The following is a 251,464-nucleotide window of genomic DNA, read 5'->3' on the forward strand; positions in this document are numbered from 1 at the left end:
GCATGGTTCCCCTGTGACACACGTGGGGTGGAAACGAGCCAGGGTCCAACCGTGGCGGCTGGTTTATTTAACCCACTACAGGTGCGGTGGGAAAGCAGGACTAAGCAAGGGGTCGGGGGCTGGGGGGGCTCCCAGTGGGTCAGGGAGAGGAGAACAAGGGCGAGGCACTGAGATAAACAGAGACAGAGAGCACCGAGCTCCGTTCCCTGCTGGAAATCCCATTTACAGAGGCAGGAGGAGCCCAGGGAGGTGCAAAGGCTCCTGCGGGTCCCCAGCTCAGGAGGAACCGCCGCGCCTGACTCCACGGTCCCAGGGCCCCTAGGCCACCGCCGCCCCTCTGGCCTGGGGCGCCCTGTTGCCCTGAGGCCCCTTGGCCCGGTCTAGGGGAGGCCCCGCAGAGCCAGACGAGATCCGCTGGCCGGATTCCAGCATCCCTGGCTCTACTCTCGGTTCTGCAAACACCACTGGCCCGGCCTCCGGCGAGGACAAAGCGTCCAGCCCCGCGCGCGCGTGACACGTCGGGCCCTCAACCCCCGCGCTGTCCCGGGCGGAGTTTTCCGGACACCGCCCCCGCCCTTGAAAGCCCCAATGCCTGGAATTCCGCAGGAATTCCCCCAGCGCCCACCCGCTCTGGGCACATTAAGGGAGGACGACAAAGCCCAACTCTGGGGCCTGGGTGTGGTGGGAGGCTTGGGGGTGGGGGGTGCGGGGAAAGGACGGCAGGGCCCAATGGACCCCTCCTGCCCTCCCCGCCTCCTTCAGGCCCAGCGCCCCCCCCCCCCACACCCCACAGAAGCCACAGACATGCCCACATAATGTGTCCCCTTTTCTTCGGCACATCAAGCTGGATACAGCACAGATGGCCATGTCACCAGAGAAGCACCGTCCCTGGACACCTGCAGCCCAGGAACATGTCAGCAGGAAGCTGGTGTGGCCTGAGGATTAGAGCCAGGGGCCTGAGTTCAAATCCCAGCTCTGCACCCTGGGAAAAGTTATTCAACCCCTCTGTGCCTCAGTTTCCTCAACTGCAAATCGAGATGATAATATCACCCACCTCAAAGGGTGGTTGTGAGGATTAACTGAGTTAGTACGTGTAAAGCACTCGGAAGCCAGATCCACAGGAAGTGCCAAATAAGTGTTTGCAAGAACTATGGTATGTTGACATAAACACACAGGCACTCATGAGACTACCTATGAGTCAGGATTGATTCCACCTCAATGGGTTGTTGCTGGTTGTTAGTGAGATAGGACTAGGTTAGAGCAGGGCCAGTTGGGCTGCCCCCACACTTTCCCCGTTTTGGCACATAGCGGGGAGACAAGCAGGGTAGAGAATGGAGTAAACAACCTGGCTCAACCCCTGGAGATCGGAACAGAACACACAGGGCCCTGAGAGCAAGAGGTACCTGGCTGAGGGGTGGTGAGAACTAAAATGTTGAAAATAAACTGTTAATATAGTTCTTGCAGGACTCCACAGGAGAAGAGTGAGTGCAAAAGAAGTAGAAGCGAGTCCTTCCCGTGCCAGCCAAAGGGGGCTATGTGACAAAGGGACCTAGTGCGCCTGCATCACAACCCATAATGATTTCTGTCAAGGGGAACTGAAAGACTTCCATCGTGAAGAAATCCTGCACGCGCAACTGTAGTTGCATAACCCAGCCCCTTCTCAGAAATCTCCCCCTTCCGCCCAGCCTCATGAATAAACATCAAAACCCCTCCTCCCATACTTGCAAACTCAGTCTATGAAGCCAGCATATCCCTGATACCAAAATCAGGTAAAGACACCACAAAAAAAAAAAAAAGAAAATTACAGACCTATATCCCTCATGAACTTAAACCCAAAAATCTTCAACAAAATTCTAGCCAATAGAATTCAACAACATATCAAAAAAATAATTCATCATGACCAAGTGGGATTCATACCAGGTATGCAGGGATGGTCTCAACGTTAGAAAAACAATTAATGTAATCCATCACATAAATAAAACGAAAGATAAGAACCACATGGTCTTATCAATTGATTCAGAAAAGGCATTTGAAAAAGTTCAACACCCATTCATAATAAAAACTCTCAGCAAAATAGGAATTGAAGGAAAATTCCTCAACTTAATAAAGGGCATAAAAAAAATTTTTTTTTTTTTTCTATACAAAGCCAACAGCCAACATCATCCTAAATGGAGAGAGTCTAAAAGCATTCCTCTTGAGATCGGGAACCAGACAAGGATGCCCTTTAACATCACTCTTATTCAACATTGCACTGAAGGTCCTAGCCAGAGCAATTAGGATAGATAAAGAAATAAAGGGCACCCAGATTGGTAAGGAAGAAGTAAAAGATCTTATATACAGAAAACCCTAATGAATCCTCAAGAAAACTACTGAAAATAGAGGAGTTCAGCAGAGTATATACAAGATAAACATACAAAAACCAGTTGGATTCCTCTACACCAACAAAAAGAACATTGAAGAAGAAATCACCAAATCAATACCATTTACAGTAGCCCCCAAGAAGATAAAATACTTAGGAATAAATCTTACCAGAGACGTAAAAGACCTATACAAAGAAAACTGCAAGAAACCAAAATAGACCTACGTAAGTGGAAAAATATACCTTGCTCATGGATAGGAAGATTTAACATCGTAAAAATGTCTGTTCTACCAAAAGTGATCTATGGATACAATGCAATTCCGACCCAAATTCCAATGACATTTTTTAATTTCCTCAACTGTTTTATCTGTGTGTTCTTTGGCTTGTTCTGCATATTGCCTGATCTCCTTCCTTATGTCTTGAAGAGTTCTGTATATTAATTTTTTGAATTCTGCATCCAGTAATTCCAGGAAGTCACCTTCATCCAGAAGATCCTTTGATTCTCTGTTTTGAAAGCTTGTTGAAGCAATCATGGTCTGTTTCTTTATGTGGTTTGGTATTGACTGTTGTCTCTGAGCCATCTCTAAGTTATTGTATTAGTTTATTTTACATTTGCTTACTTTGTCCTAGTTCCTCACTTTGTTTTGTTTTGATATGCCCAAATGGGTTGTTTGAGTGAGCTAGCTTGATTATTTTTGCCTTTGGGGCTCTGAAGTCATGTCACCAGATGGCTAGAGCTGTTATCAGGTATATGAGCTTAGGAGTCCATTCACTTTTCTTATGTGGATTCAGCTCAGGTGTCCAGGTAGCTGGACATCAAGTATGTGGTACAGGCTCTGTCCTACAGTCTTAGAGGGGCAGGAGTGTTTGGTGTAGGTACCAGTATCTGGTTACAGCAGGGGGTCATGCTCTGAACAAGGCAGTGGGCTGAGAACCGTGCCCCGAGTGTCTGAGGAAAGCATGTCCCTCTTCCCTAGAGCATGCAGGTGGGTGGGTTCTGCAGACGGACCATGGGCACCCAATGCTTTTGGTTGTAAGAACTAGGAGGTACCAGTTATCCGTGGACCCCTGTTGTGGGGGCTCGGTGACCTGAGAGGAGCCACCAGTCCTTGGGCCCCTGATGTGGGTAAGTGGGGACCCTGTTTAACAGACAAAGCTGTGTCAAATATCAAATGCCCACCTCTCCACCACACAGCTGAAACAGTCACCGTCCGCCAGCAAGGGCCTATTCTCCTGGAATAGGCCCACACAGGTCCATGCAGAGGGGAAAGGTATTCAAAGTTCACAGACCATTTATGCCTGGACAGGAGCTGCTTCTGTTCTGAGCTCCCCAGGTTAGTAGAGCTGGCAAATTATCTTTTCCCCTTGCCGTGAATTTATTCCTTCTCCAAGGCCGGGAGGATGGCTCAGGGCACTCATATGGGCCTATCTCAGGCTCAGGGAAATGAACAGCCACTGAAGCCGGCTTGGGGGCAGGGGGTGCGTTAAAATATACGCAAGTACTTAGCTTTTGCGGAGAGCGCCATTCTCAGGTTCTGGAGGTGTGAGTAGGCTGTGTGGATGGCTGCTTCTCCCCGAGGAAACTGCCGCCGAAGGCTAGTACCAGCCCTCTGCAGCTGCTCCCAGGAATGGTGCCTGAGGGCTTCCCACGATTCAGGTCCGCTAACTCCTCTCCACTTCTGAACAGTCTCACTCTCTCCCTGCCACTTAGTCCATTTTCTAACTTTGCCTTTGATGTTTAGGGCTCCTAGCTTGTCGTAAATATAATCGTTTCACTTGATTTTTTGGGTCTTTGTTGTAAGAGGGATCACTGGAAGCATCTGGCTATTCTGCCATCTTGGCCCTGCCTCTCCAATGACATTTTAACGAGATGGAGAAACAAATGACCAACTTCATATGGAAGGGAAAGAGGCCCCGGCTAGGTAAAGCATTACTGAAAAAGAAGAACAAAGTGGGAGGCCTCACTCTACCTGATTTTAGAACCTATTATACCACCACAGTAGTCAAAACAGCCTGGTACTGGTACAACAATAGATATATAGACCAATGGCACAGAATTGAGAATCCAGACATAAATCCATCCACATATGAGCAGTTGATATTTGACAAAGACCCAAAGTCAGTTAAATGGGGAAAAGACAGTCTCTAACAAATGGTGCTGGCATAACTGGATATCCATCTGCAAAAAAATGAAACAAGACCCATACCTCACTCCATGCACAAAAACAAACTCAAAATGGATCAAAGACCTAAATATAAAATCTAAAACGATAAAGATCATGGAAGAAAAAATAGGGACAACATTAGGAGCCCTAATACACGGCATAAACAGTATACAAAACATTACTAACAATGCAGAAAAGAAACTAGATAACTGGGAGCTCCTAAAAATCAAACACCTATGCTCATCCAAAGACTTCACCAAAAGGGTAAAAAGATTACCTACAGACTGGGAAAAAGTTTTTAGCTATGACATTTCTGATCAGCATCTGACTCTAAAATCTAATGATACTGCAAAAACTCAACTACAAAAACACAAATAACCCAATTAAAAAATGGGCAAAGGATATGAACAGGCACTTCACTAAAGAAGACATTCAGGTAACTAACAGATATATGAGGAAATGCTCACCATCATTACCCGTTAAAGAAATGCAAATCAAAACTACAATGAGATTTCATTTCACTCCAACAAGGCTGGTATTAATCCAAAAAACACAAAAGAATAAATGTTGGAGAGGTTGTGGAGAGACTGGAACACTTATACACTGCTGGTGGGAATGTAAAATGGTACAACCACTTTGGAAATCAATTTGGTGCTTCCTTAAAAAGCTAGAAATAGAACTACCACACGATCCAGGAATCCCACTCCTTGGAATATATCCTAGAGAAGTAAGAGCCTTTACACGAAGATATATGCACACCCATGCTCACTGCAGCATTGTTTACAATAGCAAAAAATGGAAGCAACCAAGGTGCCCATCAACGGATGAATGGATAAATTATCATATATTTACACAATGGAATACTACGCATCGATAAAGAACAATGATGACTCCTTCAAACATTTCGTAACATGGGGGAATCTGGAGGGCATTATGCTGAGTGAAATCAGTCAGTTGCAAGAGGACAAATATTGTACGAGATCACTATTATAAGAACTCGAAAAATAGTTTAAACAGAGAAGAAAATATTCTCTGATGCTTACGAGACGGGGGAGGAAGGGAGGGAGGGAGAGAGGTTTTCACTAATTAGGTAGTAAATAAGAACTATTTTAGGTGAAGGGAAAGACAACACACAATACAGGAGAGGTCAGCACAACTGGACTAAACCAAAAGCAAAGAAGTTTCCTAAATAAACTGAAAGCTTCGAAGGCCAGCGTAGCAGGGGCGGGGGTCTGGTAACCATGGTTTCAGAGGACATCTAAGTCAACTGGCATAATAAAATCTATTAAGAAAACATTCTTCATCCCATTTTGGAGAGTGGCGTCTGGGGTCTTGAACGCTAGCAAGTGACCATCTAAGACGCAAAAATTGGTCTCAACCCACCTGTAGCAAAGGAGAATGAAGAACACCAAAGAAACAAGGTAATTATGAGCCCAAGAGACAGAAAGGGCCACATAAACCAGAGACTACATCATCCTGAGACCAGAAGAACTAGGTGGTGCCTGGCTACGACCAATGAATTCCTTGACGGGGAACAGAGGGAACACAACAGAGAACCCCTGGGGGAGCAGGAGAGCAGTGGGATGTAGACCTCAAATTCTCGTAAAAAGACCAGACTTAATGATCTGACTGAGACTAGAAGGAACCCGGAGGTCATGGTCCCCAGACCTTCTGTTAGCCCAAGACAGGAACCATTCCCAAAGCCCACTCTTCAGACAGGGATTGAACTGGACTATGGGATAGAAAATGATACTGGTGAAGAGTGAGCTTCTTGGATAAAGGAGACACATGAGACTATGTGGGTAACTCCTGTCTGGATGGGAGATGAGAGGGCAGAGGGGGTCAGAGGTTGGCCGAACGTACACGAAAATAGAGAGTGGAGGGAAGGAGTGTGCTGAGTCATTAGAGGGAGAGCAACTAGGAGTATATAGAAAGGTGTGTATGAGTTTTTGTGTGAGAGACTGACTTGATTTGTAAACTTTCACTTAAAGCACAATAAACAAAACAAAACAAAACAAAAAAACCCCTCCTCCCCTCTTGTTGAAACCCTTAAATACTTGGCTCTTAGGCAAATCAGTGAGACAGTCTCTCTAAAGGTTCTAGCCCTGACTGTTTCCTTTTGCTAGCTGCTGGCGAAATAAATTTGCTTGTGTGACTCCAGGCTGCCTCAATAGTCTTATTTGGCTGCACGAATCTGGTTGGGTTCAACCGAGGAAAGGGCCCTCGGTAACAGGACCGATACACAGAGCCACATGCGGAGATATGTGTAAACCAAAATAGAAAATTCCATGCAAACACACACGGATGCACATGTGCATACAGACACACACAGACTCAGTATGCACACATATGTACACACATACACATCCAGAATATAAAAACGGGTGCACATACACCATATACAGGCATGCACACACAGCGAGCGGTGTGTGCAAGCACATGCAGGCACATAGGCACCAACCAACAGGAAATGTCTGTATCAAACTCTCCAGCCCGAATCAGCCCTGTGGCTGATTGAATCCCTTTCCAGCAGCCTCCTGCTGTGTCCCCGCCCCCCCCGCCCCCCACCCAGCTATGTGCAGGGTGCCCCTGGGAGTGGCCTTGGGTTGTCTCTCAGGTTACCGTCACACATAGGCAGGTGTCTGTCTGACCACAGACACCCCAAAGCAGTCCACTGTGCCCTGCCCTGCCTGGGATCTGGGATCGTGAGCTAGGAACCTCAGCAGGCATCTGCCTGGGGCCCCCTTATGGCATCCCAGCCTTGAACGAAGGAATGAGACGCCATCTCTCACTCTGAGCAGAGAAAACAAAACACAAACCCAAACTGCAACAGTTCCCTCCTGCCTCCTTCCCCCACCCCCATCAGCATCCCCAGCAGGATCCCTTTTGTCATCAGCCCACCACCCTGGATACTGTGGATTAAAAGCTTTTGTCTGTGGGACAATAAAGGGCATTTCTGAGTCATAACTCCACCCCTTCTTTATTCCTCCCAGGCTGAATTCCACGCCTGCAGGGACCATGGCCACACTGAGGTCAGACATGGATCCTGGGCAACACAAAGACACTGGGTATTTATGGGTGAGGCGGGATGAGGGTCAGGATGAGCAGGACACCGGGGTTGCTACAGGCTGGAACTCCTTTCCTCCCTGGGCCTCAGTTTGTTCATCTGTAAAAAGGGGGTAAAAACACCTGTCTGCAGTGGGCACTGGTCATTGTTTCGAGCTGCCCAGGTTCTAAGCCTTTTCCCAAGTTTGGGGAGTTTCTGCCCCGTCTGAGTCCCACCAGGAGAGGTGCCCTACTTCTCATTCAGAAAGCTGAAGACAGCAGCCTCACAATTTCCCTGCCTCCCTTGCAGCTAGGGTGGGGGTTGGTGACCCAGGCTGGGCCAATCAGGTGCACCCGCCCCAGACTGAATCAGGAACTAGTAAAGAAGCAAGGATGGGGGGCTCCACCGCAGGTGGCAGTGACACCCATTTTCTGGGGCCAGCAAGACCAACAGTGGGGTCCAGGCCCACGTCCCTGGGTGTGGCTTCCACCTGAAAGTTTCCAGGCGTAAGTTTGTTGCCCAAGCTCCGGCTGCGTTCAGTGCTGGGATTGAGCGCCCCAGTATTCTTTCCATAAATTCCTTTTCTGCTCACAGCAGCTGGGGGACGGGGAGGGAAGCCAAGGCGATGGGTTCAAATCACCAACCTTCAGATAAGTAGCTGAGGGCGAATCATTTGTTTCACCCAGGGGCCTATCAAGAACAGAGCAGGGGTCTTCAAATTCAGAGGCGCTATGAATTTGGATAGGAGATGGTGACTTGGTGAGGTTTTCTTGGTTTGTTTTTTAATTTTATTGTGGTGAAGTATATATATAACAAAAATTTGCCCCTTTGACCATTTTTAAGTGTACAATTCAGTGACGTTAGTTACATTCATCCTATTGTGCGATACCATCATGATCTATTTCCAGGGACGGATTGCCCAATAAGCCAGGTATGCACAGGCTTAGCAATGATGTGGTGAAACCCATGTGAAACTGTGCACTACAGGTTAGTAAGTAAACACAAGTAAGCCTGTGTGCACCTTGCTTACTGGTTAATCCACCCGTCTATTTCCAAAAGTCTTCCATCATCCCAAGCAGAAACTCTGTGCCCATTAAGTGATAACTCCCTATCCTCTCCTCCCCCCAGCTCCTGGTAACCTCTGACAACCTGTTGTCTCTATGCGTTTGCCTATTCTACATAGTTCATCTAAACGGGATCATATTTGTCTTTGTGATTGACTTATTTTGTTCAGCATAATGTTTTCAAGGTTCATTCATGTTGTAGCATGTACCAGAGCTTCATTTCTCTTTAGGGCTGAATAATATTCCATTGTATAGCTAGAACCCATCTTGTTCATCCATTTCTTTGCTGATGGACACCTTTTGGTTGATGGGGTGCTTCTGTTTTGGCTGGTGTGAACAGTGCTGCAGTGAACATTGGTGTACAACTACCAGTTTGACTCCCAGCTTTCAACTGTTTTGGACATATACCGAGGAGTGGCATTGCTGGGTCATACGGTAATTCCGCATTTAAATTTTTGAGAAACCACTGAACTGTTGCACCATTTCCCATTCCCACCAGCAGTGCACAAGGATTCCAATTCCTCCACACCCTCACCCACGCTTATCTTCCTTTTTTTTTTTTAAATAATAGCCATCCTAGTGGGTGTGAGGTGGTATCTCACTGTGGTTGCAGAATTTTTAATGCTGATTAGATGATATAATAATATTTTGGATTTATTGGACTCAATACAAATATCATTAAAATGAATTTCTCTTGCTTCTTTTTACTTTTTTAAATGAGACTACTAGAAAATTAAAATTGCGTCTATGACTCAACATTATATTTGTGCTGGGTAGGACTGGTCAAAGGAAGTGCCTGCCCACGCTGAACATTCTGAGAAGTTTACCAACAGGCATGCATTTCTCCTGTGTTCTAGAACTTTCCTGGTCTTTCGGTGGCTGGCCAGCTGCGGCTTTGCCAGGAAAGGCATAATTGTTGCCCTTTGTTTACATTTGGGGTGCATTTTATATCTGGGGTACATGATTTTTTCATTCTTCCTGTGGTCAGTACCTCTGGGAGATACACTGTAGTCAAGCTAGTGCTTAAGATGTTTGCAAATAAGGTAAAATCTTTATAAAATAAAGATTTTAATAAGAAATATCCAGTCTTAAATCAATAGAAATAAATTCCAGGCACATCTTCAAAAAACGAAACATATTTTGAAAGGTCCACGGGCTTTGCCAGAGTCCCTGGGTGTGCAAATGGTTAACATGCTCGGCTGCTAACTAAAAGATTGGAGGTTCGAGTCCTTGGAAAAAAGGCCTGGTGATCTACTTCTGAAAAATCAGCCATTGAAAACCCAGTGGAACACAGTTCTACTCTGACACACATGGGGTCACCTGATTAGGAGTTGACTCCGTAGCAATTGGTTTTTTATGGGATTCGCCAAGCTGTCAGGGGAGTCCCCAGGAATCAGGGGGTCCTGAGCTGGGCCCCTGGCCTCCCTGCTCTCCTGCCCTTTGAGGATCATGTGGCTTCTGGCAGAGTTTCCCCGTTTTCAGATGACTCCAGCACGCAATCACAGCCACCACACAAACACGGGGCCACAACAGCCTCCTGACCCTCCCGTGTGGGCAAGGGCCCTGGCCCTGCCCGGGATAGGCACGAGGTTCGACCCCTGGGATCCCTGCTTCAGAGTAAGGAGACCCTGGGTGGAATCTGTCCATGTGATGGCCTCTCCCTACGCCTCCAGATCCTGGCGGGGAGCCAAGCCAGAGCCCAGGCACCTGGGCCTTTGTCCCAAAGGGAGCTGGGCAGTGGGGACCTCTGAGCTCTATAGGCGGGGCCAGCCTGGGGGCAGTCATCACTATCATCAGCAACTTATTGAGAGGCATTTCCTGAAATGAACTCTGTGGCTGCCCACCTCTCCAGGCCCGAGCCTTTTCTTCTTATTCACATACCTTAAGCACGGCCCAGGTGTAGGCACCAGACAAGTATTATCTTGTTTAATCCCCACACACCCTCAGAGGGCAGCACTGCCATCACCCTTCCTCACTTCACTGATAAGGAAACTGAACCACCGAGAGGTTAAGTGACTGGCCTGAGGTCACACAGCTCAGGGCCCATGTTCTGGAGGACCACTCCATGACACCTCTTTGAGAACCAAAAACCCATAGCTGCAGCAAAGGGACGCTGCTCCACCCCAGTGAATAAAATCCTGCCATGGAGGGCACCATATAGCCTACCGCCGGCTTGTCCCTCCTCTGCTTGGAGCGCTGCTCCTCCTCCACCATGTGCCCACATTCTAGGGGCATCACCACTTGCCAAACACCCAGCCAGACACCTGGGAATCTCCCCTACCCCCACAATGCTGACGACTCTTCCTCCTCTGTCGTAAATAGCTCCGTCTCAGCCCCTTTCTCTCTAATCCCTCCCCTTGATACCAACCTAGTGACCTGGGGCAAGTCATCTGACCTCTTTGTGCATCAGTTTCCTCATCTGTGAAATGCGGATAAAGATAGGCCTACCTCATAGGGTCATGGTGAAGCTAAAGTGAGATAGTTCAATTGATCTCTCTCTACCTACCTACCTACCTACCTACCAGTCAAGGCTTCCCGTGGTCCCAAGCACAGAGTAAGTGCCGAATGCTATTTCATCATCACTACAATTACCATCTGTGTCCACAGCACAGCACAGCGGGCAGGTCATGGGAGGCCCTGCAACTAATGTCTGTTGACCAGAGACGGCTTCATGGGTCGATCCGATCATGTTCCTTTCCAGCCAAAAGCCGTCTGAAGTCTCTCCATGAGCCCAAGAGTGAAGCACCCACTTGACTTAGGGGACCAGCCAATCCGGCCCTACCACGGTCTCCAGCCACATCCTCCACCCTCTCCTCTGTGCCCACTGAGCTCCACACGCTCTGTCAGTTTTGACAGCACAACCCCTATCCTGACTCAGGGACTTTGCACATGCTGTTTCCTCTTCTCAGAAGGTTCTTCCTCCAACTCCCTGCACAGCTGGCTCCCTTGTCACGCTCAGGTCTTCGCTTACATGTTGCCTCCTTATGGAGGTCTCCCTAACTCCCCTCCCCGCCAAATCTGGATCAGATCCTAGCGCATGGCTCTTTTCCCTTCATGCCCCCGCCTCACGACTTGTCGACATACATCTTCTGATTCATTGGCTGTCTCCTTCATGGGCATGTCAGCACCTTGAGGGCTGAGACCTCACTGGGTGCTCATGGATGGATCCCCAGGGCTTAGTGCAGCATGTGGCCCTAGGAGGTACAATGACCAAAGGCGATCAGTGAATGAACAAACGAGTGGAATCTTGTCCTGACGTGGGCTCTGCAGCCTGGAACATTGGAGCTCAGAGATGGGGAGATGTCACCAAGGTCACAGAGATTGTGGGTGGCAGAGCTGGAGCCACCTGCAAAACTTTGAGTATTATTATGAAATATTTTTAAAGTTCAAAGGAATATACACCATGCAGACCTCTAGAAGCTCCCTCTTTGTTTCACCATCAGTCCTGGCAGGGCAGGGAGCCCCTCTATCGCCTCCACGGTCACCCCTGTTGGGCAGGGCTGGGAGGCAGCCGCAGCTGCGAGGTCTTTTCGCCAGATGCTGGGGAGGAAGGTCATGATGGCCCCTCTGGCAAGTCATACGGACTCCCCCCAGGATGGGGACGTCTGAGTCACAGCCAAAGGGCAGAATGGCATTGTCCAAATTGTCCAAAATCATGATGTGTGATTCCAAACTCCATCCCTGCTTGTTTCCCCCAAGTCTCTGTGCAGCCCATAAATCTACTGCTCTCCCCCAGCTCAGGGTCGTTCAAGTTTGCTTATTGGCAAGACTCTGTGAGAAGGAATGGAAGCAAAACACGAGGAGAAAGGAGCACTGGTCTGTGGTGGGGGGCCTGGATGGAGGCCAATTGTGTGGAGGGGGTGAGAAAAAAGCAATAATACTAACAACAGCTAGCACCTGCTGAGCCCCACCGGGCCTGCACTGTGCTGGGGTCTCCCTAAATCCCACCCACACCCCTCGGAAATTGGCAGAACCATTACTTTCATTTCATAGATGTAGAAACAGGGCTCAGGGAGGTTGAGGGCTTTGCCCAGGGTCACACAGCCAGCCACAGGCTGGAATTTCAGAGTCTGCTATGCGCTCACCCACAGCGTCCCGACTGACTATAACCACAAGCCGTCACCTGCCAGGCAATTAAAACACTTTGCCGCATTTAATTTTCAAGACTTTATGAGCTACATGTGGTTGTTAGCCTTGAGGCTCAGATAATGGAGACCACTTGCCCAGAGTCCATGGCCAGGAGCTGGCAGAGGTAGGATTTGAACCCAGTGTGCCTCCAGCACCCGCATACTTCCCTCTGTGCCCACCTGCCTCCTTTGTCATCTCAGACAGGTCATGTGCCTCCTGGCTTCTGCACAGTTGGGCAGAGGCAGGTGAAACACCTCATACTGTGACCTTCAGGCCAAGGACATCAGGACATGGCCACACTGTTAAGCGGCGCCCCCCAGTCTCGGTCTCCCCCCCACCCCACTCCTGGGCCCCTCTTTTTTCAGTCAAGGCCTAACAATAGCGGCCAGCAATCTCTATATTGGGGCAGTAACAGGAGAAAGGGAAAGTTTTCAGCAACACTGGGGAGTTGTGGTTTGGGATGGACTGGGGAGCTGCCTTCCCCATTCTAGAGACGGGGACAGAGGCTGGTGATTCATCAGGGTCAAACCTGGTAGGTGGGCAAGTTCCCAGGCCAGTGCACCTTCACTGCCCTGCGGGCCCATCAGGAGGCCCTGGGCCCTCAGATCCACCCCCTCCCCACCTCTGCTCTCCGGGCCATCTCAGGGGTGACCCCTCAATCTCATTCTCCAGGCCCCCTGGAGGCGGGAGACACCTGGGTGTGTCTCCCGCCTCTCTCTGCTTCTCCTCTTCCTGTCCATGGTTCTAGCCCCACCTATGTGCTCTAGTTACCCCACCCCCACCCCTCTTGCCCCAGGGCTGGGGGCCCACGCCTTTCAGATCTCCCAGCTCTGGTGTAACTGGTCCCCAAGTTAAAGTCCCTTTACTGGCTTGCATGGGACTCCTGCCAGGCCCTGCCTGACCCCCGCCACTGGGGGCCCTTTAGAGAGTCAACCGAGCCGGACTGGGGGGACAGGGCTGAGGGGTGGACAGACAGCAGGGATGCAGATGGTAAGTGGCAAGTACCCTCAGGACGAGAACTCGAGCCTGTGAAATACTGGTGTCGGATGGGCAGGGTGGGGATGGGGGTGAGGAATTCACGTTCCTGGGAGCACAGATGAAAAATAAAGCACCCTGATTTCTCACCAGCCAAGAATGATGCCCCAAGACCAAGTGTGTGATTTTCAGGAAGAAATACCCTGAAACTGGGCCTGCTTCGGCCATGAGCCTTGGGATCTTCATCCGTATCTGAAGATCAGACCGTGGTCTCAGGGGACATCTAATTCAATTGGCAGAACATAGTCTATAAAGAAAATATTCTACTTCCGACTATGGTGAGTAGTGTTTCAGGTCTTAAGAGCCTGCGAGCAGCCATCTAAGATACATCTACTGGTCCCATAATGGCTGGAGCAAAGGAGAATGAAGAAAACCAAAGACATAAGGGAAAAGTTAGTCCAAAGAACTAATGGACTACAACCTCCACTGTACTGAGCCCGAACAACTAGATGGTGCCAGTTGCCACCATGGACTGCTCTGGCTGGGACACAATAGAGGGTCCCGGACAGAGCAGGAGAAAAACGTAGAATGAAATCCAAATTTGCAAAAGAAAAAAAATAAAAGACGAGGCTTGCTGGTCTGACAGAGACTGGAGAAATCCTGAGAGTATGGCCCCCAGGCACCGTTTTAACTCAGTACTTAAGTCACTCCTGAGGTTTACCTTTCAGCCAAAGATTAGACAGGTCTATAGGGCCAACAATAACACACATGAGGAACAGGTTTCATAGTTCAGTCATGTGTACGAAACTAATGGGCACGCTAGGCCAAAAGCAAAGACGAGAAGGCATGAAGTTATAGGAAAAGTGGACAGATGGAAACAAGGAACCTGGGATGGAGAAGCAGAGAGTGTTGATACATCTCGGGGTTGGCAACCAATGTCAGAAAACAATTTGTATATTAACTGTTTAATGAGAAACTAATTTGCTCTGTAAATTTTCACCTAAAGCACAATTAAAAAAAAAACAAAAAAACCCCTAACAGACCCCGTGAAAAAGCCTTGCACTCAATAAACACACCCCAACAGATGCTATGAATAAGCTGTGCACCCCTCAGTAAATACACCCCAATAAACAAAACCAAAAACTCATTGCCATTGAGTAGATTCTGACTCATAGTGACCCTGGACAGAGCAGAACTGCCCTGTAGTGTTTCCAAGGCTGTAAATCTTCACCTAAGCAGACTGCCACGTCTTTCTACCATGCTGGTAGGTTTGAACTGCCAACCATTTGGTTAGCAGCCGAGCGCTTAGCCACTGTACCGCCAGGGCTCCCCACTTTACAGACCAGGAAACTGAGACCTAGAGCGACTTGTTCGAGGTCATGTGGCTCGGAAGGGAGGAATCAGGATTTGAACCCAGTTCACTATGACCTCAAGGGCTTGTCAAATCTCACTCAAGTCTCATGAGAGTGGGGGTCCCTTTCATGCCTGCCCTCTTCATTTTCCCATTTTGGTAAATGACACCACCGGCTCCCCCATCACGGCGCCCTGGTGGTGCAGTGGTTAAGAGCTTGTCTGCTAACCAAAAGGTTGGCAGTTCGAATCCACCAGCCGCTCCTTGGAAACCCTATGGGGCAGCTCTGCTCTGTCCTGCAGGGTCTCTATGGGTCAGAATCGACTCGGTGGCAATGGGTTTGGTCTTTTGGGTTATGTGCCAGGTACTGTGCTATGCACTGGAGACACTACCATGAACAAAACAGGCAAAATCCCTGCCCTCATGGGGCCGGCATTGTAATAGAAGAAGCAGGTAACATACTGTTGTTGTTAGTTGCCATCCAGTGGACTCCGACTCATGGTGACCCCATGTGTGCAGAATATGGTTTTCAAGGCTGTGACCTTTCAGGAGGGGATCGTCAGGCCTGTCTTCCAAGGCAGCTCTGTGTGGGTTTGAACTGCCAACCTTGTGGCTAGTAGCTGAAGGAGGTACTTGACCATTTGGACCACTCAAGGGCTCCTATATACTCTGTAAGTAATAAAAATACACCTGATGTGTCCTGGACGGAGTGGGAGAAAAGTGTAAAACAAAATTCAAATTCACAAAAAGACCAGACTTACTGGTCTGACAGAGACTAGAGGAATCCCTAAGACTACAGCCCCTGGACACCCTGCTAACTCAGGACTGAAGCCACTCTCGAATCCACCTTTCAGCCATAGACAGGGCTATAAAACAAACGGTAACACAGGTGAGGAACGTGCTCTTAGTTCAATCAAGTATACGAGACCAAATGGGCAACACCTGCTCCGAAGCAAAGACAAGAAGGCAGGAAGGAAGAGGAAAACTAGATGAATGGACCTGGAAACACGGGGTGGGAAGCGGGGAGTGCTGATACATTGCGGGGATTTCAACCAATGTTGCAAAACAATTTGTGTATAAATTTTTGAATGAGAAAGTAATTTGCTTTGTAAACTTTCACCTAAAGCATGATAAAATTTAAGAAAAAAAAAAAATATATCCAACCCATTGCCATCAAGTAGATTCCGACTCATAGTGACCCTATAGGGCAGAGGAGAACTGCCCCATAGGGTTTCCAGGGAGCAGCTGGTGGATTCAAACTGCCAACCTTTTGGTTAGCAGCCGAGCTCTTAACCATTTTGCCACCAGGGCTCCATATATACATATATACCTGATGTTACATCGTGAAAAAGGCCGTAGGGAAAGCAAAAAAAAAAAAAAGAAGGAATGGGATGGGGGTGTGATTTAAAGCAGGTTGGTCCCTGAGCAGGTGACATCTGAGAGGAAGGAAGTGAGGGTGAGGACATCTGGGGGAACAACTCTTCCAAATACGCAGAATCTGAGGCTCAGAGAAGTGGCATGACTGGCCCTAGGCCACACGCAAGAATGGGGGGGAACTTAACTAAGGGTGTTTCAGTTAACACGAAACAAATGTTGGTGACTTCACTAATTCCAGCATGTTGACCCATCTACTGCCAACTGCAGACATCTGTGTTTCTGCAAGGATCTGCCTGGTACCTCCCAGTGTCTGTGCCTGTCAGATGCAGGCGAGGAGGAGGCTCCAGAGCTGATGGACCACACTCAGGTCTCAGTGGGCAGGTGGCTCTGGAAAATACATGACTGTCTGTCACAACAAAATTGTAAGCTGTTGGAGCAGGAAGCGCCCTTGGAGTGCGCTGGGTTCAATGCCCACGTTCTCCAGGTGGGAAGCCCAGGCCCAGAGAAAGGGAGCATCTTGCTCAAAGTCATGCAGAGAGCTGGGGCAAAGCTGGAGCAAGGACTAGCTGTGCTCACTGCTTGTTTTCTTTTTTAAACAGCTTTATTGAGATATGATACACATACCACATGTTCACCTATTTAAAATGAACAATTCAATGATTTTTGGTATATTCAGAGTTGTGCAACCATTACCACAATCAATTTTAGAGTATTTTATTACCCCAAAAAGAAACCCTGCACTTCTTAGCCATCACCATTCCCTCCCCCCACTCCAGCTCTAAACAAAAAAAAAAAAGCAAAACCCACTGCCATTGAGTCCATTCCCACTTAGGACAGAGCAGAACTTGCCCCATAAGGATTCCAAGAAGTAGCTGGTGGATTTGAACTGCTGACCTTTGGGTTACCAGCTCTGGGCAACCAATAATCTACTTTCTGTTTTTTGTTTTGATTGTACTTTAGATGACAGTTAACAGAGCAAACAAGTTTCTCATTAAACAATTAATACACATGTTGTTTTGTGACATTGGTTGCCAACCCCACGACATGTCAACACTCTCCCCTTCTCAACCTGGGTTCCCCATTACCAGCTTTCCTGTTCCCTCCTGCCTTCCAGTCCTTGCCCATGGGCTCGTGTGCCCCTTTAGTCTTGTTTTGTTTTATGGGCCTCTCTAATCTTTGGCTGAAGGGTGGACCTCAGAAGTGACTTCAGTACTGAGCTAAAAGGGTGTCTGGGGGCATACTCTCGGGGTTTCTCCAGTCTCTGTCAGATCAGTAAGTCTGATCTTTTGTGTGTGTGTGTGTGAGTTAGAAATTTGTTCTACATTTTTCTCCAGCTCTGTCCAGGGCCCTCTACTGTGATCCCTATCAGAGTAGTCGGTGGTGGTAGCCAGGGACCATCTAGTTGTGCTGCACTCAGTTTGGTGGAGGCTGTGGCAGTTGTGGTCCATAATCTACTTTCCATCTCTATGGATTTGCACATTCTGGACATTTCATAACATGGTTGTTGCTAGTTGCTGTTGAGTGATTCTGACTCATGGCAACCCCACGTGTGCAGAGTAGAACTGTGCTCCATCAGGGTTTCAAGGCCTGTCTTCCAACACACTTCTGGGTGGGTTAGAACCACCAAACTTTCAGCTAGTAGTTGAGCACTTAACTGTTTGCCCCACCCACGGACACCAGACATTTCATATAAATAGAATCATATAAGATGTGGTCTTTTGTGTCTGGCTTTTTTCGCTTAGCATAATGTTTTCAAGGTTTATCCACGTTGTTGAGTGTATCTGTACTTCATTCTTTTCATGGCCAAATACTATCCCATTGTATGAATATACCATATTTTGTTAATTCATTCATCAGCTGATGAACACTTGGGTTTTTTCCACTTGCTTGTTTTCTCTTTAACTGCTGTTGCCTGAGGACTTTCCATGTGCCAACCATTGCTAAACACTTGACTCCCTGATTAATGACACAGTCCTGTAGGGAGAGCAGTATTATTCCCATTTCATGGTCAGGGAAACTGAGGCTCATGGCTAAGGGACTGACTTAGGGTCACACAGAAGATCCAAATCAGATCCACTCCCAAAGGTCTCAAACTGGCAACCCATGAGCCGATACAAAACCCAAAACCAAACTCATTGCCACTGAGTCGATTCCAACTCATAGCAACCCTATAGGACAGAGTAGAACTGCCCCATGGAGTTTCCAAGGAGTGCCCAGTGGATTTGAACTGCCAACCTTTTGGACTGATACAGAGCTCACTATATTTGGTTTGACCTGAAAAGGATTTTACAGTTTTTTGAAATAGCTGCCCACTTTTGAAATGGGGAGTTTTCATGCAAAAATCTCAGATTTCTAGCTTCTTTTTTAAAAAAAAAAAAAAAAGGATCACAAGATCTGGTCACATGAGACTGCCTTCCCCTTTCCTGGAGTTTGGGGACTGTTGCTGAGAGGTGGTGCTGTCCTCGGAAGCTCTGGTGGCGTAGTGGTTAAGTGCTACAGTTGCTAACCAAAGGGTCAGCAGTTTGAATCCACCAGGCGCTCCTTGGAAACTCTATGGGGCAGTTCTACTCTGTCCTATAGGGTCTCATATGAGTAGACTCTGAGAAGACTATAAGTCGACTCGACGACACTGGGTTTGGTTTTGGTTTTGGTTTTTGGTGTTGTCCTCTTGGGATGGGGCTGGGCTCTCTAGTGCCCCCTGCTGGCCCACTACCTGGCTAGAGTAACCAACCAACTGTCCAGTTTGCCAGGGATGCTCCTGGTTTTAGAGGAGCTCTGGTGGCGCATCGGTTAAAGTGTTTGGCTGCTAAATGAAAGGTCGGCTGTTCGAATCCACCAGCTCCGTGGGAGAAAGATGTGATGGTCAGCTTCTGTAAAGATTACAGCCTTGGAAACCCTATGGAGCAGTTCTACTTTGTCCTATAGGGTCACTATGAGTTGGAATCAACTCTGTGGCAACGGATTTGGTTTTTTGGTTTTGGTCCTAGTTTTAAAACTGAAAGTCCCACACATAGGTAAACCCAAGATAGTTGGTCACCCGGCTGGCCCCAAACCCTCATAGCCTGCCGTCCCCACTGCCCATCACTGCCTCCCCTAGCACCTACCATCCAGGGTAGAACTCCAAGGAAAAGGTGCCGAAGCTGGCTTTTATTGAGTGTCTGGTATTCTCAGCCACGTCTTCTTTAACCATTTCTCACTCTGCCCACACTCTCCTGGGCTTTATTATTAGTTGGCGTCAAGATGGCTGCAACTCATGATGACCCCGAGTACAAAAGAATTGAATGCTGCCCAAACCCAGGCCATCCTCATGATTACAGGCATGCTTGAGTCCACTGTTGCCTTCCAACCTTGGGCTCTCATCTTCTAGCACATATTGGTCAATAGTCTGTTGTGATCCATAAGATTTTCACTGGCTAATTTTTGGAAGTAGTTCTCCAGGTCTTTCTTCTTAGTCTTTCTTAGTCTGGAAGCTCTGCTGAAATCCGTCCACCAGCATCAATCAGAGCAACGCACAAGCCACCACAGTATGACAAACTGACAGATGATCCCCAAATGCCGGTCTCCAACTTCTCACTGGTCCTTGGCCAAACGAGAAAACTGGACACAGCGTTCTTCATAAAGCTGCATTTATTCCCTTTTACGTCTCGCCCTCCACTCTGAGATCAAGGTCTTCCTGCTGTTCCAAACATTCTTTATTTTATGAGACAATGGAGAGGGGAGACGAGACGGTGGTTTGGAGAGATTTGTGTGTTTGTGTTTGTGATTAATTTTAGTGTGCTGAAATATTTATAACAAAAAATTTGCCACATAACCATTTTTAAGTGTACAGTTCAGTGACATTAATTACATTCATCACGTTGTGCAATCATCACCACTATCTGTTTCCCAAGGTTTTAATCACTCCAAACAGAAACTCTATACCTGCTAAGCAAAAACTCCCCATTTCCTCCTCCCCCCAGCTCCTGCTAACCTCTAATAATCTTTTATTTCTATGCATTTACCTATTCTAGATATTTCATACATACGTGGAATCATACAATAGTTGTCCTTTTGTGACTGACTTATTTCGCTCAGCATAATGTTTTCAAGGTTCATCCATGTTGTAGCAAAGACCTGGAGTTAGAAAACCAAAAGGGAAGAACACACTCAGCATTTCTCAAGCTGAAAGAACTAAAGAAAAAATTCAAGCCTCAAGTCGCAATATTGAAGGATTCTATGGGCAAAATCCTCACAACTGGACCAATGAGAAACAACATGATAAAAGCGGAAAAGACTGAAGTTGTCAAGGATTTCATTTTGCTTGGATCCTCAATCAACACCCATGGAAGCAGCAGTCAAGAAATCAAAAGATGTATTGCACAGGGCAAATCTGCTGCAAAAGACCTCTTTGGGGAAGTCCTACTCTGTCCTATAGGGTCGCTATGAGTCGGAATCGACTCGACTGCAGTGGGTAAAAGCAAAGATGTCACCTTGAACACTAAGGTGTGCCTGAGCCAAGTCATAGTGTTTTCAATCACCTCCTATGCATGTGAAAGCTGGACGATGAATGAGGAAGACCAAAGAAGAATTGACGCCTTTGAGTTGTGGTGTTGGCGAAGAATATTGAATATACCATGGACTGCCAAAAGAATGAACAAATCTGTCTTGGAAAAAGTACAATCAGAATGCTCCTTAGAAGCAAGGATGGCGAGACTTCATCTCACATACTTTGGACATGTTGTCAGGAGGGATCAGTCCCTGGAGAAGGACATCATGCTTGGTAAAGTAGAGGGTCAGAGAAAAAAGGAAGACCCTCAATGAGATGGACTGACACAGTGGCTGCAACAACGGGCTTAAGCATAACAACGATTGTGAGGATGACACAGCGCCAGGTAGTGCTTCTTTCTGTTGTACACAGGGTCTCTATGGCACCTAACAACGACAACAACATGGGCAAAATACTGAACAATGCAGAATGCATTAAAAGAAAATAGAAGGAATACAGAGTCACTATACCAAGAACAACTGGTTGACATTCAACCATTTCAAGTGGTAGCATTTGATCAAGAACTGATGGTACTGAAGGAAGGAGTCCAAGCTGCACTTGGCAAAAAACAAAGCTCCAGGAAGTGATGAAATACCAACTGAGATGTTTCAACAAATGGATGCAACTCCAGAAATGCTCACTTGCCTATGCAAAAAAATTTGAAAGACAGCTACCTGGCCGACTGGAAGAGATCCGTATTTGTGCCCATGTCAAGCAAAAGGTGGTCCAACAGAATTCAGAAATTATCGAACAATATCATTAATGCCAAATGCAAGTAAAGTTTTGCTGAAAATCATTCAACAGTGGCTGCAGCAGTATATAGACAGCGAACTGCCAGAAATTCAAGCTGGATTCAGAAGCGGATGTGGAAGGAGGGATATCATTGCTGATGTCAGTTGGATCCTGGCTGAAAGCAGAGAATATCAGAAAGATGCTTACCTGTGTTTTATTGACTATGCAAAGTTATTCGACTGTGTGGATCATAACAAATTATGGATAACATTTTGAAAAATGGGAATTCCAAAATACTTAATTGTGCTCATGAGGAACCTATACATAGACCAAGAGGCAGTCTTTCGAACAGAACAAGGGGATACTGCATGGTTTAAAATCAGGAAAGGTGTGTGTCAGGGTTGTATCCTTTCACCATATTTATTCAGTCTGTGTGCTGAGCAAAAAATCCGAAAAGCTCAACTATATGCAGAAGAATGGGGCATCAGGATTGGAGCAAGACTTATTAACAACCTGAGTTATGTGGGTGACACAACCTTGCTTAAAGTGAAGAAGACTTGAAGTATTTACTGATGAAGATCAAAGACTACAGCCTTCAGTATGGATTACATTTTAACATAAAGAAAACAAAAATTCTTACAACTAGACCAATGAGGAACATCATGCTAAATGAAGAAAATATTAAAGTTGTCAAGGATTCCATTTTACTTGGATCCACAATCAACACCCATGGAAGCAGCAGTCAAAAAATCAAATGACATATTGCATTGGGCAAATCTTCAAAAGACCTCTTTCAAGTGTTAAAAAGCAAAGACATCACATTGAGGACTAAGATTCGCCTGATCTAAGCCATGGTATTTTCAATTGCCTCATATGCATGCAAAAGTTAGACAATGAACAAGGAAGACCAAAGAAGAATCGGTGCCTTTGAATTACAGTGTTGGCTAAGAATATTGAATATACCATGGACTACCAGAAAAATAAACAAATCTGTCTTGGAAGATGTACAGCCTTAGAAATGAGAATGGCAAGACTTTGTACTTTGGACATGTTATCTGGAGGGACCAGTCCCTGGAGAAGGACATCATGCTTGGTGAAGTAGAGGGTCAGTGAAAAAGAGAAAAGCCCTCAAGGATTGTGGGGATGGTGCAGGACAGGCAGTGTTTCGTTCTGTTGCTATGAATCAAAGCTGAGTTGGCAGCACCTAACAACAGCGTGGGTTTGGGCGAGGAAGACTACAGAAGTGAAGTTCCATTTTCATTGCATCATATCAAGGGCACATACTATCCACACGACTTACCACTGTTGATGTTGACCTTGATCATCAAGGACACATACTATCCACACAACTTATCGCTGTTGATGTTGATCTTGATCACCTGGTGGAGGTGGTGTCTGTCAGGTTTCTCTGCTGTGCATTGAGTCTTTTTCCCCTGCCCAAAATGTACATCTTCTTTGGAAGGAAGTCTTCATGCACAGGAGTGGGGACCTATCCTCCACCCCAAGGGCTGAGCAGTTACGTGAATTATTTGGAAATCTTCTGCATAGGAGATTCACTCCTCCTCCATTTAAAGTAAAATTAGTAACAGCAAAGTCCTATATCTGTCACCAGATTGGCAAAATGACGTCTGCCTGAGGAAAGACAGCCTCCTTCCCTTTCCCCCCAGGCCTGTGTGGGGCATTTCCATTTCACACAAGACACCACAAAATGGGGTGCCAGACTCCCCAAATTACAGAAGAGACTCAGAGAGGGGAAAGGACGTGCCCCAGATCACACAGGGGGGTATGAGTGGCAGTGGCCCCAACCTCCCACCTCCCCACTCTAGCTCCCACTTCGGTGTCTGCCAAAGCCAACCGCTGTGGAGCAGGAAGAAGTCCACGGAAGGGCAGGAAATCATACCGGCCTGGATCCTTCCTCCTGCAGGGCAAGTAGGACATTACCAACCTTCTGGGAGGAACCCCAGCCAGGAACTTCAAAAGGCTCCCGACAGTCAGCAGATGGGTTGAATGAGGCCCTTCCCTGAGTGATGCCACCTAGCGTCGCCACCCCTTCCGCGACCCTCCATGTGCGGCACAGCTGGGTCCACCCCCAGGGAGAAGCCTAAATATTTCAAGGATTCTTGGCTCCGTACCAGGACCACTTGCTGAGGCTCATCTTCCGCACAGGTAGGGCTGGGCCGGGAATTTGTGAAACCAGCAGGCCTGCTCCAGAGGAAGGGGGCCTGGGGTTTTGGATCCCCCTTTTGACCGTCAAGGTCTTGCTGGTACCCACAGGCCTGAAAACGCAGCCCGGGTTTCTGGGGAGTCCTGAGACGCTGATTCACCCCTTGGGAAGCTCCTTCCTGCTCTCTGGGCCTCAGAGTCCTCAAATGGGGTGAGATCTGACCCCACGTTAAGGCTGGGGCTCCTGTCACTGCCTCAGCCTCCCTGAGGGCTGCCCAGTCCTGTCTCCCCCTCCCGGGGGGCTCACATTAGTCCCCCATGACCCAGCTGCCCAGCAGCCGGCGCCTGCGACAGCAGCGCCCCCTTCTGGCTGGGTGCATTTGGGCGTCCTCCACGGAGGTCCCGTACCCTGCTCTCTGCTTCCCCCTACAGGTCACTTTGGTTGAACAAAGTGCTGAAGAAGGAGGAAATAGGAGAAGGTGGGGAGAGGCAGAAAAATATAAAGACTGGAGCTGCTGAAGGAGGAGTTTTTCAAGGGTGAGGGAAGAACATTAAGGAAAGAGGCATTCAAGGACTCAGAATGTGAGGACAGACAATAAAGACAGGAGAGGAAAGGGGATTTTGGTGAGTGTTGTGGACTCTATTCGGGTCCTTGTCAGTGATCTTTAGGAGACAAGAGCAAAGAATGGACCTCCCTTTTAATTCCTGTGGCTTTTTTTTTTTTTTTTTATTGTGCTTTAAGTGAAAGTTTACAATTCAACCTAGTTTCTCATAAAAAAACTTATACACACATTTTTATGTGATCCTAGTTGCTCTTCCTACAATGTGACAGTACACTCCCTCTCTCCACCTTGTATTTCCTGTGTCCATTCAACCAGCTCTTGTCTCCCTCTGCCTTATCTCTCCTCCAGACAGGAGCTGCCCACTTAGTCTCATGTGTCTACTTGAGCTAAGAAGCTCACTCCTCACCAGTATCATTTTATGTCTTACAGTCCAGTCTAATCTTTGTCTGAAGAGTTGGTTTCGAGTATGGTTTTAGTTTTGGGCTAATAGAGAGTCCAGAGGCCATGACCTATGGGGTCCCTCCAGTCTCAGAGCATTAAGTCTCATTTTTTTACTGGCATTTGAGGTCTGCATCCCACTTTTCTCCTGCTCCATCAGGGATTCTGTTTTTTCCCTGTCAGGGCTGTCATTGGTAGTAGCCAGGCACCACTGAGTGCTTCCAGTCTCAGGCTGATGGAGTTTCGGGTTTATGTGGCCCTTTCTTTCTCTTGGGCTCATATCTTCCTTTTGTCTTTGGTGTTCTTCATTCTCCTATGCTCCAGGCGCGTTGACACCAGTTGATGCATCTTGGATGGCCACTTGCTAACTTTTAAGAGCCCAGATGCCACTGACCAAAGTGGGATGCAGAATGTTTTTTAATACACTTTGTTATGCCAGTTGACCTAGATGGCCCTGAAACCATGGTCCCCAGACCCCCGCCCCTGCTACTCTGTCTCTTGAAGTGTCTGGTTGTATTCAGGAAACTTCTTAGCTTTTGGATTAGTCCAGTTGTGCTGACTTCCCCTGCAGTGTGTATTGTCCTTCTCTTCACCTAAAATATTTCTTTTCTACTATCTAATTGGTGAATACCCTTCTCCCTTCCTCCCTCCCCACGCTTGTAACCATCAAAGAATGTGTTCTTCTTTGTTTAAACCTTTTCTTTAGTTCTTATAATAATGGTCTCATACAATATTTGTCCTTTTGTGACTGACTAATTTCACTTAGCATAATGCCTTCCAGATTCATCCATGTTATGAGATGTTTCATGGATTCATCATTGTTCTTTATTGTTGCGTAGTATTCCATTGTGTGAATGTACCATAATTTGTTTATCCATTCATCCGTTGATGGGCACCTTGGTTGCTCCCATCTTTTTGCTATTGCAAACAATGCCGCAGTGAACATGGGTGTTCATACATCTATTCATATGAAGACTCTTATTTCTCTAGGATATATTCCGAGAAGTGGGATTCTGGATCATATGGTAGTTCTATTTCTAGCTTTCTAAGGAAGTGCCAAATTGATTTCCAAAGTGGTCATACCATTTTACATTCCCACCAGCAGTGTATAAGTGTATAGTCTTCTACAACCTCTCTGACATTTATTATTTTGTGATTTTTGGATTAATGCCAGCCTTGTTGGGGTGAGATGGTATCTTTTTATAGTTTTTATTTGCATTTCTGTCATGGCTAATGATCATGAGCTTTTCCTCATGTATCTGTTAGCCACCTGAGTGTCTTCTTTGGTGGTGTGTTCATATCCTTTGCCCATTTTTTAGTTGGTTATTTGTCTTTTTGTTGTTGAGGTTTTGCAGTATCTTGTAGATTGTACAGATTAGACCCTGACAGGATTTGTTGTACTTAAAATTTTTTTCCCAGTCTTTGGTTGTCATTTTACACTTTTGGTGAAGTCTCTGGATGAGCGTGTTTGATTTTTAATTCCTGTGGCTTACTGAATGTGTCTGAATCACATGGATCTCCAGCGTAATAGGGCCACAACATAATGCTACTAAAAAAACAAAAACAAAACAAACAAAAAAACAGTTGCTGTTGAGTCAGTTCCAACTCATAGCGCCCTTGTAGGACAGAGTAGAACTGCCCCATAGGGTTTCCAAGGAGCAGCTGGTGGATTCGAACTGCCGACCTTTTGGTCAGCAGCTGAGCTCTTAACCACTATGACACCAGGGCTCCATGATGCTACTAATATCAACCATAATGTGATCCCATTTAATCAGCACAATCATCCTGGGAAATGTGTTTTGCTATTCCAAATCTGTATTTGGGGAAACTGAGGCTTTGAGGGGATAAAAGGAGCCAAGATCTGTGTCCAGAGCAAAGCCTTTTCTACTTCCCATGAAGCCAAGAGGTCATCTAAGCTGTGCTTGGAACTGGTTGGTTCTAGTTCAAACCCCTGCTGATAATTTGCATTTCTAACAAGTTTCCAGGCAATGCCAATGCTGGTGGTTAGGGATCAATTCTGAAAACCGCTGTTGTTGTTGTGTGACTTTGAGTGGATTGATTCATAGTGACCCTATAGGACAGAGTAGAACTGTCCCAGAGGGTTTCCAAGGAGCAACTGGTGGATTCGAACTGCTGACCTTTTGGTTAACAGCTTGAGCTCTTGACCACTGCACTACCAGGGCTCCATGGGAACCACTAGGAGAACCCAACCCACTGCTGTGCAGTCGATTCTGATTCATAGCAACCCTATAGGACAGAGTAGAACTGCCCCTTAGGGTTTCCAAGGCTGTGATCTTTGTGGAAGCAGACTGCCACATCTTTCTCCCACTAGTAGAGCAGTGGTTCTCAAAATTTATTACACATAAGAATCACTTGGGGATCTTGCTGAAATGTAGATTTGGATTCAATATATCTTGGGGTGGAAATGCAAATTATAGCAGGGGTTTGAACTGGAACAAACCGGTTGGAAGCCCTGCCTCTAAGCAATACTCAGTAATCTTTCCTTGTGATCATCAGCTCTAACTTTCTTGCCCAAATATTCATTCCCTCATTCATTCATTTATTTATCCCCAACTGGCTTCCTCCTGGAAACCCTGGCGGCTTAGTGGCTAAGTGCTATGGCTGCTAACCAAAGGGTCAGCAGTTCAAATCCACCAGGTGCTCCTTGGAAACTCTATGGGGCAGTTCTACTCTGTCCTGTAGGGTCGCTATGAGTCGGAATCGACTCGATGGCACTGGGTTTGGTTTTTTTGGTTTTGGCTTCTTCCACAATGCCAGGCCCTGGCTAGCTGCTGGGGATACCTGAGTATTCAGGCAGGGTTCCTTAACTTGACATCCTGGGGACAGTTGGCAGACAAGCATTCGAGCTGGTCTAGGCCCTGATTCTACAGCAATGAGGTGGTCAGGCCTATTGGGGCCCCTAGTTCAACCTCAGTAGTTTACGGAGGAGAAAACAAAGGCTCAGAGAGGGACGGAGACTCTCCTAAGGCCACATAGTAAATGTGGGGGTGGGGGGAACAGAGCCAGACCTGGAAGCCCAAGCTCTTAACCCCCAGGTCCAGGGTCCCCCATGTGCTTCCAAGGCTGTTGCGGGGGGAGGTGTCCTGCTTCCTGCCCCCCATCACACTCATCTCAGCCACCCAGTCTGATGTCCTCTCCCCAGTAGCCCACATTCCCCACTACTCCTAAAGCCCATTCCCTGCTGGAGGACAAAAAGGAAATGGAGTCCGAACTTCCACTCAGATACATCTCCCCCTGTATTAGTTTCCTACTGCTGCTATAACAAATTACCACAAACTCAGTGACTAGGGTATTTCTGACCCAAGCCATGGTTTTTTCAGTCCCCTCATATGCATGCAAATGTTGGACAATGAAAATGGGAGACAGAAGAACTGATGGGTTTGAACTGTGGTATTGGTAAAGAATACTGAACATACCATGGACTGCCAAAAGAACAAACAAATCAGTCTTAGAAGAAATACAACAAGAATGTTCCTTAGAAGCAAAGATGGTGAGGCTTCAACTTGCTTACTTTGGACATGGCATCAGGAAATACCAATAGCTAGAACAGGACATCCTGTTTGGCAAAGTAGAGGGTCAGCAAAAATGAGGGAAACCTTTAATGAAATTGACTGACATGATAGCCGCAACAATGGACTCAAACATACCAATGATTACCAGGATGACACAGGACTAGACAATGTTTCCTTCGGTTACACATAGGTTGCCACGATTCAGAGACAACCCGACGGCAACAAACAACAACAGTGGCGGCTTAAAACAACACAAATTTTTTCCCTTATAGTTTTGGAGGTCAGAAGTCTGAAATGATTCTTATGGGGCTAAAATCATGGTGTCAGTAGGGCTGGTTCCTTCCAGAGGCTCCCAAGGAGAATCTGTTCTTTGCCTCTTCCAGCTTCTAGAAGCTGCTGGCATTCCTTGGCTCATGGCCTCATCACTCTAATCTCTTTTTCTATTGTCATATCTCTCTGAACTCTGTGCTCAAATCTTCCTCTGCCTCCCTGTTATAAGGACCATTGCGATTACATTGGGCCCACCAGGATATTCCAGGATCATCTTCCCATCTCCAGATCCTTAACTCAATCACATCTGTGAAGTCCCTTTTGCCATGTAAGGTGACATACTCACAGGTTCTGGAGATTAGGGTGTGGAGATGCTGGGAGGCCAGGATCCACAGCCACACCCCCAGTCACTTCCTCCTCACTCCCACCACTCTAATAATAACCCATGTGGACCTTCTATGAGCCAGGCTATTCATATACAGTATTGCTGATAATGAAAGGAAGGCATTTTTTTTTTATTGTGCTTTAAGTGAAAGTTTACAGTTCAAGTTAGTTTCTCATACAAAAATTATACACACATTGTTATGTGACCCTAGTTTCTCTCCCTGTAATGTGACGGCACACTCCTCCTTTCCATCCCAGATTTCTTGTGTCCATTCAACCAGCTCCTGTCCCTTTCTGCCTTCTCATCTCACCTTGGAACAGGAGCTGCCCATTTAGTCTCATATATCTGCTTGAGCTAAGAAGTAAGGGAGGTGTTTTTATTCCCACTGAACCAACAAGGACACTGAAGCTCAAAGAGGTGAAGTGACTTGTCCAAGGTCAGACGGCAACAAAGTGGAAGTAGAAGAAACATCCAAACCCAGGTAAGTTGGCCCGACTCCAAAACCCATGTGCTCATCACCACCCCACACTGCCCTGCCAAAGAGACTTGATAATGTTTTCTTGATAATGATAGAGCCAACATTTATGGAGGGCTCGCTATATGCCAGGTGCAAAAAAAAAAAAAAAAATTTTTTTTTTCTTTTTTTCAAGTATCACCTCTTTTGATCCTTGTACTAGTTCTATGAGGATGGTATAGGGTAAAGCCTCATTTTACAGATGAGGAAACTGAGGACCAGAAAGGCAAAGTGACTTGCCCAAGGTCACACAGCCTGGACCCTGAATAGCTGACAGCAAAGCCCATGGGCTGTTAAAGGTTATCCTTGCAAGAGGATGCAAGGAAGGAGTGTCCAGGACATACATGCCTCCCCAGACCACACCTGCCCGAGGTCACCCAGCTGGGAGGTCTTGGCATGGACCCCAAGGCCTGTGTTCTGTGTCTCCACTGCCCCTCCCCTCTCTGTTCCCCACACACCCCACAGGCTGCTCCTGTAGACAGAGCTCTAAGGCTTTTCCAGGATCTCAGCTTCAACCTTCCTCAGACCCCCAGAGTCTCCCCCATGCCATCCATCAGCGTCAGGCCAGCTGCCAGCAAGAGTGGCCACTTTCTCCACTGAGTGACCTCCCATCCATCACTGCAGCCCCTGGCCAACTTGGGCCCAGCTGCAGTCATCAGGCCCTGCACCGCTCCTGGGCCTGTGGTTCCTGGCAGGCAGGCTCTCCACTTAATCCCAGCTTGGAACTGGCCCCTCCTGGCACCAGCTGGGTGGGGGAGGATCTGGGGAGACAAGGAGGCCCCCCAGCTATCAGTAGACAACCCCTCCCCCACTGATATTGCTGACAGCCCTTTCCAAGCATTGCCTTAGCAGGGCCTCACAGTCACCAGGTAAGTGGGAATTTCGAGCCATATTTTCATAACAGGAGTCCTGGTGGCGCAGTGGTTAAGCATTCAGCTGATAACCAGAAGGTCAGTGGTTTGAACCCACCAGCTGCTGCTCGAGAGAAAGATGAGGCAGTCTCCTTCTGTAAAGATTACAGCCTTGGAAAAGCTATGGGGCAGCTCTACTCTGTCCTATACGGTCGCTATGAGTTGGAATTGACTTTATGGCAGTGGGTATTTTCATAACAAGTCCCTGGGTGGCACAAATGGTTTGCATTCGGCTACAAACCGGAAGGTTTATGGTTCAAATCTACCCAATAGCGGTGTGGAAAAAAGCCTGGCAATCTGCTTCCATAAAGACTACAGTCAGGAAAACCCTGTGGAGCAGTTCTACTCTGTAACACATGGGGTCACCATGAGTTGGATCAACTCGACCCGCAATGGGTTTGGTTTTTTTCAGTAATCCTTGCAATCACCAACTGTAACTTGCTTGTCTAAATAGTCATCCATACATTCATTCATTTATTCATCCCCAGTTAACTTCCTCCTCTATGCCAGGCCCTGGCTAGGTGCTAGGGACACCTGAGTATTCAGGCACAGTCCCTTGACTCGACTTTCTTAGACATCCAAGGGACAAGTGGCAGACAAGCACTTGAGCTGGTCTGGGCCCCAATTCTACAGGGATGGAGGTAGTCAGGCCTGGGTTATTTTCATAACAGCAATGACAGCTGACACCTATAGAGCACTTATTGTGTGTCAGATCCTCTATCAAGCACTTTCCCTGTGCCTTCTAATTTAATCCTTAAAAACACACACATGCATGTGCATGCATGCTTGCATGTGTGCACCCATGCATATTCACACGGTTGGTTCTATTATTATCCCCACTTTACAGGTGAGGAGACTGAGGCTCAGAGAGATGCTGTGACTTGCCCACAGTCTCACAGTTGGGAAGTGCCAGAGCTGAGATTTGAATCCAGACTGCATGACTCTAGAGTCCAAGCTTGTTCCAGCTCCACTGGTACCCATAGTGGAAGTACATGAAGGCAGAAGGAAATAAGTGGGGGAGGAGGACCACCAGCTCAGTGTGAGCCTTGAGAGACGGCACAATGCCAACAGGTAGAGATGAGACAGCAGAAGTATGTGTAGCAGGGGGACAGCCTGATCAAGGGCAGGGAGGTGGACGCCTGAATCAATATCATTCTCTGAAAGGAGAGTCAGGGAGAGTGGCAGACAGGGACAGAGATGCACATGGGCAGCATGAGACATGTATGGGTGATTGTGGATATATGAACCACTTGTTAGTGTGTGTGTGTGTGAGTGTGTGTGGTTGTACTGTCAGGAAAAACTGTGAAAGATTTGGAAATGGGCAAAAAAAGTTACTAGGTTTCCTGCCCAATGCACCCTACTAGGTTACCTTGGCCTTTCATCTTGGAGCTATTTGACAGCACTGTCAATTGTAGAAAATGGATTGTAATGCATATTATTCTTGCCCATAGAAATGCAAATAATTGTATCCCACAGGGATACAACTGATTACTGCTCTGTGGATATTGATCAGCTTTGCATTATTTGCAGATTCATTTCAGCATTCCTGATTGTGGATGCCATGAGTCCAAATCAACTCCATGGCAACCAAAAACGACAGCACTTGTGCCTGGTTTTGGATTCTCCTTTGGTTATAACATCTTTCTTGTGCCCTTATTAATGAATAAGTTAAATAAAATCTTTGGCACCTTTTCATTTTACATTTGTTTGAGAGTCATAATTTTACCTTTTAAAAGAATTATCCTTTTACTGTACCTGTGTGCCTACCCTCTCAGGGGCTGCAAAGCCTGCACACACACTTCCTCCTGCCCTCCAGTCCCTCACACGGCCCAGCTTCCTTGCTTGCCTCGCTATGTGAGCTCCAGCCTCACCTGCTTCCTGTCAGTTACTTGAAAGTACCACACTCACTCCTGCCACAGGACCTTAACATGTGCTGCCACCTGGAACACTTGTCCCCCTCTCTTCATCCGATCAGTTCTCACTTTGCCTCTGAATCTCAGCTTGGCCACCAACTCCTCAGGGAAGCCCTCACTGACTACCCTTCCATGGCCCTGTTACTCATTCCCGTAGCACCACAAACCTCTCCTTTGTAACATGTGTACAGTTATGATTAAAAATCTCATGAGGGTGTCTAGGAATCTATTCCAAACATATACTGCACAAAATATAAAATCATGTACACACGAGGTTTTTCACTACAGCACTACTGTTGTTGTTCGGTGCTGGTGAGTCGGTTCCAATTCAGCAACCCTATGTACAAATGAACGAAATACTGCCTGGTCCTGCGCCATTCTCACAATCGTTGTTATGCTTAAGCCCATTGTTGCAGCCACTGTGTCAATCCATCTCATTGAGTGTCTTCCTCTTTTTTGCTGACCCTCTACTTTACTTAGCATGATGTCCTTCTCCGGGGACTGATCCCTCCTGACAACACGTCCAAAGTATGTGAGACGTAGTCTTGCCATTCTTGCTCCTAAGGAGCATTCTAGCTGTACTTCCAAGACAGATTTGTTCATTCTTTTGGCAGTCCATGGTATATTCAATATTCTTCGCCAATGCCACAATCTAAAGGCATCAGTTCTTCTTTGGTCTTCCTTATTCATTGTCCAGCTTTTGCATGCACGTGAGGCGATTGAAAATACCATGGCTTGGGTCAGGCGCATCTTAGTCTTCAGGGTGACATTTTTGCATTTCAGCACTTTAAAGGGGCCTTTTGCAGATTTGCCCAATGCAATGTGTCTTTTGATTTCTTGACTGCTGCTTCCAGGAGCATTGATCGTGGATCCAAGTAAAATGAAATCCTTGAAACTTCAATCTTTTCTCCATTTATCATGATGTTGCTTATTGGTCCAGTTGTGAGGATTTTTGTTTTCTTTATGTTGAGGCGTCATCCATACTGAAGGCTGTGGTCTTTGATCTTTGTCAATAAGTGCTTCAAGTCCTCTTCACTTTCAGCAAGCAAGGTTGTGTCATCTGCATAACTCAGGTTGTTAATGAGTCTTCCTCCAATCCTGATGCCCCATTCTTCTTCATATAGTCCAGCTTCTCAGATTATTTGCTCAGCATACAGATTGAATAGGTATGGTAAAAGGGTACAACCCTGACGCACACCTTTCCTGATTTTAAATGATGCAGTATCCCCTTGTTCTGTTCGAATGACTACCTTTTGATCTATGCACAGGTTCCTCATGAGCATAATTAAGTGTTCTGGAATTCCCATTTTTCACAGTGTTATCCATAATTCATTATGATCCACACAAATGTCTTTGCATAGTCCATAAAACACAGGTAGACATCCTTCTTGTATTTTCTGCTTTCAACCAGGATCCATCTGACATCAACAATGATATTCCTGGTTCCTTGTCCTCTTTTGAATCTGGCCTGAATTTCTGGCAGTATCCTGTCAATATACTGCTGCAGCCACATTTGAATGATCTTCAGCAAAATTTTACTTGTGTATGATATTAATGATATTGTTTGATAATCTCTGCATTTGGTTGGATCACCTTTCTTTGGAATAGGCGTAAATATGGATCTCTTCCAGTTGGTTGGCCAGACAGCTATCTTCCAAATTTCTTGCATAGACAAGTGAGAACTTCCAGTGCTTCATCCGTTTGTTGAAACATCTCTATTGGTATTCAATCAATTCCTGGAGACTGTTTTCCACCAATGCCTTCAGTGCAGCTTGGACTTCTTCCTTTAGTACCATTGGTTCCTGATCTTATGCTACCTCCTGAAATGGTTGAACATCAACCAATTCTTTTTGGTACAGTGACTCTGTATCCCTTCCATCTTCTTTTGATGCTTCCTGTGTCATTTAATATTTTCCCTGTAGAATTCTTCAACATTGCAACTTTAGGCTTGAATTTTTTCTTCACTTCTGTCAGCTTGAGAAATGCTCAGTGTGTTCTTCCCTTTTGGTTTTCTATCTCTAGGTTTTTGCACGTCATTATAATGTTTCAGTTTGTCTTCTCCAGCTGCCCTTTGAAATCTTCTGTTCAGCTCTTTTACCTCATCATTTCTTCCTTTTGCTTTAGCTACTCGATGTTCAAAAGTAAGTTTCAGAGTCTCTTCTGATATCCATTTTGGTCTTTTCTTTCTTTCTTTCCTGTCTTTTTAATGACCTCTTGCTTTCATCATGTATGATGTCCTTGATGTCATTCCACAACTGGTCTGGTCTTTGATCATTAGTGTTCAACAAGTCAAATCCATTCTTGAGATGGTCTCTAAATTCAGGTGGGATATATTCAAAGTTGTACTTTGGCTCTCATGGACTTGTTTTAATGTTCTTCAGTTTCAGCTTGAACTTGCATATGAGCAATTGATGGTCTGTTTCACAGTCAGCCCCTGGCCTTGTTCTGACTGATGATATTGAGCTTTTCCATCATTTCTTTCTACAGATGTAGTTGATTGGATTCCTATATATTCAATTTCAGACTGCAGAAGTTGGTAAAAATCTTTACTTTCTTCACCTCTGGCCTTAGTGGTTGGTGTGTAAACTTGAAAACAGTCATATTGATAGGTCTTCCTTGTAGGCATATGGATATTATCCTATCACGGACAGCACTGTACTTCAGGATAGATCTTGAAATGTTCTTTTTGACGATGAATGCAATGCCATTCCTCTTCAAGTTGTCATTCCCAGCATAGATGACCATATGACCGTCTGATTCAAAATGGCCAATACCATTTCAGCTCACTAATGCCTAGGATATCGATGTTTATGTGTCACATTTCATTTTTGATGATTTCCAGTTTTCCTAGATTCATACTTTGTACATTCCACATTCCAATTATTAATGTATGTTTGCAGCTGTTTCTTCTCATTTTGAGTCATGCCACATCAGCAAATGAAGGTCTCAAAAGTTTGACTCCATCCATGTCACTAAGGTTGACTCTACTTTGAGGAGGCACCCCTTCCCCAGTCATCTTTTGAGTGCCTTCCAACCTGGGGGCTCATCTTCCAGCACTATATCAGACAATGATCTGCTGCTATTCATAACGTTTTCACTGGCTAATGCTTTTCAGAAGTAGACTGCTGGGTCCTTCTTCCTAGTCTGTCTTAGTCTGGAAGCTCAGCTGAAAACTGTTCACCAGGGGTGACCCTGCTGGTATTTGAATACCGGTGGCATAGCTTCCAGCATCATAGCAACACACAAGCCCCCTCAGTATGACAAACTGGCAGATGCATGCAGCACTACTAGTAACAGCAAAAGACTGGAGCAACCCAAACGTTCACGAGAAGGGGACTGGTTGAATAAACTATGGTGCAGCCACAGCAGAGTACTGTGTAGCTGTAAGCAGCAATGAGAAAGTTCTAACTGTTCTGCTATGGGGTGATCTCTAGGATATATGATTAAGTGACAAAGAAAGAAAAAATCCAAGGAGAACTGTATGTATGTAGAATATGCTCTGTTCTGAATATGTGTGCAGTGTGTGTACACTTGATTATATTTTCAAAAAGAAACGATGGCAACTAACAAAAATGGTTACCTATGGGGGATGAAGAGAACTGCTGGAGGGGATAGGAATGGAACCTAAACTTCTCTGAATGTATCTTGCTTTAGAGGTTTGATTTCATAAATGTAAACATTTTACAAAATTATAAAACAAAAGTAAAGACAAAAAAAAGGCCAACCCTTAACATAAAAAAGAAACAAACAGAAATGAATAAACAGTTGAGCCAAGGCCCAGGGTTGCCAATAAAAAGCATGGCTTACACTCCCAGGCAGAGGATGGCGTAACATAGAGAATAGACACACAGAGAAGAGATAGAGCAAGCTCAGCTTCAACAGTGCGTACGGGCCCCCCGTAGCCAACAGGTCCCTCCCCAAAGCCAACACAGGGCAGGCATATGCATGCACCCCTCTTGTGCGACAGATGAGAGGCCCCATTCCCGCCCTACCAGGAGCACGTATAGAAGTGGGGTTGGCCAGGTGCCATATGGCACACACATGTGCAAAGCAGAGAGAAAGTTTACTGTGTATCAGAATTGGGAGAGAGTTTCCCGATAAAGAGGAAAGCTGGGAGACAAAGAAAGAGACTCAGTTCCCAGACTCTGTCATCAGGGCCCAAGGCTTCTGATTAGGCAATCCAGGTGGGAGTCGGAAGGCTGTGTAATAGACTACTTTCCAATTTTCTGGACAAAATCTGACGGTATGTCAGCTTGGGGCATAACAACATCGTGAAGAATTATTGGAAGTTATTTTAAATCAGTATTTTGATTGCTTATCTCTAACGGGCTTTATGGAAACCCTAGTGCCGTAATGGTTAAGTGCTATGGCTGCTAACCAAAAGGTTGACAGTTCAAATCTACCAGGCACTCCTTGAAAACTCTATGGAGCGGTTCTACTCTGTCCTATAGGGTCGCTATGAATTGGAATCAACTCGACAGCAATGGGTTTAATGGACTTTATTCTAAGGACCACAGAACCACAAATAAATCCTAAAGTATACCGGTCATCTTCTAGGTAGAAATAATATTAGTATTGTTATTCTAGAACTATTAGCTTTGTAATGTAGGATAAAAAAATATGAAATTATGTTAGGAACCAAGATTTTCAGTGTAAGAAAAACGGATACAAAACAAAATCAAAGACATTAAGTAAAAAACCCTGTGACCTTAAAAGTGAATGAGAATCACCAGTGTATGAATTTCCTGGGGATGCTGTAACAAAATACCTCCAACTGGATGGCTTATAAGAACAGAAATTGGCTCACAATTCTGGAGGCTAGGAGACTGAATTCAGGGTGTTGACAGATCCATGTTCTCTCCAAAGGCTCTAGGAGAAGATCCTTTCTTGTCTCTCCCAGTTTCTGGTAGCCCCAGGTATTCCTTGGTTTGCAGCTGTAGCCTGTAAAAAACCTGTTGCCATTGAGTCAATTCCAACTCATTGCGACCCTATAGGACAGAGTAGAACTGCCCCATAGGGTTTCCTAGGAGCAGGTGGTGGATTCGAACTAGCTCTTAACCACTGCACCACCAGGGGTCCTAACTCCATTATCACATGGCTGTCTTCCCTCTGCGTCTCTTTACTTCTCTTATAAGGACATCACTTATATTGGATTAGGACCCACCTTACTCCAGTATGACCTCACGTTAACTGATGTGGGCAGTGGTGGTTGAGAGGTAGAATTCTCACCTTCCATGTAGGAGACCTGGGTTCAATTCCCAGTGTACCTAATGCATAGCCACCACCCATCTGCTAGTGCAGGCTTATGATGCTGAACAGGCTTCAGCACAGTTTCCAGACTCAGACAAACTGTGAAGAAAGGTCTGGCAATCTACTTCTAAAAATCAAACAATGAAAACCCTATGGATCACAATGGTCTGATTCATTGGGGTGGCACAGAACTGGGCAGCATTTTGTTCCATTGTGCATAAGGTGTTCATGAGTTGGGGGCTGACTTGATGGCCACTAAAAACAACTTAACCAATAACATCTTCAAAGACCCTGTTTCCAAACAAGGTTATGTTCACAAGTACAAGGGTTAGCACTTTGATATATCTTTTTTGGGGGCACAATTCAATTCATAACAATCAGCTTTTCCAGCTTTCAGCTGAAATACAATAATAACTGAGTAGCAATTAGCACTCCTAGTATCTAGATTATGGCCCCTAACTCCCATATCACTAAAAGGAGCAGAGCTCCTTGGAGACGTGACTGATTCCAGGCAGAAGATATATAAGAGCCTGGGAACTGTCAACCAGAAAGCAAGGAAGCTGTCAAAGACTACTGAGGTCATGTCAAAACATGCAGGACTCAGCATAAAGGGACTCCCATGTACTTGTGCCAGGCATGGTTGTAAGAATTTTACAAATACTAACTCATCTTCGGGGAAATTACTTAATCTCACTTAATCCTCAAAACAAGCGTATTAGAAAGGTTGTGTGAGCATGCTCATTTACAGATGAGGACCCTGAGTACCTGGTTGAGCAAATAAATTGCCCAAGATCACAAAGCAGGTAAGTGGCTGAGCCAGGACTTCAATTCAGGAGGTCTGACTCTAGAGCTGAAGCCCTTAACTATCTTCTAAACTGCCTTTTCATTGATGTAGGACATTCAGTATCTAAACAGAAAAGGAAAATAGAGAAAGCTGCCCCAGTGCTTGCAGAGGCTAGTCTGGGTTCAGGTTTAAAACCAAGGACAGCACTGCGTGTGTGTGTGTGTGCGCTCGCGCGAGAGAGAGTGCGTGCGTGTCCATCCTCTTTAGTTCTGCTATGCCTATAACCATGCTCTCAGAGGCTGACATCACAGCTAGTGGGGTCAGAGGCCAGTTGGGATGTGCTCCATATCTTGGTCTGCTGCAAACCAAGCTCCCACCATACCTGGCCTCCCTACCAGCCATTCCCCATATCCTCCTGGCCCCCTTAGGGCCATCTAGGCTTTCTTCTTCAAGACCACCACTTAATAGCAGGGATCACAGTTTAATTCCTCACAACACCTAGCCAGGTAGGAATGGGCATTCCCACTTCCCTGATGGGGAAACTGAGGCTCAGAGAGGTATGGAACAGCCCCAGCTTATGGAACTGGAAAGCAGCTGATTCTGGCATCTGCCATACTCCTGTCTAACCTGCCTCTTTCTTCTTGCTGGCTTGTCCTCATTAGAAGGGAGAGCGTGGGGTACCAGTACCCATGATGAGCAGTGAGTCATCCTCATTTTGTGTGTGTGTCATCTCCCCAGCTGCAGCTGGGAGCTGGGAGGAGGGACCTGGGGAGGTAAGCTAGATACAAGAAGGTAGCTTATCCCAGCAAGAAATGAACCCACAGTTCCAGGCATCGTGGATGAATCCTATCCTTCACCCTCTCCTGCACTCCACCCTGTCCCATCTTCCACGTCCATACAGCCACTACATCTGACCAATTCTACCCATTGCCATTGAGTGGATTCCAACTCATAGTGACCCTGTAGGACATAGGAGAACTGTCCCATAGGGTTTCCAAAGCTGTAATCTTTACGGAAGTAGATTACCATACCTTTCTCCCACAGAGTGGCTGGTGGGTTCGAACCACTGACGTTTCAGTTAGCAGCTGAGAGTTTAACCACTGTTCCACCAGGGCTCCATGTCCATACAGCCAGTGCATCTAACCAATACTACCTCTTGAATATTCCTGGAACCTAGCCCTGTTCCTCCCAAAGCCACAGCCCTAGCCCAGGTCTCCATCAGCTTTCACCTGGACTGCAGGAGCCTCCTCCCTGGTCCCCCTGCTTTCTCCCTCGATTCTGCAGCCTTATTTCTGCAAGAGAGAAATGGGCATGTTCCAGACAGGCTTTGAAGGTGGAATGACAGGACTAGTGCCAGAATGGACAAATAAATATATTCAGCTCTGCCAATATCACTGTGACTCCCCTCTCTGGCCTAGGCCTAATTTTATTTCTTTTAAGACAATCACACAAAAATCAGTTGGGTTTCTATACACCAGCCATGAGCAAACTGAAAAGGAAATTAAGGAAACAATTTCACTTACAATAGCATCTAAAAAAATAAAATACCTAGAAATAAATTTAACCCGGGAGGTAAAAGACTTGTACACTGAAAACTATAAAACATTACTGAAAGAAAAAAAAGACCTCAATAAATGAAAAGACATTCTGTGTCCATGGACTAGAAAGACTTAATCTTGTTAAGATGTAAATACTGCCCAAAGTGATCTAAAGAGTTAATGCAATCCCCATCAAAATGTCAACATTTTTCAGAAATGGAAAAGCAAATTCTCAAATTTATGTGGAACTGCTTTTATCGTTGTTAGTTGCTGTTGAGTTGATTTCAACTCATGGAAACCCCATGTGTGCAGAACAGAACTGTTCCATAGGGTTTTCAAGGCTCTGGCCTCTTGGAAGCATATCACTAGGCCTGTCTTCTGAGGCATCTCTGGGTGGGTTCAAACCACCAACCTTCAGCTAGTAGTTGAATGCTTTGCCAATTATGCCACCCAGCCACCTATATGGAACTGCAAAGGGCCTGAAATAGCCAAAGCAATATTGAAAAAGAAAAACAAAGTAGGAGGACTCACACTTTCTAATTTCAAAGTATACTATAAAGCTACAGTAATCAAAACAGCCTAGCTCTGGTATAATGATAGATATATAGACCAATGGTATAGACACGAGAGTCCAGAAATAAACCCATACATCCACTGTCAATTGATTTTCAACAAGGGTGCTAAGTCCACTAAATAGGAAAAGAATAGCCTCTTCCATAAATGTTGCTAGGACAACTGGATCTCCACATGCAAAAGAATGAAGCTGGACCCCTACCTCACACCATATACAATTATTAACTCAAAATGGATCAAGGACCTAAATGTGAAAACTAAAACCATAAAACTCTTAGAACAAAACACAGGGGTATACTGGACTGATAGAGACTAGAGGAACCCGAGACTATCACCCTAAGATACTTTTTAACCTGGAACTGAAGCTACTCCCAGAGGTCAGTAGCTTCAGCCAAAAGCAGAGATGAGAAGGCAAGGAGGGGCAGGGAAACTGTGTGGATGGAAACAGGGCAGACAGGGTGGAGATGGTGAGAGTGCTGACATATTACGGGGATTGTAACCAATGTTACAAAACAATTTGTGTATGAACTGTTGCATGAGAATCTAATTTGCTGTACCAACTTTCACCTAAAAAGCATAACAAAATATTTTTAAAAAACAAACATAGGAGTAATGCTTTGGGACTGAGTTTTTGACAATGGATTCTTAAATATGACATCAAAACTAGACAAAATAGATAAACTGGACTTCATCAAAATTAAAAACTTTTGTGTATCAAAGGATTTTTATCAACAAAGAGACAACCTCCAGAATGGAAAAAAATATTTGGGAACCATACATTGGATAAGGGCTTAATATCCAGAATATATAAAGAACTCTGACAACTTGACAACAAAAAGACAAAAAACTCAAAAAATGGGCAATGCCCAGGACAGGAACCATTCCCGAAGCCAGCTCTTCAGACATGAATTAGACAGGACAATGGGTTGGAGAGGGATGCTGGTGAGGAGTGAGCTTCTTGGATCAGGTAGACACTTCAGACTCTGTTGGTATCTCCTGCCTGGAGGGGAGATGAGAGGGTGGAGGGGGTTAGAAGCTGGCGAAATGGACAGGAAAAGAGTGGAGGGAGAGAGTGGGCTGTCTCATAGGGGGGGAGTAATTGGGAGTGTGTAGCAAGGTGAATGGGGGTTTTTGTGTGAAAGATTGACTTGATTTGTAAACTTTCACTTAAAGCTCAATAAAAATTATATATTTCAAAAAAAAAAAAGGGCAACGGACTTGAATAGACACTTAACCAAAGAAGAAATTCAAATGGCCAACAAGCACACAAAAAGATGCTCAAAATCATTAGTCATTAGGGAAATGCAAAACAGAACCACAATGAGATACCACTTCACCCCCACTAGGATAGATATAAGGAGCCCTAGTGGTACAATAGGAAACCCTGGTGGTATAGTGGTTAAAAGCTATGGTTGCTAACCGAAAGGTCAGCAGTTCAAATCTACCAGGCACTCCTTGGAAACCCTATGGGGCAGTTCTCTGTCCTCTAGGGTTGCTATTGGTCGGAATTGACTCGATGGCAGTGGTTTTGGAAACACTGGTGGTGTAGTGGTTAAGTGCTACAGCTGTTAACCAAGAGGATGGCAGTTCAAATCTGCCAGGTGCTCATTGGAAACTCTATGGGGCAGTTCTACTCTGTCCTACAGGGTCGCTATGACTCAGAATTGACTCAATGGCAGTGGGTTTTGGTTTGGATGCTACAATGGCTAAGCGTTCGGCTGCTAACCAAAAGGTTGGTGGTTTGAACCCGCCAGCTGCTCCATGGGAAAAAAGACCTGGCAATCTGCTCCTGTAAAGATAACAGCCTAAGAAATCCTATGGGGCAGTTCTACTCTGTCATATAGGGTTGCTATGAGTTGGAATTGACTCGATGACAACAGGATGGCTATGACCAGAAAAACAGAAAACAAACTTTGGTAAAGGGTAAGACAGTACACAATAGTGGGAAAGCCAGTACAACTTGACCAAGACAAGGTCATGGAAGCTTCACAGACACATTCAAACTCCCTGAGGGACTGAATTGTTGGGCTGAGGGATGAGGACCATGGTCTCAGGGGACATCTAGCTCAACTGGCATAACATAGTTTATAAAGAAAATGTTCTACATCCTATTTTGGTTAGTAGTGTCTAGGGTCTTAAAAGCTTTTGAGTGGCCATCTAAGCTACTCCACTAGTCTCACCCCATCTGGAGCAAGGGAGAATGAAGAAAACCTAAAGACACAAGGGAAAGATTAGGACAAAGGGCTAACAGACCACAACTACCACGGCCTCCACCAGACTGAGTCCAGTACAACTAGATGGTGCCCAGCTACCACCACCGACTCCTCTGATAGGGATCACAATAGAGGGTCCTGGACAGAGCTGAAGAAAAATGCAGAACAAAATTCTAATTCAAAATAAAAAGACCAGACTTACTGGTCTGACAGAGACTGGAGAAACCTCAAGAGTATGGCCCCCAGATACCCTTTAAACTCAGTACTGAAGTCATTCCTGAGGTTCACTCTTCAGCTGAAGATTGGACAGGCCCATAAAACAAAACAAGACTAAAGGGGCACACCAGCCCATGGGCAAGGACTGGAAGCCAGGAGGGGACAGTACTGCAGTTCTGTTCACAATAACCAAAAGGTGGAAACAATATAAATGCCCGTTAACGAATGAATGAATACACAAAATGTGGTCTATTCATACAATGGAGTATTACTGAGCCATAAAGAGAAATGAAGTTCTAACACATGCTATGACATGGCCGAACCTGGAAAACATTATGCTGAGTGAACGAAGCCAGACACAAAAGAACAAATATTGTATGATCCCACTTAAGTGAAATATCTAGAACAGGTACATGCATAGAGATTAAAGTTTATTAGTGGTTATCAGGGGTGGGAAGGAGGGGAGAGGGAGGAGTCTTGCTTAGGGGGCACTGAGCTTCTGTTAATGGTGGTGGAATAATTTGGGAACAGTGGAGATGGTTGCACAACACAACGAACGTAATTAATGCCGCTGAATTGCACACGTAAAAAATGTTGAATTGGCAAACGTTTCGTTATATACATTTTTACTACAATTAAAAAAAAAAAAAGATCATCAATAAGGTGGAACTCTCAGGCTCTCCACAAGGTCTAGAAGCTGAGCAAAGCCTCAACTGGCCTTCTAGTTTCTGCTGGAGGCCACTGAAGAGGCAGCAAATCAATGATTCCAAGTGAGGATTCTACACGTTCTTCAATGACTAAAAGGTAAGAAAATAATGGGAGGCAAGAGTTACAGATTAAAAGAGATTTAAGAGATATGCCAATCAAATGTAATGTACTTTAAAAAAAATTTTATTTTATTGTGTTTTCAGTGAAGGTTTACACAGCAGTTTAGGTGCCCATTCAACAATTTCTATACAAGTAGTTCAGTGACATTGGCTGCATTCTTCCCAATGCGTGAATGTTTTCATTATTTCTGTTCTGGTTGTCCCGCTTCCATTAATCTAGTTTCCCTGCCCCCTTACCTTTTCATTTTTGTTTTAAAGTAATTGTTGACCGTTTGGTGGACTTTGCTTCTTGATTTCAATAAACCAACCATAAAAATACATTTAGGAAACAGTCGGGTAGTGACGGGATTGTAGAGGGTATTATGGAATCATTAATTTTTTGTAGGTGAGAAAATATTATGGTTATTATCACTTAGAGGTAAATTCTGAAGTGCTCATGGATGAAATGATGTGCTGTCAGGGATGTGCAGCAAATAACCAGCAGGGGGCAGATGAGGGAGCAGATGGCATAGAGCTCCAGATCACCTAGAGGAAGTTACACCTTTCTCAAAAGACATACTTCACATTTTTGGAGTAAATGGAATGTTCTGGCAACAATGTGAGGCATCTAGTGGGAATGTGACAAGTCAGGCTTACTGGTACTGCAAAAGAATGCCATGCATGGGACCTACCCATTGACCCCCATCTCAGAGCAGCCATGGGAAGGTGAAAATTGTTGACTATACTAATCTCTTTACTTTTCTGTACATAGCGCAGTAAAACCCGTGAAAGCCAGAGCCTGTGTAAGACAGAAACCTGTCAGAGAAAGAAAACTCAAATATTTTCCACTAAAACAAGTGACAGAAACGTGGTAAGTCTGTACCCTGTCAGAGGTGGAAAACTTTCATGACCCGGAAAAACAAGGTAGTCTTGTCAAGTTTTAGCTCGCATAGGTTTCACCGTATGAGACAATTTCCAAAAGAATATCAAAAAGTAAGAGTTTTAGAGCTAGACTGTCTGTTTCCAGCCTTGGCTCTGACACTTCCTTGCTGTCTGCCCTTTGACCCATCACATTCCCATGGTGTGCCTCAGTTTCCCCATCTGTAAAATAAGGAACAACAATGTCTACCTGATAGAGTTGATATGAGGATTCTAGGAGTTACTACTTCGAACAGGACCCGGAATGTCAAAAACACCAAAGAAATGTTAGCTCTGACTACTGCTATTGTATAACACTTGGGTGTTTTATAAGATTTTCCTTCCTTTTTTTGTCTGAACAGATCTGGATCCCTGGTTTTTGGGGGGAGTACACAGGACACCTGCTTAAAAAAAAAAAACAAAACTTTATTGAATATCACTCACATACCATGTAATTCACCCATTTAAAGTGGACAATTCAGTGGGTTTTCTATACTCAGAGAGATGTGCATCCATCACCACAAGCAATTTTACAGCATTACCCCTATTTTAGAACACTACCTGCTTTTGTCCCCAACCTGGTGCCTGCTTCAGGGTGGGGGAGATTCTGAGCCCTCTTATAACTTCTCTTATGGCTGACGGGGTGGGCAGTGAGGGTCATCACCTCTCCACGGCTCCTCTGAGGAGGGCTAATGAGCAGGTCCCTCGACGTTCTTTGGCGGCGCCAGTAAGACGTCAGCCAGCCTGGTTTCCAGAATGTTCCATTTACTGCAATAATGTGAAGTGCATCTTTGGAGAAAGGTGCCCACATCCCTCATGTGGTTTCTTCTAGATGATCAATGATAATCTGCCACAATTTAATTTCCTCCTTTTTTCTCAAGACGGAAGTGGAAACACTCATGACATATTTGGCTGGTGTTAAAGGAGCTACGAGACCCATCAAGGGTCGTTTGATAAAGGGCTGCTGGGACGGGGGGGGGGGGGGTGGGGAAAAAGAGGAATCTTGAGCAACTCTGGGGTGTCCTGCATAGTGACAGGGAAGCCAGTGGTGCTATTTACCAAAATGGGGAAAATGAAAGGGGCAGGTATGAAAGGGACCAAAAAAAAAAAACCCATAATCCCCACACTAAAAAGGTTGTCATGAGACTTGAATGAGATTTGACAAGCTCTTGTCATTTTTTTTTTTTGTCATAGTGACCCATAGTGAACTGGGTTCAAATCCTGGTTCCTCCCTTCCAAACCATATGACCTTAAACAAGTTGCTCTGGGTCTTAGTCTCCTGGTCTGTAAAACAGGAAGCCCCGGTTGGTACAGTGGTTAAGCGCTTGCTGCTAACTGAAAGGGTGGTGGTTTAAATCCACCAGCCACTCTGCAGAAGAAAAATGTGGCAGTCTGCTTTCCTAAAGATTACAGCCTTGGAACCCTATGGGCAGTTCTATTCTGTCCTATAGGGTCGCTATAAGCTGAAATTGGCTAGATGGCAGGGGGCCATCTGAGGGGCTAAGGCCAGCAGTGTCCAGCATGTGGCCCGAAGAAGGCTCTTAATGGCCATAAAGGTCCTAGGGATTAGTCCATGTCTGGCTTCTCTCCAGGCCAGCCTTCCAGGGGTCTGGGGCCTCCTGGCTAATGGAGAACTACAAATTCTTCTCGGGCCCCCTGGGGAAATTCCAGTCCAGAGAGTACCCACTAATGGGGGCAAAAAAGTCAAAGACACTGGAAAGACCCTGGGGAAAAGGGTTGAAACAGGGAACTGTGGGGAGGGGTTTTCCAGGCTGCACAGGGAAGGGAGATTCTGGTAGACGGGGGGAATTGACCACATCATCCCCGCTTGGTATCCTCCCCACCATCTCGGAGTCACACCTGGCCGACTCCTCGGGCCCCTTCTCCTACCACTTCTCCTCCCAGCCACACTGGCCTTCTTTGTCCCTCTCAAGCCTTTGTACTGGCTGTTCCCCCACCTGGAAGGCTATTTCAAGGCTGGTTTCCTCAGAAGATCTCACTATGACCTGCTCTGTGATGCACCCCACCCCCGTCTCCACCCACTCGATTCCTCTCATCACATTATTCATCAGAGCTTTTATCTCTCTCTGAAATCAGAGTACACCATTTATTTATAAACTTACTTTTGTGACCCCAGTTCTCCATGCTCACTCCCCCAAGAACATCAGCTCCATTCTTGTGCATGGCTCTGTTCCCAGGACTTGACAAATAGTTGGTGCTTAATAAATGCTTGCTAAATAGAGACTCCTGGGAAGAGGCTTCCAGGAGCCCCAGAACCCCAAGGAGGCCTTGGGGTGGCCCTCACTTGACATTTGGAAGGCAGGAGAAACTCCTTGTTACGGACTGAGTTGTGTCCTCCCAAAATATGTGTTGAAATCCTAATCACTGTACCTGTAAATAGGACCCTCTTTGGAAATAGTGGGTTCTTTTGTTATGTTAATAAGGTCATACCAGTATAGAATGGGTGGTACACCTAATCACTTCTGAGATATAAAAAGAACAGATCGGACACAGAGACACACTCACGGGAGAATACAGGTGCCATGTGAGATCGTCTACAAGCCAAGGAAACAAGGAACATCTGGGACAACTGACAAGGAAGGAGTCTAAGTGGCAGAAACCCTGATTTAGATTTTAGCGTCCAGAACTGTGAGAAAACAAAATTCTGTTTTTAAAGCCACCCACTCATGGTGTTGGTGTTACAATGGCACTAAGTGACTGAGATATTGCTGGCCCAGGGCACTGGTCTGCCCAACTCACTCGTGGTCACTCAGCCACTACAGGGCAGGGTGAGCTCAATTTCCTCTTCCCAAGGGTGCCCTTGTTTCCAGGAAGGAGACTGTCCCGCCTCACGGGATGTGGCCTCTCAGAGAGCAGGGGCCATACCGCTTGTGCCCCCAGGCCCATGGCTCTGCCAAGGGGACTTTTGGTGGGTTGGTGGGCTGATGCATAGCTAGGGACTTGGGGGCCTCACTGGGCCCTGCTCCTGGGAATCCGCTCTCTCAGCTGGCCTGGCTCCTGCTTAGGCAAGAACCTAAGCTTCACCATAGTAGAGCTGCCTTCCTGCCTCCAGCCACTTCACCCCACATCCGGCCTCCCAGCCAGGATGGGTCAGAACCTGCTGGGGGCCGCTCATTGGCTCCAACCCTCCCCAGGGGCCAGAGCAGCAGGGCCATGGCTTGGCAAGGCCTGTGGCAGGCTGGGCAGTTTGCTAGAATGCACCAGGAAACTCTGCTCTGACAGGAGTCTCATTCTCTTGGACAGCCCTCTCAGCCAAGTCATAAACATGTGCTTGGTCTGCCCTCTGTGGCATCCAGCACTGGGAGGGAGATCCTGTTATTACCAAGCCCATGCCACAGGTGAGGAAACTGAGGCTCACATCGGGGATGGGGCAGAGCTGGGCTTTAAACCCAAAGCCTGTGTGGCTCAGAGCCCAGGACAATGTTTCCTGGACAGCCTGGTGAAGATGGGCAGTGGGGTTTCAGGGACAAAGGCCCCACTCTGAGCCGCACAGGACATGCTAGGGCTCAGGATGATCAACACATCACCAGCTTCCCTTCTAGGCACTTCCCACTCTGAACACGTTTGGTCTCCTACAGCCTGGGAGGCAGGTACTATTATTACCCCATAGCCTGGTCCAGTGTGACCTGGGGCTCAGTTCTCCACCAGGGCAGGTATACCTCCTGGAAGCCCAGGAGGTCCCAAGGATGCCCTCTCTGAGCCCTGACAGAGCTCACTGCCTCAAGATCCCCACAAACAGAAGGGAGCAGCTGGTATAGAGCCCAGAAGCTTCTGGGGCTTGGAGGGTAGGCCGTGGTATGGGAATGTACACTTTGCCCATCCCTCACCTTGCACATGTAGAGGCTGGCAGGAGGTTCCACCTTAATTCTGGCACTGTTTCCCCATCTAGAAACTTCTCACCACCTTGAATGGGACCCAGGGGGCACAGTCCTCCCAAAATCACTAACCCCATCCACAGCCTCATCCCTAAACATGACCCCACAGCCAGACTGCCAGGCTGCTGATCGGATCTCAATTTCTGTATGAGTAACCTCTCAGTTTTTCCTGGTTTTGCTCTTTCCCAGCATTTTTTCTCAATTATTCCTTTTCCTCCTATTTTAAGCCCTGTTAACCTCAATAACGAGGTCTCTCAGACCCTGCCATTTGGCAGTACTATAATCAGGGCTTGACATTTCTCTAAAGTAAGTAGTTTTTATTACGTACCTGTTTATAAATGCTGTCCATGAACTTGAGTTGGTGTTTGGAAACCTCACAGGATTGTGGGGAGGCCCGAATGAGGCAACCAGCGCCACGGCCTTCAGCACAGTTAAGTGCTTAACTAACGCCAGTATCTGTTACTCCAGCTCAACAATACCATGTTTTCACACATTACAAATTATTTTTTAAAATCAGAGTACCCTCAGATGTATAACTATGTCAGCCCTGTGAGCTGGGAGCTGCTGGAAAGCTGTGAGGTTCAAATGACAGAGGTCATCTCCTCCTCTCCCCAAGATGGGCAAAGCACAGGGCACACACATTTCCCGCATTCACCCACTGCCACCCAGTGGTTCCGGCCCAGGAACAACCCTTCAGTGTCCGTTACTTAACACTCCTCTCTCCTCCCAACTTTCCTGGGGGTTTGCTGCTGGGGTTTGCTTTGCTCATCTGTAAAATAGGCATGTTGGGCTCACTCCATTAATTCTTTTAAACTCTCAATATAGGACATTCCAGCCATCCGTCAGTTGGTCATACTGTAGAGATTTGCATGTTGCTATCATGTTGAAAGCTATGCCACCAGTGTTTCAAATACCAGCAGGGTCACCCATAGTGGACAAGTTTCAGCAGAGATTCTGGACTAAGATAGACTCAGAAGAAAGGCCTGGTGATCTACTTCCAAAAATCAACCAGTGAAAACCTATGGATCACGATAGAACGTTGTCTGAAATAGTACTGGAAGATGAATACACAGTGGCCACAACAATAAGCCGAAGCACACCAGTGATTGTGAATATGGTACAGGAGCAAGCAAGGTTTCGTTCTTTTGTACTTGGGGTCACCATGAGTTGGAGCCAACTCGACAGCAACTAACAACAACAGAAGACCTCAAACATATACAAAAATGCAAAGAACAGTACCCACCCCTCCTCAGCTTCAACAACCGTCAATTCACAGCCAATCATTTCTTCCACCCTGATCATTTTGAAGCAAATCCCCAACAGCATACAACTTCATCTATAAACATTTCAATACGTTTCTCTAAAAGATAGGCAGCTTTTAAAAAAGATAACCACAATTCCATTATGAGACCACACAAAAATGCACAATAACACCTTAATATCATCCAGTATTCTGCCAGTGTCCCCATCTCCCAATGTCTCGTGATATTTTTTAGAACAGTTGTTATGTTCAAATTGAGGTCTAAACCAGGACTCTACTCTGAAATTGGCTGATATGGTTCTTAAGACTCTTTTAATGCAGACTCTAGATTAGCCCCAGCAGTGTCCCGGCCTCCCAGGTATAGGCTGTACTAGTTATCTATGTGTTGTATAGCAAATTACTGCGAAACTTAGTGGCTTAAAACCACAAACCAAAAACCAAACCCACTGCCATCAAGCTGATTTCGACTCAGAGAGATCCTATAGGACAGAGTAGAACTGCCTCATAAGGTTTCCAAGGCTGTAACTTTTATAGAAGCAGACTACCACATCTTTCTTCTATGGAGTGGCTGGTATTTAAACACTATGCCACCAGGGCCCCTGTGGCTTAAAACAACACATATACTATCTCGTGGTTTCTGTGGTTCAGGAGTCTGGACACTGTTTCCTCAGCTCAGGGTCTCTCACAGGCTCAATCTAGGTATTGGCTGGGGCTGTGGTCTCATTTTAAGGCTCATCTGGGGGAGGATCTACTTCTAAGCTCACTCAGTAGATGTTGGCAGGATTCAAGTCCTCCTGGGCTATTGGACTGAGGCCTCAGTTTCTTGCCAGGTGTTGGGTGGGGGAGCCCTCAGTTCCTTGGCCATGTGGGCCTATCCAACATGGCAGCTGCTTCATCAATGTGAGCAAAAGAGAGAGCGAGAGAGTGAGCAATGGGTCTCACACTTGAGCATGTGTCTGACTCACCTGGAGGACTTGTTAAAACCTAGATTGCTGGGTCCTGCCCCCAGGGTTTCTGATTCAGTAGGTCTGGGGTGGGGCCCGAGAACTTACTTCATTTTTTTGTAAGATTTTTTTATTATTGCAAATATATATATAACACATTTGCCAATTCAAAATTTTCAGGTATACAATTTAGTGCTATCGATGACATTAATCATATTGTACAACCATCACCTACAATCATTGCCAAATTTTCCAATACCATTAACACAAACTCATTGCGTCCTCAACAGTGACTTCCCATTGCCACCTCCCTCCTGCCCCTGGTTTCTATTAATCAACTTTGGTCTCTATACAATTTGTCTATCCTTCTTATTTCATTTAAGTGAGATAATACAACATTTGTCCTTTCGTGATTGACTTATGTCACTCAACATAATGTTTTCAAGGTTCATCCATGTTGTAGCATGGATCAGGACAAGAACTTACATTTTTAACGGGTTCCCACTAGGTACTGCTGCTGCTGGTCTGGAAACAACACTTTGAGAACTACTGGATTACAGGGTTCCCCCCCATCATTTTTTAATTTTTTATTGATGGGCCTCTGTTTAGAATTCTAAGGCAGGAGGACAATGATTTCAGCCCTGGCTGCAAATATGAATTACTTGGAGGTGCCCAGCTACCATTACTGAGCATTTTGATCAAAGATTCTATTAGAAGAATCCTGATCAAAAGGGGGAGGGGGACACAGAACAGAACTTCAAATTTTCATCATCTCCAGACATTCTGGAGCCATGGAGGCTGGATAAAGCCCTGAAACTATTGCCCCAAGATCATCTTTAAACCTTAAACCAAAAACATATCCTGAAGTCTCCTTAAAACTATAGTTTAGCTTAAATAGTAAAAAAAAAAAAAAAAGTCTGCCTTGAGCATTATGCTCTTCTAAGGACTATATGGGATCAAATTGACAACAGCAACTTGAAAGATTAGCTAGGAACCTTAAGGGACAGTGAGTTTATGTTAATGAGGGAAGAGCCACTCAGAAAAGGAGAGTGAGAATGGTAGTACAACTTGAAGGATGTAATCAATGTCAGTGAATTGCACAGATGGAAACTGCTGAATTGGTGTTATGTTTTGCTGTGTATATTCTCCACAACACAATAACAAAATAAATAAATAAATAATTTCTTAAATCACTTGCAGAGTTTTAAAAAATAAGATAATTGAAATGTATAGAGATCAAAGTTTATTAGAGGTTGCCTGGGACTGGAGGGAGGGGTGAATGGGGAGTTACTGCTGAAGGGGTCCTGAGTGTCTGTTTGGGGTGACGAATAGTGAATTAGGAAATGGATAGTGGTGACGGTTGCACAACATAGTGAATGAAATTAATGCCAATGAATTGCACACTTAAAAATGGTTAAGGAGGAGGCTTCTAGTGAACCCTCTTACAACAAAGACCTGAAAAAACAAGTGAAACCCCAATTACATTTGTGACAAGCTAGAAGCCCTAAACATCAAAGGCAAAGTCAGAAAACAGACTGAGTGGCAGAGGGAGGGAGAGACAGTTCAGAAGCAGAGAGGAGATGCTGGACCTGAATCGCCGGGATCCCTCAGGCACCATTCCCAGGAACGGCTAATGCGGGCTGGTGATAGCATTTGGCCACAGTTTCCTCAGGGAGAAGCAGCAGGCCACACAGTCTACTTATACCTCTGGAACCAGAGAAGAACAGCGCTCTTGGCAAAACATACTTGTGTTTTACCATGCCCCAAACCCTGAAGCTGGCTTCAGTGGCTGTCGATTTCCCTAAGCCTGAGATAGGTCCTACTGCGTGCCCTGAGCCATTCTCCTGGCCTTGAAGAAGGAATAAATTCACAATTGGGGAAAAGATAATCTACCAGCTCCACTAACCTGGGGCGCTCAGGACAAAAGCAGCTCCTGTCCAGGCATAAATGGTCCATGGACTTTGAAGACCTTTCCTCTCTGCATGGACCTGTGTGGGGCTATTTCAGGAGAACAGGCCCTTATTGGCAGAATGCAACTGTCTCGGCTGTGTGGTAGAGAGGTGGGTGTTTGATTTCTGACACCACTTTTTCTATTAAACAGGGTCCTCACCTACCCACAGCAGGGGCCTAAGGACTGGTGGCTCCACTCAGATCATCCAGCCACCTGCAACAGGGGTCCAAGGATAACTAGTACCTCACAGTCCTTACAACCAAAAGCAGAACCCACCCACCTGTGTGCTCTAGTGAACAGTGACACACTTTCCTCACAGACACTCAGGGCACGGTTGTCAGCCCCCTGCCTTGTTCAGAGCATGACCCCCTGCTGCAACCAGATAACTGTACCTACACCAAACCCCCCTGCCCCTCTAAGACTGTAGGACAGAGCCTGCACCACACACTTGATGAACAACTACCTGGACACCTAAGCTGAAGCCACAGAAGAAAAGTGAATGGGCTCCTAGGCTCATATACCTGGTAACAGCTCTAGTCATATGGTGACAGGACGTTAGAGCTTCCAAGGCAAAAATAATCAAGCTAGCTCATTCAAGCAACCTATTTGGACATACCAAAACAGAACAAAGCAAGAAGCCAGGATATAGTAAGCAAACATAAAATAAACTAATACAATAACTTATAGATGGCATGGAGACAACAGTCAATATCAAATGACATAAAGAAGCAGACCATGATCACTTCAACAAGCTCTCAAAACAAACAATCAAGGGATCTTCTGGATGAAGGTGACTTCCTGGAATTACCAGATGCAGAATACAAAAGATTAATATCCAGAACTCTTCAAGGCATCAGGAAGGTGATCAGGCAATACACAGAACAAGCCAAGGAACACACAGATTAAGCAGTTGAAGAAATTAAAAAGGTTATTCAAGAAAAATTTAATAAGCTGCAAGAATCCACAGAGAGACCGAAATCAGAAATTCAGAGGATTAACAATAAAATTACAGGATTAGACAACTCAATAGAAAGTCAGAGAAGCAGAATTGAGCAAGTGGAAGGCAGAACTGAAGAGACTGAAGATAAAGCACTTGGCACCAATATACTTGAAGAAAGAGCAGATAAAAGAATTTTTTAAAAAATGAAGAAACCCTAAGAATCATGGGGGACTCTGTCAAGAGAAATAACCTACAAGTGATTGGAGTACCACAGCAGGGTGGGATAACAGAAAATACAGATTTGTTGGCAGAAAACTTCCCTGGTATCATGAAAGATGAGAAGATATCTATCCGAGATGCTCATCGAACTCCACATAAGGTAGATCTTAAAAGAAAATCACCAAGACATATTATAATCAAACTTGCCAAAACCAAAGATAAAGAGAGAATTTTAAGAGCAGCCAGGGATAAATGAAAAAAAAGTCACCTACAAAGGGCAGTCAATAAGAATAAGCTCAGACTACTCAGCAGAAACCATGCAGGCAAGAAGGCAGTGAGATGACTTATATAAAGTGTTGATGGAAAAAAATTGCCTGCCAAGAATCATATATCCAGCAAAACTGTCTCTCAAATATGAAGGTGAAATTAGGACATTTCCAGATAAACAGAAGTTTAGGGAATTCGTAAAAACCAAACCAAAACTACAAGAAATACTAAAGAGAGTTCTCTGGTTAGAAAATCAATAATATCAGATATCAACCCAAGATTGGAACACTGGACAGAGCAGTCAGATGTCAACCCAGATAGGGAAATCACAAAAGTAAATCAAGATAAAAAAAAAACAGTAAAAACAGGGAAATAGCGATGTCATTATGTAAAAGAAGACAACATTAAAACAATAAAGAGCGACTAAGAAATGTAGTCACAGATCTTTCATATGGAGAGGAAGACAAGGTGATATAAAGAAATAATAGGTTTAAACTTAGAAAAATAGGGGTAAATATTAAGATAACCCCAAAGGAGACTAACGATCAAAACAAAACACAAGAAAAAAATAGAGACTCAGCAGAAACAAAATCAACAATAACAAATAAGAGGAAAAGACAATATATAAACTACTCAGCACAAAAAATTAAGTGGGAAAAAACTGCCAACAACACACAAAAGCAGACATCAAAATGACAGTACTAAACTCATACTGATCCATAATTACGCTGAATGTAAATGGACTAAATGCACCAAGAAAGAGACAGAGAGTGGCAGAATGGATTAAAAAACACGATCCCTCTACATGCTGCCTACAAGAGACACACCTTAGACTTAGAGACACAAACTAAAACTCAAAGGATGGAAAAAAAAATATGCGAAGTAAACAACAATCAAAAAAGCAGGAGTGGCAATATTAATTTCTGACAAAATAGACTTTAAAGTTAAATCCACTACAAAGGATAAGGAAGAACACTACATAATGATTAAAGGGACAATATACCAGGAGGATATAACCGTATTAAATATTTATGCATCCAACGACAGGGCTGCAAGATACATAAAACAAACTCTAACAGCACTGAAAAGTGAGATAGACGGCTCCACAATTATAGTAAGAGACTTCAACACGCCACTTTTGGTGAAGGACAGAACATCCAGAAAGAAGCTCAATAAAGACACAGAAGCTCTAAATGCCACAATCAACCAACCTGACCTCATAAACATACATAGAACACTCCACCCAACAGCAGCCAAGTATACTTTCTTTTCCAGTGCACATGGAACATTCTCTAGAATAGACCACATACTAGGTCATAAAGCAAGCCTTAGCAGGATCCAAAACATCGAAATATTACAAAGCATCTTCTCTGACCATAAGGGCATAAAAGTAGAAATCAATAACAGAAAAAGCAGGGAAAAGAAACACTTAGAAACTGAACAATACCCTGCTCAAAAATGATACATCATAGAAGACAACAAGGATGGAATAAAGAAATTCACAGAATCCAGTGAGAATGAAAACACTTCCTATCAGAACCTTTGGGACACAGCAAAAACATTGCTCAGAGGTCAATTTATGTCAATAAATGCACACATACAAAAAGAAGAAAGGGCCAAAAAATCAAAGAATTATCCCTACAACTTGAACAAATAGAGAGCAACAAAAGAAACCCTCAGGCACCAGAAGACAGCAAATATTAAAAATTAGAGCAAAATTAAATGAAATAGAGAACAGAAAAACAATTGAAAGAGTTAACAAGACCAAAAGCTGGTTCTTTGAAAAAAGTAACAAAATTGATAAACCATTGGCCATACTAACAAAAGAAAAACAGGAGAGGACGCAAATAACCTGAATAAGAAATAAGATGGGCGATATTACAACAGACCCAACTAAAATTTTAAAAATCCTATTGGATTACCGTGAAAAATTGTGCTCTAACAAATTTGAAAACCTAGGAGAAATGGATGAATTTCTAGAAACACACTACTTACTTAAACTAACACAAACAGAGGTAGAACAACTAAATTAACCCGTAACAAATGAGATTTGAAAAGTTAATTAAAAACCTACCAACAAAAAAAATGCCCTGGCCCAGATGACTTCACTGCAGAGTTCTACCAAACTTTCAGAGAAGAGTTAACACCACTACTACTAAAGGTATTTCAGAGCATAGAAAAGGACAGAATACTCCCAAACTCATTCTATAAAGCCAGCATATCCCTGACACCAAAACCAGGTAAAGACACCACACACACAAAAAAGAAAATTACAGACCTATATCCCTCATGAACTTAGATGTAAAAATCCTCAACAAAATTCAGGCCAATAGAATTCAACAACGTATCAAAAAAATAATTCACCACACCAGGTATGCAGGGATGGTTCAACATTAGAAAAACAGTTAATGTAATCCATCATATAAATAAAATGAAAGACAAGAACCACATGATCTTATCGATGCAGAATAGGCATTTGACAAAGTCCAACACTCATTCATGATAAAAGCTCTCAGCAAAATAGGAATAGAAGGAAAATTCCTCAACATAATAAATGGAATTTATACAAAGCCAACAGCCAACATTATCCTAAATGAGAGTCTGAAAGCATTCCCCTTGGGATCGGCAATCAGACAAGGATGCCCTTTATCACGACTCTTATCCAACATTATGCTAGAGGTCCTAGCCAGAGAAATTAGGATAGATAAAGAAATAACGGGCACCCAGGTTGGTAAGGAAGAAGTAAAAGTATCTCTGTTTGCAGATGACATGATCTTATATACAGAAAACCCTAAAGAATCCTCAAGAAAACTACTGAAACTAATAGTTCAGCAGAGTATCAGGATACAAGACAAACATACAAAAATCAGTTGGATTCCTCTGCACCAACAAAAAGAACATTGAAGAGGAAATCACCAAATCAATGCCGTTTACAGTAGCCCCCAAGAAGATAAAATACTTAGGAATAAATCTTACCAGAGACGTAGAAGACCGATACAAAGAAAACTACAAGACACTACTGCAAGAAACCAAAAGAGACCTACTTAAGTAGAAAAATATACCTTGCTCATGGATAGGAAGACTTAACATTGTAAAAATGTCTATACTACCAAAAGCCGTATATAGATACAATGCAATTCTGAGCCAAATTGCAATGACATTTTTTAATGAGATGGAGAAACAAATCACCAACTTCATGTGGAAGGGAAAGAGGCCTTGGATAAGTAAAACATTACTGAAAAAGAAGAACAAAGTGGGAGGCCTCACTCTACCTGATTTTGGAACCTATTATACCGCCACAGTAGTCAAAACAGCCTAGTACTGGTACAATACATACATAGACCAATGGCACAGAATTGAGAATCCATACATAAATCCATCCACATATGAGCAGCTGATATTTGACAGAGGCCCAAAGTCCGTTAAATGGGGAAAAGACAGTCTTTTTAACAAATGGTGCTGGCATAACTGGATATCCATCTGCAAAAAAATGAAACAAGACCCATACCTCACTCCATGCACAAAAACAAACTCAAAATGGATCAAAGACCTAAATATAAAATCTAAAACGATAAAGATCATGGAAGAAAAAATAGGGACAATGCTAAGAGCCCTAATAAATGGCATAAACAGTATACAAAACATCACTAACAATGCAGAAAAGAAAGTAGGTAACTGGGAGCTCCTAAAAATCAAACACCTATGCCCATCCAAAGACTTCACCAAAAGAGTAAAAAGACTACCTACAGACTGGGAAAAGGTTTTTAGCTATCACATTTCTGATCAGCGTCTGATCTCTAAAATCTACATGATACTGCAAAAACTCAACTACAAAAACACAAATAACCCAATTAAAAATGGGCAAAGAATATGAACAGGCACTTCACTGAAGAAGACATTCAGGGAGCTAACAGATACATGAGGAAATGCCCATGATCATTAGCCATTAGAGAAATGCAAATCAAAACTACAATGAGATTCCATCTCACTCCAACAAAAAAAGGCTGTCATTAATCCAAAAAACACAAAAGAATAAATGTTGGAGAGGTTGTGGAGAGACTGGAACACTTATACACTGCTGGTGGGAATGTAAAATGGTACAACCACTTTGGAAATCAATTTGGTGCTTCCTTAAAAAGCTAGAAATAGAACTACCACACGATCCAGGAATCCCACTCCTTGGAATATATCCTAGAGAAGTAAGAGCCTTTACACGAAGATATATGCACACCCATGCTCACTGCAGCATTGTTTACAATAGCAAAAAATGGAAGCAACCAAGGTGCCCATCAACGGATGAATGGATAAATTATCATATATTTACACAATGGAATACTACGCATCGATAAAGAACAATGATGACTCCTTCAAACATGTCATAACATGGGGGAATCTGGAGGGCATTATGCTGAGTGAAATCAGTCAGTTGCAAGAGGACAAATATTGTACGAGATCACTATTATAAGAACTCGAAAAATAGTTTAAACAGAGAAGAAAATATTCTCTGATGCTTACGAGACGGGGGAGGAAGGGAGGGAGGGAGAGAGGTTTTCACTAATTAGGTAGTAAATAAGAACTATTTTAGGTGAAGGGAAAGACAACACACAATACAGGAGAGGTCAGCACAACTGGACTAAACCAAAAGCAAAGAAGTTTCCTAAATAAACTGAAAGCTTCGAAGGCCAGCGTAGCAGGGGCGGGGGTCTGGTAACCATGGTTTCAGAGGACATCTAAGTCAACTGGCATAATAAAATCTATTAAGAAAACATTCTTCATCCCATTTTGGAGAGTGGCGTCTGGGGTCTTGAACACTAGCAAGTGACCATCTAAGATGCAAAAATTGGTCTCAACCCACCTGTAGCAAAGGAGAATGAAGAACACCAAAGAAACAAGGTAATTATGAGCCCAAGAGACAGAAAGGGCCACATAAACCAGAGACCCCATCAGCTTGAAACTAGAAGAACTAGATGGTGCCCGGCTACAACCACTGACTGCCTCAGAGAACCCCTGAGGGAGCAGGACAGCAGTGGGATGCAATCCCCAAATTCTTGTAAAAAGACCAGACTTAATGATCTGACTGAGACTAGAAAGACCCTGGAGGTCATGGTCCCCAGACCTTCTGTTGGCCCAAGAGAGGAACCATTCCCAAAGCCTACTCTTCAGATAGGGATTGGATTGGACTATGGGATAGAAAATGATACTGGCCAAGAGTGAGCGTCTTGGATCACGTAGACACATGAGGCTATGTGGGCAGCTCTTGTCTGGAGGGGAGATGAGAGGGCAGAAGGGGTCAGAAGCTGGCCGAATAGACAGGAAAACAGAGAGTGAAGGGAAGGAGTGTGCTGTCTCATTAGAGGGAGAGCAACTAGGAGGATACAAGAAAAAAAAAAAGTGCATATAGGTTTTTGTATGAGACACTGACATGGTTTGTAAACTTTCACTTAAAGCACAACGAAGAAAAAAAAATGGTTAAAATGGAAAACTGTTGTATATATTTCACCAAAAAACAACAAAAAAAGATGCCTGGAGGCTCCCTATTTGATCAGATAATGTGATGGAGCAAGCTTTGGGGGCTCTGTGTTTAAAGTACCCAGGTGCCGCCAGGGTTGAGAACTAGGAGCCAGGAGAACAGGGGCCGACTCGGGGTAAGCCCCTTTTAATAGCCACAGTGACAACAAGAGCTAGTGTTGACTTGGGTGCAGCTGACAGTCAGGCCCTGCACTAAGTGCTCCACCTGCGTTTCTAATCTCATCCTCACAGGGTCCCTGAGAAGCACAGGGCATGGCACATCACCCCAATCTCACAGATGAGGAAACTGAGGCTCAGGCAAGAGGCACTTGCCCAAGGTTACCCAGCGGAGTGGTTTTAAAATGTGTCTACAAGTTCTTTGACGTTTCCTCCCTTCAGAAAGTGGCACCTCAGTGGAACAACTAGGACAGGAATATGAGAATGTCACTGAAGAACTTGTGCAAAAATTGCTGAATGGGATCATAAACCACTACATAAGCCTTCAACGAAAACAGAGTAAAATATTTTTTAAAAAGTGGAGTCTCTCCTCGAGTGTGGGCTGGACTTAGTGACTCATTTTAATGAGTAGAACAGAGTGGAAGTGATGGAGTATGACTTCTGAAACAGGTCTTTAAAAGCACTGTGGCCACTCTGGGGGAAGCCAGCCGCCATGTTGTGAGAACATTTAAGGAGCGGTCCATTTATGGAGCGGTCCATATGACAAGGAATGAGGCTTCCTGCCTAGGACCAAGGGAGCGGGCCATCTTTGAAGTATATCCTCTAGTCCCAGTCAAGCCTTCAGGTGACTGTCACTCTGGCCAACATCTTGACTGCAAATTCACGAGAGATCCAGGAGCTAAACTGCTCTTAAATTCCTGCCCCACAGGAATCTGTGAGATAATGAATGTCTGCTACTTTAAGTTGCTAACTTTTGGGGTAATTTGTTACACAGCAATACATAACTAATACACCCCATAGGTCAAACCCATGTCTGAGGGACTCCAGGAGCTCCACTCTCACCTCAGGGGTTTCCAACAGGCAAAGGAGAGTGTGAGCTTTGTATGATTTTGAGTATGGGTGTGCATAAGCCCCCAAGCCACCCACGTCAGAGGCAGAGCTTGGCAGACCTGTGAGCCTCCTGCCCCCAACCTGTGCCCCAGCCTGGCTGCAGATGGGCCCTGGAGGGTCTCTTCCCTGCAGGGCCCAGTGGTCCCAGCTTTCCTTGGGACACATACCATGGACAAAGGGACAGGACTGTCTCGATCGCCACTGCAGCTTGCCTGGCATCTTGAAAAAAAAGACATGGCTATCGAGTCATTTCCAACTCATAGTGACCCTGTAGAACAGAGCAGAACTGCCTCCTAGGGTTTCCAAGGCTGTAATCTTTATGGAAGCTGACCGCCATGTCGTTCTCCCACAGAGTGGCTGGTGGATTTGAACACTGACCTTTCAGTTAGCAGCCAGGCAAACAGTGTTGTTGCTAGGTGCTGACAAGTCTGTTCCAACTCATAGTGACTCTATGTACAACAGAACAAAACACTGCCCAGTCCTGCACCATCCTTATAATCATTGCTCTGTTTGAGCCCATTGTTGCAGCCACTGTGTCAATCCATCTCATTGAGGGTCTTCCCCTTTTTTGCTGACCCTCTACTTTACCAGCATGATGTCCTTCTCCAGGGACTGGTCCCTCCTGATAATATGTCCAAAGCATGTGAGACCAAGTCTCACCATCCTCGCTTCTAAGGAGCAGTCTGGCCACACTTCTTCCGATTTGTTTGTTCTTCTGGCAGTCCATGGCACATTCAGTATTCTTCATTAACACCATAATTCCAATGTATCAATTCTTCAGTCTTTATTCACTGACCAGCTTTTGCGCAAGCACGTGAGGTGAATGATAATACCATGGCTTAGGTCAGGTGCACCTTAGTCCTCAAGGTGCTTAATAATCAACTCCACTACCCATCTGTCAGTTTGTTGTACTATGGTGGTTTGCATGTTGCTATGATGGTGGAAGCTACACTGCTGTTATTTCAAATATGGGCAGGGTCACGCATAATGGGCAGATTACAGTGGAGTATCCAGACTAAAAGAGACTCAGAAGAAAGGCCTGGTGTTCTGCTTCCCCAAATTATGGATCACAACAGACTGATATAGTGCTGGAAGATTAGCTTCCTAGATTAGAAAGCACTCAAAATACACAGTGGCCGCAACAACGGACTTGAGCATACCAATGATCGTGAAGGTGAGGCAGGACCAGGCAACATTTTGCTCTGTTATAGAAGGAGTCGCCATGAGTCAGAGCTGATTCAACGGCAACTAACAACAAATAATCATCTACCACACGAACAGTTAACTTTAGCCAGCTTTTATGCGGGCCAGCGGGGCGGGGGGACACTGGCTTATCAGAAGCCCTTTTTGCAATTAAAGCATTGGGGGTCTGTCTCCCCCAGGAAGGTACAAAGTCCTGGAGGAGTGACACCATGTCCATATCTCCCTCACCCCTACCCCAGGGACTGGGATGCAATCATTTAAAGAGCAAATAGCATTAATAGCAACCAGCTAAGGGCTAAGGGCTACTCATGTCTCTTATACACATGATTTCTAATTCTTGTAGCAAGGGAGGGCTGGTTGTCCCCATTTTACAGAAGAGGAAATTGAGGCTCAGATAAGATAACAGACTTGCCCAAGGTCACAGAGCCTGGAAGTGGCAGAGCTGGGCTCAAGCCCAGGTTTGCCCGGTTCCAGTGCCCCTTGTCCTCCCTGTTGGAGTTCATGCTGGAGTCTCTGTCCCCTCTCACTGGGAAGCCCCCAGCCCTCTGATCTAAAGAGGTTGTACTCAGGCTCAGCTGTGGATAAAAGCCCCTGAGAACTGGCCCTTGGGAATAATTCCTGCCTGACTCCAAAGCAACCCCAGGCCTGGGATGGCGGCTGTGAATAATGGATGACACTGGGGGACACTGTGGCAGGTGATGCCTGGCGAGGGGGAAGACGGATAGGCTTCCCCATGGGAAAGTCCAGCTCCCCACCTCCCATCTCCCAACCTCTCACCAGCCTCAAAGTCAAAGGGAAGGGGCCACAGGGGAGTCAGGGGTCAGTCCTGCTGCCTACTGCTCCCCCATCTAGACTTCTAGCCCCTTCATCCTGGTGAGGAAGCCAGTTCTCCTGCTCTTCCGGGTCAGGGGACTGAGTTGTTAAGGACTGAAGAAGGGAAGGGAAGTCTCTTGGATGTGCAGTGGTTATTAAGGATGAGGGCTCCACAGGCAGAGCCAGGGTTCAAATCCTCAGAAACGAGCTTGCTGTGTGCCCTTGGGGGAGTTACTCACCCACTTTGAGACTCAGTCTCTTCATCTGTAAAGTGCAGAAAATACCATCTACTTCATGGAGTTGTCAGGGGGTTAAACGGGTTAATGACATATGCAAAATGCTTGGCAAGCACTTAATAAATGTCAGTTACTATTCTTATGCTGTGTACCAGGCAATGTGGGTGGCATTTTGTGTGCTTTATCTCATGGAATCCTCATGGCAACCAAGGGCAGTATCTGCCATTATTCCCATTTTACAGATGAGGAAACTGAAGTTCACAGAGATAGAGAATTTGAACTCAAAGTCCAGTGGGCAATTTCCAGAATACCCAAGAGTCCCAGTTGAATATTCTGTCTCACTGTCCCCTAAATATTACTGGTCATCCCACAAAAGGGCTCCTAAGTTATATGACCAGTCCCCACCTCATATCATATAAAAAAATCAGTTCCAGCTTAAGTACTTAAATGTCAAACCACTTTAAAATCATAATAGAAATTACAGGTTTCATCTATTGTCTTTTAGATCTTAATGTTGGGAAAGATGACAGATTATGGACTTAAATGCCCAAAACAAGGCTTTAAAACCCTTAGTAGAAAATATAAAACCAGATGCTGTCAAGTTGACCCCAACTCTTCACAATATATTTTCTACCTTAGGCTTGGGAAAGATGTTCAGCATCATTGGTGATGAAAGAAAGGTAAATCAAGATATCAACTGGCAAAATTTTATACACGATTAAAAATTTAAAAATCCAACAATACCAAGTGTTGGAAAGGTCATAGATCGTATGTTGTATTTTTATGAAAGTAACACTCGCCTTTTACGTTTGTTTGCTAACTGCACCCTCTTCCCTCAAGGTATTTTCTTAAATGTGCTATGTTAATTTTTTTTTACAACAGTATGTAAAAAAAACTGGCACAGCAGCACTTACAAAAATACCTCATGGGAGAGGGCACAGTTGGCAAACAAACATAGAAAGTACACATTATTTGCCTAAAACTATGTTAAGTTGCTGGTGGGAGTGTAACTGGGTGGACTCACTTTGGAAAGCAGTTTGCTATTATCTCCTAAAGTTGAAAATTCACATATCCTGAGTCTCAGCAATTCTGCTCCTAGGTAAATACCCTACAGAAACTCTTGCTCGTGTGTACCAAGAGCCACTTACAAGAGACCACCTGGTATCTACCCAGGTGCCCATCTACAGGAGAGCAGGTGGCTCAACTGTGGTACACTGACTTGGTAGAACATTATGCAGCAGTTAAAACAAGTCAACTATCGTATGGATTAATCCTATCAATTATGCAGTCGATTTGCACGATAAGTTACGTTCTTCAAAATCCCTTCAAATGCTGACTTCGCAAATACTGAACCAGCCTTGTGCATCGGACAACTCAAAATTTTTGCCACTCTGCCCATGTCCACAGAAACCACGAAAACACTGCAATTACTGAATTTTGGAGTTACAAATAAATTTTAGCAAGTAGGCAAATTCACAAATATGGAATCCACGAATTATGAGGATTGGCTATGTGAAAAAAAAGATTACAACATGAAAAAATTAAGTCCCAGAATATTCATACAACTTGATCATCTTTTTTGTCTGTTTGAATACCTGTTAATAAAGTTAAAAGGAAGCAAAAAAAAAAATTAAATATATACTTCTTAGGATGTAGGTGTAAAAAAATTGCACAAAAAGGAAAGCAGGGTATGATGAAGATAGGATTTAAGGCGATGGGGGTCCTAGGTGGGGATGGGAGAGAAGAGGGACCTCACAGTTGGATGTAGGTCATTGTCAGGATCCTAGTTTTGACTGATGAGCTATCAGGTGCAGATACATGATTAGGTGCCCTGGTGGCTCAGTGATTAAGAGTTTGGTTGCTAATCACAAGGCTGGCAGTTCAAATCCACCAGCTGTTCCTTGGAAACTCTATGGGGCAGTTCTACTCTGTCCTATAGGGTCGCTTTGAGCTGGAATCAACTCCGTGGCAATAGGCTTGGTTTCTTTTTAATACATGATTAAAATAACTCTTAAAAATTTTAATTCACAGCGGGTCATGCAAGAACCAAAGAAGAGATCTAAACATCATGAAAAAAAAATGACCCCTCCACAATTCTGTGTACCTGCAATACTTTAAAAATTACTTAAAAATAAAAATAAAAAGGCTTTCTGCCCTGCATCAGGCTCCATGTCTGCTCATTTCCACATCTGTGAGTGTCTCTGGGGCCAGGATTAGACAGAACCCATCCTGGTGCCTAGCACACCTCAGAGAGGCCTTCTCCCTCCACCCGCCTGTGCTCCCACCCTCTTACTTTATTCTTTTTCTACAGGACTTACATGGTACAACATAGACACTGTGCTTGTTTCTGTGTTTATCACTTGTCTTCCCCTTGGAGAATGCAAACCTGTGAGGGCTGAGTTTTGCCTATCTGGTTCATGGCTGTATCTCCAGCACCTAGCAGCATGCTCGCCACATGGTAGGTGCTCAATAATGATTTGTTAAATGAATGAGTGAATGATTGGCAGACTCCACTGCTCAGGGGTGTGTGTGTGTGTGTGTATGTTGGATGGCACTATAGGTGGAAGCACAGGGCAGGCTGGGGCGTTGTACATGCTGTTCCCCCTGCCTTGGTCTATTCCTCATCACACTCACACCATGGACCCCAGGGATGAAGATCGGAGCAGACCCAACGGCCAACATCAACCCACTACAACCCAGATGGGTTTTCCGGCTGACAGGTATTCATGGGATCTCTCTGGTTCCTGGCCAAGGACTCTGCCGGGCCCAATGGTGAGTGCGCTATGGACTACCTGGGCTGCAGGTGGCTACCTGGTTCATCTCCAGCAGTTCCCCCGCTTCAGTCATTCTTCTACTGCCACCCCCATTTCTCTCATCTCTGCATACCACCTCTATAGTTATTTACGTTATATTTTTAAGTCACTTTTTTCCCCCCTAAATAAACTGATTTTAAAAGGAGTGGATTACACCAATGTTCACAGCAGCATTACTCAGAATAGCCAAAAGGTGGAAACAACCCAAGTGTCCATGAACAGATGAATGGATAAACCAAATGTGGTCTATCTGTACAATGGAATACTACTCAGCCGTGAAGAGAAATGAAGTACTGATACAGGCTACGACACGGATGAACCGTGAAAATATCATGCTGAGTGAAATAAGTCAGTCACAAAAGGAAAAGTATTGTATGATCCCACTTATTGAAATATCTTTTTAAAATAGGCAAATGCCTAGTGACAAAAGTCTATTAATGTGGTTACCATGGGCTGGGGAGGGAGGAGATAAGGAGTTATTGCTTAAAGAGTACTGAATTTCTTTTTGGAGTGATGGCGGTGACAGCTGCACAACATGCCCAACATAATTAATGCCACTTAAGTGTACACTTAAAAATGGTTAAAATGGCGAATTTTTTGTTATATATGTTTTACCGAAATAAAATTATTTTTTTAAAAAAGGAATGGGGTACACCCTTATCATAAATGAACAAGCAATGACTGAGCCATAAATAGAAGGTAACTGTAAACATAAATACGCAGAAAACAAAACATTATTAGATTCTAGCTCAAGGAAGTTGCTTACCTAAGAATCTGAGCCTGCCCTCTCCTGGTTATAAAGGGGTGGGACCAGCATTAAAGATGTTAATGCCCAGTTGGCAGCAAATGAGACTTTCTCCCTGGAACCCAAATCACTGTGATTCAGAGTTAGGAGATGCCCTCTCTCTGCCCCACCTAAACTCACCCTGCAGAACTCACCACTGACTCACAGCTTTCCCCCTGGGAAACTCCCTTCTGGTCAAGTAATTTTCATTTCGTTTTTGGGCTTGGAACCCTCATGGGGATTCCAGGGAGCAGAAGCCTGCCTGGCCTGGTGGCTGTGGGCTGGGTGGGGCAGCCCAGCTGGAGGGAGGCTCCCCTGAGGCTGGCTGAGACCTCTGTCCCCCTCCCCCCCAGGAAGCCCCCTCCATGTCCCAGCCCCTCTGGCGCCCCAAGGGAAGTGGCACAGGGCCAGCCTGGCACAGGGCAGGCCCAGCTGGGCCCCGACAAGCCCCAGTGAGCTGGATGAGCTCATCCCTTGCCCGTAATTATCTTACCAGCTAATGAGCATCTCAGAACCTCCATCTGACAGGGTGGACCCCTGGGGATGCTGGGAGCAGGGAGGCTCCAAGGGCCAGATGTCACCATGAAGGGAGATCATGGGGCACAGAGAGAGGAAATGGGCTTGGGGGAAGCGAAATATGCTTCTTGCCTTTGTGGGAGAGAAAGGTGGGACTGGGGCAGGCAGCTGGGGTCGCGTTAAGCACAGGACTCAGTGCTCACTACCTGAGTGACCTTTAGCAAGTGACTTATCCCTTTGCTGCTCAAAGTGTGGCCCCAAACCATCAGCATCACCTGGGAGCTTGTGAGAAATGCAGAATCTCAGGCCCCACCCCAGAAACTGAGGCCTCTCTGTGCCTCAGTTTCTCCACCTGTAAAATGGGGATTAAATGACTTCATGCCCATGTAGTGCTTGGAACAGTGCCAATGCATGGTAAACAAGTATTCACCCCTAATATTATTATTGTTACTATTAATGTTACCATCACTGAAGTAACATACTCTGGGCAAGATGACGGCTGGGCCCAGATGAGCCACCCCCAGCCCCTGCCCCCACAAAGAGCTCCTGAGCACTTCTACTGTGAAGACAAGGAGCCTGAGGGTCAGAGGTGCAGTAACTTCCCCAAGATCCAAGTGGGGAAGCCCAAGTTCACCCTCACACCTGTCTGACCCCTATTACTAATAACAATGAGTGGGTAGCAGGGTTTCCTCCGTGACAAGCACTCGACATGCTTGCAATGACCCTGTGAAGTTGACCTCACTATCATGTCCATCTTTCAGATGAGGCAACTGAGGCACAGAGAGATTGGGCTGCTTTCCCAAAGCTATCCAGCAGGAAGGGCTGGATTTGAACCCGGGTAGTCTGACTCAACTTCTATGCCATGCTATGTTCCCCCAACTATAGTTCCAGACCTTTTGTTCCCACAGCACCCCTGCCTCCCCTGGCTTTACTTTTCTGTGGTTCAGAATCTGCCCTCCCGGGCCCTCACCACTAATGAGGCCTTTGCCAACTCCAGGCTGGACCACAGAGGCCACGGGAACTGGCTCTATGGGAAGAACCTGTTTCCTGCTGCTCTGGACTCCCAGGTGTGGCTGGTGGGCCTTTGAAGGCAGTGCTAGGCAGACTCCGGAACAGCAGTTGCTGTGAAGCATCCACACTGGCTTCCGGGGCCAGCTGTCTGGAGCTGGACACTCCTCTGCCTCTCAGTCCCCCATCTTCACTCAGCCAACAGCTCATCTCCTGGTCCTGGCCTCCTGGCTAGGGTGCAGCTTGGCCAAGCCTGGAGTTCTATAATCTGACCACTCATTCATTCACCCATTCAACATACATTTATTCAACACCTACTGTGTGCCAAGCAGTAGTCTGTTGACACAGCAGGGTACAGAACAGACCTAATCCTGGTGGAGAGACAAAAAGTTAACCCTACACCTTCAGAAATGTACAATATCACATTGCACATGGGAGAGAATAACAAAGGGAACCACTCAGTGGGGAGCAAGGAGGGCCCTATGAGTAATGGACATTGAAGTTTCGATCTGAAAGATGAACTGGAAGGGTGTCTCGACTAGAGGGAACAGCAAAGGCAAAGGCCCAGAGCTCGGAAACAACCTGCAGTCCAAGCAGAGAAAGACCAGCAAGGCTGGAGTGGAGGGAATACAGGGATCTTGCCCACCAGGGCCTTGTGAGCAGGCCCTCCATCTTTTCCCAGAGACCTCTGCTCTGAAGCAGGGAATGAAGTCCCCAGTGGACAAGCTCCCCATCTCCCCGGATGAGGGCTCCACCTGCCTTCTCCTGCCTTTCAAGCCAGAGGCAAGGCCCAAGGACCTAGGGCCACAGGGGCCTTGAAGGACCCACTCAAAACCCTCTAGAGGGCCCCAGCTGGCCACAAAGGGAAGTGTCCTCTCTGTGGATCCTCTTCTGGGAGACCTTGCACTACCTGATGCCTCTGTGTTCCCAGGTGGGCAGGCCTGCCTTGGAACTCTACCACCATAAGGAGCCGGCAGTGATACTTCAGCCCTTTGGGGCTTCGGGGCCTTGGGCCCCTCATCTGTAAAATGGGGTAACTTTTCCTTTCAGGGTCGTTCTGATAAAATGTGCGGAGAGGTTAATACTGAACTTGGCACTTAGTGGGGACCTAGCACGGGGCTGAAACATTAAAAGTTACCATGATTATAAGCGGCCAGGCGCTGCAACGTCCCTGTGGCCCCAGCCCGCAGAGAGAAGGACTGCTCCTTGAGGGCCTGGTTTGTCGGGTTAGTGGTTGCATCCGCTGGACTGGCGTACCCGGCACACAGTCGGTGTTCCATCAACGTTGAATGAGCGAATGAATGAACGGATGAAGGAATGAATGACCAGCGCCTTCCCCAACAAGGTCATTCAGCTCAGTGGGCCTCTCTCCTGTCCTTGGCCTGCCCCCAATTCCGCCGCTCCAGCTGCTGGTCAGTGTGCAACGTGTTCACCTGCAGTGCGCCTCAGTTTCCCCCTCTGCAAAGCGAGCGGGAGAAAAGGCAGCCTCCCCAGTTCCGGCGGAGGCCGGCGGAAGGCTGGCGCCCAGGGCGGGGTCCCGCACCCACGGGCGCCCAATCGCCGCGCGCCGAGCCGAGCCGCCCCCAGCCCCCAGTGCCGCCAGCTGCGCACAGCCCCCACCCCGCCCGGGCCGCTCGGGCCGGGGCGCACGTGACCCCGTCGGCCGGCCCCGCCCCGCCGTGCCTACGCGGGTCCCCATTGGCAGCACCAGCGGCCCCGCCCCCAGCGGGGGCGGAGTCGGAGGCGCCCCCGCCCGTCGCAGAGCGGGCTTCTGCGTCCGGACAGTGCGCGGCGGTCGGACCGACTGGCGGGCGGAGCCGGGCCTGCGGGGCTGCTGCGGGGCCAGCGGCCGGGCTGCGGGCGGCGCCATGGTGAGCCGGCCGGCCGGGCGGGGCGCTCGACCGGGCTGGGGGCCTGCGGGATGGGCAGGGACGGCCCGGGCGGAGTGGGGGCGCCGGGGGGCGGCCGTGCCGTGGGCCGGGGTCTGCGCGGCGGGGGCGGGCGGCCCGGCGGGGGCGCGGCTTCGGGGGAGGGTCTGCTCGGTGGGCCGCGCCCGCGGGCGGGTGCTCTTTGTCCGCTACGCTGCGGCGAGATCCGGACAAAGGAGGCGGCGGGGGGCGGAGGCCGCTTGCGAGGAGCGGTGTCCCCCCCCCAGCGCCTTGTCCCCGGCCGTGGCCCGCAGATCCGCGCCGGGCTCCGGGGACACTTGGGTTTTTTTAAATTCCGGAGGAGGTGGGGTCCTGGTCGCTCCCTGTGGGGCCAAGAAGGCTTCGGGGTGGAGGTGGCGCCTGGCGCCCATTTTGCAGGTGGGGAAACTGAGGCCGAGCCGCAGAGTTTGGTGTCAGGTTCCGTGGACCTTGGCCGCGCGGCGTGGACACGACTGGGTCTTGTGGTCCCCAGTCTCCTTCCACCCCCTCTCTGCTGTCGCTCCCTCCGCTTGCTTTGCTCCTCTGTAGAGTGGGGGAGTTGGCAGCATCGCCTCGCAGGGTTAAATGGGAGGGTGCGTGGAGCGCTCCTGGCACGGCGCCTAAACGCCGCCTGCGCTTAGCACGCGGAGCAGCCGGGTGCTTGACATCCTGTGCCCCCAGCATCAAGCTCTCGGCCGGCGAGGTCACCCCGCCGGGGCGCGACCCTGCGGGGGTCAGAACTGGTGTTCATCTGTCTCCCAACCCCTCAGGCACGGCGTGGGATCGGGAGTATGACATTTTAAGAGTCTGGCTGAAATCCGGAATTCGGGACCAGGCTGCCTGGGTTTGAATCCCTGCACAGCCACTTTTGAGCTGTGTGACCTAGGGCAGTGGAGTTAACTTCTCTGAGCCACAGAGTCTGCATCTGCAGGGTGGGAATAGTAGTAATTCAACTCTGGGGTTGTTTGGAGGAGGAGATCTGAGTCGAGCTTAGCTCTGTGTCTGGCAAATCACCATCGGGGCAGCTTCTGTCAAGCAGTTCCGGTTATGACCAAAGTTGTTTGGTGAAGTGGGCCACCCCTGTAGGAGCCCCTGGGAGTGACCAGCAGGTGATTCCCAGGGTGGGCGCATGAGCCTCAAGCCTGGAAACACAAGCCCCTGAGTGACCTTGGGAGCAGTCCCTCGGAGCCCTAGCTTCCTCTTCTGTCAGGGGAACGTGGGGGTGGGGGTGGGGGGGGAGGTCTGGTGCAAGTTTCCTCTTCTAGAGGATGGGGGTGGGGTAGAATGCCACAGCCTGCACACAGCAGACCCCTTCTGTGTCCCATTGCCCCGCTCAGGGCCAGCAGAGAGGGACAGTCCTTCTGCACCCTGGTTGTGCCCAGCAGTGCCCTGTCCTCCCTATGCTCCTGCTTTCCTATTAGAAACCAGAGCATGAGGTGCTTCTGGTTTGTGAATGGTGTCCCCTGCAGAGGCAGAGCCTGGTTTGCTAGCAAGCTTGGCAGATGGCTTTTTTAACTTGGGGGACATGGCCGAACCCCTGGAGGCTCTGAGTGGACTGGTGGAATGCTCTGGCTGTGAGGGGACTGGTGTCCTCCCTCCTCGTAGCAGACCAGCCTCCCTAGCCTCCCTTGAGGAGTCCCAGAAGATGGGTCCAGCAGGGCGGGGGTGGCAAGCTGGTGCCCAGCTGGGCTGGCAACACTTGTGATGTGCCCAAGTGAGAAGGCAGCAGCCGCATGTCCCTAGGGACTGGGCTATTTATGGCATGAGGCCTGGGCCAGGCCCCATGCCCTTTGTGGAGGCAGGTTCTTGGTGGTGGGGGTCCCAAGGGCTCGCTGTCTTCCTTGTGGTACCCAGGAAGATGTGACATGCAAACCCAGTGGCCTTGTGGCCCTTCCATTCTCACATTGTTATCAGTTCTCATCCTTCCCACAACACAGTGAATGCAGTCAGGGGCTCGTTCCCATTTTACACGTTTAGAGACTGAGGCCACTAGTAGCAGGTTGCTCCTCTGGATCACAGTAGCTCACAGTCATGAGCGAAGGGGTAGGATGGGGGAAGGAGGGGACTTGAGCCTGGTCAGCTGCTGGCTATGGCCTGATTGGGCCTCAAGCATGTGAGTGGCCTGTGAAGTGGGGTTAATTTTCAGTTTAGGGGTCTTGTGAAGATGCAGGGGTAACTGGGGACCCCTGTTCACATTGGGGAAGACCCACAGGAGAAGCTGTGAGCCTCCAAGGGAGACCCCGGCCCTCAGCTGGTTGGGACCCACGGGAGGTGGGGGGGGCATTTGAAGCCAGGTGCTGGAAACTGGGTGCTAACAGCACCCTATGTGCCCTGGGGCCAAGTCATGACCTCTCTGAGCCTTGGAAAACCAGGCACAGCAAGAGTGGTGACACCTGCCACCTAGGATGGCTGTGAGGTATGATCAAGAGACAGTGCTCACTGGAGCTAGTGGGTGTTATTGTTACTGTTATTCATCTCAAGCTAATCTCCAGGACAGAAATGGGCTCTGCCCTGCAGCTTCTAGCTCTGCACTCTTGGGCAGTTCATTTAAACTCTCAGCCTCAGTTTCCTCATCTGTAAAATGGGGATAATGTTGGGCAGAGTTAGTGTAGGGTTGTTGGGAGGATTAAATGATTGTACTGAGTAAATGTTAAGTATTTTGATGGTGAGAGGGCACTAGTGGCTCAGTGGTGGAATTACCACCTTCTGTGCAGTAGACTTGGGTTCAATTCCCAGACAGTGCGCCTCATGCACATCCACCACCCGTCTGGCAGTGGAGGCTTGTGTGTTGCTGTGATGCTGAACAGGTTTCAATGGAGCTTGAAAAATAAGAGAGACTAGAAAGAAATGCCTGGCAATCTCCATAAATCAGCCCATGCGAACCATGGAGCACAGTGGTCCAATCTACAACCAATCATGGGGAGGGTGCAGGACCTGGCAGCGTTTGGTTTTTGGGTCACCATGACCTGGGGGCTGACTTGACGGCAGCTAACAACAATTTTGGTGATTCTGAGGCGGTCTAGGTTTCTCATGTGCTGTCCTCAGAGTCTGCCCCACCCAAGCGCTGCCCCTCCCTGCCTGCCCTGTCCAGTGGGCTTTGCTGGAGCAGGACGAGGGGTCACCTGGCTTGCAGGAGACACCTTTCTTCCAGGGGGCCTGAGGGAGGTCCGGAGAGATGTAACAGGCATGTGGGGCCCCGCCCAGGCTCAAGAGGGTTGAGGGGTAAGACCAGCCAGCCCTCAGCACTTGGGGTTTCCTCTGGGCTCAGTTCCTCCCTGCCCCCCCCCCCAACCAGTGTGGAGACAGCTGCCCCTGGTGGGCCCATCACCCTGGGATCCAGTTGCACAGGCTGCTTCTGCCCCCGCACCCGGGCTGCATCTGGTCGTGGCCAGCTCTCTTGAGTCTGCCCAGACAGACATGAGGTCCTTGCTCAGGGTCACGGAAGTGGCCTGGGAGTTAGGGAGCTGGCTCAGGGGTAGGGACCCCTGACTGTGATCTCCATGAGAGCAGGGTCTCTGATTCATCACTCTACTCCCAGGCTGGGGACAGCAGCAAGCATTTACTGAATGCCTGCTGTGGAGTCCCTGGGTGGCACAGAGAGTTAAGTGCTCGACTACTAGCTGAAAGGTTGGTGGTTGGAACCCACCTGGAGGCACCTGAAAAGAAAGGCTGGGTGATCTATAAAGATCTACTTCTGAAAAATCAGCCATTGAAAACCCTATGGAGCACAGTTTTACTCTGACACACACGGGGTTGCCATGAGTCGGAATTGACGGCAACTAACAACAATCACGACAACAACTGTGTCTGAGGTTGGCCTGGGGACATAGCACCAGGCAAGACAGACAGTGCTGTCCTCTCACCAACTCAGAATCCACTTTGGGGAAGGAGACAGCAGGACAGCAGCCAGGTAACCACAGTCCCTGGCCCAGGAGAATCTCAGGTAGCAGAAAGTTCTGGGGAAGGCTGTGTGTAGGGAGTATGGGGAGGTGGAGTCTGGAGCCCAGGTGGTCTGGGAGGCCATCCTGGAAGAGGCGCCTCCTGAGAAAGTCCAGGATAACTGGAAGGAGCAGTTCGTGGGACATTCTAGGCAGAGGGAAAGGAGTGTGGAGGCCCTGAGGTGGGCGGGGCGGGGGGGAGGGGGCGTGCAGAAGGCTGGGAGGCAAGGAGCTTGGCATTGATTCTGATGCCACGGAAGCCATTAGAGGGTGCTGAGCGGGATGATGTGAGCTGACTTTTGAAACAGCAGTTCCCAGAAAGTACTTGTTAAATGAATGAAGGAACGTAAATGAACTTGAGGGGGGCCAGGGGCCAAAGGCTTGGCCGCCTGGCTCTGTGCTCACAGGGGCGCGTGGCCCATACTCAGCGGTGTCCACTGCCCAGGCCTGGTGTGGGGGCAGCAGACAGGGTCACTTCATTGGTCCTGAGACCTCCGGTCGCCCTGCCCTTCCCCTCACTGCGCTTGTTTCCCCAGAACTGATGGGTGCCTCCTGGGTTCCCCAGCTGGCCTTGGCCCCCACTCCCAGCTCTCACTGCTATTGTTTGATTTCCCACTTCCTGCCCCGGCACCATCCCCACCCCCCAAACACACACACTTCCACTTCCCCTTCCAAATTAATACTGACTTGCCTTCCTTTCCAGAAGCTAGAGGGGAGGGCAGGCGCCCATGGGCCTGGACTTGTGAGGCGGGTGGACAGAGGAAGGCGGGGAAGGAAGGAAGGAAGCAGTAGTCTTCCCCTGGCAGGAAGAGGGCACTGGGGTTGGGGTAAGTGGAGACAGACCCACCCAGCCACCTCGGGCAGGATGGAGGCTGGGCACCAGGCAGCTCTGTGTGTGTTGGGGGGTGGGGGTGTGAAGGATCACCTGTCTGGTCTGAGTGGGGTGTGGGAACTGATAGCAGCCCTGAGGGTAGCAGGGGAGAGGCCAGGATGACCTGTGGCACTTGGGGTTACAGAGGTGAGTGGGCTGCCACTCATAGCCTGATAGCACAGGTGGGCACTAAACAGGTGGCCACCAGGGCTGCAGACTGAGGCCCATGCTCTGGAGGGCAGCAGCACGTAGGGTTGCAGGACAAGAGAGTGTCCCCGGATGGCTAGTCAGGAAGGCTGCCCTGGCCAGGCGATGCTTGAGCTGGACTCACTGAGCCCAGGTTTCTCCACCTCTGCCCTTTGACATTGGGGGCAGATAAGTCTTTGTTGTGGGGCCTGCCCTGCGTACTGTAGGATGTTTAGCAGCATCCTTGGCCTCGAGCCACTAGATTTCAGTAGCACCCTCCATGCCCCCCCCTTATGGCAACCTAGACTGTCCCCATATATTGCCAAGTGCCCCCAGAGAGGCAAGATTGCCTGGTTGAGAACCGCTGACTTGGTTCAAGGGTAAGGGGAGCTGAGCACCCCAGGCAGTGGGCAACCAGGGGCAGGAGGGGTGTGGAGACCAGCGGGGCTGGGGGCACACCATGACGGGCCTTGCAGGTCATTATAAGGACTTAAGGGACTTGCCTGAGTGAGCAGTGCTGGCTGCAGTGGTTCCTGCCCAGTGGACCAGGAAGCCTGTTGAGAACAATGATGACTGCTTGGATCATGGAGTAGTAAGAAGGGGGCAGATTTGAGGGATATCTGTCCCCCTGCCCAGGGCTCCTCTGTAAACATGGCACAGGGAACAGGGCAGTACTCTGGGGTCTGCAGACTTTTCCCAGTGCCTGGTCCCTGGGCAAACTCTGGGCACACTGACTTAACTGCCTTTGACCTTCAGGCAAACTGGGCAGCTGGGGAGACTCCTTGGTGTGGAGGATAATCCTTTCTAATTAGGGCTGTTATTGCTCAAGGACACAGCAGGTTCCATCCTATTTGGAGGGAGAGCCTTCCCCCTTCCAATGCCTTCTATCTGCATAGATGTCGATCTTATAAAAAACAACTCAGACAGCAAGCACTTCCTGAGTGCAGACTGTGTGCCTGGGCCTGTATGGGTGGGGCGGGGAGGGACGCAGTGGGAGCTTCTCACCCCGCAACCACCCTGAGTGTTACCTTTGAGTCAACTCCGACTCATGGTGCCCTACGTGTGTCAGAGTTGACCTGTGCTCTGTAGGGTTTTCAGTGGCTGATTTTTCAGAAGTAGATCACCAGGCCTTTCTTTCAGAGGCGCCTCAGGGTAGGCTCCAACCTCCAACCTCTCACTTAGCAGCCAGGCAAGTTCGCACCACCCAGGGACTTGCCCTGGGTGTTAGTTACTGTTATTAGAGGCAGAAGACATGAGAAAGACAGGGTCTTGGACACGACGGGAACCATTGCCTGTGGCTTCAGCATTAAAGGCGGCAACAGCATGTAGTCCTAGCCTTAATCTTCGGCTCTGGCTGGGCCTTGGGGCGTTCCCTGGGGTAAGAGCTGGGAGGGTTGAGAGGGAGTCTCCAGTGACAGTTTTATATACCTCCAGGCCTCCACAGGAGCCCTGGTGGTGCAGTGGTTAAGAGCTATGGCTGCTAATCAAAAGGTCGGCAGTTCAAATCCACAGTCACTTTTTCCTAGCGAGCACCACTAACAGAGGAGGATATTGAGGCTCAGTGAGGTGGATGGAATTTGTTGAGGTGACCTCCGGGAAGTGGCAGCTCCCATTCCCTGAGTTCTGTCCCCTTGAGGATTTCCCAGAGAGGCCTCACTCCCTGAGTGCAGCCTGAATGCAGTGCCCCCCCCCAGTCCCCACCCAAAGCAGCTGACAGCTCAGCCCCCACTGGCCACCCTCCTGGTCTTAAAACTCACCAGCAGGTGCTCTCTGGCCTGCAGAGTTTTTGCGCAGTGTTCCCTCTGCTGGAAACACACTTCCTACTCTCTCGGCATCAGGTTGCCTTCCGGAACATGCCCCCCACCCCACATTTGCAGTGACAGATGCTTTAGAATATTCACTCAGTTGTGGTCTGGCTCCCGCACTGGACGCTGAGCTCTGCGAGGCAGGAGGGGTCTCTTCCCCTCTTCTGTCCTCTCCCCAAAGCTCTCCCAGACTCCCCCGAGCCCACCACTGTTCCTTTAATTGTTGTCGGCTGTACCCTGTCATGGGGCTTCCAGAAGGACTTGGTTGATGGGCACACGTAGCCTGTTTGCAAAAGGGGCTGACGTCACTTTCCCACGTTGGAATGCCTCCACTCTGGCTCCTTGGAGTCACCAGTGTGTGCAGGGGCTTCCAGAAGAGCCAGGCCAGAAGAGCGTCTGCCATCTTGTTACCTCTGTGGGGCTGGGCAGGTCATGGTGTCCACCTCACCTGCATCATGGCTCTGTGGCTGAGCAAGGGTGGCTGCCTGTCTGATAGCAGGAGCACTCGGGGTGTCGGAGGTAGTGAATGGAAGCAGGCTGGGGCAAGCTGAGAGGACACTGGTCATGCCAGCAAACAAAGAGAAACAGCCAAAGCCAACCAATGGGCTGCCTGGAGGGTTTTCTCTAGGATGAAGGCGGAGCAGTCAGGCTTCAGAACTGATTAAAAAAGAGCCAGTGGAAGAACCCACGAAGTCACTCGTGGTTAGGGTCCCCTACTGAGCCCCTGATTTAGCCTCGCCTTGCTTTGTCTTTCAGGACACTCATGTCCAGCCTGAAGTCCAGCCTCACTGAGGTGGCCGCCCCCAAGGGCTTGCTACTGCAGGAGCCGCCCCGCAAGAGCTGACCATGTCTATCATGGACCACAGCCCCACCACGGGTGTGGTCACCGTCATTGTCATCCTCATCGCCATTGCTGCCCTGGGGGCCTTGATCTTGGGCTGCTGGTGCTACCTTCGGCTCCAGCGCATCAGCCAGTCGGAGGACGAGGAGAGCATTGTGGGTGATGGTGAGACTAAGGAGCCCTTCCTACTGGTACAGTACTCAGCCAAGGGACCGTGTGTGGAGCGGAAGGCCAAGCTGACCCCCAACGGCCCAGAAGTCCACGGCTGAGCTGAGATGCGGAGGGCTCCTGGTCCTGTTTGCAGCCAGCTGAAAGGCGACGGGTGGGGTGGAACCATGGAACCAAGAGGAGGGGTTGACACCTCCTGGCATTGCCTTGGCAGGCTTCGTCATCGCATGCACTGACTCCTGGGGCCCCAGACCTGAACCAGGATCCGCTGGCCCTGGGCATACCCGTGGCCTCCTGGCAGGCTGCCCATTGCAGGCAGTGGGTAGACCTGACCCTGCTGGGGCTCATGGCCCCATAGTGCTTTTGTTACTTGAATGTTTAGCTGAGCCTGTTTTTGATGGAGCTACTACAGTAATGCCTGAACTAACCAACCTGTGAACTGTAAATAGGCCCCAGAAGCACGTGCTTAAGCCTTTTGGCTGATGTTTTAAAATACCACCTAGAGCACATGGAACTGGTTTGATTCTGACCGTACTAATGATGAGTGGAGTTGAGACTATGGAGGAGGGTCTTAGACTTGGAAGGCCCAAGTTGCACTTGGCAGGGGTCTTTATATATGTGTGTGTATGTACGTACATATGTGTAAAGGAAGTGAAATGTCAGTTTTAAATCTTGTGGCTGGCCAGCTGGGGTGCTTTGGGGATTTCTGCTTGGTTGGCAGTGGGTGGAAGAGCCATGCTCTCTTCTTTGTCTAGGTAGATTCGGTTGTTAAATACCAGTTCCTGTTTATAGTGGGAGCATTGCAAGGAAGCTACTGTATCTGCTTGGGAGCCAGTGAAGGACGCATCAAGGTGCAAGTCCCAAGGGCTCTCAGGCATCCCAGTGGCAGAGCAGTTTCTTGCCCCTTCGGTCTTAGCATGCCATGTCCCTGTCCCCTGCCCATCCCTACTCCCACCTGGCACCACTTAGAGCAGGCTTTGCTATAATTGCTCTGTCCTCTTAAAAACACCAGAGCCCGTGGCGGCTCCTTTTAGTCTAAAATCCAAGGGGTCCAGGAGAAACAAAAAGTGGATTTTTTGTTTTTGTATTTAATATTTTCTGCACTGGAAGTGGGGGAGGGGGTTGTTGAGTGGTTTTAGGTTTTTCCCCCTCTTCCCTTTTCATGTGTTCTCTTCCTTGCCTCAGATTACCGCCCACCTGCTGGGTACTGAATTCTGCTTTCCTTCACCGGTCACTGCATGACGTGTCCCAAGCATGAGCGTTAGTGGAAGGTCACTCCTCGTGTGCAGAAGGGGCACCCTGACCTCCAGTCACACAGACCACTCCCTGACGACTTATACTTGGGACAGCAGACTTAGGTTAGGCTTGGTCTTTGCCAGGATGGTGAGTGGGTGGCTCAGTCAAGCAAGCACCACAGCAGTCTGCATCTGCGTGGGGCCCCGTGTCCACGTCAGTAAGCTCGCTTGGATTTTTAATCCCACCATCATAAGCACACTCTAAACCATCATGTTTCACTCATGACTTGTGTCGGTGTCCTCAGTAAGGAAGAGGTGGGCAGCACTGGCTTAATCGTGGAGTGCTGGCCCTGAATGTCAGAGCCCCTGTGAGCAGCGCGGGCAGGGAGCTCCCCAGGGCCCCGACCATGAAACGTCTGGTTCGCTGGTCAGGCTGAAGCATCTCCCAGCCCCATCCCAGTCACCTCTAAAAGCATGTTGACCTAGTCTCCTTTTCAAAACCCTGAGAGGGGGCTGTAGGGAACACTTAACTTTAGCAGTATACACCCTCAATTGGGGGTCAAACATTTAAATAATAGCTTGAGGGGAGGGAAAACCAAAACCAACAAGCAAACCCTTCCTTCACCATCAATTCTGACTCATAGCAGCCCTATAAGACAGAACTGCCACATAGGGTTTCCAAGGAGTGGCTGGTGGATTCAAACTGCCGATCTTTTGTTAGCAGTCAGTCTCTTAACCAGGGCTCCAAATTGGGGGTCAAACATTAATAGCTTGGGGGGGAGGGGAGGGGTAGTTAATGGGGCAATGCAGGCTTAAGGTAGTGGACTTAAGTAAAACCTGTGAAAGCCAGAACTTGTTTCAGGTGGAAACCTGTCATAGAAGGAAAACTCACCGGGTGTTTCTGAGGGGGGATTCTTAATAGACAGCAATAGAAAAATGGTAAGACTGCACCCTGTCATAGGCGTAAAACTTGCAAGACGTGGAAAAACAAGGCAGTTCCATCGAGTTCCGGCTCTCATAGCTTTCACTGTAATAAAATGCCACCAGTGGGTTACTGGGGAATCTTGGAAAGCAGTTGAACTTCCAGTACAGAGGCGGAAATGCCTTCAGGCCCTGCGTGGGCATGGCCCAGAGGTGGTGGAGGAACAGATAAGCTGAGGTCTCTTGAGGTCCTGCAGTCTGGAGTAGGGAGAACCCATGGTGGGAGGTGGGGTGGCATGTAGGGTCCAGACGCTGAAACCAGGCCCAGAAGAACAGAAGTTCCAAAGGTGCCCGTTGGAAGGTGGGGGAGAGGCCTGCTTTCTAAGGGAGCAGTTCACAAAACATGAAGGGTATAGGGATGAGCTAGAAAGGCCTGCGCTTTTGGACCTGTTCCCCCGGTGTTTCGCAGTGGCAGAGAAGCCTGAGCTCAGTAATCCAGGGGTCTGTATTTTCTTAGTCTTTTTTGAGCCTGACACCTGAAACTGTCCACTCCTTGACTTCCAGACTCACCCTGAGGTTTGTACCTGCCAGTGAAGTTTCGTTTTTGAAAAGCATCACGCTTCACTTCCTCCTTTTTGATTGAGGTTTGTCCTATCCCACTCCATCAGAGGGTGTCAGCAGTGTTGGGTGAGTGTTAGAGGTGTGATGGGTCCTGGAGGGGATCTCTGGGAAGAAGATGAAAAGGCCTGTTGGGCTGGTAAACTACCACAGAATAGCTCTAACTATTCTTATTTATCAATAGTGACTTTTTTTTTAGCATAGACTTGAGAGCCACACACTCTAATGGCTCAGTAAGTTATGACCTCTCATTGAATTCTTTCTCAATAGCCAACTGTTGTGTTCAAGTTGTCTGACTAGCCAGTCAAGAAATGAACCACTCATCCTTTGTATCATCACAGAAGCAACAGTAGGGGAGTGGGGAGGGAACTGTGGACGCTGAGCTGTGAAAATATGGACTAATTTTTCAGACAAATCTTCAAATAGACTGTGCTACTGTTTTTGTCTCAAAGCTACCAAGTTTGTGCAATAAGTGGAAGGGATGTCATCCCTGTTCAATAAAAGTTGAAAAACATTCAAGCTGATTTTCTAGACCACTGAGAAAATCTTTATTTACAATAAATTTCAATAAAATTTGCATAAATATATTCCCAATATACAGTTTTCCCCTCTGATTTCTTCATGTCATTTTAAAAGTTAGTCTGTCCTGTTCTCGTTATTCCTTTCGGATGCCAGTGTGGCACTACCGTTGGAGGGCGGAGGGGTGCTGCCAGGTAAGCGGGGCGCCCCTGCAGGCTCAGGGTGGTTGGAGTGCGCCTCCTTCAGGGAGGTGAGCATCTCGCCTGCGTCCTTGTCCTCTAGTTTCCTCTCCATGGTCGCCACCAGGATCTTGAGCCACGTGTTCTCAGTGAGGAGGTTCTCAGAGGCGTCGGCCAGCTCCTGGAGCTTGTGGGCCACCTCCTCAAGCTCACCGGTCTTCTGCTCGTACAGAGCCTGCAGTTGCTCGCTGTGCAACCGGAGCAGGCTGTGCTGCTTCTCCAGGGTCTGCTTCTGCCTCAGCAGCCGGTGCTCGTCCCTGCGGGCGCTGGACAGTTGGGCCTCCACCTGCACCTGCGCGCGGTGGAGGGCGCTGATTTCCGCCCGCAGCTTCTGGATCTCTCGCTCCAGGTGGGATATGTGCCCCTGCTGCACGTCGGCCTCACTCTGCAGACATTCTTTGGTAGGTGGGTTTGCCAGGTTCTGGGGGGTGGGAGCAGGGTTTGAGTGATGCAAGATGAACTTAAGCAGATTCGGGAGGGTGATGGGAAGGTCTTCGGGATATTTCACACTTAGGTCCTTTCTGGAGAGAAAGGAAAAGGAGTCAAAGATGAGTGTGACAGCATTCTTAGTCCAAAACCAGACTGCTACTGAAGGTTGGGTCGTTAACTTCTTACCAAGAAAAGACATTCCCAGGATTTTACTTACTGATGGTCAGCAGGGAAGATGAAACATTAACCTGGGCAAGAGACTTTCAAAATCTCTGGAGTAGCTCCACACAGCCATTGAAGGGAAGCAAGGTGACAGTCATTCTGGTCCTCCTATCCCTAACACTGTTTTGGTACTTTAACCCTAAAAATGTGTTGCCAAAAACGGAGGCTGGGTTTCAGTGGTGAGTAGGGAACGTTTCACTTTTTTATGAAAGTATACAATGGACAGGACACTCCCCACCTCTCCTATCCCAAACCCTGTCAGTATAAAAATCACCATTGGCCTTTTAAAGGGGGCAGGTTAGCAGCTTTGATTTTCACAAAGAGCCAGCAGTTGTACTAGGATAAGAAGTGTCAGCTTCAGGTTGTTCTGGACTTCCCCGAACTCACCACCTTTGAAGGTGAGCTCTCAGAAAAAGGTGACCTGACACTTGACAAGCAGACCAACCAAGAAACTTGGCATGAATTAATGCTGTGGCCCCTCAGAACAAAGAATGAGAAAGGAGGGGAACATGCTGAGGAGTTTTCCCCGGAGCTTTGTGGCAAGTCCTGATTTAGAAAATTCCTTTTTAGAACTTGCCATTTAATTGTCTGACAACCAAAATTTCTACCACAGATACATTTACCTATGCATACACAATCCAGCCACGCATCAAAACTACCGGCTTTATGCATGAGGTGGACAGAGGCAGTTACCATCGACCGCAATATTAAAGGAAAGGCGGGCTTCCAGAGGTAGGCTGCGCGGCGGAATCACCACACTACTGCTCAGTGGCATGTGCTCTCAGACAGGCAGTTTCTCTGTTCTGAAAGGCCACATCTGTAAAATGAGTATCACGTACCTCACAGGACTGTTAATGAGGGTTAAATGGGATAAGTGATGTTCAGTGACTGTTAGCTTAAAAAAAAAAAAACCATTGCACTGTTGCTAAAAAAACTAAGAAACCACTAATTATAAGCTTGTACACACCTCCCCCCACTAAGCCAGTGGCCAAATACCTAAGAAAGACAAAAGATGTTCTATTAATGGGTAGCCATCCCTTCCCCTATCAAAAATCACAAGGAAATTAAAATCAGATATGCCACATTTTACACAATGTCTATGCAAACTTTAAGGTAAATGGAGTAAGTTTAAACAAAGAATTTGGAACCCTGCATGTGAATTGTTTTGTAAAATTATATTGGGGTAAATAACCACCCCCTTCTTTAAAGTACATTTTTCTTAACACTTAAAGCTTTCTTCAAGTGGGGCATACCCAGCCATTCAAACCACAGCTGAAAACATGCTGGTCCCTGTGAAGTGGAGGTGAGGACAGATAAGAGGCTGTGCCTGCCACTGCATGCTGCAGCACAAACCCAGCCTCCACAGCACAGGATAGCTGGGAGGGACCTCGCAAGGAGCTGCCGAGATACTTTGGTGCGGGTATCTGAACACCGTGACGGGACAACAAACGGCATTTGTAAGCATGCTGTTACAGAGTTCTTGGAGCAGTGGCCACGAATCTACCTAACAGGTGTGCTAAAATGCTTTCAAACTTCAAAAGTAGCAAGGACACAAAGTTTCAGCAAACTGCTACTTAAGGAAGTAGTCATTCTGAAAGTGTGGTATTAGAAGGTCCCACTGTTTATGTAACTAAGTTCACTAGCAGCGTGTTCATGCACCTCTAGCAGGTAAAAGGAGTCCGTGAACAGAGCAAGGGGTTAACTGCTAAAAAGCTGGCAGTTCAAACCCACCATCAGCCCTCCCCTCGGAAGGCAGGCCTAGTGAACTGTTTTCGAAAGGTCATGGCCTTAAAAACCTATGGAGCAGTTCTATTCTGCAACACATGGGGTTGCCATGAGTTCAATCAACTCAACATCAACTGGTTACCAGATATAAAAAAATATAAAACACGGTATAGGATAACTACTCAAAACAAGGGGCTAAAATGCTGAGGGAGGGGCAGGGCTGTCCCTCTAAAGTGAGGATCTTCAGCAGGGGCTACACCACGGCATCTCGTGGAGTGTATATCCCTGACCTGCCATTCTGATCCCAAGCACCACTGTCAAGATCTAGACGTTTTGCCTTCTGTGCACATTTTTAACCCAGTGCATGCGCAAGTTAATACTTCATCATAATGCAGATACAATCGTATATTCTTTTCACTAAAAATAATATAAGCACGTGAACCCTGAAAAAGCTCTTAGTACATGTTATCAAAAAGCCTTTTTCATTTCTTCTCTTGTGAGCTGTTGTTAGCTTATATCCTTTGCTCATTTACCTTCTGGGTGAACCAAACGTTCGCTGTGGGCCAACTAACCATAGTTTACTTCACTTCTATCATTTATAGGAAATAAGAAAACTTCCTCGGAAGAACTAGATGGTACCTGGCTATCACCAACAAATGTCCTGACAGGGAACACAACAGAGAATCCCTGATGAAGCAATAGAAAAGTGAGATGCACACCTGTAATTCTAGTAAAAAAAAAAACCAGACTTAATGCTCCAACTGAGGGGCCCCCAGACTCTTGGTTAGCCCAAAACTAAAACCATTCCCAAAGCCAACTCTTCAGACAGAGATTAGACTGGACTATAAGACATAAAATGATACTGGTGAGGAGTGTTCTTCTTAGCTCAACTAGACACATGAGACTAAGGGGGCAGCCCCTGTCTAGAAGCGAGATGAGAAAGCAGAAGGGGACAGAAGCTGGCTGAATGGACACAGGAAATACAGGGTGGAGAGAAGGAGTGTGCTGTCTCATTGCAGGGGGAGCAACTAGGGCACAAAACAATGTGTGTGGGGTTTTTTGTATGAGAACTGACTTGAAGTAAGCAAATAAGGCTTTAGCTTATCAAGCTATTTCCATTAAAATAGAATTGGATCATCTTCTCATATTCAGTATCTTCCCAATTCATGGAACAGTAGTAAGGGCTGCAGCCACTGCCCAACATGGCGTCTGGAGAATGAGCTCACCCTCCCGGTCACCACACCAGGCAGCTTTAGAATCAAGATCCCTCACCCCAGACTCAGGCCCCAAACAGAGAACCTTCCCCACCCCGCCATCATCCTGTGCCTGTCTCTGTCTCTCTCCATACATAGTTATTTATTCCACTTGCTGAGAACTTCGCCATGCAAAGGCATGTGCTGGGTGCTGTGGCTTTAATACCACTTTTGAAAATCTACTTCTTCAAACTACATTCGGAATTCTAAAATTACCCTTCCCTAAACTTCATGCCCAGCCTCTGTCCCACACAGATGTAACTGCTGGTGTTATTGTCTACAATTCCTTGACTATGTGGCAATTTACACACTTATTAAAAGAAAAAGGCTCATCATGGCAGTCAGCAGAACAGGTTGAGTCACGTTCTGTTTTTAGCGCGTGATCTGATAGAACCCTACCACCACAGGAAAAATTCCAGCAAAAATTCTTTGAGATAAAGAGCTAAAACCAAGTAAATGATCCAATGTATATGAGGAAGCACTCTCCTAGAGAAACATGAGAAGCAGAGCAGTGGCTTCAAAACCATAAAAGTGAGCACAGGAAATAAGCATAGCAAACGGCACGTATGTTACTTAAGGACCTAAGTCAATACTGCAAATGCTTATCCCTCTAAAGAAGATGCTGTCAACACAATGTGACAGGACACCCAAGAGGACCCATTCTTCCTAAAAACAAAAGAGAATCTGCAAAAAGGGAAAGCACATTTGGTTTAGTAGGCTTTAAAGGACGAAGACTTAATTTTTGTTTCCACCGAAACATTCGCATCCACATTCACTAACTGAAGTTGGCTTCCCCTTTCCTCATGCCCCATGCTTGCTTGTTGGGGTTTTCAGGGTAGTTGCTGGAACAGTTGAACTTGGAAGCCTTTTAGACAAATGTGAAAAGATCAAGGCATACATGCCTGTGGCAGACATTCACAGGTCTGTACACAGGGGAAGGGTGGCGCCTTGAATCCAAAGAATGATACGTGTGCGCACACGTGCTAGGTGCCATCGAGTTGGCTCCGAGTCATAGCGACCCCATGTAGGATGGTGCAATGGTTAAGAAAGCCTCCAATTCCTTCTTGTACAGCAGGAATGAGGCGGTTGTTATGAGGGCTACATGAGATATGGCACAGGTAAAAAAGTTTGGGGCAGGCAGGGCCTGGCATCCCGTAAGGCTCAAGACATTAGCTGTTGGTTTTCCCTGCATAACATGGGGCACTTTCCTGTCAATCTCTGCATCCTCAGTGTGTTCGGGTAGGCCATGAAAGCTAACTGAACTCTGATGGCCACATTAATGCTTGTATCAAAAAGGACTCTGGAAAAAGCAGACTTCTTACAAAAATTAACACTATATAGGACACTCTGACACCAAAGCATTTTTACCCTTTGTCCCTAATGGTTCAGTTTTTTGAACAATATATTTTACTCAAAACACTGTAACTATACTGATTTGATAACTATAATAACTATAAGGATTTACATTTTACTTTCCTGAAGTATTTTAAACCCGCTTCATTTTCAGACCTCGACAAAAGCAGCCCATCTGCCTGATATCAGAAAAATCCAGCATTACCTGTTGCAGGGAAAAAATAACACAGTAGGGAGACGGTCAACCATAAATTCCCAAGGAAGATCATTCTGAGCTACATCAATCCTGTCAAAGGCAAAGAAAGAACAGAAAAAGTCAAAGATCAGCCCAATAAACTCCAACATGAAAGAACTTTCTCAAATAGCTGAAGAACCTGGAGCATTTTCAAAGACACACTGGACTGGCCCTTCTCAGGGAGTGCACACTAGGTGTAAGCCAGCGTCACTCACTGGAAGATGCACTGATGCTTCTGGGACATGCAGCTTTCTAGTTAAGTCACTGAGTGCTACTGTGATGTTCTGGAAGTAAAAATGAACTTCTAGAAATGGTTTACTGATACCTGAAGAGCAGTCTGCTCACCTGATAGGATCTGGCCAAGTATTTTAGCTTTGGGAAAAGAAAAGGAATCATTATGTCTGAGCAAAACGCACCAAGCCTCTACAAAGGTAGGATGACACTGGAAAAAAAAATTAAGCCCTATTTTATATTTATATATATTCAGTGCCATTTGGACAGAGGCCTAAAAAAGTGTATTTTCTTGGTAGATTTAAGATTAGTTTCTAACACAAAAATTCCATCAGTACTAAATCATCCAAGTTGTTCTCAATTATTATTGCATTAACTGACACTATTCTAGGAGGTTTCCCTCCAGCAGCTGACACTAAGCTGGGCAAACAACAAGGTTCCCAAACCTTGCTGGGGGGCCCCGGGGCCATGCCAGCCTCCTTGTAAGGCAGAGCAAGCACTTGCCCTTCCGGAAGGACTGCTTGGCCAAGGAGCCCAACAGCATTAACATTCACAAAAGTACATACAAAATATAGTCATGTTTTGAATCATTAACTAGATGAAAGTTCTAGACGGAAATTTTCAGAAAGTATAATTAGGATGGGAAATCAGTGCCATGTACTCGTCCAAAAGGATGAAATTCACTTTTAAAAATGGCACAACTAAATTTAAATGATTTTACACAGCTTTACTCATGAAGCCTGGTTCTTTTCTCTAACTGTGACAGCCTACCTAAAAATTAGAGATTTCTTTTTTTAAACAAGTGGTATTGAACACACTATTCTATAGCCAAATTTTTTCTCCTAATTTTCACTTCAAAGAAAGACCAAACTATAAAATTTAACATTGTAAAGCTCCCCTCAGAATTCCACTGGGCTACTTAGGACCTTGAAGACTAAAGTGCACCTGACCCAAGCCATGGTATTTTCAATCACATCATATGCATACAAAGGCTGGACAATAAATAAGGGAGACCGAAAAAGAACAGGTGCCTTTGAATCGTGGTGCTGGCGAAGAACACTGAATATACCATGGACTGCCAAAAGAACAAATCTGTCTTGGAAGAAGTACAACCAGAATGCTCCTTAGAAGGACGGTGAGACTGCGTCTTACATACTTTGGACACGTTGTCAGGAGGGATCAGTCCCTGGAGAAGGACATCCTGCTTGGTAAAGCACAGGGTCAGCGAAAAAGAGGAAGACCCTCAATGAGATGGACTGACACAGTGGCTCCAACAATGGGCTCAACCATAACAACAATTGTGAGCATGGCACAGGACTGGGCAGTTTTTCGTTCTGTTGTACACAGGGTTGCTTTGAGTTGGAACCGACTTGACGGCACCTAACAACAACAACTCAGGTCCTGCACTCTGGGACTCTCATTCAGGTCTGGTGTACACACTGACGTATTTTTAAGAGCTGTAATCACACACTTCATACTCTTCTTTTCAATCAATTGTATGACAAGCACTGTTTTAATGTAGGGATAAAAATTCCATCAAATGCCCCGCAGTCCCTTACTGTTGGGCAGAGACAATGCTACCGTGGCCAGCTCATGCTTCTTTGGAATTCCTCTTGCCTTAATTCCCCAAAGTGAAATTAACTGGATCAAAATGTACAACTGTTCTTGTGATTTCTTGCAAATATTGCTCAAATGCTTTCCAAAAGGTTATGCCAATGTCTTATAAAATGTTAGCTACAGCTGACTATTCCAATCTCATTTTATCAATACGAGTTCTGTCACTTAAGAACATTTTTGTTCATTTAATAAGTGAAAATGGCACTTTGCTGTCTTAATTTACATTTATGAGATTATAATTCCCCTACTTGTTTTTTTTTTTTTTACTTGTTTATTTATGCTCTCCTCTTATATGAAAAAACCAGTTCAAGTCCTCTGTTCACACTGTGGTCCCTCTCACCTTGTCTTAAACCATCTTAATTTCAAAGAGTACGAACACCTGATTCCAAGTCCTGGCTCCTTCACTCCCAGAGGTCATGTGACTCTGGTCAAGCTACCTAACCTTGCTATGGCTCAGTTTCCTCAACAATAGTTGATAATCATACCTGCTTCCTGGAGCAATGTGAGGATTAAGTTAGATATGTATATATGTATATGTGTGTATCTCAGCATGTAAGTCCTCAAATTTGACCCTTATTACTTACAGCATATATAAGAGAATTATACATACTGTAAAATGCAGTTATTCTTTTTTTAGTCTGTTTTCCTTGCACATTTTTCTAGTGGAATCTGTTCATTTTTCATTATTTTCTCAACTGCTTCTACTTTGGCACATTCTTACCTCTCCTAGGAACTAGCAAATCCAATACTATATCTTCTGCTATTTTTTTCCTGTGATTTGATCTTTTGTATTTAATTCTAATATGAGTTTTTTTTGGGGGGGGAGTGAAAGATAAGGCTTAAATCTAAATAATTTTCTCCCTGAAAATGCTTACTACTTTATTTAAAAACCCTTTGATCCTTCTTTCTCTAAAAAACTATTTAAAATATTTTGTTTGTTCAAAAGCCCACATATAGTTCTCATAGAATCATAAAACTAGAATACTTGGATAGTAAGCAACCCTTCCTCTTAATTTTATCAATAAGCAGGAAAGCAAGACCCAGTGGGGAGATCTGCTCAAGGTCTCAGGGCCAGTTGGCAGCACCGCAGGGGCTGAGTCCAGGGCCCCTTCATTCACATAGCATCCCAAGAAGCTGGCCACGCAGGGGAGATCTTGGCTCCCAGGCCAGTGGCCCTTTCACAGAACTGTACTCACTCTCCCATGAATTTCATCAGGGGTACACATGCCAACCTCATGGAAGGGACATTCAGAATGTACTAGGAAAACTTTGGTCTCAATGTAGTTTTGCTCATGGCTTTGACCTGACAAATGATATCTATCAAGTTTTACTCCAGGAAAGAGGAAAACAGACGGACCCTCACAAAACACCCGGCTAAAGTCTAAGGAAGAATGTGACAAATTCTATCAAGTTTTACTCCAGAATAGAGGAAAACAGACCCTCACAAAACACCCGGCTAAAGTCTAAGGAAGAATGACCAGGCCTGTATCCCACAGTGCCAGAGAACAGCTTCCTCACCTTGCCACAGTGAATGTGTCCGCTGGCAGGAGACGAGCTAGCTGGATAAAGACGTGATTGAGGGATGGACAGAAGCCGCACCACTGTGCATAATAAAGCAGCAAAACATCCTGTGGGAAGGGAAGACAGCGGTTACTTCCACCTGGGAAAAGGGCTCCTCCTCATTTCTTCCTTGTGTTTAGAACCCTGCAGGCATTCAATAAATGCTGCTTATGCAGAAATTATGATTAAAATTTAAATCTTTAGATCTTCTCAATTACATACGTTCTTAAGGACTTTTTACAACTAGAAAATCACCATGCAATTCACTCATGTTCCACAATAAGACAGTCACATGTGGTTCTTCAAAAGCCAACTGTTCAACCCAACAACTACAGCTTTGGAAATATTTTTATTAGAGATAGATGGCTTGATTTTTGCCTCTCTCATGATTCCATACCTGTTTTTGGAGGACTACTTCCCAAAAGGTATCAGTTGTCACTTCAGTGATTAAATGCTGAGAAGGGAACTGGGCAGAGTCACTTCCAATAAGATGCCTTTTTAAGGGACTGTAGAGAACGCTGAAGTTTTGAATAAAAGACTCTAAAAATAAAGAGAAAATGAGATCAAGTCTTCTCTTGAGACAAGGAGAGTAGCTGGCCTACTTTAAACTCCACATTTCAAAAACTGGAATGGTTTCACAGGCTCACAGTTTTAACACTTCACTTACAGGCAAAACCCCGAACAAAGCTGCCCAGTGTGGCACCGGGGTTAGCTGTGGTAGTGTTAACTCAGTGGACAGTGACTCAGATAATGTGGTGTTAAGATGTCCTAATACTCACACACACTAGGAGTTCTATCCTTTTTTCCTGACAGGGCTGTCCCCAAACACACAGCGTGAGACTGCACATGAGAATCCTCAGCGTGCCACAGTCTTTAAGAGGCTTAAACCTGCAGGACTGAGCCCGTCAGGTGCCAACTCCACAACTTGCTGTAGAACGGAGGGTGTCTAATGGCCATGAATTTGAGGACAAGGAGCTACATTTTTGTTGGTTTCTTTTATTAAAGTTCTTCAACTTTCTTTTTAAAAAGATTAGGAAAAATAAGCTCAATGATATTTAGTAGAAAAAGTACATAAACAAAACCCATACATAATCTAAAAACCTAACTTGAACCAACAGTTTTACCCTCCCCACAAACGCCACCATCTTCAGATTCCTTTGCCTCATCTGAAGCAGCACTAATTTGGGTTTCACTTCTTTTTCTTTCTTCTAGCTCTCTTCATTCTGAGGTCCTAAGAACAATGAAATGTTCTGCAGAGGAAGGAGGAAGTGAAGAATGTCCTGTGAATACTGAGAAGGATGCATTATCAGCATCTGAATAACACTTAGTTGCCTATGTTTTTGAAACATAAAACCAAGAATTATTTCCTAATCTGAATGAAACCTAAATTGTGTCCTAGAGTCAGCTCACTGAAGAGTCAACTCTCCAAACTAACAATGTCACATAGTAGATTTCTGTTTGTATGTTTTTTGTAAAGTTCACTACAAATTTTGTTACCAACTACAGCACAATGAATAGCTGAGCCAGGCAGATTTAGAAGACTAAAAGAAATCTGAAGAAAGCTTTCAGATTACCCTTAAATTCTAAGTGAACACATTATGGTCTCATGGAACGCCTGACTATGACTGAACAGAGTTCAGAAAAATCCAATAAATGCTTCCTTAAGAAACACAAGCTTGTTAGAGTTTAAGAAAACTGAAACTCAATACACCAGAACATAATTTGAGTAACCATAAGTAACGTAATGGAATATTGGAAGTAATCTGCAACATCAATAATTACGCACTTCATAAAGTGACTGGTCACAAAAAAAAACAAGGTTCCTTTAAACACTGAGGAGACCTAGTGTTTATAACATATAATTTGCTACAGAAAAATTAGCATTTACATACCTCTTTTCAGAAATGTGTCAGAGGTAAGAAACAAGTTTCACCGGGACTTAAAGGAGGACTGGCTGTTAAAAGGACTATGATTTAAGGGTTCTGACTTTACTCTTGCTTTGATACTCTCGAACACATGAAAATAAAGTGTCTTTGCCTGCTGAATCCCCCGTTCTCCGTCTGGCAAACACTGACTCCTGCCCTGGACTTCCAATGAGGCTGAATTAACGTGGCTTTTGAATTCTCACTTCCTTGTGTCTGTATCAAGGATGTCAGCAAAGTCCTGGGAACAGGACAGCGTGGGTCAGTTCAGTGTTCCTGCCAAGCCCTGAGGGTAAGCACGTGGATGCTTTCCCATAATGGGGCCTTCACCCCAAAAGTGATTTCTGCTGGTTCGCAACTTGACACCTGTTTACTGCACTTGACACTTGTTTACTGTTACGATCTAGACACCCAACATTATAGAAGCATTCCTCAATGTTATAAAACAGCAACAGAAGAAATTAAGTCTGGTGCCCTTAATACTTATACATTTTAAACCTGGGAGACGGAAAGGGAGGAAAGGTGGCTCTATTTTTCACCCGGGTTCTGCTTCAACTCCTTAGAAGGAAGCTGTTGTGTGGCTCAATCCATCAGTCCCCTGCGATGTCCCCATCAGATGGGCTCCCCGGATGCTGCCCTTCACAGCGGCCCCCTCCCCAGTGACTGCAGCTTGCTCCACCTGAGAAATGTGACAAGCTCTGCCAATCCAGAAAGTTGGACTCTTGCCCCCGAAGGGCTAACTGACAAACTTATCTGAACTTTGGACTTAGGAAGTTTCTGTTCCATTCAACAGACTGAATCAGCTACTTGTAAAATTATGACCAAGTGTAGTCTAAAGATAAAATGAGCTAAAGAGCTCCCACAATATTCCCAAGACCAATGTAATGAGACCCCTACAAAAAAGTTGTCTATGATAAGTTAAGCAAAGCTTATCAGGCTTGAGAAACAAAGCTGCCTACAGTACCTAGGGTGAACTTCATAAGGGCTTGTTTGGGGTCCAAGATATAGTGAGACTCTTCTTTCACATCCACAATTGCAGCAAATTCTTTCACGCGTGTGACGCTTGGGGCGCCCAGCCTCTCTGCATATAACCAAAATAAATTTGAGTCCAAAAGGTAGATGTTCAGGGTCTTGTTGGTTCTGCAGCTTAGACCTGTGAAGTCTGTGCTATCCATGTCCACTTCAGGAAAGAGGAACCGGTTATCCTCAATGTGAGGAACGGAGCTCGGGGAAGCAGCCTCACATTTCTTCTCCAGGGAAGAGAATGCAAGGGCTGGGGTTTCAAAGACCTCTTGTTCAGAATCAGTGAAGCCCGTCACACCCCTGTTTACGGTCCTGCAACATGCAGTGTAGTAGCTGAAAGGACTATAAGAGCTTAAAAAATTGCTGCATTCTATGCTGTCTGATGCCACGTGATAAAATGTCTGCTCCTTGAGGTAGAAGGAATCTAGAGCTGCTGCCATCTCGAAAAAGCTGCACTGTGGCATGCTGACTGAGCTGGGCCTGATGCCCCCGGCGGTCTGGTTGACACACAGCTCACAGACATTGTGGGTCCTGGAGATGGCGTGCCACTGGGGCAGCACCACAGTGTTACAGCAGGGTGATGTGGTGATCAGTGGTGGGTCTGGCAGCTGGGCTGGCGCCTCAGGTGCCAGCGACTCGAACCCCGGAACGTCCACCCGCCGCAAGTGCTGGAGGAGGCGCTCTACTACCTGGTCCCCATGACAGTTGTTGTACTCCAAGGCCACTTCGGTGATCTGAAACAGAGGAGGAGCCCGTGAGATGCATGGAGTAGCTGAGGGGGAGCAACCTGGTCTGATTCACAAGAGGGAAACTTGACCATGGGGACTGCCTCGAATAAGCAGCTGTTACACTAGAACCTATTCATAACAAAGAGGCTTGGGTTTTTTTTTTGTGTGTGTGTTTTAAGTGAAAGTTTACAGTTCACGTTGAGTTTCTCATACAAAAAGTTATACACACATTGTTATGTAATTCTAGTTGCTCTCCCTACAATGTGACAGCACACTCCTCTCCACCCTATATTTCCTGTGTCCATTCAGCCAGCTCCTGTCCCCCTCTGCCTTCTCGTCTCACCTCCAGACAGCAGCTTCCCACAGTCTCATGTGTCTACTTGAGCTAAGAAGCACACTCCTCACCAGTACCATTTTATGTCTTACAGTCCAGTCTAATCTTTGTCTGAAGAGTTGGCTTCAAGAATGGTTTTTGTTTTGGGCTAACCGAGAGTCCAGGGGTCATGGCCTCTGGGGCCCCTCCAGTCTTAGTCAGAGCATTAAGTCTCATCTTTTTACTAGAATTTGAGGTCTGCATCCCACTTTTCTCCTACTCGACCAGGGATTCTCTGTTGTGACCCCTGTCAGGGCAGTGACTGGTGGCAGCCAGGGACCAGCTATTTCTGGTCTTAAGAGGATGTAGTCTCTGGTTTATGTGGCCCTTTCTTTCTCTTGGGCTCATATTTTCCTTGTGTCTCCGTGTTCTTCATTCTCCTTTATTCCAGGTAGGTTGAAACAAATTGATGCATCTTGGATATGGCCGCTTGCTAGCTTTTAAGACCCCAGACGCCATTCAACGAAGTGGGATGCAGAACGTTTTCTTAATATACTTTGTTATGCCAATTAACTTAGATGTTCCCTGAAACCATGGTCCCCAGACCCCGACCCCTGACAACTCTGTTCCTCGAAATGTTTGGCTGTATTCAGGAAACTTCTTAGCTTTCTGATTAGTCCAGTTGTGCTGACTTGCCCTGTACTGTGTGTTGTCCTTCCCTTCACCTAAAATAATTCTTGTCTTCTTGGGTTATTTTTCAGAGCACAGGATTTATCATGTCTTTTACCAGAAAAAAAGTCTAAGGAGAGCACAATGTCCTAAAAAGATCTTTTCTCATCCATTTCTTTCTTAGAATCTCTTGCACAAACAAAACAGTACATGTCCCTCTATTAGCAGATAATGAAGTACGAACCCCAGAGACTACGGCCCCTCGGCACCCTGCTAACTCAGAACTGAAGCCACTCCTGAAGTCCACCTTTCGGCCAAAGATTAGACAGGGGTATAAAACAAAAAATAACACAGTGAGGAACGTGCCCCTTAGTTCAATCAAGTATACGAGACCAAATGGGTAACGCCTGCCCAAAAGCAAAGACGGGGCAGCAGGGACAGGAAACATGGACAAATGGACACAGGGAACCCAGGGTAGAAAGGCAAAGGGGGAAGAGTGCTGACACACTGCAGGGATTGCAACCAATGTCACAAAACAATTTGTGTATAAATTTTTTGAATGAGAAACTAATTTGCACTGTGAACTTTCACCTAAAACACAATAAAAAAAAATAATAATGAAGTATGTTTTTAGAGATGAAAAGGGTCTCAACACTGTCTACCGCACGAGAAGGATGGAGCCCAAAGAGTCAAAGCAGCTCACTTGAGCACATACATCCAGGTTGTCAAAGACCCAGGAACAGAACTTAAATTGCTCAACACCCCGTCGCATGCATTTTTCACTATGCCTTTAAAACTACCCCATATTATGCCTCCTTTCAACATCTTCAGTGCAACTGATACTTTAAAAACTTCCCAACTCCTAGTGAGCAAACTGGAATTATTTCAGAGCATATACATTTCCAAGTAAATTCATGCCTTACAAGAGGCTATGAATTCGGCCTGTTCCAAAGATTACTCATCCATCTCACCCACTCCTAACTCCTTCCTCCTCCTATAACACCCTCCCTGGGAAAATGGCATCATCAGGCTAGAAAACTCAGTCGGCTCTAACTTATGCTCTGCGTCACCGCATGCCTCAAATCCAGCCAGCGCTGGCTTCAACATCACTAAGCGGGCCCCTTCTCTTCATCCTCATGGCCACGGCCCCAACTCGGGCCCTCACCTGTCACAGACCTCCGTTTTCTCCACCCTACCTTCAGCGCGCCTCCACACTGCCACCTATTATTTTTTAAAATACGACCCTAAACATGACACTCCTCAGCCCAACCTTAGATGGCTCCCTATGAGCCCTGGGAAAAGCTCCGTCCAATCCGGTCCCTTTCATCTTTTTGGGCTCTTCAGGGGTCAGGCCCTCTCCCAACACCACGCCTCTACAGAGGCCTCGGCCTGGGACTCTGGACACTCCATATGACAAGGGTCCTTGTCCCCAGACCCAGGACCAGACCTGGGTCACTATGCAGTGAATCTAACCTCTACCCCAGGAGGGGTTGGTTTCTGCATCTCCAGTGTCCCTGAGCTCCCCTAGGGGGCTCAAGGTGTCTCTTGATCTGTTCCTCTCCCCACAGTCTAGTGGATTTAGGGACCATGCTGATTTATCCTGGTATCCCCACAGCCCAGCATATATTTATGCATATCCATATTTATGCCTATTTCCAAGGAAGGTGATCCAACTGAATGTGGATATTATCGAACAATATCATTAATATCTCACACAAGCAAAACTTTGGTGAAGATCATTCAAAAGCGGCTGCAGCAGTATATTGACGGGGAACTGCCAGAAATTCAAGCTAGATTTAGAAGAGGACATGGAACCAGGGACTTCATTGCTGATGTCAGTCAGATCCTGGCTGAAAGCAAATACCAGAAAGATATTTACCTGTGTTTTAATGACTATGCTAAGGCATTTGACTGTGTGGATCATAATGAATTATGGATAACATTGCAAAGAATGGGAATTCCAGAACACTTAATTGTGCTCATGAGGAATCTGTACATGGATTAAGAGGCAGTCGTTTGAACGGAGCAAGGGGATACTGCATGGTTTAAAGTCAAGAAAGCATCAGGACTGTATCCTTTTACCATACCTATTCAATCTGCATGCTGAGCAAATAATCCAAGAAACTGGACTATATGAAGAAGAACAGGGCATCAAGATTGGAGGAAGACTCATTAACAACCTGCGTTATGCAGATGACACAACCCTGCTTGCTGAAAGTGAAAAGGATTCGAAGCACTTACTGATGAAGATCAAAGACCACAGCCTTCAGGATGGATTACACCTCAATATAAATAAATAAAAAATCTTCACAACTGGACCAATAAGCAACATGATGATAAACAGAGAAAAGACTGAGATTGTCAAGGATTTCATTTTACCTGTATCCACAATCAACACCCATGGAAGCAGCAGTCAAGAAATCAAAAGATGCATTTCACTGGGCAAATTTGCTGCAAAAGACTTTTTTAAAGTGTAACAAAGCAAAGCAGTCACCTTGAGAACTGAGGTACACCTGACCCAAGCCACGGTGTTTTCAATCACCTCATATGCATGTGAAAGCTGGACAATGACTAAGGAAGACTGAAGAATTGATGCCTCTGAAATGTGGTGCTGGTGAAGAATACTGAATGTATCAGGGACTGTCAAAAGAACGAACAAATCTGTCTTGGAAGAAGTACAACCAGAACGCTCCTTAGAATCAAGGATGGCGAGACTACGTCTCACACACTTTGGACATGTTATCGGGGGGATCAGTCCCTGAAGAAGGACATCATGCTTGGTAAAGCACTGGGTCAGTGAAAAAGAGGAAGACGCTCAAAGAGATGGATTGACACAGTGGCTGCAACAATGGGCTCAAGCACAGCAACAATTGTGAGGATGGCATAGGACTGGGCAATGTTTCGTTCTGTTTTGCACAGGTTCACTATGTGTCAGAACTAACTTGACGGCACCTAACAACAACAACAGCCCAGCATACGGCAGACACGAAACGAATGCTCAATAAACACCTGATGAACGAATGGATCTCACAGCAATGTACATGCTCCATTTCTAGGTGAAAGTAATTTCTTTACCCTCAGACCACTATAAACAATTCAGATTTACGTTTTACTCCAAGGCTCCATTTCCAAACTGAGTATCGTTTACTACCCAGTCCCTCCCACCACCCAGTTTCATCAGAAAGACAAGGCATTATAATCCAGAGCCATTTATTCTCTAAAATAGAATAGTGTGTTCACCTGAATCAAATCTTGCCAGTTAGCTGAAAGTTGTTAGGTCACTCTGGGCTTCATTTTCATTAATATGTGTGTTTGTGTGTATAAAACCATTAAATGAGTGTATTTCCAATTTCAAAGAAAACACGAATTTTATAACAAGTAATGTTTATAGAAAGAGTTAATTCAAAACATATGCATGGGTACAGAGGAAGACATTGAATAGTTCTGAGTATAAACAACTCACTTTAGATGATAAACCACTGTTTTAAATGGTTTCTTTTCCATACAAAAACACCTCAGCCTTTTTTGGATAAGGCTTTTGATGGTAAATTATATGAACAGGGTCAAGACTATAGAATCCACAAAAAGCCCTGCCCTGTGGCCCCATCTTGGTACTGCTTTATAGTCAAAGACAGAATAGCAGACCACCACTCCCGCCCCTGAAAAAAGACCCACAAAACTTTATTTACTGTATCTTTTACAAAAAGAAAAGTCTATGAAGAACAATGTCCTAAAGAGATCGTTCTCATATCTTTTATTCTTAATATCGCTTGCAAAGCAGCCGTGTAAAGAATATTTTTAATGGAAGAAAATATTTTGTATAAAGTAATGCTTCTGAAGAGCACAGAAATCTTTCCCTATAAATTGACCTTGTTTTTACAAATAACTTTAAATATCTGCACTGTAACAGCCTCCTTCCAGTTTCTTTAATCAGAAAAAAATTTTCAGTCAGAATAAAATAACCATACCTGTATTTGACAGCTGCATACACTGTGAATGCTTCAACACAAAGCTTTTAAAGCAAAAAACAAGTCACAAGGGCTCTTGACTGGCTGTGGTCACCACTTCTTTTGATAAACAAGTTGTGTAATAAACATTTGGATGTCTTATAACCTCTCTAGAACTCTCCAGAGACACCAGGTGTCCGTGGCACAGCACTGGCATCAGGATCTGTGTGGGTGTGTGCACGTGCAGGCAGGCCTGTCCGTAAGGCAGCTGCCCTGCCCCAGGCTTGGCCCTCACCGCCCAGCCACCATAGTTCTAGTCACTTCTCACTGATGACCTGCCATACTCCCCACTACAACTGTGTCTAACTCCCTCACTGGGCATGCCCCAACTCTGTCACCTTCACTCTACAATCACCTCTCTCTTCTCAACAGTGCATTGTGATGTTCTGTCCTAAAGATGCTAACAGAAAAATAAGGCTTCCTTAAATGCCCTCGTAGTCAAAGAGCTGGAGGTTGAGTTTATAACTTCTGTGAGTGTGATGGTCACTCCCTTCACCGCACCCAAACCCCCAACAACTTCTTTGTCTCTGATCACTGTGTCACTATTTCCCACTCAGTGGTAGTCCATCCCTACTGCCATCATCTGAGTTTAGGTTCTTGTTACTTCTCACTTTTCTGAAACACTGAAGCCAGGACAACCTTAGTATGTTAACACCCACCTCTGATTATATCTCTTCATTGTTCAGGGAGACTTTGATGGTTACAGTTAGTCCTGCAATCCTCAAAGAAGCACCCAAGGTCCTCTTTCCAAACACTTTTTCAGAGTCTTTTCCAACTAGCCCTTTAGGGGACCCAATGCCCACTCAACCTGTACTATTTCCTAGTTCCTAAACCTGTTGCCAACTTTCCTACTCCTGTGCCTTTACTCAGGTTGTTCCTTCCCTCTAGTTTCTTTCAACCCAAGATCCTGGCACTCCCTGAAAGTCCATCTCTAACACTCCCCCTCCCAAAGCCTTCCCTAAACTCTCTTTTGCCCGGCCCCAACCTTCTGGGACAATGCCCTCCCGCCTCCTGATCCTGGGCCTAGGGCTGACCTCCTCTACTTGGAATTATACACAGGTGCTCATTCCCTTACAGGAGCCCTGGTGGCACAGTGGTAAAGTACTCAGCCACTAACCAAAAGGTTGGCGGTTCAAACTCCCAGATGCTCCACAAGAGAAAGATGTGACAATCTGCTCCTGTAAAGATTTACAGCCTTGGAAACTCTATGGGGCAGTTCTACCCTGTCATATAGGGTCGCTATATTAGATACAGTCAAGAATCGGAAGTGTCCTGGTTCATAAATGTCCACATAGCAAAGGTTTTCTAAAGAAATGAAGTTTTATTACTTTGAGTCCTTCCTAATCAGAGGAGAAGAAACAAAACTACGTCATCTCTTCCTCTGACCTAGTGTAACAATGTTCTTTCAGAATGCTCCCCAGCATGGACACTAACTTTAACAAGATCCCAGAGAAGCAAACTGCAGGATCTGCCTGAGCAGACAAGCAGGCTAGCGCTGAGGAGGCTCCAGTGCAGGCTATGTCTGGATAGCCTGGTGAGTGCCACACTGGCTCTCAGAAATTGGTTTTGGAAATTAAGGCATCTTGAGGGAAGGGAAAAATAAAACCCTCAGTAAATCCAATTTAGCAATCCCAGGCTCCCTCTGCCTATTGTTATTGTTCTAAGTGCCTCCAAATCATCCATGTATAAGATAAACCCACACCAAGAGAGAGGGCGTGCACTAGATGAGCAGAAAAAGCAGGAGAGGGGCAGGCCCCTGATGCTGGTTATGTCTGAAAACCCCTCTGGCTATCTGTGCAACAGGGGCAGCTTAGAAAAATAAGGCATCCCAGTGTCACCGCCGCTGCTCCTGATGCTGGGCTGCATGCCTCCTTCTCACCCTCTCCTGAGGATGGCCAGGGCTAGTAGTCACGCTAGACCCCCTGTGCCAATGGCATCTTCTAGGCCACACTAAACCCATTCCCTCTGTCCCACCCCCAGAGTGGAGGCTCACCAAGAAGTACATTTGGTCCTTCTCTGGAAAGGCTTGGTTTGGCTTTTCCCGTCACTGCCTCCCCTAACCCCCAGACCTCAGCAGCTGTCTGCAAATGTGGCCAGGGAGGCTATGGCTGTTCCTATCCTAGATGTGGGCTCTGGGTTCCCTCCCTCCTACTCATTCATAGGAGAAAGGCATAATGCCACCAAGACACAGCTGCCATTACAGGCAGCCACTCAGCTGCTAGTATAAATGACTCTCTGCACAGAATGAGTGAAGTCCAAGTTAACGAGGCTTTCCTAGTCATAAAAAGACGAATGAGGCACTTTTTAACATTATGACTCTTACCTCATCTATCAAAGGGTGACTTTCTGCTAAGGGATTAAAAGGTATGAATAAAAAAAGTGCTGGTCCTTTCTTCAGTTCATTATTTAGTAGAAGACTCTTGCCTCCATGTGGCCACAGCCATTGAAGGAGTGTCTCCCGGTTTTCTAAGGCCCATTTACAGATGTTCTCGGCTGTGTAGTTGATGACTTCCCTGGGAAAGACCTGTGGAGGACAAACACACAAGGATAAAACAGCTGAGAGGCCAGGCAGGAGCAAGAGGCATTTGCACTGTCCTCAAGAGGCCAGATGACCCCATCACTTCACAGGGGAGAGAAATGGGGCTTAGAGTAGCAATGTGACCTGGCCCTGGTTGTACAACTAAGACCTAGGTCCCCTACTTCTGGGGAGAGCATGGCCTCACAAGTGGTGGAAAAGCAAACAGGTGACTTTCAGATAACGTGAGTCATCTGTTTCCCCTTAGGTAGACTTACCTATCAACAAATATTTCTTCCTGCCTGCTGGGGAGATGACGACTTCTACCAACCTTTCCAAGGAGAGCTATTAAACGATGCTGGATATTTCTAAAATGACCAATGCATACCCAAGGGAAATTTAGTTTAACCTTGGTCCCACAAAAGCTGGTCTGTAAGGGCAGGAATAGATACTCCATGAGGGCAGAGATTAGTATCTGTTTTATCCCCAGTGTGTCCCCAGTAACTAGACTACCTGGCACAGAGCGGGAACTCAACAAATATTTGAATGCACCAATGAATGACCTAGAACTGGTATGAGGCATGGACCACACTTTATGTGTATGGAATGAAGGAAAGAGACACTTGGACTTTTTGTTTTTCTGTAACAACCAAAGTATGTCAGCAATAAAATTATTTTTAAAATTTCAATGATATAAGTCATTGGATTTCAAATAAAACTCCCAAAATGGTACTTTGGAGGGTTCCACAAAATAAGATTATTTCACACCCACGAATACAGATTTCAATTGCTTCAAAATGAAGATGCCCACTGTTTTTTGTTTTGTTTTGTTTTCTTAAAATTTGAGATTTCAATAACGTTTCATTTGATAAAGAAATTCTGATGCTGAACATACCAACCTTAAGCTCTTGAGTTGAAGCAGTAAACCCAATGTCATTCTTACAGTTCTACCTTCATTTCCCTATCTATTTAGACTTCTTCCTCAGTATCCTTTACTATAAATAACATGACACATGTGGGTTGTGTGTCACTCTAAAGAGAAGGATGTAGGAGAATGATAGATGTCAGAAGCAGATGAAGTCGAAAGGAGCTTAGACAGAGGTATGAGGCGGATGGGTGGGTGGCACAGAGATGATCACAGCAGTGATTCTCAAAGTGGGACTAGGGGAGTTCGAAAAAACATTCAAACATCATAATAAACATTTCCATTTGGAAAACACAAAATACATTTGAGCTTTGGGATAGAAACTGCAAGGAGGAAAGCATAACATCTGGCTACTAGAGATACGCAGAAGCCACTGTGACTGGCAATCAAATGGCACCCCCTGGAGACTGAGGGCCTAGTAGTACTTCCAGAGGCACAAGACTGACATAGAGCCGAAGGGAGCACAGGTTTAAAAGGGCTGGACACCACTGGGGACAGGGACATTGATCTTCATATACCCTGTAAGTCACCAACACTGGCAATGAAGTTAGAGAGACAGAAAATACTTAAGAAAAATAAACTCTCAGGATGTGACTGAGAAAGTAGCAATAAATAAAGAGCAGAAGCACAAGACTAAGCAGGATATAGATCAAAGCTGAGAAATAGCTGAGCTGAAGTTATTCCACCAAAAAGCAAATGAAATCAGGGAATACAGGCAACAACGGAGAACCAGGGGCCTCTGGGATGAGAAGCCATCAACTTCTTACTGTGACTTGACAAAGACTTCAAAAATCCATTGCATCATCTAGGAGAAGAGCATGTCACATAACTACTCTTGGTAAATGGAATAAATGAACAAAGGACAGAGCCCAGTGGAAGCTTAACCTCTTTAAGAACATGGGCACAGAGAAAGAGCCCTTTAACACAACAATTTTGCACTTCCATCCAACCAGGAACTAACAAGGTTCTACCAAAGTTCTAAGAAAATAAACAAAGAATGTCTAGATGTTAAATCCCAGAGCCCTCTGATGCAGGGGTTCATAACCCAGGCATGGGCTCTAGGGTAGGAAAGTAGGAACTCTTGGCGTGCACATAAAATTGTAAGCACTTTCCTAGGGAGAGTATCCATAGCTTTTATCCAATCCGCAAAGGACTCTGTGGCCTAAACAGGGTTAGGAACCACTGCACTAATATAAACATGATTTCAAAATACTTACAAGTGATGTGTTGAAATGTCTATGTAAATACACACTTCCAGAGTGTACTAAGGATACCAGTTTCGCAAGATGCTTATTTGTGATAACCCCAAATCGTATTGTTCCTAGGTAATCTGAAACAGAAAATTTTCCTTTATTAAAGAAAAGGCCTGTGCCTTAAAACAACCACAAAACCCAGTGACAAACCTTGATGCACAAATCCCCAGGAAGCAAAGCTCTTAGTGGTCACCTAGCCTAGCCAGGAACCAAAGAGGAGGGGAAGACACCTTTCTCCTGAAGCTGACCTCGGTCCTTCGTACACCGTAACAGCTCTGACAATCACCCACTTCGTCTGTCCATGACCATCTGACCTCCTCTCCTGCCCCCTCACTCATTACCCAGGGTCATACCTAGCTTAGTCTCACCTCAGAGCTGAGGCACATACTGTTCTCTGTCTGGAAACCTCCTGTGGCAGCTCCTTCTCTCCATTCAGATCTCAGCTCGGGGCCCGTGTTCTGAGAAGCCTTTCCTAGCACCCTCTCTACCTAAAAGCAGGAGAAGTCTACAATGGGAAATGGGGTAAGGGGCTTCCCCCCTATTCAGCCACTCTTTTTATAGCACCTACAGTACTTATCAACATCTACCTAATCTTATTCATATTTTCCTTGGTCCAATTTCCCCTTCAGAACTTAAGTTCTGTGAAAGTAGGGACCTTGCTTTTTATGGCTGTTTCCCCAGCAGCTACAGCAGTGTCTGGGGCATATGGTAGGGAATCAGTAAGTACTTGTTGAATGAATGAACCTACCATTTATAAAAAATTCATACAAATCAATAGTAAGAAGAAAATGGTTAAAAATGGGCAAACCAAAGAAGAGAAAATATAAACACTAATTAGAGGAAAAAGTACTCAACTTCCCTATTCAGAGGGAAGCGTATTAAAAAAAAAAGAAAAAACAAAAACAAAAAAACACCTTTTACCCTCATATTGTCCAAAAATTAAGACTTAGAAAATTCCAACTATTAATACCCAGTAGAGAAATGAGTACTGTCATATACTGCTGGTGGGAAGGTAAAATGGCACAGCCACTTGGGAGAGCAATGTGTTGTATGGATTACAACGAAGGATGGATGCAGCCTGTGGTTCAGCAATTCTACTTCTTAGTCTCAGTCCCAGAGAAACACCCACATATGGGCAGGAGGAGTCACATGCAAGGATGTCAACATGAAATACTCTGCAGATGTTAAAAAAAAAAAAACCAATGAGGTAGGGCTATCTATATAAACACAACAGATCTTCAGGACATATGTAAGCGAAAAAGCAAGCTGAAGAAAGATAAAGTATACTTATTATGTTTAAAAACAAAAAAGACCCATACTTATAAAACAGTATTTTTTCCTCCTACAGGCATATATGTTTAGAAATGTATAAGGAATCTCAAAGGATAATAAAAGTGATTTTGTGTTGGGGGATGAAGCTCAACGGAGACTTTATCTAAAGTTTTCATTTTTCTCAAGGAGTTTATAATAACGTAATGCTTGTGTGATTAAATATTGATTAAAATATTTAAAGGGGTGATAAGATAGTGTAGGTTCATTCTTTCCTGTTCCCTTTCTGCTTTATTAACAGACATTAAATGAAATACCAGTTTATCTTTGAATGTTACCAAGTTATATCTAAGGACCTAGTATAATAAAATATTAAGGCACTAAACACATGCATTTTCGCTTCATCACCTGAGTCCCACCTCCAGCAGTCTTCTCTTCCTCAGGTAAGAAGAGGCTCACAAGGATGACATGGTAGTAAATATGCCCTAACGCCATGGTGGACAATCTTTAATACAAACTGATGAGTTTAAAATGGCATAAAACAAAAAATCAGGAAGAATAAACCATAAACGAAAGAGACTGGTTATCTACAGGGGTTGGGGTGAGGAAGGAGGAAAAGGGGCTGAAAGAAGGGCTGAGTGGGAACTGGTACCAGGGATGAAACTGCTCTGAACAGACATTTTTGTATTTGACCTTGGAGCCACGGAACCCTGGTGTGTAGTGGTTAAGTGCTACAGCTGCAAACCAAAAAGATCAGCAGTTAAAATCCACCAGGTGCTCCTTGGAAACTCTACACCTTGGAAACTCTACACCTTGGAAACTCTACACCTTGGAAACTCTACCCAGTAGTTCTACTCTGTCCTATAGGGTCACTGTGAGTCGGAATTGACTTGACAGCAACAGGGTTGGTTTTCAGAGCCACAGTAATGTGTCACACTCCCTTCACATACCCCAAAACTAAATAATGAACACCAACCAGGAAGTGGGGAAATCAAAGTGGAACGCAAACACTAATAACAAAGAAACTCAACTGTGTTGCAAATGGGCAATGCCACAGTGAAGGGGGCTGGGGAAGAAAAGAGCTAACCTAAGTACCTAAGTGGGGAACAGCATCTTGGATGGACACTGTAAAGCTAAAGACAAAAAGAATTGTACATATGCTGTTAAGTCTAGTTAGTAAATGTGTTCTCACAGGGGCATAAGTTAGCAATTCTGAAACGACTAGCTTATTTACTTATTTGTAAGTAAATACATGATGGACAATGAGAGTCAGGTTTCTCACTGTTGGAGAAAGAAGTTATTTACGTATGAAAAGGAATTCCTAAAATGAACCTTGTGGTGTCAGACTGGAATCAAAGGTAATCAGTATAAACTCATGGCTTTACCCACACATACACATGTACATAAAGATAGTAATATAGAAATAGAGATGTGTGTATATACGTGGGCATGCATACATATATTTCCTAGCTCTGTCTACTGAGAGGGTCTAGAAGTAATGATAACCTGTTAGCAAAGAATATACCTACTGCCCAGATCTTGGTTTCTAAACACCATTCTCCAATAATAGAAACCAGGACTTCTGGATGAAGAGGTTGATTCCAGAGCTGGGGCAAGGAAAATACAAGATAACCCTGAAACACCTTGTGTCAGAAGTAAGGAAGCGCTCAAAAAAAGGCCTGGGGCTTGCTCAAAGGACATAAGAGCCAACCCCAAGTGCTCCTGGTGACCAAAGCTGGAACGATGTGAGCAACAAAATAAAACAATGATAGCACATAAAATAAATATCCATGAGTCCAGACTGATATAAATGAGAAAGTATAGCTCTTTCTTATAGCAGAATTCCACTGATAATGAACAAGAAATGAGAATAATCATTAGAGTCCCACAGTAACTACTATTGCAGGCAAAGATCCATGGATGATGCTACAGCAGTGGGCAAAAATTTGAGGGGGTTTCTGCATAGTCTCAAAGTACCCCCCGACCAGAGGTATTTATTAATTACAAAGGGAAAGACAGTAACTTTTCAGTAAAGAAACCCAGCATAAACTACCTTAGTTAAGTGATTAAAGTTAACATCACCAGCGCTAAGACACGCTGACGTCACCAACTCCTTGATAGGAAACACCAGGAAGGACAGAATATCATTTCCACAGTATTCTTGCTAAAAATACACAACCTCATACCAATCATGAGAAAAATATCAGAGAAACCCAAACTGAGAGACTTTCTACAAAATACCTGACCAGTATCCTTTAAAAGTATCAAGATATGGAAGACAAGGAAAGACTGAAGAATTATCCTAAGTTGGAGGACATTAAGGAAAAAAAAAAAAAAACACTAAATGCAATGTAGGATCCTGGATTAGATCCTAGAACAGAAAAAGGGCATTAGTGGGGAAACTGGCGAAATTCAAATAAGGTCTTGAATTAATGATGTACCAATGGTAATTTCTTAAAGTTCTGACAAATGCACCATAACAAATGGTTACGTAATAGTTTATGTAAAATGTTGATACTGGGGGAAGCCTGGTGAAGGGTATACAAGAACTATACTCTATCCTTGTAACTTTTCTACAGTACAAAATTTGTTCAAAATAAAAAGTTTTTTTTTTTTTTTTCAATGGCACAACATGTAACAAGCAGTAAGACCTTTAGTGGCAGGGCGAATTAAGTCCCCCAATCTCTGTCTCCAGCTCAGACCTGTCTCCAGAGCACCAGACTCTGACCTACACCAGCCACTGATGCCTCCACTTAGGTGTCTAATGGACATATCCAGCTTAACACGGCCAAGCTGCTCCCTCAGTCTTCTCTCTTTAAATAAACTACACCGCATCCTCCTATTCAGAGCAAACGTCCTGGCTTCCACCCTCCCTTCATCCCTCAGGGCCAATTCGTCTGCATGTCCAGAGCACTCCAACTCCAAAACAGACTCTAAAGCTCATCATCCTTTTCCTAAACAACTGCAGTGGCCTCCTAACTAATCTCCCTTTTGCTCCTTATGGTTGATTGTCCATTCAGCAGCCAGGGAGATTTTTAAACAGTATCGACTGAATCACATTGCTCCCTGGGAAAAAGCCTTTTGGTGGCCTTAAAATAGCATAGCCCCTCACCCTGGCTGTTAAGGCACCCTTGTGATCCTGCCCCCGCCTACCGCTCTAGCCTCACCCCTGACCACTCTGTCTCACTTACTATGCTCCTGTTATACCGGCCTCTGGCTGTTCCTGGAACACACAGCTTGCTCCCATCCCCAGGCAGGCTCTTCTCCCTGCCTGGGACACTCTGCTCATGGCTCTTCACTTAGCTGGCTCTTTCTCATCATTCAGGTCTCTACTCAAAGACTGTCTTTCCTCATAAAGGCCTTCCACAAACTCTCTGCTAACCCCCAAACCGAGTTCCTCTCTGTACCCCAGCCCTCTGTATCCCCTTGTCTCACTTCATGTTCTTGGCACTCAGCTCTGTCTGAAATTATATTATGTATGTGTTTACTTATTGAATGTCTGTTGCCCTTCCTAGAATGTAAGTTCCACAAGAGTAGGGATAATGTTTGTCTTCAATGCTGTATTTCCAGAGTGCTATATTTCCTACATATTCAATAAATATTTGGTAAGTAAATAAACAGGAAAAGGTGTTTGAAAAGAATGGTTAAGTGTCTGAAACTATTACTGTCCATTTATAGCTGACAAACATTACTTAGCACTCCTAAAAGAAATTGTAAGGCAGGTGAGAAAATTAAAGCTCTGGCAGGTCATACAATCTGTAAATCTCCAAACCAAGATTTGAATACTGACTTCAAGTTCAAGGCAGTTTCCACTACTCTGCATCTCTGCATAAGGACACACTATAGGTACAAAGCCAAGCCTAAGCAGCCTAAGTGATTCACACATGAGAGAATAAAAGAACCTGAACTGGGGAGGGGAATAGTAAAGGAAATGGCAAGTTCAAATCCCAAAGCTGTCAAAAGAATAAGCAGGACCTGAGAGAGGTTAAGAATTGTGCAGTAAAAGGCATCATTCTCCAGAAGGAGAGGGCTGAATCTATAGTTTAAAACAGAATGAAAAGCAGCCAGTGAGGAAATTTATTTGATATTCTGCCAATTATTACAGCATGGGAAGAAGAAGAGATGGCCTGTCTCAAGGGTTGAAAGGGGCCATTCAAAAAACCTCTTAACTGAAACTGAATGCTTCGAAGGCCAGCGCAGCAGGGGCAGGGGTCTGGGGACCACGATTTCAGGGGACACCTAAGTCAATTGGCATAATAAAATCTATTAACAAAACATTCTGCATCCCACTTTGAAGAGTGGCGTCTGGGGTCTTAAACGCTAGCAAGCAGCCATCTAAGATGCATCAATTGGTCTCAATCCACCTGGATCAAAGGAGAATGAAGAACGCCAAGGACACAAGGTGATTACGAGCCCAAGAGACAGAAAGGGCCACATGAACCAGCGACTACACCATCCTGAGACTAGAAGAACTAGATGGTGCCTGGCTACAACCGATGGCTGTCCTGACAGGGAACACAACAGAGAACCCCTGAGGGAGCAGGAGAGCAATGGGATGCAGACCCCAAAGTCTCATAAGACCAGACTTAATGGTCTGACTGAGACTAGAAGGACCCCGGTGGTCATGGCCCCTAGACCTTCTGTTGGCCCAGGACAGGAACCATTCCCAAAGCCAACTCTTCAGACAGGGATTGGACTGGACAGTGGGTTGGAGAGGGATGCTGGTGAGAAGTGAGCTTCTTGGATCAGGTGGACACTTGAGACTATGTTGGCATCTCCTGCCTGGAGGGAAGATGAGAGGGTGGAGGGTGTTAGAAGTTGGTGAAAAAGGACACGAAAAGAGAGAGTGGAGGGAGGAAGCTGGCTGTCTCATTAGGGGGAGAGCAACTGGGAGTGTGTAGCAAGGTGTATATGGGTTTTTGTGTGAGAGATTGACTTGATTTGTAAACTTTCACTTAAAGCACAATAAAAATTATTAAAAAAAAAACAAACCTCTTTAACTGCATTACTAAGAGTGGACAGCCTATCTTCGCAGAACAGATTCCAACACGTTCAAACATATGACAGTTTAAAACTTCACTTTTCACACACAGAGAAATTTATAAAAGTCAGGCGTCTATTTAAGGTGCTGCACATGGTGGAAATCTTGCTGGAAGAACAGCTTCAATCTGCAGTCTGGTGAACAAAGAGCTGCTGGATTAGCAAAGCAAGTTTATAATGTAAGAATGACGCAAGAAAATAGGATTTCTCATCTACATACCCGGAGCTTTCAACAAAAGGGATCTTTATTATTTACAAAATGAACTCTTTGGTCCTAAAAGTAAAAAAAGCTTCAATATTATAATTAAGGATTTTGAATTTGTTGACTAATTAAAAATAAATTCAGAATAATGCCCCCACCCCCACCAATGGTCCAATGATGGCATGGTTCTACTCAATTAATAAAATTAAAAAAAAAAAATTCTCAGTAAATTCTGTTAGCCTGGTATTTGGTCTGTTTAAACTCTCTATTAACCATCCAGTGACAACTGGTGTCAGAAAGATCAGTAAGACATAACAAGGTCACCTAAGTAAAAGAATTAAAGTTCTACAGAATGCAATACACTTTGTCAAGGTTCTTTTTTATGTAGTTTTTTTTTCTACTGATACGTATTACAGTATTCTGATTAGCTTAAACATTAGTAACCTATGTATGAAAGAACAACAAAGTGTGGTTTAGCAGAAACAGCCCCAGACTGGGAGTATCAGGGTACCTGTTTCAGGTCCCAACACCATCAACTAAAGTGTACCCTTGAGGAAAGGCCTTAACCTTTGACTCTCTATTCTCATTTACATATGTGGGGGCTGAGCTCTGGGGTCCTTTCTGGCTTTAGCACTCTATTCTAGTAAAGCTGTATGGCACAGACTTCAGAATTAATGAAAATATCTGTAACATAACTGCAAAATAGATATGAATGTCAAGAATCCCAATTCCTGCTGGATATTTGAGGTAGTGATTTATGTGATGATTAAAATACCTACAGAAGGTTAGTTTTCTTACTAACTCACTTGAAAAATTAAGAGGAACACTTACAGGTAGATCAAACTATAAGAATGAGATGGAGAAAAGCCAGAGAAGTTAGGTTCTAAACAAGAGTGCAGAGTGTACACAAAAAAAAAAACGTGACAAAGTACAAAAGCATTTCTGTAGTATGCTACCTTCGTGTAAGCAAAGGGATATAAAAAACATACTCATATTTGCTCATTTGTGCAAAAAGAAACCCAGGAGGGATAAACCAAAGACCAAAGGGATTGGTCACCTCCTAGAAGCAGTTGGGAACAGGATGGAAAGGATAAGAGGATGGAACAGAGTAGGAGGGCCCTGGACTTCCCTGCACACGCTTGCTGATGTGTCAAACTGCAAGGGCTTATTGTCCCCTGGTACTGAGCAGTTTCTGTAGCTGGTCATGAAGGCAGTCAAGTAGGCCAAGGTGACCACAGTATGACTACTGTGTCACCACCTGGGCCCATCATGTCATGTCTCCCATGGGACCTGAGAGAAGGGGAACCAACACTCCCAGGCTGATGCTTGTGCTGTCTGCAGACTGTATTGCCGTGGTCCATGAAATCTTGTCTACTTTTAGCACTTATGCAGGTTTATTCCGTGCCATCTTTTATGAGGCTGGGGTTCTTCCCTGTTATTAAAAGAATGTTCTACCCCTGCTTCCCACACACCCCTGGGAATAACTTCAGTTGCCCTTCTTGTGCCTTCCACACACCAGTGTCACCCTCTACCTCAGGGTAGCCACCCAGGATGCGTCGAGAACAGAAGGTTCTGAAATCCTATCTGATCTCCATTTAGACTTGCCTGGTTCTCTGGTTTCTATCAAGGTTTTCTGTGTAACATTTTAATATCAAACTACTTTACTGTTTAATACTGTTTGCCTGAAATTCAATTTTTAATTATTAAAATTTTATTAAATATTTAAGTATTAAAATTTCAATTTAATGTTAGGGTAAAGCATACACATTCTGAGTGACAAACCATCTCTGTGAGGCAAGATGCTAACATTCCCAAACATTCCAGAAAGAACAAGAATAGTTTATCCTTTGCTAGGAAAGAGAACAGACTTTTTGTGTGTTAAAATTAATAATAAAGGGTCCTGCCAGAAGCAAAAGCTATGCATTTCCATAAAGATTACAGCCTTAGAAACCCTATAGTGCAGTTCTACCCTGTCCTATAGGTTTGCTATGAGTCAGAATCAACTCAACAGCAATGGTTTTTTATGTGGTTTCTATTATATTTCTACTGGACTATGCCAAGGTGGTAACAATGAAAAGGCAAGATTCATTTACCTCAGGAAGAAAATTAGGCTGAGACAATAAATCCAGTAGCCAATAGGTCTCAATAATGGACCATTATCTGGGAAGGATATATAAGACAATACTTCTCAGACTTTTTCCAGGAAAATCTCTCCAACAGCAGAGAATGATGATTTTTAAGGATGCGTTCCTCTCCTTCAGAAAGAGAAAACTGGGGCTGTAGACCTGGTGACTCTGGGTATAAACTGCTGAGTTTCTGAAATGAAGTCTCTCTCTGAAGCCTACAGAAAATAGCATTTGGTGTATTACAAAGTAAGGTACCCAAGGGCACTCTGAGAAAATGAAAAGAAACGAGGAAGCTGAACACGAGACTCTTCACATCAGGGCTGGCCACCTTCTGCAATCCAGGTGACTTCTCCGTGAGCTAACTTCTCAAGGCTCAGGGAGCAAAATGGCTTTATCAGGTCAAAAAAAAAAAAAAAATGTCACAAAGATAACTGCTGACAAATAAACCATGATGCACTTAAAAACTAAACACTGCTAGATTAATTCACACGGCTTTTAATCAGCACAAATAAGAAGTCATTTACTCCCGAGGAAATAAATGGCCCATAGTGTAGACATTCTAAAAGAAAAATCTAGATCAAGGTACCTTCCATGTGCTCAGAAACAATTCTCATTTTATTCTACATGCTGTCATTTTTATTAACTTCTGCTTTCTTACTCTTCTTTCCAAGGTGTTGGACAAGGAGGAAAAAGGAGAAACAGAGGCTTATATAAAATGGGATAAAAATAACCCCTCCAATGTTACTCAATATTTATATAATGATCCATTTTCAAGAGCTTCATAACCATTCATTCAATGGTGACTTTATACATCTCCAATGATTAATATACCCATCAAAATGATAAATATCTTCAAAGAAGTTTAACAGATTATGGAATTATTTTTCAACGTACAAACTATTGTCATTGTTTGTACTTTTTTCCCTAAAAATGTGACTTTGAGATTTTATATGTTTAAAATTCTTAATATAAACCACAAAGCAATTACCTAGGGAAAAAAACCTGGCATTTAGGCACCATAAATACAATATTCACATTCCGGTGTTTGCCAAGATACTGCTCAACTCTGAGTAAACATTAACTTCTTAGCTGTGATTTTTTTTTTTTCTTGTGAGTTGGGTGGGGAGAGGGTAAGAGAAATGTAGTTCTAAATACATTATTAGGGGAAAATGAACTACTGTAGAGAAGTGAATATGCACTATCACATATACTTAACTTGAGAGTAAAACAATACTCTCACCCTATCCCTTCTCTTTAAACCAAAGCATAATATTAAAATGATCAATTAAAATACTTCCCTTGTATGGATTTCAATTAATTCTCCCATCTTCTTTTTTTTTTTACCTTCAGGAAATGATAGACTTCAGGTATCTGTTTATAAATCCCTCCCCACCCCCTTCACGCTGCTCTTATAGTCTAGCGTAAGGGTCAGCTACATGAGGTCCTGCACTGTCTTTTTTTTTTTTTTAAACAATCTTTTAAAAATATAAAAATGACTCTTAGATTCCAGGACGTACAAAAAACAGGCCAAGGGCCATTGTGCTGTCAAGCTGACATGTCCCTTTGAGACAACTACGACAAAGCTCTTTTATTTTTAAGGGTAGGAAATCTGAAGACCAGTGAGAAGGAGTGACAGCGCCATGGTCACTGTAAGACACTTGCCAGTAATCTGGCTTGTTATCAGAAGAGACAGGAACTTTTTGTTAGAAAGATATCACTAAAGCCCAAGGGAAAATTGGAAAACAATACAAGTTGCTAAGAGGGGAGATACAGCCTATTGGTACAAGAGGAGTTCTAAAAAGGAAGTATGGAAATTTCCATTTTACATCTATAATGTGCCAGACATCATGCTAGCTAGGCAGTATTTATAAAACTCACAAGCCTTCAGATGGACTTGAAAAATTACAAAGTGGATATTAACCAGAAGGAGGCATTATATTTAAAACAACATCAAGGGCAAAGGATAGGAGGAGGGAATCAGTATATTGTGCCACCGGCCTCATTCCAGTAGAGTAGGGTGGCTAGAGAGAGAAGGGGTGGTGGTGGGGGGGAAGCACATGCACGCAAGCAAGCTCTGGAGTCACATGGTCCTGGGTTCCTACCTTAGCTCCAGCATTTACTGGCATGTAAAGGTATTAGTTTCCTATTGCTGCTGTATCCAGTTACTACAAACTTAGCTGCTTAAAAAACAAATGTATTTTACAGTTCTGGATGTCAGAAGTCTGAAATGGGTCTCACCGAGCTAAAAAAAAATCAAGGTGTCGGCAAAACTGTGTTCCTTCTGGAGGCTCTGAGGGAGAATCTATTTTCTTGTCTTTTCTAGCTTCTAGAAGCTGCTGCATTCCTTGGCTTGTGGTCCCCCCTACCTTCAAAGCAGCAGTGGCTAATCAAGTTTTCTTTATGGACACTGACTGTTCTGTCTCTCAATCCTACTTTTAAGAAAACTTGTGATTACACTGGGCCCACCTGGATAATCAAGGATACATCTCAAGGTCACCTCATTAGCAATCTTCACTCTTCCTTGCCATCATATTCACAGGCTCCAGGAATTAGAAACTGGACATCTTTGGGGAGTTATTCTACCTACTACAGTGACCCTTCAATAAGTTATCAACCTCTTCAGAACCTCAGTTTCTTCATCTGTAAAACTGCGATAACAGTCCCTCCTTCAAACGGTGGCAGTGAAGATTGGATCATCCAGGTAAAGAGCTTGGCTTGTGAAAGGACTCAGTCAAGTACTAGCTTATAATGTTCAACTGTATATAAAAGGTGGTCAAGTACAGACCAGAACCAGGTTTGTCCGCACTAAGTTGTTTGACACTAAGCCGTGACTCCATTACAGAAGGTGATCCCTGAGGTTTTTTCATGGTAAAACTTTAACGTTTTGGGGGAATTTCAAATTCTCATGGAATCCAGGCTTTCTGGAGCCATGGAGGCTGGGTGAATCCCTGAAATTACTGCCCTGAGATAACCTTTAAACCAAAATATCTTCCTAAAACCAAACAATAGTTTAGCTTAACTAGTAAAAGAATGTCTGCCTTGAGCATTGTGCTCTTTTAAGATCTATCTATATGGGATCAAACTGACAACAGGAACTCAAAGGATATGATAGGAAATTAGGGGGCAATGACATTATATTACTGGGGGAGAATAATTTGGAAAAGGATAGCAGGAATGCCTGTATAACCTGAAGAATGTAACCCATGTCACTGACTGTACATGTAGAAACTGTTGAACTGGTGTATGTTTTGAGGTGATATTTTTATCAAAAATAAAATGAATTATTTTAAAAAGAGATTTTAATGTTTTTGGTTCTTTGTCTTGGAATCTTAGCTCAACTTCCAAAAAAAAAAGCCTCGATGAAATAGGAACAACATACACACACACCTGCCATAAAACAGGACAACTTTAGTAAGGATAGAAAATATCACAAAACAATTAGAAAGTAAAGATGGCATGAATTTGCAAATACATGAATTCAAAGAATCAATTAGTATCTATAAATTAACACTAAACTCAGTTCTGAACTTCCTGCAGCTGAGGAAAAACAGACACGCCTTTTGCTTTCCCCAGCCCCAAGTATCTTCTACTCTGTAGTTCCTTATGAACTCCAAACTGTGGCTCACCTGGAGTTCACCGGTGGGTCTTTTCCCTCCACCTAATAGCTCCTCCCTGCCCCAGCACTACCTCCTCTGAGCAGTCTTCCCTGAGCTCAGTTGAGTGTCCTGCTCATCCTCTAATGAAGCCTGTCACTGTCTTGTCACTGTACTTATATCACTGGCAACTGTATCTGTTGGCCAAACTAGCTGTGGTGACTGCTACTGACAGCAGGGAATAGGTCTGATTCATCTTTGTAGATGTGACACATAGTAGATCCTCAAATGTCTACTGAATGAATAAATCATGCTTCTGAATCCAACCTCAAGCGCTAGGAACCCCCTCCCTTTTTTTTTTTTTTGGCTTTAGTTCTTACCTACCAGCATTTACAAGGCTTAAGAAATAAGTCTTAATGGGAATAAAAGCATCTCCTAGGAAATATGATGGTTTCTTCACCAAAATAATAATGTAATTAATGTCAGTTTTATGAGTAGGGACAAAAAGTATGGAATTTCTAATATGGTTATTTTAACATCTATTAATCTATACCCAGAAGCCTCCAAACCCAGGCAGATGATTAGAAAAAGGTCTCCTTCGAAGAGTGAATGTAGTGACAATCAATGAATGAGATTATCTGAGAAAGCCAAGTGACCCCAGAGACTGTTTCACTCTGGGAGAAATGTTAAGCCCAATGCTGGGTCCAGAGAGCCAAGTGTTAGACCCAGTAACCCAAGAAAATAAAGCCAGTCCCCAAGTCAACCTTGTCTAAGAAGTCAGTCCATTGTTTTTTAGTGCTTTTAAAAATGCCAATACACGTCTGGGGTCTTAAATGCTAACAAGCGGCCATCTAAGATGCATCAATGGGTCTCAACCTACCTGGACCAAAGGAGAATGAAGAACACCAAGGTCACACGATAACTATGAGCCCAAGTGACAGAAAGGGCCACAGGAACCAGAGACTTACATCATCCTGAGACCAGAAGAACTAGATGGTGCCCGGCCACAACCAATGACTGCCCTGACAGGGAGCACAACAGAGAACCCCTGAGGGAGCAGGAGATCAGTGGGATGCAGACCCCTAATTCTCATAGAAAGACCAGACTTAATGGCCTGACTGAGACTAGAAGAACCCCGGCGGTCATGGTCCCCAAACCTTCTGTTGGCCCAGGACAGGAACCATTCCCGAGGACAACTCATCAGACATGGAAGGGACTGGACAATGGGTAGGAGAGAGATGATCATGAAGAGTGAGCTACTTGTATCAGGTGGACGCTTGAGACTGTGTTGGCATCTCCTATCTGGAGGGGAGGTGGGAGGATAGAGAGGGTTAGAAACTGGCCAAATTGTCACGAAAGGAGAGACTGGAAGGGCTGACTCATTAGGGGGAGAGTAAGTGGGAGTACGGAGTAAGGTGTATATAAGCTTATATGTGACAGACTGACTTGATTTGTAAACGTTTACTTAAAGCTCAATAAAAATTATTAAAAAAAAAAAAAATGCCAATACAGGGGTAAGAAAACCCTACCTTCAGATCTCTTGAAGCTGTATAAAATTTCATAATTTAACAGAAAAAGGCTCTAAAAAGAGCTTTATCAGTGAAAAAGAATATGGAGGAGGGTACTTTTTACACATCCTGACTAGATTCTACCAGCAAATCAAGCGCCACCAGATGCTGCCTGCTGGACCCTACGCTGGAATCAGAAGTTCTTCCTCTAAATAAATCCATGAGGCCAGCGTTGCCAAAGGGTGTTTCTTAAAAACTCATGCCACAAGGTTCCCAAGGAATTTCCAAAGGTGGTAGGGAGTGGAAACACTATCTTCAGTTAGGAGTTTAGTGTATTTTCAAGGTGACATTTAGGTAACATGTGAATTTTAATCAAATTCATTAGAATCCTAATATCAGAGGATAGTGACAAGCCAGAGAAGAGAAAAAGGGAGAAGACTGGAGTAAGCACAGGCTCCATCCACCCCTACTGTGAGTGATTCCTACATTCTGGCCTAAGGAATCTGAAAAGGGTGAGGCGTGAGGAGGAACTGGTAGTGGTGGTGGTGACGGTGGGAGGGGACCCAAAATTACTTTCAAAATCCTACAGCTAAAATCATTCTTACTTGAGATTTTCCAACGTAAAATGTCCTTTATTAGTCATTCCTTCAGCCTTTTACATACAACTACAGTCGGACAGAGGGTTACAGCTGCCAGAGCAATCAGATAAAACCTCAAGACACTCAATAAGTATTTTCTGAACAAAAAAGCTCATATTCTGGTGAGAGAGAGATACGGTCAATTTTACAGTCAGGACACGTGCAGTACAAGGAGATGCAGGAATGGAGTGCTACAGGAAAAGGGAAGAAGACAGGTGTCTGCTGGCCACTCAAGTTATACACTATACTATCTTGTGTAGGTGCTTTTGTATAATACCTATTTAAGTGCTTTTAGCCAGGTGGCTTAGCTTCTAATTAAGCTAACTACAGACTTATGAAGCAGCCCCGGTGGCACAATGGTTAAGCACTTGGCTGCTAACCAAGAGATCTGTGGTCCAACCACATGAGCAGCTCCGTGGAAGAAAGATGAAGCAGTCTGCTTCCGTAAAGATTACAGCCTTGGAAACTCTATGGGGCAGTTCTACCCTGTCCTGTAGAGTTGCTATGAGTTGGAATCAACTTGACAGCAATGAGTTTTTACAGGACTTAAGACTATTGGTACAATAGCCCCCAAGATGATAAAATACTCAGGAATAAATCTAACCAAAGACTTAAAGGCCTATACAAAGAAAACTGTAAGACACTACCGCAAGAAACCAAAAGAGAACTACAAAAGTGGAAAAACATACTTTGCTCATGGATAGGGAGACTCAATATTGTGAAAATATCAATTTCTACTGAAACCAATCTATAGATATAATGCATTTCTGATCCAAATTTCAATGCCATTTTTTAATCAGACAGAGAAACAAATCACCAACTTCATGTGGAAGGGAAAGAGGACCCAGATAAGTAAAGCATTGCTGAAAAGAAGAACAAAGTGGAAGGCCTCACACTACCTGATTTTAGAACCTATTATACCGCCACAGTAGTCAAAACTGCCGGGTACTGGTACAACAGAGACATAGACCAATGGAACAGAATTGAGAATCCAGATGTAAATTCATCCACTTATGAGCAGCTGGTATTTGCAAAGGCCCAAAGCTCATTAACTGGGGAAAATACAGTCTCTTTAACAAATGGTGCTGACATAACTTGATATTAATCTGCAAAAAAATGAAACAACACCCATACGTCACACCATGCACAAAAACTAACTCAAAATGGATCAAAGACCTAAATATAAAATCTAAAACGATAAAGATCATGGAAGAAAAAATAAGGATAACGCTAGGAGCCCTAATACATGGCATAAACAGTACCTAAAACATTACTAACAACACACAAACACCGGAAGAGAAACTAGATATCTGGGAGCTCCTAAAAATCAAACACTTATGCTCATCCAAAAACTTCACCAAAGAGTAAAAAGACAACCTACAGACTGGGAAAACAATTTTGGCTACGACATACCGATCAGTGTCTAATCTCTAAAATCCACGAAATACTGCAAAGCCTCAACAACAAAAAGACAAATAACCCAATTAAAAAATGGGCAAAGGAGATGAACAGACACTTCGCCCAAGAAGACATTCAGGCAGCTAACAGATACATGAGGAAATGCTCACGATCATTAGCCATTAGAGAAATGCAAATCAAAACTACAATGAGATGCCATCTCGCCCCAACAAAGGCTGGCATTAATTCAAAAAACACAAAATAGTAATTGTTGGAGAGGTTGCGGAGAGACTGAACACTTGTAACTGCTGGTGGGAATGTAAAATGGTACAACAGCTTTGGAAATCAATTTGGCGCTTCTTTAAAATGCTAGAAATAGAAATACCATACAATCCACCAATCCCACTCCTTGGGATATATCCTAGAGAAAAAACAGCCCTCACACAAATAGATACACACACTCCATGTTCACTGCAGCACTATTTACAATAGCAAAAAGATGGAAACAACCAAGGTGCCCATCAACTGATGAATGGATGAACAAATTATGGTATATTCATACAACGGAATACTACACAACGATAAAGAACAATGATGAATCTGTAAAAAATCTCTTAACGTGGATGAATTTGGAAGGCATTATGTTGGGTGTAATTACTCACAAAAGGACAAATATCGTATGAGACCACTATTATAAGAACTCAAGAAAAGGTTTAAACACAGAAGAAAACATTCTTTGATGGTTATGAGGGTAGGGAGGGAGGGAGAGGGGTATTCACTAACTAGATAGTAAACAAGAATTATTTTGGGTGAAGGGAAGGATAACACACAATACAGGGGAAGTCAGCACAACTGGACTAAACCAAAAGAACTTTCCTCAATACAATCAAATACTTTGAGAGACAGAGTAGCAGAGGTGGGGATCTGGGGACCATGGTTTCAGAGGACATCTTGGTCAACTGGCATAACAAAGTTTATTCTGCATCCCACTTTGGTGAGTGGCTTCTAGCATCTTAAAAGCTCACAAACGGCCATCTAAGATGCATCAATGGGTCCCAACCTACCTGGTGCAAAGGAGAATGAAGAACACCAAAGACACAAGGAAAATACGAGCCCAGGAAACAGAAAGGGCCACATAAACTAGAGACTCCATCAGCCTCAGACCAGAAGAACTAGATAGTGCCTGGCTACCACCGACGACTGCCCTGACAGGGAATACAACAGAGTCCCTGATGGAGCTGGAAAAATTGGGGTGAAGAACTCAAATTCTAGTAAAGACCAGACTTAAAGGCCTGACTGAGACTGGAGGGACCCCATAGAATACAGGCCCCGGACTCTCTGCTAGCCCAAAACTGAAACCATCCCTGAAGCCAGCTTTTCAAAGATTAGACTGGACTATAAGACATAAAAGGATACTAGTAAGGAGTGTGCTTCTTAGCTCCAGTAGACACTTGAGACTAAGTGGGCAGCTCCTGTATGCAGACGAGATGAGAAGGCAGAGGGGGACTGAAGCTGGTTGAATGAACACAGGAAATACAGGGTGGAGAGAAGGAGTGTACCGTCACATCGTGGGGGAGAGCAACTAGGGGCACATAAAAACATGCGTGTGGTTATTTGTATGAGAAACTGATTTGAACTGTAAACTCTCACTTAAAGCAAATCAACTCGATAGCAATGGGTTTTTGGTTTTAGGTTTTATTTACACATGAAATATTTTACACGTGAAACGTGGCTTTATAAAACAAGCATTTATCCTTGTCCCTACTCTCCTCAATATTACAGAGAGACAAACTGAAACACAGGAAAATTAAATAATTTGTTTCAAGTTTACACACCTCACCAGGGGCAGGCAAAGCCTAAGGACCAGACACTATTGGCTCCCAGGCCACTGCTTTTCCCTCTAGACTGCACTGCATCCCTTTTGTAGGTTGGATAATAGGATCAAAATGTGCTGCAAATGTTCTCTTCTTAAAAATTCACTGACTCAATAAAAATTATTAAAAAAAAGTTTAAAAAAATTCAGACTCATAGCATAATATAACAACATTTTACCAGAATATATTTTTACAGCTAATAACATAATAATCACAAAATGAGGAAAAAAATAATCAAGCAAGCAACTTAACAATACTGACCCCTCTACCAAATTTTTTTTAGGCCAAAGCAGCAGCCTGAATCTGCCAAGATCAAATGTGAAAAGGTTCAAAGAGGAGTAGGCTTTGTTGTCTGGAAAAAGTAAAGCAGAGGAGTTCAAGAGAGCTGGTTTCCTTCAGACTCTGGAAATAGACACATAGACTGCTGGTCCACAATTAATCATTCAGCACTTCATAATGATTAAACATTAGAGAGAGATGTGTGAGACTTATTACGAAAAATTAATAAATGAGTAATCATGCTGTGATTCTAGAAAGGGAAGCTACATGTTAAGAAACATATCAATTATCTCCAAGTCAATTTACACATTTAATATAATTCCAACCAAAATCAATCAAAAGGCATGGATGAATATAAAAGGATATTCCACAAAACACAAGAACTAGAGGAAGCAGATCCAGAGTTTACCACGTAATAAAAACTTACAGAGCAAGAAATGAAATTGCACTTACTCATACAAAAATAGGTATCTAGATCAAGACAAAAGGCAGAAATAAACAGAACTGCATGTAAGAATGTATTTTGTGATAAAGCAGGTATCATCCAGATGAGGAAGAAGCAAAGCATCCTTTTGTAAATGGTACTAATTAACCAGTAAGAAGGGGGTAAAAAAATGAACTGTGCTGTATATTTCAAGCCAAAGGAAATTCCAGGTAAAGTGCTAAATACTTTTTAAAATTTAAAAGAAGATAATTACCAGTCAGATTTTTAGAAAAAAATAACAAAGTCAAGAAAAAGAACCACAGGCTCAATTACATACATGAAAATATACAAGCACTATTTTAAAAATTTATACTATTTATTTTTTACGTAGTATAAACACGGTTGTGCAATTTGCTAACATGTGTAGTTTAGCAATAAGAGACATTTAGATGTCAAGAGCAATAGTCTTTTGCCAGAGTTATATTCCCAACAGTCACAACTCATAAGGCAACTTTTTAAACTACATATGTTAGTTTAAAGAAAAGAATTTTTTTAATTACAGAACAGACCTATTCTGAGATGTAAATTCTTATAAAGAAATTCATATCATTTAATATTTATACTGGAAGATGACAAGTGTTAAAGGTACAAATAATAAAATCAATACTTTTTTAAAATGACGTAAGTCAAAAGGCTAGGACAACAATGGAAGAAATACAGCAGGGTTACGGCTCATATCACCTAACAAGCTAGCCTACACAAACAGACCACCACTAAGGCTGAGATCAACAGGTAAAAGACATGGGTATCTGAGATGAAAGGAAATGGCTAAAAAAAAAAAAAAGAGAGAGAAAACAAGTTAACGCTTAGTGCTAAGGTGGTAGTGAATTTTCCCTATTTCCCTATTAAAGTGCTTAAACATATCAAGCACTAGACAGATATTCTTTCAAGGCAGTGGCAAAGTACTACAGAACCAGATCTTACAACTAAGCTCTAAGATCCCTGAGGGCAAGGAATGAGTTCTCCCCTTAGCATTTCCCACAGATCCTAGTCAGGATATTCAATACATGTTATACTCTCAAAATATTTGTGGACTGATGGCCAGCTAGCTTCAAGAAACAAATGTATAACTCAGAAAATGTCCTGGCTTTTTCTAAGACAATTACAGAAAAAAAAAAAAAAATCATTAAGGAGATGGGAAAGCGTGCATTTTATAAACATTTGTAGTTTGTTGAACCAGGACATCTGCTTTCTACCACAACAGTCTAAACATGTCTTCAGTTAAGCTCTCCATAACCAAATGTTAAGTGTCTCAAATGTTTCTCAGACCTCGATTTGTGTACACAATCTAAACATGACACTGATCTACAATTTACATTTGGAACTGTATCATTAAAAAAGGAGGGTTCACATGTTTCTCTTACCACACATCTGCTATTAATGATAAGTATCATATGACTTCAGGGTAGGAAAAAGAAACAGGAAAAGGGGGAAAAAAAAGGCCACATACCCAAGGCAAAATCTTTCATAGTGCACATATTATAAAAAATCATCATTCCAAATTTGCCCTGTTCTTCTAAAAAGGGTTCATATCAAGCTTAAGTGGGCGCTTACCCATAAAAATGAGGTATAAGGATTAATTAGGATGAATCTCAGCTTCTGCCAAATTGCATATGCAACACAATTTTACAACACCCAACAAGACTCACAAGATATAGGGAAAAAATATAGTAAATCAGACTACCACTTATTCTGAGAATGCTCATGTATTCATTTGTCAAAATTAGGAATTTGACCAGGAGGACTGCTTTGTACCTGCAACTAATTTTTATCCATTTGCCACCACCTTCCTTAACTTAAAAAAAAAAAGAAGGAAAGAACAGAAAAAGATACTGTCTTGTACTTGGAAAGATTTTTCCAAAAGAAACACAATTTGGGAAACCTCTGAATAAAAACATAATTTAAGATGAATGATTTAATTCTTACTACATGGCAGAGCAGCACACAACTGAGCTAACGAGATAACAGAACATCCTTCCAAGATCTCGAAATACTCTCTTCAACTGAGGAACCTGAAAGCTGCCATCATTTTAGTGAAGGATTCTAGATCGTCCTTTTATAGATAATCTTCAGTTGAGGTCTTCTTCCAAGGGCTTTATTTAATTTTCCAGAAGGAGCTTTGAATGTCTGCTTCTTAAGCTTATTTAACTAGGCAATACGCAGTATTTTGTTTTCAAAGTTCACACTTTGATTCCCTAAGTCTTCTTAGTCACTTGAAGCTCTGCAGCTCAAAGTCTTCCAAGTAGACAGATGACATATTTATGTGACAACCTGATTTCCTTCCCTAATCTCCCCCACAGGCGAAAAACTTGAACACAGTACATTCTCTATGCGTAAAATCTTAAGACGTATATATTAAAAAGACCAGTCTTTAAATTGTTTGATGTATTAATGGCATACAGTTACAATAGCAAAAAAAAAAAAAAAATCTACTGTATTTTATGTAAACAACGTGCACATTCTATGATTTTTTGCCAACCACACCCTCCTACTGTAAGGCATTTTGATAACTGTGGTATGTCATTTTTTTTTTTTTTACATGTCCTTGCTATAAAAAAATTTAGCATAGCAGGCTTATGAAAATAACTCACAGGGAGAGGGTGCAGCTGGCAAACAGATATAGGGTACACACGTTATTTGTGTAAAAATCAGATAATATTCAGTAACAAAAGAAGTCATCTAACAGCCAGTAACAGAAAAATGGTTACATACTTTTGGTTAATCTACTGGGGGAAGATTATACAGCCATTGATTTCATCACTCGTTTGGCAAATACTGATTGAGCCCCTGCTATTTACCAGCCACTGGAAAGGGAACACTAAGCTGAAGACACATGGTCCCTACCCTCAGAAACCTCACAGTCTACAAGAAGTCAGATATTAAACAAATCATCTCATACCAAATTTAGATTTGGGGGAGCAGATCAATTATTTAGATTGTCAAAGTGATATTTGAGTTCGGCCCTGAAGGATGAATATGGGTCTGACAGGTGGAAAGCTGGGCCCTAGGGACTAGGGAAATGGGGAAAACATTCCAGGCTGAAGGACTAGCACCAGTAAAGGCCCTAGTGTGAGGAAGATCTGGCCAGCTCAAGTCCAGTGCAGTCAGAGCCCAGAGAGCATGAGGGCCAGTGAGAAGGTGAGATGAGAGAGGTCAGAGGTGATGTTATAATTTTGGAGTTTTTTCTAAATGCAGTGGGCCGCCACTGAAGATTTTAAAGCAGAGGAGTTATGCGATGTGAGCTGGGATTTACAGTTTATGACTGGCTTGAAAAGGGGTGAGAGTGGATACCAGTTAAGTGTCTACTGGTATAGTCCAGGGCCCTGGTGGCACAGTGGTTAAGCATTTGGCTGCTAACCAATAAGGTCAGCAGTTCAAATCCACCAACTGCTCCTCGGAAACCCTATAGGGCAGGTCTACTCTGTCCTGTAGGGTTGTTATTAGTTGGACTCAACCGGACAGCAATGGGTTTGGTTTTTTTGCTGGTATGGTCCAGATGTGGGGTAATGCAGGCTTAGACCACAGCGGTAAACAATGGAAATAGAGACAAGTGAACAGATGAAAATGTATCCAACAGGACCTGGTAGTAGTGACTGATTGAGAGAAAGAACACGGAGCAGCATGAAAAACTGGGTATGATACAATGTTTAATCTAGAAAGTTAGATCCCAAATAATACATGATTCAACTAAATGGAAAAATACTGATTTGAGAATACTGAAACTGGCAGTAAACTTTACTAGTAATTTCTGTTTTCTAAATATGCTGTAATGTGGCATGACTTTACTTGTAAAAATACTCTTCAAAGAAAACGTACTGCTAAAGTATGGTATATCCAAAACTCTGCCCAGAGTTTGTAACTCTACAAAAAAAAAAAAGATAATGGTACAATGAATTTTAAAATGCAAAATGTAGAACTACACAGACAGTATAATCGAGCTACATTTTTAAAAAGCTAAACATTTAAGAGACTACGTCTGAAATAATACAGTGCTTTCAGTTTGCTACTGATGGAACATAAAACAACATACTTACTATAAATACACTGAGAAAAGCAATCAAGCAAATCAACTTAAAAAAACAGAATCATAATTGTAACATACACATAACAACGTCAATACAAATACAATTCTAAAATGTCTTAATAGAAATCATGTTTACCTTTCTTTAATGAATGCAAGGCTGATTTGAAGAAGGTCAAATAGCCAGGTGGTTGGGGTGAGCCATTGAACTCAAAGTATCCGAGTACTCCAGGCTGCTGAAACAAGAGCAGGCTTAGGTGACTCACATACCACTCGTGACTCTGCAATGCAGGATATTTTTTTAAAAAAGAAAGACATGCTAGTACAATTTGACAGCTAATGCATTTTGTTGCGTTTCATTTTTTAAAAAAGCCTAACCACATGATAAAGGTTGCAGGTTAGGGTTGACCTTTCCTTCCACTTAGACAACAAACAGCGGGAGGCATGGAGTTGCACCAGCTTTTACAAGATGCCACAGCTGTCGTACAGGGGCACCTCAGAGCTGAAACGTCCCCCTTTCTCCCTACATAGGTTCTTCTTTCCACCCTCTGTTGACAGCACAATCCTAGGCCCCTGTCTCAAAACCTTACCATCAATTTCAGGTACTCGCTTTTAACAGCTCCAATCAAGCAATGTCAGTAACTTGTTTGTCACATTCCTTAGATTTCTTCCTCAGTTGCTTCCTTTCACTCACTCCAAATGTACCTTCACACTTAGTTGACTTCATATTAAATCTGATTGGCTTCACCTGCACTCAAGATCATTCAAACTCAGAATCCAACAATCCACAGTGGCCACCTCCTCTCTCAATAGAACAGTCTGCAGAGGGCCCCATCTCTTGCTCCTCCATTCCCACAAACTTACTTCTACTTGCTCATTCCATATCTCTAAGGTTAGCACAAGCCCCTCCATTCTGCCAAACCAGCTACAGTAATTGTCCCCTACCAGATGCATTCTGCCTTCTATGAAGGCCCTGTGGCACTAGTTCTGTCCAGCTTTGTGCTATAATAATCATATCTATCTCAAAAACCAAGCTGTGAGATCCCAGAGGAAAGAGTGCTAGGCTTGAGTCAAAAGACCTAAGTTCAAGTCCAAGTTCCATTAGCTAAATGACCTTGGGCAAACACTTCAATGTGAAGCCTCCATTTAGTTATATGTCAGAAGGGACAATTCCTCATGGGGTAACTGTGAAGGTGAGCCTGATGAACTATCAAGCACTAGGCAAATGTAAAGGATCCTTCTTTCTGGCCTCAAAGCACTTAGCACAATGCTCTTAATAAGTAATTGTTGAGCAGATATGATTATTAACAGGTAGAAACTGTAACCAGTTGATAAAGTTTAGGATCAGCATGTTGTATAAGAGAAATTTCTGATCTGTAGTGGAAGGTACTATCTTTCAAATACAAACCACTCATTCTCATAAGACTCAACTTTAAATAAAACGGTTGGTTTTCATTCTGACAGAAACTGAGATAGAAGGTATAATCCTAAAATGTTAAAAAAAAAAAAAATCAACAGATTACCAATTTCTCAAACAACTGAGGAAATCAGAAAGCAAAGGTATTGAAAACAGCATTTTCTTTTGTTCTACCCTACGTTTTTAAATCAATCTAGAATTGGTTTAGAGAAGAATGGTATCATACTTGAATTCTAAAGGCTTAAAACCACACTATGATGGTGTAATATACTTTCCTATTAAGAACAAAGGAAGACACAATCTTCAGAAATTCTGCTAATACTAGACACAAAGACAACATAAAAATTGTGGTATGCAGGCGTCGGACCTTGCCCAACTTTCAAGAAATAGAATTATTACCAACTTCAAATACCCCGGGTTGATTCCTATGAAGTGGAGGTCCTCTCTCCAACCTTTTTTTTTACCAATTCTGACACCAACCATCCCTCCCACGGCACTCTCTACTTCTCTGTTGGGTTCAACAGTTCTTGCAACGGCCACACACACAGATCATGCAATTATGGAATTTATTAGGATAAGGTAACAGGCTATAATTCAGGAGCAGGAATGACTCAGGATACAGTTCTCCAATCAGGACAGCCTCTTCTGAGCTGCCCCCACAAGCACTAGTTCTGTCTGGCTTTGTTCTATAATAATCATACCTCTGGCCCTCGGCCTCTTGGCCACTCCACCCAACCCTGCTCGATCAAGTGTTACAAAGCTCTTTAACTCTGCTGATAAGTACCCTGGTGGCCTAGTGGTTAAGTGCTACGGCTGCTAACCAAAGGGTCGGCAGTTCAAATCTGCCAGGCACTCCTTGGAAACTCTATGGGGCAGTTCTACTCTGTCCTATAGGGTCGCTATGAGTCAGAATTGGCTCGACAGCACTGGGTTTGGTTTTCGGTTTTAATAAGTACCCAGGGACACCCCACACCACCAGCAAGCCTCGGCCCAAAGGCACTCAGCTCTCTTGCCCTGTGGGTCGGCACATTCACGGTAACTGCCTCGGTCCGTGGGCAGGGAAGCCTGCTGCAACGTCTCGTGCCAGTCTCCTGGCTCTGCTGCCCCCTCTTCTCACCATCTTACACCACTTCCGGTCTATAGCTCCTTCTGTCTTTCTCTGTCTCCTGGGTCTAGGAGGTTCTCAAGGCAGGGATCACAGGTCCAAAAGACACATTTTACTTCTGTCTCTTCTTGGTGGTAGTGGGGCCCCCCGTGTCTGCCACTGGGATGGCTCATGTTAAGCCTAGCAGGATGGCAAAACTAATCCCCTCGTTAATGTTCCATACACTTTATTTGCAGGTCCCACCCCAACAAGGCTGCCATACACATTATTTGAATTATTAGGATGCTACCCAATCCCCTTGGTGGGCCACAAATGCTTCATTTGCATAGTTCCACCAGTCATTTGGTGGGAGTTACAAGGCCACGGCTAGAAAAGACATAAAAGCAACTCACTGTACCACAGGCTACCCTCTGGCTTTTCTAGCCATGGTTCTTTGATATTTGGAGGACAACTTCCCCCTCCCAATCATTTTGCCAGTCCAAAACAGTCATTAACAATTAGTCCTTAAGTGGGGCAAATAGTTCTCAGGGTGAGGTTACTCAGGTACCAGCCATTCAGGTCTGCTGCAGGTATCCATCTGATCTGGTCAGGTTCTCTAAGTCATCTCGGCTTCACCCTTTCTGGTGTCTAATAAAATTTAACTGAGAGAAGATTATTCCCTTGCTCTGAAGCCTCAAGAGGTATCCGCATAGTAAAACCTTTAAGGCACTTTAGGTTCAGCCACTGTGCCCCAGTCTAGCTGTGGCTTCCCCTTAGTCTACTCTTTCATATTTACAGCTTCTACAATTACAGTTTTTATAATAATTAACCCCGTTAACAATCAACACTCACAACTGAATCACAAAATCCTATTAGCCTCTTCCCTCACCCTCTCTCCCCAGACCTATCAGGAAAAGAGGAATCTATTCAGTGGGGATCCTCTTTTGTCTCACTCATTATGAGTGTAAGCACACCCACAAAAGCGTGTAAGCCAGCCATTTATGCCTTTATCTCCCCCCATTTTACATAGCCAATTTCTAAATTGCCCATCTCTATCAAACCAGTATTCTGAGGAGACAAGCATGTTCCTTGGTCTGCAGACTCTTCTATTCCAGCTGGAACACTGAGCATCTGCAACAGTAAGCAAAGTCCAGTCCACAGCAAGCCATCAAACTGCAGCAATCTACACTAGCTCACAACATCGAACATCTCTCTCTTCATTCAGTCTTGTTCTAGTCAGCTCACCCCCAGCCCCTGTGGGGTAGGTCAACGTGTACCAGCCATAGGTTCAGGAGTTCACACACCTCCCTGCACTTCAGACCAGCCAGCCTCTTCTCTCTCTCTCTCTCATCCCTAGCCCCTTTGGGCTAGGTCAACGGGTGCCAATGGAACATGTTCAAACTCAGCCCACATCTTTATTGCTGCACTGCCCCCACTTTCACTCATCTCGTGGCCCCAGGTGGTCACCTCAAACGAGCACATCAGGCTGTCTACTTTGCTAGCTCCTTTTAACCTCCAGTCCTGGAAGGGGGCTCTTCTGATGGGCACTGACTTTTGCTGCCTTGCTCAAAATTTAAAAATTCAAAAAGCAGATCATTTTTTTTTTCCTCTGCAGGTCCTTCCTTCAAATGTAAATTTCCTGCTCCCAGAGAAGTTCTGGGTAGGTCTGCATTGTCTTTTCAAAAGCAAATTTCCTGACTGGAAACATTCTGGGTGGGGCTCAGGTTTTCGACCTAAGCCCCAAGCCCCCAGTACTCTATACGTAAAGCTGCTACATTCAAACCAACAGTCTGTGATTCTTTCAGGCAAATCCATCAAGTATTGGCTGAAGGTGGAGTTACATACTCTTCTGTTATCTACAATAGCCAATATTCACTTACGTCATACATTTAAGTCTATTTTATAACACTAAGTAGAAGATTCTGATAAACACATAAGCTTTCTTAAACATTCCAATTTCATCTTCTTTTCTCCACCCCTTGACTATTCTTCTATTCATATGCATATGGCTTGGGAACTATCGATCATCTTGTTTAACGGGCCTGGTTTTTACCCTAAGCCACTCCAGATGTGGCTTTTCTCTACTCAGCTGCAGCATAACATCTCTTACTTTCCTTTCAGCTATTACAGATAACATAACCAAAGTATCTAAGAATCAAAAGATTCACGTCCCACACTCCTTCATTCTTTCTATTAAAAAGTCCCATGCTTCTGTGAGTCTGGAGCCATTGCAACAAATTCCACTTCCGACACAAACTATAAAAATGATGGCATGAGGGCATCAGACCTCCTTGTCTAACTTCACAAGGGAAAGGAGAAAAAATTACTATCGGTATTAACAGCCCAAGGTTGATTACTATGATGTGGAGGTCAGGTATATCTCCTCTCTCCAACCTTTTCACTAATTCTGACATTAGCCATCCCTCCCACTGCACTTCACCACTGGATTTGGTAATTTGTTGTGATGGCTACACAGAACTCACAGACCATACTCACAGTTATAGGGTTTATTACAGAAGTAATAAGTTACAATCAGGATCAGGAATGACTCAGGATACAGATCTTCAATCAGGACAGCCTCTTCTCTGCTGTGCCCGCAGGCAGACCTCCCTCTGGCCCTTGGCCTCTCAATCCCTCAGTCCAGCCTCTGCCCTACTCAGGCAAACGTTACAAAGCTCTTTAGCTGCATCAGTTAAGTGCCCAGGGGCACCCCACTCCAGCAACAAGCCTCGGCCCAAAGGCATTTGGCTCTCACTCGTGCAAGCCTAGCTCCACCAACAAGTGTCCGGAGGCACCCCACTCTACCAGGAAGCCTCCTGCCCAAAGGTGTTCAGCTTTCTTGCTCCATGGGTCAGCACATTCACTGTAGCCGCCTTACCCACTGCACTGTCTCACGCTGGTTTCCTGGTTCTACTGCTGCTGCTGCTTCCTGTCATGTGCTATCTCTGGTATTACAGATCTCTGTTTCCTGGGTCTAGCAGGTTCTCAAAGCAGGGACCAGAGGTCCAAAAAATGCACTCTACTCCCATTTCCTCTTCTTGGTGGTAGTGAGGTCTTCCCTGTCTGCCTCTGAAATGGCTCATTTTAAGTCTAGTGGGATGGTAAAACTGACCAATCATTATGTTCCATACACCTTATTTGCATGGTCCCACTCCCCCACAAGGATACCATGCACCTTATTTGCATTATTAGCAAGCTATCCAATCCCCTTGGTGGGCCACAAGCACCTCGTTTGCATAGTCCCACCCAGTCATCTAGCAGGAATTAGAAGACCATAGTGAGAGAGGCGATATAAAACTGATCCATTACACCTCAGATAACAAAAGTGGAAACTAAATGAAGGAAAATAGACTCACCAAAGTTTCTTTAAATTCTGATCAACCTCCCAGACCAAATATAAACAGAATAAATTCATTCTAAATTATCAATAAACATTCCTTGGCTAAAAATTACATCAGGTGAATTTTAGCTCTCTGCTTACATTGCATCACCTTAGGTGGTTTCACAGAAGTGGACATATGTCCCATAAACATATGTATGTATATATAGGTGCATGTATGGAGCCCTAGTAACACAGTGGTTGACAGCTTGGCTGCTAATCAAAAGGTCAGCAGTTCAAATTCACCAGCCGCTCCTTGGAAACCCCACGGAGCAGTTCTATTCTGTCCTACACGGTCGCTTTAAGTCAGAATTGATTCAATGGCAACAGGTTTTTTGTTTGGATGTGCGTGTGTGCAACTACTTAAGTGTATATGTATATATATATGTACACACATTAACGGAAATAAAATAAATTTGAATCCTGAGTCTCCTCTGCGCTGGCCTCGCAGGTTCTACTTCTTCCTCAGGGCCCCTGCACTTACTGTTTCCACCTCCTGGAATGCACTTTCTCCAAATCTCCTCAGGGCTGGCTCACATCACATAAACCAAAAAACAAATCCACTGCCATCGAGTCAATTCCAGCTCAAACCAACCTTACAGGACACAGCAGAATTGCTCCATAGGGTTTCCAAAGCTGTAGTCTTTACAGAAGCAGACTGTCATATCTTTCCAATGTGGAGCAGCTCGTGGGTTTGAACTGCTGACCTTTTAGTTAGTAGCCGAGTGCTTAACCACCGTGCAACCAGAGCTCCCTAGCATCACAAAGGCTTCACTTTATTTAGGTTTTTGCTAAATGTCATGTCCTCAGCAAAGTCTTCCCTATCATCTAAAATAGCCTTATGCTCTGCACCCCCCAACATCATAGCACTTATTATCTGAGATTGTCTCACTGACTTGTTTTCCTGTTAGTTGCCCAACTCCCTTACTGAAATTGTAACTCCATGAAACAGAGGCTTTGTCTTTTTCATTATGGCATTTCCAGCTCAGACAGTACATGCCTGGCACAGAGCAGGCATGCAATAAACATTTGTTAATGAATGAACAGGGATAAAGCCCCTCCATCAAGTCTACAATTTAGCAAAGAACAAAACATGATGAGTGACAGATTATAACCTGACCCGGTTTGTGGGTTTTTAATTCCATTCCATGGTACAGTAGATTCAGTACCTGCTTTAACAAGGATGTTGAAAACAGGCTATTTATAGGAAGTAACCTTGCTAGGCCAGCCGATACTCATCAGCACAAAATACTTCTTTCCTAAGTGGGTACCACTTGCAGTGCTGTGTGAATTTAGCAGATGGTTTACACACCCTCTAGTGGCGCTGAGAACAGTCAGGTTGGTGTGTTTTTACTCAATGCTACGTGAATTATTTCTGCACTGATGCTCGCTTACTCACATCTAGAAAATGTAAAACTATTCAGTGCTATAAAATATGAATAGACAAAAAGGCATCAATTTGCTCAGAGTACAATTTTACATACGAACAACATGACAGTTAGCAGGTACCAGGCATTCTCCTAAGTTTTTGTCCAAAATTCTCATTTTCTGTCACCAGGCAATTTACCAAACTCTCCACCCCACACACACACATACATAAAGATTCTGAAGCTTTTCCCCATCCCACTTAAATTCAAAGCAATTAGGTTTACCAAAGCTACTATGAATAGATGAATGGCTACATGGCTGGGCTAAGACAGATCACTTTTATGGCCTTCTTGACATAGTCTTATAATTCCCATCAAATGCTTGGGTGGGACTATGCAAATAAGGTGCTTGTAGCCCACCAAGAGGACTGGACAGCTTGCTAATAATGCAAATAAGACACGTGTCATCCTCGTGGCAGTGAGACCATACAAATAAGGTATATGGAATCCTAACAAGAGGATTGGTTGGTTTTTTGTTTTTTTTAATTGTGCTTTAAGTGAAAGTTTTCAGTTCAAGGCAGTTTCTTATACAAAAATTTATACACACATTGTAATGTGACCCTAGTTGTTCTCCCTATGATGTAACTGCACATTCCTCCTTTCCACCCCATATTTCCCGTGTCCATTCAACCAGCTCCTGTCCCTCTCTGCCTTCTCATCTCACCTTCAGACAGGAGCTGCCCATTTAGTCTCATGTATCTACTTGAGCTAAAAAGCACACTCCTCACAAGTATCATTTTATGTCTTACCATCCAGTCTGATTTTTGTCTGAAGAGTTGGTTTCAGGAATGGTTTTAGTTTTGGGCTAACAGAGAGTCTGGGGGCCATGTCTTTTGTGGTCCCTCCAGTCTCAGACCATTAGGTCTGGTCTTTTTACTAGAATTTGAGTTCTGCACAGATTGGTCAGTTTTGCCACCCTGCTAGGCTTAAAATGAGCTACTCCAGAGGCAGAAAAGGGGGAACCTCACTATCCCCAAGAAAGAAGAGCTAGGAATAGGGCACATCCTTTGGACCCAAGACCCCTGCCCTGAGAACCTCCAAGACCCAGAAGGCAGAGGGGAAAAGAGCTGTAACACTAGAGATGGCTCAACATGGCAAGAAATAGCAGTAGAAAAACAAAAGGAGTAGAATCAGGAGACCAGCCCAAGATGGCACAGTGGGCTTCCCGGCCCATGGAGCAAGGTGGTTACAGCGGATGTGCTGCTCCATAGTGCCAGAAAGCTTAGTGCCTTTGGGAGTGGGGTACCTCCAGGCACTTGTCAGCAGAGCTAGGCTTGCTGACCCACTGAGCGAAAGCTGAGCACCTTCCAGCCACGGCTTACTGGCAGAGGCTTACTGGCATACTGGGGTGCCCCTGGACACTTACTGGTACAGTTAGAGAGCTTCGTAACACTTGCTCGAGTAGGCAAGAGGCCCGGCTGAGGGGCCAAGGGCCAGAGAGAGGCCTGTCTGGGGGCCTGGCTGAGAAGAAGCTGTCCTGATTGAAGAACTGTATCCTGAGTCACTCCTGATCCTGAATTATAATCTATTACTTCCCAAATAAACCCCATAAACTGTGAGTATTGTCTGTGAGTTCTGTGTAGCCACTGCAACGAATTAATGAACCCAGCAGAGAAGTAGAGAGTGCTGTGGCAAGGACGGCTGATGTCAAAATTGGTAAAAAGGTTGGAGAAAGGAGGTATGTCTAACCTCTACTTCACAGTACTAAGTCTTGGGCTGATGCTGATTTTCTCTCCCCCTCGTGAAGTTAGAGGAGGTCAGATGCCTCTGCCGTCCCATTTTTACAAAGGCAAATCAGTACTCTTAAATGGATAAATTATAGAAATTCATGAAGAGATCTGGAAAATATTTTGGCTGCACATACAAGATAAGAGTTCTAGATAATACTCTTGGCATCTGATGGGTAGACTATAAAGTACCAATCAGATAATTACGTCAAGTGCTTTAAGAAAAAAAAAGGAAAGCATTATTGATGTAGAAGCTGTTGTTGTTGTTAGCTGCCTTCAAGTCAGCCCCCAACTCATGACCACCTTGTGTACAATGGGATCAGACCATTGTGATCTATAGGGTTTTCACTGGCTGATTTTCTGAAGTAAATCGCCAGACCTTTGCTCCTTATCTATCTTAAGCTGCAAGCTTCTGAAACCTGTTCAGCATCATAACAACACACAAGCCCTCCAGTAACAGATGGGTGGAGGCTGTGTTTGAATGCACTGGTTGGGAATTGAACCCAGGTCTCCTGCAGGGAAGGAGAGAATTCCACCACTAAACCACCATTGCTCCCCGTGTAAAAGCTATCAGTACTTAAAGCAAATGATCCCTAAAAAAATGCTAAAACTAGAAGAGCCTTAAACTAGTGACTTTGAAAATGGCATTACTATTACTCAGTCCTATTCCTTTTCCGATCAACTAATGTCCACCAAAACAAAAATAACACTGGGTTCTGTTTGACTATGTTGTCCACAAGTAATAAACTACATTTCCCTGTCCATATCTTACATAGGCAGAAAGATCTTTCAATGAAGTGATTCTACAACTGGATCACCTGAAGGAGGTAAATTTTCTTAACACAGTTCCAGACGACTAGAGCTGCTGTCTACTTTTGCAGTATCCACTGGCAAGTGCGCACTTCAGTTTTTAGCTATGTTCAGTATTTATAAGGCAGGTATCATTTTAGTGCATATCTGAGAAAATTCTAGACCCTACCCTGCTAAATACGGTGATTATACATAGAACACTCCAAGTCCTGCAAAATGAATGCCAATGACCCAATTAGTAATACGAAACTGTAAAACTGCTGTTTTAGAAGTAAATCAATACCACAGTCCCGTCCCTTAACATTATTCATTCTTCGAACAATTTGTAAAACTGAAGAAAAAAAAGTTATAGCCAAATTAAGAAGTCAGTATCTTCAAAATTTTTCTGCCATAAAAGAGAAATGTTCAAAGTGACATAAAATAATTAAATATTCAAAATTTTACCTCTGGATAGATTCTGAAGTTTTAACCCAGAGATCTTAAATATTTCTCTGAGGAAGGAACACGGTGCATAAGGAAGGATTTTAGGAGGCAGAAGGCCTGGGCTATAGTCCAATCTCTATTTAGAGTAAATCACACCCTTTTTGTACCTTAGCTTCTTAATCTGTTCAAAGGATCTAAAATCTGCATCTGTCTCACAGGGCTGTTGGGGAGTTGGAAAGTAAAAGTACTTGAAAACGGAAAGAGACTTAACCAATGCAGGAATACTCAGTCTTCCTTTGTTAATAATGACTGAATATTTCAGAATTTACAGAGTTAAATACTTATAATATTTACCCTTCAATGTCCTTCTGCAATGTTTACATAAATTAAAGGCAAAATCATTTACCTGGAAATTGTATCTGGGCTCAGAGCTACATTGTACAAACACAAAGCTAGAGTTAATGATTAGCAATCTGATTTGGGTGGTGTTATGAATTTAATTGTGCCACAAAAAATATGTGCTGTCAATTGGACTAAACCAAAAGCAAAGAAGTTTGCGGAATAAACTGAATGCTTTGAAGGCCAGCGTAGCAGGGGCAGGGGTCTAGGGACCATGGTTTCAGGGGACATCTAAGTCAATTGGCATAATAGAATCTATTAACAAAACATTCTGCAACCCACTTTGGAGAGTGGCGTCTGGGGTCTTAAACGCTAGCAAGCAGCCATCTAAGATGCATCAACTGGTCTCAATCCACCTGGATCAAAGGAGAATGAAGAACACCAAGGACACAAGGTGATTATGAGCCCAAGAGACAGAAAGGGCCACATGAACCAGAGACTACATCATCCTGAGACCAGAAGAACTAGATGGTGCCCAGCTACAACTGATAGCTGTCCTGACAGGGAACACAACAGAGAACCCCAGAGGAAGCAGGAGAGCAGTGGGATGCAGACCCCAAAGTCTCATAAGACCAGACTTAATGGTCTGACTGAGACTGGAAGGACCCTGGTGGTCATGGCCCCCAGACCTTCTGTTGGCCCAGGACAGGAACCATTCCCAAAGCCGACTCTTCAGACATGGATTGGACTGGACAATGGGTTGGAGAGGGATGCTGGTGAGGAGTGAGCTTCTTGGATCAGGTGGACACTTGAGACTATGTTGGCATCTCCTGCCTGGAGGGGAGATGAGAGGGTCAGGGGGTTAGAAGCTGGAGAAATGGACACGAAAAGAGAGAGTGGAGGGAGAGACCAGGCTGTCTCATTAGGGGGAGAGTAACTGGGAGTGTGTAGCAAAGGGTATATGTGTTTTTGTGTGAGAGACTGACTTGATTTGTAAACTTTCACTTAAAAAAAAATAAATAAAATAATTAAAAAAAAAATGTGCGGTAAACCCTATCCCCTAAAACTGTGATAGTAATCACATTTGAGAATGGGATTTCATTGTTAGGTTAGTGAGGCCTTTTCAGTGAAGAGTGTTTCTTAAGCCAATCACCTCTGAGACAGGCACAGAGAAACAGGCAGAGGTGGGGGAAGATAGATACCAAGCCACATGAAGATCAGCAGAGGAAAAGAAGCTGAAGAAAGACAAGGACCTTCCTCCAGAGCCAAGAGGGACAGAAAGCCTCCCTCAGAGTTGGTGCCCTGAATTCAGACTCTAACCCTAACCCTCCTAAACTGTGAGACAATAAATTTGTTTGTTAAAGCTATCCACTTGTATTATTTATGCTATCGCAGCACTAGATAACCAGGACAGGTGGGTTTGAGACATATAAATGAAATTAAATATTTTCCACTGGTTAAAAACATTTACTCTTCTAGGTAATTGAATATCAAATCATCTGAATAGGTTATTGAAAGCATTCATCTGCAGGATTTGTAAAAATTCAAACCAAGACACAATTAGAGCGTTCCTGTTTGTATCAGCAGTATAGTCACATATGAACAGAGTTGAGTACACATATAAGAAAAGTATGTCAATATGGAAAATTATTTCAAAATATTATCACTTCCCAAGTAATGAATGCTGACTGTACAACTTTAATGATGGTTCCAACTGCTCAAAAATATCTGGATTGTAAACAAATACACTTATAATTAACCAATGTAATTTTTTTAATACAAGGGAAAAATGATCAAATGCACTTCCACAAAATGCCACAAACATATCTACAAACATAAGCCAAAAAAAAAATAATCTTTGCTGTTAGGACAAATCTCAGAAAGACATTAATTATTCTGACCTAATTTTGGCATGCCTAAATTTCAACACACAATACACTTGATATTGAAACTTTTATTTATAAAAATCGTAAATTACGAGATGAGGCACTTGACCAAAACAAGTATCTTTCATAATTTCTTTAATTTAGCACACTCTTTAACATATTTAAGATGCACGCTTTTGGGAAGAGGGGTAAGGAAATGGTTTCAATTAAATGTCAAGCAACAGGGACAGCTCTTTTGATGATGATATAACTCACTCCTGTCCCTAGTCCTCCACAGGTAATGCTTCGGAATTCTCTAGTGAAGGCATTGCTTAATTTTCATCTTCTTTCTACTGCCACCATATGTGCAGATAAAATTCCAACAATTAGACTGTGGAATTCTATGTGTCATATGAAAAACGGTGTGTTTGTGCTAACACCTGTGACACATCAACTTAAGGTGTGGGGAAATGCCTCATTAAGACCAGTGATCCTCACCTGGGGACAATTTGACCCCTAAGGGATATTTGGTAATGTCTGGGGACATTTCTGGTTGTCACAACTGGGGGTAGAGGTGTGCTACTGGTATCTAGTGGGTAGGGGGACAAGGGTGCTGCTGAACTCCCTACAATGCACAGGACAGCCTCTCACAACAAAGAATTATTCCACCCCAAATGTGAATACTGGTGAGGTTGAGAAACCCTAGTTTAGACGAATGTCCTAATTTAAAGGAAAAGGTCAGCAGTTTGAATCCACGAGCCGCTCCTTGGAAACCCTACAGGGCAGTTCTGGTCTGTCCTGTAGGGTCGCTATGAGTTGGAATTGACTCAGTGACAATGGGTTTTTTTTTTTTTTTTTAATGCCTAGAAAAAAACCTCTTGCTGTCGGGAGTCAATTCTGACCCATGGCAACCCCATGTGTTGCAGAGAAGTGTGCTCCATAGTGTTTTCAGAGACTATAATCTTGGTGGAGCAGTGGTTAAGCACTTGGCTGCTAACCAAAAGGTCAGTGGTTCAAACCCAAAAGCTACTCCCCAGAAAAAGATGTGGCAGTATGCTTCCATAAAGATTACAGCTTTGAAAATCCCATGGGGCAATTCTGTTCTGTCCTATAGGATTGCTATGAGTCAGAATCAACTCAATGGCAATTGGTTTAATCTTTATGCAAGACGATAGCCAGGCCTTTCGCCTGCAGTGCCACTGGGTAGATTCCAACTGTCGACCTTTCAGAGCAGCCAAGCACAAACTGTTTGTGCCACCCAGGGACCCGCCTCTAGATCAGTACCTCCGTTTTCTGATACCCTCACTTATTCAACTGTCAAAAGCATGACATTTGTTTCATTTCTAGATCTGGAATTTTATCTTTCTGTTATCTTACACAGAGAGTATTATGAAATTGATGCAGCTTCTTCCTAGGTAGTATTATTTGGTACATTTCAGAAGATAAATGGTTTTGCAAGTGCAGTGCAGGGCTTGACTCCCTAGTTCTTTCACCAAAGTCCTATTAATGAAGTATTGTCACTTGCCAACCACACATCTTCATCTCAGTGAGAAGCCCAGCAGAACATGATACTAACATGAGAAAAGCTATTCACAACTTTTGGGAGGAAGCCATTTGAAAGGCTGACAGAAGCTTTATTGAGGTCCCTTCTTGGCAGCACTCTTTTAGTTCCCATTTTGAAGGCATTCTTGGCAAAGCAGTCTAATCATTGTTGTACATCACTCTAATTCAGTGGACTGCCAAAAACCAACCTTGAGTAATGTCACTGGCCCATGCATGAGTCTGATGTAAACTCAATGTCAATACCTGGAGCATGATCTTTGAAAGCACTGCTGAGGAGCAGGTTCAAAGAATGCAAAGACTAAAAGTAAGGAACCATCCCTGCTACTCAGTCATAAGCGTGCACTTGTCTTGCTCCTAGAGATACAACTAGAAATGTCTTAGAGGCAACAAATAAAAAGGATTAGAAAGACTTCTTATATAGCTTTTCAAAGGCACTGCTTTAAAAATGCTTTCCCATTCAAAACCTTATGAACCTTCCTCACTTGTCTGCCTCTCTCCAACCTCTACACTTCACTGAAGCCGAAAAGGGGTCAGTCGAGATTATCTGGGCCAACTCCCTCAATTCAGAGACAAGAAACCTGAGTGAAACTCACAAATTAGAGACTTGCTAAATCCAGGCCCCTAGAATCCTAGTTAAGTACTTCTGTTCTGCTTAGAACAGAAGCATAAAATCTAGCTCCGAACTCTCTTGATAAAAATCTCTGATAGAGCTGAAAATAATAACGAAGCTGCTTCTCAGCCCTCTTATTATTAGGCTAAATAACCTCAATTCTTTCCACACTTTTGTAGAAGGGTAAACACATGCTGTATGATACCTGCTGATGTTCCAAAGCTCCTCTCCATTTCTCTCCTTTTTAGAAGAGAACAAATAAAAATTAGAGAAAACACCAATGATTACCAATCATAACTGGACACAGGATTCTACAAAATCCCAACAAGGAGTATAACCGAAAGATGACCTCTTAGCACTTGCAGATCATTTTTCGTCATATTAATCACAAAACAAAGTATTTTTTCATGTAAGTGAGAAATTCCAGCAGGTATTATGTACATTTTAAGTTCTTTCAATAGTGCTAAATATCCAGGATTTTTTCCACAATGCCATTTTTACTGGTAAATTTTTCATTTATTGGACAACATCCTAAGCATTTTCTGTGTCTTATCTCATTCATCCCTATTTTACAAATGAGGAGATGGAAGCTAAAAGAGAGTACTTAACTAGCCCAAGGGCACAATGCTAAGAAGTGATGTAGCTGAGCTTTGCCTCACGTCTATCTGACTCCTGATTCTTAACCATTTTTCTGTACCACCTCCTCCTGCCTGGCACCTACTGCAAATCTATGTGAAAATTCATTTTTCACAAAATTATACCACTTGAGAACAAAGACGATTGCAAGAAAACGTTAAGTCCAGACACCTGATATCCGATAGGTGAGTAACTTGTCCCAAGTCACAGACCCACTAAGTGTTGCCAAAAGCAGTAAAAGCCCAGGTGCCCACCTCCCAGTGTGGCTCTCTACCCCTAGCCTGGTCAGGTGAAAGGGACGACATGCCTTCGAAGATGGTATTCACCCTTTACCCACACAAGATTAAGGAAACATTTACTTTGATGCATATCCAAGAACTGCAGGCAGGATAACCAGATATTAATACCGATGCTTGGGGAATCTACTACTTAACACGTAAATAGTGTTCTAACGTGATTTAAAAAACATAAACAATGCTCTGGTGAAAATAATTCATATCCAATCTGCACAACATATACGTAGTTTAAAAGTAAAATTCAACCCAGACACAGTTACCAAGTTCTGAATTAGTGGTATGCTGCGTAGACTCATAAGGTTTTTACCTCTCTCAGGAATCTGTAATACCTAAATATCATTTTTACTTATGGTACCCAAGTATGATTTTACACCTGCTCCAAAGAATTTTTTTTGTGGAATTATTTTAATGCTTTATTGAGATTTTTTAAAATTTTATAATGTAAGCTATCCTGACCACTCACTGAAGGTCCTATAAAAATATTTTACCAGGGGGTTGAAGCTGGCAACAGGGAAGCAGGAGAGAAGCCATGTTAGGAAACTTTTTGCTAATAAGACCTTGAAATAGTTATGTACTTATACAATTGAGAGAAACATATTTCCACTGGGGAAAAAAAAAAAACTAAACTATAACTCACAAGAAAAACCAGATATCTCATAGTAAAATGCTATAACGCATTAAATAAAATTTTTATAAATTTGCAGCTGCATATTAAGTTAATCCTTACGTATTCTAACCATGAAGTAAACGGAATGTTTGTTGAAAACTCCCAAACACAAAATAGACAAGATTTTGCAAGTATTCTATTGTCTTAACTCAACTGGCTAAAACCACCCTTACAATCAGCATCTCAGAGAGCATTTAAGCAAGGCTTATCTACAAAGTGATCTTTTAATTGCTTCAAATCGGGAAGTATGGGGGGAAAAATACAATGAAATACAACCCAGTGAAAGGCTCTGGAAATGGGAGGAGATATGAAAGATAAGGTACCTCGTAGTTTGAGAGAAAATCTAGCAATTCTGATTGAGATGGGATGTACAGAAGTGGTTTCATCACCCGGCGGACAAACTTCTCAATGTAAACAGCACTCATGGGGCCTTTGTATTCGACTGGTCCAAAACTAGTACCAAAAAATAAAAGTAATACACCATGCATTAAACCTGGAAATGTATAATTAAATCATCAACACCACAAAATGAAAACATCGCGCATCCGGACTGGTTTATAGAATAAGCAGCTTGGCTTTGTCTAAGGAAGGCCAATTAAGAATAAGCATTTTATGTGAGGGTAGGCATAAGCAGCTGGTACTGTTCTATGAGCTTATTAACTGCAAAGTGAATTTCAAAAAAAAAAGAAAAGGAATATTCATTCTCAGAAAAATAAAATAAATTTCCACGGTAATATTCTTTAAAAGGAAAAAAAGAAAGAAAGGTGGTCCCCGGAAACTGACCATATGTTAAAAGGATGCCTGGATTTGAACCACATAATTCAATGTAGAGACAGACTTTCCTTTTATGTATCACTCTGAAATAAGTCAAGCAGGTGGCCCTTGGCTTACTACAAAGCAGTTATTAAATATTCCCATAGGCACTTGCACAAAGGATCACTAAGTGAGCCCTAGGCCTATTTAAAACTTTATTAAGACATAAAAAAAAGTATGTGAAGGTTTGAAGTCAGGGACCCATACAAACGACCTTCCTTATTTTCCCTTCCAGCTGTGCTTGGAGACACATAGGAATTTGATTTAGTATTGCTAAGTAATACCACCAACATTCAGTTACCCTCCTAAACTAATGAGAATCCTCACATGTCTTTCTTCAATCTTGCAGAGTACAGACATTGTTCAAATAAAATTGGACAGTATGTGGTAGAGATGGGGGAGTAAAACTCCATAACCATTCTCTCCAAAAAGAAATTGCCAGTAAGCTTCCTATTAATAGCAATAGACAGAATACAGTATAGAATCACTGGAAGTGTTATGATAACAACACTACAATATACAATAATATATATGGTTACAGAAATTCACACACACACACACAAAACACGATGGGATAAACTCAATTCTTCAATAAGCACTGCAGAATATGTTGCCAGCCAAAGGAATACAAGCATGAAAAAAGTAAAAACAGCATTTCACACGCATAGCTGAGAGATAAGGTTAATAATTCTACCAATTCAAGACTTAAAACAAGTTAGTTAAGTTTAAAAATTACCACCAACTACAAACAATTTTTAATTTAAAGGGAGAAAATCAATAAACCATCTGACTGCTTATTCTGTCAAGAAAAAAGGAACCAACCAATCCAGAAACGTCAAGCAAACAGCCTCTGGGGAATTGTCTTTGCCTGATGCTACAAGAGTTCTGCTGACTTGGTGCAAAAGCTAACAAGATCTCAGAACGCAGGGTGTTTTACCAACAAAGTAGTCATTGCCATAGGACAAACTGAGCTAGGGCTGCTGAGTTCTGTACAGAGTGATCTGAGAAACCACTCCCTGCTGCAGACCCTTTTTATAAACTTCGTGACTTTTATCAAAACAAACCAAAAAAATAAATGAAATCTACTTTCACAAAACAGAAAAGGGTATTAGTTTCTTTAAGCAGCTCCTACTAGATAAGCCATTAAGTAAACAACTGCAACATCATCAACAACAACAACACACAAATAGCAGTCATCTGTCCAGTTAAAAGACTCAAGGGCCACATTTGCCAGCACTTTTAACCAAAATAACCTCATGACTACTGAACGCTCACAAGAGAGTTTAGGTGATGGAACACATTCATAGATACATATACGAAAAGATAAATAAAACAGAGGTCTTGAAGATTCAAATCTGGAATACGAAAAAGCTACCTTTTAGAAATTTCTGTGCCTTAGCATCTCCTCCTGTTTCTGTTTTAGGTATCTTGCAAATGGCAGATGTTGAAATGAGTATGAACGGGTCTGAACTGACTTAATCAAGTAAAACTTCAGCAGGCAAAGGTGAGGGGCAGGCTATTTCAAGGTGAGTAATCAGCCCTAAATTCCTCATCTGTAAAATGAGAGGGTTGACTAAGTATTGCTAAAGTTCCTTTCGTGTTCTTTCAATCTTCCTACAAAAGCTAAGAAAACAGAATAGTATAAAAAATATTGTATACCCAAGTGTAACAAAATGATACTTTGTACTCAACTCAAGGGAACTCTTCTAGCTTAATATTACATCAAATTAAACCCACCTGGCTTGCACATATGTTGCAATGACTGTACTCATTGCTAGGCATTTCTGGACTATTTTTAAAGTCAAAAGAAATCCAAGCACCTCAGCAGGCTGGGTTACAAACAACATCATCCCATTACAAGCAGCAGAGTTTTAGAACCTTTAAGCACTACAAGTTATACTTACCTTTAAAATAGAAAGAAGTAAATCTGAAAAAGCCTGCACTTTCACCTTCAAAGTGGAGGCAGCAGACCCTCTAAATTACTGGCCAAAAAGGAAAAAAGTCTGAAAATGGCCTTAACAACCAAGCCAAAACTGGCTTGTTACTGTAAATATTAAAATCACACACATTTAATACCCAAAAGAAAATCTGGGAATAGAGATGAGGTAGGCAAGTATGGTTTTGCTCTAATACTGTTTGATAGCCCCCGGGAAACAAGCCTATGGGCCACATAACACTTGAGGTTAGAGACATGGGATTGTGACAGAATGACAGCAGATACTTCACAAACAAAAAAGTTTGTTGATTAAATCCCAATTGATTAAGGCCCAGGAAGTTTAAAGGGAGGGTGAAATAAAGCCCACAAAAGGCAAAAACTCAAAAATAAATAAATAAATAAAGCCCATTGCCACTGAGTCGATTCTGACTCACAGCAACCCTACATAGGGTTTCCAAGGCTGTAAATCTTTACAGAAGCAGACTGCTGCATTTTTCCCCCACGGAGCAGCTGGTGGGTTTAAACTGCTGACCTTTTGGTTAGCAGACGAGTGCTTAACCGCTGTGCCACCAGGACTCCTTAAGCAAAGCAAAAAATAAAAAGCAAAGTTCTTACTAATCTTCTTTACCCATTTTACCTTAGTAAAATTCAAGCCAACTGCACTGAACAAACACAACTTCAAGTCCAAAATCCCATCTCCTTCAAGTCACATCTTAGATGCGACTTAACACCCACAGCAGGCTCTGGGCAGTACTCTAAGTCAAACACCAGTATCTGTGCAGCAAAATGAATAACTAGGCACTTACGTGGGATAAAGACTATACGTAGCCTCTTGTTAATTCTAGCCAGATAAATGCATCTGGGGACATAAAAAAATATGAAAATTGAATTTCAGAGGTATATGGATTTCAGAATTGTGGATGTGGGATTGTGAACCTGTACACTGAAACCTTTGAGAGCTGGAACTCAATGGGCTGCCTGTTTTCTGGGTCTCCAAGTTTCCCGCCTTTGACAGGGTACAGTCTAACCACCTTTCTATCATTCTCTGTTAGTGGAAAATATTTGAGTTTTCCTTCTCTGACAAGTTTCCACCTTACACAGGCTCTGACTTTTGAAGGTTTTACTGTATTAAATTTCTTCCCAGTCGAAAAGATGATTATGCTGTGCTGCCAGGTAACAGGATAAGGAGTTTTACGTATGTTTATACTGTAGAACACTTTTAGAATATCTAAAATGTACAGCCATACAACGGAGTATTGGGTACTTATTAAAAACAATGCTGTAGGGTGTATGACAACATGAAAAGATGTTCATAATATACTGAAAAAAGCAGCTTAGTAAACAGTATTACCGTATGATCCCATTTTTTATTTAAAAGAGAGTAGATATATATTACATAGTCACAAGAGGGTATAAATTAAAATGCTAACAGTGACCATGTATGGTTGATAAAATTATCAAGATCTTTCCTTTTTGACTTATCTGTATTTTCTCAATGTTCCACAGCGAATATCTAATATTTTTGATCAGAAAAAACAAAATTCGTTTTTAAATTGATGAACTTGATTTGAATTAAAAACATTACTTCAAAGCTCTTACCTCCGATGATACAGATATATTACAGGAAAATAAAAGAAGTGTTTCTGTTTTCTGCATTTCCCCTGGTTCCACCAGCAGTTAATTGCCACAAACAACACCTGCAGAGTTAAAAACAAAAAGGTTTCCAGATAACTATGAATAACAACTGAAAAGTTACCAAGACTCAGAAGATGAAATTATAGAAATGAAACTATTTCTCTCTCACTGAAACAATAAGTATAAAAAAGGACGGCTTTGCGTTTTCAAGGAAAGGTGATCATTTACCATCAAAATAAAGCAGACTTTTATTCACAGTTTCTAGGTAGGACTCTGAGTATTTCGGAGTTTGGCCCAAGAGGAAAATAATTTACTTGGAATTCTAAAATGAATGCATGTCAAGAAGCTTTTTCTAAGCATGTCTACACTAAAACATAGTAAGGATGCGTCCCTGATAGTCAAACTGCACATCCGAGAATGAAAAATAAAAATATAGCCTGCAATTAAATCACCACAAATTTCAAAAGACCATTCTTAATGGCTATTTTAAAAACTAGTAAATGAGATAATAGATGATTAAAGCTACACTCTAAGAGGTAGTACTGAATAGTAAAAATATGCATTAGACATACATATACTTATATATGAATGCCGAAGTATTTACAGAGAAGTGCCCCTATGTATGCAATTTACTTTGAAATGTACCAAAAATAAGATGCATCAGTAGATGGTTAGAGCAGGGTTTCTTAACTTTGGCACTACTGACATTTTGGGCCAAATAATCCATTGCTGTGGGGGCTATCCTGCGCACTGTAGGATATTTGGCAGCGTCCCTGGCCTCTACCCACTAATGTCAGTAGCATCCCCCCTCCAGTTACAGCAACCCAAAATGTCCCTAGACATTGCCAAACGCCCCCTGGGGGGGAAGGGGAAGACAAAACTGCTTCCAGTTGAGAACCACTGGATTAGAAGGATGACTGGAGTATAAATATGTGCTAAAACGAGCAAAATAAAATGTTAATAGAATTTGGGTAGTGGGTATATGCGTGTTCGTGGTAAAATTCAAGTTAGCTGTATGCTTGAAAATTTTCGTAACAAAATATTAGAGAAAAAGACTACGAATGAAGTCAACTTCAGATGCCTCATACCTACCAGAAAAATACCAACATCGCTCAAACCTTAGTGGAAACTCTTTACAGCTCCTTTCAGAGTCTATTTCTGAGAAAGAAATGCAGCAACATCTTTACTTCAGGGTGATATCTCTCATTTTTTACTCAAATACAGAGCACAGTCTGTCATGTTTGTTAACTTTAACAAGCAATGTGGTTCAGAAGGTTTTTTGCCTGTTTCCAAAATTAAATCCATTTTTCTCCCAGGAGGGGAAACCCTATTGAGGGCACAGACTAATAAGCTCTCAATTCAAAAAGAACTGACAAAATTCTTCGGAAAAAAAGCAGTGCTTGTCATCAACTCCGCCACCTGATGCCGTGCCGTCTCTAAGCGTGTGGCCCTCTGAGCCGGGGGTCCCCTCCAGGAGGAAAACGTGGATAAACTGCAGCTGCCTCCCAGAACTGCTGTGCGGATGCACACAGGGTTTGGCACACCGAACATTACTATCCCAAGGTACTCACTCTACCCTCACAACACTTGTGTTGACCGTAACTGACAACCTACTTGATTTACACTTAATTTATGGACCACCTAAAAATACAAATAGACTGCTTCCCCAATCCCCACATGCAAGGAGTGATCTTTGTTCTTCAAGTTCAGAAAATTTGGGGATAGCTGACAAAGTGGTGACTTCTTTTATCCTAACATACTCCAAATACTCCATTAGCGCTCTGTGTCTTCCTCTTGACTATCTACCTTTGGTTACAATTAGAAATTCTAAGGAAGTGGACGTAAAGGGAAGACAGGCTAGATAAGTTCCATGGGTCTACAGCTGGAACACAAAAGGCACTCTCCCCTTTCACTGCTGTAAAGAATGGAGAGGTATATTTCAACAGTACTTGGTATTATTTGCAGGAATATAATGGTTAAACCTGCTCTGCTGAGCTGGGCAGGGAGACTAGTCACCATTTGTAACAGTTTCTAATAAAAACCAACTGAGAGTTTCGAATAAACTTCTGGAACTGGGCTGCCTGCCCGCACAAGTCACTTCGGATTGGTGGGTCTCAGCAGGAGTCTCTCAGGCTGTTTTCGGCTTGTTTCAATGATGGGGGATGCTACAGGGCATGTGGTGGGCCAGGGCTATCCTAGACATCCTGCAATGCCTGGCCCTGCTGTGCACAACCAAGAACCCTCCGTATCATCCCACAGAAGTTTTAAACGTCCTACCAAACACATGTGGGGAAATCAAAACCCCAAACCCACTGCCATCGAGTCTATTCCAACTCCTAGCCTTCCTACAAGACAGAGTAGAACTGCCCCATAGGACTCCTAAGGCTGTAATCTTTACGAAAACAGACTTCCACATCTTTTTGCCGAAGAGCCACTGGCGGGTTCAAACCGCCGACCTTTCAGTTAACGGCCAAGTGCTTAACCACTGTACCACCAGGGCTCCTTGATGTCCGGTAAAAACCTGTTTATCAGTATCCAAGCCCAGATCCTAACCCCATCTTATATGTGGATCCAAAGCATGGCTTTAATGGTCACTGGATTTCTCAGGAAGGCAACTTCTGTGTAAATTGACAGTTGACTACAGTTTGATTGGTTCAGAACTTTACCAAGAGCTGTTCTCCATTTAGAAAACCAAATTACTGAGAGCAATGCCCCGTAGTGTTGGAGTCACCAACACAACATACCTTCTTGGTCTGCATTTGTCACTGACCCATTCACAGTGATTCTACAGAGAGGTACAAAGGCTTGTTTGCCCAATGATTTACATACTGAAATATGTACTTAATTATAAATCACCTTTGCTTTTCCCACCTTTATATTACAATTAGAACATTAGACTAATTTTGAAATTATATGTGCAGGGAAGTTTTATCATCTATAAATTTCTCTCCGGGATGGTAATGGGGACATCATAAAATACTTGTTTTATGAAGGGCAATCAAGATCCACCGGGTTGAAAACCACTGCGATAGCAGTGGCCTCACTTGCCTATATATTGCTCTTATCTAGTACAAAGGTGGCATTCGTTAAATGTTTTGGTCCATGTATTAAAAAGGTCAGCCTTAAGTGCTTAGAGATCAAAATTTATTAGGTTACCAGGGGCTGGGGGGAGAGGGAACTGGGAGTTACAGCTGACAGAGTACTGAGTTTCCATTTGGGGTGATAAAAAAACTTCTGGAAATGGACAGTGATAATTGTTGCACAACACGCTGAATATAATTAGTGTACAAAAATATGGTTAAAATGTCAAGCTTTTGTTGACATTTTAACCGCATTAAAAAAAAAAAAAAAAAGGCCAGCCTTGTTACATTGCAGTTGTACCATACATAACCTTCTCCTATATAAAATACCTAACAGGCAAATATCAAATGAATATTCAAGACCTAGCATTCTGAGTGCCTCCTGCCCCCACTTCTTTCACTACTGAACCGGAACATCACAGCACCTGGGGTGAGCACTGCCTCACCACAAGATACAGATCTGCCCCCGCTCTTGCTGCTAACCAACTACGACCATCACAGTCAGGAATCCTGCTTCTGTATAGGATGCTTTACCACATACAAAATGTTCCTGGCCTTTCTCTTGGCAAAAATCAGCCAGTTGGGCAGGTGTCTCCGTGGTGACATTCAGTCCTACACATTGAGGACTGACAGTCATTTGCCTCTTATGTCGAATGCCAGCATTACCTGGTCTGAAAGCCGGCTTGCTGCTTGCTCAATTTCTGCCCTGGCAGCGATGGACTGGCCACACCACGGGGCATAGAAGAACAGCAGCACCACCTCCGAGTCCCGGCGAATGTGCTCTGCGTAGTCCAGCTGCCCCTGGAAGAGGTCAAGGACCGGCGACCTCGAGGAGAAAAAGCTGACAGGTGGCTTTGCTGGTATAATCACATCTTTTGCTCGACTAAAAAAGAGCAAACATAAGCAATATGACTTAGTTCCTCTTCTAACAACAACTTTGTGTGGAAGGAGAACGAAGCTTAAGAAGAAAAGTTTTCTCTTGAATAAGGAAAAGTTCCAAAAACAGTGTCCTGGGGTGTTTAAAAAAAAAACAAAACTCTGTACTAAGGCAACATCTGCATGAGATAATGATGTAAGACATGAATCACATGTTGAAAATGATTCTCTAATATCCTGTTCTCCCCTGGTGCAGAGGTACAAAAGGCACTGAGGGAATTTTCTGAGGAGATGAAAATGTTCTGTATCTTGATTGGGGTGGTAGTAAAAATTGTCCAAAGTCATCGATCTGTACATGTAAAATGTGGGAATTTTGCTGAATGTAAATTATACCTCAATGAAGCTGACTAGAAAAAAAGGCTTGGCTACTGTCTTTTTTTTTTTTTTTTTAGTGTCTTAGTCATCTAGTGCTGCTATAACAGAAATACCACAAGTGGATGGCTTTAACAAAGAGAAGTTTATTCTCTCACAGTCTAGTAGGTTACAAGTCCAAACTCAGGATGTCAGCTCCAGGGGAAGGCTTTCTCTCTCTGTCAGCCTTCTCATCAATCTTCCCCCAGACTAGGAGCTTCTCTGCGCAGGGACTCCGGGTCCAAAGGACGCGCTCTGCTTCCAGCACTGCTTTCTTGGTGGTATAAGGTCCCCAACTCTCTGCTTGCTTCTCTTTCCTTTTTATCTCTTGAGAGACAAAAGGTGGTGCAAGCCACATCCCAGGGAAACTCCCTTTATACTAGATCAGGGATGTGACCTGGTAACAGTGTTACATCCCACCCTAATACTTTTTAACCATAGGCAAAGATTATGATTTATAACACATAAGAAAATCACAAAATGAAGGGCAACCACACATGGCCTAACCAAGTTGACACGTTACTTGGGCGGGGGGGGGGGAGGTGGGGGGGGGACACAATTCAATCCATTACTGCTAGTAAGTCCTACCTCCTCACTGAAGCTTTCTTTGATGGCTCTATCTACAGCAGGACATCCTCATTTTTCTCTCAGCTCCTGCCTGGTTGCCTTCATAACTCTCATCACAATCTATAACTTATGTCTTTTACTTATTTAGTATCGATCTACTCAACCAGACCATTAACTTCATTAGAGGAAGGACCCTCCTATCTTTCTCACTGTTAGACCCTCACTGTTTAGCGTAAGTTCCTGGTACACTACAGTTCAATAATTTGTTAAATGAGCAAACCTACACTATTTATCTCACCTGAACATATGTGAAAGCAAATTAAACACAAATCAATACGAACATATACTACTGAGAACATTCTAAAGGAATCAAAATTAGTGTCAGAGGGCTTATTTGCTTCACTAGGGGGATGATTCTAAGGGCCACCGAATTAATTCTAACCTGGCATGCGTTCACATGAACTTGATAAATTTGTTTTCTCACAAAACAGCAAAGTAGCAGGGAGGGGGAGCATAAGAAGCAGTCTGTTAGATACTGAGAACCAAAAAGGAAAACATATAAACACCCAAGACCTAAGCTAGGTCATTTAGCATAAGGCAAGGAGTCCCACACCCTCCTGTGCATCCAGCTGTATTAGCTTCCTGAATTGAGAAGACAGTTTTAAATATATTATTTTCCCACTTTAACTGAAACTTATTAACATAATAAAGTAGTGGTGTTAAAAGGAGTTGGATCTCCCACTTACTCACTCAAAGTAACATTTTAACCCTGCAACCAAGGAGCTTTCTAAGTAGAATACCTTCATAACCTGAAAGATTCATTCACTCACATAATAATTCAAAAAATGTTTACTGAGCAAATGCTACTGTGGCTCAGGCACTGTACTAGAGGCAAAAAGGCTACAGCAATGAGCATGATATCATGTTTTCAAGGAGCTAACTTTCCAGGGGAGGAAGACGAGCAAATAATGAAACATAAAAACAATAAAGATACACAAAATGATCAGTGCTATGTGGAGAATTTAAACAAGATGATGTGACACAGAGACTGACTGGGTCGCTCCTCTGATGGGGTAGTAATCAAGTGGAATCATTTAAGAAGACGGTTACGCAAAGAGGTGGGGATGGCCTGGGGTGGAAGTGACACACTTTCAAAAAAAAAAGAGATCCAAAATTCTGCTCTGTGGGGCTATTATAATTTTACTGTTCAAACTGTTTTAAGTGTCAAATAATGCAATCTGAGGAAATATGTTAAGGCTCTGGTAGCAAAACAAACACAGGATAATCATCAACTTAGTATTTCTGCTCTGAAAGTTCGGAGAAGCTCCTAAGTAAACCAGTAAACGACCCGTCAAAAAACAAACATTAGCCAGGGAGAAGAAACTCATGCCTCTGCTCCGTTAGAAACACTCTCTCCTGAATTTAACATTTTTAAAAACTCTACCTAGCTCAATGGTTTCCTGCAACCAGCTCTGAAGTCTCTTGGTTCAAAAAACTGAAGAGTTGACCCCAAAGAGAAAAGGCCAGTTGCAATCCCAAATTTTTATATGAGATTCATACCCTACACCTCATTCCAAAGAGGAGCTGAAGCAACTTTCAAATTACAAAACACATTAAAACTAAATGAACGTATACACATGTACATATACCTATATACATATGCACATAAAAACACACAAATTTTTCCCTCCAAATCAGGGTAAAAAGCGAGATGGACGAAGTAATGAGGATTTAATGCACAGAAATGCAGGCAGGATAAATATTAAATGTCCAGAAATGTACAATTCCTCAACATCAAAACAATCTTTTCTTGTACTCTCTGGTTTGACCTCAGCTAAGCAACAGATGCTGAAGAGGACCAACAACCCATTGCCGTTGGGTTGGGCTGGGTTGGGTCGGGTCGGGTCGGGTCAGGTCTGACTGACAGCGATCCTACAGGACAGGACAGAACAGAACTGTCCCATATGGTTTCCAAGGAGTAGCTGGTGGATTCGAACTGCTGACCTTTTGGTTAGCAGCTGAACTCTTAAGCATTCCACCACCAGGGCTCTGCTGAAGAGGACATTCAACTTATTTTAGGCCTGGAGCTATTAATAAAATAAAATTTAAAAAATAAATAAATAAAACAGAATCCAACTCTCCTTTCAAGCCTCTGTCCTCATTAAAGTGAAGATCTTACAATAAGAAAAGGGGGACAGAATGTTAAGAGTCAGTTGTACAATGATAAGATAGTATCATGACACCATTCAAGCAAAGATGACTCTAAGGAGAAATAAGTGAGTCTATTAAAAGCCTGTCAAATCTACCAGAGGCACAGAAATGAGCTGATAAGCTGCCATTCAGGCCCACGCTCCTTGCCTGAAGCAGGTTAAGGATCTTGCTCTGCTGGCTCTGGTAAATGGATTCAGACCTGTTTTCTTCCTGAAATCTCAAAGGACTTTCATACCTATTGAGTCATGTTCTCTCAAGGCAAACATTATTATTTCTGTAGACAGACAAACTGATGACAGTCAAGCACCCTGCCCTTCGAGGGGGGAAAACCTCTTCCTAAAATGAATCCCAATGCCACCTTGCAATATTTCACCTTGTAGTACTTTGTATACAGTTATTTTTCTTTTGGGGGACCTCCGGTTAAAAGCCTCATTCCTGACAGTACAGGATTCAAATTCTAGATGCTTACTAGAGCTGGTATGATTTGAAGCAGCTTTTGTAACACACCAAAGGCTCAACTTCTGTATCTGTAAATTGGGAAGGTTAACAGTATTTCCAGACTTCACTGGCAATTTAAAAGAGATCCATACCAGACTCTCAATTATGAGTTAAATGAATAAATGCATTTGTGTAAAGCAGTAGTTCTCAAACGAGCGATTTTGCCCCCGGGGGCACTGGGCATTGTCTGGAAACTTTTCTGATTGTCCTGTCTGGGGGAAATACTATTGGCATCTAGTGAGTAAGAGCCCAGAAATGCTACTAAACATCCTACAATGAGCACAACAGCCCCTCGCAACACAGAATTATCTGGCCCAACGTATCAGTAGTGCCAGGGTTGAGAAATCCTTCTCTTAGTACAGTACCTGGCATATGGTGAATATTCAATGACGGTTATTGTAAGTTGTTCTTTCTCCTCTAGAATCCCTAATTCTCTGACATCAGGGGCCACATATGGTGCTTAACAGATTCAATAAAAATGTTCTGAACTGAAATCTCCCTCTTTGCTGATATACCAGACAGTGGCTACATAGATTTATAAATTAAGAATGGCCAAACCAAAAATTCATTGCCATCAAGTGGATTCCAATTCACAATGATCTTATAAGGCAGGGCAGAACTAACCCTAGGGTTTACAAGCTGCAATCTTTATGGAAGCAGACTGCCATGACTTTCTCCTGCTGGTGGGTTCGAAACGCTGACCTCTGGGTTAGCAGCCAAATGCTTAACCACTGTGTAAGTGTGCCACTGGCAGGGATGAATTATCCAATAAGCGAGTTAAGCATGGTGTTTACCTTGCCTTCCAGATCATCTGTAGTGAACAATTTCACATTTTTTCACCACGTCAAAGATTCTGCTTCTAGGTATGGCTGGCATCTGGCTCTCTCCCAACCCCACAGCACCATCCTACACAGTCAAAGACTCTTTTCAAATTTACAATCCTTGACAAGAACTGATTACCCAGTAAGTAAAGTGGTGAAACTGTTCACTACAAAGCCAGTGCTTACTGGGTAATCCACCCCTGGCCACCAGGGCTCCTCGGAGTGGCCAAAAGCACTCCTGAAATGTAAATTCTGTATTTGTGTGCTTTTCCAAAGAGAGGCAAATTAACTTTCATTTCTCCTGTTCACTATGCTCCAGCCTACACGAAGCCTTCTTTCCAGTTCGTGGAAAACACCAAGCTTGTGTTTTCAGGGTCTTAGCACTTACTGTTCCCTTTGCCTTGGGTACCTTTCCCCCAGATCTTTCCAACGGTGGCCCCTTCCTCACCACCTCGAGCAAACTCACTTCGTTAGGAAGGCCTTCTTGCCCCACATCCATCGCTTCTCTTCCCTACACAGCACTCCCCTGAAGCCTTTCAAAAAAATTATATCATGTTCACTTGCTTACTGTCTGTCCCACCCACTCGAATGTCCGTTCAAGAGAGCAGGGACTTTTATCTTCTTCGCTCACCTGGATGCCTGCTGGGTACACAGCAAGTTAGATCAACGAACGCATGGATTTTCAAACGGTCTGGGACACCAAAACGGCTGTGAATCACCACACTGGAGGCATAAGGGAAATAAAACAGAAGAGAAAAGAGGATCCTACAGCCTGGGCAGAAGTGACAGGTGCACACCAAGAAATCCTAACAGGTGAAAAGCAGCTCACAAACCTGACCCACCTCCTTCGGTACTAAAACGGGACGAAGAAGCGCCGGGCAGCACCCCGAAACCTCGCCATACGGCTGGCTAGCAGAAGAGAAGGGAAAGTAGGGGGTCATGGCCGCAGGCTGGGGGAGGGTCAAGCCCGTCGCTCCAGGCAAGGTCAGGCCCGGCTTCCCGGATCGGGCCGCTACGACCCCCGAGCCTGAGGTCCGAGACACTCACGCACCGCCGGCGGGGCGGAGGGGCGCCGGGCCGGGGTCCCGCGGTCCAGGTCGCCTCACCTGCAGGTAAACTTGAGGGCGAGGAGCAGCGCGCAGCCGAGCGCCAAGGCCCCACAGAGCAGCTCCGGCCGCCGGCGCGCCATGAGCGAGGCGCCGTGCAGCCCGCGGCGGAGCCGGCCCGCCGAGGAGGCTCCGGCCGGGGCCGGGCTGAGGGACCCGGAGCCCGCGGGGCCGCCGCCACCCTCGTCCTCGGCGTCGTCGCTGCTGCTGCTGCCGCCGCCGCCGCGGCCTCCGCATTCCGACATTACATGCTCCCAGCCGCCGGCTTTATAGCGCCGCCACTGCCGTAGCCTAGGGCCTAGGGCCTGGCCCGGCCCGTCGCTCCCCAATCCCGCAGCTCGCCTTGCCCGCTAACCCCAACACTCCACGTCAGCCACGCCGCCGCCGAGCCCGCCCCCACGCAGCAGCCCCACCCCCAGCCACGGAGTCTGCGCGGACACCGCCACCGCCCGGACCACAGCCGCGTCCCAGGCCCACAGGCCCGGCCCCCTGCCAGGGCGCCTGCGCGGACACCGCCTCCGCCCAGCGCCCGCAGCCGCACCGTCGCGGCGGGCCACGCCCCCGTACCCAGGAACCTGTGCGATGCCGTCCCCGCCCCCCCGCCAGCAAGCCCACTCCCAAGCCACTGAGTCTGCGCAGACCCAGACCCCGACCCCGACTCCGACCACGTCGGTGACCTCAGGAGAGCGTTGGGCAGCAGGTAGTCGCAGATCTGGCCGACCTGGTCCTAAAGGTTCCTCGATCCCGCAGACCCACTGGGTTTAAGAGCCGTGGTGATAACAGCAGTCGTGGCTGTCCCCTAGTGAGTGCCCACTAGTCTCACCATGGGTCCGGGAGGACATAAATGCCGTTTTCCCTGGTGGCGCAGTAGTTAGGCTGTCCCCTAGTGAGTGCCCACTAGTCTCACCATGGGTCCGGGAGGACATAAATGCCGTTTTCCCTGGTGGCGCAGTAGTTAAGACCCAGGACTATTAAAGAAAAGGTCAACAGTCCCGATCCACCAGTCGCTCCTTGGAAACCCTATGGGGCAGTTCTACTCTGTCCTATAGAGTCGCTATGAGTCGGAATCAACTCGACCGCAACGGGTTGTTTGTTTGTTTCAATTTTTTTAACGGAAGGAAAGCGCGTGCCTCGACGACAAGTGCCCGAGGACGGGAGGGAAGTCACTCTGTGTTTCTTTGTGCTTCTCCTTACACATCTGTAAAATGGAAGTAATAGCGGTACCGCTCTTAAAAGATTGTTTTGAGGATTAAATGAGATAATGCATGAAAAGTGCTGCTTACTAAGGGCTCAATAAATGTTATTTACTGTTAACTCCGAATGTCTCTGACTTAAATCCGTTTAAATTCTTGTGCCAGAGAACCGTCCCCCTGCTTCACAGCCCTGTGAGGAGAGTCTGTGCCGCCCATACTCACTTTACAGATGAGAAAACTGAGGTTTGGAGAGCTCACTTGACAGAGGTCACATAGCTAGTAGGTGAAGAATTTAGACTCAAGTCGCCCTGGCTGAGAAGCCGCCCCAGGGTGCCCCAATTTAGGCAAGATCTTGAATTTGAGGCTTCTGGAGGCGGGGTAGGGGAATTACGGATAGGGTGTTTCTTCCCGCTGGAAAACCGTTTTCTGATGGCTGCGTCCCACTCTATACGTGTAGCAATCCTGCAAAATGCTGGGTCCGAGGGGGGTGTTCAGTAACAAGCGTTCCTCTCTGGCTCTAAATGTTAGGTCCTTTCTAAATAAGTTTTGTGATTACAAAGAAGTGTGTGAGGGACAAAATGTGATTTGAAAGTGAGAGGAAGTAATTGTTTCCCTAAGGGAGAGGGATTCTGCACCTGGGGAGTGACTGGATGTTCAGAATTACACAGCTCCTAAGGGCCTGAGATCAAGACGGCTTCTGCTGTTGATCACTACAAAGTAGGGGAATAAAACTAAAATACTGATGTGAGGGAACTGAGGCAACACACACACACACACACACACATACACATACATGAAAAACCCAAACATGGCGAAGAGTCAGAAGTTAAGACCTCACCTCTGCCACAGGTCAGCTGTGTGGCACCTGTGCAAATTACATCACTTGCCCTTTGGTTCTGTTTCCATGTAAAGTGGGGTTGGTAACAGCTACCTTGCTGCCAGGTGGGCTGGAACATTCCATGTGCCAACCACCAAGACCCCACAAGGGGCACACACTAGCTCATTTATGCCCGTTCTTTTGCTATTTGTATTCTGTGTCTCATATCTTTTTTGTTCTTTCTTTACTGCCTTCTTTTATATTTAATTAATATTTTCTACTATATCATTAATTCTTTTAACTTTTTTTTTTTATTGTCATGTTCTCGGTAGTTGCTCTAAACCAGTTGCCATTGAGTCAGTTCCAGCTCATGGCAACCCCATGTGTGTCAGAGTAGAATTGTGCTTTTTTTTTTTTTTTTTTTTGATAATTCAATACTTTATTTTCCATAGACTTTTTAATGTCTGATTTTTTGGAAGCATATCGCCAGGCATTTCTTCTGAGGCACCTGTCTGGATTTGAGCCTGCAACCTTTTGGTTAGCAGCCAAGTACATCGACCCTTTGCACCACCCAGGAACTCCAGTAGTTGCTCTAGGGATTACAACATACATTTTAATTTATCAGAGTCTATTTCAGATTTATGCTAAATTAATTCCAGTAAGATACAGAAACTGCTCCAGTACAGCTCCATTCCCTCCTCCCTTTATAATGATACCATTGCCCTTTTTGGTCTCTGAGTCATAAATCCAACAATATAGACTTATATTATTGTTTTATATAATCGTGTCTTTTTAAAGAACCTAAGATGAATAAAAATGCATTTATAATTTTTTTTTATATTAACCTTCTTATTTACCATTTCTAGTTCTCTTCCTGTGTATGTGAGTCACATGGTATATCACTAACAAGAACTAATACAGTCAAAAGTCCCCAGTCCCCATACACTATAGGTTGCTGGGACAGAAACTTCATAAAGCTCCTGGCATTTGCACCAACCCAGACTAAACCCATTGCCATTAAGTTGATTCCAACTCATAGTGACCCTACAGGACAGAGTAGAACTGCCCCATAGGGTTTCCAAGGCTGTAATCTTTACAGAAGCAGACTTCCACATCTTTCTCCCGCACAGCAGCTGGTGGATTCGAACTGACAACCAAAGCGCTTAACCACTGCACCACCAGGGCTCCTCTAGAATTTGCAGGGGGCCCAGGAAACCCTGGTAGCATAGTGACTAAGAACTACGGCTGCTAACCAAAAGGTGGGCAGTTTGAATCCAGGTGTTCCTTGGAAACCATATGGGGCAGTTCTACTCTGTTCTATAAGATCGCTATTACTTTGTTTGGTTATAAAGCTCAAAGTACTTTTGCTGCCTATAGGTTATTTCATTAGATCCATAATACCTTTCGAGGCCAGGAAACTGCCCAGAATAACAAAAGGGTGGTTCTTTTCCTCTTCTCTCTCTGGACATCTGGACTGCTGCTCTGGCACCAGAATGTTCTTCTGGAACGATTATAAATTTATTTCAAAATTGCTCTTCAAAGGTTAGGTCAGCCCTAATTTGTCCACATCAAGCAGTATCAGAGCTTCCATGACCGCATTTTATACTATTAAGCTGATGGGGTTTGAGACTGTATCCCAGATATTAATCCTTCCTTGGACTCCCTGGGTGGTACAAACGGTTAATACGCTTAGCTGCTAACCAAGTTTGGAGGCTTGAGTCCACCCAGAAATGCCTCAGAAGAAAGGCCTGATGATCTACTTCCAGAAAATCAGCCATGAAAACCCTATGGTGCAATAAGTAATCAGTGTCACCCAATTGTACATGTAGAAATTGTTGAATTGGTGTATGTTCTGCTGCATTTATTCTCAACAACAAAATTTTTAATTAAAAAGCAAATAACCCTATGGAACACAGTTCTACTCAGACACACATGGGTCTCCACAAGCCTTATTTGACAGCAACTGGTTTTTAAGGCCTTTCTTAGAGCCAGAGATAACTAATTTTAAAGCTTCCAAGTATTTACTTACAAAGCAGGAGGTGCCTTACATGGCACAGGATGACAGGTAAAGTAGGAGTGAAGCCCAGGCGCTGAGCCTGGGCCCTCTGGGCCTGGCTCGTGTGTTCCTTGAAGGCTTTGTCTCAAGACCACAGAACTGACTCCAAAACTGGTTTTCCTTGCCTAACAACAAACACAAGAAGTCTGTATTCTAACCTCCCCAGGCCAGCTAAAAAGGGTTTGAAACCTGCACCAACTTCCTGGGAAATGTGCTGTCCCTCACTTTCCCCACAACCATTGTAAGTTCCTGGAACCAAGTGAAAACAAACATGGCGGAGAACTCTCTGCAAATAGTCCTCAAAGATCACACAGCTCCACCAAAGAGGAAGATAATAAAGAAACTTCACCTCCGCGCACCAGCCTTTCTGCCCAGGGCACCTCAGTGCCAGGGTGAGAAAACTGGGGCAGAGGGAGGAGCACCTCAAGGAGTAGGAAGGACTTCTCCCTCTGTCCCACAACCTCCCAAACGCTCCCCCAGGGCTGATGTAGCAGCTTACGGCAGCCAACAAAATCCTGGGGGGATGCAAAAGCTTGCACTTGAATGTTCATATTAATAATAGCGGAAAAGCAAAAACAACCCAAATGCCCATCAACTGAAGAATGGGTAAACAAAGTGTGATAAGTCCATACAATGGAATATAATTTCACAATACAAAGGAAGTACTGATGCATGCTACAACTTGGATGAAGCTTGAAAACATGATGCTGAGTGAAGGAAGACATGATTCCATTTGTATGTCCAGAACGGGCAAATCCATAGAGACTGAAAGGAGATTCGTGGTTACTGGAAGCTGGAGGAAGGGGGAATGGAGAATCGAGTGTGACAGCTTAGTGAGTGTGAGGTTTCTTTCTTTTATTTTTTGCAGCAAGAGGGTATGAAGAGATTTATCACATCATGAGGTTTTATGGGGAGAGCAGGGCAGGTCCCCAGTCAAGTCCGAAAATGGTTTGAGAGGAGAATTGGGTCATCTGGGGTTTCTTGTTAGGGTGATGAAAGTGTTCTACAATTAGGGATGCTTGTACATAATTGTGACTAAAAACCACTGAATGGTATACTTTAAAATGGTGAAGTTTGTTATGTGCTTTATATTTTAATAATTTTTTCAAAAATATGTATTTTTAACTTTTATTGTGCTTCACATGAAAATTTATAGCTCTAGTTTCTCATACAGAATTTATACACATATTATTGTGTGACGTTAGTTGCAATCCCTATCATGTGACAGCACACTCCCCCTTTCCACCCCAGATTTCTCATGTCCATTCAGCCAGCTCCTATCTCTTTCTGCCTTCTCATCTCACCTCCAAACAGGAGCTGCCTCTTTAGTCTTGAGCATCTACTTGAACTAAGCAGCACACTCTTCACGAGTTATCATTTTGTTTCATAGTCTAGTCTATGTCTGAAGAGTTGGCTTCGAGAATGGTTTTAGTTCTGGGTTAACAGAGAGTCCAGGGGCCGTGTCTTCTGGGGTTCCTCCAGTCTCAGTCAGACCATTAACTGTGGTCTTTTTACATGAATTTGAGTTCTGCAATCCACTTTTTTCCTGCTCTGCCAGGGACTCTCTGTTGTGTTCCCTGTCAGGGCGGTCACTGGTGGTAGCCGGGCACCATCTAGTTCTTCCAGACACAGGCTGATGGAGTCTCTGGTTTATGTGGCCCATTTTGTCTCTTGGGCTCATATTTTTCTTGTGTCTTTGGTGTTCTTCATTCTCCTTTGCTCCAGGTGGCTTGGGACCAATTGATGCATCTTAGATGGCAACTCACAAGCTTTTAAGACCTCAGACACCACTCACCAAAGTGGGATGAAGAATATGTTAATAAACTTTGTTACGCCAATTGACCTAGATGTTCCCTGAAACCATGGTCCCCAGACCCCCACCCCTGCTACTCCGTCCCTCAAAGTGTTTGGTTGTATTCAGGAAACTTACTAGCTTTTGGTTTAGTACAGTTTTGCTGACTTCCGCTGTATTGTGTGTTGTCTTTCCCCTTACCTAATTCTTACCTACTTTTTTATCTAGTGAGTTCTTTTCTTCTGTGTTTAAACCTTTTCTTGAGTTCTTATAATAGTGGTCTCATACAGTATTTGTCTTTTTGTTACTAATTTCACTCAGCATAATGCCTTCCAGATTCAATAATTTTTTAATGTTAAAAAAAATTGTGGGGATAAACATGTTCAAGTAGACACAGCAATTACTGTCACCTCTACTAAAACCAGTTGCCACTGAACAATTTGTGTAGAAATTGCCAAACAGGAACCTAATTTGCTGTGTAAACTTTCACTGATAAAAAAAAAGTTGCCATCGATTCTAATGCATAGTGACACCATGTGTGTTAGAGCAGAACTGTGTCCATAGGGCTTCCAGTGGTTTTTCTTGGAAGTAGATTGCCCAGACCTTTCTTTTGAGGTACTTCTGGGTGGACTCAAACGTCCAACCTCCCAGTTAGCAGCTAAGCATGTTAACTGTTTGCACCACCCAGAGTCTCCTTGCCTCTATTAGTTAAGATTTGTTGGGGTTTTGCTCTTTCACACTTTTTTCCCGTTCCTTTTACTACCCCCTTTCACTACCTTCTCCCCTGGAGTTGCTGCAATGAACCATCCACCTTCAGGCTGGGGTGTGATCTCACCACAAAATAATTAACTTGGACTTCCTAATGCTGAAGGAGCCCTGGTGTCACAGTGGTTAAGCACTTGGCTGCTAACCGAATGGTCGGTAGTCCGAACCCACCAGCAGTTCCACGGGAGAAAGATGTGGCAGTTTGCTTCTGTAAAGATTTGCAGCCTTGGAAACCATGTGGAGCAGTTCCAGTCTGTCCTATAGGGTCACTATGAGTCAGAATCAACTCAATGGCACTGGGTTTGGATTTTCCTAAGGTGGATTCCAAGAGGCTGTGGCAGGCAGGGCTCTTAGCTACAAACCTGAGGAAGAAACTCTTAGGCAGAAATGCAATCATCAAATACATGGTTTCAGCTGAGAAGGCTGGAAATGGAGGCACAGAAAATGCAGGGTGAGTTGGGGGGAAAAAAAATCTCATTTTCACCATCCATAGGTTCTGACTTTAATTTTCTAGCCTAGATCCCAAAGGTTAAAACAGCCTTTTTAATCTTTAAGCAAGTAAGGTGCCAGAGACAGTTATTCTCTCTGGAAAGAGAAAAAAGTTTGGTCAAGTGTGAGCACTGTGCTCTTTTAAAGAACTATCCGTATGGGATCAAATTGGTAACAGCACTGCAAAGGTTAGATAGGACAATTAGGGGGCAGTGAGTTTACATTAATGGGGGAAGAACAATTTGGAAAAGGAGGGTGAGAATGGTTGCACAACTTGAAGAATGTAATCAATGTCAACTGAACTGTACATGTAGAAATTGGTGTGTTTTGCTGTGTATATTTTCAACAACAAAGTTATTTAAAAAAAGTTTGGGAGAAAGAAAAATATCACGAAGGCCATCAGACTAGAGACTCAGCAGAATATAGCTACCATTCGTTCTACGGAAAATGTCATCCTTGTTTGGCAAATACGATGCACTGTCCAATAAGCTGGTCCCAGTTGCCTTACTCACATGGAGGCAAGCCAGTGTCTCCTAATGTCTCCACTGAGTCCTGAGGATTTGGTTGTCACTCTGCACCCTCGGGCTCTGCTAAGCAGCTCTATGTCTGTCTCCTCTCACTTCTCGTGGCTGTGCACTCCTCTCCACCCTGGGTGGACTCCTGCAGAACAGACCTTTTTCTGCTTCCCCAAATACCATTCATTCAAGGCTGTCTTGGGTAAGAGCTTTTGCATGAAAGTTTAAAGGTACATCACAGCCCAAATCCCTGTCCTTAAAGGCCATCAGCCAAATCCCCCAGTCCTCACCCCCACCAAGAACTCCACACTAGCAATGTCCTCGTGAGGCAGCTGCCCTCCCACCCTGACCCTTCTCCAGCTCCACAGTCCCCAGTGTCCAAAGGCTGGTTAGGGTCTCAGGGAAGGCAGCTTAGCCGTTTCTGTGTCTGGCAGCCCAGGTGACTGTCAATAACTAAACAGCCCTATGAAGGGAGGTGTTCTGCTTAACAGTTACCACTGTGGAATTCCATAAGCCCTAGCTGACCATTTCTCTGTTAAACATTCATTTGGAGGCATTCAGTGCATTGCTGAAAAAACAATATATTATTAAAAAACAAAAGCAGGTTCGATTCCTGGCTAATGTACCTCATGTGAAGCCACCACCCATCTGTCAGTGGAGATTTGAGTGTTGCTATGATGTTGAACAGGTTTCAGCAAAGCTTCCAGACTAAAATGAACTAGGAAGAAAGGCCTGGCATTCTACATCCGAAAACCAGCCAATGAAAACCCTACGTATGAACAATCGCATTGGTCCGATCTGCAAACGAGCATGGGGATGGCGCAAGACCAGGCAGAGTTTTGTTCCATCGTGCCTGAGGTCGCCACGAGTTGTGGGCCAACTCCATGGCAGCTAGCAATCACAACAATCATTTATTCGAATGAAACCCAGAAGATCCCCTAGAAGGTTACCATGTCAGTCACAATAGAAGGGCAGGTCAGTTGAGAATGCAAGGAAAAGATGTTTCCATGTCTGTTCCATTTGGATTCTGTCAATAATTCCTTAAATAAAAGGGTTAAAGAAATTAAAAAAACAGTGATTTTAGTACCCAGTTTCAACAATTCTTTGTGGGGAAAGGACCACACCAAAAAAAAATTAGAGACATCTCTATATAAAATTTTTATTACAGGCAATATTGGCCCATACACAACACAATACCAACATTACAAGTTTAATCTTCCAAAATCATCATTTAAACAGCAAAAGACCAAGAAATAAAATTTGAGTCAACTGATTTTTTTTCCAAAATATTTTCAATGCACAGTATCCTCAGTTCCCTTATCGTATAATGAAACATACAAATACAGAAAAATACCCCATTTAACATATACTAGTGTTAAACGGATATTTGGCTTAAAATCTGAGTTAAAATCCTTTTAGCAACCTACATACAGATAAGTAGCAAACTTTATTATTTCAAACAAATTCATTCCACTAAAACACGTAAAGAATTTCATCCATTATGTATTCTCATCTCAGTACAAGTGTTTATTCGCTTACCATGGTTCTCATCTGAAGGACCAACGCAGGGAGTTGTCCTAGAGATAACCTTAGCCTCTTCCTCAACACACTTCATCCAAAAGTCTGTTCAACAGATGGCAACCGGGTAGCAGTCACTTCGCCATTAGAGGACAATGGTTTCGTGAGAGCATGGCCAGACCTGTTAAACAGCCTGTTTTCCTACCTACTGTGGGTTGCTGCTCAGGAGGAACGATATACGCCAATACAAGCAGAAAATCTGCGGCTCCCCTGCTATGTGCCTTGGGACACTTTCAATGTTTCTGGTCAATGCTCTGATTAGGTAACATACATAAAAGCCAGCATATTAGTTTAAATCTTTAAACAAAAAACTATATTTTCCAAAGTCATTATCATTTGGGGCAATTAAGTGATCTTTTCTTGCTTTGTTGAGCTTCATCTTTAGGGCATCTCTTCTTTCCTCCCATTCCAGAAGTTCAGCATTTCCATGTGCAAATTTACAGCTGTTTCCTTCCCTGCAGGTCCCATTCATATACCTGTCGGGGACAGTCATCTTAGTAAGTGCTCGCAAGTTGTATATGAAAATTGCATTAGGACTCCTGAAAATTTATTTATTTATTTATTTAAATAATATTTTAGTGTCTCTCAGTGAAAGTCTGCACAGCAAATCAGGTTCTTATTTAAAAACTACTACACAAACTGTTCAGAGACATCCCTTACATTTTTAACAAGGTGTCAACATTCTCATTAGTTCCCTTGTGGATATTTCCCTTCTAGTAATCTGGTTTCCCTGTCCCCTTACCCTTTCAGATCTGCTTTATAGCAACTGTCGACCATTTGGTCTCATATAAGTGATTTTTAAAAGGTGCACAGTACTCATTGGTAACATTATTTTACAAGCCAATCTGTTAGTTAGCTAAAAGGTGACCTCAGGGGATAGTTTCGGTTCAAGATTTATGGCATGTCTCACGACAATAGTCTCAGGGAGTCCTCTAGTCTCAACTGGTCCAGTAAGTCTAGACTTTTTAAGAATTTAAGTTCTTTTTCACATTGTTCTCCCCTTGTATCAGGATCCATCTTTTGTGGCCCTGATTAGAATGGTCATTACTAGTAGCTGGGCGCCATCTAGTTCTTCTGGTCTCACAGCATCCACTAGCTTTTTGATTTGCATAAAATATTTAATTATGAATCTTAAGCCTAGAAAAATAAATACTTTTATTGCCTTGCCACCCACAATAAAGAAATCAGTCCTTTAAACTATTTTTACCTTGATTAAAACCATGTAGTGAAAAATACTGATTTCAGAGGAGAAAAGATGACTACAGTTGTGGAACGAAATCACGAGTGGATAATTTTTCTGGTTCAAAGGCTTAGGGTGATCGCTTCAGGGATTTATCCAGTCAATTGGCCTAACGTTTTTAGAGTTTCTGCTCTACCTCCTAGTTCAGTGAGTAGAGTCTTAAAAGCTTGGAAGCAGCCACCGCAAGATACAATTTGTCTCTATTTACCTGCAGTAGCAGAGTAAAGAGACTCACGACTCAGAGAAGGAAATGGACTGCAGAGTATATTGCCTCCATAAACTACTACCTCCATTATCATGAGACCAGAGGAAATGGATGGTATCTGGCTACCATTACTGAATGTTTTAATCAAGGACCCAGCAGATGATCTTGATCAAAAGGAGGAAAAGTGTGGAACAGAACTTCAAACTCATATGGAAACCAAACTTACTGGGTCCATTGAGATTGGGGGAATACTCCAATCTAATATGCCCAGAAATAATCTTTAAACCTTGAACTGTAACTATCCCACGAAACCACCATTAAACTAAACGATTTAGCCCAGTTAATAAAAAATGTTTGCCTCGCCTACAACATTCTTATAAAGAATTATCTATATGAGTGTAAACTGAAAATAGTTCATTTGGAGTGCAGATGAGAGCTTTATGGGTGATTCTGACCCGTGGCAACCCCATGTGTGTCAGAGTAGAACTGTGCTCCACACGGTTTTCAATGGAGATCTTTCAGAAGTAGATCACCAGGCCTTTCTTCCGAGGCATCTCTGGGTGGACTCAAACTGCCAACCTTTCACAGTTAGCAGTCGAGCATGTTAACCATTTCCACCACCCCAGAGAGATTCCCTAATGTCCATGAAAGTTGCATGAGATCAGCAATTTTCATGTGCTAAGTTAAAAAAACCAACATACCTATCACAAATACTAAAATACCCTGTGGGAAAGCGGTGCTGCCAGCAGTACTGGTCATCTTCTGTGTGGAAAACCTTCTCCTTGTGCTTTTCTGAGGAGATATGGCCTTGCCACTGCTTCTCACTATTACAGTTCTTCCTACACATCCAGCAGTGAAAGTCCACCTAAGTGCACAGAAGACAGTCTCATTAGTCGTTGCCCTCTGTGTGCACCTCGATGGGTTAAACGCTGCTCCAGACACCCGGAGGACTAGAAACAACGGAACCTAAGACCCAGACTCTATTCTCAGGGAAAACACTCTAGTGGGGGAGCCAAGCAAGAACATAAAACTCAATGTCAGAAATAGGATCAAGGAAAGGATCACAGCCTTGGAGGCTTGCCAGAACACAGGATGAAGGGAGGTCGGGTGAGGCGACAGGAGCTAGTGTGCAAACAAGGATGTTTGTCAGAAGGACAAGTGTCTAGGTTCAAGCAAGGATTCTGGGGAGAATTAACACCATGAGGACAAGCAGAGAGGACATGAGAGACCAGGGCACGCCATCTCCAGAGGAACGAGCAGCCACTGCATTCAACACGCGTTGATTGAGCCCCTACCATGGGCTGGGACCTGTGCCTGGTGTCATGAGGTAGAGGTTATGGGCTGGGGGATACACCTTCACAGGAGAAACTGTTAGGGTGGGAGGTAAGTGCTACAACAGATGCATGCTTCCAGTGCTTGAGTAGTGTTTCCTAAAAGCCCAGAGTAAGAATCACCTGCCATGCTGGATAAAAATAAAGATTCCTGGACACCTCCCATGAGAGCTGGACTCAGTATGGAGTCAGAATTCTTAGAACAGAGCAAGAATCTCTATCTTAATAAACACCCTAGGTAAGTCTCATGGTTCAGCAAGTCTGGATAACCCTGCTCCGGGAGCACACAGAAGCACCTAAGTAAAGGCAGCAAGTGTGGAGGTGCTGAACTTTGACAGAGAGACAGGTGTTTACAGGACACAGGGCAAGACAGGGTATGGGTGGGCCACGTGGCTGTGCAATGGGCCTAGATCCACATGAATCCATACAGAGAGAAAAAGGTAACAAAAGCCAGGTAGTTAAATAATGCATACACTTATATAAATTTTAAAGCACACAGCCAAAAAACTATAGATTGTTCAATAATAAATGTGTCATAAGATATGTAAACAAGGCCTGGAAAAATACACTCGGGATCTGATTGCCTCTGGGACTTCAACTTTATCTGCAACATTTTACATACTTTCCAGAAGCAACGTTAGCTTGGGACAATGGGCTCCAGATATTCATTATATTATTCTATTTTTTTGGAAGTTTTTAAAAGAGAAAGGCAGAACAGTAAAAGGCCACAGGTGATTTAATAACTCCGTGGAAGAGTGGAGGCAGATGCCAGACTGTAGGTTATGAGGTGGGAACAGGAAACCGGGAACTAGAGACGTAGTGGGAAAAGGCCCACATATCCCGACCCCCTTCTAGGGACCGGCACTGGGATAGTGGGATAGTCACAGCCACCGCACCAGAGATGTTCAATAATCTGCCCAGGGTCCTAGGTTAGCAAGGAGAGGAACCAGAACTTAGACATGTAATCCTCTGGCTCCAAAGTCAGAAATAAGGTTGTTATGGATTGAAATGTGCCCCTAAGATATGTGTTGGAATCCTAACCTCTGTATCTGTAGATATGATCCTGTTTGGAAATAGGGTTTTCTCTGTTGTGTTAATTAGATAACATCAGAGTAGGGTAGGTTCTAAATCTAATCACTCCTGAGTGATTCAAAGAGAAGATTAGAGACACACACAAGTAGCGACAAGTGAAAGAGGACACATGAAGGTCATCTACAAGCCAAGGAACCAAAGAATGCCCAGGGCTACCAACAGGAAGGAATTCACAGGGCTAAGACCTGATTTGGACTTTTAGCATCCAGGACTGTGACAAAACACATTTCTGCTCTTTAAAGCCACCCACTTGCGGTATTTGTTATAGCAGCACTAGGTAACTAAGGCAAGGACCAAGGAAAGGGTTTTTTAGAATGAAGAAGACTTAGCTAATGGCAGGGAGGCATTGGAGAGAGAAGGTGGAAATACCAGAGAGGGGCAGGCAAGAAGTGATGGAGCCAGGTTTTGGAGGTGATGGGAAAGAAAGGCTCCATCCACCACCCAAAAAATAACAAAACGGTACTTGCAGTCACTTCCGCGTAGTCTGTTGGCATGTGAATTTGTTTTCCATTTTCCTTGTTTGACTGGCTGGCTACATCATCACTTTTTTCATTTTTTTGACTCTTTAACCAGAGTTCATAAAATTGCTCCATATCTTGTACTAAAGAAAAATGAATTGCTTTCAGCAGGAAAAATTAAAACACCATTTAAATACACACAACATCGTGCACACTTTTTTATCAGTCAGGGTACATCTTCAAAAGAAAAGGAAGAGGGGTGACCATAAGCCAATGCTATTAGACTCAGAAGATGGTCTACACTCAAGCAGCAGGTAAAACGCACATGCCTGTGAACCAAATCCAGGACTGTTAAGGCAACAAACTTTAGCTTTCAGGATTAATGTACTCCTCCCTGCATTTGCAAGACACTTTGGGGGTGTTTAAAACTCAGACAAAATCATATGGCGTTGCCAGAAAAAGCCCCAGCACTGCTTCTGGTTGCCCTACATCACATACCTGTTATCACTGCTAGAACCACAAGGCTACTTACATGGCTTGGGGGCTTGGAGCTGATATGCTCCTCATTGTTTATTCAGAAAGATGAGAAACATATTATTGGGTGAAGGGTCTGACCCTGATGGCAGTCCATCAATCAAGCCACGGTCCCAGAGAGGACCAATACGATGGGGTGTAATTTACAACAACACGACTGTGACCAGGTCCTGGACAGTGGCTACCACTGGCTTCCTAAGGTAAGAACAAGTGTACGCCGTGTTACTGCCAACTGCTAAAGGTAGGGTTTCTCAGCCTTGGCACTTCTGACATTTGGGCCCAGATAATTCTTTGCTGTGGGGGGTAGGTGGGGGTGGGTGGGGAATGACCTTGCACTGAAGCAGCATCCCTGGCCACTCCCCACCCCCACCCCAGTCATGACAATCAAAATGTCTCCAAATTGAACTGGCAGTTTTGTGACAGATACATTGACAACTACAAAAAAAAAAAAAGAGTAGCTGCTGAGCCTGCTTATGTAAAATCAAAAACTTGATGGGATTTGTTTCTTGGTTTGGAGGTTTAGGGTCATGATTTCATGGTACACCCGTTAACTGGCCTAACATCGTGTTCAGTGCTTCTCTTCTACCTTCTGGTTCCCTTGAATAGTGCCTGCAGTCTTAAAAGCTTGTAAGTGGCCATTCAAGGTACAACAATTGGTCTCTATTCCCCTGGAGCAACAGAGGAAGGAGAGTCTGGAATAGAAGGAGGAAATGGAATGTGTGGCTAATTGCCTCCAGGAATAACTGCCTCCTTTGCCAGAAGAACTGGATGGTGTCCAGCTACCATCACTGAATATTATGATCAAAGATTCTATAAGAATCCTGATCAAAAGGGGGAAAATACGAACAGAATTTCAAATTCTCAAGGACTCCAGGCTTTCTGGAACCATGGAGGGTGGATGTCCTGAGATCACTTTAAATCTTAAACCAAAAATATCCCGAGTCTTCTTAAAACCAAATAATTGTTTAGCTTTACTAGCAAAAATTGTCTGCCCTTTTAAGATGTATCTTTATGGGATCAAATTGACAACAGCAACTTGAAAGATTAGACAGGAAACTTAAGAGGCAGTAAATTTACATTAATGGGGGAGGAACAATTCGGTAAAGGAGGGTGAGAATGGTTGCACAACTGGAAGAATGTAATCCATGTCACTAAATTGTACATGTAGAAATTGTTGAACTGGTATATATTCCACTGTGTATATTCTCAACAACAACAACAAAATTAATTATAGGTAGTTCCAACTTAAGACAGGGTTCCATTCTGACTACTCCGTCATAAATCAGTTCTGATGTAAGTCAATTACCTTTTTTTTTCATTATTGCCTGCTATAATCAACATCTTTAGAAATACGACCTTTGAATACCTGCAAGTGAACATCTGGGAATGATAACATCAGCGGGTTACATGCAGCAACGATGTATGTAGTACATATTACTAATAAGATGCACAAAAAACAAAAACAGACAGCCCTAAGTGCGCTCTGCCATAACTCAAATACATTCTAAGTCAAGAGCTACATGTGTTAAAAACAAACAAAAAAATTTCCAGAAATTGCCAAACTGTCCCCACCTTGACAGCCACTATGGTAAAAAAAACTGGTAACGAGGGTCTGGTTGAACCTTGGCTTTGTTGTCTGCCCAAGCAGAGCTAACAATACATCATCAGGTTAAGATCAGAGATAAATTAGAAAATTCTCTTCAAGGCCAGTGGTAGCAGGAGCCCTTGCAAGAACACTGATATGCAAAGGACATATGCAGTAAGGTCTGACTGGGGGTTTACTCCAAAGGCAGACAGGGAGGGTTTCCCTCCACACGAGTCCCTGAGTTTATCTGTAGCTGAAACATGGCAGAGAAAAAAAAAAAATACGGCAGAAGACAGCCTTAAATCCAGACATGCTGATCTTAACTTCCATCAGTTCACTAAGGTTAAAGCAAAATGATCCCTGTGGTAATACACTTTATGGTCAAAAGTGAAAGGCTGTCTGAGGTTCCTCTCAAAATCAAACCACTGCCATCGAGTCAATTCCAACTCACAGCGACCCTATAGGACAGAGTAGAACTGCCCCACAGGGTTTCTAAGGAGTGCCTGGTGCATTCAAACTCCAGACCTTTTGGTTAGCAGCCAAACTCTTAACTACTATACCACCAGGGTTTCCAAACCACACCTGTTCCCGTCAAGTTGATTTCAACTCACAGAATAGAAACTGCTCCATATTGTTTCCAAGGGGGAAGTGGTAGATTCGAACTGCTGACCTTTTGGTTCGGACCTGTACCTCTTAACCACTACACCACCACGATTTCCAAAAAAAAAAGACCCCCACAATAAACTTGAAATGTGACCAAGATAAAACATTTGCTCCTTGGACCTTTGAATTTGGGGTCATTCTAAAAGCAAGGCCTTCTTAAAGAAACTCCCAACTCTAATCTGGTTAATTTAGTAGGGTGACTATTCACAACTGGGAAGCCCTGGTGGTGCGGTGGTTAAGCACTCAGCTGCTAACCAAGAGGCCAGTGGATCATACCTACCAGCTGCTCCATGGGAGAAATATGTGGCAGTCTGCTTCTATAAAGATTCACAGCCTTGGAAACTCTATGGGGCAGTTCTTCTCTGCCCAATAGGGTGGCTATGAGTTGGAAATGACTCGACAGCAATGAGTTGGGTTTGGTAATTCAAACAGGAACAGGCAGTCTAACCAGTTGTGAAGAAAACTGACTTCCGCAGACCATTTTCCAGAAACTCATCTATTATATCACAGGATTCAGGCCTACATATTCCTATCTAAATCTGACCAAACCAGATGCCAGATTCTACTCCATTGAGGCTATGGCCACATTTTCTGGCAATCTTCACCATCTAACAGAGCTACCAATGAGAGAGGAGTGCAACTGTTTAGAATGTGAAGTGCTTTCTGTGTCCAAGGTAAGCTAGTATGTTTACCAAGGACAGAAACTTTCAGGTAAATAAGATTTCACAGATATCAAAGACAAAGTTAAAACATCAACTCACTTCCGTTTTCTTTCATGTAAGTCCACACTTCTCGTTCCTCAGGACTGTGAGCAAAGGAACAGTTTCCAACATACTGACATTTTTTCCCAGAAGCAATATGATTGCACAACTGTATTAAAAAAAAAAAAAAGAATATATTTAAGACAGCATACCCTTAGTAAGACTGCCTAATTTTTATATTTAGGCAGAATAAGCATTTTTATCCATAAAATTCTAAAATAAGATTAATTTGATTCCATTCAAATGGACTAAAAGCCCAAAATATATGAGATATTAATGAAGCTTTCTATCTCCAAGTTCATCAAAAGAAACACAATGTTCAAAAGAAAGCAGAGAACTGAAGTATGGAGTATTTTCTCACGAGAAAATGTCCAGACATTCACTTATTCAGAGTACTCGCTTTCGACAGGGCGGAACGTTTTATCCTTGCGATGAGAGCCTTTCCCCTTTATAACACTCCAGCCCCTTCATGTCAGCACTCGTAAAGCAGTAAACAAACTGCAGACTACTCCAAAGTTTACTAAACAGTGTTAGAAAAGTCTCAGAAACGTAACTTACTTATAACCAATAATGGCAGCTAACCTCAGTCATAACTCACTGTTGCTGCTGTTCCATGCTGTGGAGTTGATTCTGACTCATAGCGACCCCATGCGACAGGGTAGAACTGCCACAGAGGGTTTGCTAGGCTATAATCTTTACAGCACATCTTTTCCCCAGTGGAACAGCTGGTAGGTTCCAACCACTGACCTTTTGGTTAGCAGCCAAGTGCTTAACACCACTGTACCACCAGGGCTCCTTTCATAACTCACTAGATATGCACTGTCTGAAAATAACTATTACACTAATCAAGTTACATAGCTTTCAAATAATATCTTTCTGTTTTTTTCGCTTTTTTACTTAGCAAAGTAGACACAGTGATACTGGCAGGAAAATAAGACGACAGGGATCAGCAGACTGCAGACTTCCCTAAAACTCATGCCTATGTGACAGGGAACAAAACAGAGAACCCCAGAGGGAGCAGGAGAGCAGTGGGATGCAGACCCCAAATTCTCATAAAAAGACCAGACTTAATGGTCTGACTGAGATGAGAAGGACCCCGGTGGCCATGGCCCCCAGACCTTCAGTTAGCCCAAGACAAGAACCATTCCCAAAGCCAACTCTTCAGACAGGGATTGGACTGGACAGTGGGATAGAAAAAGACGCTGGTGAAGAATGAGCTTCTTGGATCAAGTAGACACTTGAGGCTATGTTGCTATCTTCTATCTGGAGGGGAGATGAGAGGGAAGAGGGGGTCAGAAGCTGGTGGAATGGACACAAAGAGAGTGAAGGGAAGGAGCGTGCTGTCTCACTAAGGGGAGAGCAGTTAGGACTATATAGCACGGTGTAGAAAAATTTTTTTGTGAGAGACTGACTTGATTTGTAAACTTTCACTTAAAGCACAATTAAAAAAAAAAAAAAAAACATACCTATGAAGAAACCAAGACAGCCTCCATCACCCAGAAAGCTCGATTCTTAAACATCATCAATGCACTTGCCTTTAAATGGCATAAATCTAGTACAGCTGCTTGTTAGCTTATCTTAGTTTATTTGTGTTTCAACAGGAGCTGGCCCTATATATTACTCATCTTATGTAAAACGAAATGCTTACCATCTGTTTCTGCTAAAATCTAAAAGCCTTCTCAGCCCTAGCACTGCCCCTTTCCTCCCGTAAACCAACGTCAATGACTCCCTGCCCTTAAAATCCTGAGTAGTCAATAAAACATTCCTCTGGCTTACTTTATTATATTCTTTTCCCCTTTGAACCCAGTTAAGCACTTGGTCAGGTATTATTAGGGAAAACTCTACTACAGCCTTTCAAAGATCAGTGATAAAGAGAAGATAAGAGGAGGTAAGGGAGGCTGGCACTGTGCTGGGTTTTTAGATGACCTCATTGCCTGTAATCAACCCTCCTGTGTAATAATTTCCATTTACAGATGAACAAACTGGGGCTCAATAACTTGACCGGGGCCCTTCTGGCAGATTCTGAAGCCCATGTCTACACTGTCTACACACATACACACACACGAGTATTATTTCTTCTTTTAGAAAAAGGATCCCTCAGCACTATATATTACAGGGGGAAAAAGAGGAAATAAGCCACTGTAATGTTGTGCAGCAGTACACCACATCCAAGAATAATCAGTACTCCCAGGCAGCTGCCCAATGAACTAGAATTGTTCTCAGTCCCACTTTTAACAGAGGCCTCAATACACCTGTTATCTCCACTTGTCTTTTATGCACAAGATGTGCATAGTTCCAATGGGTCTTCTCTCTCCCCCTCCTGCAATACCTACAACCCACTGATCAAACCACCCAAGTCTATGAGTCTAAAACCACTGTGACTGAAACACAAACACACCACCATATTTCAAAGACTGGACTTTCTAACTTGTGTAAGTTTCAGAAAATTGCAAGGTACTCTGTTCAATGGGAAATTAATCTGTCTCTTGCTCAGTTCTTTCTGGCAATTCTGAGGGAGGGTCACCTGCAAGCAGACTCTGCAAGCCATCTGCATTCCTTCCCTGGGCCAACCAAACCTGTTGTTGTCGAGTTGATTCCGACTCAAAGCAACCCTATGGGACAGAGTAGAAGTGCCTCATAGGGTCTCCAAGGAGCACCTGGTGGATTCAAACTGCTGATCTTTTGGTTAGCAGCCGCAGCTCTTAACCACTATGCCACCAGGGTTTCCTGGGCCAACAGACCTCTCCATATTTCCTCCGTCGTGGCATGAAGTTCACTACCTACCAATGCTCCAAATATTCCCGTCTGTAACTCACACACCTCTAGGCTCTCTCCAGACTCTTGTGAAGACGAAAAATCCAGAGGCAGCTCAAACGGAGTGCCCAGACAGTGCCATGCACAATCACCATTAAGAACACATGAGGCCCTGCAGTGTGCCCAGATGAAACACACCACCACATGAACGAAACACTAACCTAACTTTAACTTGGTCTGGTATTTTCATTCTAATGGATTTTGAAGGACCTATTCCTCTAACACTGAACATTTTTCCTTTGAGTTACTATTAAGTTGGCTATCTTTGAGCTACTATCAATTGCTTCAGTGAAAGAAACAGTATGATAAATCAAACTCATCAACAACATTCATAATAACACACAAGACTTTGGGTTTGACATCAAAGGGAGGAATCAAAATTAAATGAAATTCTCTCTCATTCCCACCCAAAATAAATTCATCTGGGAAGTAAGTTAAATTATGCCCGTAACTTTGTCTTGATTTCTGCACCTATTAGTTTTTCCAGGTAGCTCATAAAAGTCCAATCAACATGAAAACTATTACAAAACCACACACATGCCAAAGGGAGAGGAGCACAAGACAGTGACCATTTAAATGTCATCATTACCGATAAGCAGGATTTAAAAGGCTTGAGTTTCAATCTGAATTACCACTACTTTCTAATAATTTGAAATGCCTAATTAAAAAAAAAGTGGCTTAAAAATTACGTATGTACATCAAACTGTAAAGGCATTTGTTTCTTTGTGGGGAGAGGACGGATGTTCATCCACTTCTTACGTTCAACAGACATCACTCTCATCGCACGACGATCTTTGGTCCACCTAAGAAAAATGGAGTTCAGAAAAAACAGACACACGGGCAAAAGGCATAATATAAGGGAAAAGGTACAGTTTGTACCTGAAGGATCCGAGATTTTTTTTTCTCAACCCTTCTAAAAGAGATGCGTTAGGATTCTACAATCATTTCACTCCCTGTTGATATTTACAATCAATCCCTATGAACCCTAAATAAAGGAATGATAAAATACAGGGAAAAACTCAGGTGAATTCTTAGCTATTAAATCCTAAAAATCCTTCTCTTTGCTTTGTATTTACTCCTTAGCTACTTTCCTCTGCTCTCTTTGAAGGCCTCATCGTTTTTCTTATATATATGATCTTATACCCCTGAAAATAGTAATTACAAAACAACCATAGTCTCCACATGAACTACTTACGAATGCCTTGCTTTTGCGCTACAGTATTTTCTGTTTTTGTCTGGCTCGATGACTTGGCCATTTCTCAGACACTGAGCACATACAAATTTTATCTTCATATTAAGAGATCCAGGCATTATTTGACTGCCAAGTACCTTAAACAATCCAAAGATCAGTTTTAATTTTTAACCGGAAAGCAATTTTCTGAGAACAAAATAATGAACCACAAGCCTTTTGCTTGTTTTGTTTCTTCATACACGTTTTCTGTTTTCCTCTGGCTTAATGACTTGACTATTATATATACGCTCTGATAACTAAATCTCTAACTCATCCCCAAATGACAGAGAATATGGTAAAAGCAGGTTACAGGTGCCAAAGCACGATTTATGAAAGTCAGTTATGAAAGTGATGACTGGGATTTTTTTGGGGGGTGGGGAGGGGAGGGAGTGCAGTAGATAAACGTATTATGATAGGTGGAAAGCAAAACTACAAATACAATCCATCTGCCTTACTCCAATAAACCCCCCTACAGCCCCCAAGATCCCAACTGTTTTACCTATTAGGCTGAAGAAGAACACGATCCTACACTCTTGGCAGGTACTGGGAGAGTCTAACATTTTTTAAAAATAAGCAACTAAAATTCAGAATTTTTTTTCACACAGGAATTACTCAATTCAATAAATACAAAGACAGTAACTGGACTGTAAGCATTAACTGATCCACCAACAACCAATCTCCACTAGGCCATTCCAGAAAGGATACCAAATGTACTAAGTATACAACAGAAAATACCTGAGCTCCCGGCATGTTTGCTTCCAAACTTTGCCAATATCTTTTAGATTCTTGGGCAATAGCATCATGTGAGATACCTGGGAAATGCAGAAGCCTTTCTTTAGACAGTATAGGTAATAGCATTCCACCAGTCTGGGCACCATCAACTCAGAGAACCCTCCCTAATTATGCTCATGTAGCCTAATACATCTCCAAGGATGAATGAATATTGCATAACTCTTTTTCAAAAGAGGATACAAAAAAAAAAAAAAGGACATCTACAAATACAGCTCTTTGTGCCTTCTGAGGCATCTTTCTTCCCCACAAATCCATGCTATGTGTATGAACATGTATCAACAATTAATTATGAGTCCATGCTCAAAATGGGCAATCCTAAAAATTAAAAGTGACTACACATTTAAAGGAGCCCTAGTGGCACGAGGGTGAAGTGCTCAGTTGCTGATAGAAAGGTTGGAGGTCTGAATCCACCCAGCAGCTCCACAGCACGGGAGAAAGACCTGGAGAACTGCTCCCATAAAGATTACAGCCTAGAAAACCCTATGGGGCAACTCTATTCTGTCACATGGGGTTGCTAAGTTGGGACTGACTCGACGGCACCTAATGAACAACAGCAGTTTAAAACTGAGGACAAAATCAACAGTGTTACCGCATGGGGTGGTTGCAGAAGGTCTCTGAATTACTGTTCATCCAAACCTGACAGACATGTTTCTCAGACACACACAAACCTACCTGTTTCATTCTGCATTGTCCAGACTTTCAATTCCACAAGGCTGTGGGCATAAAAGCACTCATCTTCCCTTAAACAGCCGTATCGAACTTCATGTCGACATAAATCAAGCTGACACTGAGCATGAAAAGAACGGATTTTGGAGTATTTTACTGCCGTCTCTCGCAAAATATGGACAAGGCACCTAAGGTGAAAACGCAATGATAGTTTAATATTGTTCTCTCACAGCCTTTTCAAATGAAAAAGGATAACAAATAATAATGTCCAATTCTAGACTGAGAATACAATTTAAACATTTATCAGAGAAAATAAATCACTGTATACAATTATTGGATTAACTGGAGGTAGGTAGGAAATAATTATACTTTAGGCCATATATTACCTAAATTCATATCCTAATAAGCTATAAAACAGTAATATTTTTCTGTATTAAGTAACCAATTTAATAATTCATTTCTTATTTCTAGTCATATCTACTAAGAGACAATTTTAAATAAACATTTTTGTCTTTCTTCCAAATAACAGAAACAAAAAAGGTAGGGGAGGGGATGCCTAAGCAGGTACTATGACAGATTTCCTTAGATCTAAGTAGAGAATCTGTTTTGTCATTATAAAAATTAGAAACTACCAACATACTTATTGTCTTCAAATTCATGCTTTGTAACCGGGTGAGAACATGACGTAGAATTATCTTTATTTCTTTTACTTATCATTCTAGGCTTATGATCAAAACATTTCTGGAACAGACAGAGAAGAAGGATCATCACAAAAACATAACCTAAAATGTAAATTTTGCACCCAGAGTAATATTTTTTTAGTTTCAGTATCATTACATACTTTTGCTAATTCATATTCAACATGAAGTCTGGATATTATCCCTTTTGATAATAACGCCATGGGGTGTACCATCCAGCTGATTCCGCCTCACCGAGACCCTACAGGACACAGCAGAACTGCCACATAGGGTTTCCTAGGCTGTAATCTTTACAGAAGCAGACTGCCACATCTTTCTCCCACGGTAACAGCTGGGTGGGTTTAAACTGCCAACTTTTTAGTTAGCAGCCGAGTATGGAACCATTGCTCCACCAGAGCTCCTTATTTGATAACAATCATAGCTACCATTTTCTGAGTGAATGCTTATTATATGCCAGGACTAAGTTCTTTATATGCCCAGACTTGCAAGTCAGAAACTATGACCGATTTTGCAGCAGAAAAAAAGTCTTGGAAAAAGCACCTCACAAAGGAATATAAATTCTCCAAGGTGCTCTTGGAGAAGTTTGAATACTGTCAGATTTATCTTTCCATTGCCACCAAAGAAAGCCTCTCGACTGAAGGCGCCTTTTCGCTCCAGCGTCCAGACATCAATCTCTTCTTGGCAATAAGCAAATGTGCAGTGGCCTGAATACCTACATTCTTCCTCAGCAGCAACATCTAGGAAGACAGGGAATTAACACATTTAAAATGCAGGCAATTGCTTTTTTAAAGCCAATGGGTATTAAACATGTTTAGGGCATCACTGAAGTTTTATAACAACTCACGGGTATCTTTAACCAATGAAACACATATTACTCTTCAGGGATGTATTAACTCTCTAGAAAAAGTACCAAAAACTAAATTGTTTTTATTGCAGTCAGGGTAAAAAGTCTCAATAGTTCCATGTACTCTGCTTATGTTTAAAGAATCATTAGACTGGATGGGCCTGGCTATCATTACAGGACATTTTGAAGAATCCTGACTGAGAGGGGGAAAACGTAGAACAGGATTTCAAATTCTCATGCACTAGAGCCATGGAGGCTGGACGAACCCTTGAAACTTCTGCCCTGAGATCATCTTTAATGGAGGCTAGATGAACCCCTGAAACTACTGCCCTGAGGTCATCTTTAAACCTTAAACCAAAAATATCCCTTGAAATCTTTTAAAACCATAGTTTAGCTTAACTAGTAAAAAATGTCTGCCTTGAGCACTGTGCTCTTTTAAGATCTATCTACAAGGGATCAAATTCAAACCAGTAGTTCGAAAGATTAAATAGGAACCTTAGGTGGAAGTGAACTTATATTAATGGGGAAGAAACAACTCAGAAAAGGAGGGTGAAAATGGTTGCACAACTCAAAGAATGCAATCAGTGTCACTGATTTGTACACATAGAAACTGTTGAACTGGTGTATGTTTTGCTGTGTATGTTCTCAACAACAAAATAAATAAAAAAAATTTTTAAATCATTAGAGACATGTAAAGCTCACTCATATGAAGTGGTTTGACAAAAATGAAAATACCGAGTTCTCTAAAAAGCAGCTGAAACAGCAACGTTTTCAAAGCCCTAGTTTAGTGTTGGAAACCCTGGTGGCGTAGCGGTTAAGTGCTATGGCTGCTAACCAAAAGGTCGGCAGTTCAAATCCACCAGGAGCTCCTTGGAAACTCTATGGGGCAGTTCTATTCTGTCCTTTAGGGTCGCTATGAGTCGGAATCGACTCAACGGCAACAGGTACAGTAGTTTAGTGTTTGATTCTGTTTAGACTAAGTCAGAGAATTTCAAGTTTGAGACAGCTTCCTTTTTAAGACCTGTTAAAGCCCTACTTCCATAAACGACTATAAAATACACGTTACAATAGTAAAGTTATTACAAAATATATTAACGTCTCAATCCAAGTATCTTGCTACTAACTCTTATCTAAACATTCTAAGTAACAGCTAATAATGGATTATAATAAATGTAGCCAACCATTTATCACTAATGTACACTATTAAGTAATTAAAGTAAATACCTTTACATATATAATATGGTCCCTCATAATTTGTTTTTGTTGGTCTTGGACGTATTTTTTTCCATGATTTATCTTCAACATTCTTTATCCTACCAATTAAAATATCTTTCTTACATTTATGATCTATATTAGTATTGTAAGAGAAATCCATTAACTTAGGGCCTGAAAAAGATGTGAAGAGGATTGCTAATATGTAAAAAAAAATTTCATTTTACAGGCACATTTACACATCGATGTGAAGATATGCACATTACTTGCTAAATTCCCACAAAAACCTCATTTTTGCCACCCCAAAATGTCAACAAGCTACTGAGTTATATTTTTGCTGTTTATGCAGTTTTGTCAGACAACAAAAGTTCTATTCAACATGAGCCCTCCCAAAGCACGTTGTTATTTAACAACTAGGAAAATAATTTGGATAGGAATTCTGATGGCTTGTAAATGTGAAGAACATTGGTAAACATAAAATTAAGAAAGAAAATGAAGTTGGTTCCAATTCAGAAAAATTGTATTTATACCACTTAATTTAGGGGTAAAGAATGAAACCTGCCAACAGACAGTACTAAATTTTCCTAAGTGTTACATATATACAGTCCTTATAAGGCTTTTTTCCCAATTCTTGATCTATATGAAAATCATCCGATCTTTTAACATACACTCAGAACCAAAGAATTTCATAAAAAGTTCCATAAGTTTCCAAAATTGGGTAAGTATTATGTTCCACATGATTCTATAAATAAAATTATATCAAATAAGACCAGAGACTTATCTTAATAGCCTCCAAAGGCCTCAAATCAGTAACAGGGGCTTCTTTGTTAGAAAGAACTCAACAAAATAGGGATTTAAGAGTCACAGTAGCTAGTGTTTTTCACATGTATTTACAAATTCATTTCAGGTTATTAATGAGTTTAATACATCTGCTCCTTTGTTTGATCCTGACCTGTTTTTGTAAAACAAATCTGGCAAGCTTGTCTCAATTCATGGGTTCCTTCCAGGGGATGTCTCGGTGTCACCGATGGAGATGGTTTAGTAACTGCACACCCAAACAAGCTGCCAAAGTCATTTCTAGGCTGACTTGAAATTTCCAGGAAAGTCTCGGGAACAAACAAACTACTTGGTCCATTCATCTGCAAAGGGAATATGAAATAGAAAACACAGCCAACAAATACTGCACTACCACTAAAGAAGGAAATGGAATTCATCTGAAAATTAAGACACACTTCACAGACTGAAGTCAGTACTGTTCCATCCTCAGTGCTCTTTTATATTAAAAGCTATCTCTTTCTACGTTTTCCTCTTGTTTGGACTTTAGGGACAGTTTTTGATTTTCCATGAGCTGTTAACAATAATAGGTAATTGTTCTGCTTCAACAGTACACACAGTTACATGCCCTGATCTTATATAGCCTTGTTTTGTTTATGCTGTGCTAAAGCCTCTCACTGTCTGCAATAGCAATTCACTGGCCATGGCAGATCCAGTCTTAAATACAGAGCATTTACTACTGGATGTCCCAGACGAGTCTTATTACAAAACCATTTCCCACAGCACACACAAAATTTAAGGGAGACCGTCATGTTCATTCAAATAACTCACAGTTACTTAAGTAAAAGACCTATTTTCAATTTAAGCGAGGTATTTACAAAAGAGGAAGTGGCACTTACAAGTAAAAGGGAAGAATTACTGTTGTTAAGCGGTGTTCCCTCTCTAGAAGTTGAAGTGGACAGATCTAAAATATTAAAAAAACTTCAATAGACCTTTTCATTCTAATCATGTAATAAGAACATCAGGGCTCAGTAGCTTACTGGGTATGGCTTTTCCCACATCATTTTCCCATCCCAATTCCAAGGAGCTTTCTGGTTCGTTACTGACACCGAAAAAGTGTTGTGGAGTTTTTCCTTTCCTCTAGAAACCAAGGTCATAAATAACCCTTAGTCAGACAGATTTCACTAAAAAAGCCATTTTCAGAGAAATACGCTAAGGCAAGGTCTACCAAATGAGACTGTTAAAAAGACAAAGAAAATAATTCACATTCAAAGCGGGAAAAAAGTCTCTCCTTTTAAAAATATGAAGGAGGAACTCACCACAACATTAAAAAATTGCTGAGGTTTAATCTTCTTCTTAGTCTACCACTCATTTACTTCCTCTCTGCCTCTTACAGCATTAAATTTTTCAATCAATGACCTAGATTGTGTGCCTTTAACCACGTAACAATGCCTCAGAAAAATGTAAGGGTTTTTAACATTATTTTTTAAAGTATAAATTCAGTCTAGGAATACAGAAACAGGAGTCACACTGGAAACTCAACAATCCCCTGTAACATTAAGGCGTCAGCCACAGTTTGCTGAGCTCAATACAGATGAAGCTTAAAATAAATAGATCTAATTGTTATCATTCTCCACACTGACCCTATTAGATGTACATTAGTGTTTGCCTAGTTCAGATTTTAGAAGGGTAACCTGTCTTTAAGACCCTTTAAGATAGCATCTACTTTTCTTGAAAGATACATGAGAAGTCATTTTATCCCAAAACAAAACAGACACCCAGGTTATCAAACTCTCCTGTGTAAACACTGTGCCACATACGTTCCTATTCTCATGCCTTTGCTTCTTGATCCCCGCAATGGCACAGTTTAAGTCAACGTGAATTTAAAACTAAAGGCTTAGTCTTTACGTTTTTAGCTACGATGAAAATAATCCAAGCACCTACTACCTAGAATCCATTAAGCAACTGCCAAACACAAATTCTCTTTTTTAGAAAACTAATTGCAATTGTTTACAATTTTGCCTCGATTCTTACCTCGTTTGGACTCATTCATTGAAAATGAATTCAAAGAAGAACAAAAATCTTCTAAGGATGAAGTCAAAGGTGGGTACAATTCTGAAAAGGAGCGTGGAGGCGCATACCTCGCACCAACGGGCAAAGTTCCTAACAGAGATGCTGAAAATATGCTAGGAGAGATGCCGGTGGTCGTTGGAAGGGGTCCTCTGACTAACGCTGATGGCTAAAGAAGAAAAAAGATGTGAGTAAACTTCCTGAAGCTGTGCCACAAGATTGGTGAACTACTTTTAACAAATTATTCCATTGGGGCCACAATAGATGGGTCCTGATAGAGTAGGAGAAAAATGTGGAACAGAACCTCAAATTCCCTAAAACAAACAACACTAACAAAAAAGACTTACTGGACTGGTTGAGAGGGGAGAGCTCCCCAAGACTACTGCCCTGAGATAATCTTTAAACCCTGAACCCAAAACTAGCCCGAGGTCACCTTTTAGCTAAATGACAATTTGGCTCAAAAAATAAAGACTATCACCCATAAATGTTGCGTTCCTTTAAAAAAAAAATCACCTATATGACACTAAACTGCCAACAATTACTTTAAAACAAACGTGAGAACTTAAGAGGGACAGGGAAACTAGATTCATGGAAATGGAACAACCAGAATGGAAATAATGAGAATGTTCCCACATTGTGAAGAATATAATCAGCGTCACTGGACAATTTCTGTAGAAATTGTTGAATGGGAACCTAAACTGCTGTGTAAACCTTCAGTGAAAATACACCATTATTTTGTATTACACTGGATAATCATGATATGTTTGTTACAAAGTTTAAATCAAAATTAACTCAGTAAAAGTTTATGGTTATGGTGCTGGAATAAGTCAGAAAAGGACAGTGCTAATGGTTGTACAACATAAAGCCTGTCATCAATGTCACGGAATTATACATAGAAAAACTTAATTGGCAAATGTTTTGTTATATATATTTTCACCATAATTGGAAAAAAAAATTAACTCTGTAAGAGATTTAAGGCCAATTTTTAAAAGGACCAATGTGTGATGTCTAATATTGTCTTTTTTATTTTTTAATTGTGGTGAGTATATATATGTGTGTATATATATAAATATATAAATAAAAATTGGCCATTCCAACTTTTTACAGGTACAATTCAGTGACATTAATTACTTTCATCATGTTATATAACCTCTAATACTGTTTTAATCCAAACATTACATTCATGTTTCATCTGCATAACTAAAGTTCCCCACCCTCACCTGACCACAGGCTGAGAAGAACTAGCTTTATTAAAGAGGAATTGTAGAGAAGGGTGGGGTGTGGTGGCATGGGAGGGAGAATCCTCCAAAGAAGGGAGCTGGGGAAGCTTTTGAGGACTGAAACCGCCTCTCTGGAAATGTGAACTTACAATCTCACAAGAATTAACAGAACTCTAACCAGCCCCTGCCCTAAACACATCACAGCTACGATGTACTGAGAGCCTCCTATGTGCTTTACAGTATGCTACATGTCATTTACTGCCTTACCTAATTGTTATAACTCCCTGAAGTATGTCCCACTGTGATCACTATTCTACACATGAGGAAACTGAGGTACTGAGAGGTGAAGTAACTCGTCCAAGATCACAGAACTGGTAAGAATCAAACTCAGGACAACATGATGAGCACAATTCATGTCACTGAATTATACATGTGAAGAATACAAAATGGTAAATGTTTTGTTACAATATATTTACCACAATTAAAAAAAAAGACTCAAACCCCAATCTGTCTGATCTTTTTATAATTTATTTTGTTGTTGCTGTTGCTGAGAATATACAGAGCAAAACATACACCAATTCAACAATTTCTACATGTACGTTTCAAGTTGTCAACCATTCTCACCCTCCTTTGCTGAACTGTTCTTCTCCCATTAGCGTAAATTCACTGTCCCCTAAGGTTCCTACTTAACCTTTCAAGTTGCTGTTGTCATTTGATCCCAAATAGCTAGTTCTTAAAAGAACACAATGCTCAAGGCAGATATTTTTTACTAGTCAAGCTAAACTGTTGTTTGGTTTTAAGATTCAGGGGATATTTTTAGTTTAAGGCTTAAAGATGATCTCAGGACAATATTTTCAGAGATTCAACTAGCCTCCATAGCTCCACAAAGTATGGGGTCCATGAGAATTTGAAATCCTGTTGTGCATTTTCCCCCTTTTGATCAGGACTCTCCTCTGTCTGCTTTTTACGCATACTTCTTCCCTCAAGTCAGCCCCACGTGGATATTACCCATTTTACCAGCCCTGGAAAGCAAACCTGAATTTCTCCCTCTAACTGACCTCTCTCATCACCCTGTTACTACTGCTGCTGCTACTATTCCAAAATGCTTTATGGCAGAGAGCAGCAAACTCTCACTGTAACATAATAAATATTTTAGGCTTTGTGGGCCACCTGGTCTCTGCTGCAACTCAATTCTGCTGTCGCAGAAGGAAAGCAGCCACAGATAACAGACAAGTGAGTGGGCATGGCTCTGCGCCGAGAAGTCTTTATTTAGGGATGCTGAAATGTGAATTTTATATAATTTTCACATGTCACAAAATATTCTTCTTTTTTTTCCCCAACCATTTAAAAACGTAAAAACTCTTTTAGTTCGCAGGCCATACAAAAACAAGCAGTGGCTGTCGAACTGGCAAACACTGTATTATATACATTTTTACAACAATTAAAAAAGAAAGTAAAAGGACAACAACAAAACAGGCAGCAGGCCATATTTAGCCAGCTGTAGCTGGCCGACCCTTGCTTTATGGTATATGGTTACTGAAGAATTATCCTTAAAGGAGAAGTCTTTAAACCACAAAACTTATTTCTCCTTAAATACATGTTTTTTCTTCGTCAGAATTTTAAACTTACCCTTTCCATAATATATGATCCCAGTATGAGTTAAAGAAAAATTGGCCAATCACTAGATAGCATGTCTCTTTATTTTTATCTCAAAAATGACCAAACTAAATGCTGACATAATGTGAAGAATGTAACCAATGTCACTGAACAATATGTGTGAAAACTGTTGAATGGGAACCTGTTTCACTGTGTATACTTTAACCAAAGATATAATAAAACATTAAAAAAAAAAAAAAAAAAAAAGATCAAATTAGCCAGCTACTAGCTGAGAACAACAAAAGGAATTTTCAAGATAAGAAACCCAAAGTTTAGCTTATAGGCAAAACTCAAAGTATCTAATCAGGTTACATGATTTTTTTTTTAGTTAATCCTGCCTTCAGAAGAAAGAAAACCTGTTGTCATCAAGTTGTTTCCAACACGTAGTGACCCTGTAAATAGGAGGAAACATTGCTTGGTCCTGTGCCACATTCACAACAGTAGGTATGTGTGAGCCCCTGCTGCAGCCACTGCAAAAATCCACTCACTGAGGGTCGATTTCTTTTTTGCTGACCCTCTACTTACCAAGGATGAGCCCTGGTGGTGCAGTGGCTAAGTATTCAGCAGCTAACCGAAAGGTTGGCGGTTCGAACCAGCCAGCTGCTCCGCAGATGAGGCAGTCTGCTTCCGTCAAGATTTACAGCCTTGGAAATCCTATGGGGCAGTTCTCATCTGTCTTACAGGGTCGCTATGAGTCAGAACTGACTCAGTGGCAAGGGGTTTGGTTTGGTTTCAGAAGAAAACAAGTACCACTGAAATTTACCATAACACCTTCATTAGCTTTTGGTGCAGAATCGAGGAGGTCGTCTATTTCATCTCCAAGGACCATATCTCCATCATCTAAGAAAGCATCAGGCATAGTGAAGGGGATCTTTCCTCCATTTGCCAACACTGCAGACGGCATAGAGCTCTCTTCCACTTGCAATGGCAAAACAGAAGTCATGGGCATAAGAGGAACTGAGACCAGTTCACTTCCAACTTCATAAGGAAAACTGGATGCAGGTAAAGAAACAACAGGAATGGCTTCTTGCCTCAGAGTGAGTAAGTCTGTAACATGGAAAAAAAATGCACTCATTCATTATATAATACTAGTGTTATACTGATGTTAACAACCAATCATAACAGAGAAAATCAAGAGTTAGGCAAAAATATGAAAGCAAATATAAAATAGATAATAAAAGCAATTACAAATAAAATGGTAAAAGCAATTGTAAAAATACTTTGTATTACCCAGGAATAGAAACATTCATTTGTCAGAACTTTCCCTTCTTCCTTAAAATGCCTGCACCCTGTCTGGGCTCAGCGATCAGACAGTGGGCAGGCCACGGTAGGTGCTCAAAGATTGCTTCCTGAGATCAGTATCAATCACTCGCTGGCACATCCGGAGCACAACGGTCATTTTGAAAATTATTCACGCTTTAATACTAAAAACCACACAGCAATCTTATTTGACAACACTATAGCAGACATCAACCCGCAAGGTGGCATTTGTTAGGGTGCTGACAAGTGAAAACATACCCGGCTCGATATCTTCCACAGAACAGTTCAAAGCCTAGAAATTAAACCAAATAATGGATCATAATATTTTCAAGATTCTGAACTACAAAGCAGTCTGTACAGCTCACTCCAAGAGAACAATGCAAGTTTTCACAGAAATTTGACTGCCTTCCAATTATGCGCCAAGAAATAAATGGAATTGCCAAACCTTTGTGATACTTGATGTCAAATGAGGTCCTAGTGTAGCAGTACCATCACTTATTTCTTGCAGACCAGCATTTCTCTAAAGATATTCACTGGAATACCAGTCCCAAGAGGGACTTTCAAAGACCAGAGGTCTGGGCCTACTCTAGCCTTTACCCACCCCGCAACTCATAATGCCCATTAGCATACCTAAGAGCTCCAAGAAGAGTCTAAAAAAAAAAAAAAACTCCTTAATTTTGTTTACTCTATTGATTTCCAAAATTACTGTTGTTTGTCCCTGTACCACTCTTTTTCAAATAATACCTAGTATCTATTAACATCCTGCAAAATGCTGCAACACACTTCAGTAAATGTTGGTTGAGACTAAAACATATTACTTAAGTATTTCTTTTTTTAAAGATGGCAGGAAGCAATGGACAATTATGCACCTCAGGAATAAAAAGGTCACAAAACTAGACACACCAAAAATACTGAAAGCACAACTGCCAAAGTTTTCTTTTTCAAATTATGACTCTTAACAGAAGTAATAACTTTACCTTGGTAGCCCCATCCCCAGGCATTGATTTTAATGAGAGCTGAAATAAAATAAAGATGCTAGTTTAAAAACACTGACTCCGACTTTTAAAATGAAATGAAAACACATTACGTAGAGAACTCCGGCTTACCTCTGCTCTAACATATGCTTTCCTTATTTTAAATCCCAATTTTTGAGCTAGTTCTTGAGTTAGTTTTATTACATGTTCATCCTGGAAAAGTTAGCATAGGTGATTAATGGAGGGTTACATGCACTAACTGTAAAAAAGAGGCAAAACGGTTTTAACTTATTTCCTGTCAAGACACTTGCTAAGGCAATTATACCCAACTGAAGCAGGTTCAAGGCTACATCAAAAATTTAACTGTCTAGATGCCATTTTCCCACATGGAATAATAAAATGTTTATGAGCAAACAAACGATGCAAAAAAACAAACTAAAATGTCAACTCCATACCTGAGGCACAGCTAACGAGCATTTGGCTACAGCATCGTAAGCCTCTTTGTATCTTCCTAAATCACTTAGGGCCTTAGATTTCCGATAGAGAGCTTTGCAGTTACTGGCGTTTAAACTGAGGACTGTATCGCAGTCTTCTAGAACTTTATCGTGGAAACCCTGGAGTATAAAACCAAAGTATAAAGTTTGCCACCAAGCAATTCACTTCTTGCACTAATGCAAACAAATTAAGACTGCAGCCTATTACTCTCCTTTTTAGCTCAAAGTTAATGGTATTATTTTTCTTTTAAAAATTATATTTATTATGAAACTTCAAATACACAAAAGTAGAACATACATTATAAATATCCATGTGTCTACCACCTAGATCAGACAAATGTTAATATTTGGCCATAAAGGCCCCAGATTTCTAGGAAATAAAAACTTTGCAGACATGGTCGAAGTCCCAGGTTTCCTTCTCCTGCCTTATTCCCTACTCCTCCACAGTTTTCCTTTTTGGAGTACATTAAAACGCCAAAAAGAAACGCAACTCCCTAAGAGCTAACTGATGAGGAATAGGGAATGAAAAGAAAATAAAATCACCAATGACTTCTCACTAAAAAGAACAAGGCAACAACATCAACACTTTTTAAAAATTCATGGTTAAATTTTACTGAAAGTCTGTAGTGAAAACTACAAGCACATCAAAATACTGCTTTTTTAGGCTTGAAAATGTGAGAAGACTGTGTTAATTCCATTCAAGGTTAATTAGTGTTTGGTGCTAAAAGGACTCCTAAGGGGACTAACTGAATCCTGAGATCAAGAAGCAAACTGCCCTCATCTACCAAGAGCACAAGAACTTCATGTTGCTCAGTTACCACCAACTGTTCTCACCAGGGTCACAATAGGTGGTCCTGAAAAATGTAGAATGAAACTCATATTCTTTAAAAAAAGTCCAAACTAACTGGACCAGTTGAGACCAGAGACTATCGCCCTGAGACATTCTTTAAACCTTGAACTGAAACTATTCCAAGATCACCTTTTAGCGAAATAGCAATGGCACACAAAATAAAGGATATTACCTGTAAGTACAGCGCTCTACTAAAAAACTATCCATATAAGACCAAAAGGTCAACATTTATGCTAAAGCAAAGATGAGAAGACAAGGAGAGCAGGGAAACCAAAATACTGGAAATGGAACAACCAAAACAGTTAAAAAGAATGTTGACATATTGTGAAATTTTTAACAAATGTCACTGAACAAGTTGTCAAATGGGAACCGAACTTGCTGTGTAAACCTTCTCCAAAAACACAATAAAATAGTATTTAAAAAAAGAGGTGCACTGTAGCTATGGATGCCTGATAGACGTGGCCATCTGTGATCGCCTGTCTCTTCCCAGGCTAATTTTTAATAAACAGGCAGAGGTCTAAAAGCCATACTCCAAAGGGGAATCTCCAAGGATCACTAACTGAGAAACACATTTTTAAAATCCCTAAAGATTTGTCCCAAGCTGGTTTCCAAAAGCTCCAGGCTCTTGTAAAAGCAGTTAATAGGCTGTTCTTTAAAAGTGAAATTGGGAGATTTACTTTTTATTAATGTACTGTATCACTGGAAAAGAAAATTTTCTCCCTAAGAACATTTTTCCTTTTTTTAAAAAATCAGAACTCACCATATTAGAATAGCAGGCAATACGATTTATATGAAGTTTTTCAACGATTTCCTTAGGGATTACAATTTCTTCAGACTTTGCATAATCAGCTATATTCAAAGCTTCTGTGTATTGGCTTATGGAGCCATTCCAATTGCGTTCCCGATAGACATCATTTCCTTCATTAAAAAGATTTCTCACAAGGGCACGTAAATATACCTAAAAACAGGGAGTTGCCACTTGAAGCATCTTGTGCAACATGGTATATAAATAAAGTTTAATTTTTATACTTAACATGTCAGAGGATTGTACCTAACAATCTGACAAAGCAATAAGCATTGTTGTAAGAAACTATAAAATTCAGCCCAAGTCACTGCTGTCCCAGCTAAAGCTTTTATCTTGCTTGCTTGTTCAAAAGAAAATTTTGGAAAATACAAAAAAAAGTAAATAAATAAAATTAAAAAAGCTTAATACCTTCTAATATTCCATTATAGAGATATTCTGAGGCTAATTCATTATTTATTTAACCAGGCTTCAACTGTGGAATATTTAAAATGTTCCAATGCTTCACTATTAAGAAAAATGCTGAAAAAGCACCTTGTAGATATTTGTTAATATCTCCAACTCTGTGCTTAGAATTCCTACAATTGAAAACCTTGAGTCAAAAGGAATGAACATTTTAAAGCTTTTGCCTAGTATTTCCATATTGTCTTCCAAAAAGGCAGTAACAATTAATGCTTCTAGTGGTTTGCTTCACAGCACCCTTGCCAACAGAGTTGTGTGTGTGTGTGTACAAAGCCTCTGCCAATTCCTAGGTGAAAAAAAAAAGCCTCCTTTTTTTTTTAATCTGCATGTTTATGATTACCAGTGAGATTAGCCTTTCTCACATTTTAATGGACCATTTACCTATTTTGGGGGTATGGGAGGGGTTTTAAACCATTTTCTTATCAAGTAAGTAAACATATTTTTGGTACACACACAGTTCTCAATTTTCTTTCATGACTTCTACCACTGCTTTAATATTTTAAAAGTCCTTTCCCATCACTAGATCAGATACATATTCAATTTTTTTTTCTCATTTTATGGATTCACTTCTAAACTGCCTAAATCATTGAAGAAACTGGACAGATCAATCTCTGATTGATGTGACCTGTGACATGCCACTTAACCCGACTGGACCCAAGTTCCATGTCTGCAAAATGAAAGAGCTGTCCCAGGTGATTTCTAGTTCTAATGCTATATGCTTCTACATCTGTTTGGAATAGTCTTATGAATAACACGCTCAGCATTTAAAGAGGGAAAGAAGAGAAGAGGGAAGAGAGAGTCTAAATAAAGAGGGGGGAGGGACAGAGACAGAGAGAAAGAAAGACGTGACATTTAGAAGCATGAAAACCCTTAGAAACAAAAAGCCTCAGGTGAACCCACAGTCTGTAAAGAAGTGGACCTGCTGACCGAGATCCGGCAAACTGTGCTTTCTCCCTGTGTTTAACTAGATTTATCACTAGCTCTTCCTGTTTTTACCTGATCCCCCTTTACTGCTGTCAGAACATCTTTTCTCCTAAAACAGAAGATACTCTGCATTCCCCTTTTTAACACATTCTGTCCCACTTATTTGTGGTGAAACGAAATAGGCTAAAAGTAATTTTCAAGACGCTCAAAACATAAATTCAAGATCATATTAGCAGAGAATAAAATACACAGGATAGCTATCTAAGAATGCCCCCAAAACAACATCCTCTATATGAGAGGTTGGTAAAAGGGTAAATATTTTAGGCTTTGTGGGCCATATGGTTTCTGTCGCAATTACCGTATGTTGCAAAAGCAACCATGGATAATACATAATCAGGTGTGGCTGTGTTCCAATAAAACTTTATTTACAGAAACACACAGTGGGGAGCATTTGTCCATAGCCCATAGTTTGCCAACTCCTACTGTATATTAAGGTTCACAAGCTACTTGCAGAGCTTTCAAGCAGATCTTCCCAGTCATTACCGCATATTGTTCCTGTGTTCCTGGGTAAGACAGTGGAGACCTAAGAAGAAACAACAAAGTAACTGTAACTATCAGGCTCCCATTAGGACTTGTTCAATCAGAAGTCACCTTAAAACTGAGGTTTGACTAGCTCCCAAATCAAACCAACCTGTTGTCATCGCCACTGGTAAAAAGTGTATTTTAAAGGCACAATTCTCCTTTACTACCTTTACTCACATATGACTACCCAGTCAACCCAGTGCAGTCATGAAAAAAACCTAAAACTATTCCCTAGTAATGCCTTCGGGAAGTACATTTCCTTTCAAATCATACTTCTGTTAAAAGGAAGTTCAATTCTTCAAATGTCAAAAATGTTTAAAAATAGTACAGCACTGCCAATCCTATTTGACTCAACTTACTGCAACATGAAGAAGAATGTCTCTCTCCCAGAAAGGAACAGAGAGGTTCTTCTGCCTGGACGTGCCTACCGGAATCACAGGCTGTGCCGTCACTGGTGCGCTGCAAGAAGCCCAGTTAGAGACCGTGCTTCTTAGACAAAATGTTTGAGCACAAGAGCCCTGTGTGCTGACAGCTAGTTTTCAGTCACTTTTCATTCATGAGAACTGCTCTTATGAGATTACATTCAAATTCCTCAGTCTAACATCTGGGGGATACAGAGGGATTTTAACCCTAAAAATCAGCAACATGACACACTTCAGGACACAAAGAATCCTCAAATGTACAAGAGCAAAAATTACTGCTGAAACCAAAACACTGCATTTCTAACCCACATTTATAGAACTTGTTAAGCACGGCTGAAGATTTCTTCATCTCTGCAAGGTATACAGCCACATTTAAAAAACAAAAAATTATTGAGAAGAGAATACAAATTATGAATTCTCAGGCTCTTACTGGATAAACTGCAGTCCTTCCTTAATGTTTTGCTGCCTTTTTCTTCTCTCCTCGGACACACTGGACATGTTACCCTGCACATCCACTTTCTAAATGGGCAATCTGGAAAAGAAACAAGGCACAAAGTTACATAAGGAACCAGGGTTCCTGGACCCCAATTAAAGCACCCATGGCTTGAGACCTTGTCATACAATTAGTTGTGGACGTGTCCATCTCTCAACTTGACTTTAGGTTCCTCGATGCCAAGGACAGTACAGGAGTTATCTCTGTGGTCCCTCTGTTGTCTAGCACAGAGCCCTAGTGGTGCAGTGGTTAAGAGCTATGGCTACTAACCAAAAGGTCAGCAATTTGAATCCACCTGCCACTCCTTGGCAACTGTACAGGCAGTTCTACTCTGTCCTAAAGGGTCAATATAGAGCTGGAATCAAATCCACGGCAATGGGGAATTATCTAGCAAACCATTAACACAAGAGAGGAGATTTTCATACCCCTTAGCCCTGGTGGTACAACAGTTAAGCACCTGGCTGCTAACCAAAAGGTTGGTGGTTCGAACCCACCCAGCAGCTCTGTGGGACCATGACCTTGTGATCTACTTCCATTAAGATTACAGCCGGGGGCCGAATGGACACAAAAATAAAGAGTGGAGGGAAGGAGTGTGCTGTCTCATTAAAGAGAGAGCAACTAGGAGTGTATAAACCAAAAACCAAACCCAGTGCCGTCAAGTTGATTCCGACTCATAGCGACCCTACAGGACAGAGTAGAACTGCCCCATAGAGTTTCCAAGGAGCACCTGGTGGATCTGAATCACCGACCCTTTGGTTAGCAGACGTAGCACTTAACGACTACGCCACCAGGGTTTCCAGGAGTATACAGCAAGGTGTATGTAAGTTTTTATATGAGAGACTGACTTGGTTTGTAAACTTTCACTTAAAGCACAATTTAAAAAAAAAAAAGATTACAGCCTGGTCTCAAATGTGAAGGCAAAATTTGGACACTTCCAGATAAACAGAAGTTTAGGGAATTTGCGAAACACAAATAAACCAAAACTACAAGAAATACTAAAGGGAGTCCTCTGGTTAGAAAATCAATAACATCAGATAACAACCCAAGACTAGAACACAGGACAGAGAAACTAGGTATCGACCCAGACAGGGAAATCACAAAAATAAGTCAAGATAAAAAAAATGCTGAAAACAGGGAAACAGAGATGTCATTATGTAAAAGGTGACAACATCAAATCAATAAAGGGGGACTAAAAAATATAGTCATGGATCTTTCATATGGAGAGGAAGTCAAGGCAATATAGAGAGATAAAAGTTTGGTTTAAACTTAGAAAAATAGGGGTAAATAATAAGGTAACCACAAAAGAGACTAACAATCCTACACATCAAAATAAAATAACGAAAAACATAAAGGCTCAGCAAAAACAAAATTACCAACAATGAAAAAGAGGAAAACACAATTTATAAAGAAAAACTACTCAGCACAAAAAATTAAGTGGAAAAAAGAAACTTGTCAACACCACACACAAAAAAAGAGATCAAAATGACAGCACTAAACTCATGCCTATCCATAACTACACTGAATGTAAACGGACTAAATGCACCAATAAAGAGACAGAGAGTTGTGGAATGGATTTAAAAAAAAAAAAGCACGATCCATCTACATGCTGCCTACAAGAGTTACACCTAAGACTCAGAGACACAAACCAAAACCCAAAGGATGGAAAAAAACATATCAAGCAAACAACAACCAAAAAGAACAGGAGTGGCCATACTAATTTCTGACAAAATAGTCTTTAAAGTTAATCTACCACAAAGGACAAGGAAGGATACTATATAATGATTAAAGGGACAATATACCAGGAGGATATTACCACATTAAATATTTACACACCCAACAAGAGGGTTCCAACATACATAAACTTTAACAGCATTGAAAAGAGAGATAGACAGCTCCAAAATAATAGTAGGAGACTTCAACACACCACTTTCAGTGAAGGACAGAACATTCAGAAAGAAACTCAATAAAGACAGAATCTAAACGCCACAATCAACCAACTTGATCTCACAGACATATACAGAACACTCCAACCAACAGCAGACAAATATATTTTCTTTTCAAACGCACATGGAACATTCTCTAGAACAGACCACGTATTAGGTCATAAAACAAGCCTTAACAGAATCCAAAACTTCAAAATATTACAAAGCATCTTCTCTGACCATAAAGCCATAAAACTAGAAATGAGTAACAGAAAAAGCAGTGAAAAGAAATCAAACACATGGAAACTGAACAACATTTTGCTCCAAAATGACTAGATTATAGATTAAGGACAGAAAAAAGAAATCCATAGAATCAAATGAGAATGAAAACATTTCCTATCAGAATCTTTGGGACACAGCTAAAGCAGTCCTCAGAGGTCAATTTATAGCAATAAATGCACACATCCAAAAAGGTCCAAAATCAAAGAATTATCCCTATAACTTGAACAAACAGAAAGAGAGCAACAAAAGAAACCCTAAGGCACCAGAAGAAAGCAAATAATAAAAGAGTAATATTAAATGAAAGAGTGAACAAGGCCAAAAGCTGGTTCTTTGAAAGTTTACCAAAATCAATAAACCACTGGCCAGATTGACCAAAGAAAAATAGGAAAGAAAGCAAACTGAATAAGAAATGAGATGGGCGGTAAACAACAGAACCATGACAACATGTCCAAAGAATGTAAGACACAGTCTCGCCATCCTTGCTTTTAAGGAGCATTCTGGTTGTACTTCTTCTAAGGCAGATTTGTTCGTTCTTTTGGCAGCCCATGATATATTCAATATTCTTCGCCAACACAATTCAAAGGCGTCAATTCTTCTTTGGTCTTCCTTATTCATTGTCCAGCTTTCGCATGCATATGATGCAACTGAAAATACCATGGCTTGGGTCAGGCGCACCTTAGTCTTCAAGGTGACATCAAGGCTTTGCTCTTCAACACTTTAAAGAGGTCCTTTGCAACAGATTTTCCCAATGCAATGTGTCTTTTGATTTCTTGACTGCTGCTTCCATGGCTGTTGATTGTGGATCCAAGTAAAATGAAATCCTTGACAACTTCAATCATTTATCATGATGTTGCTCACTGTTCCAGTTGTGAGGATTTTTGAGATGCAATCCATACTGAAGTCTGGGAAATCCTATGGAGCAGTTCTGTCACATGGAGTCAACATGAGTTGGAATAGACTGACGGCATCGAACAACAGAAAGTCTGAACAGCTATACAGATTCTATACGTCCCTCCTAAACAATCTCCATGAAAAAGTCATTTTTCTCCTTCCCTCTCCTCTCTTCTCTTCCTTCCAGGCTACAGGTCTAGTTTCTTCTCTCTACATGCTTAATTAAGCCGCCACTAGAACAGTCCTGGCCTTGTTTTGCTTCTGGAAGCTATTCAGAAGTAAAAAGTTTTCAAATCCACTCTCCTCCAAGGGTGTCTGCCTTCCTTGTGAGCACAGTCTAAACCTTATACATATTTTGTTACACAAACTTCTGGAATACTTCTTATCGAAAAGAGTGACAGAATGGTATAAATGAAGTCACTTCAATTGGAATTTTCTAGACAGGAAGAGTTTGTCTTCGACGTAACACTTGCCAAATGTGAATACATGTCTATCCCCACTGATCAACGTTTATTGAGCAGTACCCAGCAAGCTGAAGAAGAACCATGAAGAGACCTGTGATAAAACATCATCTATCAATGTCCTAAACCAGGGTTTGTCAACTTTAGCATTTGGGGCAAGATAATTCTTTAGTGTTGAGGGCCATCCTGTGCATTGTAGGATGTTTAGCAGCATCCTTGGCCTCTACTCACTAGATACAAGAAGCACCACCCCAGCTGTAACAACCAAAAATGCCTCCAGATATTGTTAAATGTCCCCTAGGGGACATGGTAACTCCCAGTTGAGAACTCCTCCCCGCCAAAAGCCATTACCATCAAATTGATTCTGACTCACAGTGACCCTACAGGATGGTGCAGAACTGCCCCACAGGGTTTCCAAGGCTGTAATCTTTATAGAAGCAAACTGCCACATCTTTCTCCCACAGAGCAGCTGGTGGGTTCAAACCACTAAGTTTTCGGTTAGCAGCAGAGCTCTTTAACCACTGCGCCACCAGGGCTCCTCAGCTGAGAGCCACTGAGGCTGAAAGCTAAGAAGCCATCTACCACATAAATCATGCATTGGGGCCCACGTGACAGAAAGGGAAATTCCACCCGTGTTGCAAGTACATAGCTGACATTTTTTAGTTTCATTACTGTTTACCAGTTGTAGTTTTATTTTTAAATCCACCTTCTTCAGAGTAAAGGGGCTGGGGGTGGGGACTGGAATGCCCCAAAAGCTGATAACTAGGGCTGATTCATCTTTTAAATCTGCCAGCTCTAAATGTTTTGATCTTTTATGCTTAAATGCTGATACTTTATTGAAGTGTTTACATAGGCAAGAATATGATGTCTGCTTCAAAATACTCCAAACAAATTGTGCTACATCTATACAGCACAGCTGTTTAAAAAAAAAAAAAAAAGACCAATGGTACAAAAGTGTCTATAGTATGACCCTGCTTTGTGAAAAAAAGGGGGGAAATATATACTCATATTTGCTGTCATTTACATAAAACAATCCTGAACAGAATCACAGGGAACTATTGTAGTAGAGAAAACTGGATGGCTGGGCAGGGATGGGATGGTGTCTTTTCACTGTATACCTTTAAAACTTTTTGTTTTTTGAGCCACGTTAAGTATTTACCTCTGGGAAAAAAAATTTAAAGCATTTAAAAAAATAAAAATAAAAAAGTCTATATAGCCTCTGAGCCATTCCTTGGAAAGATGACTTAAGGGACCATCAAGTATTTTCTCTGCTGTATTGTAAGTGGGGACAATTTAGAGTCAGAACTTTACAGCTCAAAGGAAACCCGGGTAGCATTTGGGGGTGCTTTGGTAGTCAGGTCGAAAGGACTGGGACAAAAGAAAAGGAAGCCTATAGCCAGAACTACGCCCACTCTCCTCGGTGATACAAGCCTCTCCCCAACCTCTGTCCACAGTGATCAAGGAAGGAGGTAGGGAATTTGTTGAGGTTCACTCAAAAAGTAAATCTGATGGTTAGGAAGGGACTCCCAGGTAATAACAATCGGTCTAGTTAACAGCCTTGGAGCTATCTCCCCAGAAAGTGCTAGAAAACCTTGAACTTCGAACTCTTACGAAGGGCATGTGGTAAAGAGCTGACAACTCAAGTAAGTGACTAGAAGGAAATCAGATGCAGATTCGTTTAATCGCGTGAAATACTTTCTCCCTTTTACGTGGTTAGAGGGGCCATGGTGGCACAGTGGTTACGCACTCAGCTGGTAACCAAACAATTGGTGATTCAAACCTACCACCGGCTCCTCAGGAGAAAGATGTGGCAGTCTGCTGCCACAAAGATTAAAAACCCATTAAACCCGTTGTTGTCGATTCTGACTCATAGCAACCCTATAAAACAGAGTAGAACTGCCCCGTAGGGTTTCCAAGGAGCGGCTGGTAGATTAGAACTGCCGATGTTTTGGTTAGCAGCCATAGCTCTTAACGACTGCGCCACCAGGGCTCCCTGTAAAGATTACAGCCTCGGAAGCCCTATGGGGCAATTCTACTCTTTCTTACAGGGTCACTATGAGTGGGAAGACTTGACAGCAGTGCGTTTGGCTTTTTGGTTTTTATATGGTTAACGATCTGGAGCACAATATCAGGTTTTTTTTTTTTTTTGGTTTTTATATAGTTAACAATCTGGAACACAGTATCAGGTGATATGTAAGACAGAGCTTTTCATTTTCAAAAGTTTTTTTCCTAAAATTTTCTTCCTGGCAATCCTGGAATTCGTTGACCTTCAACGCCTGTGAGCGAGAGCCCTGCTCTCTGAGTTGCTGATCTTGGGTTCACCAGCCCCTACAGGTATGTGACTCAGGAAAGCCTCTATCCTGATCCACACGCCCTTCATATGAGGTCTAAGTTCAAGGTTTTCTAGCACTTTCTGGGGAAACAGCTCAAAAGCCACCATCTCTGTCTCCAACTTTTCTTTCTCTTGGAAGGCTGAGGCTCAATCTCTATGTGACCTTTAAAGGTGAGAGCCCAGAGCTTCATCCAGATCACCTTCTCCCTCTGTCACACTCTCCCCTGAGGGCCTCCTGCACAGCCCAGACCTTAAATGCCTTCATCTAGGGTCTCCCTGACAACACCCCAACGTCCAGCTCCAGGCAGCGCTCTGGAGGGCAGTAGGTGCCGTATCTACCCACTTGACAGTCTTACTTGGATGTTTCACAGACTTCTAGAGCTGTTTAAAAATTAGTATTCTAATTAGTACTCTAAAAACACCACAGTAAAAAGAGATGTCTCCTTCCCAACTTGTCACTCAGCCACCCAGTGTGCCCTCCCTGAGGGCAGCCAACCATTTGACCAGTGTCTTGCATTTCGTCAGAGACACATTATGTGGAATGGTCTATATCTTGATTGTGGTGGTGGTTACACAAGGCGAGGAATAAAACTGTACAGAAACACAGATGAGTGCGTGTAAAGCTGGTAAAAACTGAATAAAGTCTGTAGTCTAGCTAACAGTATGGTACCACGTCAGATTCCTGGCTTTGTTACTGTATTAGTTACATAAGATGTCACGAGGCGGGGGGGAAGCTGGGTGAAGAGTTCACAGGATTCTATGTACTACTTTTGTAATTTCCTGTGAATCTCTAATTTCAAAATAGATCAAAAAAGATTGTTTATACAAATGGGCATGCTAATATGTTCTGCACCTTATTTTTCTCATGTAGTAGCTAATCTTAGAGGTCATTCCATATAAAGCTGGTTTTAATAGTCACCTAGTATGTTCCACAGTATGGCCATTACCCTCTATTTCTCTCACACTCCACCACCAATCCATCCACTGACAAGGCCCATTAGCGATACCGTTGAAATATCCTAACCTCTCTGCTGTTCCCCAGCCTGAGGCCCACCATCATCTCACCATCACGGGGACAGCTGCAATACCTCCTTCCCCTGCCTCTGCTACCACCTCCCCATCTTCTTCACAGCTCCCACCCCATCCCCTGCACACACTAAACTAATAGGAACAATCTTTTAAAAACACAAATTGGTTACTGCACCTCTCCTTAATATTCTTCAATGGCTTCCCAATGCACTTAGAAAAATATCTAGGCTCCTTACAGTGACCTACCCGATGGGGAAGGACTACCTTCCCAACTTTTTCACAGCCTCCCCAGGTTCACTTACTCCAGTTACTCTGGTGTCTGTGGGTTCTCAGCATGAGTCAAGGACTTGTCATTCTGCATCTTAAGTGAGAACTGTACCTAGAGGAGGACAAGCACCTGTCTAAGGGGGCCCTGGCTGGACTGTGAAAGTACAGCTCCACTTGGGAGGAATAGAATAAGTGGGTACACACGTACATGTGCACACACAAGCACATACACGTTCAAGGGACATCATTTAAAACAGCTCAGATGAAGCAGAGAATTTCCACAGCAATGCTGTGGCATAGGGAGTTAAGGTCCCACTCCAAGGAAAATCTTTATACCTATGACCTGATATGTCATTGTTGTTAGCTGCCATGGAGTTGATTCTGACTCACGGTGACCCCACAGTGTCGGAACAGAGCTGTACTACATAGGGTCTTCAGTGGCTGATTTTTTGGAATTAGGTCATCAGGCCTCTCTTCTAAGACACCTCTAGATGGATTCAAATTGCTAACCTCTCAGTTAGCAACTGAGCATTTAATCATTTGCGCCATCCAGGGACTCTGCCTGGCACATGCTGTTGTGTTTTTGTTAGCTGCCAGTTAGTTAATCCCAACTCATGGTAGCCCCACGTGTGCAGAGCAGAACTGCTCCAGAGGGTTTTCAAGGCTGTGACCGTTTGGAAACATTGCCAGGCCTTTTTTCTGAGGCACCTCTGGGTGGGTTCCAACTGCCAGCCTTTCCACTAGGAGTAGAGTGCTTAGCCACCTGCGCCACTAAATTAGATTCCTAACAAGCTCAAGGCACTTAACCTTTTGTGCCACCCAGGGACTTACAAAAAGGACTACCACAGGGCTGGGCAAAGTGCCCCAAGGAATGCGGCACAGCTTGTATTTTTGCCTAAAAAGGTATCCTCAAATTCCAAAAGAAAAATTATAATTACCACTCTAGGTTAAATTCTACCCTTGGACTCAAGTCTCTCCCTGTGATGGCTTTAAAACAAACGAAAACAAGTTAAGGCAACATTATTTTCAACCTCGCAATATGTTCGCTTAAAATGGCAACACTTGCAAAAGCACAAAGCTCCCAGGACACAGTGCAAGGTAACCCTCAAAAGACCACAAGTCTGTGCAGTGAAATATTAGGGATGCTCCACTATATTCTTGCAACAGCAAAGATCTTACTGGGTTACCTTAAGAGACAGTTTTTCCCCTCTATTGAAAATGAAAGCTTCGTGATAGAGGGTGTACTAAGCAACAGCAGGAAGGCAAGTACATATTTTGCTGTTTTTTTCCCAACAGGGACTATTCACCTTGAAATCGCTATGTTAGATCTCAGATTCTATCAGCTACGACACCTGCCCAGTGCTCCTAAAGCGCCTAGTGCTGTTTCACATGTTTCATACGGGACATCTCATCTGATACACAATAGGAGGATTCAACAAGAAAGATATGCAGTCTTCAGGGTGGAATAATTTGCCCAGGTCACCCAGGTCAGTGCCAGGACTACTCGTGAGATCTTCCGTCCCTGTGCCAGGGTGCACACCTGACCCCACAGAGGCTCTGCTGAGCCCAGTGCACCCTTCTAACTGAAAGTGCCATATCAACATTCTGCTCCAAATTCACGTATTTTAATAAAACACAAAGGTTCCATTTCTCTGTGCCTCTCTGGTCCTGTCACACCACCCCAACTCAGACACTCTGCTTGTGCACTGCCCAAGAGGAATATAATGGGATCGAGATAATTTTCAATTTTCTAATCACATTAAAAAAAGGAAAAGGAAACTGATAAAATTAACTGTAATGTTACATTTTATTTAACCCAGTATGCTCCTGAGGCTTCACGAAGTATAAGAATAAACCTAATACTAACTAATTAAACAAGAAATTGGTAACCACATAAGAAAATTTCTTGTTGGGACAAAAACTGGTAAGAATACAACACCTCATGTCTTTACATCAGAGAAAATGGCCTCACTTAATAAGCCTCTTTTTTTTTTTTTTGGTGAATTAAATGTGTTATCACCCCCGCCCCCCCCCAAAAAAACCACTACTGTTGACTCTGACTCATAGCGACCCTGTAAGACAGAGTAGAACTGCCCCATAGAGTTTCCAAGGAGCGCCTGGCGGATTTGAACTGCTGACCTCTTGGTTAGCAGCTGTAGCACTTAACCACTATGCCACCAGGGTTTCCTGGTTATCACTAGCATTAATAAAAATCTCCCCTCTGAATTAGCAATATTTTAATATCCCTTCTCCACTGTAAGTATCATCTAAAGTTTCTTGCTGATTTATAAACACCTCACACTTTAGAGAAAATAAATTTCACTTCTAATGCCAAGATTCTGCAGAAAAAGTATTTCTCTCTCACACACATACACAAGTTCATCATCTAAAACACCAAAGTTTCCTCACGTCATATCGTCCGTAGAAAGCCATTCTAGATTATCCGTGGCAACAGCGAGTAGGCATCTGCTTTTGTTTCTATCTCATCCTTTATTGAAATGCTCAAAACTTTCCAAGAGGCACTGTCACCCTTCCTAGAGCTGAGATTCTATCATAATTGTTTCTCTCCCCCTTAGAACATCGATTTAACCCACCCACCCAAACTGGAAGATTTTAAAATCAATCAAAATTAAGGCAGATGGGACAATAAGGTTGACACCCACCATCCTAACTGGGAAAAAAACGGACAGAATCTGGGGAAGGAGAAAAGGGTGTAGGGTTGGGGTATGACGTGGCCCCATCCAAAAGTCACAGTAATGTAAGGCGGGTGTTCTTCAGTTCATTTAGGTAGCAGAGGCCCTAAAAGTCAACGTGCTCTCTGTAGGACACACACACACACACAAAAGTCAACAACATCCAGCCTGCAATAACTCATGATTTGACTCTGAGCTGAACCTCAGAAAAAACTTCTCAAGAGTGAAAATTATGTCCATTAACTTGAATTACTCCGCAAATGAGGGCAAGACCCCTCCTGTGCAATTGAGCTCAACAGCTCAGTTCAGCTGAAGGGACAGAAGAAGCAGAGGGTTCCTTGAGAGCCTTAGAGGGAGGCCACAAACCATCAGAGAAGCAGGAAAAGATAAGCAGATAACATAGGCTCCCAGCCACCTCCCTCACTCAGAGGCTCTAGTTGTGCACCGTCCAAAAGAAATATAAAACCAAAACCCATTGCTCTTGAGTCGACTCCTACTCATAACAACTCTATAGTCCAAATTAGAACTGCCCCGTAGGGTCTCCAAGGCTGTACGCTTTACAGAAGCAGACTGCTGAGTTGAACAGCTGACCTTTTTGGTTAGCAGCTGAGAGCTTAACCACTGAGCACCCAGGGCTCCTTTCGAGAGAAATACAATGGGAACTACACGGGTAATTTTAAATAGTCTAACAGCCGCACTTAAAAAAAAAAGGATAACTGTAAGATTAATTATAATACATTTTATTTGACCCAACAGGTCCAAAATATTATCATTTCAACAGTTAGTATAAAAATTATAAGTGCTCCAAAGCAGTGAAACTATTCTATATGATACTGTAATGGTGGACACATGACATCTCTGCGTTTGTCAAAATCCACAGGACCATACAACACAACGAACCTAAAAGTAAACTACCGACAGTAACAACGCATCAACAGTGTTTTCTCTTTGTGACAAATATACTACAGGAATGCAAGATGTCAGTAACAGGAAAAACAGCATGCAGGGGGTATTCTGGGAACTCTGTACTTTCTGCACAATTTTTCTGTAAACACGAAACGGTTCTAAAAAACTGTCTGTTTTTAAAATATACTTTATATTAAGTCTTTAAAATGCGATGTGTGTTTGCACTCTGAGCACGTCACATTTCAAGTGCTCAACAGTTCTATGTGGCCAGTGGCCGCCTTACTCAACAGCGCAGGTCTAGTTCAAACAGATCCTACACGGATACCTTCTTTCATTTCTTAACATCAGAGAAGAGGAAAATTCCCAACTACTGATAAATTCAGCCAATTACGCAGCAGGGGTAACCTCTCAGGCCCAGGCGGCACTTTCCAGCTTGACCGCACCCCTGCGATGACCATTCCCAGAACAGGAAATTTACGCTAATAGGAACTGACAGGTCTTCATTCTTTAAGGGTGGGGAAAAGAAACCTAACCTGGCTGTCCTCGGGTCCACAATCAACACAGGAACTATTCGCCACCCATTCTAGATGAACTCTCGCAAAAAAAAAAAAAAAAAACCAAAAAACAACAAAAAAGGTTGTCCCAAAATAAATGAGCTAACCACTCCGCATCTTTCCCGCCCTAATCTGAAAAACACTTTAAAGTCTCTCGACCACTAGGGCAGACACTATTTTCATGAAGAAAAAAAAAAGTTAAATATGCAGAGAGAAGATATTCTGTCAACGGAAACGCATGCGGGTACTGGGACTGTTATTCTTCGCGCAAGGAAGAAAGAGCATCCCCTTATTTGCACTCCCCGAGGACGCACCCCCTGGGGGAAGCCCCCTGGACACACCCAGACCGGGAGACCCCGGGGGCCCTGCAGGTCCTGCCCATGCAGGGGCCCGCCCACTGCCCTGGGCCGCCGTCGCCGTCCGGCTCGCGGGGCGCCCTGGGCGGGCAGCGGACGCGCGGACGGGGCGGTTTGTCTTTTGTGGTCGAGGCCGACGGGTTCCTGGCCCTCCCCCGCTTCCGGGGTCTCCTCCATGTTGGCGGCCAGGAAGGCGCCCGGGAGGTGTCCGGCCCAGGGAAGGAGACGTCCGGGAGCCGGGGCGGACCGACCGCGGACGGCCGACCTAGGGCGGGGGTCCCAGCGGCGCCCCTCCCCCCGCGTCCGTTAACGGCCCCGCGCGAGAACGAGACAGCGGCGCGCGGGGAGTGCCGGGAGGGGGATGGGCCGCGCGGGGGGCCGGGAGAGAGGCGCGGGGGGTCGGGCGGCGCGCACCTACCTGTGGGGGAGGCCGCGCGGCGGGCGGGCGGCGATGCAGAGCTGAGCGGGCGGCGGAGGCGGCCTGGGCGCTCGCTCGCTCGCAGCTTTCCCCCCGCGACCCGCGGCGGCGATTCTGCCGCGCCCGCCGCGGCGCCCTCTGGTGGCCGGAGGCCGCGCCAGCCGCTCGGGAGGCGCCGCCATTGGCTGCGCCCAGGAGCGTCGGCAGGGGGCGGGAGGCGGGCGGCTGCGGCGCCACGTCGGGCCGAGTGGCGGCGGCGGGAACGCGGGGCCGGGGGCGGCGCGGGGGTGTATGCGGCTCACGGCCCTAAGGCCTAACTGGGCAGCCCCAGAAATAAGCGTGCATTTGCCGACCAGGTGGTCGCCAGTTTCAGCCAATAGGAAGACCAAATATTGCACAGGTCATACTTACACCAAAACTTGATTGGTTGCTGATGTGCAGTTCAAATTCTTGGCGTCTTATATTTCGTCTGGCCACTGCAGGACAGCGACAGTGGGGCAGGAGTGCTGGGAGTTATAGCAACGTCTAACAGAGACGTGACCGATTTTATGCATATCAGGAAGCCCCCTCCACCCCCCGAGATTCTGTTTAATTTACCAATTCCTTAGTAGTACCTGCCAAGCACTCTTTGTAGCCTCAGAATACATTTATTGTCCCCATTCTACAGATGAGGAAATACAGGCTCGGAGCTACGTGACAGCTCTGGGACGGAAAGACAGCCTCCTCCTAGTTCACTCGGCTGGCTCTCTAAGGGCCTGGCTCCCGGAATTTCAGATCCCCAGGCCATATGCCACCTCATCCACCTTTATTTTCAACCAGCCAAGTGTCCCTGAAGGCAAGGCCCTGCACTTTGCTCTGGGGGCTCAGCAGTGGGCAAGACAGAGTCCCCTGCCCCATGGGAGGGGGGGTGCAAGCCAACAAGCCCACAAGTAAGATCATTTTGGACAGAAAAAACTAAAGCAGGGTGATGTGACTGTGATGGGAGGTCAGAGGGCTACATGAAAGGGGGAGGGGGCTCAGGAAGGTCTGCAAGAAGGTATCAGCCATACAGAGATGGAGGGAGTGTGAGCCAGGCAGAGGGAAGAGCACATGCAAAGGCCCTGAGGCTGTAGCTTGGTGTCTGTGGAACAGGAAAAACTGGTGTGTGGAACAGGAGACAGGTCTAAAGTGTAAAATTTAGAGTTAGTACTGTTTGGAGTGGGAGTCACTCATTGATGGGCCTTACTTGGGAGTGCCATGATGTGATTTACATTTTAGGAAGTTCTCTCTGGTGACTGTGAGGAGAATAGGGTGTAGGAGAGACAAGAGGAAAAGCAGGGAGACGAGCTAGGGGGCTCTCACAGTGGTCCAGGTGATGCAGAGTTACAAACCAGGTTAAGAGCTGTGAGAAAAGTTCAGGAGAGCTAACTGGGGCGGGGACTTCAGGGAAGGCTCCCCTGAGGAAGGGGCTCTTCCCATGGCCAGAACCTGCTCACCATTCCGTCCTATGCTCAAAAGGGCTTCTCTTGAAGAGGCGTTCCCAATAGCCATCTAAAATCACTCACATGGCACCCTATTTGATCTTCTTCACAGCAGTCATCACTGTCTGAAATTACCTTGTTTCACTAAATAGACAATTGATATGTGGGAATTTTGGTGGCATCTAAGACAGTACACAGTACTAGGGAAGCCAGCACAACTTGACGAAGACAAGGTCATGGAAGCTCCATAGACACATCCAAACTCCCTGAGAGACCAAATTACTGGGCTGAGGCCTGTGGGGACCATGGTTTCAGGAATATCTAGCTCAGTTGACATAACATAGTTTATAAAGAAAATAACATTCTACACTCTATTTTGGTAAGTAGCGTGTGGTGTCTTAAAAGCTTGTGAGCAGCCATCTGAGATACTCTATTGATCTCACCCCATCACTTTTATTTGTTCTTTAGATGAAGGTTTACAGAACAAATTAGTTTCTCGTTAAACAATACAATATTGTTTTGTGACATTGGTTGCCAACATTGTGACATCTCAACACTCTCCCCTTCTCGACCTTGGGTTCTCCATTTCCATTCGTCCAGCTTTCCTGTCCTTTCCCGCCTTCTCGTCCTTGCCCCTGGGCTGGTGTGCCCATTTAGACTCATATATGTGGTATTTGGTTGAGCTACATTTTTTTACATGTATGACTGTTTGTTTTATGGGCCTGTCTAAGCTATGCCTGAAGGGCGAACCTCAGAAGTGTCTTCAGTACTGAGTTAAAAAGGTGCCCAGAAAAAAAAATCTTTTCAAAGAACGTTAACATTTTCTTATCATATATCTGTTGTTACATTAAAATCTATCATGAATAACTGAAAGAAAAAAAAAAGAGTGTCCGGGAGCCATACTCTCAGAGTTTCTCCAGTCTCTGTCAGACCAGTTAAGTCTGGTCTTTTTTTTTTTTTTTTTTGAGTTAGAACTTTTTTCTACATTTTTCTCCAGCTCTGTCCAGGACCCACTATCGTGATTCCTGTCAGAGCAGTCGGTGGTGGTACCCAGGCAGCACCTAGTTCTGCCGGACTAAGTCTGGTGAAGGTTGTGGTAGTTGTGGTCCACTGGTCCTTTGGAGTGATCTTTCCCTTGTGTTTTTGATTTTCTTCATTCTCCCTTGCTCCAGACAAGGTGGGACCAGTGGAGTATCTTAGATGGCCACTCAGAAGCCAGTTGAGTCTTTCTCATGATGCATCACTCTGACTCTGCTTCCTCATCACATCTCCTCTGACTCTCCTGCCTCCCTCTTTCCTTTCTAAGGACTGTGGTGATTATAATGGGCCCATCCATACAGTCCCAGACTATCTCCCCATCTCAAAATCTTTAATGTAATCACACCTGCAAAGCCTCTTTTGCCATGTCAGGTAACATACTACTGGTGCCTGCGGTAAGGACATGGACATGTTGCGGGGCGGCCGTTATTCTGCCTCCCACAGGATGAAGGGCAAGGAGGTCTGAGTTTGGATGGGCCTGCCCTTGGGTTCCCCATGTCTACCCCTTGTCAAGGTGATGACACCCACTGGGTAGTGCTGGGCGATACCATGCTGAGCAAAACAGATGGAGTCACTTCCTGTCTAGTGGCAAAAATTTTCACAGTCTTCACTGGGCCCCAGAGATATTAACAAACTTCCACTGGGTGCCTATTATGTGCCAGGCCCTGTGCACGGCACTTCAGGATACAAAGTTGGATAAACAGATGCCACCTTCAACCTGTCCTCCACTTGCCCACAGTCGGGCTGGGGGAGAGGCTGTGCGTATCACCGACTCCAGTGTTGCGACAAGGGTAGCGGGGGAGCCTTTGAGAGCACAGAGAATGGCCCCTTCGTCCTGTCCAGACATGTTCATTGAGCACTTCCTGTGCATTCTGGATACTTGGGATGCATAAGTCTGCAAAACATACAGCATTGCCCTGGTGGAGTTTGCATTCCAGGAGAGTGAAACAGACAGCAAACAAAATATACTTAAGTACATTTTTGTTGTATTTAGAGGATGCTAAATACTATGCCCCTCAATGGCACGAATGGTTAAACGCTCGCCTACTAGGTGAAAGATTGGAGGTTTGAACCCACCCAGAGGTACCTTGGAAGATAGGCCCGGTGATCTGCTCCTGAAAGGTCACAGCTGTAAAAATGCTATGGAGCAGTTCTACTCTGCACGCTTGGAGTTCTCATGAGTCAGAATTGACTCAACGTCTACTAACGACAACATACTGAAGGAGTCATTGCACTCTAGTAGGAAAGCAGATCTTTGCTTCTAATGTGAGCAGGCATCCTTTGCTTCTCAGCCTAGATTGATGCTATGTGTAATGCCACAGTGTATTACACAGTGCCCTGATTGTCTTTGGGGAGATAACACATTTAATATGCAGAAGAAAGAATTACCCATCCAATTCCCAGAAACTTGTGGGAATGGAGGAGCATGAGAAGCCAGGAACCCTCCTTCCCAGACACAGGTCCAATTCTTTCTGCTACTTCCTGCAATGTCCTGGGCCTAACTCTCATTGGCCAGAACTGGGTCATATGACCATGCTAAACCAATCATTGAGCATAGAGGATATTATACAGTGATGACTGGGGCCTAAATTACATACCCACCACAGGAGCTGGGGATGATGTCAAACCCCCCAAAGTGCAAGGACTAAGATGGGAAAGGGTGGCTCCCCAAAGGAAGAGTGATGCTACCTGAAAAGGTTAGGACTGAATAGAACATACATGCAAAACAGTGACTTTAATAAAAGAAAATAACAAACCAATACAGATCCCTTCCCTATTGTAATTCTATTCGTTCCTAGCCAATCTCATTCACATGTCTGGCTTCAACTGTCACCTGTATACACTGATGACTCTTAAATTTATATATCTGGCCCAGACCTGTCCTCTGAACCCCAACCCTATATGTTCAACTGCCTGCTTATCTCCTCTTGGCTATCCCAGGAGCAGTTCCAACACAGCATGTCAAGCTTGGAACTCATGGCTTTTCCCTTTCCATGTGGCACCCCCTTAGGGAAACCTTCGTAACCTTCCTGAGCAGATCAACCCCACTCCAATGTATTTCTTCCTCTTAACACTGAGCATAAGTCCAAGGTTACATTTGTTCAAGTATTTGATTCATGTTTGGCTCCCTCACTAGACTGTAAGCTCCTTGAAAGCAGGGACTATACTCTTCTTTCTCCACATTGTGTGACAATGTTTTGCTGACTACGTTAGTATTTATAGATCCATATCTATTTACTGAGAAAAGTTTTTCACAATTAGACAAATGTTCCTTTTTTTTTTAATTGCTAAACCGTTGCCCTTGAGTTGATTTGAACTCCTGGCGACCCGGTATGTGTCAGAGTTGAATGTGCTCCATAGGATTTCCAATGGTTGGTTTCAGAAGTAGATTGCTAGGCCTTTCTGGCAATCTACTGGGTAGATTCAAACCTCCAACCTCCAACCTTTCTGTTAGCAGCTGAACACATTAGCCATTTGTACCACCCAGGGACTACTCTTATTTATTGCTAGTGAGAAATTAATCCAAAATACAGAAGACCAGATGGCCAATGGTAGATGGAAAGAAATTGATTTTACATATATGCACTTTGAAGACTGCTGGCCAGCAACACAGAGATCCTGAGGGAGATTTAAAAGGCAACCCAGAAAGGGAGAGAGGAATGGGGAGCTTTTGTTTAAGGGGTGCCAAGTTTCTGTTTGGGGTGATGAGAAAGTTTTGGAAGTAGATAGTGGTGATGGCTACACAAGATGGTAAATGTAAGCAATGACACTGAATTGTACACCTACAAATATGGTGACAGTGGCAAATTTTACGTTATACCTATTTTATTTACCATAATAAAATTAATTAAAAAAAAAAAAGCAATCCAGAAAGACTTTCAGGTGGTATAAAGGCTGTTAGAAGAATGTAAGTCACATAGAATGCATGCATAATTTTCTATTTGTTATAAAAACAGAGCAATTATTAAGTAATATATCTGTCAGGAGCCCTGGTGGCGTAGTGGTTAAGTGCTCAGCTATGAACTGAAACATCAGAGGTCTGAACCTACTACCAGCCACTCCATGGGAGAAAAGTACCGCGGTCTGCTTCGTTAACAATTACAGCCACAGTAACCCTGCGGGGCAGTTTATCTCTATGCTTGCTATGAGTCAGAATGGGCTAGGCAGCAGTATGAAAGAGGAGGTCATCCCAGGAGGAAGCAAAACAGAGACTGATAAGATCAGAGAAAAGGCCAGGGAACAGTATGCAAAGACAAGGAAGAAAAACTAAACAGTGAGATGTAATTAATCAGCCAGAGAGCAAACTGTCCTTTAAGGAAGTCAAAGCTGAACAAAGTTAAATGTGTTCACAAATGAAAAGTAGCAGCACTGGAAACTACTGTATTTGCCTGGTGAAGGCCATTAAATAAAACAGCTTTAAAGGAACGAGGATCTGTTAATTTTATGGACAAAAAGCCATTCATATTAAGAATCCATTTTTGAAATGAGACCTACTGGACTGGTTGAGACTGGAGGACACCCCAAGACTGTTGCCTGAGATGCTCTTCAAGCCTTGAATAGAAACTAACCCGAGGTCAACTTGTAGCTAAATAACAAATCGGCTCAAAAAATAATGAATATCACCTGTAAGTATTGTGTTCCTTTAAAAAATCACCTATATGAGAGAGACCAAATGATCAACAATTACTTTAAAACAAAAATGAGAATGTAAGGGGGCAGGGAAACTAGATTAATGGAAACAGAACAACCAGATGGAAATAATGAGAATGTTCACGCCTTGTGAAGAATGTAATCAACGTCACTGAACAACTCATATATTGTTGAATGGTAGGAACCTAAACTTGTGTGTAAACCTTCACCAAAAACTCAATAAAATATTATTTTAAAAAAAGAATCCATTTTTGAAGGCAAAAGACCCAAGAGGAATACTAGAATATTATAGATTAAATACAAAATTCAGGAGGAAGAATACGCAGAAGTGAAATGCTTTCATGAAGTACAAGAGAAAATTGATCTAAACAACCTCAATTTCGAATGATTAAAAAGTACTAGGAAAAAAAAAGTAAAATGTTTCCCATTAATCTCTAAGAGCTTTACTTCAGAATATTCTAAGAGTATGTTGGTAACTTTTGAAATTATTTGCTTTTAAACATCTCAACAACCTCGGTCTAAGGAAAGGAAGAAGATATCTGATATATTCTTGGAGTTTAGTAATTATTAAACGATAATAAAACCTGTTGCCGTCTAGTTGATTACAACTCAGTAACCCTAGAGGACAGAACAGAACTGCCCCATAGCATTTCTAAGGCTGTAAATCTTTACAGAAGCAGACTGCCACATCTTTCTCCCAAGGAGCGGCTAGTGGGTTCGAACCACCAGCCTTCGGTTAGCAGCCAAGCACTTAAACACTGCGCCATCAGAACTCCTTTGGAAAACTTATGGGGCAGTGCTTCTACTCTGCCCTATAGGGTTGCTGAGTCAGAATCAACTTGATGGAAGTGAGTAAATGATAATAGAATGTGTTATTTAACCAGAAAAATAAAAATGTATAAACCATTACTCATGTTTTAGTCTAAGTTTCTAAAATCAGTTATCACTAAACTCTTTTTTGCAAGCTCAGAACCAAAAATTGAGATCTTGTAAATATTTATAAAATTAACATATTTTATGTGTATACACATATATGTGCTAAAATTATTGGTGGGTAAAATTATGCATGTCGCATAAACAATCAGCTTGTAATACTTAATCCAATCCAAGTCAAAATTATAATGCTGATTTGCTTTGTTGTGTTGTTGTTAGGTGCCATCAAGTTGGTTCCAACTCATAGTGACGCTGTGTACAAGAACAAAGCACTGCCCAGTCCTGCACCATCCTCCCAACTGTTGCTGTGTTTGAGCCCCTTGTTGCAGCCACTGTGTCAGTCCATCTCATTGAGGGTCTTCCTCTCTTTTGCTGACTCTTTACTTTACCAAGCAGGATGTCCTTCTTCAGGGACTGGTCTGTTTTGATCACATGTCCAATGTAAGTGAGACAAAGTCTTGCCATCCTCGCTTCTAAGGAGAATTCTGGCTGTACTTCTTCCAAGACTGTTCATTCTTCTGAAAGTCCATTCATTATTCTTTATCGACACTATAATTCAAATACATCAATTCTTCTTAGGTCTTTCTTATTCATTAGTGAGCTCCAAATGAGAAAGGTTTTATTGTATTGACAGCAGCCAGTATGCTCCATACCCCCATCCGTTTTTCTTTGATCACTTCTAAATCCTTGCTACTCAAAATATGGCCAACAGTATCAAAACCCTGAGCTTGTTAGGAATCTAATTTAGGGCACAAATTGTTAAGCACTCAATTCCTAGCTGCAAGGTTGACTATTGGCACCCACCCAGAGGTGCCTTAGAAGACAGGCCTGGGTATCTGCTTCCAAAAGTTCACAGTCTTGAAAACCCTATGGAATGCAGTTCTACTTCACACACATGGGGTCGCTATGAGTCAAATTTTACTTGAAGGCAACTAACAACAAAAACGGTGGGGCCTGAGATTTTGCATATCTTACAAATCCTTAGACAATACCAGTGTTGCTGGTCCATGGACCACACTTTGAGAAGCAAGATTTCTCTAGATAATGCCCTATTCATCTTCTTTAACTTCGTTCCTTTTCTTACTGCTTTTCTGTGTTTCCACCTAAAAAAAAAAAAGTGGGGGTATTGGGGTTTCACATTGCTTCCAATCAGGAAAAAACTGTGTTGGAATATGGCAGTTTTATATTCTTCAGTCTTTAAGAAAGCTAAGTTCTATTTCCAAGAACGACAGCTCTGGAGGAGGAAGGAGATGCTTGCAGAGGGGGTGCTATGACAGAACACTAGTGACACCCTGTGGGTAGTTCTTAAAATTACAACAGCATTTTTTGGGGCCCTTTTCAAACTTTTTTTTTTTTTGTTTTAAACATAAGAAACCCTGGTAGCATAGTGGTTAAGTGCTACAGTTGCTAACCAAGAGGTCGGCAGTTCGAGTCTGCCAGGCGCTCCTTGGAAACTCTATTGGGCAGTTCTACTCTGTTCTATAGGGCCACTATCAGTTGGAAACGACTCGACAGCAGTGGGTTTGGTTTGGTTTGGTTTTTCAAATGTAAAATTAGAAAAACTGACATTAGTTGATTTTTAAAATCTGAATAGTCTGTATTTTGATACTATCTGATTTTTATAATTTCTACTTTGAAATAATTACAGATTTGCAGGAGATTGCAAAGAAATGTACAAGGAAGTCCTGTGTGACCTTCCCCCAGTCTCCCCCAATGTTAACAACTTACAGTATCAAAACCAAAAAGTCAACCTTGGTACAATCTATAGAGCTTCTTCATATATTACCAGTTATACAGGAACTCATTTGTGACAATAGCATTTTGAATTATCAAGGAAACATCACATCAAGCCAACATTACACAGGAAGATTCTTTCGTTTGGGTGGTTAAATAGTATTGAACTCAGTGTTGTTGTTAGATACCATGGAGTAGGTTTCGACTCATGGTGATCCTATGTATAACAGAAGGAAACACTGCCTGGTCCTGTGCCATCCTCACAATTGTTGTTATGTTTGAGTCCGTTGTTGCAGCCACTGTATCAATCCGTATCATTGAAAGTCTTCTTTTTCAGGTACTCTCTACTTTACCAAGCATGATGTCCTTCTCCAGGAACTGGTCCCTCCTGATAACTTGTCCAAAGTATGTGAGATGAACTTATGCCATCTTCACTTCTAAGGAGCATTCTGGCTGTACTTTTTCACTCCCCTTGAGCTGAATGACGTTAGGCAGATCGTATAACCTCCCTGGACCTTACCTTCCTCATTTGTAAAATGGGGGGATCTGACCAGGTGACTTCTAAGATTTCTTCAAGTCCAATGCTTAAAAATATATTATTCAGCCTTTAATTCAATGAGTATTTGAATATCTGCTATAAGCTTAGTGCTAAGATTACATTGATGAATAATATTTTTCCTCAAGGGAAGTATAGGCCATATTTAACTAGAGCTTCAATGTCCCTTCAGTTTGTGAGTTTTATACCTACTCTTTACCCAACAAGGCAGCAGGTATAGCAGACGCCTAGCGCCTTTGCAGGATTCAATTCACTGTTGTCATTACATGGACGAAGGCCTTGAATCCAAACCAGTTGTCATCGAATTGACTCCAACTCTCGGCAACTCCGTGTGCCAGAGTAGAGCTGTACTCCGCTGGGCTTTTGATAGCTAATCTTTTGGACGTAGATCACCAGGTCTTTCTTCTGAAGTTTCCCTGGACGGACTCAAACCTTCAACCTTTGGTTAGCAGCTGAGCACATTAACTATTTGCAACACTCAGGGTCTCCAGACACGGGCCTTAAACTCTTCATAAAATTCCCTCTACCCTGGTGGCATAGTGGTTAAGAGCCATGGCTGCTAACCAAGAGGTCAACAGTTGGAATCTGCCAGGTACTCCTTGGAAACTCTATGCGGCAGTTCTACTCTGTCCTGTAGGGTCGCTAGGAGTCGGAATCAACTTGATGGCAGTCGGTTTGGGTTTTTTTTTTTTTTTTTTTGCTTTTGGGTTATTTATTCCCTGGTAGGGGACCCCTGGTGGCACAGTGGTTAAGAGCTTGGCTACTAACCAAAAAGTCAGCAATTCGGATCCATCAGACACTCCTTGGAAACCCAAAAGGGTAGTTTTACTCTGTCCTAGAGGGTCACTATGAATCAGAATCGACTCGACAGCAACAGGTCTGGTTTTTGTTTGGGTATTCCTAATAGGAGCCCGTTGGAGGTTTGAGTCCACCCAGGGGTGCCTCAGAAGAAACTCCTGGCAATCTACTTCCAAAAAGCCAGCCATTAAAAACCCTATGAAGCACAATTCTACTCTGACACACGTGGGATCACCACGAGTCAGAGTCAACTAGATAGCAACTGGTGTTTTATTCCCTGATGACCCAATTCCTTTCTCAGGGCACAAAACTCTTTATTCCATAGTTACAGATAAGACTGAAAATGGAAACAACCTCAGAGTAAAGATTTAACTAATAGCTATAACAATAAATTAAAAAAAAAAGATAGCTGTATGAGATCCTTCTCTGTAAGTCAATTTTGAAGGGGTTGGAAAGTAGGGGAGGCTGTGAGCAGGAGAACAAAGAAAGGGAAGAGAGTAAGAATGAAGTTCTGATACATGCTAGAAATGGATGAACCTACACAACATTATGCTAAGTGAAAGAAACCAGCTGCAAACGGCCACATGTTGTATGATTGTATTTATGTGACATGTCCAGAATAGACACAGCTGGAGAGACAGACTAAGACACATTACTAAGAAAGGGCTGGTGATCTGCGTCTGAAAATCAGCCAGTGAAAATCCTATGGATCACCATGGTCCAGCCCACAATCAATAATGAGGATGGCACAGGACTGGGCAGCATTTCTGTGCATGGGGTCGCCATGAGTCGGGATCAACTTGATGGCAGCTAACAACATACAGCAGAAATTAGATTAGTTGTTGCCTAGGGCTGAGGGAATAAAGGAATTGATGGCTAATGGGTAAGGGGTTTTTAGGCAGCGATGAAAACGTTCTAAAATTGATTGTAGTGATGGTTGCACAACTCTGACTATATTAGAAACCATTGGATTGCACTTTAAATGGGCAAATTTTGTGGTACATGAATTATATCTCAATGAAATTGTTAATAAAAACCACCAACAACCAAGCAGCTCTGGTTCTAATGGGCCAGCCTTGTTCACTATGAAGTCATTGAGAACAACAGAGGGAAGAAGACTCTGAGACTGAAGGAGACGTCCTAAATGATGGGTGGTCGGGGAACATAAGGACAGATGGGCCATAAGAAGACAGTCACAGGAAGGGGTAATGTGCATGAGCGTTAGGAGGTTAACAGTTTCTGTAGGAAGAGATGATCAGTTCAGAGTAAGATTTAAAAATCCTTTTCACTGTGGTTTTTAGAACTTTATTTCAAGTTTGAGAATGGTGCTTAAAACAAGGTTAGAGAGCTGGAGATCTTCAGGTTAGATATAAGATTATAACCAGGTACCAGGTGCTGATGCATCAAGTTCTTGAGGTGGCACTGAATAGTGGATAAGGTGATCGTTCTCAGCTGCTGCTTGGGCTCTGGAGGCTCTCTGGAATTCTGAGTACACCGCACATGTGTTCATACCTCCAGCAATAGTAAGAAGGACTCCCAGCAAAACAAGTATTATCCCAAGAACAACAGCTACATTGTCAGAAATTCCAGTTATCACAGCAGTTCCCACAGCCAAACTCACTAATCCCAGGCTGGTGAGGATGATGGGATTACGGTAGAGAACATATAAAGGCTTTTGCAGCACACTCCTTGGTAACCTTATCCTCCAGCTATAAATTTGTAGGGACCCAAACATGATGAGTCTTGGCTGTGGAAATTAGAAAAAAGGGTACAGGTTAGATATGTAAAAGATTGACCAGAAACACTCCCTTCTTATTTGGAATGACATTGTATTTAGATACAGTCTAAAATCTACTCTCCATGGATGTGATAGGATAGCCCATTAGTTTATCTAATCTGATATTCTGAGGGTGTAACATAAAGGACTGGTTTCTTAGACCATATTTCGTATTTACGTTTCAATAAAACTCTTGTATTCTTTCATATTTCTATCCTAGTTGGGGGAACTAGATATCTGGATTGGAATCCCTGGATGGTGCAAATGGTTAACAAGGTTGGTTGCTAACCAAAAGGTTGGAGGTTCAAGACCACCCAGAGGTGCCTTGAAAGAAAGGCCTGGTGATCTGCTTCCAAAAAAAATCAGCCATTGAAAACCCTATGGAACTTTCAAGCAGCCACGAAAGATACATCTAGTGGTCCTATCTCCCGTCCAAAGCAAAGGAGAATGAAGAAAACCAAAGACACAAGGTATTAGTCCAAAGGACCCATGGACCACATGAACCACAGCCTCCATCAGTCTGAGCCTAGGAAAACTAGATGGTGCCTGGCTACCACCACTTACCACCCTGACAGGGATCACAATAGAGGGTCCCTGACAGAGTAGGAGAAAAATGTATAACAAAATTCAAGTTCATAAAAAGACCAGATTTACTGGCCTGACAGAGACTGGAGGAACCCCTAAGACTATGGCCCTTGAACACTCTGCTGACTCAGAACTGAAGCCACTTCTGAAGTTCACCTTTCAGCCAAAGATTAGACAGGGCTATAAAACAAACAATAACATACATGAGGACTGTGCTTCTTAGATCAAACAAGTATATGAGACCAAATAGGCAATACCTGCCCAAAAGCAAAGAAAAAAAAAAAAAAAAAAATGAGAAGGCAGGAAGGGACAGGAAAACTGGATGAATGGAAATGGGGAACCAAGAGTGGAAAGGGGGAGAGTGCTGACATATTGCGGGGATTGCAACCACTGTCACAAAACAATTTGTGTATAAATTTTTGAATGCAAAACTAATTCTCTCTGTAAATTTCACCTAAAGTGCACACACACACATGAAATGATTCTATGGAGTACAGTTCTACTCTGACATACATGGGGTTGCCATGAGTCAGAATGGACTGGACGGCAACCAGTCGATATCTGGATTACTCTCCTTATAAGAATAATTGGGACTCTCCAGATAACAATTGTACAGTGATATTATCTGAATATAATATCTTCTCTGAAGGTACATCTTTACCTATCTTTTCAATTTATTCTAAAGTTATTTGTTTATTGAATTTTTAACTCTCATAAGTTAATTTTGGCCATTTATATCTTCCTAGAAAGACCCATTTCGTGTAATTTTAAAATTTACTAAGATATGTTACAGATAATACTGTATCCTTTTTAGAGTTCTTTTAATCTGTGGTTTGCTTTCTTTTTAATTTTTATTGTGCTTTTAGTGAAAGTTTACAGCTTAAGTTAGTTTCTCATACAAAAATTTATACACACATTGTTATGTGACCCTAGTTGCTCTCTCTGTAATGTTGACAGCACGTTCCTCCTTTCCACCCCAGATTTCGCTTCTCCATTCAACCAGCTCCTGTTCCTTTCTGCCTTCTCATCTCATCTCCGGATAGGAGCTACCCATTTAGTCTCGTGTATCTACTTGAACTAAGAACTACACTCTTCACAAGTATCATTTTATTTTTATAGTCCAGTCTAATCTTTGTCTGGAGAGTTAGCCTCAGAAATGGTTTTAGTTCTGGGCTAACAGAGGGTCCAGGAGCCATGTATTCCAGGGTCTCTCCAGTCTTAGTTGACCATTAAGTCTGGTCTTTTTACTAGAATTTGAGTTCTGCACCCCACTGTTCTCCTGCCCTATCAGGGACTCTCTGTTGTTTTCCCTATCAGGGTGGTCATTGGTGGTAGTTGGGCACCATCTAGTTCTTCTGGCCTCAGGCTGATGGAATCTCTGGTTCTTGTGGCCTCTCCTGTCTCTTGAGGTAATATTTTCCTTGACTCATTGGTGTTCTTTTTCATTCTTGACATTGGAATTATTGATTAGTTTTTTAAGAAAGTCTGGCCAATTGTTGGATTATTTTGGATGCCTTTTCCAATCACAGATTCTGTTTTCTTCTGTCATGTTTCTGCTTTTTAATTCATTCATCTGTTCTTCTTGGTAATTTCCCTTGACACGACTTTTTATTGGCCTTTGTTGATATCGCCCTATAGCCCTCATTTGTAAATGTCAATGCCTTTCTCATTGATTTTCCAGCTCTGTTTAATAAAATAATTTAAGGCTACAAATATTGTTCTGAGAAATGAAATCCAGAAGCAATAATATAATACAAATGGACTATCTCACTATATTAAAAAAAAAAGTTTAGAACAAAACACAGCATCCAAAAACCAAACCCACTGCTGTCGAGTCAGTTCCGACTCATAGCGACCCTATAGGGCAGAGTAGAACTGCCCCACAGAGTTTCCAAGGAGCACCTGGTGGATTTAAACTGCTGACCTTTTAGTTAGCAGCCATAGCACTTAACCATTATGCCACCAGGGTTTCCAAACCAGGAGGCTGTTTTCATAATATATAACAGACAGGGAATTAAACCGGAGCAAGATGAAGAGCCAACAAGGAGGAAAGACCAAAAACTCAACAGAGTGTTTAAATAATATTATAATATATATATTACATAAAATAATTTTTTGAATGAAGACAATAAACCAGAAACAACTGATAACAGACAACGTGTGATGAGATGTACACCTTTGCTAATAAGAAAATGAGCACAGTTAAAAACAGTAAGACTTTGACAATTAAAGAGATGAACTGTTAAGAGTAAGAGGGAAAGAGCAAGATGTATGCAAATGGCAGTCAGTTCTAGAGACACTACTGTGACTTGCGAAGTGGTTTTTGGCTTATATGTCGTTTATAGTCTTGTGATACAGAATATACAGCTGGTTTTTTGAAGGTTATACAGTAGTTCAGAACAACAAGTTATGTGGGGTACACAAAACTTTACAGATACAGGTCTTGGGAAGAAAGAAGCTTTTAGGCTAAGCATCTACCATGTTACTTTAAAGTGAGTAAGATCCTTGGGAAACAAGAAGGCACATTTTTGAAGGCTGGTTTGCAGGGGTATATTTCATGCTAAGACACTCAAGCCTTGCAGCGTTGTCAGGCTTCTGGAGAGTTGTTTAATTTTAAGAGCATTTTTAGGTAAATATTTAGAGAAGTAAAAGAAAAAAAAAAGCGAGCTATTCAATTTCTGAAAGACATTTAAGCTTCTCTCACTTGATTTATAATGCAATCCTTACACATGAAATAAGAAGTGATGAAGAAAGCAAATTTTTTTTAAAAAAAGAAAAAAGAAATCATCCAGAGATTCCAAGACAAAATTTCACAATCACCAGAATACTCTAACACCACGGTCTTGTCTGTTTCTTCTCTATGGGGTGACAGTCACAGATACTGGTCTGGAATCCTTTTTTATATCAGATTAGACTTTCTAAAATTTCGGCCAAATTTAACTGATCTCTTCAGTGACTAAGTTATCAACAAACTCTTGTTAGCTATACAGCCACAGGAATAACTTATATAAAATTAAGAAATACTCTAGTTAAATCCAGCACTGCGGATTTTTAAACCATACCCCCCACCCCCCACACACACAGACACGACCAACAAGTGGGGACTTCCCCAGGCAGGGAAAGATGGCTCAGCATGATAAAATCTCAGTGTAATGCCTATCACATTTAAATAGTATATTAAAAAAAAGAAAGAAAAAAAACAGTGATTATCACAATAAAATACTGATAAATCATTTGATCATAGTTATTCCTGATTCTTTAAAGGCACTTAGGGAATTGGTAACCAAACAAAATTTGCTTAACTTGATACAAGCATATAAAAATGTTAGCACTTTTATGAAAGACATTCCATTTTTACTTACATGACAGTTAACAGTACTCTTAAAAAATGAGAAACTAACCAGTACGCATCCAACCAAATCGGCACACCCATGGGAGAAGAACTAAAAGCCATTCTTCTTTTTCTTTTATGAGGGTAGGATCTTGATTAGATAATGATAATAGCATGGGTTCTCAGAGGGACCCGTTATTGCACCTCAGCTGAGCATTTATTCCTAATTAACCCAGTGATTTTGTGTTGTCCGGTAGGTTGTGAGAAGATCGCTGGTGGTGCACTGGTTAAAGTGCTCGGCTGCCTACCAAAAAGTCAGCAGTTCAAACCCACCAACTGCTCCACAGAAGAAAGATGTGTTAGTCTGCTTCCGTAAAGATTACAGCCTTGGAAACCCCCTGGGGCAGTTCTACTCGTCCTATAGCGTCGCCATGAGTTGGAATTGACTCAACAGCAATGGGTTTGGTTTGGATTGGTTTGGTTTGGGTAGACTGTGAAGGACTTTGTTAACCAGAGAGGTTGTGAGTTACTCTTGTTGATGTTGAGGCAGGTAACGTAAAAGCATCTCTGTAGAAAATCAGGACATAATGGATCTGTTTCACACTGATAATGTCTTCCGGCTAAGAGCCAATCTGCTCCCTTTGTTGTTGTTTCTTCTGCTGCTAGTCTGTTAGCTACTAAGTTAGTGATTTGCTACCCTTCCTGCCTTTTGAATCATGGCTCCCACCCCAGACTAATGACATCAGAATCTCTGGGGTTACTGCTTGGGCCTGAGGAGTTGTCAAAGCCCTCCAGGTGACACTGATGTGCAGAGTTGAGAAGCCCTGTGAGAGTGCTACAAACTATAGGAAAATGTAATCACCAGATATGACATCTCCTGACTTGCTACTTCGGGCCAAGTGTTTTACATTCAATATCTTGTGAGGCAAGTATTATTATCCACATTTTATAGACAAGAAAACCAGATTCAGAGAGTTAAATAATTTGCACAAGGGTTTTGGACGGTAAGTGGCAGAATTTCAAACTGAAGTCTATTTTACTCTTGGCTCTCTCTGGTATTCCATAACATCCCCCTCAGTCGGTTAGGTAAATGAAATCATGAGATCAGTAGTTCTCAAAGGATGGTCCCCAAACCGGCAGCATCACCATCACCAGGGAACTTTTAGAAATCCAAATTCTTGAGCCCCCAAGCAGACCTACTGAATCGGAAACTCTGAAGTGGGGCTCAGCAACCTAGGTTTTAATAAGCCCTCCAGGAGATTCAGGAGTCCTGGTGGCACCGTGGTTAAGCACTTGGCTGCTAACCAAAAGGTCTGTGATTTGAACCCACCAGCCACTCCATGGGAGAAAGATGTTAACAGTCTGCTTCCGTAAAGATTACAGCCTTGGAAGATTACAGTTCCACTCTGTCCTATAGAGTCACTAAGAGTCGAAATCGACTCGATGGCAACAGGTGGCCAGGAAATTCTGAAACACTCTAAAGTTTGAAAGCCCATAGTATAGCTATTCAGTCCCGTGTAGATCATCCACAGATACCTGAAACTCCTCATAGAACGAGAGAAAGCCCCCTCTTGCTTTGAAGACTCCCAAGTAGATAAGTTACACTCCTGTAGATCTGATATTCCCAGTTAAAAAGTGCACCTAGGATAGGCAAATGCCCCTACAGAAAGTAGATTGGTGGTTACCAGGGTGCAGGTGGAGGAGGAGTTATTGTTTAAGGAGTACAGAGTTTGGGGTGATGAAAAGGTTTTGGAAATTAATAGTGAAAAGAAAAAACCGAAAAACTCCTTTAAAGTCACATTTCTGCTTTGATTTTATAAATGGAGAAATGGAATTTTGTTTTACTAAAACACAAATATGCCAAGAAAAAAGAAAAGTGAGAAATCTCAGACGAGGCTGAGAAAAATGTCCTTATGCAGAAAGAGGAAATTTTTAAAACATTTCATAAAAGGCAATTCCTCAGAAAAACTCACCAAAGCCCCAAACAAAATGAATAAAATTGTATGTACCACTCCCAGCTTAAATCAATGATCTCAACTGGATGTACACGTCAGAATTGGATTCTCTTGGCAAGTAGATTTTTTCAAATCTCATCAGATCATTCTACTATGAACCTTTAGCTAAAAGCAAAGAGCTTAAATAATTGATTTGTTAATAAAATGTACATTTTCACTTTGGGTGAAAGAGCATTAGAGGAAATAGTCAAGGAAATAGAGTGTAAAAATCCTAAAGTTGCCAGGCATCCAAGAATTTAGAGAAGAACATGGCTCTTGGGACATCATAAATATCATCAACGTAAACAGTTTTTTGAAGAGCAGCTATAAAATTGCCCTCATGGCTTCACACCTTTTGAAAAGAGGTGAAGAGAAATGTTGATATAAAAGACAAGGAACACATTTTTGTGGGAACTCTGCTATTGTGAACTTGTAAACCATGGATTTAGTTAGCACCTCTATTTTTGGGCATAAAGTGTTATTTGTAGCAGGTACTGAAAAGAACACCAAGGAATGGTCTAGAAGACTGTAAGGGAATGACTCGTGGCCCTGTAGGTCCTATAGGTGCCTCTGGTCCTAACAAAGTGCTTCATTTTCCTTGGTCACTTACAATTTGACATACGGTTTCTTATAACCCTTCTTCTAAGTTATCATCATTTATTCCGCCACCCCAAAATAATCCCTGCTGATGGGAACTTCTGTTTGTAGTTTTGTTTTACCATATCAGTTTAAGTAACTATAAAATACTGTTTTGTTCTCATGTTTTAATCTCATGTAAAGATTGCTTCCATCGTCTTCCATTATAAATGGCTCAACTTGTCTATGTCTTCTCGATGTTATCTTCCAGACTTTTGGGATTTTGAATTTCTGAACTCATTTTTAATTTCCAAGAGCCCTTGCCACACTTACTGATCCTTTATACAACCCTATTCTTATTTATGTGATATATTCTTCTACAAGATGCCTGAGAATATTAACTGCAAGTTGAAAGATTTTTTTCCTAATTTACAATTCTCTGCATCATCTCCCTTCTAAAGTACTTTCAATTTGTCTATCATGGCAGAGGTGTTTTCAAAGGTTCTTGTTTCTGAGCTCTCCTTTTCAGAGTGAGGCACTCAAGGTCTGTTGGGTAGGGTTTGTTGACTGGTGTGATTTTTGGGTGGGAAGGTGGCAAGATAAGTCAACTTTTTCATCAGGGGACCCCAAAATGTCAGTCAAAAGAGAAGGCATTCTCCTAGGCCAGTTTCTCATAGAAGAATCTGCCAGCCTCCAGCCTGGGTAGCAAATGGGGTGGGGGGGGGTGTAGCACAACAAAGCAGAGGATCAGCAGGAGTAGCCATTTCAGGTTTGTGATCCTGACTTTAAGGAAGTGTCTATTGTGTCTGTTGCTCCAAGATGTTTGCCTCCTTGGATTCACATACAGTTTGGATGTTTGGATGGTCCATGAAGTCAAGTTTATATGCTACTAGGCATATAGAGCAGAGTTAGAAGAGGAGAAAAAGTTGGAGCCCAAGTGGGACAAGAGAAAATCAAGGCAGGGTGGGAAAGTTAAGAGATTGTGGCATCAAAGAGTTGGGTACCTCCGTCATGTTGGAGAGTTGTCAAATAAAGGATTCAGGGAAGTGATCAAGAAGGATAGAAGGACTGTGGGGACCATGGTCTTGGGGAACATCTACCTTAGTTGGCAGAACAGTTTATAAAGAAAATATGCTATATTCTACTCTGATGAGTAGCATCTGGAGTCTTAAAAGCTTATGAGCATCCATCTAAGAGACTCCTCTGGTCTCACTCCATCTGGAACAAGGGAGAATGAAGAAAACCAAAGACACAAGGGAAAGATTAGTCCGAAGAACTAATGGACCACAACTACCACAGCCTCCACCAGATGTTCAGCACAACTAGATGGTGCCTGGCTACAACCACAGGATGCTCTGACAGGGATCACAGTAGAGGGTCCCAGACAGAGATGGAGAAAAACGTAGATCAAAATTCTAACTCACACACACAAAAAGACCAGACTTACTGGTCTGACAGGCTGGAGAAACTCCAAGAGCACGGCCCCCGGACACCCTTATAGCTCACCCTTACAGCTCAGTAATGAAGTCACTCCTGAGGTTCACCCTTCAGCCAAAGATTACACAGGCCCATAAAACAAGACTAAATGGACACAGCAGCCCAGGGGCAAGGACGAGAAGTTAGGAGGGGACAACAAAACTGAATTTTAAGTTAAAAAAAAAAAAAGGATAGGAGGATGAGAAGGCAGGAAGGGGCAGGGAATCCAGACAAATGGAAAAAGGAAACCTGGGGTGAAATGGGGATAGCGTTGACACATTACAGGGGTTGTAATCAATGTCACAGAACAATTTGTATATGAATTATTGAATGGGAAATTAATTTGCTTTGTAAACTTGCACCTAAACCACAATAAAATGTTAAAAAAAAATGAATGAATGTGGACATAAGAGGATTGAAGGACTGTAGTGAAAGAATGGGTTGCCTGAAGAAAAGACTTGGAGTCTCACAGGCAGCAGTGATGACAAGGTCCACCACATGACCATCTGTGGGAGGCAGAAGAACAGGATATGGTGGGTGAGGAGGGCTGTTAGCTGAGCACCCACAGATCTGGGTGGGTCCCCTCTATGCAGGTTAAGTTTTGTAGGTGTGGTATGAAGACCAGAGAAGAACAGCTAGATCTTCAGTGATGGTTGGAAGAGAGCAAGGAGGCCGGAGGAAGAGAGCAAGGAGGCCGGAGGAAGAGAGCAAGGAGGCCGGAGGAAGAGAGCAAGGAGGCCGGAGGAAGAGAGCAAGGAGGCCGGAGGAAGAGAGCAAGGAGGCCGGAGGAAGAGAGCAAGGAGGCCGGAGGAAGAGAGCAAGGAGGCCGGAGGAAGAGAGCAAGGAGGCCGGAGGAAGAGAGCAAGGAGGCCGGAGGAAGAGAGCAAGGAGGCCGGAGGAAGAGAGCAAGGAGGCCGGAGGAAGAGAGCAAGGAGGCCGGAGGAAGAGAGCAAGGAGGCCGGAGGAAGAGAGCAAGGAGGCCGGAGGAAGAGAGCAAGGAGGCCGGAGGAAGAGAGCAAGGAGGCCGGAGGAAGAGAGCAAGGAGGCCGGAGGAAGAGAGCAAGGAGGCCGGAGGAAGAGAGCAAGGAGGCCGGAGGAAGAGAGCAAGGAGGCCGGAGGAAGAGAGCAAGGAGGCCGGAGGAAGAGAGCAAGGAGGCCGGAGGAAGAGAGCAACAGGGAGGAGGAACCTTTTGTTCATCTGACTTGAACCTGAGAGAAGAAGGACTTCCGCGGGAAGAAAGACTTTACAGGGGCAGTAAGGATAAAGAACATACCAATAGCAGATAACAAGCCTTTTAAAAACAAACTTTATTTCTATTTAAAACAATACTCCAAGGGGCTTAAAAAGTCCCAAAGTCATCTGGGTTTAATATAAGATCATAGTCAGGTGCTGGCTCTTATTGCCTCCATTTTGAATTACTCATTCTCAGTGTTTCTATGTCTCTGGGTATTTCTAAGCGTCAGTGGTTCTTCTCGTATTAAAGTGATAAGTTCCTCTGAGATTTGCCATGTTTCATACAAGGCTGACATTCCAATAATGATAACTAAAATGCCATAAATGATCATTACCATTCCAAGGGAGAAAAGCCTATGATCAAAGACGAAAGCCATCGCAGAAGGTTCCAGAAGCAGAACAAATAATCCAAGAAGCAGCAAACAGATACATTGGTAGAAGATCTGTGAAAACTCATCTTGCATTATTCTGTGCAATGCAGTGCTTAGATGATGATCTTGAGTGGCCGGGATCATGATGAAGTCTTATCTGCAGGGATTGGGAGAAGAAAAAAGTTAAGGTCAGGTATGTCAAATGGTTGGCTAGGAACCTTTCTTTCTGGGGTGGCATGGCTTTCTAAAGAAGTTTTGAATTACATGCACTCTGAGTTAAGTGTCCTGACAGTATGATACAAAAGGTTAGTTTCTAGAGCAACCTTGGGTTTGACTTCTAAGGAAGACTGCCAGAAAATCAGGGATATAGTCTAAATTTCCCCTCAAATGTTTCTTTCAAAAATCTGCACAAAGCTATCTATCACGAACTTCTGGATCATTCCAGAGTGACCAATCCTGAATTGGGTCGTTCATAGTCCTGCGGTTTGCTAGGGACATGTAAAGACTCGGGATACATATTGCATTTTACGGGAGTATCGTTATTAGTTGAATCAGTATTACTAACTCAGATCAGGGCTTCAAATAGTTCGTTTCTGTTCGAACTCCTTCTGAGAGTTTGCATTTCCACCCCAGATGTACTGAATCAGAATCTGGAGTTTAACAAGATCCCAGGTGACTTACGTAGAACTTGATAGAAATGCAAATTATCAGCAGGGAAGTTGTAAGAAATGTAAATTTCCATTAGGGATTTGAACTGAAACTGTTTGAAGCCCTGATTCAGATAGAGATGAAATAGAAAACAAAGCAAGAGTCCTGTTAATTTAGATGCTGATATTTTTATAATGGAATATAGGCTAAAAGCAACATGTACATCAGACCAAACACAACAAGGGGTCTTTGAACACCAGTACAAGGGTCCTGCTTGTTCCCCTCCTCTGCCACAGGTGAGCACCTGGGTGCAAAGTGTGACATGCAGTCAGGAAGAAAGCTTCCAGGTGTTTCCTACCACTGTTCTTGCCCTTGCCTTAGTGAGCCTGTGGGGGTTTCTGAGTTCACCAGATATCAGAAGGGTCACTTCTGAGGGGTGGGGTTAAGGGAATACCATCAGATAACTCATGTCCTTGTTGGCATTTTAACAGACAAATGGGCTGCTTGGTGTCATATTAGAACCACGCAGGACCCATCTGAAGACAGATTTGGTTTCTAATTTATGTGGTAAAGAGCCACCTTCTCTGAACCAGTAAAATTACTCCATTTTTTTTATGTTGCAAGCAAATAACCAGTGAATCCTGGTGCTGGGCACACTTGCATTTCAAGAAACATTTAAGAGACAATACCCAACACAAGATTATGAAATCTTACGTTTTGTTACCTAACTTTATTCATTTTAATCCATGGAGAATTTTTGTGCATTGCATGAGATTTCTCTCAAATTAATAATTTGAAATGCCACTTCTATCATACTGAATAACCTTACAGTCTTGGAAATGTTTTAACACACTGTCCTCCGTTCATTTTGCCAGTTTCCAACTGTGCTGATTTAGATCATCTTTTGTGATCTGGAGGAGCCCTCGTGGTGCAGTGGTTAAGCACTCGGCTGCTAACCGAAAAGTCAGTGGTTCAAACCCACCAGCTACCCCTCGGAAGAAAGGTGTGGCAGTCTGCTGCCCTAAGGATTTACAGCCTTGGAAACCACATGGAAGAGTTCTACTCTGCCCTATAGCATTGCTAAGAGAATCAACTCGAGAGCAACAGCTTGGCTTGGGTTGGGTTGGGTTTGGTTTTATGATCTGGCTCGAATTTCCCCATCGACTCGTCTTCCAGACTTCTGACATTATCCTCAAATACACAGAGAGAAGTTGAGGTTTTTATGGGAAATATGGCAAGACAATTACTTAGACTAATAGTAAGCCTTCCTTTTCAGGTCTCTCCACTTAACCAGCTCATCTTTATATACTTCATTACAGATTTGTGCTTATTTTCTGTTTGTATTTATGATTCCACTGATGTAGTTCTATGTAATTATACACTTATATAATTAGAATTATTACAATTACATAGTTGTATATAATTGATATTATATATAATTGGGCTTTATTAGTTCTATTTACAACTGGCAATTACACCCATGAAGAAAAGCTACTAAATTTGTGAACCATTACTAGACATTTTAATATGTAATGATAATTCTAAAACTCTTCGGTTGATTTCTAGATTTACTAGGTTCACAATCATCCCTGCAAATACTTATTTTTCCAATAATTACACCACCTCATCTTCCTATATTATAGTGATAATACTTATACATTAAATTTTTTGAAATTCTTTACACCTGGCTCTAATGTCTTGTTCATTAATAAAATGCTAGCTTCTCACTGGTTTGCTAAGAGCTTACTATTTGTTACCTTTTTCAAGAACTAACTGTTAGTTTTACCTATCAAACATGGTATTTGCTTTCCAATTTAACATTTTATGTTTTCCTCATAAAATTTCTCCTCCAGTTTTATTGGGTTTTTTGGCATTTTTTTTTTCCTCAGGATGAACGCAGGTTTTATTTGCTTTGTCTTGCTAAATAAAAAAAGAATTTCAAGTTTTACTTAAAAAAAAAAAGATTCCTTAAAAGAAAAATATCACGTGAATGGCACAAGACACACAAAATTATGGCAAAGAGCAGTCTAGGAGAATACATTTTTATACACATAGAAGACAATGAGTTAAGAAGATTCTTTACATATAAAGAATATATACAAATAAAAAAAAAAAAAAAGGAAAGGAAAAGAAGACAAAGGGCCTAATAGGAACCCCACATCGAGGAAATGAAATGATCAGTGAATCTGAGAAGACAGACCCGATCTTACCTAAAAATAAGAAAGAGACCATTTTTAATGACTTCCAAACACACCACTATTGTAATTTTTTTTAATTGTAGTTTACTTTACCTGATATTAATAGCAGCCTGTTCACAACAGAAATAGCCAAACATCCTTCAAGATGAAATGCAAAACACAGCTCTTTGTGTTTCATTTATAGGAGCTAGGATCTTGATTGGATAATTGCAATAACATGGATTCTCGTGGAAGCTATTTGTACCCAACAGCTTCGCTTTCTCTTAATTAATCCAATGATATAAGGGCCCAGATGCTGAGACGTTGAGAAAACTTCTTAAAGGAGAGACTGATGGTTAAAACTTGCTATATGATACTTACCCTTCATGTTCCTGTGTTAAAAAATAGTATCATAGATTTGTTCTAGTCTGATTGTTGATGCATGGCTGTTTCATTTGGTTCCACCTGATGAAAGTTTGGTCAAGTTGAGGGGAGGCTCCTTCTCAGCCAGCACACGCTGTCTACCTGTGTTTCCCAACCTACCCTGAGCAGGAGAATGCCCAGGTCCCTTGCTGAAAGCTCCATTCACCAGACTCTTCCATTGAGGAGCTGGCAACAGAACCAGCTGTGTACAATTTATGCAGGCACCGCCTGCCCCTCCTGCAGGAATTCTTAATACCAGAAAGACTGGGCAAACACTTTATTCACAGCTTCAAAGATGTATAAATGAGGTACAAAATCCAAAGATATTTTAAGTATAGCATTCTTTGTGTTTTGACATATGTATACAACCATGAAAGCATCAGCACAATCAAGGTCATGGACATGTCCATTACCCTGGAAGTTTCTCTGTGCTCCTTTATAAACCATGCCTTGCTCCTTCTCTTCCCCACGCAACCACTCATCTGCTTTTTGCCACTATAGATAACTTTGCATTTCATACAAATAGCATTATCCGGTATGTAATCTTCTGTGTTTGGCTCTTTTATCCAGCATAATTATTTTCAGATTTATCCATGTTGTTTTAAATATCAATAGTTCATTCATTTTTATGTTGAGTAGTGTCCATTATAGGTCCCTAGGTGGCGCAAACAATTTGCACTTGATTTCTAACCCAGTGGTCCCACAGAAAATAGGCCTGGTGATCAGCTTCTGTCAAGATTATAGCCAAGAAAATCCTATGGAGCAGTTCTACTCTGTAACACGTGGTATCACCATGAGTCGGAATCAACTCTTCGGCATATGTAATGTAACAAACAACCAAACCCATTGCTGTGAGTCTATTCTGACTCATAGTGACCCTATAGGGTAGAGTAGAACTGCCCCACAGTTTGACCACTTAACCACTGTGCCACCAGGGCTCCAATATAACAACAAGAAATATCCATTGTGTGGGTATATCACAGTTTATCTATTTCTCTGTTGTTGGGTATTTAGATTTTTTCCAGCTCGAGGCTGTTGCAAATACTTTTAAATAATTAAACATGTGCGGTGAAGGAGAGATTGTGTTTCCTTTTCATTAGAAGAGAAATTTCATTAAGAAAAGCATGAAAATTATAGATGGTAATAAAGCAAGGAAGAAAAGAACCGTATACATGTGGAAAAAAGATGGTCAGAAAATACACTGTCCTATTTTTGGAAGGTGGGGCTTTGAGTGCTCTTTTCTTACTGACTTTGTATCAGAAATGCAAAACACTTTAAAACATCTGGGGGATGTATCCCTATTTCGGTGATGGAAAAGCCGAGGCACAAAATTTAGAGTTAACAAAAAAAAACCCAAGAAATTTCTGTATGAGAAATTGGCAGAAAGGTTTGGTATTCACAAAGCCAGACTCCAGCATCTTGACGCTAGAATGCATAGGAAGCCTGTCCTTTTGAGAATGTATTTTCATTTCTTGTAACCTTTCACCAAGTCACCAGGATATTGACATATCTCATGGTAATTTTATTTGTTAACAATTTGGTTTTATGGGAATTCCAAAGTCTTGAGGAAGATTTGGAAAATATAAGACATATCCAAGTATAAAGGTCATTAGTTATTGCATCTCCAAGAAACCATCGCCATTTAATGATGGTTTTCTAACGTGTTTACATCTTTTTCAGATCAGTTTTAGTATAACGAAATGTCTTCTTGTCTTGCTCTATTGCATCATAAATTTTTGAAGTCCTCTATTGAGGAACAGGTGCCCTGATGGCACAGTGGTTAAGAGATTGGCTGCTAACCAAAAGGTCAGCAGTTGGAATCCACCAGCTGCTCCTTGTAAACCCTATAAGGCTGTTCTACTCTGTTGCATGGTGTCGCTATAGTGTTGCTATGAGTTGGAATCAAGTTGACGGCAACAGGTTTGTTTCTTTTATCGAGGGACATTGTTTTCAGTTTTTCCCCATTTGTAAATGGTTTTCCTTGAATATATCCCCTCACCTTTACCATTCAAAAGTTTTTGGATTTTTAATTCTGCCCTCAGTTTAATTTTCAAGAGCTCTGAGTTTTTTCTTACCGATTCTTTATAACACCTTATTCACCTGTCATTTAAGCAGTGTGTTCTCCTGTATGTCCAAAAATGTTAAATACAAATTGAAAGAATTTTTCTGTGCGTTATTCCCTGGAATGTCTCTTCCTCACAGTTTGTCTGTCTTGGCAGAGATGTTGCTCAAAAGTCCTCGTGTAGGAGCTCTCCTGCCTATTTCAGAGAGATACACTCAAGGACCGTTGGCTCAGGCTTCTTGACTGGAAGGATTTCTAGAGGGAGTAGGCAGCATGCTAAGGACAACTTTTCACTGTGGAGTTCCCAGTGAATACTGAGGAAGAAGGAAGCACTTTTGTCAGATCTCTCAGGAAATACTCTGGCAGTCTCTTGCCTGAGCTGAGGGAGTGAGGGAACCAGCAGAGAGGAGAAACCCTCCTGTAATGAGAGCCCCTTTGTGTTGGTGACCATGGTTTTATAGGAAGCCAACCAACCTCATTATGTGAGTTTCTCCAACGTTTTCATCCTTGTATTCCTGTACATGGGTGGATAGTTTCGTTAAATCAGGTTCAGGAGTCATTAGACATGTGCAGCTAGAAGGGAAACAAAAAGTTGGGAGTATTTCAGAGGCCAAATGGGACAAGTAGAAAGTCAAAGCACTGTGAGAGAGTGGGTAGACTGTAGCATCAAAGAGTTGGATAATTGGAGAATTGTCTATGTGAGGGGTGGCCAGAGAAAATGATCAAGAAGGAGAGGACTGTGGTGAGAGAATGGGCTGCCTGAAGTGATAACTTGGGGTCTTGCAGTGATGATGAGGTCCAGGACATGACCATGGAGTTGGGCATCTGACGGGGGGAGAACAGGACAGGGCAGGTGAGGAGGGCTGTGAGCTGAGGACCCACAGACTTGGGTGGGTCCCCTGTGTCCAGGTAAAGATCTGCAGGTGTGATGTGAAGACTGGAGTGAGAGGAAAAGCTAGATCTTCAGTGATGGTAGGATGAGAGCAAGAAAGTTGGTAGATGCACCAACAGGGAGGAGGAAACTGTTTAATTCATCTGATATGAACCTGAGAGAACAAGGACTTCTGCAGGAAGAAATATTTTATAGAGGCAATGAAGATGAAGAACATCCAACAGCAGTTAACAAACCTTTTAAAATCCAAAGTTTATTTCTACTTAAAAATGTTCAAGAGAGTTTTAAAAGTCCAAAGGCTCAAAGATATCCAGGTTTAATAAAGTTTATAGTGACGTACTGGCTATTGGTGCCTCTGTAGCTTCAACTTGACTCTGGCCAATTCTACGTTCTTTCAGTTGAAGAGTAGACAATTCAAATGCCTCCCGGCATACATCATAAAAGATTGTCATTCCAGCAATGGTGAAAAGAAGAATGCCAAAATCGATCATTGCCATCGCAATGCAGAAAGTTGTATAATTCTCATGGAAGATCACCACAGCAATTCCAAAAGTCAAAATTATTAATCCAATACTTAACAAACAGAGGCGTTTGCAGATTTTGCACGAAAATTGGCCCTGCGCTATTCTCTGCAGTAGGATCCACTGATTATCCATTTGAGTGGCTGGGATCATGATGAGGCTTATCTGCAGGAATTTGGGGGAGAAAAAGTTAAGGCCAGATAAATCAAAAGGTTAACTAGGAAACTGTCTTTTTATTTGAGATGACATGACTTCAGGTGAAGTTTTGAGTTACATTCACTTTGAGCCATCAAGTGTCTTAGTGGTTAAAACAAAGGGTTAGTGTCTAGAACAGTCTGGAAGCTTACTTGGATTAAAAAAATGCCCCAAAATCAGGAGTATATATTTTAATTTGCTTTAAATACTTCTTTTAATAACCCTTATTGTGCTATCTATCACAAACTTCTGGATCATTCCAGAGAGACCATTACTGAAGTGGGTATAGCTCATTGCCCTGAGGTTTGCTGGGAAGGAACATGTAAGATCAGGATAGACATTGCATTTTACTGGAGTATCAGTATTACTTGGTGGTTACAACAGCAATACTTACAAGATTGTTGTACTAATTCAGACAGAGATGAAATAGAACACAAAGCCAAGTGTTCTGTTAATTTCGATTCTGATATAATAGAATACTAAGGCTAAAAGCAATATGTACTTCAGGCCAAGCATAACAAAGTCACTTGGAACACCAGCACAAGGGTCCTGCTCGTTCCCCTCCTCTGCCACAGGTGCAAAGTGTGACATGCAGACAGGAAGAAAGCTTCCAGGTGTTTCCCACCGCTGCTCTTACCCTTGCCTTAATGAGCCTATGGGGGTTTCTGAGTTCACCAGGCATCAGAAGTGTCACTTCTGAGGGGTGGGGTTACGGGAACACCATCAGGTTACTCATGTCTTTGTTGACATTTTCACAGACATATTAGGGGCTTAGTGTCTGAGACCATTCAGGACTCACCTGAAGATAGACTTGGTTTCTGATTAATGTGGTTATAAGTCACATTCTTGTCTGAATGTCCAGGGTTACCCCTACCATTTACTTTCTTATTCACTTAGAAGTCACATAAACAGTATGACTAGTGAATACTGGTGCTGGGCACATTTTTTTTTTTTTACATTTTAAGAAACACTTAAGAGGCAATGCCCCAGCACAACATTATTAGGAAGGCTTATATTGTGTTACCTATACTTGTATTCATTTTAATCCATGGAGAATTTTTGTACATTGCATTAAATGAGACTATTTTCTTCAAAATGAATAACCAAGTATTCATATATCACTTACAGAATATTTCATTCTTCCCCATTACTATGTGTTTGCCTCCATCACATTAAATAACTACACCCTTGGATACGCTTTGACATAGTCACTTCCATTTATCTAGTCCCTTGCCAGTTCCAAATTGTACTCATTTAGGCCCTCATTTGTGATCCTGTTGGAAATAAATTCCCTATTACCTTGTCTTTCAGGCTTTTCCCAGAACTACCTTCAACACAGATAATTGAGATCTTTATTGGAACTGCCGCAAAACAATTTCTTAAAAAGAACTTATTTTCGTAAAACTAGGTCTCCCTCTTTAGGAACAGCTCTCTACTAATTCAGTTAATCTTTATATTCACTACAATTTTATGCTTATTTCCCATTTAACATATATGTTTTTCCTCATGGATTTCTGTATATGCTATGTACGCAGCCCTGGTGGTACAGTGGTTAAGAGCTGGCTGCTAACCAAAAAGTCAGCAGTTTGAATCCACCAGCCTCTCCTTGGAACCCCTATGGGCCAGTTCTACTCTGTCTTATAGCGTCGCTATGAGTCAGAATTGACTCGACTGCAGGTTTTTTTGTTTGTTTGTTTATGATATGTATAGTTATATCATAACAATTATATCATGTAACTATAACTAATATTTTATATATTACAATCAGGAATTTTGTCAGTTCTATTTCCAACTGATAGGCAATCCCATAAAGGAAAGCTACTGAGTACGTATACCATTACTTACATCTGCCTTTTAAAATTTCTTACAATCAACCCTAAAACTCATCAGTTGAATACTGTGTTTTCTAGGCATACAAATAAACATTTTCCGTGTATACATAAAGGTTATCTATATGTAAATGGTCAAACTTGTCATTTGTATTTCAAACTGATGATGGTGGTGAAGATTTAGACTCAGTGCACACACTTAAAAGTGGTGTAGCAGTTACTTTGAAGGGTCAGCGTTTATAGTATGCCAGATATTACATCTTTGTGATTATTTTAATTTATGATGAAAACCTATAAAAGTCAGCTTACCATACAGGAAGTAAAAGTTGTCCCCCAAAATGTTGGTCCATGAGATCAAAGAAGCTGATGATCTCAGACACAATGGAAAATAACACCAAAAACCATATAGCTTTGTATCTTACCTTAACTGAAACACTTTGATTATTTTACCATTTTATATGCTGTTTGCCATTTCCTGATTCTCTTTTGCATATTTAGAAAGCATTTCTATCCTTCTTTGAAAAACTAATAATAAATTGCTACAGAATTTCATCAAATGCATTTTCAGCATTTGTTGGTAAATGTTACTTTGGTGCTTTCATTTATTAATATGAAGTTTATTGATTTACCTAATTTGAACCCATCCTTGTGTTCCTGAAATAAAGCTTCAGGGCATCTTTATTATATTAAAGACTGTACAGATAATTTTCTTGAGCAAGGGCAGTTCTGAGTTTTTGTAGGAGATGCACATTCAAGTATTTAGGAATGAAATGCCTTGAAGTCTGCAACTTACTCTCAAATGATTCAATAAATAATAATGAAATTGTATACAATGTACCACAGTTACAAAAAGTCAACAATTTGTCACATCGAAGTAGAGGGTAAGTGAGTGTTCATTGTGTTTTTACTTTTCAAGCTGTTCTGTATACATGAAAATTAATGTAATTAAAAGTTCTTATACACAGAGGTGTATGTGGACCCCTAAACCCGAGCTGCTTGGCATGAATGGCTGGCCTAGGTCTAAATTAAACTCCATTTTGAATTAAACTGCAGCTTGGCCTGAAATTCTCTGCTTCTGCTGTCCTAAAGACAACTGAGCCTCTTGTAAAAGTTTAACTGCTAGTAACAATAAAAAGAGCAAAGGTCAGAACTTTAGCTTAATTCGAAGAATTGTTTGTTAAAGGATGTTTGTCAAGAATGTTTGATCAGCTTGTCCTAGGGAAAAATATTTTGATTGATGTGTCCCTGGAGGTTAAAAAATAGAACTGATAATGTTAAGTAAAGATCGGACCTGTAATTGTCTTGTAACTCTGTACAACATAAGGTAAATGTCTATCAGCCAAGTCTCAGTTCTGATCCTCTGACTCTCTCAAATCAGACTTCATTTTTATTTACTTACAGAGACCTTCGCTCCATTTCTGCTGACTCCTTATAAATCCATAACTAAGACAAAGCATAAGCTTGTTACTCTAAGATAAAAAGAGGCAATTATGCAGCTGTTACAGGTAATTGGCTTAATTGTTCCTGACAGAATGTCCTGTTCAACATACCCCAGGATATTAACAAGTAGACTTTCTAATGTTAAGGAAATTGTTTAAGAAAGATCATAGTTTAACAAAACTCCTGTAACTTTTGCTGTGTATCTCCCCACCCCTACACCTGTGAGCACACAGACCTTTGTTTGCTTTACCTGATTAAAACCTAACACTCTTCCTGCAATTTGGAACGCACCAAGGTATCTTGCCTGGATGCTAGGGTGTGTCTCCCAAATTCACCAGTCTTTTTTTACCTCACAATAAAACTCTGCTTTCACTTCCAACAGAGTATAAAGACTGGTGCTTCTCTATGATATTCTTTTAAAAAAACAGGATTTTATTTCCTCATGTTGTTAGGAATATTTACATGTATTTTTAAAGGAATATTTACATGTATTTTTTAAAGTTAGACAAGCTCCAGTTTTGTCATGGAGAATTTTATGCGTGTTAGGGTTAGGGTGTTGCCCCCTTTGTAAAACGAATACAAAGGTTTTCGCAGCACAATACAACTGGCCCCTCAGGCTATCCCTAGGTGGATATGTGATCACCTTCCCCATTTCTTCAGAGAGACTAGTCCATTCTGGGTTTCAGTCTCTTGATTCAATTTGGTAACTTTTGTGTTCACAAAAATCATTCATTTTACCTTAAATGCCAAGTATATTGATATGAAATGCTACTCTATCTTTTTAATAATTATTTTTGTCTGGTTAGATCACTTGTCGCATTCATAAAATGCTAACTTTTTATTGATTTCCTCGAGGTTTATCTACTTGTCACCTTTTTTTCAAGAACTAGCTTTTTAGCTTTATCTGCCAAGCATGGTATTTGCTTTCCAATTCATTTTAAGTTTTTCTTATTAAGATACTCCTCAACTTCTATTGGCTTTTTTTTTTTTTTTTTTTAGGTTCCTTAGGTGGAATTCACGTTTTGTATATTTTCAGCTTTTCTAAGTAAAGAAGGAATTCCAAGTTTTACTAGGAAAAAATGAAATAGAGATGCCTTAAAGGAATATATCACTTGAATGAAAAAACATCGTACAAAAAGTTATGGCAAAGGACAGTCTGGGAGAATATATTTTGTTCGTGTAGAAGACCAAGAGCTGTGATCCCTTATATATAAAGAACATCTACAAGTAAAAGGAAAAAAAAGAAAAGAAAAGCAGACAAAAGTTTTAACAGGAAACCCACATCTGAGGAAATGGAATTGTCAGTGACTCTAAAGAGAAAACTGACCTCACCTAGTAATAAAAAAACAGCATTTTTAATGGCTTCCAAACACACCACTACTTATACATGCATATATATATATATATATAAATTAAAAAAAAAATCTCTTTTACCTGGAATTAAATGCAGCTCTTTAACAAACAATCGAAATAGTCAAACACCCTTCAAGATGAAATGCCAAACACAGCTATTTGTGTTTCCTTTATAGGAGATAGGATCTTGATTGGATAATTACAATAACACGGATTCTCTTGGAGAGGCATTTGCACTGAACAGCTTAGCTTTCTCTTAATTAATCCAATGAAAAAAGACCTAGATACTGAGAAGTTGAGAAAACTTCTTAAAGGAGAGACTGATGGCAAAGACCTGCTACATGGTACTTATCCTTCATGTACCTGTGTTAAAAAATAGCATCAACAGATTTGTTTTAGTCTGGCTGTTTCATTTCGTTCTACCTGATGTTGGTTTGGTCAACATGAGGGGAGGCTCCTTCTCATCCAGCACATGCTTTATACCTGTGTTTCCCAGCCTCCCCTGAGCAGACAATGTCCAGGTCCCTTGTTGAAAGCCCAATTCACCAGGCTCTTTCACTGAGGACCTGGCAGCAGAACCAGCTGTGTGCAGTTTCTTGCAGGCACCCTCCCCCCCGCCCAAAATTCTTAATATCAGCAAGGACTGGGGAAAAAAAAAAAAATTTTTTTAAACACTGATTTAATTCATTCACTCTATATTTCTTTATTCATTGTAGATTAGTTTGCATTTTATGTAAATGACATCATCCAGTATGTACTCTTCTGTGTCTGGCTCCTTTTATTCAGCATAATTATTTTAAGAATCCTTGGTAGTTTTGTTTGTTCTTACTTTGAACTGTATGCACTGTATGGGTGTATTGCAGTTTGTTTATCCATTCTCCTGTATTTAGATTGTTTCCTAAACATCCTAAACATCTCTGTGTAGGTTATAATTTGCAGAGATGGTGTGAAGACCAGAATGAGTGGAGATTGGGACCATTGCAAACAATTATGGATGATTAAACAGGTGCAATAAATGACAATTTACTTTTATTTTATTGAAAGAGAAATATCGTTAACAAAAACTTAAAAATATTGGCTGGTAAAAAAGAGGGGAAAAAAAAAAACGACCTTATACATTTTTGGGAAAGACCTGTCAGAAAATACATTGCCCTTATGTTTGAAATATGGGGCTTCGATGTCATTTTCTTACAAATTTTCAGTCTCAGCAGTGAAAGAAACCTCAAAAGTATCTTGGGTATGTAATTCCATCTCAGTGATAGAAAAGCCAAGACAAAAAGTTTACAGTTTTTTTAAAAAAAGATACCAACGAATTGTCTGTATGAGAGGTTGGCAGAAGAGCTGGGGACTCATACAACCAACTTCCAGCTCTTGTCGCTGGAGGGCGCCAGAGGTCTCTCCTGGGAACGTATTTTCTTTTCCTGTACCATTTCACCACATCGCCAGGATGTTGGGATAGGTAGAGAGAGAGAGAGACTGATAGATAGACACATACATAAAGGCAATTTTACTTTTTTAACCATTTGGTTTTTTGGATTGCAAGCTAATACTTGGTGGTGGTGTCATTAGGTGCTGTCGAACAAAACGCTGCCTGGTCCTGCGCCATCCTCACAATCGTTGGTATGTTTGAGCCCACTGTTGCAGCCACTGTGTCAATCCATCTCCTCCACGGTCTTCTACATGAAAAACCAAAAACCAAACCCAGTGCCATGGAAATCTTGGAAAATTCAAGAAAGATGCAAGTAGAATAAAGGCTGTTAGTTTTTCCACAACTCAGCAACAATCACCATCAATGATGGTTCCTGTAGTGTTTATATTTTTTAAAGTATTTGATACGCTTTATTGTAAATTCTGTACAGCTGATTTGGTTTTTACAGCATGCTTTCATTGATTTTTGCTAAGCTCTCATATCCATAGCTAATGGATGATTGCAAAGGTGTTTACGATTTTTGACATCAGTTTTGGGGATGGTCTCTGGTGGCGCAGTTGTTAAGTGCTCAGCAGCAACTGGGAAGGTCAGTGGTTCGGACCCACCAGCACCTCGGAGAGGGAAAAATGTGGCAGTCTGCTTCTATAAAGATTACAACCTTGTAAACCCTATGGGGTCATTCTTCTCTGTCCTATAGGGTCATTATGAGTTGAGATCAACTCAATGGCTGAACGGGTAGTATGTTTCATTGTCGTGTTTTATCATGATTTTTTTTATAGCATCCATTGTGGGACATTGCTTTCAGCTTTTGCCCATTGTAAATGATTCTCCTTGAATATATCTCCTAACTTTTATCTTATAAAACTTGCTGGACTTTTAATAATGTGGGCTCATTTTAATTTCCAAGAGCTCTTTTTTTTTTCTTACTGATTCTTTATAACGCCATGTTCTTATTTCATTTGTGTGATTCACCTACGTGTTGAAAATATTAATTATAAGTTGAAAGACACTTATTTTCTGTGTACTGCCCCCTGCACTGTTTCCATGTCCTCTAAAGTCCTATAAGATTGTCCATCATTCTATCATATAAGAGTATGAGACATTCTTAAAAGGTCCTAGTTCCTGAGCTCTCTCTTCATATTTCAGAATGAGGCACTCAAGGGCAGCTGGGTAGGGTTTGTTGACTAGTGGGATTTCCAGGGTGAGTATGTGGCATGATAAGTCATCATATTCACTGTGGGGTCCGCAAATGTAAGTTGAGGGAGAAAGAAGAATTTTTCTTTGGCTAGATATCTTAGGAACAATCTACCAGTCTCCAGCCTGAGCTGAAGGAATGGGGGGAAACAGCAAAGAGGTAAGATAACAGTGGACTACCCATTGAGATTGTTGTTGTTCTGTGTTGTCAAGTTGATTCTGACTCATAGTGATCCTTTAGGACAGAGTAGAATTGCCCCATAGGTTCTCCTGGCGGTGGGGGGTGGGGGGATAGATCGACGGTCTTTTCTCCCACAGACTGGCTGATGAGTTCAAACCACTGCCTCTTGGTTAGCAGCCAAGTACTTAACCATTGTGCCACCAGGGCTCCTTCCATTCAGGTTAGCCCACTGCCATCATGTCAATTCCAATTCATAGCAACTCCATAGGGTTTCCAAGGCTGTAAATTTCTACAGAAGCAGATCACCATATTTTTCTTCTGTGGAGCCGCTGGTGGTTTTGAACCACCAACTTCCGGTTAGCAGTTGATCGTTTTAACCACTGTGCCACCAGGGCTTTCCATCGAGGTTAGCAAATATGATTTTAAAGGAAGGCTTTCAACATTACTGCCTGGCTTGCTACAAGATATTTGTTTGTCTCTTTGGATTCAGGTACACAGGTGGACAGTTCAGTTAAATCAGGTTCAACTGTCACGAGGCATGCCCAGTTAAAAGGAACAAAAAGCAGGGGGTATTTCTAAGAGGAAGTCCATAGGGACAATAAGAAAGGGAAGGCACAGTAGGAAAGTGAGAAGACCATAGCACCAAAAGGTTGGATAACTCCATCGTGTTGGAGAACTGTTAAGTTAGGGGTACCAGGGAAAGTGATCAAGAAGGATAGAAGGACTGTGATGAGAGAATGGGTTGCCTGAAGTGATGACTTGGGGTCTCACAGGCAGTGATGATGAGGTCCAGGACATGACCATGGAGGTGGACAGGTGAGGAGGGCTGTGAGCTGAGCACCCACAGTCTGGGATGAGTCCTCTCTGTGCAGGTTAAAATCTGCAGGTATGATGTGAAGACCACTGTGAGAGGAACAGCTTTTCTTCAGTGATGGTAGGAAAAGAACAAGGAGGTTGGTAGATGCAGCAATAGGGAGGAGGAACCTGGTTCACTCTTCTGACATGAATGTGAGAGAACAAATTTTTGCAAGAAAAAAAGAGATTTCATAGAGGCAATAGGAAACAAGAACATTCCAAAAATAGATAACAAACTTTTTAGAAGCTAGAGTTTATCTCTCTTTAAATAATACTCAAGCAACTTTCAGAAGATCCAAATGCCCAATAATATCCAGGTTTAATAAAATATTAAAGCCAAAAGTTGTCTATTGTTGCCTCCATTTCAGAAAACTCAGAACAATCCTGGGCAATTCGAGGCCTCAATGAAACTTCTGGTCTGAGAATCACAAATTCCTCTGACTTCCAGCATTATTCACACAAGGCAATAACTCCCGTAATGATGACAAAACCAAGGCCTGAAGCAATCAGGAAAAAAAAAAAAAAGGTCATAAAGGAAAACCACATAGCAATTTCAACAAACAAAATTATTGATTCAGTGTTGTGTCTCCCAAAAATGTGTGTCTACTCTAACAAATTTGCAAACCTAGAAGAAATGGATGAATTCCTAGAAAAACACTAAAAAAAAAAAACCTAAACTAAACTAACACAATCAGAAGTAGAACAACTAAATAGACCCATAACAAAAAAAGAGATTGAAAAGGTGATCAAAAAACTCCAAAAAAAAAAAAAAAAAAAGCCCTGGCCCGGATGGCTTCACTGCAGAGTTCTACCAAACTTTCAGAGAAGAGTTAACACCACTACTACTAAAGGTATTTCAAAGCGTAGAAAATGATGGAATACTACCTAACTCATTCTATGAAGCCACCATATCCCTGATACCAAAACCAGGTAAAGATACCACAAAAACAGAAAATTGTAGACCTATATCCCTCATGAACATAGATGCAAAAATCCTCAGCAAAATTCTAGCCAATAGAATTCAACAACATATCAAAAAAATAATCCACCACGACCAAGTGGGATTTATACCAGGTATGCAAGGCTGGTTTAATATTAGAAAACCATTAATTTAATCTACCATATCAAAGAGGAAATCACCAAATCAATACCATTTACAGTAGCCCCCAAGAAGATAAAATACTTAGGAATAAATCTTACCAAAGATGTAAAAGACCTATACAAAGAAAACTACAAAGTACTAGTGCAAGAAACTAAAAAGGACATACTTAAGTAGAAAAACATACCTTGCTCATGGATAGGAAAACTTAACATAGTAAAAATGTCTGTTCTACCAAAAGCCATCTATACATGCAATGCACTTCCAATCCAAATTCCAATGACATTTTTTAATGTGATGGAGAAACAAATCATCAACTTCATGTGGAAGGGAAAGAAGCCTCGGATAAGTGAAGCATTACTGAAAAAGAAAAAGAAAGTGGGAGGCCTCACTCTACCTGACTTCAGAAGCTATTATACAGCCACAGTAGTCAAAACAGCCTGGTACTGGTACAACAACAGGCATGTAGACCAATGGAACAGAATTGAGAACCCAGATATACATCCATCCACGTATGAGCAGCTGACATTTGACAAAGGACCAGTGTCAGTTAATTGGGAAAAAGATAGTCTTTTTAACAAATGGTGCTGGCATAACTGGATATCCATTTGCAAAAAAATGAAACAGGAGCCATACCTCACACCATGCACAAAAACTAACCCCAAGTGGATCAAAGACCTAAACATAAAGACTAAAACGATAAAGATCATGGAAGAAAAAATAGGGACAACCCTAGCAGCCCTAATACAAGGCATAAACAGAATACAAAACATTACCAAAAATGATGAAGAGAAACCAGATAACTGGGAGCGCCTAAAAATCAAACACCTATGCTCATCTAAAGACTTCACCAAAAGAGTAAAAAGACCACCCACAGACTGGGAAAAAATTTTCAGCTATGACATCTCCGACCAGCGCCTGATCTCTAAAATCTATATGAGTCTGTCAAAACTCAACCACAAAAAGACAAACAACCCAATCAAAAAGTGGGCAAAGGATATGAACACACACTTCACTAAAGAAGATATTCAGGCAGCTAACAGATACATGAGAAAATGTTCTCGATCATTAGCCATTAGAGAAATGCAAATTAAAACTACGATGAGATTCCATCTCACTCCAACAAGGCTGGCATTAATCCAAAAAACACAAAATAATAAATGTTGGAGAGGCTGCAGAGAGACTGGAACTCTTATACACTGCTGGTGGGAATGTAAAATGGTACAACCACTTTGGAAATCTATCTGGTGTTTTCTTAAAAAGTTGAAACTAGAACTACCATACAACCCAGAAATCCCACTCCTCGGAATATACCCTAGAGAAATTAGAGCCTTTACACGAACAGATATATACACACCCATGTTTATTGCAGCTCTGTTTACAATAGCAAAAAGCTGGAAGCAACCAAGGTATCCATCAACGGATGAATGGTTAAATAAATTGTGGTATATTCACACAATGGAATACTATGCATCAATAAAGAACAGTGACGAATCTGTGAAACATTTCATAACACGGAGGAACCTGGAAGGTATTATGCTGAGTGAAATTAGTCAGAGGCAAAAGGACAAATATTGTATAAGACCACTATTATAAGATATTGAGAAATAGTATAAACTAAGAAGAACACATACTTTTGTGGTTACGAGGCGGGGGAGGGAGGGGGGAAGGAGGGAGGGTGGGAGAGGGTTATTTACTGATTAGTTAGTAGATAAAAACTACTTTAGGTGAAGGGAAGGACAATACTCAATACAGGGAATTTCAGCTCAACTGGACTGGACCCAAAGCAAAGACGTTTCCGGGATAAACTGAATGCTTCGAAGGTCAGCGGAGCAAGGGCGGGGGTTTGGGGACTATGGCTTGAGGGGACTTCTAAGTCAATTGGCAAAATAACTCTATTATGAAAATATTCTACATTCCACTTTGAAATGTGGCGTCTGGGGTCTTAAATGCTAACAAGCGGCCATCTAAGATGCATCAATTGGTCTCAACCCACCTGGAGCAAAGGAGAATGAAGAACACCAAGGTCACACGATAACTATGAGCCCAAGAGACAGAAAGGGCCACATGAACCAGAGACTTACATCATCCTGAGACCAGAAGAACTAGATGGTGTCCGGCCACAACCGATGACTACCCTGACAGGGAGCACAACAGAGAACCCCTGAGGGAGCAGGAGAACAGTGGGATGCAGACCCCAAATTCTCATAAAAAGACCAGACTTAATGGTCTAACTGAGACTAGAAGAATCCCGGCGGTCATGGTCCCCAAAGCGTCTGTTGGCCCAGGACAGGAACCATTCCCGAAGACAACTCATCAGACATGGAAGGGACTGGACAATGGGTTGGAGAGAGATGCTGATGAAGAGTGAGCTACTTGTATCAGGTGGACACTTGAGACTGTGTTGGCATCTCCTGTCTGGAGGGAAGATGGGAGGGTAGAGAGGGTTAGAAACTGGCAAAATTGTCACGAAAGGAGAGACTGGAAGGAGGGAGCAGGCTGACTCATTAGGGGGAGAGTAAGTGGGAGTATGGAGTAAGGTGTATATAAGCTTATATGTGACAGACTGACTTGATTTGTAAACTTTCACTTAAAGCACAATAAAAATTATTTAAAAAAAATGTGTGTCAACTTGGCTAGGCCATGATTCTTAGTATTGTGTGGTTATCTACCATTTTATGATCTTATATGATTATTCTATATGTTGTAAATCCTAACCTCTATGACGTTAATGAGGCAGAATTAAAGGCAGTTACGTTAATGAGGCAGGACTCAATCTATAGGATTAGGTTGTATCTTGAGGCAATCTCTTTTGAGATATCAAAAAGAATATCGAGCAGAGACAAGAGGGACCTCATTACAACCAAGCAAGAAGAGCCAGGAGAGGAGCATGTCCTTTGCACTGAGGGCCTCTGCACTGAGAAACTCCTATACCCACGGGAAGATTGATGACAAAGACCTTCCTCTAGAGCCAACAGAGAGAAAAAGCCTTCCCCTGGAGCTGGCATCCTGAATTTGGACTTCTAGCCTCCAAGACTGTGAGAGAATAAATTTCTTTTTGTTAAAGCCATCCACTTGTGGTATTTCTGTTGCAGCAGCACTAGATAACTAAGACATCCAGTACAGAACAAACAGAAGCATTTGCAGAATCTATGTGAAAACTCCTCTTGCAAAAGTCTCTGGAACCATGTCCGTTGATTATGAGCTTGAGTAATCAAAATCGCAATGAATTATATCTGCAGGGGTTAGAGGGAGAAAATAAATAAATAAAAGTTTGACTAGGACCCTAGCTTCCCATTTGGTGTGACATTGCTTTTAGATACGGTTTACGATTGCACGCACTATGAGTTAACAAACGTCCTGACAGTACAATACAAAGGGCTAGTTTCTAGGACAACTGACAGTTGGCTTCCTGCTTTCTTTTATTAATTTGATGGAGTTTATTGATTTTCCTAATTTGAACCCATCCTTGTATTCCTGAAGTACTTTATAGCCATTCTTTTCTATGTTAAAACTATATAGGTGATTTTCTAGCACAAAGGTAGTATTGGGTTTTTGTGGGAGAATACCCTTGTATAGGGGAGATACATGTTCAAGAATTAGGAGTGAAATGTCATGAACTCTACTACTTACTCTCTAAGTATTCAGCAAATATTAATTTAAATTACATACGCATTTTATCATACCACAGTTACAACAAAATGTTACTAATACGTTCCACCTAGGTGAAGGGTAGTGTTCATTGTGCTTTTTTCTAATATTTCTGCATACAGATAGTTCTCAACTTACAACAGGGTTCCATCCCAACAATTCCATTGTAAGTCGGTTCTGATGTAAGTCGAATACCTCTTTTTTTTTTAGTTTTCATTATTATTGCCTTTTACTATCAGCATCTTTATAAATAAGACCTTTGAACACCTGCATGTGAACATCTGAGAATGATAACATCAGCAAATTACATGCTGCAACATTGTATGTAGTACATATTACTAAAAATGAGATGTACAAAAAAAAAAAGATGGTTATAAGCACAGTTTGTCTTAATTCAGGGATTACCTGTATTTGAAAATTATCTTGATTAAAAGTTTTTTTTAAAGGCAGGATTTTATCTGCTTCGTTAGGAATTTTACCTGCATGTTTTAAGCTGGACAAGGCCCCAGTTTTGTCATGGAAATTATGGGGGCTGGGGTTAGGGTGACACTACCTTTGCAAAATGATTTCAGAGCTTTCAGCAGCACAAAGCGATCAGCTCCTCAGGCCATGCCTAGGAGGGTATTTGACCACCTTTTCCATTTCTTGTAGAAAGGTTGGTCTGTTTCAAGTTTCTGTCTCTCCTTGAGGTAATTGAGGAGTCCTGGTGGTGCAATGGTTAAGTGCTGTGGCTGCTAAACAAAAGGTCGGCAGCTCGAATCTACGGGCCGCTCCTTGGAAACCGTGGGGCAGTTCTACCCCTGTCCTATAGGGTTGCTCTGAGTTGGAATCAACTTGACCGGAACAGATTTGCTTTTTTGGTTGACGTAATTGAGGTTTTACCTTCAGTTTTGGCAACTTTTACTTTCAAGAAAATCATCCATTTTTCCTAAAATGTCACGTATATTGGTATAAAGTTACACAGTATCTTTTTTATTATTCTTTTCTGACCCTATTTCTTGTCTCATTCATAAAATGCTAATTTTTCGTGGGTTCACCAGGTTTTTATCTATTTCTCACCTTTTTTCAAGAACTAGATTTAGATTTATCTATAAAGCATGATGAAAACCCTGGTGGCATAGTGGTTAAGTGCTACGGCTGCTGACCAAAGGTTCGGCAGTTTGAATCCGCCAGGTGCTCCTTGGAAACTCCATGGGGCAGTTCTACTCTGTCCTATAGGGTCACTCTGAGTCGGAATCGACTCAACAGCACTGGGTTTGGTTTTTTGGTTTATAAAGCATGATATCTGTTTTCCCATTTGTTATTTTAGGTTTCCTTATTAAGTTTCTCCTCCTTTTTCATTGGCTTTATTATTTTTTTCTAGTTCCTTAGGTTGAAAGCATGTTTTACTTATTTTCAGCTTTGCTAAATAAAGAATTTCAAGTTTTACCTGGAAAAAATGAAGACTTAAAGGAAAAATATCACCTGAATAGCCAAGGCACTATAGACAAAGTTATTGTAAGTGACAGTCTGGGAGAATATATTTTCAACATATAGAAGACAAATGAGTATACAGAGACCATCGATAAAGTTAAAAAAGAAAAAAGCAGTAAAAAAAACGAGAAACAGACAAAGAGAATAAAAGGAAACCCAAATCTGAAGAAATGCAATGGCCAGTGAATTTGAAAAGACAAACCTGACCTCACCTAGCAATAAGAAAATGATCATCTTCAATGGCTTTGAAACACACCAGCGCTTAAGAAAATATTGTGGTCTTCCTTGCTGTTGTTATTAGGTGCCATCAAGTTGGTTCCAACTCATAGCAACCCTGTGCACAATAGAACTAAACGCTACCCTGTCCTGCACCAGCCCCACGATCGTTGCTATGCTTGAGCCCATTGTTGCAGCCACTGTGTCAATCCACCTCGTTGAGGATCTTCCTCTTTTTCGCTGACCCTCTACTTTACCAAGCATGATGTCCTTCTCCAGGGACTGATCCCTCCTGACAACATGTCCAAAGTTTGGGAGATACAGTGTTGCTATCCTTGCTTCCAAGGAGCACTCTGGTTGTACTTCTTCCAAAACAGATTTGTTTGTTCTTTTGGCAGGCCATGGTATATTCGATATTCTTCACCAACACCACAATTCGAAGGCATCAATTCTTCTTCCGTCTTCCTTATTTATTATCCAGCTTTCGCGTGCATATGAGGCAATTGAAAATACCATGGCTTGGGTCAGGTGCACCTTAGTCTTCAAGGCGGACATCTTTGCTTTTCAACACTTTAAAGATGTCTTTTGGAGCACATTTGCCCAATTCAATGAATCTTTTGATTTCTTGACTGCTATTTCCTTGAATGTTGAGTGTAGATCCAGGTAAAATGAAATCCTTGACAACCTCAATCTTTTCTGTTTATCACGATGTTTCTTATTGGTCCAGTCGTGAAGATTTTTGTTTTCTTTATGTTGAGGTGTAATCCATACTGTGGTCTTTGATCTTCATCAGTAAGTGCTTCAAGTCTTCTTCACTTTCAGCAAGCAAGGTTGTGTCAGCTGCATAATGCAGGTTGTTAATGAGTCTTCCTCCAATCCTGATGCCCTGTTCTTCATATAGTCCAGCTTCTTGGATTATCTGCTCAGCATGCAGATTGAATAGGTATGGTGAAAGAATACAACCCTGACACACACCTTTCCTGACTTTAAACCGTACAGTGTCCCCTTGTTCTGTCTGAACAATTGCCTGTTGATGTATATAGAGGTTCCTCATGAGCACAATTTTAAGCGTTCTGGAATTTCCATTCTTCACAATGTTATACATAATTTGTTATGGTCCACACAGTCAAATGCCTTTGCAGAGTCAGTAAAATACAGCTAAACATCTTTCTGGTAACCTCTGCTTTCAGCCAAGATCCATCTGACATCAGCAATGATATCCCTGGTTCCACATCCTCTTCTGAATCCAGACTGAATTTCTGGAAGTTCCCTGTCAATATATGCTGCAGCTGCTGTAGAATGGTCTTTAGCAAAATTTTACTTGAGTGTGATAGTAATGATTTTACTTGCATGTGATATTAATGATATTGTTTGATAATTTACTCATTTGGTTGAATCACCTTTCTTGGGAATAGGCATAAATATGGATCTCTTCCAGTTGGTTGGCCAGGTAGCTGTCTTCCAAATTTCTTGGCATAGACAAGTAAGTGAGCACTTGCAGCGCTGCATCCGTTTGTTGAAACATCTCAATTGATATTCCATCAATTCCTGGACACTTGTTTTTCACCAGTGCCTTCAGTGCAGCTTGGACTTTTTCCTTCAGTACCATCAGTTCCTGATTGTACTCTACCACTTGAAATAGTTGAATGTCGACCAGTTCTTTTTGGTATAATGACTCTGTATATTCTTTCCATCTTCTTTTGATGATTCCTGCGTTGTTTAATAGTTTCCCCATAGTATCCTTCACTATTGCAGCTCGAAGTTTGAATTTTTTTCTTCATATCTTTCAGCTTGAGAAATGCCAAGTGTGTTCTTCCCTTTCAGTTTTTTATCTCCAGCTCTTTGCACATGTCGTTATAATACTTTACTTTGTCTTCTCCAGCTGCCCTTTGA

The 251,464-nt window shown here is 43.0% G+C and overlaps 3 protein-coding genes and 1 long non-coding RNA gene across 30 annotated transcripts; 2 read left to right on the top strand and 2 right to left on the bottom strand.

Moving 5' to 3' along the window:
* The first annotated feature begins 668 nt into the window (after window positions 1–668).
* LOC111752706 (uncharacterized) lies at window positions 669–48,848 on the top strand. 5 transcript variants are annotated; one of them, XR_002787582.2, is made up of 5 exons: window positions 669–24,509; window positions 29,332–29,555; window positions 30,054–30,457; window positions 31,347–31,570; window positions 32,030–48,848. It is a non-coding gene; the product is annotated as an uncharacterized LOC111752706 (long non-coding RNA). The 5 variants fall into 5 exon arrangements; XR_002787581.2 differs by lacking the exon at window positions 30,054–30,457 and having other exon boundaries at window positions 7,135–23,888; window positions 23,997–24,509; XR_002787584.2 differs by lacking the exon at window positions 30,054–30,457 and having other exon boundaries at window positions 7,144–24,096; window positions 24,318–24,509.
* A 21,083-nt stretch (window positions 48,849–69,931) lies between these two features.
* On the top strand, window positions 69,932–78,400 carry SNN (stannin). Its single transcript, XM_064295604.1, has 2 exons — window positions 69,932–70,008; window positions 77,601–78,400. Exon 2 carries the CDS (start codon window positions 77,691–77,693, stop codon window positions 77,952–77,954), a length of 264 nt encoding a protein of 87 aa, XP_064151674.1. The 5' UTR covers window positions 69,932–70,008; window positions 77,601–77,690; the 3' UTR covers window positions 77,955–78,400.
* Window positions 78,401–81,142: 2,742 nt separating this feature from the next.
* Window positions 81,143–157,009, bottom strand: TXNDC11 (thioredoxin domain containing 11). 15 transcript variants are annotated; one of them, XM_023557354.2, is made up of 12 exons: window positions 156,902–157,009; window positions 150,171–150,387; window positions 146,389–146,486; window positions 142,364–142,493; window positions 125,937–126,033; window positions 103,330–103,442; window positions 100,996–101,196; window positions 92,897–93,689; window positions 90,408–90,550; window positions 89,969–90,078; window positions 86,573–86,653; window positions 81,143–81,906 (listed from the first exon to the last, which is right to left on the bottom strand). In XM_023557354.2, the coding sequence occupies exons 4-12, from the start codon at window positions 142,463–142,465 to the stop codon at window positions 81,264–81,266; spliced, it is 2,283 nt and encodes a 760-aa protein (XP_023413122.1). In that variant the 5' UTR covers window positions 142,466–142,493; window positions 146,389–146,486; window positions 150,171–150,387; window positions 156,902–157,009; the 3' UTR covers window positions 81,143–81,263. The 15 variants fall into 15 exon arrangements, with proteins under 15 accessions (XP_023413122.1, XP_023413123.2, XP_010595607.2 ...); XM_023557355.2 differs by lacking the exon at window positions 156,902–157,009 and adding an exon at window positions 155,995–156,326; XM_010597305.2 differs by lacking the exon at window positions 156,902–157,009 and adding an exon at window positions 155,995–156,325 and having other exon boundaries at window positions 125,937–126,030.
* Window positions 157,010–158,296: 1,287 nt separating this feature from the next.
* Window positions 158,297–206,520, bottom strand: ZC3H7A (zinc finger CCCH-type containing 7A). Of its 9 annotated transcripts, none has more exons than XM_003417718.4 (23): window positions 206,420–206,520; window positions 194,246–194,347; window positions 193,355–193,394; window positions 191,384–191,581; window positions 189,735–189,893; window positions 189,412–189,492; window positions 189,283–189,321; window positions 188,564–188,597; window positions 187,809–188,092; window positions 184,134–184,338; window positions 182,999–183,063; window positions 182,278–182,464; window positions 181,338–181,499; window positions 179,810–180,006; window positions 179,212–179,312; window positions 178,578–178,759; window positions 177,849–177,925; window positions 177,078–177,211; window positions 176,580–176,685; window positions 173,069–173,177; window positions 169,535–169,668; window positions 167,346–167,509; window positions 158,297–165,675 (listed from the first exon to the last, which is right to left on the bottom strand). In XM_003417718.4, exons 2-23 carry the CDS (start codon window positions 194,311–194,313, stop codon window positions 165,486–165,488), a joined length of 2,916 nt encoding a protein of 971 aa, XP_003417766.2. In that variant the 5' UTR covers window positions 194,314–194,347; window positions 206,420–206,520; the 3' UTR covers window positions 158,297–165,485. The 9 variants fall into 9 exon arrangements, 7 of the variants coding, with proteins under 7 accessions (XP_003417766.2, XP_023413114.2, XP_064151671.1 ...); XM_023557346.2 differs by lacking the exon at window positions 206,420–206,520 and adding an exon at window positions 198,238–198,749; XM_064295601.1 differs by lacking the exon at window positions 206,420–206,520 and adding an exon at window positions 198,216–198,749.
* Between the last annotated feature and the right edge of the window lie 44,944 nt (window positions 206,521–251,464).

This window comes from Loxodonta africana, chromosome 12 (assembly GCF_030014295.1).
Source record: "Loxodonta africana isolate mLoxAfr1 chromosome 12, mLoxAfr1.hap2, whole genome shotgun sequence".
In the NCBI taxonomy this organism is placed as follows: domain Eukaryota; kingdom Metazoa; phylum Chordata; class Mammalia; order Proboscidea; family Elephantidae; genus Loxodonta; species Loxodonta africana.

Coding starts and splice junctions, on each gene's coding strand:
- SNN (XM_064295604.1), top strand. CDS start 77,691: ATGTCTATCATGGACCACAGCCCCACCACGGGTGTGGTCACCGTCATT.
- TXNDC11 (XM_023557349.2), bottom strand. CDS start 150,737: ATGTACAGATCGATGACTTTGGACAATTTTTACTACCACCCCAATCAA. Junction 90,551..92,896: donor CCTTATGAAGTTCACCCTAG/GTACTGTAGGCA, acceptor CTTTATTTTTAG/AGTCTTTTATTCAAAACTTC. Junction 86,654..89,968: donor GACACATTCACTGTGGCAAG/GTGAGGAAGCTG, acceptor TGCCTTTGACAG/GATTGATGTAGCTCAGAATG.
- ZC3H7A (XM_003417718.4), bottom strand. CDS start 194,313: ATGTCCAGTGTGTCCGAGGAGAGAAGAAAAAGGCAGCAAAACATTAAG. Junction 180,007..181,337: donor ACCATATTATATATGTAAAG/GTATTTACTTTA, acceptor CTGTCTTCCTAG/ATGTTGCTGCTGAGGAAGAA. Junction 177,212..177,848: donor CAAACATGCCGGGAGCTCAG/GTATTTTCTGTT, acceptor GGATTGTTTAAG/GTACTTGGCAGTCAAATAAT.